Raw genomic sequence first — 288,358 nt, 5'->3', positions numbered from 1 at the left:
AAAAATGAAAAGAGTTCAAATTTGCAAAACAAGGAGAAGAATGCGAAGTAATCACCCATTGACCTGAATCAAAACAATGGGTCAACTCATTGTGGCCCTTTTATGCTGGATCTGACTATTCACAGACTTCAGATTAGTGACTGTATTGTTATGAGTCACAGAATGCTGCGATATAATCTACACTATAAAGGACACAAAGACACAAGAAGCTGCAGGTAACAGATCACGGTAATCATAATTTGAGTCATTAGTCTTTAAAGTAAAAGTTATCTTCTCTGCTCTCGAACTCTTCAAATGCTATTTTGGTTAGATTATTTCCACTCCGCCCGGGCTGCACTTGAGTTTAAGGGGACATTAATATTAGGGAACCTTGAGGTTAATGCTCTTATTATTCTGTAACAAGATGTTGCATAAATCAAGACTTTTTTTTTAAAGTTAATTTTAAGATCAAATTCCAGGTCACTTATACTGAAGGATGGAGCAATCCCTTCATTATGGCACAATAAACCTGGGGACACCCTTCCTCCATTTGTAGAACAGTAGTTCAGAATGGCAGAATGCCACCTGGAAAATCCTATAGAGTAAGAGTCTGAGGTCATCTGAATTCAATTTCCAGAAATGTGGCCCCATGTCTTTAGAAACATAGAAAAACTACAGCACAATACAGGCCCTTCAGCCCACAAGATTGTGCCGAACATGTCCCTACCTTAGTGATTACTAGGCTTACCTATAACCCTCTATCTTACTAAATTCCATGTACTTATCTAAAAGTCTCTTAAAAGACCCTATCGAATCCGCTTCCACCACCGTTGCTGGCAGCCCATTCCACGCACCCACCACCCTCTGAGTGAAAAACTTACCCCTGACATCTCCTCTGTACCTACTCCCCAGCACCTTAAACCTGTGTCCTCTTGTAGCAACCATTTCAGCCCTAGGAAAAAGCCTCTGACTGTCCACTCGATCAATACCTCTCAACATCTTATACACCTCTATCAGGTCACCCCTCATCCTTCGTCTCTCCAATGAGAAAAGGCCGAGTTCACTCAACCTATCCTCATAAGGCATGCTCCTCAACCCAGGCAACATCCTTGTAAATCTCCTCTGCACCCTTTCTATGGCTTCCACATCCTTCCTGTAATGAGGCGACCAGAACTGAGCACAGTATTCCAAGTGGGGTCTGACCAGGGTCTTATATAGCTGCAACATTATCTCATGACTCCTAAACTCAATTCCTCGATTGATGAAGGCCAGTACACCATACACCTTCTTAACCACAGCCTCAACCTGCACAGCTGCTTTGAGCATCCTATGAACTCGGACCCCAAGATCCTTCTGATCTTCCACAGTCTTTAAACTGCCTAAATGAATTGGTTCACACAGAAAAGTTATAATGGAAGTATCATACTGGCATCTAAGGTTAACAGTTAAGGTACGTCACTGGAGTGGAGGAGGTGGTGAAACTATTTCCTGTATACAATCTTCCATGCTTGAGTGATTCCAGCACCAACCTTCTTTGCTTTGAAAGTAACAAAAATATCTCTGCATCGTGAATTTGTTTTGCTTTATTAACTGAAATCAAATCATGTGTAATTTGTAATCACAGAGTAATTTGAAGCATCTTAGAGTTGCATTCTGTCTTAAGGGATCAATGCAAGTTTTAAAGTGTGCCAATCATAATTATATTACATCAAAACTGAAAATATACAACAGGCAGATTGTTGGTTGCAGGATATTGATGAGCAGAGTGTGCAATTAGGATCAACAATGTCAAATACACTGCATAATTAGTTACTTTGAAATGAAACTGATTAGGCAGTTGTTTATTGGGACAAAACCATGTGCAAGGGCAGACTCATGGAGAAATCCACACATTTTCTCACATTGCACACAGATATTCAACATAAACAGCTTTTTCCTGACATCTGACAGTTTATTACCCTACAAATTCTGGAAGGAATGAAGAGGCGAGGTGAGGAAGAAATTATCATTAAGGTTTCAGGTTAAGAATTGAAAGATCACAAGAGCCTCATCCACTGCAACGTAACGCAAATCATCAGCTTTCAACTCTTTTTGACAAGGCAACCTGCATCTTCATTCATTGCCACACATCAGTTAGTTAGAAATTAGATATGAAAAGAATTACATGCCTAGAAAAGGTAAAATCACATTGAAAGAATAAGGAAAACCAAACCAAGCATCAGTTCCCTTATTTCCTTGTTTATGTTTTAGAAGTAAACCACCTAAAGGGGCGGCACGGTAGCACAGTGGTTAGCACTGCTGCTTCACAGCTCCAGGGTCCCGGGTTCGATTCCCGGCTCGGGTCACTGTCTGTGTGGAGTTTGCACATTCTCCTCGTGTCTGCGTGGGTTTCCTCCGGGTACTCCGGTTTCCTCCCACAGTCCAAAGATGTGCAGGTTAGGTTGATTGGCCAGGTTATAAATTGCCCCTTAGAGTCCTGGGATGCGTAGGTTAGAGGGATTAGCGGGTAAATATGTGGGGGTAGGACCTGGGTGGGATTGTGGTCGGTGCAGACTCGATGGGCCGAATGGCCTCCTTCTGCACTGTAGGGTTTCTATGATTCTATGAAAATGTGTCAAGGGGATAAGAACAGAGGATGCTGGAAAAACTAAGCAAGTCTGCCAGCATCTATCAGGAGAGAAACAGTGTTAGCGTTTCGAATCCATAAACTCTTCGTCAGAACGGAAAGGCGCAAGAATGCAGAAACCGCAACGAAAAATAGCAACTTTAAGAACAAAAAACAGATGGCCTGGTGGGAGATGGGTGCTTTGCACATTAACTCTTTCTCGCCGGATAGATGCTGGCAGACCTGCTGAGATTTTCCAGCATCCTTTGTTCTTGTTTCAGATTCCAGCATCCATATTTTGCTTATTTTAGTGTCAAGAGGATAACTGAGTTCACATTAGGATGTTCTCAAAAGCTGAAATTTGAACAAGATGTGCCCTAACAGTGATCAGTAAAGGTGCGAGGACTTCTCCATGTAAATTACGAATCAAGGAACTCAATGTGGCTACAGGTTGTCCAGAATGCCTTTTGTGCACGTTGCGAGTTTCCTAAAATCAGAATAGACATCTTGTCTATCTGAGATTTAATTACTCTAAGGTTGAGCTTCCTCCTGCCCCAATAGTGAACTTACATCTTTCCCTAGTTTCCCCCGATCTCCTTTCTGCCTTCTCTGAGATTCTACATCGGCACCTCCCTCTGCAACTGGATCCTGAACTTCCCAACTCACAGACCACAATCAGTAAGGATAGGCAACAACACCTCCTCCACGATCATCCTCAGCTCCACAAGGTTGTGTGCTCAGTCCCCTACTATACTCTCTATACACCTATGACTGTGTGGCCAAATTCCCCTCCAGTTCAATTTTCAAGTTTGCTGATGACACCACCATAGTGGGTCAGATCTCAAACAATGAGAGAGTACAGGAATGAGATAGAGAATCTGGTGAACTGGTGCGGCAACAATAATCTCTCCCTCAATGTCAACAAAATAAACAGATTGTCATCGACTTCAGGAAGCGTAGAGAACATGCCCCTGTCTATATCAACGGGGATGAAGTGGAAAGGGTCGAGAGCTTCAAGTTTTTAGATGTCCAGATCATCAACAAGCTGTCCTGGTCCCCCCATGCCGACACCATAGTTAAGAAAGCCCACCAATGCCTCTACTTTCTCAGAAGACTAAGAAAATTTGGCATGTCATTACAGAATCATGTTAAAAGGTAATGAGATAGAGTTGGAGAGTTTTATAGATAAATAAGTGTTTAGAATCCAGTTGGCTGAAGGCACAGCCACTAATGGTGGAGTAAGGGGAGAAGGGGCTGGAGTTGGTTGAATACAAGAGTTCTGAGGGTGCAGGGCTCAAGTAGGTCAGACCATTGAGGAATTGCATTGATGATTATATCAACGAGCACAGGTTTGATGGATGAGCAGGATCTGGTGAGATTTAGGGTAGGGGAAGAAGGATTTTGGATGAGCATGAGTTTTTGGAGGGTAAATAAATTCGGAACAATAGAAAATCAACGGATTTGCACAATTAGTTGGCTTATTTACACCCAAGTGTGATACTGCCTCATAACAAACACTGCACACAGTTATCAATTATGTTGCCTCCAAGATGGACAAGAAGAAAGACAAAACAAGGTGGTGTTTTACACCTTCCCCACACTATCTCCATATCTTTCAGCATCCAAAATATATCCCTCTTGGATCTGGAAAAGCTCAACAGCCTCTACAGCTCTCTCAAGTAGAAAATTCCAACGGTCCACAACTTTTAGGGTGACAATATTACTCATCTCAGTCCTAACTGGGTAACTTATTCTGAGACCATGACCCCTAGTTCTAGACTCCAGCCAAGAAAAGTTTCTTTGTTGGTTAAAAAGAAAAAGGAGGCTTATGTTCGGATGAGACGTGAGCACTCGGGTAGTGCACTAGAAAGCTTTAGATTGGCTAAGAGGGAGTTGAAGAGCGAGCTTAGAAGGGCTAAAAGGGGACATGAGAAGACTTTGGCGGATAGGGTTAAAGAGAATCCTAAGGCGTTCTATAGGTATGTCAAGAACAGAAGGTTGGTTAGGGCAAGTTTAGGGCCAGTTATAGATGGCAGAGGGAAGTTATGTGTGGAACCGGAGGAGATTGGTGAAGCATTGAACCAATATTTCTCTTCGGTGTTCACGCAAGGGGACATGAATATAGCTGAGGAGGACACTGGGTTGCAGGGGAGTAGAATAGACAGTATTACAGTTGATAAGGAGGATGTGCAGGATATTCTGGAGGGTCTGAAAATAGATAAATCCCCTGGTCCGGATGGGATTTATCCAAGGATTCTCTGGGAGGCAAGAGAAGTGATTGCAGAGCCTCTGGCTCTGATCTTCAGGTCGTCGTTGGCCTCTGGTATAGTACCAGAAGATTGGAGGTTAGCGAATGTTGTCCCATTGTTTAAGAAGGGGAACAGAGACTTCCCCGGGAATTATAGACCGGTGAGTCTCACTTCTGTTGTCGGCAAGATGTTGGAAAAAATTATAAGGGATAGGATTTATAGTTATTTGGAGAGTAATGAATTGATAGGTGATAGTCAGCATGGTTTTGTGGCAGGTAGGTCGTGCCTTACTAACCTTATTGAGTTTTTTGAGAAAGTGACCAAGGAGGTGGATGGGGGCAAGGCAGTGGACGTGGTATATATGGATTTTAGTAAGGCGTTTGATAAGGTTCACCATGGTAGGCTTCTGCAGAAAATGCAGATGTATGGGATTGGGGGTGATCTAGGAAATTGGATCAGGAATTGGCTAGCGGATAGGAAACAGAGGGTGGTGGTTGATAGTAAATATTCATCATGGAGTGCGGTTACAAGTGGTGTACCTCAGGGATCTGTTTTGGGGCCACTGCTGTTTGTAATATTTATTAATGATCTGGATGAGGGTATAGTTGGGTGGATTAGCAAATTTGCTGATGACACCAAAGTCGGTGGTGTGGTAGACAGTGAGGAAGGGTGTCGTAGTTTGCAGGAAGACTTAGACAGGTTGCAAAGTTGGGCCGAGAGGTGGCGGATGGAGTTTAATGCGGAGAAGTGTGAGGTAATTCACTTTGGTAGGAATAACAGATGTGTTGAGTATAGGGCTAACGGGAGGACTTTGAATAGTGTGGAGGAGCAGAGGGATCTAGGTGTATGTGTGCATAGATCCCTGAAAGTTGGGAATCAAGTAGATAAGGTTGTTAAGAAGGCATATGGTGTCTTGGCGTTTATTGGTAGGGGGATTGAATTTAGGAGTCGTAGCGTTATGTTGCAACTGTACACAACTCTGGTGCGGCCGCACTTGGAGTACTGTGTGCAGTTCTGGTCCCCACATTACAGGAAGGATGTGGAGGCTTTGGAGAGGGTGCAGAGGAGGTTTACCAGGATGTTGCCTGGTATGGAGGGGAGATCCTATGAGGAGAGGCTGAGGGATTTGGGATTGTTTTCGCTGGAAAGGCGGCGGCTAAGAGGGGATCTTATTGAAACATATAAGATGATTAGAGGTTTAGATAGGGTGGATAGTGATAGCCTTTTTCCTCTGATGGAGAAATCCAGCACGAGGGGGCATGGCTTTAAATTGAGGGGGGGTAGTTATAGAACCGATGTCAGGGGTAGGTTCTTTACCCAGAGGGTGGTGAGGGATTGGAATGCCCTGCCAGCATCAGTAGTAAATGCGCCTAGTTTGGGGGCGTTTAAGAGATCCGTAGATAGGTTCATGGACGAAAAGAAATTGGTTTAGGTTGGAGGGTCACAGTTTTTTTTTTTAACTGGTCGGTGCAACATCGTGGGCCGAAGGGCCTGTTCTGCGCTGTAATGTTCTATGTTCTATGTTCTAAAAACATTCTCCCAGCATCTGCCCTATCAAGGTTCTTAAGAATTTGTATATCTTTCAGTACAACACTCCTCATTCTTCTAAACTCCAGGAAATATTGGCCTAGTTTATTCAAAATATAATGCAATTCCTATATTTAATAAGGGGGACTGAACATTTTCAGGGAACTATAGACCAGTAATTTACCATCAGCTGTAGAAAATACAGTGGAAGTAAAAGGTGGCAGAAAGTGGGAGTGGTGTTCCACAAGGATCAATGCTGGGACCACTACTGTTCACAATCTACATTAACAATTTGAACTTTGAAATCAAAAACACAATTTCTAAATTTGTGAATTACATCAAGAGCATGTGTACGTGTATATGGAGGGGAACAGGAGGAGGTGATGGGATAATGGTATTATCACTGGACTATTAATCCAGAAACTTAGCTAATATTCTGGGGACCTGGGTTCAAATCCCACCACAGCAGGTGGTGGAAATTAAATTTTGGGCAGCACGGTAGCACAGTGGTTAGCACTGCTGCTTCACAGCTCCAGGGTCCCGGGTTCGGTTCCCGGCTCGGGTCACTGTCTGTGTGGAGTTTGCACATTCTCCTCGTGTCTGCGTGGGTTTCCTCCGGGTGCTCCGGTTTCCTCCCACAGTCCAAAGATGTGCGGGTTAGGTTGATTGGCTAGGTTAAAAATTGCCCCTTAGAGTCCTGAGATGCATAGGTTAGAGGGATTAGTGGGTAAATATGTGGGGGGAGGGCCTGGGTGGGATTGTGGTCGGTGCAGACTCGATGGGCCGAATGGCCTCCTTCTGCACTGTAGGGTTTCTATGATTTCTATGATTTCTAACAGGAGAGAGAGGACAGTCAAAACTGAGGAGAAAAGCAACCAATTACAAGAGGATATTATTAAAGTTGTGGTATGGGCAAAGAATTTGATTTATTCCCATATAATTCACACACAATACAAATAATCATGATCACAGCATTTATGACAAGTACAAGATTCAAATATCCATCAGTACATGTGGAATGTTGTTATATATTTGTATGGAAGAGGAAAGTTGTAAACGTTTATTTGACGGTTGACTCCCTCGAGGAAGAGAGAATTTTTTTATTCATGCATGGGATCATGTGGGCATCGCTGGCTGGGCCAGCATTTATTTCCCATCCCTAATTGCCTTTGAACTGAGTGGCTTTCTAGGCCATTTCAAGAGGGAAGTTAAGAGTCAACCACATTGCCATGGGTCTAGAGTAACATGTAGGCTAAGGACAGCAAATTTCCTTCCCTAAAGAACTTTAGTGAACCAGATGGGTTTTTATGACAACCGACAATGGTTTCATGATCTTCATGAGGCTTTTCATTCCAGATTTTTTTAAAACTCTGTTCAAATTTCACCATCTGTGTGGCAGGATCCGAACCTGGCTCCCCAGAGCATTACTCTGGGTCTCTGGATTACTAGTCCAGTGACAATACCATTCTGCTATCAATAAATAAGTGCCGACTTATCGATGGCAAAGAAAGCTGAATACTTGTGTTATACATTGGGATAAATAGTTAATTACCGTACATTAATTTACAATGGGAGAATGCAGATTTAAAAAGGAGAGCAAGAAGGACAAATGCTGAAAGCAGTACTCGAGATTACCTTACAACAGAGTTTCTCAAAGTGGGAATCACGACCCGCGGGTTGTTGAAAAATGGGTCGACAAAATGATCCCCAAAGATCGCCTGATCTTTTTCCCCCGTTTTCTCTGGGTAAATTCTTGCTGCAGTACAGTGTATGACCACATGAGGCAAGAATAAGCAGGTCAGCACGCCCTATACGTGCACTTAGTGCCAAGCATCCGGTATGTATGTGCACATGGCGCCAATTTTATTTCCCTTTCTGGTAAGCTGATTGTAGACTTGGATCATTTTGTTACGCGAAAGAGAAGGCCAGAGACATCAATAGCCGATAAACCTACTGGCAAAGACATCTGAAGACTAAGCTTGGTGATCTGGAGAATAACCATTTGGATTTTTTCAAATGACGTAGCAAGAACTGAAATCATCAGCTCAAGTTCTTAGCAGAAAGTTGACATTGAACAACAAAGCACAATGGAAGGTTACTGTGTTTAAAGAGAAAATGCCCCTGCTGCAAAGAACTTCATTCTCCCTGCAGTATTAGACAGGGTTTGTACAGTCTTCGATGAGAAGTCAGCTGAAAAACTGAAATGCGTCGCACTTGGCGGTAACACAATAGAACATAGAACATTACAGCACAGAACAGGCCCTTCGGCCCACGATGTTGTGCCGACCTTCATCTGAAACCAAGATCAAGCTATCCCACTCCCTATCATCCTGGTGTGCTCCATGTGCCTATCCAATAACCGCTTAAATGTTCCTAAAGTGTCTGACTCCACTATCACTGCAGGCAGTCCATTCCACACCCCAACCACTCTCTGCGTGAAGAACCTACCTCTGATATCCTTCCTATATCTCCCACCATGAACCCTATAGTTATGCCCCCTTGTAATAGCTCCATCCACCCGAGGAAATAGTCTTTGAACGTTCACTCGATCTATCCCCTTCATCATTTTATAAACCTCTATTAAGTCTCCCCTCAATCTCCTCCGCTCCAGAGAGAACAGCCCCAGCTCCCTCAACCTTTCCTCATAAGACCGACACTCCAAACCAGGCAGCATCCTGGTAAATCTCCTCTGCACTCTTTCCAGCGCTTCCACATCCTTCTTAATGTCTCGTCAAATTTGTGATATTGCTGAGCATTCAGGTGTATAGCTTATTTCTTGGCTAAAGTTAGTGGGGATTTCTCAATACAACTGGATGAAAGCACAGATTGAGCAAACTTGTTAGTTTACATTAGGCATGTTTGGCACAATGAATTTGTTGAGGATTTGTTGTGCTGCTTGACATTATTGACTAGCACGACTGGCGCACAGATCTTTGAAGTGTTGAATAGCTACATGGTTATAAAGTGCGGGCTCAGCCTGTGAACCTGATTGGGGTGAGATCATGAGGACCAAGCAAGCTCACCTGTCACATTAAGTAGTAAGTGAATGTGGGTCACGAGGGACAGCCACTTGGTAAAAGTGGGTCTCCAGAAAAAAAGTGTGAAAAACACTGCCTTACAGCATAAGAGAACATGAATGATATAAAAGACCAATAATCAAATATTTGCTACTATATTATCATTAAGGATATATATAGAGAAGAAATGTTTTCTCATTAGACTTGAACAAAAGTTTTGTCAAACAGGTTCACATTATTAAGAGTATTGAATTCCACACATCTGGGCCAGTGCATACTGTTTATGAGCTAAAAGCAGTTTTTGAATTGGCCAGAGGCATGTTACATGACTTTCTGGTAGGGCTAGAGTTGTGAATGGTAGAATTAAATTGAAACATCTGATTGAAAAAAGATGGCAATTGATTGGAATAAAATCAAAACATAAGGAAAGCATTTTGTAAAAATTTATATCTTCAGTTTTCAAAGTTTTAAAAAGTAATGGGTTCAGTGTTGTCAAAATAGCACTTTGCCTGATCAAATTACTGTGGCTTTCTTCTGTAATAAAATAATGGGATGGATTTTTGATTGGTGGTAGGATTGGTATGGCAAAAGGAAAGAATATATACAGTAAAGTTTGAACAGTAAATGTTATCTCAATTTGCACAATATTGCTATGCAACAAGAAATATTTTGACACTTTCCCAATTTATTTATTCTGACTTAAAAGCACCTTGGAATGTTGTAGTTTTCTTTTTCCCATTATCTACACATTCTATCTTAATTACAAGTTGAGAATCAGACAGTAATGAAGGTTTTTAGATCTGAAGCAAACAAAATTTGTCTTTTGAAACTTTGCAATCGTCTAAATTAGCATATGAAAGCTGTGTCACAGTTCAGCAAGGCCATAAAGAACAAACCAGGCACTAAGTTTTATTTCTAGTGGGGTAGAATTGAAAAGTAGGGAAGTTATGCTAAACCTATATCTGGGACGATACAGTGGTTAGCACTCTTGCCTCACAGCACCAGGGATCTAAGTTCAATTCCGGCCTTGGGCGACTGTGTGGAGTTTCCTTTGGTGTTCCAGTTTCAGTCTAAAGATGTGCAGGTTAGGTGGATTGGCCATGCTAAGTTGCCCCCTTAGTGTCAAAAGATGGGTAAATTAGGTAGATTACCCATGGTAAATGCATGGGGTTACAGGGATAGGGTGGAGGGGAGGGTCTAAGTGGGATGTTTGAAAGGCGGAGCAAGCTTGAAGGGCTGAAATACCTACTTCTGTTCCTAGTTCCTCTACTCTTTTGGAGGGTTGGTGAACACTCGATCAGCTGAATGACCTCTTTCTGCAGGGATTCTATGAACCTTGGGGTTAACCTACTGTGTGCAGTTCTTGTTGCCATTTTATAAAAAGGATACAGCGGAATTGCTGAAAGCTTATTACAAGAATAATACCAGAAATGTGTGCATATACATGTCAGGAAAAGATTAACAGATTGGGTTGCCTTTCTCTTGAAAAAAGGCTGAGGGGTAACCTAACAGGTATTTAAAATTAAGAGGAGCTTTAATAGAGTGGATACAGAAAAGATGTTTCCTCTTGTGGGTAGAGCATAATTAGAGGCCCATAAGACAATCACCGAGTAATCCAATAGAGAATTCAAAAAACATTTCTTTACCCAAAGAGTTGCGAGAACGTGGAACTAAAAACCACAGGAAGCGGTTGAAGTGAATAGTTAAGATGCATTTAAGGGGAGGTTGAACAAGCATATCAGGGAGAAGCAAATAAATGGTAACAATGTTAGTTTTAGATGTACAATGTCAGAAGAAGCAAAAATAGAAAATGCTGGTAAACCTCAGCAGGAGGGAATAGAGCCAATGTTGTGTCTAGATGACCTTTCATCAGAGCAGATGCTGTCAGACTTGCTGATATTTTCCAGCATTTTCTGTTTTTGTTTCAGATTCCAGCATCCGCACTATTTTGCTTTTATTATAATGCTGGGAGAAGGCTCAAGTGCAGCATAAACATTGGTATGGACTGGTTGGGCATCTTTCTGTGCTGTATATCCAATGCAATCTCTCGCTTTAGGATAATCCCTTCATCCCAGAAAGTAGCTTGATGAACCCAGTTACTGAACTGTGATTAAGGAACCCAGGAGTCATTTTCAGGAAATCATCACTGGCCTATTCATAAATATACAAAAAAACTGACACATTTAAAGCAGGAAGGAAAAAAAAAAGAATCTGTAGGTATGTTTCTAATTTAGTGTTAGAATAAAAATTCTACAATTTTATTTTTCTGGAACTGGTAAATTGCCTCAATTTACAAAATATTCCTGCAAAGGAAAGCCTCAGAAACATGACATTGATATCGGGCTAACAAACTTGAGTTTAAACATAAAATGCCTTAGGAATAAACGGTTGGTCACAAATAGATAGTCCACAACTTGTATAAGCTGGTGATTTCAAGCTTCAGAACCAAACCATGCAGTCAAAGAAAAAGCATCATTACTTTAATTGCAGCAACAGTAAAAGCAAACCCATCGATATGCAAGTTGTGATGATCTAGAATGTGCTGTCTGAAAGGGTAGTGGAAGTAGATTCAATAACAACTTTCAAAAGGGAATTAAATAAATATTTGAAGGGGGAAAACCAATAGGACGATAAGGAAAAAAAAGGAATAGGACTAATTGGATGCTACTTTCAAAGATCTAGCACAGGTATGCTGGGTCGAATAGCCTCTGTTATATTATACAATTAACATCTAATGAAGGGAGGGAAAAAAGGAGAGGCGCTAAAAGTTTTTCACCGATCAGGGCAGCACAGTAGCACAGTGGTTAGCAGTGGTGCCTCACAGCACCAGGGAACCAGGTTCAATTGCAGTCTTGGGTGACTGTGGAGTTTGCACATTCTCCTCGACTCTGCATGGTACTCCGGTTTCCTCCCACAGTCCAAAGATGTGCAGGTTAGGTGGATTGGCCGTGCTTAATTGTCCCTTGGTGTCCAAAGACGTGTACATTAGATGGATTAACCATGGTAAATGCATGGGGATAGGATGGGAGGTTGAGCCCAGATAAGATGCTCTTTCAGAGAGTCGGTTAGACTCGATGGGCCGAATGGCCTCCTTCTACACTGCAGGGATTCTATGTTAATTCTATTCTTTCCCCTTCATTCCCCTCACCTTCTCTTGAAAGCCCCAATTAATGCTGGCATATCTCATCCAAACCATAATTCTTCACAGATAAGACACTGGGGAGTTAGGAAGTGCTGCCTTAGGGGGCAGCACATATGCCTTCGCCTTCCATCTACTTAAATGCATTGGGGGTCAGTTAACTCAGTTTGCTGGACTGCTGCTTCATGATGCAGAGCAACGCCAACAGCACAAGGTTCAATTCCCGTACCAACTGAGGTTCTTTATGAAAGTCCACCTTCTCAACCTTGCCCCTTGTCTGAGGTGTGGTGATCCTCAGGTTAAATCACCATCAATCAGCTCTCTTTCTCAAAGGGCCTATGGCGAATTTATCTTTTTACTTAAATGCATTCCCCAAAAGAAGTCAATGGCTTTATGCCCTCTACCCCATACTGCAGCAGAGACCAGCCAACTCCACAAAACTAACAAATTCAAAATCTGGTGAGTTTCATGGGTCCATTGCCTCCTATCCTTATAAACTCAGACATTGGGAAAACTTAACCTTTTATTTTCCCATCACCAAATGGTGGTCTGCAACGTGCCACTCCAAACACAAGCGCTATACACAAAGAACACAATTTTCCTCAGTCTGGACATGCCTTCACGTTCATTTGGAAATTTCCTAAAGCAGAGTTCTTCAACTTCTTAAAAATTCATTCCTGGGATATGGGAATTGCTAGCTAGCCAAATCTTTATTGCTAATCCCCAGCTGCCCACGAGAGGGCAACTCTGAGTGTTAGTCTGGAACTGCTGCAGTCCATGTGGTGGAGGCATTCCAAGATTTTGACTGAGGGATGATAAAGGAATAGTGATACATGCACAAATCCAGATGGTATGAGATTTATAGATGAAGGTGTCTCCATGAAGCTGCTGCCCTTGTCTTTCTGGATGGTCGATGTGACAGATTTGGGAGGGGTTGTCGTAGAAGCCTTGACAAGTAGCATTCATTCCGGTATGAAGAATTATAGCCATAGGTCATTGGTCCATTTCCTGCATGATTTTTACTTTTGGAAACCTACAGTTTTCTTTCCTGACTTACATAATTCTTCTCTTCCTCAAACTAAACTAAAATTTTTAAAAATTGTGAAACAAATGGTGCATTTTAGTTAGAAATTACTTATACTATTAAATCCAGCATGTTTCACATGCTCCTTATTTAAGCATTACATTGTGACATGCAGAATCATGTGTAGCTGGGTTCTCCTATCCCTAGCTAGAGTTTCACAAGTTCCACATGTCTATACCCACTACATCACAATTCTGTTTGTCCGACATTTCCATAGCCAAGGCCGCAGAAATCCACCAGCAATATACAAAATTAACTTTAGCCAATTAGTACATGCTAAGCAATCCACTTTCTTGCTGAAATACTAAATGCAAAACTCCACATTACTACAGTAAGCGAGCATAAAAATGGTCAACACAGACAAGTGTGAGATATTGCACTTTGGAAGGACAAACCAAAGTAGAACGTACAGGGTAAATGGTAGGACTCTGAAGAGTGCAGCTGAACAGAGGGATCTGGGAATACAGGTACAGAATTCCCTAAAAGTGATGTCGCAGGTGGATAGGGTCGTAAAGAGTGCCTTTGGTACATTGGCCTTTATAAATCAGAGTATCGAGTATAAAAGTTGGGGTGTTATGGCAAGGTTATATAAGGCATTGGTGAGGCCGAATTTGGAGTATTGTGTACAGTTTTGGTCACCTAGTTACAGGAAGGATGTAAATAAGGTTGAAAGAGTGCAGAGAAGGTTCACAAGGATGTTGCCGGGACTTGAGAAGCTGAGTTACAGAGAGAGATTGAATAGGTTGGGACTTTATTCCCTGGAGCGTAGAAGATTGAGGGGAGATTTGATAGAGGTGTATAAGATTTTGATGGGTATAGATAGAGTGAATGCAAGCAGGCTTTTTCCGCTGAGGCTAGGGGAGAAAAAAACCAGAGGGCATGGGTTAAGGGTGAAAGGAGAAAAGTTTAAAGGGAATATTAGGGGGGCTTCTTCATGCAGAGAGTGGTGGGAGTGTGGAATGAGCTGCCGGATAAAGTGGTAAATGCGGGGTCACTTTTAACATTTAAGAAAAACTTGGACGGGTTCATGGATGAGAGGGGTGTGGAGGGATATGGTCCAAGTGCAGGTCAGTGGGACTAGGCAAAAAATGGTTCGGCACAGACAAGAAGGGCCAAAAGGCCTGTTTCTGAGCTGTAATTTTCTACGGTTCTATGATGAGTAGAATCCACTAAAGTTACGAGTCATTGTGCACCAAGCCACATCAACTGAACAAAAATGCTGTTTAACCGGTCTCACTGACCAACAAATTACAATAAAGTCTCGCCATTCGCAGGGGTTACGTTCTTGCAAACAGGGAACATACTTTATAGTAAGAAGTCTCACAACACCAGGTTAAAGACCAACAGGTTTATTTGGAATCACGACCTTTCGGGGCACTGCTCCTTAATCACCTGGTGAAAACCCGTTATTACAAATAAACCTATTGTACTTTAACCTGGTGTTGTGAGACTTCTTACTGTGCCCACCCCAGTCCAATGCCGGTATTTCCATATTATACTTTATAGTGGAAGTGAATTAGATTGGTTCCAGCTATCACAAAATTACTTGCTCGCTGTACATCTGAACTTTGCTCTACGTATGAGGAAACCTCTCCTTACTCTTTATCTATCACACTTGAGCAGTGACATCCCTCAAATTCACACCCCAAGCAGAAGAAAAAGAATGTCCTTGAATTTATAATCAAAAACTCGATCACTACAACATGCAATTAGAGAATCTTAACTTTACCCAGCATATAATTGTTCTGCAGTGCCAGCATGGTATTTAGCAGCTTGGCTTTGAGCTTATTCACACTTCATAAAGATGTTCAATGTACTTCAAATCCATAGTTCTGGTTCAATAAACTAAAACTTGCAAAGCATTAATCTATGAAGTTGCTCACCAGCTGACTGTCCATCTCCTCCCCAATCGATGCAGTACTGTTTTCAAACTCAACCACTGACTACTCAGGAAATCAAACCTTTACTTCTAGGTTCTTTCCCTCCTTTGTAATCCCTTGAAGATGATAAACAGGTATTTTAAAATTAAACTCAATAGAAATCTTTCCAATTTCTGATATTTTGGGGCAAATATCACAGATGGGCAAAGGTTTGGGCCGCGATGCATGATCGGATCCACATGGGTAAATAAATTCACAAAAAAGACTATAAAACCATAAGAAATAGGAACAGAAGTATGCCATTCTAGCTTGCTCTGCCATTCAATAGAATCTTGGCTGATCCAATGTTCCTCACCTCCACTCTCCTGCCCTTCTCCATAACTCTTGATTGCCTTGCATCAAAAATCTATCGATCACAACTCTCATCTCAATCTTAAATTGGCATCCCTTTATTCTGAGACTATGCCCTCTTGTCCTAGACTCTTCCATGAGGGGAAACATTCTCTCAGCATTTACCCTGTCAAGCCCCTTACGAATCCTTTATGTTTCAATGAGATCACCTCTCATGCTTCTAAATTCCAATGAGTAGAGTCCCAACCTCTTCAACCTTTCCTCATAAGACAATCCCTCCATAGGCGGGATCATCCTAGTGAATCTTCTCTGAACTACCTGCAATGAAATAATATTTTTCCTTAAATAAGGGGACCAAAACTGCTCACAGTACTTCAAATATGGTCTGTACCATGTACATTTGCAGCAAGACGTCTCTACTGTTATATTCCAACCCCCTTGAAATAAGGGCCAACATCCCATTAGCCTGCTGTATCTGTGTGCTAGCTTTCTGTGTTTCTTGCACAAGTCCCTTTGTGTTGCAGCTTTCTGCAGTTTTTTCTCCATTTAAATATGTAATAACTCATGAAGCCCAACTGGAAAGGAACATAGTTTATTACAGGATGCAAAGTAAAAACCACTACCATGGCGTGCACACACTAAATCCTGCCTGGAACTAAAGTTCAGCAGGGGAACTCGTACTGAACGAGCCCCATGGGAAAATCAATCAGTGATTCCTTACAGATCTCATCAGGGTTATTACAAAATAATACTGTTCTTTTGTTCTCCCTTCCAAAATAAACAACTTCACATTTTCCCACATTATATTCCATTTGCCAACTTTTTGCCCACTTAGTTACTATCAATATCTCTTTGTAAACTTTTTATGTCCCTCTTGCAACTTGCCTTTCCACCTATTTTTGTGTTGTAAAAGAGGTTGTGAGTAGTGGGAGTCTACTGTATTTCATACATTTCATTTTTTTTTCAATATACATGTTGATACAAATAACCCTGATCAGTTCTAAGTTCATGGTTAGTTCTCAATTTAAAGGTGCCACCAGAATACTACTTTGTAATTAATCAAATCCACCTCTGTAACATAACCTGATTTCCTTCTATCTCAGCTTATCTGCTGTTGAAGCCATCATCCATCCTTATTTGGGGCTCAAAAGCCCCAGAGAAACTGTCTTTGTTCTTTATTTTTTTACGGGATGTGGGCATCGCTTGCAAGGCCAGCATTTGTTGTCCATCAATAACTGCCCTTGAACTGAATGACTTGCTAGATTTAAGAATTAGTGATATTACTGTTTCCGGGGTCACACGTTGGCCAGTACAGGTGGCAGATTTTCCAAGGACAGTAATGAACCAGATAGGTTGTTACAACAATTGATGATAGTTTCATGGTCATCATTACTGAGGCTAGCTTTATATTGCAGATTTAATTACTTGAATTTAAATTTCATCAGCTGCAATGGTGGGATCTGAACCCATGTCCCAAAGCATTAGCCATGGGGTCTAAATTACTCGTCTAATTAATGACTTCACCACACTCTACTCCGTGAAGCTGGTAATTAGGGCATGGGGCTATATTGGTTGTGTGCTCAGTACAGCTAGATAGCTGGGATAATGCAGGTGGTAAAATGCTGGTGTACAGCCTGGCCATACCAGTGGGACACAGTCTCAGGTAAAGTAATTAAGCAGTTGGGAAGTGAGCAGTTTTTGGGGTAATTCAAGCTGGAGTCCTGTCATCCTGCAAGCAGAAGAAGCAAGAGGGTTTCCACAAGCTAAGTTTGAACTGTTGTTGAGGGAAATCAGCGGCTATATCCTCAAAGAATAGGAGCGGAGATCGCTCATGAGGAAGGCAGGGAATTTTAATAACTTACAGTGATCACTGGTGTCCAAGTGGGTTGCTGAGAAAGTTTGTGGAATTTTTCTTGGTTGTGTCTACATCCCAGAGTACTTAAGGCAGTGGCCCTAGAAATAGTGGATGCATTGGTGGTCGCCTACTATAAGATTCTATAGACTATGGAACAGTTATTACAGATTGGAGGGTAGCTAATGTAACCCCACTATTTAAAAAGGAAGGTAGAAAGGAAACAAGGAATTATAGACCAGTCAGCCTCACATCAATCATGGGGAAAATTCTAGAGTCCACAATCAAAGATTTTCTCACAGAGCACTTGGAAAACAACCAGCATGGATTTATGAAAGGGAAATCATGCTTAACCAATCTACTGGAATTCTTCAAGGAGAATTGATGATGGAGAGCCAGTGGACGTGGTTTATTTGGACTTTTAGAAGACTTTTGACAAAGTCCTTCTCTTCACATAAGAGATTAGCGTGTAAAATTAAAGCACATGGGATTGGAAGTAGTGCATTAAAATGGACAGAAAACTGGTCGGCAGACTGGAAACAAAGAGTAGGAATAAACGGGTCCAAATGGTAGGCAGTGACTACTGGGGTACCACAGGCATCAGTGCCAGGACCCGAGCTATTCACAATATATAGATAAATGATTTAGATGAGGGAATTAAATGCAATATCTCCAAATTTGCAGATGACTCAAAACTGAGTTGGACAGTGAGCAGTAAGAAGGATGCAAAAATGCTTCAGTGCGATTTGGACGAGTTGAGTGAGCGTGCATATGCAGATATAGCAGATACAGTATAATGTGGATAAATGTGAGGTTATCCACTTTGGTAGCAAAGCAGGAAGGCAGATTATTATCTGAATGGCAATAAATTAAGAGGGGGATTGTGCAATGAGACCTGGGTGTCCTCGTACACCAAGCACTGAAGGTAAGCGTGCAGGTGCAGCAAACGGTAAAGGCGGCAAATAGTGTGTTACCTTTCAAAGTGAGGGGATTCACGTACAGTAGCATGAACGTCTTGCTGTAATTATACAGAGCCTTGGTGAGGCCACACCTGGAATATTGTGTGCAGTTTTGGTCTCCCTATCTGAGGAAGGATGTTCTTGCTATAGAGGGAGTGCAGCGAAAGTTTACCAGGCTGATTCCTGGGATGGCGGGACTAGCATATGAAGAGAGATTGGGTCAATTAGGATTATATTCATTAAAGTTCAGAAGAATGAAGGTGGATCTCATGAAAACCCATAAACTCCTAACAGGACAAGACAGGGTAGATGCAGGAAGAATATTCCCGATGATGGGGGAGTCCAGAACTAGAGGTCATAGTCAGAGGATAAGAGGTAAATCTTTTAATACTGAGATGAGGAAAAATTTCTTCACCCCGAGAGTGATTAGCCTCTGGAGTTCACCACCACAAAAAGCAGTTGAGGCCAAAACATTGTATGTTTTCAAGGAGGAGTTAGATATAGCTCTTGGGGCGAAAAGGATCAAAAGATATGGGGGGGTTAATATGCAGTTTGTAGTGTGTCTGACCACAATTTGCCTGTTAATTCATGTTTACTTCGTGTTAATTTTAGATGTTACAAGATAGATAGCTTTGTTTACTTTTGTATAGCAAAATTCCTGCTGGTTGTTTAAAACCAAGGAATCTTGTGGCCTTATTCACTGGGATTTCAAGTTTTGATGGCTTTAAACAAAAGATTACTGGTCCCTGACCAGATCGTAACCTCTAACTGGTCTCCCACATTCTACCCGCTGTAAACGTGAAATCCGCCAATATTCTGCTAATTACACCAAGTCCTCTTTCCCTACCACCCGTGTTCACTGACCTACAGTGGCTCCCGGTCAAGCAATATTTTGATTTTAAAATTCTCATCCTCATTTTCAAATCCTCCATTGCAGACATGGACAAACAATGTGGCACGAGCTACATCCAACCTGCAGGAGCATCCAATCTGGAACACAGCTGTGGTGCCGACAAATACTATATGCGCTAAGTGTGCATGCACAACGTCTCAGGGCACCTAGTTGATTGGTACCTGGAACAGTGAAAATAAAATGCTGATCCTACAGAAATTCAAGGGAAGTCGAAGGCAGGCTTTTCTCAGAAAATGCCTTTGCCACATTAAAGGGATGCATACATGTGGAGTACACGGACAAACAGCATAAGCTAAGTGTAAATGTAAAATTACTTTTATTCATTCATGGGTAGTGGGCGTCATGGGTGAAGCCAGCATTTACTGCCCATCCCCGATTGCCCTCAAAAAGATGATGGTGAGCCACCTTCTTGAACCGCTGCAGAGATAAGGAAGGAGTTCAAGGACTTTGACCCAGTGACAGTGAAGGAACGGCAATATATTTCCAAGTCAGGATAGTGAGTGGCTTGGAGGGAAATCTCCAGGTGTTGGTATTCCCATGTATCTTCTGCCCTTGTTTTACAAGATGGTAACGGCTTTGGTTTGGAAGGTGCTGCTTCAGGAGCCTTGCTGCGTTCCTGCGATGTATCTTGTTATTCTTATTAGACCGAGTCATAGAGTCATACAGGTTTACAGCATGGAAACAGGCCATTTGGCCCAATTTGTCCATGCCACCCCTTTTTTTAACCCCTAAGCTAGTCCCAATTACCACGTTGGCCCACATCCTTCTATACCCATCTTACCCATGTAATTGTCTAAACGTTTTTTAAAAGACAAAATTGCTCCGCCTCTACTACTGCCTCTGGCAGCTGGTTCCATTCACTCACCACCCTCTGTGTGAAAAGATTGCACCTCTGGACCTTTTTGTATCTCTCCCCTCTCATCTTAAACCTATGCCCTCTAGTTTTAGACTCCCCTACCTTTGGTAAAAGATATTGACTATCTAGATGATCTATGCCCCCTCATTATTTTATAGACCTCTATAAGATAACCCCTCAGCCTCCTACGCTCCAGAAAAAAAAGTCCCAGTCTATCCAGCTTCTCCTTATAAGTCATACCATCAAGTCCCGGTAGCATCCTAGTAAATCTTTTCTGCACTCTTTCTAGTTTAATAATATCCTTTCTATAATAGGGTGACCAGAATTGTACACAGTATTCCAAGTGTGGCCTTACCAATGTCTTTACAACTTCAACAAGACGTCCCAACTCCTGTATTCAATGTTCTGACCAATGAAACCAAGCATGCTGAATGCCTTCTTCACCACTCTGTCCACCTGTGACTCCACTTTCAAGGTGCTATGAACCTGTACCCCTAGATCTCTTTGTTTTATAACTCTCCCCAAAGCCCTACCATTAACTGAGTAAGTCCTGCCCTGGTTCGATCTACCAAAATGTATCACCTCATATTTATCTAAATTAAATTGCATCTGCCATTCACCAGCCCACTGACCCAATTGATCATGATCCCATTGCAATCCTAAATAACCTTCTTCACTGTCCACTATGCCACCAATCTTGGTGTCATCTGCAAACTTACTAACCATGCCCCCTAAATTCTCATCCAAATGATCAGTATAAATGACAAATAACAGTGGACACAGCACCGATCCTGAGGCACACCGCTGGTCACAGGACTCCAGTTTGAAAACAACTCTCTACAACCACCCTCTATCTTCTGTCGCCAATAAGAAGTCTCACAACACCAGGTTTAAAGTCTTCACTCAACTGAAGAAGGAGCAATGCTCCGAAAGCTTATGCTACCAAATAAACCTGTTGGACTTTAACCTGGTGTTGTGAGACTTCTTACTGTGCTTACCCCAGTCCAACGCGGCATCTCCACATTCTGTCATAAGAACATAAGAAATAGGAGGAGTAGGCCATCTAGCCCCTCGAGCCTGCCCCGCCATTCAATAAGATCATGGCTGATCTGAAGTGGATCAGTTCCACTTACCCGCCTGATCCCCATAACCCCTAATTCCCTTACCGATCAGGAATCCATCTATCCGTGATTTAAACATATTCAACGAGGTAGCCTCCACCACTTCAGTGGGCAGAGAATTCCAGAGATTCACCACCCTCTGAGAGAAGAAGTTCCTCCTCAACTCTGTCCTAAACTGACCCCCCTTTATTTTGAGGCTGTGCCCTCTAGTTCTAGTTTCCTTTCTAAGTGGAAAGAATCTCTCCATCTCTACCCTATCCAGCCCCTTCATTATCTTATAGGTCTCTACAAGATCCCCCCTCAGCCTTCTAAATTCCAATGAATACAGACCCAATCTGCTCAGTCTCTCCTCATAGTCAACACCCCTCATCTCTGGTATCAACCTGGTGAACCTTCTCTGCACTCCCTCCAAGGCCAATATATCCTTCCGCAAATAAGGGGACCAATACTGCACACAGTATTCCAGCTGCGGCCTCACCAATGCCCTGTACAGATGCAGCAAGACATCTCTGCTTTTATATTCTATCCCCCTTGCGATATAGGCCAACATCCCATTTGCCTTCTTGATCACCTGTTTCACCTGCAGACTGGGTTTTTGCGTCTCATGCACAAGGACCCCCAGGTCCCTCTGCACAGCAGCATGTTGTAATTTCTTTCCATTTAGATAATAATCCAATTTGCTATTATTTCTTCCAAAGTGAATAACCTCGCATTTGTTAACTTTATACTCCATCTGCCAGATCCTCGCCCACTCACTCAGCCTGTCCAATCTCTCTGCAGACCTTCTACGCCCTCCACACGATTCACTTTTCCACTTATCTTTGTGTCGTCTGCAAACTTTGTTACCCTACACTCAGTCCCCTCCTCCAGATCGTCTATATAAATGGCAAATAGTTGAGGCCCCAGTACCGATCACTGCGGCACGCCACTAGTTACCATCTGCCAACCAGAAAAGCACCCATTTATTCCGACTCTCTGCTTCCTGTCGGATAGCCAATCCCGAATCCACGTTAACACCCTACCCCCAACTCCGTGTGACCCAATCTTCTTCAGCAACCTTCAAGCCAATTTTGTATCCATTTGGCGACCTCACCCTGGATTCCGTGAGGTTTAACCTTATGCAGCAACCTACCATGCAGTACCTTGTCAAAGGCCTTACTAAAGTCCATGCAGACAACATCAACTGCATTGCCCTCATTTACCTTCTTGGTTACCCCTTCAAAAAAACTCAATCAAATTAGTGAGACATGATTTTCCACTCACGAAGCCATGCTGACTGTCCTAATGTGTCCTTGCAGAGCGGCACGGTAGCACAGTGGTTAGCACTGCGGCTTCACAGCTCCAAGGTCCTGGGTTCGATTCCCGCTCGGGTCACTGTCTGTGTAGAGTTTGCACATTCTCCTCGTGTCTGCGTGGGTTTCCTCCGGGTGCTCCGGTTTCCTCCCACAGTCCAAAGATGTGCGGGTTAGGTTGATTGGCTGTGCTAAAATTGCCCCTTAGTGTCCTGAGATGAGTAGGTTAGAGGGATTAGTGGGTAAAATATGTAGGGATATGGGGGTAGGGCCTGGGTGGGATTGTGGTCGGTGCAGACTCGATGGGCCGAATGGCCTCTTTCTGCACTGTAGGGTTCTTACCCACTACAGATGTGCTGTAATTTTGATTTGCATTTTGGTTTTGTTAATATATAAGCTGTAGTTTTTAAACTCCAACTTAATTGAAATTCATTTCTTAAATCACGTTTGTCAACTGACCTAATATCTCTCAAAGTTCAGCATCATATTTTTATTATAATATTCCTATGAAGGGCCTTGGGATTTTTTATTACATCATGAGCACAATATAATTATAAGCTGTTGTAGCAGCGTTGTGGTGCAAGTTCATTAAAGCGTAAGTGCCATCATATTACTAGCATTAGTCTTTCTCATATAGGGTATCATTATTTGGATTGTGTTTAACAGTGATGGGAAGTAAGTACACTCTTATTTGGTAGGAATATCACTTTCTTCACAATCTGGTACACAGCAAGCATCAGATCTTGAAATGATGCAGCAATCCTTCATCTTTTTGAATGTAGTAACTATCCTTCTACTTAGAACCAATGATAATTGTCATGCATCAACACTTTAATCCTATTAACTGTTGACAGCATTTCCAGTAATTCTTCATGCATCGGGGCATTGCCAAAGGAGCTTCTGTTTGAACAGGTTTCACAAATTGAACTGCTGACCCCTGACCTTTCCCATGGGAGTAAGTCAGCCCGAACATAAATTACAGTACCTTTTTTTAAACCTCCAGCTCAGCTGGTCTCAGCATGCTTTCACTTCCGCCAATTCTGCCCCCATTAACTTATCAGCCACGCTTTGCAATTAAAGAAACAAGTTGCATAGTGCACATAATTTAGATTTTGCTCACAAGGTCAAATTCACAGTTTAGCTAAAGATAGCGATGACACAAGTGGTTGGTAACGCAAGCAAACGTCAACTTGCAACAAAAGCCCCAAGTATCAAGACTTAGCAAAACAGCAACATAATGTCAAAACTGAAAAGTCACACTGACCGCATTAGCAAGATTTCCAAGGTGGCTAGGATGCCAAATTGAACACCATCAGCAGCAGAAAAAGATGGACTTAGAATTGAAATGTCAACTCTGGCAAATCCCATCACCGATTTAGTTTAAGTTTTTCTTAAAAGAATTACCACCTCATGATTGAGCTTTCTTGCAAAGTGAATCCAAAGAGTATCAAAATGCAAATTACCATGCTCAAAATCGGCTGAAATTGTTTTCTTGCCAACTGGAGGAAAAGGACATCTTCAAGCACATCATCCCATGGCTAACTTCAACAAGATACTTCTATGGCTCCGTAGATATGATCCCCACTGGCTAAAAAGTTAATTTAGTGGTAAAATATTTTGGATTGTGGTGAGGTAGAGAGAAGGTTGATCATTAGTGTTTCATTGGTTCTAATCGCTTCCTGGTTTAATAATGCATTAAAGATTAACTTGATCATATTTACTTTCGTGTCACAGTCAATCTTCCAAATCTAGGTTTTGATGAGAAACAAAAATGATCTGTTGGTGAGAGTCACGCCTCATTCTCCAAAAGCGAGAGTAGGAGAAAAGTAATTAAAAAGGTATTGAAATCCATTTTTACATCAAAATTTCAAAAAAGATTAAAACTTATTAGAAAAGGAATTGATTGAAAAATAGGGATGGTAGGAAGAGCAAAATTAAAGCAACTAAAATATATCTTTGCTTAAAATCCTGCCTCAAAACGTTTTCATAGTTCTACATAGTTACATAAAGACTACTGCTGATATCACTGCTAAAATATTGTTTATTTTTACTCATGTATCAAGATACCGAAATAAGTGGCACTAGGCTGTTTAAGGAGATGTGCTTCTTTCTGGAATAGTCGGTGGGTTTGCAAGGAGTGAAACCATTATTCTTGGCTAGAACTGAAATGATTACCATGTCAATCACACCTGCAGATCTCATAGCTTTAAGTGACTGGGATTTATCTTTAACGTCAGTTATATGTATCTACCCTCCACTAACTGGTTATCCCCCACACACACACTGCATTGTACTGAAGATACTGCTTGCGACAGTTTCAGACATTGAACATATTCAAGTCAAAGGTCAATAGATTTTTGAATACTAAGGAAATCGAGGGACATGGGGATAATGCATCTGGAAAGGTGCAGCTGAGGTACATGATCAGTCATGAATGGCAGAGCTCATGGCTTACTCCTGCTCCTATTTCTTATGAATTCTGTTTCCTGTGGTTTGTAGGGATTCTTTAAACGGAGTCTAAAGACTGTTTGCTGTGTCCTGCAAAAGTTCCACCCAACTCTTTGGTCAACAGTACTGTCAATAGACACTCTGCTCACTGATACCAACCTAATGCTGTTCAGCTCATAATTGAACAGGAATGCAAACCGTATTTATTCAGTAGTTTTGCTGGAAATTTAGATAATCAAGAATCAATTCAACGGCCCTCAAGCAATTTGCATACAATTAGGTGCACGAAACAGCAATGATCAGGAGCATCTATTTGGGTGGTGCTGGTTAACTACACGAGAACTCCCCTGCCCTTCGTAAATAGCAGCATGGGATGGTGTGTATTTACTAAAGTAGAATCTTAGAATCCCTACAGTGCAGAACAAAGAACAACGAGAATTACAGCACAGGAACAGGCCCTTCGGCCCTCCAAGCCTGCACCGACCATGCTGCCCATCTGAACTAAAACCCCCTACCATTCCGGGGACCATATCCCTCTATTCCCATTCTATTCATGCATTTGTCTAGACGCCCCTTAAAAGTCACTATCGTATCTGCTTCCACTACTCAGCAGCGAGTTCCAAGCACCCACCACCCTCTGTGTAAAAAAACTTGCCTTGTACATCTCCTTTAAACCTTGCCCCTCATACCTTAAACCAATGCCCCCTAGTAACCGACTCTTCCACCCTGGGATAAAGCTTCTGACTATCCACTCTGTCCATGCCCCTCATAATCTTGTAGACTTCTATCAGGTCGCCCCTCAACCTCCATCGTTTTAGTGAGAACAAACCAAGTTTCTCCAACCTCTCCTCATAGCTAATGTCCTCCATACCAGACAATATCCTGGCAAATCTTTTCTGTACCTTTCTGGTAGTGCGGCAACCAAAATTGAACACTATATTCCAAGTGCGGCCTAACCAAGGTTCTATAAAGCTGCATTATAACTTGCCAATTTTTAAACTCAATGCCCCAGCCAATGAAGACAAGCATGCCGTATGCCTTCTTGACTACCTTCTCCACCTGCGTTGCTACTTTCAGTGACTTGTGTACCTGTACACCCAGATCCTTTTGCCTATCAATACTCTCAAGAGTTCTGCCATTTACTGTATATTTCCCATCTGTATTAGACCTTCCAAAATGCATTACTTCACATTTGTCCGGATTAAACTCCATCTGCCATGACACCGCCCAAGTCTCCAACCGATCTGTATCCTCTGACGGTCCTCATCGTTAACCGCAATTCCACCAACCTTGGTGTCATCCGCTAACTTACTAATCAAACCAATTACATTTTTCTCCAAATCATTCTCTATATTACAAACAGTAAAGATCCCTAAGGAACACCACTAGTCACAGCCCGCCATTCAGAATGCATCCTTCCACTGCTACCCTCTGTCTTCTATGACCGATGTGGAGATGCTGGCGTTGGACTGGGGTAAGCACAGTAAGAAGTCTCACAACACCAGGTTAAAGTCCAACAGGTTTATTTGGTAGCAAATACCATAAGCTTTCGGAGCGCTGCCCTTCGTCAGATGGAGTGAAAATCTGTTCTCCAACAGTGCACAGAGACACAGAAATCAAGTTATTCTGTAACTTGATTTCTGTGTCTCTGTGCACTGTTGGGGAACAGATTTTCACTCCATCTGACAAAGGGGCAGCGCTCCGAAAGCTTATGGTATTTGCTACCAAATAAACCTGTTGGACTTTAACCTGGTGTTGTGAGACTTCTTACTGTTCTATGACCGAGCCAGTTCTGTATCCATCTTGCCAGCTCACCTCTGATCCCATGCGACTTCACCTTCTGTACCAGTCTGCCATGAGGGACCTTGTCAAAGGCCTTACTGAAGTCCATGTAGACCACATCCACTGCCCTACCCTCATCAATCATCTTCATCACTTCCTCAAAAAACTCAATCAAGTTAGTGATACACGAGCTCCTCTTCACAAAACCATGTTGCCTCTCGCTAATACATCCACTTATTTCCAAGTGGTAGTAAATCCTGTCTCGAAGAATCCTCTCCAATAATTTCCCTACCACTGACATAAGGTTCACTGGCCTGTAATTACCTGGATTATTCTTGCTACCCTTCTTAAATAAAGGAACAACATTGGTTATTCTCCAATCTTCTGGGACCTCCCCAGTAGCCAATGCAGATACAAAGATTTCTCTCAAGGCCCCAGCAATTTCCTCCCTTGCTTCTCTCAATATTCTCAATATCCCATCAGGCCCTGGGGACGTGTCTACCTTAATGTTTTTCAAGACACCCCCCCCCGGTACCTCCTCCTTTTTGATCTCAACATGACCCAAACTATCTACACACCCTTCCCCAGACTCATCATTCACCAAGTCCTTCTCTTTGGTGAATACTGATGCAAAGTACTCATTTAATACCTCGCCCATTTCCTCTGGCTCCACACATAGATTCCCTCCCCTGTCCTTGAGTGGGCCAATCCTCTCCCTGGCTAACCTCTTTCTCTTTAAATATGTATAAAGAGCCTTGGGATTTTCCTTAATCCAATGACTTTTCGTGACCCCTTTTAGCCCTCCTGATTCCTTGCTTAAGTTTTTTTCTACTTTCCTTGTATTCCACACCTCTTTCATGAGTTCCCAGCCTCCTAGCCTTGACAAATGCTTCCTTTTTCTTTCTGACTAGGCTCACAACATCTCGCGTTATCCAAGGTTCCCGAAACTTGCCATCCTTATCCTTCATCCTCACAGGAACATGCCAATCCTGAAATCCTATCAACTTACACTTGAATGCCTCCCACATGCCAGATGTTGAGTTGTCCTCAAACATCTGCCCCCAATCTACATTTTTCATTTCCTGCCCAATATTGTTGTAATAAGCCTTCCCCCAATTTAGCACCTTCACCTGAGGACTACACTTATCTTTATCCATCAGTATCTTAAAGCTTACTGAATTGTGGTCACTGTTCCCGAACTGCTTCCCTACTGAAACATCACAACCTGGCCAGGCTCATTCCCCAGTACCAGGTCCAGTACAGCCCCTTCCCTAGTTTGGACTATCTACATACTGATTCAAGAAGCCCTCCTGGATGCTCCTTACAAACTCTGCCCCATCCATGCCCCTAGCACTAAGTGAATATAGGGGAAGTTAAAATCACCCACCACAACAACTCTGTTACTTTTATACCTTGCCAAAATCTGCCTACATATCTGTTCCTCTATCTCCCGCTGACTGTTGGGAGGCCTATAGTAAACCCCAACATGTTGACTACACCCTTCCGATTCTTGAGCTCTACCCATGTTGCCTCACTGTATGAGCCCTCTGAGGTGTCCTCCCACAATACAGCTGTGATATTCTGTTTAACCAGTAGTGCAACTCCCCCACCCCTTTTACATCCCCCTCTATCTCGCCTGAAACATCCGCATTCTGGAACGTTAAGATGCCAATCCTGTCCTTCCCATAAGTCTCTGTAATGAGAACAACATCATAGTTCCAAGTACTAATCCAAGCATCTGCCTCACCTGTTCTACATCTCGCATTTAAACAAATGCACTTCGGTCCCCGGACCCTCTTTGATCAGCAGCCACACCAACCTGTTCTTTCTCTGAGTCTTACTGGCACTTCTCTCTAGTTCCCCTTCAGTTAATTCACCCCTGCTTTGGTTCCAACCCCCTGGCAAACTAGTTTAAATTCTCCCATGTGACACTAGCAAATCTCCCAGCCAGAATATTTTTGCCCCTCCAGTTTAGATGCAACTTGTCCTTTTTGTATAGATCCCACCTGCCCCGGAAGAGATCCCAATGGTCCAGATATCTGAAACCCTCCGTCCTACATAGCTGTTTAGCCACGTGTTGAGCTGTATCATCTTCCTACTTCTGGCCTTACTGGCACATGGCACAGGGAGTATTCCTGAGATTACAACCCTAGAGGTCCTGCTTTTTAACTTTCTACCTAACTCCCTAAACTGCTGCAGCAGGACCTCATCACTCTTCCTACCTATGTCGTTAGTACCAATTTGTACCATGGCCTCTGGCTGTTCACCCTCTCTTTTAAGAATGCTTTCTGCCCGTTGAGAGACATCCTGGATCCTGGCACCAAGAAGGCAACATACCATTTTAGAGTCTCTTTCACATCCACAGAAGCGCCTATCTGTACCCCTATATAACTATTGCTCCAGTGCTCTTTGTCCCTCCCTGCTTAACAACAAAGCTAGCCGTGATGCCACTGCTCTGGCTGCTGCTGCTGTTATCCCCTGATAGGCCATTCCCCTCAACAGTATCCAAAATGGTATACTTGTTAGAAAGGGAGATGACCACAGGGGATTCCTGTACTGACTGCCTGCCCCTTCTAGCGGTCACCCATCTATCTGCCTGCAACTTGGGTGTCACCACCGCTAAAACTCCTGTCTATGACGCTTTCCGCCACCTTCATGCTCCTAAGTGCATCCAACTGTTGCTCCAACCTATCCATGCGGTCTGAGAGGAGCTGCAATTAGGTGCCCTTCCTGCAGATGTAGTCGTTCAAGACGCTGGATCTCTCACATCTCACAAGTGTAGTACCTAACCCCCCCATTTTGGCCATCAAGCCAGCACCAACAACAATCCCTCCCAGCCCCTATCCCCGTATTTACTCTGCTAGTCCCCCTGACACTAAGAACAATTTAGCATGGCCAATCCACCTAACCCGCACATCTTGGAGTGTGGGAAAAAACTGGAGCACCTGGAGGAAACCCATGCAGACACGGGGAGAACATGCAAACCCTACAAAGACAGTGACCCGAGATCAGAATCAAATCTGGGTCCCTGGTGCTGTGAGGCAGCAATGCTAACCACTGTGCTGCCCTATAATGAATGAACGTCAGACCAAGACCTTAACTGAAAGCTGGTACCTCTAACACAGTAGCACTTGTGTGCAACAGTTTGTGTTCAAATCCTGGAAATGCAGTTTTAACCCATGATTTGCTGATTCAGAGGCAATAGTACTTGCACTTAGGCAAGACCAGAAGACAACAGGTTATTAGATGCAGTGGACAATTACATGAAGAACTCAGTAGAGAGACGAGAGAAGTTGAAATTGTTCTCCTAGGAACGAAGAAGTGAGGTTTAATAAATATGTTCAGAATTATGAAGGGTTTTGAAGAACAAGAGTAATAATTTCCAAAAGCAGGCGAACACAGATTTAAGATGTTTGGCAAAAGAAGCAGGAGAGATTTTGTTTTAATGCAACAAATTATGATTATCTGGATGCATTCCTGAAAGGGTTGTAGCAGGTTCAATATTAATTTTCAAAAAAGCATTGGATATATACTTGAAAAGCAAACAGCAGGGAAAGGGATGATGGATCAAATGGCCTCCTTGTGTTCGGTATGATTCTATGAATATAAGTTTGAATTGAGAGATACAATTATAAAGATACTAATAAAAATCAGTGATGCAGAAATGCAAGTATTAACAATCGCCAAACAGATTGTCAAGCAAGGATAAAATCTAACACTGTATATCAACATAAGACAGGAAGACAAGAGACAAGACTTTTCAAAACATCCCAAGTTTCTATCTTCCATTATCAATAATTGCCATCATTAACTTCCTGACTTGGCTTTGTGTCATGACAGGAGGAAGAACCTTTTTAAAAATCACCACGTTACATCAGTGAACAGGAAGTAAAGCACTTTTGAGAAGTAGCACTTTTGCACACAATATTGCTTCATGCAGCTCTACAATAAATAAATATCTTACAGGCACTATTACCAATCCCACAATATGCAACACTTGGCAAATAGAAAGCTACTTTTGTACAACTTAAGTATGATCAGTATTCAGACCCATTAATATGTGATTGTTAACTCAGGGAAAACAATTTTCTGTTCCGCTTGCCTCGCCTTGTCTGCAGAGATTAGATTCATCAGCAATTTCCTCTTGGAACATCCCATTAGGGCCTGATAAAGGAGAACACACAAATATCTTCTGTTGCAGAACAAATGCACACTACCATCTACAAAGAACACAGTACAAGAAATAACCACAAGCATAGTGGTAATTAACTAACACAGACCTCAAAGTGCACATTTTGCCCGACCTTTGCACTGCAAGCAGAATTTCCTAAACCAGGATAACAGAATTATGAAAACAAAGCATGTATTTCCTATAATGTACAATACATATAGGTTATAGTTATTTCATGCATTCACCGGGTGTGGACATTGTTGGAAAAGCCAATATTTATTGCTCATCCATAACATCCTTTAGATAGGGGTACTGAGCCGCCTTCTTGAACCACTGCAGCAATCTATGTGGTGTAGGTGCTATTAGGTAGGCAGGTCCAGAATTTTGACCCAGCAATGATACAGGAATGGTGAAATATTTCCCACTCAGGAAATATAACCCAGCTTAGAGGTGATGCTATTCCCTTGTAGCTCCTTGTCCTTCTGGGTGGTAGAAGGCAGGATTTGGAAGGTGCTTGGTAAGTTTCTGAAATACATCTTACACACTGCTGCCGCGGTTCACTGGTGGTGGAGGGAATGAATGTTTGTGGTAGATTGGTACAATTAAACAGGCTACTTTGTATTGCGTTTGTACACTGTTGGAGCTGCACTCATCTGGACAAGTGGAGAATATTCCATTGCACTCCTGATTTGAATCTTTTCGATAGTGGAAAGGCTTTGAGTCAGGAGATGACTTATTTGCCACAGAATACCCAAACTGTGATCTGCCCTTATAGCCCAAGTATTAATATGGCTGTTTCAGCTAAGTTTCTGGTCAGTAGTGATGTAGATGGTGTGATATTCACCAATTGTAATAACACTGAACATAGATAGTGAAATAGTTAATACTTCCTGTTGGTGGAGATGGCCATTACCTGCTATTTGTGTGAAATGAATGGTATTTGCCACTTATCAGTCAAAGCCTGAATGTTGTCCAGATTTTGCTACATACGGACACAGACTGTTTCATGGTTAGAAGAATTGCAGATAAAAGGGAACACTCTACAATGAATGACCTCACATATGACCTTACGATGGAGGGAAGGTCAGTAAAGAAACAGAAGACAGTTGTGCCTACAATTGCTGCTATTGAAATCCAGCAGTATGTCCTGGGGCTCACGCGAGTGGCCTCCAGCAACCACAGATAACTTCCAGAAAGGAACAGTATCGTTTCAGAGGCTCCATCTCAACCAGGCTAGAACCAGGGTCCTTAAAGAAAGGGTAAATAAGTCAGTCACAAGAATTTTAAACTAACAAATAGGGAGGTTGGACGGTGGTTGGGTGCAGGGTGGGGGGACGTTTGCAGAGGAATTAGTTCAGGTGCAAAAGATAGCATTAATAGTTAAAAACTAACAAAAGGAAAGAGAATATAATAAGAGTCAGAAATTGTGCTTTGGATAATACAAGTAAAAGGAAAACTAAAAGATTAATTAAACCAATAGAGGGAAATTATAAACTGGGGAGAAAAATATTGGAGCTGAAGGACAGGTGAAAGTATTTGTCCAAATATGTGTTCTTTATACAGTAAGAGGTTTAACAACATCAGGTTAAAGTCGAACAGGTTTATTTGGTAGCAAAAGCCACACAAGTTTTCGGAGCTCCAAGCCCCTTCTTCAGGTGAGTGGGAATTCTGTTCACAAACAGGGCATATAAAGGCACAGACTCAATTTACATGAATAATGGTTGGAATGCGAATACTTACAACTAATCAAGTCTTTAAGATACAAATAACGCGAGTGAAGAGAGCATCAAGACAGGCTAAAAAGATGTGTATTGTCTCCAGACAAGACAGCCAGTGAAACTCTGCAGGTCCAGGCAAGCTGTGGGGGTTACAAATAGTGTGACATGAACCCAATATCCCGGATTGGAGAAGGGGCTTGGAGCTCCGAAAGCTTGTGTGGCTTTTGCTACCAAATAAACCTGTTGGACTTTAACCTGGTGTTGTTAAACTTCTTACTGTGTTTACCCCAGTCCAACGCCGGCATCTCCACATCATTCTTTATACAGTACAGAGCACTGTAGACCGTATCAGGTTGCAAGGTCTACAGGAAAGATAGGGAAAATTGTCAAGCAGAGGAGCAAACCTACTGATTAGGGCTGAAATCACTTCCAAAGACAGGATATGAAGAGAAGCAAGAACACAGCAGATAGTTTACGGATAGAATCAAGAAAGAGAAAGATATTTATAATTATAGTGGGAATTATGTATTGGTCCTCTGCTCACAGCTGTGAAGTGGTAATTGCATAAATGCAGAGATTAGACAAGCATGTGGCAAACATGTAGTGGCTTTAATGAGGAATTTTTACTTCCATATCAATAGGGCCAAGCAGACTAGTACATCAGAGAAATAATGGATTTCCTAAATACATCCAGGAAAAACTTTCTGCAACATCCTAGAATCAAAAAGGAGGCATGTCATATTAGATTTAATGGGTGAATAATGTGCCAGTTTGAAAAGAAAGGGATATCAAAAAGCAACAAAATATTTTTTACAATTACTCGAGTATATAACTGAAGATGAAGTAGCTTAGCACCTCAAATTTCCAACTGTTCAGAGGGCCAGCAAGGAATTGTAAATGGCCATGCCTGATGAACCTAACTGAATTTGTTTTTGAAGAGGTGACTAAAGTAGTCGGCAAGGGAATGTCTACGGGTTTTACTTGCATCGACTTCCAGAAAGCATTTGCTTACGTTCCCTACAAGAGACCATTAGCTAAAGTTGAAGCTCACGGAACTCAAGAATTATTGATCTGGCTAGGAAGTTGGCTGAGTGACAGGAGAAAAGAATAGAGATAATGGGAAGTTATTCAAATTGACAGGATGTTCTGCGATGGTGTTCCACAAGGATCTGTGCTGGGTCCCCAACGATCTACCATACATAGGTTTGATAGAAAGCCACATAGCTGAATTTGTCAACCATACAAGATAGGTGACACTGTAAATGGTGCAGATGGAAGCATAAAATTAGAAAGAAATATTGATTGGTTAAGTAAATGGATTTCAATGTCGACAAATGTGAGGTGTCAACTTTGGACCTAAAAAGGACAGAACAAAGTACTGTATAATTGGTGAAAAGTTAGAAATAATGAAGGTCCAAAGAGACTAGGGGGTCCAGGTACATGGATCATTAAAATATCATGAACAACCAGAGAACAGTCAAAAAGGCGAATGGAATGTTGGTATTTATGCCTAGAGGACAGGAATACAAGGAGTAGAAGTCATGCTTCAACTATGCAAAGCCATGATTAGATGACACCAGGAGTACTGCAAGCAGTTCTGGATACCCCACATCCAAGGGAAGATATTCAGACATTGGAGGCAATGCAGATACTCCAAGGGTTCAATTACGAGGAGAAATAACACAAACTAGGATTGTATTCCCAGGAATTTAGATGGTAATGGGGTGATTGGTTGGAAATTTTCAACATATTAAAGGGGAATAGATTGGGTAGATAGAGAGAAACTACTTCCACATTCTAGGACGAGGGATCATAGTTTAAAAATTACAGAAGATCTTACAGGAGTGGAATTCAGAAACACGTCTACACACAAACAGTGGTAGAAGTTGGAACTCTCTTCCGCAAATGGCACCTAATGCTAGATGAATTGTAAACTTAAGTGTAAGATTGATGATTTTTTTTTTGTTATCCATAGTTATTATGGGATATGGGGGAAATAGTAAATATATAAAATTGGTCATCTCTGGCACAGGCTCTCAGGAGACCAAGTTCTGTTCCTATGTTGTACCAGGTATGAGTCCAATCATTGACAGTCGTCATCATGTGCCCCCCCCCCCCCTCCCCCGCCGATTCCCATTAACTTTAATTTTACTAGCGTTCTCCAATGCTACATTTGGTCAAATGTTGGTTTAGCTACAAGAATAGTTACCCTCACCTCACTTCTGGCATTCAGCACATATCCATGCTTGGACGAAGGCTGAAATGAGATCTGGATTCCAAGAGGTTCCAGATTAACCCAAACTGAGCATGTGAGCAAGTGAGTAAGTGCCACCTTCTATCAGTTTCTGATGATTGGAGAGTAGGCCAATGGGACAGTAATTGGCTGTATTGGATTTGAAACTTCCCTGGGAATGCAATCTGTTCTAGAATTTTATTTTAGTATTTCCAGCCCCACTCAGTTCACAGATCTAATACATCGATCTAAAAACCAAGTTCACGCAAACATCTTTAAATAAAAGCACTCATTGCTCAGCAGGATTTGTGGCCACAGGAAGTACATCGGTACCAACGGCATAGGTAAGAGAAGGGACGGGGATTTAAAACAGGAATTTAGGGAGCTAGGGTGGCACGGTAGCGCAGTGGGTTAGCACTGTTGCTTCACAGCTCCAGGGTCCCGGGTTCGATTCCCGGCTCGGGTCACTGTCTGTGTGGAGTTTGCACATTCTCCTCGTGTCTGCGTGGGTTTCCTCCGGGTGCTCCGGTTTCCTCCCACAGTCCAAAGATGTGCGGGTTAGGTTGATTGGCCAGGTTTAAAAAAAAAAAATTGCCCCTTAGAGTCCTGGGATGCGTAGGTTAGAGGGATTAGCGGGTAAAATATGTGGGGGTAGGGCCTGGGTGGGATTGTGGTCGGTGCAGACTCGATGGGCCGAATGGCCTCCTTCTGCACTGTAGGGTTTCTATGATTCTATGATTCTAGGAAGCTGAGAGCCAGGACAAACCATGTTGTCATCTCTGATTTGTTGCCGGTGCCACGTGCTAGCGAGTTGAGGAACAGGGAGAGAGTGCAGATAAACACGTGGCTGCAGGGATGGTGTAGGAGGGAGGGTTTCAGTTTCATGGATAATTGGAGCACATTCTGGAGAAGGTGGGACCTGTACAAACAGGACGGTTTGCACCTGAACCAGAGGGGCACCAATATCCTGGGAGGAAAATTTGCTACGGCTCGCGCGGGGGGGGGGTGTTTAAACTAATTTGTCAGGAGGATGGGAAAACAAGCTGTAGTCGAGAAGCCAGTGTTGAGTGTAGTGAGGTACTGAGGAGGGTATCAAGATCACAGGAGTGTACCAGCAAACAGGAAGGTGGGTTGAAGTGTGTCTACTTCAATGCAAGGAGCATCCGGAATAAGGTAGGCGAACTTGGAGCGTGGATTGGTACTTCGGACTACGGTGTTGTGGCCATTACAGAGACATGGTTAGAACGGGGACAGGAATGGTTGTTGGAAGTCCCGGAGTATAGATGTTTCAGTAAGAGTAGGGAAGCTGGTAAAAGAGGTGGAGGAGTAGCATTGTTAATCAAGGATAGTTTAACGGCTGCTGAAAGGCAGTTCGAGGGGTATCTGCCTACTGAGGTAATATGGGTTGAAGTTAGAAATAGGAAAGGAGCGGTCACGTTGTTGGGGGTTTTCTATAGGCCCCCAAATAGTAATAGAGATGTGGAGGAGGAAATTGCAAAGCAGATTATGGATAGGTGTGGAGGTCACAGGGTAGTTGTCATGGGTGACTAACTTTCCAAATATTGATTGGAACCTTTATAGGTCAAATAGTTCGGATGGGGCAGTTTTTGTGCAGTGTGTGCAGGAAGGTTTTCTTACACAATATGTGGGTAGGCCGACAAGAGTTGGGGCCACATTGGATTTGGTACTGGGTAATGAACCGGGCCAAGTGTTAGATTTGGTTGTGGGAGGGCACTTTGGAGGTAGTGACCACAATTCGGTGTCTTTCAATATTGAACTGGAGAGGGATAGGGCCTTACGGCAGGGCAAGGTTTATAATTGGGGGAGGGGTAATTATGATGCGATTAGGCAAGAATTAGGGAGCATAAGATAGGAACAGAAACTGTCAGCGAAAGGCACTAATGAAAAGTGGAGCTTGTTCAAGGAACAAATACTGAGTGTCCTTGATAGGTATGTTCCTGTCAGGCAGGGAGGAAATGGCCGAGTGAGGGAACCATGGTTCACAAAAGAGGCTGAATGTCTTGTCAAGAGGAAAAAGGAAGCGTATGTTAGGATGAGGAAACAAGGTTCAGTTGGGTCGCTTGAAGGTTACAAGGTGGCAAGGAATGAGCTGAAAAAAGGGCTTAGGAGAGCTAGGAGGGGGCATGAGAAGTCCTTGGCGGGTCGGATCAAGGAAAACCCCAAGGCTTTTTACTCTTATGTGAGAAATAAAAGAATGACCAGGGTGAGGTTAGGGCCGGTCAAGGACAGTAGTGGGAACTTGTGCATGGAGTCAGAAGAGATAGGAGAGGCGATGAATGAATACTTTTCTTCAGTGTTCACCAAGGAGAGGGGCCATGTTTTTGAGGATGAGAGTGGGATACAGGCTGTTAGGCTGGAGGAGGTAGATGTTCTGAGGGAAGGTGTATTAGCAATTTTGAAAACCCTGAGGGTCGATAAGTCCCCTGGGCCAGATGGGATATATCCTAGGATTCTTTGGGAGGCAAGGGATGAGATTGCAGAGCCTTTGGCTTTGATCTTTGGGTCCTCACTTTCCACGGGGATTGTGCCAGAGGACTGGAGAGTGGCGAATGTTGTTCCTCTGTTCAAGAAAGGAAATAGGAATGACCCTGGTAATTATAGGCCGGTTAGTCTTACTTCGGTGGTCGGTAAATTAATGGAAAAGGTCCTGAGGGATAGGATTTATGACCATTTGGAAAGATGCAGCTTAATCCGTGATAGTCAGCACGGATTCGTGAAGGGTAAGTCTTACCTCACAAATTTGATTGAATTCTTTGAGGAGGTAACTAAGTGTGTAGATGAAGGTAGAGCAGTTGATGTCGTATACATGGATTTTAGTAAGGCGTTTGATAAGGTTCCCCATGGTAGGCTCATGAAGAAAGTAAGGAGGTGTGGGATAGAGGGAAATTTGGCCGATTGGATAAGTAACTGGCTATCTCATAGAAGACAGGTGGTGGTGGATGGAAAACTTTCAGACTGGAGACCAGTTACCAGCGGTGTACCACAGGGATCAGTGCTGGGTCCTCTGCTATTTATGATTTTTATCAATGACTTGGAGGAGGGGGCTGAAGGGTGGGTCAGTAAATTTGCTGATGACACCAAGATTGGTGGAGTAGTGGATGAGGTGGAGGGCTGTTGTAGGCTGCAAAGAGACATTGATAAGATGCAGAGCTGGGCCGAAAAATGGCAGATGGACTTTAACACTGATAATTGCGAGGTGATTCATTTTGGTAGGACAAATTTGAATGCGGATTATAGGGTCAACGGTAGGGTTCTGAGGAATGTGGAGGAACAGAGATATCTTGGGGTTCATATCCACAGATCTCTGAAGGTTGCCACTCAAGTGGATAGAGCCGTGAAGAAGGCCTATAGTGTGTTAGCATTTATTAACAGGGCGTTTGAGTTTAAGAGCCGTGGGGTTATGCTGCAACTGTACAGGACCGTGGTGAGACCACATTTGGAATATTGCGTGCAGTTCTGGTCACCTCACTATAAGAAGGATGTGGAAGCATTGGAGAGAGTGCAGAGGAGATTTACCAGGATGCTGCCTGGTTTGGAGGGTAGGTCTTATGAGGAAAGGTTGAGGGAGCTAGGGCTTTTCTCTTTAGAGCGGAGGAGGATGAGGGGCAACTTAACAGAGGTTTATAAGATGATGAGGGGGATAGATAGAGTGGACGTTCAGAGACTATTTCCTCGGGTGAATGTAGCTATTACTGGGGGGCATAACTATAAGGCTCATGGTGGGTGATATAGGAGGGATGTCCGAGGTAGGTTCTTTACTCAGAGAGTGGTTGGGGTGTGGAATGGACTGCCTGCTGTGATAGTGGAGTCGGACACTTTAGGAACTTTCAAGCGGTTCTTGGATAGGCACATGGAGCACACCAGAATGATAGGGATTGGGATAACTTGATCTTGGTTTCGGACAAAGCTCGGCACAACATCGAGGGCCGAAGGGCCTGTACTGTGCTGTACTGTTCTATGTTCTATGAAGGCCTCAGATTCCATCCCCAGTCTGCACTGCATTGGCTTTTATCAATTGCAATGCCAAGGGAAAGTGCTTCCTCATCCCCAGGCAAGGGAGTGGAGGGAAAGGAAATTAAATCATGCTGATTTCTTGATCCTGATCATTATATGTGACTGCCAATGGAAACAGGGCATGCGCAACAGAATTAGAATTTGCTCTGATACACCAAATATTTAAATAGCCAATGAATATTCTCTAACCAGAATTACAAATTAATAGAACTTGGGTGATTGGCCAAAGAGTAGCAGGTATTAGAATTTGTACCAAAAACAGAAAATGCTGGAAAATCCCAGCAGTTCTGACAGCATCTGTAGAGAGAGAATAGAGTTAACATTCTGAGTCTGGATGACCGTTCATCAGCTCTGATGAAGGGTCATCCAGGCTCAAAATGTTAGCTCTATTCTCTCTGCACAGATGCTGTCAGACCTGATGAGATTTTCCAGCATTTTGTGTTTTTGTTTCAGATTCCAGCATCCGCAGTAATTTGCTTTTATCTTAGAACTTGTATGTTGGCGTACATCATCACCCTTGGGAGAAAAAAGAGCAGGCACACTGTTTTAATTGAACCCAAATTAAAATGCAGAACACATTAATAGAGTTGACTGAGTTCTTTCCATCTACGTCAGCTTCATCAACAACATCTTGAATTTATGTAGGGCCTTTATCATAAGTCCCAAGGTCTATACAGAGCCACATGAGATATTACAAAATAGACAGGTTTTAAGGACAATCAGTCGCAGGCAGCTGAAGGCAGGGCTGCCTATAATGCAGTGATTACAACAGGGAATATACAAAAGACCAGAATTGGAGGGATGCTGAGATTGAGAGGTGGTAGGACTTAAGAATCTTTCAGAGACAGATTTGATTTGATTTATTATTGTCACATGTATTAGTATACAGTGAAAAGTATTGTTTCTTGCATGCTATACAGACAAAGCATACCATTCATAGAGAAGGAAAGGAGAGAGTGCAGAATGTAGTGTTACAGTCATAGCTAGGGTGTAGAGAAAGATCAACTTAGTGCGAGGTGGGTCCATTCAAAAGTCTGATGGCAGGAGGAAAGAAGCTGTTCTGGTACATGACCTCAGACTTTTGTATCTTTTTCCCGACAGAAGAAGGTGGAAGAGAGAATGTCCGGGGTGTGTGGGGTCATTAATTATGCTGGCTGCTTTGCCGAGGCAGCGGGAATTGTAGACAGAGTCAATGGATGGGAGGCTGGTTTGCTTGATGGACTGGGCTTCATTCACGACCCTTTGTAGTTTCTTGCAGTCTTGGGCAGAGCAGGAGCCATACCAAGCTGTGATCCAACCAGAAAAAATACTTTCTTTGGTGCATGTGTAAAAGTTGATGAGCGTCGTAGCTGACATGCCAAATTTTAGAACATAGAACAGTACAGCACAGAACAGGCCCTTCGGCCCACGATGTTGTGCCGAGCTTTATCTGAAACCAAGATCAAGCTATCCCACTCCCTATCATCTTGGTGTGCTCCATGTGCCTATCCAATAACCGCTTAAATGTCCCTAAAGTGTCTGACTCCACTATCACTGCAGGCAGTCCATTCCACACCCCAACCACTCTCTGCGTAAAGAACCTACCTCAGACATCCTTCCTATATCTCCCACCATGAACCCTATAGTTATGTCTAGTCTTTTCTTAGTCTTTCTGAGAAAGTAGAGGCGTTGGTGGCTTTCTTAACTATAGTGTTGGCATGGGGGGACCAGGACAGATTGTTGGTGATCTGGAAACCTAAAAATTGAAGTTCTCAACCATTTCGACTCCGTCCCCTTGAAGTAGACAGGGGCATGTTCTCCACTATGCTTCCTGAAGTCGATGACTATCTCCTTCGTTTTGTTGACATTGAGGGAGATTATTGTCATTGCACCAGTTTACCGGATTCTCTATCCCATTCCTGTACTCCATCTCGTCATGTCTGAGATTCAACCCACTACAATGGTGTCATCAGCAAACTTGAAAATCGAGTTGGAGGGGAATTTGGCCGCACAGTCATAGATGTATAAGGAGTATAGTAGGGGTCTGAGGACACAGCCTTGTGGGGCACTGGTGTTGAGGATGTTCGCAGAGGAGGTGCTTTTGCCTATCCTTACTGATTGTGGTCTGTGGGTTAGGAAATTCAGAATCCAGTCGCAGAGGGAGGAGCTGAGCTCCAGGCCACAGAGTTTGAAGATGGGTTTTGTGGGAATAATGGTGTTAAAGGCTGAGCTGTAGTCAATAAATAGGAGTCTGACATCGGTGTCTTTGTTACCCAGGTGTTCCAGGGTTGAGTGCAGGGCCAGGGAGATGGCGCCTGCTGTGGACCTGTTGCAGCGGTAGGTGAACTGTCGTGGATCCAGCAATCCAGGAGGCTGGAATTCATTCGTGCCATGGTTAACCATGCCTAACATGAGAGCCATAGGCACAGGGTCAATGGGGCTTGATTCAAATTAGAATATTGGCATTCGAGTTTTGTATGAGCTCAAGTTAATTCAAAGTAGAAGATGAGGGGTTCACTAACAAAACAGTGGAGCAGCCAAGAGTAGAGGTATTAAGCCTCACAAACTGGATGAATGCACCACCAATGGAGATGATCTACATAGAACATAGAACAGTACAGCACAGAACAGGCCCTTCGGCCCACAATGTTGTGCCGAGCTTTATCTGAAACCAAGATCAAGCTATCCCACTCCCTATCATCCTGGTGTGCTCCATGTGCCTATCCAATAACCGCTTAAATGTTCCTCAAGTGTCTGACTCCACTATCACTGCAGGCAGTCCATTCCACACCCCAACCACTCTCTGCGTAAAGAACCTACCTCTGATATCCTTCCTATATCTCCTACCATGAACCCTATAGTTATGCCCCCTTGTAATAGCTCCATCCACCCGAGGAAATAGTCTTTGAACGTTCACTCTATCTATCCACGGCACGGTAGCACAGTGGTTAGCACTGCTGCTTCACAGCTCCAGGGTCCCGGGTTCGATTCCCGGCTCGGGTCACTGTCTGTGTGGAGTTTGCACATTCTCCTCGTGTCTGCGTGGGTTTCCTCCGGGTGCTCCGGTTTCCTCCCACAGTCCAAAGATGTGCGGGTTAGGTTGATTGGCTAGGTTAAAAATTGCCCCTTAGAGTCCTGGGATGCGTAGGTTAGAGGGATTAGTGGGTAAAATATGTGGGGGTAGGGCCTGGGTGGGATTGTGGTCGGTGCAGACTCGATGGGCCGAATGGCCTCCTTCTGCACTGTAGGGTTTCTATGATTCTATGATTTATCCCCTTCATCATTTTATAAACCTCTATTAAGTCTCCCCTCAGCCTCCTCCGCTCCAGAGAGAACAGCCCAAGCTCCCTCAACCTTTCCTCATAAGACCTATCCTCCAAACCAGGCAGTATCCTGGTAAATCTCCTCTGCACTCTTTCCAGCGCTTCCACATCCTCCTTATAGTGAGGTGACCAGAACTGCACACAATATTCCAAATGTGGTCTCACCAAAGTCCTGTACAGTTGCAGCATAACCCCACGGCTCTTAAACTCCAACCCCCTGTTAATAAAAGCTAACACACTATAGGCCTTCTTCACAGCTCTATCCACTTGAGTGGCAACCTTTAGAGATCTGTGGATATGGACCCCAAGGTCTCTCTGTTCCTCCTCAGTCTTCAGAACCCTACCTTTGACCCTGTAAGCCACATTTAAATTAGTCCTACCAAAATGAATCACCTCACATTTATCAGGGTTAAACTCCATTTGCCATTTTTCAGCCCAGCTTTGCATCCTATCTATGTCTCTTTGCAGCCTCCAACAGCCCTCCACCTCATCCACTACTCCACCTATCTTGGTGTCATCAGCAAATTTACTGATCCACCCTTCAGCCCCCTCCTCTAAGTCATTAATAAAAATCACAAAGAGCAGAGGACCAAGCACTGATCCCTGTGGCACTCCGCTAGCAACCTGCCTCCAATCCGAAAATGTTCCATCCACCACCACCCTCTGTCTTCGATCAGATACAGTAAGAAGTTTAACAACACCAGGTTAAAGTCCAACAGGTTTATTTGGTAGCAAAAGCCACACAAGCTTTCGGAGCTGCAAGCCCCTTCTTCAGGTTGACTCACCTGAAGAAGGGGCTTGCAGCTCCGAAAGCTTGTGTGGCTTTTGCTACCAAATAAACCTGTTGGACTTTAACCTGGTGTTGTTAAACTTCTTACTGTGTTTACCCCAGTCCAACGCTGGCATCTCCACATTCGATCAGATAGCCAGTTACCTATCCAATCGGCCAACTTTCCCTCTATCCCACACCTCCTTACTTTCATCATAAGCCGACCATGGGGGACCTTATCAAACGCCTTACTAAAATCCATGTATATGACATCAACTGCCCTATCTTCATCAACACACTTAGTTACCTCCTCAAAAAATTCTATCAAATTTGTGAGGCGTGACTTGCCCTTCACGAATCCGTGCTGACTATCCCGGATTAATCCGCATCTTTCTAAATGGTCGTAAATCCTATCCCTAAGGACCTTTTCCATCAATTTACCAACCACCGAAGTAAGACTAACCGGTCTATAATTACCAGGGTCATTTCTACTCCCTTTCTTAAACAGAGGAACAACATTCGCCACTCTCCAGTCCTCTGGCACCTTCCCCGTGGACAGTGAGGACCCAAAGATCAAAGCCAAAGGCTCTGCAATCTCATCCCTTGCCTCCCAAAGAATCCTAGGATATATTTCATCAGGCCCAGGGGACTTATCGACCTTCAGTTTATTCAAAACTGCCAGTACATCCTCCCTCCGAACAACTATTTCCTCCAGCCTATTAGCCTGTAACACCTTCTCTTCCTCAAAAACATGGCCCCTCTCCTTGGTGAACACTTCTCATGTCCCCTCCTAGCTCTCCTAAGCCCCTTCTTTAGCTCATTCCTTGCTAACTTGTAACCCTCAATCGAGCCATCTGAACCTTGTTTCCTCATCCCTACATAAGCTTCCCTCTTCCTTTTCACAAGACATTCCACCTCTTTCGTGAACCATGGTTCCCTCACTCGGCCATTTCCTCCCTGCCTGACAGGGACATACCTATCAAGGACACCCAGTATTTGTTCCTTGAAAAAGTTCCACTTTTCATTAGTGCCTTTCCCTATCAGTTTCTGTTCCCATCTTATGCCCCCTAATTCTTGCCTAATCACATCATAATTACCTCTCCCCCAATTGTAAACCTTGCCCTGCCGTACGGCCCTATCCCTCTCCATTGCAATAACAAAAGACACCGAATTGTGGTCACTATCTCCAAAGTGCTCTCCCACAACCAAATCTAACACTTGGCCCGGTTCATTTCCCAGTACCAAATCCAATGTGGCCTCACCTCTTGTCGATCTATCCACATATTGTGTCAGGAACCCCTCCTGCACACACTGCACAAAAACTGCCCCATCCGAACTATTTGACCTACAAAGGCTCCAATCAATATTTGGAAAGTTAAAGTCCCCCATGACAACTACCCTGTGACCCCCACACATATCCATAATCTGCTTAGCAATTTCTTCCTCCACATCTCTATTACTATTTGGGGGCCTATAGTAAACTCCTAACTACGTGACCGCCTCTTTCCTATTTTTAACTTCAGCCCATATTACCTCAGTGTGCAGATCCCCCTCGAAGTGCCTTTCCGCAGCCGTTAGACTATCCTTGATTAACAATGCCACTCCTCCACCTCTTTTACCAACTTCCCTACACTTACTGAAACATCTATACCCTGGAACGTCCAACAACCATTCCTGTCCTTGTTCTACCCACGTCTCCGTAATGGCCACAACATCGTAGTCCCAAGTACCAATCCACGCCCCAAGTTCATCTACTTTGTTCCGGGTGCTCCTTGCATTGAAGTAGACACACTTCAACCCACCTTCCTGTCTACCGGTACCCACCCTTGACCTTGATACCTTCCCCAGTACCTCACCACCCTCAATACTGACTTCTGGACTACAACTCCTTTTCCCACTCCCCAGAGTACATCTCCAGAGTAAGAGGTCCATGGTCGCCAATGCCTTCTTAAGGCATGGTACCTGGAGAAAGAGAGACAGAGAGAGGTAACAAAGGCATGGGGGGTGGTTTCAGCAGCTGACAGACTGAGGCAGGGCAAGACAGTCAAAGTTATCAAGGTGGAACGAGGCGATCTTGGTGATGAAGCAGTTGTGAGGCCAGAGGTTGATCTCAGGGTTAAAGAAGGTGGCAAAGTTGCAATCATTTTGGATCAACCTTAGTCAAGGACTCGGTAAAGGGAGGAAGTCTGTGGCTAGGAGTTCATGGAGGCGATCCATTACAACAGCTTTGGTTTTGCAGATATGTAGTCAGAGGTCATTTCTGCTCGTGTGGGACTGGATGTTGGACAAGCAACATAAATCAAAAACATTGGAAGGGTCAAAAGAGATTACAGTGAGTTAGGGTTGGATTTTGTTGATGTACATGGGGAACGTAACAATGTTTTCAGATGATATCGCCAAGAGCCAGCATAAAGATGAGAAATACGGAGTCAAGGATACATAGGCAGAAAACAATTTAGCAAGAGGAATTTAAAGGTCAGGAATAAAACCAAATGGAGTAGTTATAAAGCACAGAAAAAACTCAAACAAAAAATAGAAGACAATAAAAATCATGGAAAAAAGAATCATGTTTATGTAAAAAAGGTTAAAGTGCCTGCAAGCAATGCACAAATGTGGGAAAGAACGGCTAAGGAAAATCTAAACCCCACTGCATTAGAACAGAAACCTGCCTGAAAACTAGGCAAAACTGGAAAATGAACATTTCGGGACAATGCATTTAGAAGGGACAGAAAAAATAAAGAATGAAGCAGAGTGACAGTCTTGGCAAAAGAGGGAACTTATGATGTAGAAGGTGCGATGAAGATTAGGAAGAAATACAGACAGAAAAATGGTGAATATTTCTTATTTGTTCATGGGACATGGGTGTTGCTGTCAGCATTTATTCCCCATCCAGGATTGCCTTCGAGAAGGTGGTGGTTTTTGAACCTGCAGTCAGTGTGTCGTAGGAACACAACAGTGGTGTTAGGGAGTCCCAGGATTCTGACCCAGCGACAGTAATGGAACAGGGTTTTGGTTCCAAGACAGGTGCGTGGCATGGAGGAAAACTTGCAGGTGGTGATGTCCCCATGTGTCTGCTGCCCTTATCCTTCAAGGTGGTAGGGGTTGTCGGTTTGGAAGCTGCTGTCAAAGAAGCCTTGGTGAAGTGCTGCAATCCATTTTGTAGATGGCACATACTGCTGCCACAGTGGTAGAGGGAGTTAATGTTTAAGATGGGGAGCGGCTTTGTCCTGGATGTTGTTGGAGCTGCACTCGTCCAGACAAGTGGGGAGTATTCCATCACATTCCTGACCTATGCCTTGTAGATAGCAGACAGGCTTTGAGGAGTCAGGAAATGAGTTATTCTCCACAGAATTCCCAGCCTCTGACCTGCTCTTGCAGTGACAGTATTTCTAGGCTGGAACAGTTCCGTTTCTGTTCAAGTGCAATGCCCAGGATGTTGATAGTGGGGGATTCAGTTATGGCAATGCCACTGAATGTCAAGGGGAAATCGTTAGATTCTCTTGGTGGAAATGGTCATTGTCAGGCACTTGTGTGGTGCGAATGTTGTTTGCTACATATCATCCCAAACTTGAATATTGTCCAGGTCTTGCTGAGTATGGACACAGACTGCTTTAGTATCTGACAGTCAAGCCTGGTGCTGAACCTTGTATAATCGTCAGCCCACATTCCCACTTCCGATCTTACGATGGAGGGAAAGTCATTGATGAAGCAGTTAAAGATGGTTGGAACCAGGATACTACCTTAAGGAACATAAGAACTAGGAGCAGAAGTTGGCAATTCAGCCCACGTGCCTGCTCCACCATTCAATATGATCATGGCTGACCTTGTCTCAACCTCAATTCCACTTTCCTGCCCATTCTCCATAATCCTTCAACCCATTACAAATTAAAAATCTATCTCCAACTTAAATTTATTCAATGTCCCAGCATCAACCAAACTCTGAGGTAGTGAATTCCACAGAGTCACGAGTAATTTCAGGAGTAATTTCTTCTCACCTCTGTTTTAAATCTGCTACCCCTTATCCTAAAACTATGACTTGTTCCATTAGATTGCCCCACAACAGGAAACATCCTCACTACATCTACTCTATCAATCCCCTTTAGCATCTTATATACTTTAATTAGACCTCCTCTCATTCTTCTGAACTCTATAGAAAATGTACCTAAACTGCTCAGTCTCTCTTCATAAGACAAACCCCTCATCTCTGGAATCAATCCAGTGAACTTCCCCTGAACCATTTCCAATGCAACTACATCCTTCCTCAAGTAAGGGGACCAAAACTGTGCACAATACTCAAAATGCGATCTCACTAATGCCTTGTACAGTTCCAGCAACACTTTCCTACTTTTATATTCTATTCCTTTAGCAATAAATGCCAAAATTCCATCTGCCTTCCTTATTACCTGCTATATCTGCATACTAGTTTTCTGGGATTCATGCTTGAGGACACCCAAATCCCTCTGCACCATAGCACTCTGAAGTTTCTCTCCATTCTGATAATAAATTCTATTTTTCTGACCAAAATGGATAACCTCACATTTATCCATGTTGAACTTCATCCGCCAAATTTTGGCCCACTCACCTAACCTATCCATATCCATTTGTAAATTGCTTACTCTTTTATTGGAACTTACTATCCCACCTATTTTAGTGCCATCTGTAAATTTGGCTATAGTATGTTCTATCCTGCATCCAAGTCATTAATATAGATTGTAAATAGTTGGGGCCCAAGGAACGAACCCTGCGACACTCCATTAGTTACATTTTACCAACCAGAAATAGACCCATTTATCCAAACTCTCTGTTTTCTGTTGGTTAACCAGTCCACTATCCAAGCTAATAAATTACCCCAATCCCATGTGATCTCATCTTGTGTATTAATCTTTTGTGCAGCACCTTATGAACGCCTGCAGCAATGTTCCAAAGCTGAAATGATTGACAAAAATCACAGAATTATTAAGGTGCAGAACAAGGCCATTTGGCCCATCACATCTGACTGCGAACAACCACAGCTATTTTCCTTAGTGCTAGGTATGACTCCATTTTCCCTCTGATTCCCATTGACTCCTTGATGTCATACTCAGTCGAATGCTGTTTTGATGTAGGGGGCAGTCACCCTCACCTCTCGAGTTCAGCTCCTTTGTCAATGTTAGGACCAAGGTTTAATGAGTATCGGAGGTGAGTAGCCCTGCAGAATGCAAAGTGAATATCAGTGAGCAGGTTAATGCTGACCAGCTGCTGCCTGATAGCACTGTCAACAACACTTTCCACCACTTCACCGATGATCAAGAGTAGACTCAAGAGATCAAGAGGGGCAATAATTGGCTTTATTGGATTTGTCCTGCTTTATGTGGACAAGACATATCTGGGCAATTTTCCACATTGCTGGGTAAGATGCCAGTGTTGAAGCTGTACTGGAACTAGCTGGGCAAGGCGTGCAGCTAGTTCTCGAGCACAAGTCTTCAGTGGTATTGCCAGAATGTTGGCAGGACCAATAAGCTTTGCAGTATCCAGTGCCTTCAGCCATTTCCTGATATCTGGAGTGAAACGAATTGTATGAAGACTGACATCTGTAATGTTGGGGATCTCAGGAGGAGGCCAAAATAGCTCATCCACCCAGCACTGTTGGCTGTAGATTATTAGAAGCATAGGAGCACGTGTAGGCCATTTGGCCTGTTGAGCCTGCTCCACCATTCAATTGCGTCATGGCTATTGTTCTAGTTCAACACCCCTTCCCTGCACCATCCTCATACATCTCCTTTGTGTCTAGTGCCTGTTGTTTCAGATATGTACATTCATTGATAATCAGTAATCACTCATGAAAAGTTTTATCCCAATGACTATTCCGTTGGTTTTCTGGAATGCATTACTGTCCTCCTCAAGGAAGGGTTTCATCAACCAGCACTTTCCCTCCTGAATCCAATGATTCCCACCATAAATTGCTGGTAAGTGAACACGGGATAAGAGTAGATTGACTGCCACTCTGCGCCCAAATGCCCCAGTAGAGGCCACTGCCTTGAATGAATGAGGTGGAAGCAAAGAATTAAAGTACAATGCGAGTAAAATTGGATAGAAAGTGCAACATTTTGATAGGATAAGGAAACACTTCCTACCAACTGCAACATGAAGACTACAATATATTATCCACATAACACAAACAAAAAGTGTGAATTTTCTATTTATGTGTGTGAGATTGCTACAGTAACTTCATTGCAGTGTTAATTTACACCTTACTTGTGACTAATTAATAAACTTTACTTTAAAATTAATCCCACTGCCCCACATTGCTTTGTATCTTCCTCTGTGTCAATATTATCCAATTTTCTCTTAGAAGATACAACTATATGCCTCAACCACTCCTTGCAGCAAAGTATTCCATGTTTCAGCAATCTTCTATACCAAGAAGTTTTTCCTAACCTATCCTCATTGAGGACTTTAAATTCATGATCCTTCACAAAGATCATTCCCAAGTTCCCCAAATATGTTTAGTTTTCTGCATCCTTAGCCTGATGTAGCTCTTCCCATTCCCAATAACCAGCTCTTCAGCAACAATAAAATATATCTCTCGTTAACTTTTTGGAATTTATTTTATCATAGTTTATGGGCAGAATATTTTTAAAAGTCCAATCTGAAAAGCAACCAAAGAAATATACTAACATAATAGTTCACCACATCTTATATTTAAAATCCAGTGGATTGCTAGATTGTGCAGGGTATTGGCTAGAGGCAAGTACATTTGGAAAATTACCAGAGAAAAAGATAGTCAAAGGGTTGAAGAGCAGCCCAAAGTAATCAATATAAAAAAACAAATTACTCTAATCAAACAAATAATTCTGATGCAGAAAGAAGAATGCAAGCTTTATAAGAATCCTATGTGTTGTTTTGCAGTTTGAAAGATAGAAGCTCACAGCATCACCAGAGATTGGACTCACCATGGCCATCTCAAATCTCACCTGCTAAAATTCAGTACAACTCAAACGTGCAATGCAAGCCGAACAGTCAATGCAAAGTGAAACATCAATTATCATGGGTATGGGTACATTCCAGTTTGATAAAAAGCCTTGCAAATTATGATATATCGATGTCCCACGTTCAATCCACTATCCGGACTGAACTAGTTTTAAGCCATTCCGGCAGTATCAGCTTTTTGAGTGGCCTTTGCACTTCTTGCTTAGAAAGGGAGGGGAAATGTTATCTGAAGTCAATGCTTCTGATCAATATGCAGTGGTCTCTCTGAGAAAGCGGTGCATTTTAGGACAGATCTGGATCTAGCTTAGCTATGCTGATCAAATAACTCGCCAATGCTCAACTTTACAGCAAAGTACTAGAGGGCATCAGTAATCATGATAGGAGTGTAATGGGAATCAACATTTCATAGAATCATAGAAACCCTACAGTGCAGAAGGAGGTCATTTGGCCCATCGAGTCTGCACCGACAACAATCCCACTCCGTAACCCCCCCATATTTATCCTGACAATCTCCCTGACACGAAGGGGCAATTTAGCATGGCAATGCACCTAACCCCGCACATCTTTGGACTGTGGGAGGAATATGGTGCAAGATGAACAGTACATATTTTCATTCATTTGTACTTTTAGATATTACCCAATTTTAGTTCCAGTATGACAGTCTACTCATAAGTATGACAACAATAGAAAGGTAAACAAAATGAGTTATTGGATCAGTGCAATTTTCAAGCTCCAGACTCTGCAACTTGCTCAGAATTCAGTATTACAATCTCAATCCAGGGTCTCAGTGGAAGCCAAACAGTTTTGCCTTAAATACAATAAAAACACTATTTTCCAATGGAATAAGTAACTGCATGAAAAATTTATTAAACTGCATTGCTCAATAAGTTAGTCTAATTGGGCAATAATAACCACCAACATATGAAAAACTTAAATGAAAGTAATTTAAAGCATATGCCTGCATATTGTAAAGTTGGCAAAATGTGTTCTTCATCACAAGCCCTACCGTGTTTTCTTGACAACGATTTGCAAGGCTTAAGGACAACGGAATCATGATCCTCCCGCAGCTCCATTATTGTCAATACCCAAAAAGAAGTTAAAAGACATCGATTTTACAATCATGGACATTCTACTAAATGCTGCTGTGAGTTGGCGAATAGACCTTTGGCAACAGATTTCAATTTTGGGACACAGACTAATGCTGCTCCTCTACCACAACTCCTCTTGGAAGATTACCAGATACAGATCCCTAGTGAATAGCAATGGTCAGCATCATTCCATCAGCACACAAACGGGATACTCAAAAAAAAATTGTTGCCTCATGAAAGCCCAACACCCACAGCCTTCCACCCAAACACTATTCCTTTAACGCCAGGTTTTTTTTGCATATCCTTGCCTCGTCCACTCAGCCATCAGGGTCTCTTTTCAGGAATTACGTCCCTGCATTTCTTAAAAATTAATATCCGCCTCCCAGTTATCCCTTCAAAGAAAACAATATGAAATTAACAGACAGTAAATGACCAGCTAGCCCATCACACAGCATTGTCTTTGGCTTGACATCAGTTTTATTCTCATTGCTCTATGAAGCATCTTTGGATTATTTTCGACATTTAAGAACCCGTACAAAAGTAAGTTGTGATAGGTGCTGTTAAATAGCGGTTCAAAAAACTGAAACATAGTTAAAATTACAAAGAAATCAATCACATCTTTGCCTATTGTACATGAGCTACACTTTGCAAGCAAGACTCCAATTCCAATCATAGTCATTTATTCCACACAGGAAAATAGTACAAGTGCAAGGTTAAGATCCCACAATTAAACCAAATTAAAAACTAAAAGTAGGAGACATTGAAGGAGAGAACTGAAGAATGTTATTCAGCTTCAGGGATTCTGTTAGCAGTCACAAACTTGCAGTTTTTAACAGAGTTGTTTGAATTTGTCCCTTTCCGCTCTGCAAGTATGCAAAATAATTTAAAAACCTCGTAAAAGATTAGCCTTTATATTGAAATCACTTCTATACACTTGCTGCAGTGTTTAGCACCCACATAGTGAATCTGAAATGGGCAACCTCCTTCTGCCAAGTGCAAATCTAAAACATATTTTTAAAATTTCCCTTTAACTCTTGCATTGCACAAACAGGAACTGCCAAAATGCATCTCAACAAATGCAATAACTGAAGCTAGTTAACAGTGCGACACTGGTCAGGATTCGTGAGCAGCTTCTGGTCAATGCCTTGATGGAGTTCACATATCATTGCCACAGGTTAGTTTATGAGTGGTTTCAGCATGCCGACAAGTAATCCTGAAAGCCAAATATTTTGCACAAAAGTGTTAACTAATTAGGACAGTATTTTAGAATTGAATCATGAAACGTTTATTATATGTGCAGGTGCCAGTAGCAGCAAAGCAAACATGAAGGCCATGAACCCTCACATGGTGACTTTCTGATCTCAATCACATTGTCAGCTAAGGTTCCAAATACAGATCCATGATTTTGGGGCAAGCCCGGGAGCAAGTGTTATCATCCAATCTTGCCCCTCTACCAGGGAAAAGTGCGGATGGGTAGATAACATAAAAAGAAAAATCCAGCAATGCCCAGATCAAATTTTAGCTTCAAATTTCCAGGTATTTTAACCAAAATAAGGATAAAATAGGTCAGTCAGAATCACAAGACAGAATCACAGGCCAGAACCAGATCTCTGGAGTGATGTAAACAATTACCAGAGGTACTGAATAATTCCACTTCACGCTAGCTGTGCTCGACTCGGCATGTAAACATGCTCATCAAATAGCTTTTCAAATCAGTAACCAGTGCAGTTAAAACCTGTGCATGCTTCCTTAATCAGAAGCGCTTAATTTCTATAGCAATGTAGAAGCCACCCTCTCGGTGTCCCAGCTAGTTTTTTTCATGATACTTTGATTTTCTGGGTTTTCCCAAAGGTTTCAAAATGGAGTTGTTTGCAACAATGGTCAGTGGTTGGTGATCACAAACAGGAACCGTAGCTGATGTTCTCTCCAGCCCTGAGACACAAATTGCACCCTGGCTATCTGGACCCAGAAACAGGATTCAAAATGAAACCTTCCAACTCTGGATTATTCAGGGCCAGACTGGTCTTTTGCCCAATGAGCTCAGGGAAGCTTTATTTTTATAAAGCCAGATTAGAGTTGACAGGTGTATTTTTATATATAAATCACACAAAGACCAATGATTTATCAGCTTTTGGTCTTACGGATTAACTCTGAACCATTTCATCATTACACTGGCACCAACAGGAGCCGATTCCAGAGTCACACTACATGCGTTTTTGCTGTGCAATGTATTGCATTTATATAACATCCCAAGGGACTTCACAGCAGCACAATTAGACAAAAAGTGACACCAAACCAAAGGAGACATTAGAATAAGTGACTGTTATAAAAGTGGATTTAAAGCTGCATCTTAAAAAGAAGAGAGGGTGGAAAAAGCATACAGGTTTAAGAGGGAATTTCAGAGTTTTGGGCTGAGGCACTGAAGACAGAACTGCCAATGATGGGACAAAGGAAATCAGTGATTTAAAAGAGGTCAGAATTGGAGGAGCATGGAGATCTGAGAGTTAAGGTTGGTGGAGGTTACAGAGATAAAGAGGAGCAAGGCCACGGAGATGTGAATATAAAGATGAGGACTTCTTCATGAAAACAAGGCATTGCCAGACCAGGAGCTAATGTGTATTGGTGAGCCAAAATGAATCGATGTGGGTTAGGTTACACTCAGCAGAGTTCTGGTGAGCTCAAGCTAATGGATGGTGTAGGATGCGAGAGTGGACAGGAGAACATTGGCATAGTTGAGTCAGAAAGTAAATGTTCTGGGAACAGCAACAAGGCTTACTTTCAATGGTGCAACCTCGTAATTATGCCAGTATTAACTGCCTATCCTACAGATTTATACATTACAATTTAACTTGTGAAATTATCCAAAACTACTGCATAGACTTTGAAAGCATTTGCACCTCAGAGTGGCAAACAGCAAAGAAATGCCCTCAAAGTCCAACCTCCATCCATCCCACTTCTTAATAAAAACTAGGAGCAGGAGTAGGCAATCCAGCCCATTGAACCTGCTCCGCCATTCAATACGATCATGGCTGATCTTGTCTCAGCCTCAACTCCACTTTCCTGCCTGTTCTCCATAACCCTTCAACCCCATTATTAATTAAAAATCTATCTCCTCTTTAAATTTACTCAATGTCCAGCATCCACCACCTCTGGGATAGTGAATTCCACAGATTCACCACCCTTTGAGATAAATAATTTCTCGTCTATTTAAATCTGCTATCCTTTATCTTAAGATTGCCCCACAAGAGGAAATGTTCAAGTTGTTCTTTCCACATGATACCTTTGCAGCTTTTGATATGTATTAACAGGTCACAGAGGTTATTTGCATTGATCACAGGAAGTAAACTATCTATCTGTTATCATCACATTTTGCTATCAAGAAACGCTCAGCTACAGCGATCAAAATAGTTTCAATAGAGGCCAAATCCAAGTGAAGGACACTGACTTACTCCTGGTTCAAATAATCTTTTTTAATTCAGTAAGTTAGGAGTAAGACAGCAAGTCAGGTGAAGCATTTCTAACAACAGATAATACAATGTTGAAAAAGTTATTGCAAAGGCCACTGAATCAGAGATACAAGATTGAATTGTTTTCCAAGATGGAATTTAACCATGAAAATAAGCTTAGTGGACTTCCTGATTTTTACCCAGATCCTAAACTTCTTACAACTCAATAATTTTTAGACCACACTAAGGAACTGATGCTGAGTTTTGTACAAAAGCAGCTGCTGAGAGCTGTAACCTAAAAACAGAGAAGTTGCTGCAGATACACATTGCAAAAATGACAACAAAATATTAAGTAATGGGCACAATGGAAGGGAAGACAGTGACATACATACCTCAGTCATATCAAGGAATATCAACTGACCTGTACAACTAGCTTGAGTTGATTAACAGCCATTAACAGTGAACAGAAAGTGAATCATAGAATCCCTACAGTGCAGGAGGAGGCCATTCGGCCCATTGAGCCTGAACCAACAACAATCCCATCCAGGCCCTATCCCCGTAACCCCACAAATGTACCCTGCTAGTCCTCGTGCACACCATAGAAACAGACCTTTCAGCCCATCAGCTCAATGCCAGTGTACATGGTCCACAGGAAGCTCCTCCTTACTTCATCTAACCCTGTCTGCGTATCCTTCTAGTAACTTTCTTTCTCATGTACTTAGCTAGCCTTTCCTCAAATATATTAATGATATATTAGAATTGATCCAATGAAAATTAAGAAAGAGGATGTGTTGGAAATTTTGAATAGCATCAAGATAGATAAGTCGCCGGGACCGGATGGGATGTACCCCAGGTTACTGTGGGAGGTGAGGGAAGAGATTGCGTTGTCGATGGAGACGGGAGAGGTTCCGGAGGATTGCGGATGTGGTTCCTATATTCAAGAAAGGGAATAGGGATAGCCCAGGAAATTACCGCCGGTGAGTCTTACCTCAGTGGTTGGTAAGTTGATGGAGAAGATCCTGAGGAACAGGATTTATGAACATTTAGAGAAGTTTAGTATGCTCAAGAGTAGTCAGCACGGCTTTGTCAAAGGCAAATCGTGCCTTACGAGCCTGGTGGAGTTCTTTGAAAATGTGACTAAACACATTGACGAAGGAAAAGCAGTAGATGTGGTTTACATGGACTTCAGCAAGGCATTCGATAAGGTCCCCCATGCAAGACTTCGAGGAAGTGGGTTGCCTTGTGGATTCAGAACTGGCTTGCCTGCAGAAGGCAGAGAGTGGTTGTAGACGGGTCTTTTTCTGAATGGAGGTCGGTCACCAGTGGAGTGCCCCAGGGATCTGTTCTGGGACCCTTGCTGTTTGTCATTTTCATAAATGACCTGGATGAGGAAGTAGAGGGATGGGTTGGTAAGTTTGCCGATGACACGAAGGCTGGTGGTGTTGTGGATAGTTTGGAGGGATGTCAGAAGCTGCAGCGTGACAAAGACAGGATGCAGGACTGGGCGGAGAAGTGGCAGATGGACTTCAACCCGGATAAATGTGTTGTGGTCCATTTTGGCAGGTCAAATGGGATGAAGGAGTATAATATCAAGGGCAAGACTCTTAGCAGTGTAGAGGCTCAGAATGACCTTGGGGTCCGGGTCCATAGGACTCTTAAATCAGCCTCGTAGGTGGTTAAGAAGGCGTATGGTGTGCTGGCCTTCATCAATCGAGGGATTGAGTTTCGGAGTCGAGAGATAATGATGCAGCTTTATAAGACCCTCGTCAGACCCCACTTAGAGTACTATGCTTAGTTCTGGCCACCTCATTACAGAAGGGATGTGGAAATTATTGAAAGGGCGCAGGGAAGATTTACAAGGATGTTGCTTGGATTGAGTGTCATGCCTTATGAGGATAGGTTGAGGGAGCTCGGTCTTTTCTCCTTGGAGAGACGAAGGATGAGAGGTGACCTGATAGAGGTGTACAAGATGTAGAGAGGTATAGACAGGGTGGATTCTGAGAGGCTTTTTCCCAGGGCTGAAATGGTTGCTACGAGAGGACACAGGTTTAAGGTGCTGGGGAGTAGGTACAGAGGAGATGTCAGGGGTAAGTTGTTCACTCAGAGGGTGGTGGGTGAGTGGAATCGGCTGCCGTCAGTGGTGGTGGAGGCAAACTCGATAGGGTCTTTTAAGAGACTTCTGGATGAGTTAATGGGACTTAATAGGATTGAGGGTTATAGGTAAGCCTATATATAAGCCTAGGTAGGCAGGGACATGACCGGCGCAACTTGTGGGCCGAAGGGCCTGTTTGTGCTGTATTTTTTCTATGTTCTATGAAAAGGTACAAGCAGTTCCTGATTCAACAGAGCTAAAGAGCTCATGTAGAAAAAATGTAACAACCCAATAGAGAATCTGCATCAGAGGCCAAGTTGAGCAAAGGAAATTGTTGTACTATTTTGTTCTTGTGAACAACACGAACATTAAACAAGTTGGGAGTCAAACGCCCACCAATTAAACCTCTGTCGACCACAACACCTGCTGTAGAAAATGTGCTCAAGAGCAACAAATGCTTTTACTGCACTAATTGTTCAATTTGGCTGTCGTAGATCTGATATTTCATTGATTCATTCATAACAGCTTCATGTGTTAGCTTTTTTCATGTGTCAATAAAGTTAAGAAATAATTGCAGGAGGAAGCCCCTCAACCTTTCTCCACCATTCAATGAAATCATGGCTAATCCTCAACGTCAACTCCACTTTTCCACCTGAACTCCATATCCCTCAATTTCTTGAGGGTTCAAAAATCTACTCATCTCAACATGAGCATCCGCAGATCTCCGAGGTACAGAACTCCAAAGATCCACTACCCTGAGTGAAAACATTTTCATCTCCTTCCCAAATGGCCACTCCTTATCCTGAAACTGTACCTCCTAATTCGAGACTCTCCAGCCAACTTCTCAGCTGTCAAGCCCTCTAAGAACATAAGCAATAGAAGTTGCCCTGTGCCATTAGACCTTTGGAGCCAACTCCAACACTCAATAAACACATAGCTGGTCTACTATCTCAATTCCACTTCCATCACTATCACCATATCCATTAATTCCCTTAACCAAAATGCAATCAATCTCAGTCCTGAATATATTCAATAACTAAGCATCCATCATTCCTTGGACTACAGAATTTCACAACCTGAATCCGAACAGCTGACCTCTTGTTCTCAGAATTTTTGAGAGTACTAGACTGCCCTCCCATTTCCATCGTGTCAAACACCTTAAAAATTTTATATGTTTCAACTGGATCATCTCTATTCTTCTAAACTCCAGGGAATATATGGCCAATCTACGCAATCCTTCCTCATGGGGCAATCACTTCATTCCAGGAATTTGTCTAATGAACCTTTGTTGCACTCCCTTGAGTATATCCTTCCTTAAGGAGATCAGAACTGCAAAGTACTCCAGATATAACCTCATCAAAGTCTTATATAATTGTGGTAAGATTTCTTTACTCTTATTCTCCGCGTCCTTTGTAACAAAAGCTAACTAACCATTTATCTTCCTAATTGATTGCTATATCTGCATGTTAACTGTCTGGCTCATCTACAAGGACACATGGGTTCCTCTGAATCCAAACAACTCCCAGTCTAAGTGAATAACTTCACACTTCAACACGTTTTTTTTCCCACTCATCCAACCTATCTACACTCCTCTGCAGCCTCTTTTTGCTTTTCCCATGTAACATCACAATGTCAACAAACTTGGATACATTATGCTCAGTCCCCCCATCTAAGTTATTAATATAGATTGTAAATAGCGGCAACTCGAGCACTAATCCTTACATCATCCCATTAGTTACAACCCACCAATCTGTAAATGTCCCATTTATTCCTATTCTGCTTTCTGTTAGCAACCAATTCTCAAACCGGGCTAATATTTTGATTTGATTTATTGTCAAATGTATTAGTATATAGTGAAAAGTATTGTTTCTTGCACGCTATACAAAGCATACCGTACATAGAAAAGGAAAGGAGAGAGTGCAGAATGTAGTGTTACAGTCATAGTTAGGGTGTAGAGAAAGATCAACTTAATGCGAGGTAGGTCCATTCAGAAGTCTGATGGCGGCAGGGAAGAAGCTGTTCTCAAGTTGGTTGATACGTGTCCTCAGACTTTTGCATCTTTTTCCCAACGGAAGAAAGTGGAAGAGAGTATGTCTGGGGTGTGTGGCGTTCTTAATTACGCTGGCTGCTTTTCCAAGGCAGTGGGAAGTATAGACAGAGTCAATGGGTGGGAGGCTGGTTTGAGTGATGGATTGGGCTTCTTCGTTCATAACCATTTGTAGTTTCTTGTGGTCTTGGACAGAACAAGCTGTGATATATACAGAAAAAATGCTTTCTATGGAGCATCTGTAAATGTTGGTGAGAGTCGTAGCGGACATACCAAATTTTCTTAGTCTTCTGAAAAAGTAGAGGCATTGGTGGGCTTTCTTAACTATAGTGTCGGCATGGAGGGACTAGGACAGGTTGTTGGTGATCTAGACACCTAAAAACATGAAGCCCTCCACCATTTCTACTTCATCCCCATTGATGTAGACAGGGGCACGTCCTCCACTACGCTTCCGGAAGTCGATGACTATCTCCTTCGTTTTGTATGTTTTACCCAATCCTATGAGATCTAATTTTGTGCAACAACTCTTAAATGGCACATCACTAAATGCCTTGAAAATCCAAATACACTACACTACATCCATTGGTTTCCCATTGTCTATCTTTCTAGAAAGAAAACACAAATGCATTTGTCAAACACAAATTTTTCACAAATCTGTGTAGATTTATGAAACCTGTAGATTTTCTAAGTGCTCTGTTATCGTGTCCCAAATATATTTTTTAATTCATTCATAAGATTAGGTTAGATCAGCATTTATTGTCCATCCCTAATTGCCCTTGAACTGAATGGCCATTCCAGAGGGTATTTAAGAGTCATCCATGTTGCTGTGGATTTGGAGTCACATGTTATCCAGACCAGGCAGATTTTCCTCCTTAAAGGACATTAGTGAATACGACAATGGCTTCACAATCATCATTAGACTTTTAACGCCAGATTGAATCCAGTAACTTGTCTCCTAATTTGTTAGGCTAACTGCTCTGTGACTCCCCATCTTCTATATTCCTCCTTTTTTAAATACAGGGTTACAATTCCCAATCCTTGGTATTGTTCTAGGATTTAAGGAATTCTGAAACATCAAAATTAATGCATCCACTATGTCTGAAGATACCTCTTTTAAAACTCCAGGGTACAGGTAATCAGATCCAGGGGATTTTCTGCCGCTTAGTCCTATTGATTTCTCCAGCACTATTTCTCTACGTATACATCCGTACTGATTTCTTTACGTTCCTCACTCCCGCTAGACTCTTGGTTCCCCATTATTTCTGAATTTTTTTGTGCCTTCTACTGTGAGGACAGATGCAAAATATTGTTTAATATTTTTGCCATTTACATTGCAATAACTCTACAATTTTCCCTGACTCTGCCTTGAATGGGTTTAGTCTCACTCGTCTTTCCTATTGACATACAATGGAAGTGTTTACAATCTGTTTTTATATCTCTTGCTTATCTACCTACCCTCACTCACATTCTCTTCATTTTCCTCTTCAATTTCTTGGTTCGTCTTTGCATGAATTCTAAAATTTTTCCAATCCTCAGGCTTATTATTGTTTTTAGCAACACAAGCCTCTTTTCTTTGATCAAATACTATTTTTTAACTCTTCCCTGGCTACATTTAGACTAATTTTATGTTTCAATAAGATCACCTACCTTCTTTTAAACTTCAGAGTATAGAGTGATTCTACTCAATCTACTGTTCTCTGATAATTTTCTGCCAACACAGTTTCATTGACTGCATATTTCCTTTTATTGTTTCACCCATAAACTACCACACACTCCACCCAAAATGGGACAATCAAGATGCTCCAGGCCACTGCATCTACTAATGCTGCTCTCTAATCATGACTGCTAGAAAAGAACTGTCCTTGTTTGGTTGATTTCTCAACTAATTTCAGCAAAAATTGAGCATGCAGAATTAAACAAGTTAATTATAACGATTCTTCCGCTTTTTATTTTTGACGGTATTGATTGCTCTGAATTGTGGAACTATAGGACAGGTTGGCAGCTCATGCATTGAACCCTGATTTGAATTCCTTCAAGCAAGAGCTGGACTTGTTTTTGGCTGGGCTGAAGCTCATCTTGTACAATGGGTCGCTTGCAATGCAAAACAGGACCAATGCTATTTCCTCACTAAGGAGGCTGGAGAGGAATTTTCCAATCCTTATTCCTCTCCCAAGAGATTGTGATGGATGCAGTGTGCATATATTATGATACACAAGTGATCACCAGTGTGGGACCAGCGACACAGACCAGCATGTACTTCCCCATCCATCATTTTCATAGGTTTGAAAATTCAACTTAATCTGGAAGGCAATATCTCCCAAGTGGATGATTGCAGAATCCCTAAAGAGGTCTTCGGTGAAGTAAAAATTATATAAGATACATGCTTTAAAAAAGAGCTTACAAACTTTTGCACAGGGCCACCAGCACATTTGCACACTGGTTAGCATTGCTGCCTCACAGCACCAGGGACCTAGGTTCAATTCCCAGCTAGGTCACGGTCTGTGCGGAGTGGGTTTCCTCCGCGTGCTTCAGTTTCCGAAAGACGCGCTGGTTAGGAGCATTAGCCATGCCAAATTCTCCCGCAGTGTACCCGAACAGGTGCCGGAGTGTGGCGACCAAGGGATTTTCACAGTAACTCCATTGCAGTGTTAATGTAAGCCTACTTGTGACACAAATAAATAAAAATTAACATTGTGGACCACTTATCTTGGGAAAACACTGCAGCCAACCGGTCCATATGGAGACAAACATGAAATTTGGTTCGCATATTCTGCAGACCATTTATGCCAAACTCTCAAAATCCGATGTGCCTGCAAGGACAGCTGCAGAAGTTCCCACAATCACTGACAGTATGAACTGCCAGTTGTGTGGGTGCCCATGCTGATTCTCCTTTGGACTCTTCAGTCATGAGAGGACCCATAAAAGATGACTAAATCATTACAACTTGGACACACTCAGGGAATCTACTAATGTAGTCATTAATGAATGGAATCATTTCTAACTGTATTTCACCATTATGAAAGGTCACAACCAGAAACATTAACTCTGTTTCTCTTTCCACAGATGCTGTCAGACCTGCTGAGTATTTCCAGCATTTTTTTTATTTCAAGTTGCATTTTACTTGAATTGAATATAAATAAGATATCAGAAATTAGGCAAATTACGGATGCAAATCACACTCAGGATGATTAGGTGGCACTGAGAGGGGGTGGGGGTAAAGGCAGGGATATAGAGTCATAAATATTGAGCTACAGGACATGACTGTCTCAAGAGCACTTCAGTTAGCCCTGTAGCATTGCAGATCTGGTTTCTGGCATGAGACGGCCATAACTTGGTTCAGGAGTGACACAAATAGATCCTGCAGAGAAGTGTGTTCACTCATCCTGGGAACTACAAATGGATAAATTCTGTTCAACAGAATTTCAAACATGAGCCAAGACTGGAGAACGATCAGCCTTCTGCTATCCTACTGCTACTGGGTCAATATCCTACCTAACACCATCGGGAAGCACCATCAGCACAACTGACTGCGTAAGTTCAAGAAATCTTTGCAGCATTGCCCTTAGCCCAAGAACAAATAAATATACAGCACAACAGTTTTAGTTACAAAATGACAATTGACAACAAAGCTCGGAACAAATCAAGATGCTTGCTTCAGGAAACACAAGCAAACAAGAAAATGTTATGCCAAGTTTTGAAGAGTCATTTCTGTAAAGGTCAGATCGTCGCGATTTAAAAAAAGACTGAAATAATCTTGAAGTGACAAAGAAGGGACTCCTTCTTCCTCCTCAGACCACAGACAGAACAGATCTATATCTATTTCCAATGAACCCAAAACAAATTGTACCACAAAGGCATCCATCGCCCGAAACAAAAAACAAACTTAACTGGAAAAACACTATTCCCACATAGCAAGTTTGCAATCTCCATTAGATTATCACAAAATTGTCGATAAAACATAGATCATCGGTTGCTTTGTTTAGCTGTCCAGCTTTTATGCTCAGTCCTAATTTTGGGCTGGCCAGGGAACAGGTGGTGGTGGCTGGAGCTGAAGGTTCCTTCAGGAGAACTGGGACCAGAGGGGGCTGATTTTGCTTTCTCAAATAATGAACACAGGGTTGAACATCTCAAAGAGAAGTAAAATAGTGAAATCTTCATTTGGAACAATGTAAAAAATTTCATTCGCCAACCCGCAGGGATCTTCTATACGTACGGGACATTAAAACAACACAAATAAGCCTTCTTTCCGCATCAGTCAGCCTTTGTCCAATGATGTGCGTTAAATCATTGGTTTGACAACATGTCTCAGTGCTGGCAATACAAAACAAAGCTTTGGCCTTCACACTGGCAGCTAAAGGAGTCTTTCACATGTTTTTCTTCCCCTCAAAAGACAGATTGTGTGCATTAGATGTGTCTCAAACCCCAGCAACCACCCTAAAATGAATCTCCATTCATCAGGTGCATATCTATACCCAAACTATGGTCAGCTTTCTGACCACAGTCTTTCTCACTCAGTAACAGTCTGACTTTACCAGGAGACACACCAACATTGTAAAACCACTTGAAAAGTAGAACTGGCGGATGGCAACATGTTGGATGCATATTAAGTCTACATTTTATATCAAAGGAAAGAAACAATTCATGCGCAAAATATGCAGTGTTATGTAGTACTTTGATGAAACAATTACACAGGCAAAAATAGGGCAAAGTAATTCTAAAAATTGGTGCAAAAATATCTTGGAAAAAATGCTGTGTGTTTAGCCGATGGCATCTGAAATGTTCAAGTTTTAAATGATCACTGACAACCAGTTAGTAGACAGTAATTGAATCCAGTAGCTCTGATAACATCCAACAATAACACGGACTTAATACATCTTTTATATAATAAGGTGTCCCAAGGAACAGCAAGTGACACGAAGTAGAAGTTATAGTAGTTAACTGAAAGCACTGCCAATGGGATAGGCTCAGAGAAGTCAGGAGAGATGTTACAAGGTAGACACCTAGAAACAAAAACTGCATAAACAGGGTAGAAGGTTTGAAAACTATTCATTAAAGTAGTGAGTCATGTAGTGATGACTAAGATCATTAGCGGGCCAGAGGATGCTCTGAGGTGCAAAGAGCTGGCAAAGTAGAGGGCATCAAGGCCACAGGAATTTTTAAATTGTTGCATTAGTTGAGAAATGGGATGCAATTTCCAACATTAGGGCATGGAAGAAAGAAAAGTAATTTCACCCAAAGAAATTCACACTTTTTACAATATTTTCATCCTCATTTTCAAAGCTCTCCTATTGCTGTAATCTCCTCCAATCCTACAACCTTCCAAGATATCAGCATTCCTTCAATTTTGGCCTCAATCATCCCAGATATCCAGGCCCTGGACACTGAAATTACCTCCACAAACCTCTCACCTCTCTCTTTTCTCCTTTAAGATACTCCAGAATAACTAACTAATAACCAAACAGCTGGTCAACTATCTTAACATCCCCTTATGCAGCGCAGGATCAAATTTTGTTTGACAACTTCCGTATAAATGTGTAATTACTTATTGTGCAATTTACCCTGGTCATTGAACCAACCAACATACTCTCCTGAGCAACCATTCACAATATTCCCAATCCTCAAAATCAATCGAAAGAGCAGAATATTTATCTGTCCCCACCAATAAATCCTGGCCTGCTGCCCTCAGCAGACAACAATCAACAAGCAGCATCATGCAGGATACTAGCTCTACTCTGCCAACACAAGGAACATGCAGGATTTCTGATCATAATTGCGAAACACAACCATCTACACATCCTGACCACCCCCGCTGTCAATGGCTAAGGAAGTTAAGGATGGTATCAAACTGAAAGAAAAGGCGTACAATACTGTGAAGGTTGGTGGTAGGCCAGGAGATTTCCAAAAGGCATTCAATAAGCAATAAGGTTAATCATTAAAGAAGAAATAGCAGGACACCTGGAAAAAAATGGTTCGATCAAGCAGACGCAGCATGGATTCATGAAGGGAAAGTCGTGTTTGACGAATTTACTGGATTTTTATGAAGATGTAATGAGTGCAGTTGACAGAGGGGAACCGGTGGATGTGGTGTTTTTGGATTTCCAGAAGGCGTTCGATAAGGTGCCTCACAAAAGGTTGCTGCAGAAGATTAGGGTACACGGAGTTGGGGGTAAAGTGTTAGCGTGGATTGAGGATTGGCTATCTAACAGGAAGCAGAGAGTTGGAATAAATGGGTGCTTTTCTGGTTGGCAGTTGGTGACTAGTGGCTTGCCGCAGGGATCAGTGTTGGGGCCTCAACTGTTTACCATATACATAGACGATCTGGAGGAGAGGACCGAGCGTAGGGTAACAAAGTTTGCGGATGACACAAAGATGAATGGGAAAGCGAATTGCGTGGAGGATGCGGAAAGTCTGCAGAGAGATTTGGATAGGCTAAGTGAGTGGGCGAGGATCTGGCAGATGGAGTATAACATTGACAAGTGTGAGGTTATCCACTTTGGAAGGAATAATAGTAAAATGGACTGTTATTTAAATGGTGAAAAATTACAACATGCTACTGTGCAGAGGGACCTGGGGGTCCTTGTGCATGAATCGCAAAAACTCAGTTTGCAGGTGCAGCAGGTGATCAAGAAGGCAAATGGAATGTTGGCCTTTATCGCGAAGGGGATGGAGTATAAAAGCAGGGAGGTCTTGCTGCAATTGTACAAGGTACTGGTGAGGCCGCAACTGGTGCACTGTGTGCAATTTTGGTCCCCTTATTTGCGAAAGGATATATTGGCCTTGGAGGGAGTACAGAGAAGGTTCACCAGGTTGATACCGGAGATGAGGGGGTTGGCTTATGAGGCGAGATTGAGTAGATTGGGCTTGTACTCGTTGGAGTTTAGAAGGCTGAGGGGAGATCTTATAGAGACATATAAGATAATGAAGGGGCTCGACAGGGTAGAGGCAGAGAGATTCTTTCCACTTAGAAAGGAAACAAGAACTAGAGGACACAGCCTCAAAATAAGGGGGAGTCAGTTTAGAACAGAGTTGAGGAGGAACTTCTTCTCTCAGAGGGTAGTGAACCTCTGGAATTCTCTGCCCATTGAAGCAGTGGAGGCTACCTCGTTAAATATGTTTTTAAGTCACAGGTAGATAGATTTCTGATCAATAAGGGAATTAAGGGTTATGGGGAGCGGGCGGGTAAGTGGAACTATCAGATCAGCCATGATCTTACTGAATGGCGGGGCAGGCTCGAGGGGCTAGATGGCCTACTCCTGCTCCTATTTCTTATGTTCTTATGTTACAATACAAGATCACTCATGGTGTTGATATCATGGATAACAGATTGACTAACTAACGGGAGAGAGTCAGGAGACATGAGACATTTTCAGCTGGCTAACTATAACCAGTGGAGTTCCATAGGGATCATTGCTGGGCCCTCAACTATTTACAATCTATATCAATGACTTAGATCAGTGGTTCCCAAAGGGTGCGACGCGGCACACTGGTGCGGCGAGAGAGGATGGCAAGTGTAGCGGGAAGATTCAAGGACAATCAAAGAAACATTTAAACATGGTTTAAACAAGCATTGTTTTATACTTTCTGAATGTCCCATGATCATATTATAAAGTAGTTGTGTTCTGTGTTATGAATCAAGCACTGCTCGGAGTTGTTTTTTTTTTGTTTTTGAATGTATTTCTTATCAATAAAAAATTCAGTGTGGCGCGAGCAAATTTTTATTCTGAAAGTGCAGCCCAGTGAAAAAAGTTTGGGAACCACTGACTTAGATGAAGGGACACTGTATTGTCACCGAATTTGCTCATAATACAAAAATATGAAAGAATGCAAGTTTTAATGAGGACACAAAGAGTCCACAAAATGATATAGTTAGGTTAATTATATAGACAAAAATTTAGCAGCTGATGTATAATATGAGAGTGTCCACTTTGGCAGGAAGAATTGAAAAGGAGACAAATTAAAAGGAGTGAATCTGCAGAATGTTGCGGTACAGAGGGATATGGGTGTCGCTATATAGGAATCACAAAAAGTTAACTTGTAGGTGTTTCAAATAATTAGGAAGACAAATGGAACGTTAACCTTTATGGAAATGGAGCATAAAAGTAGCAAAGTCCTGCTACAGCTTTACAGCACAGGTGAGACCACACCCAGAGCACTGTTACAGTTTTGGCCTGCTTACTTACAGAGGGATGTACCATTGAAGATGGTTCAGAGAAGGTTCACGAGGTTGATTCTTGGGATAAAGTAAAGGATGAGCAGGTTAGGCTTGCAGACATTGGAGTTTAGCTGAATAGGAGACAACCTTTTTAAAACATAGAAGATTCTGAATGAGCTTGTTAGGATAGATGCTAAGAGAATGTTTCCTCTCACAGGGGAACCTTGAACTAGGGGTCACAATTTTGAAGCAAAGGGTCTCCCATTTACTCCCATTTCCCACTCACCTGATGAAGGGGCAGTGCTCCGAAAGCTTGTGGCTTGTGCTACCAAATAAACCTGTTGGACTTTAACCTGGTGTTGTGAGACTTCTTACTGTGCTTACCCCAGTCCAACGCCGGCATCTCCACATCATGTCTCCCATTTAAGACAGAGATGGGAAAAATGTTTTTTTCTTTCAGAGGATGGCTAATCTTTGGAACTCTACTCCAGAGAGCAGTGGAGACTGGGTTATTGAATATACTGAAGATGGAGTGAGACAGAATTTTAATCTACAAGAAAGTCAAGGGTTTCAATAACTATTTTTAATTTCAAAAGTCGACAAAACAATCTGGGAAGGTCTAAGTCCAATTCCTAATCTGTTAGCTAACTTCACCCATAGCAGTCAATCATCAGACTGATTTCCAGTGAATAAGGAACAGAAAAACTCTCACCTCAATCAAGTTTATTTTTTTGTGGGACCTGGGTGTTGCTGGCTGGCCAGCATTTATTGATGTGGAGATGCCGGCGTTGGACTGGGGTGAACACAGTAAGAAGTCTCACAACACCAGGTTAAAGTCCAACAGGTTTATTTGGTAGCAAATACCATAAGCTTTCGGAGCACTGCTCCTTCGTCAGATGGAGTGGAGTGGAAATTTCCACTCCATCTGACGAAGGAGCAGTGCTCCGAAAGCTTATGGTATTTGCTACCAAATGAACCTGTTGGACTTTAACCTGGTGTTGTGAGACTTCTTACAGCATTTATTGCCCATCCCTAGTTGCCCTTGGCTTGCTAGGCCACTTCAGAGGACAGATGAGAGTCAACCACATTGAACAAAGAACAGTACAGCACAGGAAACAGGCCCTTCGGCCCTCCAAGTCCAACTAGACCATTCGTTTGTATCCCTCCATTCCCAGACTGCTCATGTGACTATCCAGGTAAGTCTTAAATGATGCCAGCGTGTCTGCCTCCACCACCCTACTTGGCAGCACATTCCAGGCCCCCACTACTCTCTGTGTAAAATACGTCCCTCTGATATCTGAGTTATACCTCGCCCCTCTCACCTTGAGCCCGTGACCCCTCGTGATCGTCACCTCCGACCTGGGAAAAAGCTTCTCACTGTTCACCCTATCTACACCCTTCATAATTTTGTACACCTCTATTAGGTCTCCCCTCATTCTCCGTCTTTCCAGGGAGAACAAGCCCAGTTAACCCAATCTCTCCTCATAGCTAAGACCCTCCATACCAGGCAAAATCCTGGTAAACCTTCTCTGCGCTCTCTCGAAAGCCTCCATGTCCTTCTGGTAGTGCGGCGACCAGAACTGGACGCAGTACTCCAAATGTGGTCTAACCAGCGTTCTATACAGCTGCAACATCAGACTCCAGCTTTTATACTCTATACCCCGTCCTATAAAGGCAAGCATACCATATGCCTTCTTCACCACCTTCTCCACCTGTGCTGCACCTTCAAGGATTTGTGGACTTGCATACCTCGGTCCCTCTGTGTTTCTATACTCTTGATGGCTCTGCCATTTATTGTATAACTCCCCCCTACATTAGTTCTTCCAAAATGCATCACTTCGCATTTATCTGGATTAAATTCCATCTGCCATTTCTCCGCCCAATTTTCCAGCCTATCTATATCTTGCTGTATTGTCCGACAATGTTCATCGCTATCCGCAAGTCCAGCCATCTTCGTGTCATCCGCAAACTTGTTGGTAACACCAGTTACACCTTCTTCCAAATCATTTATATATATCACAAATAGCAGAGGTCCCAGTACAGAGCCCTGCGGAACACCACTGGTCACAGACCTCCAGCTGGAAAAAGACCCTTCGACTGCTACCCTCTGTCTCCTGTGGCCAAGCCAGTTCTCTACCCATCTAGCCACCTCTCCTTGTATCCCATGAGCCTTAACCTTCTTAACCAACCTGCCATGAGGGACTTTGACAAATGCCTTACTGAAATCCGTATAGATGACATCCACGGTCCTTCGTCAACCGTTTTTGTCACTTCTTCAAAAAACTCCACCAAATTTGTAAGGCACGACCTCCCTCTTACAAAACCATGCTGTCTGTCACTAATGAGATTGTTCTGTTCTAAATGCGCATACACCCTGTCTCTAAGAATCCTCTCCAACAACTTCCCTACCACGGACGTCAAGCTCATTGGCCTATAATTACCCAGGTTATCCCTGCTACCCTTCTTAAATAACTGTACCACATTCGCTATCCACCAATCCTCAGGGACCTCACCTGTTCCAATGAAGAGACAAAGATTTCCGTCAGAGGCCCAGCAATTTCATCTCTTGTCTCCCTGAGCAGTCGAGGATAGATGCCATCAGGCCCTGGGGATTTGTCAGTTTTAATGTTACCTAAAAAACCCAACACTTCCTCCCTTATAATGGAGATTCTCTCTAACGGGTCAACACCTCCCCCTGAGACACTCCCAGTCAACAAGTCCCTCTCCTTTGTGAATACCGATGCAAAGTATTCATTTAGGATCTCCCCTATTCCCTTGGGTTCTAAGCATAATTCCCCTCCTTTGTCTCTGAGAGGTCCGACTTTTTCCCTGACGACTCTTTTGTTCCTAACATATGAATAAAATGCCTTAGGATTCTCCTTAATCCTGTCTGCCAAGAACATTTTGTGACCTCTTTTTGCCCTTCTAACTCCCCGTTTGAGTTCTTTCCTACTCTCTCTGTATTCCTCCAGAGCTCCATCTGTTTTCAGTTGCCTGGACCTAACCTACGCCTCTCTTTTCTTTTTGATCAGATCCTCAATTTCCCTGGTTATCCACGGCTCTTGAATCCTACCTTTCCTATCCTTCCTTTTTACAGCACATGCCTGTCCTGCAGCCTTATCAACTGTTCCTTAAAAGACTCCCACATGCCAGACGTGGACTTACCCCCGAACAGCCTCTCCCAATCAACGGCCACCAATTCCTGCCTAATCCGGCTATAGTTAGCCTTCCCCCAATTTAGCACCCTACCCTCAGGACAACACTCGTCCTTGTCCATTACTATCCTAAAGTTAACAGAATTGTGGTCACTATTTGCCACATGTTCCCCTACCGAAACTTTGACGACCTGACCGGGCTCATTTCCCAGAACTAGATCCAGTATAGCCCCCTCTCTAGTTGGGCTATCTACATACTGTTCCAAAGAACCTTCCAGTACGCATTTTACAAATTCCTCCCCATCCAGACCCCCAGCCCTAAGCACTTTCCAGTCTATACCAGGGAAATTGAAGTCTCCCACTACAACAACCCTATTTTTTCTGCACATATCCAGAACCTCCTGACATATCCGTTCCTCCACTTCCCGTGGGCTGTTGGGTGGTCTGTAGTACACCCCCAGCATAGCGACTGCACCTTTCCTGTTTCTGAGCTCCACCCACAGCGACTCATTACATGACCCCTCTAAATTGTCCACCCTCTGCACCGCTGTAATATGCTCCCTAACTAATACCGCTACTCCCCCACCTTTTTTAGCCCCTCCGCTGTCTCGCCAAAAACACTTATACCCCGGAATATTGAGCTGCCAGTCCTGTCCTTCTTTTAACCATGTCTCCGTCACCGCAACCACATCCAAATTCCGCGTAAGCATTAAGGCCCTAAGTTCGTCTGTCTTACCCGTTACATTCCTCGCATTGAAGCAGACGCACTCCAGACCTCCAGGCCCACTCAGTCATCCTGCTCCAGAATGTTCTTCTTCTTACCTAGCCTTGCCCTGGTTCCCCAGCTCGACCCCAGCCTCAGTACTCGCTGACCTACTGTTTTGATCCCCACCCCCCGCCACACTAGTTTAAACCCTGCCGAAACACTCTAGCAAAACTCCCAGCCAGGATATTTGTGCCCTTCCAGTTAAGGTGTAACCCATCCTCTCCAGACAGGTGCCATCCTCTCATGAAGACTTCCCAATGATCAGTGAATTTGAAACCCTCCCTCTTGCACCAGTCCTTTAGCCACGTGTTCAATTGTAGAATCGCCCTCTTCCTGGCCTCACTAGCACTAGGCACTGGGAGCAGTCCAGAGATTGCTACCCTAGAGGCCTTATTTTTTAGCCTAGCACCCATCTCCCTGAATTGCTCTCATATGACCCCCCCCTGCTCTTTCTACCTATGTCATTTTCACCAATGTGTCCAATTACATCTGTTTGATTACCTTCCCTTTTTAATATGCTTCCTACCCTCTCGGAGACATCCAGCATCCCGGCACCAGGGAGGCAGACTACTATCCTGGAGTCTCGTTCGCGCCCGCAGAACCGCCTGTCCGTGCCTCTAACCATCGCATCCCCCACCACTATTTCTCTCCTAATCCCCTTCTTTCCCTTCTGGGCCTCTGAGCCTGTCTCTGTGCAGGCGATCTGGTCTTCGTGGCTTACCCCTGGAGGGTCATCCCCCAGGCTCTGGAGTCACATGTAGGTAGACTTCCTTCCCCAAAGGCATTAGTGAACTAGATGGGATTTTCTGACAATCGACAATGGTTTCATGGTCATCGGTAGACTCTTAATTCCAGATATTTTTATTGAATTCAAATTCCACCATCAATGCCATGGTGGGATTTGAACCCAGGTCCCCAGAACATTAGCTGAGTTTCTGGATTAATAGTTTAGCGATAATACCACTAGACCATCACCTCCCTGTGACTATGGTGTACATGCATTTGTTTCAAATAAAGATAGGATGAGGCTTAGCAGGGATACCTCGAAACAGCCAGTTTAAATGAGTCGTGGAGAATAGTTACCGCAACATGACTCAATTTATTCAGGAAAGGCGAAGGGGGAAAAAAATCACATGGTGATATTCCAATTTCAGTTATTTACTTTCCTCACAAGAACACTAGTGACTGATCAACCTGCTGCTAGGCCTCTGCCAGTGCCAGTCTGAACCATTAGGCATGGACAGCTACCTTCCAACAGTCAAGAACTGAATAGTACACTGAGAGACAGTAAAGACAGACTATACTCACTGACAACAAAATATACCAACAAGTTTTGTTTCCAACTATTTACATGAAATGTAGATCTTATATTTTCATTCCCTCCCCTTGAAATTCCCTCAGCTCTGCCTTTGCATTCTCTTCCACATTCCTCAGTTTGGTTACCCTCTCACCACATTAATCCTATCACCATCTCTCAATCTTTCTCGGTTTCTCATTCTCTCCCTTTTAAATATCCCTCACTTTTCTCTCCCTCCCCTCTGTCAGCGCCTCCTTATGTGAAAATATGCAATTTTTAACTTCAATTTATGGGATGAGGATGTCACTGACGAGGCCAGCATTTATTGCCCATCCCTAATTAGAACATACATTGCCCTTGAAGTGGTGGTGGTGACCTTCCCTCTGGACCCACAGTAGTCCCTGTGGTATGGATACCCCCACAGTGCTGTTAAGGAGTTCCAGGATTTTGACCCAGTGACAGTGATGGAAAACCAATATATTTCCAAGTCAGGATGGTGAGTGACTCGGAGGGGAACTTCCAGCTAGTGGTGTTCCCATATGTCTGCTGCACTTGTCCATCTAGATGGTAGCGGTCACGGATTTGGAAGATGTATTAAATGTACAATTTGCACTACAACAAAGTAAATTTCTAAAACGTCACCTACCTCCTGCTCACTTCATGAACAGTTAGTAGACACTCACACTGCTAGGATTTTACTTCACGTAGGTATGGCAAAAGTATAAATGAAAATACTTCTTAAAACAGTTGAATAAGAAAGTCAGGGAAAGGTCCAACTGCTAAGTAAATTTTTCTTCCCCTCCAATGCAGAGCAACTGTCATATCAAGATACAGTTTCCTTTCCATTCCTGTTTGGTTGTATTGATATTATTTCAACCTGAATTAAACACAAAGCAGGAAGATTACTCAACACACCTGTACCATGTAGGTAACAAATCAGCAGGCCACAAAAGCTCAGTAAAATGAACTTCTGTGGTTTGTAGCAGTTCCATATCAATTCAGCAACAAAATGATATGATTTTATATGTCATCTAACTGAATTTGCAATCTTTATAAGTTCAGCACCATCTGAACTAGAAGTTGTTGTGCCCTCACCACAGGCATGCTTTAACTGCCAAGCCAGTACATGCAGTCCCTAAAGATGCAGATTACTTTCTTTGATTTTCTGCACCTCTCACATTTTAAGTACAACAGCCAGGCAGCTAAACAAAGAAACGGATGAGGCACATTTCAAGAAATAATGTACTGCTCACGTTATCTCCATTATCCATTTTTATGCTAAGGATTGCACACGCACAACACCTCCTTCCCTGTAAATGGGCACTCAGCCCCATATGTAATGTTCAATGACACCAATAAGATCCACTACATCAAATACAATTTAGTATTTGTAGAGAAAAGTACATGAAGGATCATAATGGATCCATTAAATAATGCGGGACCAAGAGATATATACATGATCGATGGCCTGGTACCATGTTACTGGATTTTCTCAGCCACTGAAAGGCAAACACTTGTACTTCATTCACAACAGAATTTTCAATACCACAGGGGGATGCATATCTCACATGAATCGTTTAAATAAATTACCATCTCCAAAACAAACTATCGTAAAAGCTGCCACTTTTGTAAGCAGTATGAAACCTTGTCTGACACTTCTAAATATCAAATACCCATCAAAAGGGTTGAGTTTTCCAAAAACGTTTCATTAATTGTGGCAGGTAGTAACTAAAGTACACATTGATTTGCTGCTATATACTAAATCCAATTAATTTCCAATTAGTACTCCTAATGCCATGAGTTAAGCCAGTAAACTGCTAGTTCAACCTGTTTCTGTATGAGTACAAATTTCTGTGCCAGAGGAATTTTAGACATTACAAGATATATACTGTGAAATCATTCCGGAATAAACTGCTCCTCCTGCTAACAACTTGCCTTCGCATCAGGATTGCTGGCTGCAGTTTAATCAGGTTTTAATTTTGAAACTTTCTGACCTGTTGCCAAAGTTTTAACAAAACTGATCACTTCTCAAGATTTCATATTTGAAAACAGACTCAGAGAGGAAAAACAGGGGATGCGTGTACACATCGCTATGGAGCGCAGCTGATATTCATTAAAGTCCTTTTATGGCAATGTAAACACTACAGTGTGTGTGTGCACAAGGTACTGATAAAGTCCATTCCAGTCTCATAGTGACAGTCCTCAGAAACAAGTATGCTGAACTCAGAATGTCCCATAACCATGAACATATATAAGGGCCAAGCCCTAACAATTTTAAAGAGATCTTAGAACTGAGAGCCTTACAAAATCAGAGAATGATAAAGATTGAAACAGACCTGAAGTATTCACTGTCACAAAACATATATGATGATGGAATGGAGAACAAATGGTAAGAGAGATAAAGTACCATTGATTGCTATATGTTTTTGATCAGTTGGCCTCAGAACTCTACAGTTCACATGAATAATCAATTCACAATACTTTGTTCTTAAAAATCAAAATATCCCTTTGACATTGTCTCCTTCAACAGGTGGAGAAAAACACAAAAATCTTTCATGTACCAGGGTCGCCTCCAGCACTGAAGAAATTAATCTCCTTCATTGATAGGAAAACAAAATAGGGTGAACAAAGAACAATACAGCACAGGAACAGGCCCTTCGGCCCTCCAAGCCCGCGCCGCTCCCTGGTCCAAACTAGACCATTCTTTTGTATCCCTCCATTCCCACTCCGTTCATGTGGCTATCTAGGTAAGTCTTAAACGTTCCCAGTGTGTCCGCCTCCACCACCTTGCCCGGCAGCGCATTCCAGGCCCCCACCACACTCTGTGTAAAATACGTCCTTCTGATATCCGTGTTAAACCTCCCCCCCTCACCTTGAACCTATGACCCCTCGTGAACGTCACCACCGACCTGAGAAAAAGCTTCCCACCATTCACCCTATCTATGCCTTTCATAATTTTATACACCTCTATCAGGTCAGCCCCTCATCCTCCGTCTTTCCAGTGAGAACAACCCCAGTTTACCCAATCTCTCCTCATAACTAAGCCCTTCCATACCAGGCAACATCCTGGTAAACCTCCTCTGCACTCTCTCTAAAGCCTCCATGTCCTTCTGGTAGTGTGGCGACCAGAAATGGGCGCAGTATTCCAAATGCGGCCGAACCAACGTTCTATACAACTGCAACATCAGACCCCAACTTTTATACTCTATGCCCCGTCCTATAAAGGCAAGCATGCCATATGCCTTATTCACTACCTTCTCCACCTGTGACGTCACCTTCAAGGATCTGTGGACTTGCACACCCAGGTCCCTCTGCGTATCTACACCCTTTATGGTTCTGCCATTTATCGTACAGCTCCCCCCTACGTTAGTTCTACCAAAATGCATCACTTCGCATTTATCAGGATTGAACTCCATCTGCCATTTCTTTGCCCAAATTTCCAGCCTATCTATATCCTTCTGTAACCTCTGACAATGTTCCTCACTATCTGCAAGTCCAGCCATTTTCGTGTCATCCGCAAACTTACTGATCACCCCAGTTACACCTTCTTCCAGATCGTTTATATAAATCACAAACAGCAGAGGTCCCAATATAGAGTCCTGCGCTACACCACTAGTCACAGGCATCCAGCCGGAAAAAGACCCTTCCACTACCACCCTCTGTCTTCTGTGACCAAGCCAGTTCTCCACCCATCTAGCCACCTCCCCCTTTATCCCATGAGATCCAACCTTTTGCACCAACCTACCATGAGGGATTTTGTCAAACGCTTTACTAAAGTCCATATAGACGACATCCATGGCCCTTCCCTCGTCAACCATTTTGGTCACTTCTTCAAAAACCTCCACCAGGTTAGTGAGGCATGACCTCCCTCTCACAAAACCATGTTGACTATCGTTAATGAGTTTATTCCTTTCTAAATGCGCATACATCCTATCTCTAAGAATTCTCTCCAACAACTTCCCTACAACGGACGTCAAGCTCACCGGCCTATAATTTCCCAGGTTATCCTTCCTATCCTTCTTAAATAACGGGACCACATTAGCTATCCTCCAATCCTCTGGGACCTCACCTGTGTCCAGTGACGAGACAAAGATTTGCGTCAGAAGCCCAGCGATTTCATCTCTCGTCTCCCTGAGCAGCCTTGGATAGATTCCATCAGGCCCTGGGGATTTGTCAGTCTTTATATTCCCTAAAAAACCTAACACTTCCTCCCTTGCAATGGAGATTTTCTCTAACGGGTCAACACTTCCCTCCGAGACACTCCCAATCAACACATCCCTCTCCTTTATGAATACCGACGCAAAGTATTCATTTAGGATCTCCCCTACTTCTTTGGGCTCTCAGCATAATTCCCCACTTTTGTCTCTGAGAGGTCCGATTTTTTCCCTGACAACCCTTTTGTTCCTAACGTATGAATAAAATGCCTTGGGATTCTCCTTAATCCTGTCTGCCGAGGACATTTTGTGACCCCTTTTTGCCCTTCTAATTCCTCGTTTGAGTTCTTTCCTACTTTCTTTGTATTCCTCCAGAGCTCCCTCCCTGCCTGGACCTAACATACGCCTCTCTTTTCTTTTTGACCAATCCCTCAATTCCCCTGGTTATCCACGGTTCTCGAATCCTACCCTTCTCTTTTACAGGCACATGCCCACCCTGCAGCCCTAACAACTGTTCCTTAAAAGACTGTGAAAAACAGAAAAGGCTGTAAACACTCAAAAAGTCATTAGCCTAAAACTCTATTTCTCTCCGCAGAGATATTGCCTGACCTGAAGTTGCCAGCATTTTGTTTTTAATCGAACACCGATATTTAGCCAAAGACCCAAAAATTTTATTTTATTACCTGCCCTCTATAACCTCTTATATATCAACTGTCTCAAACCTTACACATAGAACGTCTATATAAAGTACTGTCATGACCAATATAAAATTATAACCACACAGTGGATCCTGCAAATCAAAATGTGACACAATACATTCATGTGCACAAGACTGCTCCCATCTCTCAAATCAGTAAGATCAGAAATAATCTTTGTAGAGTACAATGCACTTATAGCATGCCATAATACAAATAATATTGCTTTGCATAGTTTGTAGCAGTACTAAACCATCTTCAGGTCTCTGCCAGAATGCAACATTGTACACCTGAAATCATATCATGCTGCGAGCCTGAGCCAGATGAAAAATGCTCCAACATTTCTTATTAGCAGTACTTTCTCAACAATGCCGACATCCTCACGATTGTAGAAAATGGCGTGTGTGCCTGATATCTGACCAGGAAGTTTCCAAACAAAGATACCCTGAATCATAACGATGGAGTTACTAGAATTGCTTCAGGCAAGCGAGGGGGCAAACATTAGTCAGTTTTCCTGATCCTCACAATTATCCAGTGACCCCTGCCGGTTGTTTGTACTTTATATGGATTTTCAATATATGGATGTCAGGCACAGATGTGAACCCCTTCCACTGACAAATAGTAGAGCATTATTAACCAGTACAGTTTTCTAATTGGAAGAATTGTCACTTGCAGATGCATCTGAATAGTAAACAGTGTTTGTGGAGCTGTACTTAAGCAAGTTATCAAATTCAGGAAAATACCACAAGAGTCAACTGAAAACAAAACCTTCTGGTGTCCTACAGTGATTTTGAACCGTATACAATTCAGCAGTCAACTTCTTATACTGCTCTCTGGAATGAAAATAAAACAATCACAACAGCGGGAGAACTCCCGATCAACGTCCCAGTCTGAGATGAAGGTGGCAAATCATTTAATTCTAACATTTTGCTGGGACATCCGCCTTTCGGAGCATCTGAAGAACTAGGAACATGAGAGGGAACGGGTGCCAGGCTTGCACCGGAAATATTGACAGGAGGTGCAGTGAGTGTGGACCCTGAGAGCGGCCGAGTCTCCAGACAGCGGGCTGACTGTAAACAAGCTGGCTGCAGATGGAGACCCCCTGCCCTGGGGGTGCGGGGCAATCACAGCCCAAGCTCCCCGCTGAGGGAACATGCCGGGGGAGGAAGTGGGGGAGCCGGCTGCCGCTCACTCCCCTACCCTCGCCTCCAGGCAGCCCGGCTCTCCCCAGCCGCGGCCTAGCTGCCTCTCAATCAGCCGCTCACTGACAGCAAAGTGCCCGCATTCGATGCCCGCTTCGATCGCTGGGTTTCGGCGGAGGGCGGGTGCCGCTCTCTGGACTCTCCCCCCGCCCCATTCCCCCGCTCCCGGATCGCTCTCGGTACCTGAGTGAGGGAGACAAGCGCCGCCATCTTCCCCGCGGAGCAGCCGCCGCGCACAGACCGCGGAAGGGGGAGGGGAGCCCGCAAGCGCGCGCGCACGCACGGCAGCGTCGGCCAGCGAGCGCGCACGCACGACATCGTCGGCCAGCGAGCGAGCGCGTACGGCATCGTCGGTCAGCGCGCGCCGTACGCCGTCGGCCAGGGTGCGCGCACGGCAGCGTCCGCACGCAGAGCGGAAAGGCGCGCGTAATGACGCTGTGCGAGCTGGAGCGTCTGACGTTACAGCGCCCGCCGGGGGGAGGAGGCGCTGGCTGTACCACGTGATGCCAAAGGTTGCCATTAATGGCATTGGGACAGCACTGGAGGGTCCACTTGTCCCAGGCCCATTATTGCTGTAATACTGCACACAAAGCCAATTTAAACAGGCAACAAGTTGTTTTTTGTTGTTGTTTATTTATTAGTGCCACAAGTAGGCTTACATTCGCACTGCAATGAAGCTACTGTGGAAATCCACTCTGAGGGGAGAATTTAGGATGGCCAAGTTGTACAGAAGCAAATTAACTGCAGATGCAGGAAATCTGAAATAAAAACAGAGAATGCTCAGCAGAGTTCAAACTGACGTATTAATTCTGTTTCTGCAGCCTGGCCTGCTTGGTATTTCCACTAAATTATCCAACGTTGCAGAGCCCATATTGAGGTTTCAAGGACTTCATGTGCCACTATCTATTATTTATTAGTCGTAAGTATGGCTTACGTTAACACTGCAATGAAGTTACTGTGAAAATCCCCCAATGGCCACACTCCAGCGCCTGTTCGGGTACACTGGGGGAGAATTTAACATGGCCAAAACACCTAACCAGGACATATTTCGGACTGTGCCCCTGTACTGACTTGCACATAAATTGGTGTTACAGCATGACCGTAAAATCAAAAATCTGGAAACTCCCCCCTTGGTCCCATCACGGAAGCACCATCATCACAAGGACTACAGCAATTTAATCAGAAGGCCCAGCATCACTTTCACATCTCGGGATGGGCAATAAACAGTGGCAATGTGACTGAAGACAATGATCTAAGGAAAAGTAATATTGATTCAAAATATTAACTTCTCTCTCCATAGATGTTGCCAGACCTGCTAAGTTTTTCCATCACTTCCTGTTTTTAAAACAAAAAAGCTTTCATTTTTAACTCATGTTGGTCAGCCCAGAACCCCCAAGTCTCAATATTAGATTAATAAATCTATCAGAGGCACAAGTTTACTCCAAACTTTTATTGCCAGGATTAGCATTTTAGAGCTATCACAACTCTAAAGAAATCTCTCCTTCCAGTTGGAGTTACTTTTTGCTTTGGCAATATCAGCAATAGCTCTGTGGCCGCATTCTCACCTTTGAACCAGAAGGTTGTGGGCTCAAGTGTTTTCCTATGACTTATGTTAATATTGCATTGGAGTGTTGTACTGAGTGCTGTACTGTAAGAGGTATTGGTATTGATGAAACACTAGCAGAGTCAACCTTCTCATGTCGCCATAAAAGAGTAGTTTAAAATAAGAGTAAGAAAGTTCTCCCTGGTATCCCAACCAACATTCATTCCTCACCCAATATCACCAAAAACAGATGATCTAATTATTACGATTGTGAAGCCTGGCTGGTGTAAGTTTCTGAGAACAGAAGTGATCATACTTCTAAAAAGTGCTTAATTGGTTATAAAACACTTTAGCACATCACGAATGGTATATAAATGCATGTTTTTTTGTAATCTTCAGTATTTTTCCAAAGTTTGTCATGACCCCCAAGTTGATTTAATCAGCAAATGTCAAATTTATCTAATGCCAATATCCAAATCATACATATAAAAGTAAAAGAAATTACAGCATGGATCCTTGGGTCACAATCCCATCCCACCAACCTAAACAAAAATTATTTTATTCCTGCACCCTGCTTTCCTTCCTTGCCTCTCGCCCAGTATTCTTTAAGATCATAAACCACAATCTTAGTAACAACTCTCTATTGTAGCACCTTATCAAACATTTTGAGAACCCATATATGCATATCCACTACATTTTGTTTAGTTGCTTAGTAGCGCAGAACTTGAGAATTGCTGAAAAAGAGAGATATGCTGTTGCAGCTTTTCATCCGCACTGATCAGGACAAAACACAATACCAAATCTCAAAGAGAACAACAATTTTTAATGCATGAAAATAGGGTGCTGATTTGTTGGCAAGTGAACTCTGATTAGTAGACATTGCCATGGAGAATGCATCAGGGAATAGTTAGCTGCCAAGTTTTTGCTTAAATTCAATCAGACAAGTCAACTCTGATTGGTTCAAGACATTGCGCAGTGAACCAGGTAATGGCTATTCCCCACGCTTTTGTTCAATTGAAAAAGGCGCAATGAGTGGAGATATTTTCATTTGCAAAGGACAGGGCCGTGTGTGTGAATATATGTAGCTTCTAGCACAGGTAAATGAGCTACACTGTAAGCCAAACTGATATTAAATTGGAATTCTTAGCATAATTGAGATTGTTTAGTTAAACGTTGTCCAATCACAGAAACATAATTAAAGTTGGACACTGTTCTGAGTTTTGCGAGCATGACCTGGTTGAGCGCGCGCGATCAGTACTTTCTCTGTTGCAAACAGCAAAAGGAAAATGCTGTTTGATATAATTCCTGAGTTACTGGGAAATACGGCCTTGGCATCACACCAGCACTCATACCACATTGTTCATTTGTGCAGTAGGCAGAATGTCCTTTTGGCTTGACAGCAGCATCCTGTTATCACAGAATATCACTTATGTTGCTACTTCACCTGTTGCACAAACTTTTGAGACACTTTAACTTCCAGGGTAATGAAGTAGACTGGATACTTTTCAGGGCCGAAAGTGGCAGCCTTGATTTCTATACTGTATACTATAAATGCTGGCCTCGTCAGTGGCACTCACCCCAAATCACATTTTTGGAAATCCTGTCTCACAATTACAGACGCCTGGCAGAAAATCCTCAGCTGCAATGTGCTCAGAAAGTGTTTTCTTTTTTCCAATTGATGGTTCAATCACTTGTCCATATTTTGTTTCCTTCTGGAGGAAATCAGCAACGTTCTGAGGAGCACATCTATGGGAATTAGAGACCCTCATCCTCCATTCTGTCCAAGCAAATGTCACCAACCCCACTTTCACCTCCCCCCACCCCCAGGAATAGACACATTGAAAACTATCAGTTGATTAGATGGTAGGTTATGCCTGGCAAACCTGTAAAATCAAAGAATGGTTACAGCACAGAAGGCCATTCAGTCCATGCCAGCACACTGCAAAAGCAATTTAGCTAGTTCCATTTCCGTCATTTTAAAAAATGGATTTTTAAAAATGTTTGACTGAATCTGCCTTCAAATCATAACCATTTGCTGTGTAAAAAGGTTTTATCTCACATCTCATTTGGTTCTTTTGACAATCGCTTTAAACCTATCCCTTCTGGTTTAAACTTGTCGCTTCTGGATTTCCAGAAGGCATTTGGTAAAGTCCCTCATTGGACACTTGTTAGCTAAACTTGGAACCCAAGGAACAAAGGTAAAATAATTAACCTGGTGAAGAAATTGACTGAGCAGCAGGAAGCAGAGAATATGTATAATTGGCCCGTACCCTAATTAGCAGGATATGACAAGGAACATTCCATAAGATCTGACTGGGACCTCGACTACCCATCATGTTTATTAGTTATCTGCCACACTCATAGGCATCAAGCGCCTGGTCATTACCACTTGCTGCTAAAAACATCCTACCACTTTAGCCTCAACTTTACTGCTTTGTAGTCAATACTCCCATTCATCAAGACAAAGTTCCCATCTGTTTTAATAATTTCTTTCTCAAAATGTCTTGCTATCTTCAAAGATCGATGCACGAGCCTCCAGGTCCATGCATCCTTCCACTGTGCCACTAAGTCTATATTGCCTCTTCCTATTCTTTCAACCAAAATGTATCACCTCACACTTATGTTAAATTCTACCTGCCACTAATCTGCCCACTCTATGAGCCTTATTCCACAAACCTCAACTTTGTTAACTAACCTGTTATATTGGCACTTTGTCATGCACCTTTTTCAAATCCATGTAGACAAAATGCATTGCACCTCCTTTAGCAACTTACATTGTTATAGGAACTATGATAGTTAATTCACCAATGAATACTTTATATGTATTGCAATGACTGTAAAACACCCAAGGTCATGAAGGACGCTCCAGAAGTGCTTTTTTTTTCTTTTGAACAAGCCTTGCATCACAGTTAATGTTCTTCTGAACTTCAGGTGCTAGTTCAATTATTTTTTTCCACTTGTTCACAGGATGTGCATCACTGGCAATACCACCATTTGTTACTGTCACCAATTCTTCTTGCAAAGGTAATGGTAGGCCATCTTCTTGAACCAATGCAGTCCAGTTGGTTTAAGTACATTCACATGCTGATAGGGAGGAAGTTCCAGGTTTTTGCCTCAGCGACAGAAACAGTGATTTAGTTCCAAGTTAGGATGATTTGAGTTATTATTGTCACATGTATTGGGATACAATGAAAGTATTGTTTCTTGTGCACTATACAGACAAAAACATACCATTCATATAGTACATAGGGGAGAAGAACAGGAGAGGGTGGTGTTGCAGTTACAGATAGGGTGAAGAGAAAGATCAGTTTAATATATATGCCCATTCAGAACCCACAGGTGGCATTTAGACCAATCTGCTGCCCTTTTATTGGGCAATGCATCCTGTCGAACATCACACACACACACTTCAAGTCAATATAACAGATTGTAAATAGCAGAGACTCAAGTGCTGATCCTTGCCGTATTCTGCTAAGCACAGGCTGCCTACCTGAGAATGAGCGGTTCTTATTTTCTGACAATTCTCCAATACTCAATCAACATCAATCCAATGAGCTTGAATTTTACATAGCAACTCATGTGCAATGTTATCAAATGTTTTGAAAATTGAAGGATACTACACCCACTGGTTTTGCCCTCATCTACCCTGCAAATTACAGCCTCAAAAATGAAGATTTTGGAAACACAATTTCCCTTTGTGAATCAGTGTTAACTCTGCCCAAGTCTGATTTTCTACAAGGTCTTGTTAGCATGTCCCTAACCAATGGATCCCAACATTTTCCATATTACTGTCAGACTAATTGGACTAGAGTTCAGTTTTCTCTCCCTCCTTTAAGGATTTAAATGTGCAAATTCCAGAACACACAAATCTAGAGAATTCTGGAAGATTAAAACCAAGCATCCACTATTTTTGTAGCCACCTCTTTTAAAGCTCTAGGATGCAGGCCATCAGGTCCAGACAATATCAATTTTTAGCCCCATTAATTTTTCCAGTACAATTTCTTTATTTCAATTTATCCACTACATCCTTGGTTCCTCATTTTTTCTGGAATGTTTTGTGTTTATGGTGAAAAAGTATGTTTAATCTGTCATTTCTTATTCCTCAATTTTAATCTCTGCCTCTTGGCCACAATTTCCCATTGTGATAAGTGAGATCTACTTATAACTTCATCAGCTAACAAATACATACTAAAATGTTTAAAGAGGACCTGTTTTCTTAAAAGAAAATACAACAAAAGACACTGGCCAAAAATGGCTGCCACCGGTAATCTGATGACTGGAATTGAACTTTTCTGGAAAGTTCCTGTATGAAATGTGCTGTAGACCTGCCCCGACATGGGGCATGGAATTTCGCACCAGGGGATGTCAAGGTCCACTTCAAAAAAGGACTCTTGAAAAGATGACATTAAAACACAAATTTGAATCAACAGTAATTCTGTCAAGACAATGGGAACTGCTAACTAGCCAAATGCCCAAACATTCAAAACTCCCTGTGGAGAACAAAATAAACCCATCCTCCTGTCAGTTTCAACTATCTGGAAATGAATCAAAACAAAGAACTTAATTGTACCATCTTTTAAACTTTATTTGGACTTAACCTCTTCCTACTTCTAAGATGTGTGTATGTGTGCCACATCTTTCATTCATTTTTCTTGTGTTTAACTAGTAAATTTACTCTTTGAATGAAGAAAACCTGGTTTGATTTGAACACTTTCCCCCATGGGGTTTGTATTTAAGGGAAAGTATATTTTTTGTGAATTGAATTTTTAAAATATTTGCCATTGCTTATCTGTCATATCTTTTGGACTAGTTTCCCAATCTTCCTAGCCAACACATCTACTTAATATGTTTTGTTCAGATTTCTGACCCTACTTTTAAGTCTTTGCCACATCAGATTCAAACTCAATATAAAACCATCGCATTACGATCACTCTCCCCTAAAGGTTCCTTTAAGGCCAATTTTTTTTGTTGCACGGTATTAGATCCAAAAAAGCCTGTTCCCTAGTTGATTCCTCAAAATACTGATTTAGAATGCATTCTGTTAACAGACCTTCATGAACCTTGTTTAGACTTGGTAAACCAAATTTGCCAGTAATTAAAGTCCCACCCCCCATGATTCTCATATTAGCCTTGTTACACACCATATTTCCTGAATTATATACTGCCCATCATTACATGGACTGTTGGGGACCTTAAGCTACTCCCACCAGTGTTTTCTGCTCTTTGTTTCTTCCCTCCAGCAAATGGATTCTACACCTTGATTTTCCAAGCTAAAATTTTCCATGGCTTAACTACCCCAATCCTTCCCTTTTCCATTTCACTTCCCAACCATTGTCACTTTGCAACCAAATCTCTGTAATAGCCATTTGATCAACTCATTTATTTCTACTCATCTAAGCAGAGAACAATAAACATTATTGGTTGTGGGAACTTAGCTTAGTTTAGTTTATTTATTCATGTCACAAGTAAACTTACACTCCAGCGGCTGTTTCCGGAGTACATTGAGGAAGAATTTAGCATAGCCAATCCACCTAACCAGCACAACTTTCAGACTGTGGGAAGAAACACAGGCAGACATGGGAGAATGTGCAGACTCCACACAGTGACCCAAGCCGGAAATCGAACCCGCGTCCCTGGTGCTGAGGCACAGCAGTGCTAACTATTGTGCCACCGTACTGCCCCAATTTGTTCTTCAAATATCCATACACTTTCCAACGGGGATTACTGAATAGTGATCACAAGGAGGAATTCCACTCCTAACCTAGACACAGAGGTCAGTTCTACTGCTCCTTGTCAACCTATTTATAAGGAGCCAGGGTGGTGCCGCCCAATACTATTGTAGGCATGGATGTAACAAGCACAGGGTAACTTGAAAAATCTTGCACAGAGTAGCATTTCATGCAAGCCGAAACCAACATCATCTAAATAACATGTGATTCTAGGAGTGCACATTGGTTTTTAAATGGCTTTTTTTTTGGGAGTAATTTTTATACAAAAGGTGAGGGATGTATCAGTTTGGGACTGATACACTATCTTCATTAGTTTCAAACAAATGCACTGTAAAACTTCGTTGGGCTTTAACGATTTGTGTTCCAAACTCAGAAGAGCAGCCCTACCAAAGTGCATTTTTTCCATTTTCCCACATCAATTGTGTTTAGTGAAATTGCTAATTCATCCAAAATTAGGTCCATATTAATTGGAAACAGAAAATTCTGGAAATATCTAGCAGGTCATGGAGCATCTGTGGAGAAAGGAATCAGGTCAATGATCTTCCATCATAACGCATGTCAATAGGAAGCGAACTGAAATGAACCAAACTCATTTCATGCAAGGTCCTCGCAGCCAGAAGAGTCTTCTGTTCACCTGGGCCAGAAATTCACTCACCCCAATATGAAAGGTTAATGTCTTATGAATAGCCAAGTAATTTTGTTTCTGTACATTGATTTAAAGTCAAAATGATGAAAAGAGAAAGAAGCAAACAACTATAATAAAGCTTTGTAAAAAGCCTTTATTGTAGTTAACACTGAAACATTGTGAATCCCAGGAACATTCAGCAAATCAGCTCTAATGTCAAAGGTACCTGATGCAAGACTGGGGCTTACAATTCTGACTCAAGAAAGTATTAAAAGGGCAAACTGAATTATAGGTTGTAGTTAAGAGGTCAACTGCAAAGATCACTGGTGTAAAAATGTGAATTGTGGTTGCATACTGGTCCAGTGACTTAATCCAATATCAGAATGAGAACAGTATAAATGCAACAACTGATCAGAAGTGGGGTTTGAATCAAAGACCAAATGCACCCCATTCAAGTCTTGGGCTGTGTTGCTCTCCAACAGGTTAGCTTTTCTTGGAACAAAGTAACATGAGTTGAAGGAGGAGAATGAGACACGCAGCGGACAAAGCAATGTGTCCTTGTTCCTCAACAACAGTGGACAAGTACAAAGCCTGTACCGTCAAACTAATGGACAGGTGGGTTTGGGAAGTGTGGGAGGGCGGGGGGGTGGGGAGTTAGAAAGAGGTGGAGATAAACAGCACCAATGCTAAATATAAGCTGCATTTCCAATTACCCTTCAGAGACAAGCTTCTGGTTTTGAAGTGACATACAGAGGAGTTTGCAAGGCCTTTAAAATGAACAGAACTGATCTGTATTGTACTGGGCTTTGCATTATTCAATTCTAGTGTTCCTAGATCTATTTCAGTCAGAATGGCATTTTGGGAAAGGTTGGGTAGGGAAGGCTGTAACCAGTAACTTTCACTAGTTACTGTTCCAAGACCTGCTGAGTTGAGAATGAACAACCTATCACTTCAACATCCACCCATCACCCAACACCAAATCAGCAGGCACAAAATAAACCCAGCATAAAAATAGCCAAAGAAATACCAATTTGGTGCTGACCGTTTCCAATCCCTTCTACATTATGGCATAAGCAGCAAAATTGCAGGACAGTGGGGTTTCCAATGTCCCATTAAATTAAGCATCGAACCCTGACTATCAACGACTGCTCCCTCCTCCTTCCCCCATCCATGCAACACTATTCCAACATCCTAGGCTGCACACTCTTTGGTCACAAAAGTTAACAATTTTGCTGATTAGCCCCCAATCAAACCACCTCCCTAGACTAAATTGCTTGCTGACTGAAACAATTAGAAGGTATGCAAACAAATAGACTCAGAATTTGTTCATTCTCAGGCCAGGTGGTTTCAGAGTGGGTCACTTCAACAGGCTACGTTATAGTACAGACTATCAAGCTCGGTTCAAGTATGGACAGATTCCAAATTATTGAGTAGCAAGAGCTTGGCACTAAGAAAAGGAGGGCTTGAAAACAGTGAGCTTGGATGCCAAATTTGGACTTAGAAAAGACAAACAGACTGGAGGGGAGGGAGGTAATTGGGATCTCGTTGTTAGCTTATATCCTTGGAAGGTAAAGTGCATCCTGTATACATTCTGAACAGTTACACGTTGTTGGAAGGTTTGTAAATGAAAGTTTTTTTTGATTAGTGACTTCAAGTTCCTTCAGAAAGCTAACCATAAAAAAGCAGAAGGCTTAAATTAAAAACTCACATAATATCCACTTGGTGAACAATAAAAGCTTTTTTGCCATTTTAAACTGCCAATGATGGGAAGTTATCGTCAAAAGCTTGCATTTGAACGTATTTCTCAACAACCCATAAGCGGTAATTTCTTTTTGCTCCTTTTTAAAAACAGTATCACTTCTCGTCAGACTATTCATGGGAACAATTTAAGGTGTCAAAGATGAAACTTATGCAACTTATTTTAAATGTTTGACAGATTATATACAAAATAAAATCAACTTCAGTGGTCAAAAAAGGCAGGGTTCCATTTATGACTCGCAAGGCATCAGTCAGGTAACTTCAGTGAAACAGCAATGTTTCAGCTATCTGCCTACCAGGCAGACACAAAAGGTATTATTTGACACCCAGCCAATATTATTCAAACATAATTGAATCAGCTCAACCGTGCCTCATGAAATTCTGCAGAAAGTAATGGCGTGAAGATTCCAATCATGAACGCTTACATGCAGCTACTCAGTTCAGAGCGAAAAGATGCAGGGAACTGGATTACAGGTAGAGAAGAATGTGCAAATAGCGTTAACTACTTAGGATAGCCCATTAGCAGAGTAATGGTTCAGCACAGAGAGAAACACCTCGGATAGTCTTTTGAGTATCAATTGATGCAAACTGGAAACTATGATGAGAGAAGAGAGATTTCCACTTCTGTTGTGTGCACCAATGATCAAAGCCATTTTCCTGATGAGGTTCTGCTGAATCAGTGATGGAACAATTATTTCAGCCCTTTAACTATAAATAGTCACCTCTCACCCGAGAGAAGCAAAGCAAGAATCATGAAAAGCACCACTGGGACCCTAGAAAATAAGTCACCCCCTGCGCCCCCCGATCAACTTATGACTAACTCCCACCTTATACCTTCAGAAATGACACCTCGTGATTTACAAAGATGCTTCAGTGCATCATGAAAGTAACTACTTGTGCATCTCAAAATATTACTCAACTTCTGCATCCAGGACAGGTACATAATCATTTTCTGTAACCTGCTTTGGAGACCACTATGCTCTTTCTTCCTTACCACCCAACAAACCAGCCCCCACCAAATTTAACTGAACATGAATTTGCTGTATTCAATAGTGTGTGGGATGCATCAATGTTGTGTAGGCTATTCTGTCTGCCCTTCCATGCCTTTTGCCATGGGAATCATTTTGATGTGTTGCCCTTGGTCAAAACCGAGTATCTATTTGACTCTCTAAACTGGGGCCAGTTAGTGCTATTAAGAACATTGACTCCACAAAGTAGCTTAACATTAAGAAACAGCTACGTGCAGTATGAGAGTGAGCTCTAACAAACTTAAACTGCTGCTACTTACTCAGACAAGCTAAAGATTCCTGCAGTGATTGCAAGCTGCTGTTTAATACCGTGCTTCATTTTTTTAAATAAAGATACAGACTGCCACACACACTTTCTAAACAGCAATGCAAGACAGGTTGCTTTTTAAATACAGCAGTTTTTTTTAAATTTGGGAAATTTTGCAGTTTTGTTTTAAAACTATTTGCTGCCTTACGATAGTAATGTTTGCATTTCCAGTAGTTAGCAAACATAAACCAGGCAATATCCTATTAGGCATCACAACAGCTGCCAGCTTCATTCCAGAATGGCAATCTTACGTCTACTACTTAATGATTGTACATTTCTGTCCATATCAGCCCCGCCTCGACACAAACATACAAAGAAAAAAAAAATCTACTGAAAAATCTGATTGTAGGCAAGTTTGAAACATTACGCTGCAGAAGCACTTTGACCTTCAGTCTCTTTCACACAAGTCCAGGCCCATATTCACAAAAGGCACAATGCAAAAAAAGTGTTATATCTAAAATTCAGGGGCTAGGGAATTTTTGGCGCATGTACTGCAAAAACTTTTGTGAATACAGGCCCCTATCACTCCCTGCCCCCACCCCACCTCCCCCCAAACCCGCCAACACTGGCTGTCAAATATCACCTAGTATAGACTGACTAAAGGGATACTGTATCTGATTTGTTTAAATATGTGCTTTCCAGTGCTGCACTTCACAATGTTGATACTGCCAGGTAATACACACTAGGCCTGGCCTTGCCAAAAACCATCCACTGCAGATACAGAAAGTGAGCTGGGTTCTGGAAAGAAGCATGGGTGGTCGAATGGGGGTGGGTGGGGAAAGGTGGGGAGGAGAGAAGAGGGAGGAGGGAGAAAAAAAAAAATCATTCATCATCAAAATTCTGCTGGAGAAGGAAGTTTGCGGCGAGGTTTTCATTCTTCTCACAAGCGAAGTAGGCCTGAATGACAAGTCCCTCAGGGAAGCCCAGCGCCTTTAACTGAAACAAGAAAACAAAATATTAACTGTAATAAGCTGTGATTTTTCGCCCCCTCACACTTCACTGGAGACATGTCCAAAAATAAAAATAGTAAGACAACCACGTAATAAAAGCACAGGAAAGCATTGTATTGGAATGACCATACAGACACACCATACATTCTACATTTGAATATTCTCATCAACACATTTTAGATGGTGGCATTGGACAGAGACCATGCGCAAATAAGGATGAAAAGTGAATGCAAATCATGATCTAGAGACCGAAGAGCAATTACATGTAAAGATCATAGAATAAAATGAGAGCAGAAAATGAGCAGTCAAGAACAAGTACCGGACATCCAACAGTATGTCAAAAATGAATAGGTGCTGGTTTGTGCCCGTGTTTTGACATAGAGGCCATCCAATCTCAATTGTGCTGACAAGCCCAAGCAATGAGGCTTAAGAGTAAAATCTTCCCGATGGGTTGGGAAACTAAATTGGGGGTATAATTACCCTGAGCAACCATGAGAATTCTCACGGAAACAAAGGTAGATGAGGGGTGATTGATGCAGTTTATGGATTATAAAGGGCTTAAGTAATGTCAACTATGTCAGCAATCTGATTTTGTCTAAACTAGTGAAACACGAAGACATGGCCCGCACTTTATTTATTGATTAATTCAATTCAAACATCTTTCATTTATACAGCACATTTCCCAGATAACAAGGGGTAATAAGTAAGGTGAAGCAGAAAAAAGGTACAAATGCCAGGTGGATAATACAATTGAAAATCAGGCTCAATATACAAGGTTTAGAGGGGAAATGAAAAACCAAATAAGAGAGAATATGAGAAAAGACTTGAAGCAACATAGAAGCAAATCTAAAAATCTGTCAGTACATAAACAGTGTAAGGGTGATAAGAAGAGTGGGGCCAATAAGAAATTAGAAAGGGGATTTGTGCATGGAAGCTGGGGGCATGGCAAAAGGTATCAAATGAATAGGTTGCATCTGCCTTTACCCATGAAGATTTGGGGGTTTATCATAGAATCCCTATAATACAGAAGGAGGCCATTCGGCCCATCAAACCTGCATCAGCAACAATCCCACCCAGGCCCGGTCCCGTAACCCCACGTATTTACCCTGCTAATCCCCCTGACACTAAGGGGCAATTTAGCATGGCCAATCCACCTAACTCGTACATCTTTGGACTGTGGGAGGGAACCAGAGTACCTGGAGGAAACCACACAGACATGGGGAGAATATGCAAACTCCACACAGACAGTCACCCGAGGCAGGAATCGAACCCGGGTCCCTGGCCCTCTGAGGCAGCAGTGTTAACCACTGTGCTACCGTGCTGGCCGCAGATCATGGCGAAAGGTTTGGGTTGACTGTAGTTAAATTTGGACCAGGACCAGATGAGATGTATTCAAGAATATGGAGGGAAAGTGTAAATTGTAGAGACAATGGCCATAATTTTCCAATGCTCCTTAAATAGAATGGGGGCCAAATGACTGGAGAATTGCAAATGTTACCAGATAAAGATAATCCCAGCAACCAAAGACCAGTCAATTTAATCCCAGTGACGGGAAGCTTTTAGAAAAGATGATTTAGGACTAAAATAAATAGTTACTTGAGCAAATGTGGGCTAAGTAAGGAAAGCTAGCATGGATTTGTGATGATCAAATGGTGCTCAACTAATTTGCTCGAGTTTTGTATTGTGGTAAAAACAATGGAGAGTAACGTTGTTGATGTGGTATACAGGAACATCCAAAGGCTCACAACAGACTTGACAGCAAGTTATTGCTCACAGAATAAAAGGGACATCAGCAGCACAGATATGTAATCGACTGAGTAACAGGAAAGACAGTAGCAGTTAAACATTGTTTCTTGGGGGAGTTTCTTGGGGGAGTATTAGGACACTTGCACTTCCTGATGTATTTTTATATTCTTTCATAGGATGTGGGTGTTGCTAACCTGGCCAGCATTTATTGCCCATCCCTAATTGCCCTTCAGCTGAGGGCATTTACGAGTCAACCTCACTGCTGTGGGTCTGGAATCACATGTAGACCAGACCAGGTAAGGATGGTGGATTTCCTTCCCTAAAAGGACATTAGTGAACCAAATGCGTTTAATTCCAGATTGATATTGAATTCAAATTTCACCATCTGCCATGGTGGGATTCGAACCCAGGTCCCCAGACCAATACCCTGCCTAGGTCTCTGGATTACTAGTCCTGCTACAATACCATTACACCATTGCCTCCTCACAAATGACCAAGACGATGGGAGAGAGGATATAATTTCATTATTTGCAGATGAAAGGTAGCATTATGAAGGGTGAGGAGGATTGTGTGACATTTCAAAAGGAGTAGACCATTTGACAGATTGGGCAGATAAATGGCAGATGAAATTTAATACAGAGAAATGTAAAGGAATTCATTTTTGTAGGAAGAACACGGAGAAACATTGTAAAATAAAGCACACAATTCTAAATTGTTTCATTTCTAGTGGTTAGCACTGCTGCCTCACAGCACCAGGGACCCAGGTTCAATTCCGGCCTCGGTCACTGTGTGGAGTTTGCACTTTCTCCCCGTGTCTGCGTGGGTTTCCTCCGGGTGCTCTGGTTTCCTCCCACAGTCCAAAAATGTGCAGGTTGATTGGCCATACTAAATTGACCCTAGTGTGGGGGATTAGTAGGGTAAGTGTGTGCTGTTACGGGAATAGGGCCTGGGTGGGATTGTGGTCAGTACAGACTCAATGAACCGAATGGCCTCCTTCTGTACTGTAGGGATTCTATAAAGGGGTGCAGAGGCAGAGGGACCAAATCATTGAAGGTGGCAGGACAGGTAGAGAGCACACAGTTAATAAAGTGCACCGTATCCAGGGTTTTATTAATTGGGACATACAGTAAAAAGCTAGAAAGTTGTGATAAAATACATATAACACACTGGTTTGGCCTCAACTGAAAAACTAAGTTCAGTTCTGTCCACATACTTTAGGAAGAATGTGGAAGCATTAGAGAGGATGCCGAAAAGATGCACAAGAATATTTCTTTGGATGAGGAACTTCAGGAACTGAAGCAGTCCTGTCCATATGCAGCAAGACCTGGACAACATTCAGGCTTGTGCTGATAAGTGGCAAGAAACATACACACCACACAAGTGCCAGACAATGACCATTGCCAATTAGAATGAATCGTGTGTGTGTGTGTGTGTGTGTGTGTGTGTGTGTGTGGTCATTTCTCCTTGACATTCAATGCATTCACAAGTTCATAAGATACTGGAACAGAATTAGGCCATTTGGCCCACCGAGTCTGCTCCGCCATTCAATCATGGCTGATATGCTCCTCATCCCCATTTTCCAGCCTTCTCCCCATAACCCTCTAACCCATCACCAATTAAATATGTCAAACTCCTCAAATTTACTCATTGTCCCAACATCCACCGCATTTTGCAGTAGCAAATTCCATAGATTCACAACCCTTGGGGAGTAGTTTCTCCTCAACTCTGTTTTAAATTTGTGACCCCTTATCCTAACACTATGACCTCTCGTCCTAGAATGCCCAAGAGGAAGCATCCACTCCACATCTACTTTATCCGTACCTTTCATCATCTTGTATACCTCAACTTGATCTCCCCTCATTCTTCTAAATTTTGGAGTATCGGCCTAAACGGTTCAATCTCCCTTCATACGACAAACCCCTCATTCCTGGAATCAATCTCGTGAACTTCCTCTGAACTGCCACCAATGCCACTACACCTTTCCCTTTCCTCAAATAAGGGGACCAAAACTGTGCACAATACTCCAGGTCTCACCAATGCCTTGTATAGTTACAACAATACTTCCTTACCTCTGTATTCTATTCCTTTAGCTATAAATGCCAACATTACATGACTGAATCTCCCATCATCCACGTCCTGGGGGTTACCATTGACCAGAAACTGAACTGGATTAGCCATATAAATACAGTGTCTACAAGAGCAGGTGAGGTGCGAGGAATCCTGTGGCAAGTAACTCACCCTGACTCCCCAGAGCCTATTCACCATCAACAAGGCAAAAGTCAGGAGTGTGATGGAATATACTCCACTTGCCTGGATGAGTGCAGCTCCAACAACACTCAAGAAGCATAACACCATCCAGGATAAAGCAGCCCCACTTGATTGACACCCCACCCACCACCTCCAACATCCATTCCCTCCACTACTGACACAGTGGCAGCAGTGTGTGCCACCTACAAATGCCCTGAGGCAATTCACCAAGGCTCCTTCAACAACACCTTCTAAACCCACAACCTCTACCATCTAGAAGGGCATGGACAAAGACGCATGGAAACAGCACCAACTTCAAGTTCCCCTCCAAGCCACTTACCATCCGACTTAGAAGTACATCACTGTCACTATGTCAAAATCCTGGAACTCCCTCCCAAACAGCAATGTGGGTGTACCAATACCAAATGGATTGCAGCAGTTCAAAAAGTGGATCACCACCTCCTTCTCAAGGACAATTTGGAATGGGCAATAAAAATGTTGGACTAGTCAGTGAAACCCTTGTCCATGAAAATAATTTTTAAAAAGTTACATAGATAAGATTGAAGAAGCTGGGATTACTCTCCTTGGAGAGAAGGTCAAGAGGAGATTTGATAGAGGTATCCAAAATCATGAGGATACTGGAGACAGTAAAGATAAAACTGTTCCCATTGGTTTGAGGACCAGAGGGCACAGATGTAAGGTACTTGGCAAATGCAACTGCAACATGAGGAAAAGCTTTTTTAAGCAGCAGGTGGTTAGAATCTGAAATGAATAGAGTATGGTGGAGGCAGATTCAATCATGACTTTCAAGAGGAATAGGATCCTTATCTGAAAAAGGAAACATTTTCAGGACAATGGGGAAAGCCAATGGAGTGGCACTGGGTGAACTGTTCTTGCAGAGTCAGCATGGACACAACAGGCATGGTTATCATGGATTCTACATCTCAAGGTGCTTCACAGGAGCATAATGAAACATGAATTGACACCTAGTCAAAGGAGGTGACATTAAAATGAGACATGGGATCAAAAGATTGGTGAAAGAACTAGGTGTCAGCGGGATTTAAAGGATGAAGAGAGAGATTTAGGAACGAAAGTCCAACGGTAAGGGTCTGGATAGCTGAAGGAACAGCTGTTCACAATTGGGAGAATGAAGTCAGGGATGCACAAGATGCCAGGGTTGAAGGAATGCAGAGTTCCAGAACGATTCCAGGACAGCACACACGTAGCTCTGTTCTTAGCCGAGGAATCAAGGGGTTCAAGCCAAATGCATATTCCAGCAAGCCAGATTACTAAGAACTTGTGCATAAATTCTAGGTAACATAGGTTGGGAGAATGTTCTACATGTGTACAGAACAACTTAATCACCCAAAAGCTGGTTTGGATATATAACGGTTAAATTTGTACTGCTGCTCCAGTTTTAGTCCTGTATGCACCCACAGATTCTTCATACATCTCTGGTGATGGCTGGAAGAAGCCAAGCAGCAAGTCAAAGGTTCCCTTAGGACTACAGGAATCAATTCATGCAGATCTGGACATTAAAAACTAAAGGGGGCTGCAGCACACTTCCCATTTCATATTTGAAAACACTCCACCAGATAGAGTCGCATGGGAATAAATATAGCATTTTTCTAAAGATGTGGAGACTGCCTTACTTAGATACATACAGGCAACAGAGTCCACAAGATGACTAGATGTAAAAATGAAGTTGCTCATTCCATTTTGTTTTAGAACTTATAGTTGCGCTTTACTAATTATTCTCAATTACTGCACAGACACTGAAATGCACATTTTAAGAAATGGCTTTACTGCACTGATGGCCTGAGATATAGATCAAAGTTTGATGCCTATATCCATTAGTGATATTTCACACCTCTTTCTATTTCATCTTGGTTCACAAATCTTTGCATGCACAAAATAAAACACACTCAGGTTTTCAAAATTCACTTACCCTTTCTATTGCTTCCTTCTCCTGGGGTGTAACCTGGATGTAGTTAGTGTGTGGTGACCCGTGACCTTCCGCCCCTTCACTTCCAGCCTCTCCCAAAGGATCATTCAGCATCTGAACAAACTGTTCCTGGTGCTGAGTTATTTGCTGGAAGACAATCAGAAGCACAATGAGAGGACATTAGTGAAACTGGCACATCAGAACATTACTACAATCAACAAGTAACTCCTTGGAACCATTATACGCCAGGTGTAGTACCAAAAGTACACAATTCAATAACTATTCAAGTTATTATATCTGAGAAAATACCATTCTGCACTTTGTGCAGGTCAATGTGAAAGCTGTTGCTATTTTTGAATGGACGCTTTCCATTCCACAACACCGAATGACAGCATTAAGTAGCCCCAAGTCAGACATAATGGAGGCGATTCTCCCAGCCCGCTGTGCTGCTTTTGTAGCCTAGCAGGCCTTGACACTCAAGCGGAGTCTATTTATTGGGCTTCTCGCTGGGCGCCACAGCCTCTGCCAGTCTCCAGCCGCCAGATTTATACAGCTCCACGCCAGAAGTCAGCGCAGCGCTGTATAATTTATCAAAATCTGTACCCAGCACTGGGATCAGTGACAGATGGAGGCCAGTTATCAGGGCTGGTCACACAGCCAATGATCGGGAGGCCGGCAGTGCGGAACTACTGCGCATGCACTGATCTTGGCACTGACACATTGGCACATGCGCAGTGGCCCACTTAGCACTATGCTGCCAGACTCTCCAATGGGAATAGCCCCGCCCATTAATTTTTCGAATGAATCACACTAGGACTCTGTGATGCACAGAGCGTGGGAGATTAATTTTGAAACATCCGCTGAAAAAACCAGCTGGATTTACTCCAGTTTTTAAACACGAATTCGACACTTCTCAATTTTTTAATGAGAATCACCCCCAACATGTCCAGATACAGAGTAATGCTCCTTTAACTTTGATTGATAAGCAGGCTAAGATGGCAAGGGGGCAGCCATTTGGCTGGAGTCCATGTTGGCTCTCAGAGCAATCCAACCAATCCCATCCTCCCACTCTATTTTCCTCGAATGCCTACTCAATTTCCTTAGTCCAAACCATAAGAAAGCATCTTCTAATGCACCACGAGACAAATTGCTCAAACCCATTGCACACAGGATCCTTCTTGCCAGCAGGAAAAATCTTTACCTAATCATGGATTTGAACACACATACTAAAAGCTGATCCACTGCACAAACCAGTTCTTCAACATACCATTTGTTGAACCACTTCAGCTCGAACAGATATCAACACTGGAAAATTTAATTTGTCAGATACAAACCATCAGTTTCAATCACTCCTGGCTCAACTATCAGGCAATTAGGTGGAAGACCAATGAAACTTCATCCACTTCCCAAAGGTAGGGGAGTCTAAAACTAGAGGGCATAGGTTTAAGGTGAGAGGGGAGAGATACAAAAGTGTCCAGAGGGGCAATTCTTTCACAGAGGGTGGTGAGTGTCTGGAACAAGCTGCCAGAGGTGGTAGTAGAGGCGGGTACAATTTTATCTTTTAAAAAGCATTTAGATAGTTACATGGGTACAGAGGGATATGGGCCAAATGCGGGCAATTAGGATTAGCTTAGGGGTTTTAAAAAAAAGGGCGCATGGACAAGTTGGGCCGAAGGGCCTGTTTCCATGCTGTAAACCTCTATGACTCTACCACAATCTCTGAAGACAATCTTTTATTGCACCACTTTCAATCTCCCAAGCCCATCTTCTTGTGACCACAGCTGATTACCATTTTAATGCAAAGTTAGAGGCAGCTTTTTGGTACAAATCAAGGCTAACCAGAGCCAATTCATTAAACTCATCACATTGGTATTACCTAACTCACTGCAGATTGAAGTGTCCAGTTGTAGGTGCCTTACTGAAAGAAATATCAAGTCAGGGAGAGGATGTATGAGAAATTCAGTATGATGTGAAACATTGAAAGGCTTTAATGAAGAAAAGAGACGGCAGAAATTGGCAACCTTCCCATTAGGACAAATAATTTTTTTTTTTAAATCAACAAATCTGCTAAATTTTGAGAGAGACTTTTGAAGTAAAAGATGAAACTATGTCCACTGCTCAGTGAACTGGTAACTAGGGGCTATAAATGTATCACTAAAACAAAATGCGTGGTTAGAATAATTAATTTTCTAAGACTGTAGGGACATAGATTGCCTGAGCAGGAACAGTGATGCAACTATAACAGCTTTTAAAAGTGAAGCAGATAAATATTATGAAAATTAAATTTTAAAGAGAAAGAGGAAAAGGACAGTAGATCTCGGCGAGCCAGCAAAATGCAATGAGAAACGGTCAGCAAAGTGGAACTAATTAGATAGCTCTTTCAAAAAGGCAGCACAGGTAGACCAATAGCCCCCTCCTGTGCTGTAAAATTTTATTATTCTGGCACATACAACCAGACACTTTCACCTCTTCAAATCTGGACTGTATCTGAGACAACAGGTACAAACACATTGTGCCATACAACTTCTCACGTTTCCCATCAATTTACTGCTGCAGATTTACTCAAAATATCAAGATTATCACTTTACAATCTGTTTTCAGCGTCGCTACTTCAAACTCAAGAACATAACCAAAAGGAGCAGCATTCAGTAATTTATTTCTGAGCACTGTTCAAAATCAGAAGCAACTGTTTCCATTCAAGAAGAGTGACACCAGAAAAAGGGGTGGGCGGGGTGAGACTTTTAAGAAATGCAAGTTGCAATCTGCAACACACTGTCTAGTAGGGTGGGAGACAGATTCAATCTGAACTTTCAAAAGGCAATTGGATAAATACTTGGAAAGGTAATAAACATTATAAGGCTCTAAGGAAAGAGCAGGGGTGTAACTAATTGGATAACTCTTTCAAAGAGAAGGAATGATGGACTAAATGACCTCATTCTGTGCTATGTGATTCTATGAAACCATGTGTCAATATTTACATGTAATGCAAGTTTTGGTAAGGAAGGGTTGCACTGGTACTGCAAAGCATGGGGTTGCTCTTGGACAACATTCACTGATCCAGCAACAAATCCAGTATAATCTACTGACCAATGACCTGGGGCCAGGGTGATTTGTTGGGGAAAGGTGACTGACAGAAACATGAGAGACGCTGCATTGTTCAATTCAAGCAACCAAAAAGATTTCTGGAGAGTTCGATTTTATCCATTCATGGAATGTTATTGCCCTAACTGCCCTTGAACCGAGTGGCTTGCTAGGCCATTTCAGTGAGCATTTAAAAGTCACCCACATTGCTGTGGATCTGGAGTCATATGTAGGCTAGACCAGGTAAGGATGGAAGATTTCCTTCACTAAAGGACATTTGTGAATTAGATGGGTTTTTACAACAATCAACAATGGCTTCAAGTCACCATTAGGCTTTTATTTCAAGATTTTTATTGGATTCAAATTTCACCATCTACTGTAGAGGGATTTGAACCCGGGTCCCCAGAGCATTAATAGTCTCCGAATTAATAGTCCAGTGACAATACCACTATCCTTGCAAAAAGAATGCAAAAACATGTAATTTGGGCCTTCTGTATTAGGTTTTTCAACCTACCTTTAGGCAGGTTGTCAAAAAATTTTTTTGCTCAACTCTCTGGTCCAAGACAGACAAGGAAAATGGTTCATTATTCTCAACTAAAGGACGAAAAGACACTAGGAGGTTTCATACAGAAAAACAGGATTTGTGGACACTTTTGAAGCCGGTGTCAACAATTCTGATCAAACAGTAGAAAATGCTTCCTGTACTCAATGAAACACCTTATTTCAGTGCGAGGAAAAATTTCTACTTTCCATAATGGGCACTGATTTATGAACAGTTTTATGCTTTCATTCTGTAACAAATTGGTTTCGCTGCCCAAATTATTTCATTGAAGATTCATGCAGCCAACAGCGAATCTTGCGATCCATCAGTTTGGTTGGACTGTAGCATAAGAAAGATAGGATCTTGGGTCTTTTGAAAGCAATTGTTAAAAAAAAAAGAGAACAGTCTTATAGTCTGTCTAGTTGTTCATACTGGGGAAAGGGAATAAATCACAACTTCCACGCTTCTAGTGGCACTGACTAGAAAGGACAGCTGTACAGATATCAAGAAACTAATCCAGCCTGCTGTGATATCCTGCAGGGCACCAAGTATGGATCTGAACAGCAGCCAACTGGGGAAAGGCAATGAAAGGCTTTCTTGCAGCCATGGAACTGAAACCCAGTAAAATTAATCAGATCTAAAAGGGGAGATAGAAATGTAAGGATGTGTCAGTTTTGCCAACAGTGATACTGGTGTGATTGATACTGGACAGGCAACAAATGGTTGGCATACTTGTAAGAGCGTTGGGTTGTCTCTACCAAGCTGCTGGAGGAGGGCCGGAAGTAGTGCCGGATTCTGCTGTATTATCTGACGCATCTGCTGAAACTGGGGTTGAGTTCGCAGAAATTCCAGTGGGTTACCTAGAAGAGACCACCGATAGTTAGCAACCTGCACAAACTGAAACAAAGACTCACATTTAAGTGAATTTAGGCTGTATAATTTTGTGTGTTATGTATGCAGATGCACTGGTTCCACATTCCTTTGCAGTTCAGTGACTGACTATTCCCACATAACAGCTGAGACACTGCTCACCACCAGTGTGATGACTTGCTACATCCCAATATAACAAGTTTTTTCTGATTGCCTGCACGCTATTCACATCAGTAAAACAGTGCATCATTTTCCTGCTACCCACACTGATCGACTGCACTCACTGCTTGGTGTAGACTGTGATGCCGGCTGTGATGGAGGTTGTGTTGTGACTCGAGGTTGTGGTTCCTCTGGAACTTCCGGTTCTGCTGGGATTCCCTAAATAAAGAGTAAAACAATGATGCACTTTTGCTCACAGTCAGCTACACAAACTAAAGACAGCACTTATCAGGCCAAACATTATGAAACAATCTATGCAATGCCATCATCTATGAAACTAGTATACGGTCAAAGTGAAGCAAAAAAAAGAGAGCTCCCAAAATTAATAGAATGTGAATTATAAAACCAGAGCAGCACATTCAGAGCCAGAATAGGTCAGTGCCAAATATGCTTCATTCTTAACCAAGTAACAAGATTCATAATTTTTTCCCCAAATCTTGGAATGGTCACCCGCAATAAAAATATGTTGGAAAAACGTAAGCCTGGTAATCGAGTTAAATGTGAGACTCTAACTGATGCCAGATCTGAGTTTTGCCAGCACTTGGTTTTTAATTTAGATTTCCAGCATCCATGGTATTTTGCTTTTATTTACGAAACAAGCACATTTCCCTTGCCACTCCTGTACAACCTTTGATGAGAAAATGCTGACAGAGTGAGCTCAATCTCAATTGATACCATGTTACAAAGGAGTAAAAACAGAAAATGCTGGATATACTCAGCAGGTCAGGCAGCATCTGCGGAGAGAGTGTTAATAATGACCTTTCATTACAAATGAAGAAAAGTAGAAATACAATAGCTTTTAAGCTAGTACGGCAAGAGGGGAAAGAGAAGGCCTTAGGGTGGAGACAGGTGGAGAAATTAAATGACAAAAAGATTTTGTGATGCAAAAGCCAGCAAGAGTGATATTGGGTATAATAAAGAGATAAAAGATGCATCCAGATGAGGTGTGAATGGCTACAAAGCAGCCATCTGAACTCAAAGTGAAGGGATGAGGGAAGACCGAGCCAGAATAACAGAACAAAATTGACGCAGAGGGTAAAATTTACAGTTGTTGAATTAATGAGTCCAGAAGGCTGTAGGTGCCAAGTTAAAAAATGAGGTGCTGTTCCTTGAGCTTGCATTAAGCTTCAACTGCAAAACTAGCAGACCGAGGACAGAATGATCGGCGTGGGACCAAGGTGCAGAATTAAAATGACAAGCTACAGGAAGCTCAGGGTCATGCCAGCAGCCTGAACAGGGGTAGGGTTCTGCAAAGTGGTCATCCAGTTTGCATTTGGTTTCCCCAGTGTAGAGGAAAACGTTTTTTTAAAGTTTATTTATTAGTCACAAGTAGGCTTACATTCACACTGCAATGAAGTTACTGTGAAAATCCCCCAGTCGCCACACTCCGGCGCCTGTTCGGGTACACTGAGGAAGAATTTATCATGGCCAATGCACCCAACCAGCACGTCTTTCGGATTGTGGGAGGAAACCGGAGCACCCAGAGGAAACCCACGCAGACATGGGGAGAACGTGCAGACTCCACACAGCCAGTTACCCAAGCCAGGAAGCAAACCCAGGTCCTTGGCGCCGTGAGGCCGCAGTGCTAACCACTGTGCCATCGTGTTGCCCCACTTCGTGAGCAGTGAATATCATATACTAAATTAAAACTACAGGTACCATATATATTTGTGTAAGAGTAGAGTTTTCAAGACTAATTCGTTAGCTAAAAAACAGGGGTCGACTTTTACATGACTAAATATTTGAGGGACTAAAATCCACCCTTTCCTATTGTCTCACTTTCAGAGTTGCCAGATCAGAGACTGCTCCCGCCAAACCCTTCCCCAAAAATAGTACAAAAGGAGCCAAATAGTATCACTGAATTTATAATTAAAATGTGAAATCTTCTGTCACAGTACAAAATTGTTTCTTTGCTGGTACACGGATATTGAAATCTACAATGACTATTTTTTTGCTTGTTTCAGGGCAACTATTGGGATGGTTCTGCAAGAAAGAATCAATTTGTGCCAATTTTCATTGACATATCTTACAGGTTCATTTTCTAACTGCGGCCACATGCTAGGTTCTCCCTGTTGCACATTTATTTTTAGGCATCAGCCTAAACAACGTAAAAAATTCTTCCAATTTCTAATGTTCTTCTCTGCCATCTTGAATTATTGAGCCGTTGCATAATTATTTGGTCTGCTCTGCAATCTCAACAACTTCCAAGTTTGAACTGGACTGTGCATTTGCCATTCCTTTTTGATGCCATTTTGTCATGTTAGAGGGCAGGAATGCCACATGCAATAAGATGGTAGTCTTGACAGTACAGATGTGCACAAACACAAGGAACTGAACAGCCATCTTTGATGTGTGCTAGTCTATGATTCTATGAATGAGTAGATTTGCACCAGAGCAAATTTGACCGAGGGAAAGTGGGTGATAAGCAAATTTTTTTCTTTTTGATTTTTTTGGCCAAAGGTCAGAGGTTCACTTTTACACAAGATTGACCATTACTTGTAAATCGCTGTTTCATTTGGAAGGAATGTTTGGGCCTTGTATGGTGAGAAGAGGGTGAAAGAGCAGGTGTTGCATCTCCTGTGCTCGAGTGGAAAGATGCCATGAGAAAAAAGGTGTGAGGGTCAGCAGAGTGGACAAAGGCATCACGGAGTGATAGTTCCTTTGGAAAATTGGATGGGGAGGGCAGGAGATGATGTGTTTAATGGTGACATCATGCTGGAGGGGTGGTGGCGACGTATTCATTGCTCATGATATGGTCTCCTCTACAGTGGAACACACCTCTGTTCAGGCTACAAGCATGACCTGTCATTTGTCGTTTTAGTTTTGCACCTTGCTTCCTCTCTGGCGTTGGTTTGCTAGTGTTCCAATGAAGCTCAATGCAAACTTGAGAAAGAGCAACTTGTATTTCAACTCAGTACTCTGTCGCTTTCTGGACTTAACACCAAATTAAACAGTTTTCCATCATAATCGCTGTTTCCATCACGTTTTATATTAATAGTCATAGAAAACTTGAGTATTGTTGGTAAAAAAAACAAATTGCCAAAGTTTTTCGTCATGTACTCATCAGGACAGATGCAAGAATGACAAATTTCAGATAGAACAACAATTTGCATAACACGAGAAAAGGATGCTGTTTGGTTGGCAGTCAATTGTGTTCACTGGTGCATTCTCCATGGCAACACCTCAATCAGCACCCTTGTCTAGTGCAATTGTTACTCCCCTTGAAATCTGGCATTCTTGCATCTGTCCTGATGAATACAGGATCAAAAGCTTTGACAGCAAGTCTCTTTTTTCATAAATACTTAAGTTTTATATTCTTTTTGCTGGTTCGATCTTCTCGTTTCTTTATCGCTTTTATGCTGCATTCATGTGGCTATGTAGCCATGCCTTATCTGGACACATTTTTTGTTTCTTTGCTATATTCATTACTAGGCTTTCAAATCATGACACCTTTTATCATTTAATCTCTTCTACCCTCCATTCCATCAAAGGCTTTCTCCTTTATCTTCCTGCCCTCTCCCACAACATTTCTATCCAAGTTCAATTCTGATCATCATAGAAATCATAGAAACCCTACAGTACAGAAAGAGGCCATTTGGCCCATCGAGTCTGCACCGACCACAATCCCACCCAGGCCCTACCCCCATATTGCTACATATTTTACCCGCTAATCCCTCTAATCTACGCATCCCAGGACACTATGGGGCAATTTTACCATGGCCAATCAACCTAGCCCGCACATCTTTGGACTGTGGGAGGAAACCGGAGCACCCGGAGGAAACCCACGCAGACACGAGGAGAATGTGCAAACTCCACACAGACAGTGACCCAAGCCGGGAATCGAACCCAGGTCCCTGGAGCTGTGAAGCAGCAGTGCTAACCACTGTGCTACCGTGCCGCCGATGAAAGGTCATTAACCTGAAACATGAACTCTGTTTTGCCCCACAGATGCTGCCTGATGAGTATTCCCAGAACTTTCTGCTTTTATTTCAAATTTCCAGACTGCGCGGTATTTTGTTTAGTTGAAAAGGAGTTACTCCATCAGTATTTAAAAACCTACATCAATTCTGGTATTTTTATGCCATCGAGAGATTAAAAAAAGCAACTGCGGAGACCAGAAGAACTAACTTACTGAGTTGAGTTCTGCAATTTAAGCCTAATAGGAAGAAGCCATTAAGTCCACAGTGCGACAAACAAGGAGAAGTGGCTAGATGGGTGGAGAACTGGCTTGGCCATAGGAGACAGAGGGTAGTGGTCGAAGGGTCTTTTTCCGGCTGGAGGTCTGTGACCAGTGGTGTTCCGCAGGGCTCTGTACTAGGACCTCTGCTATTTGTGATATATATAAATGATTTGGAAGAAGGCGTAACTGGTGTCAGCAAGTTTGCGGATGACACGAAGATGGCTGGACTTGCGGATAGCGAAGAGCATTGTCGGGCAATACAGCAGGATATAGATAGGCTGGAAAATTGGGCAGAGAGGTGGCAGATGGAGTTTAATCCGGATAAATGCGAAGTGATGCATTTTGGAAGAAATAATGTAGGGAGGAGTTAGACAATAAATGGCAGAGTCATCAGGAGTATAGAAACACAGAGGGACCTAGGTGTGCAAGTCCACAAATCCTTGAAGGTGGCAACACAGGTGGAGAAGGTGGTGAAGAAGGCATATGGTATGCTTGCCTTTATAGGACGGGGTATTGAGTATAAAAGCTGGAGTCTGATGATGCAGCTGTATAGAACGCTGGTTAGGCCACATTTGGAGTACTGCGTCCAGTTCTGGTCGCTGCACTACCAGAAGGACGTGGAGGCGTTAGAGAGAGTGCAGAGAAGGTTTACCAGGATGTTGCCTGGTATGGAGGGTCTTAGCTATGAGGAGAGATTGGGTAAACTGGGCTTGTTCTCCTTGGAAAGACGGAGAATGAGGGGAGATCTAATAGAGGTGTACAAGATTATGAAGGGGATAAATAGGGTGAACGGTGGGAAGCTTTTTCCCAGATCAGAAGTGACGTTCACGAGGGGTCACGGGCTCAAGGTGAGAGGGGCGAAGTATAACTCAGATATTAGAGGGATGTTTTTTTACACAGAGGGTGGTGGGGGCCTGGAATGCGCTGCCAAGTAGGGTGGTGGAGGCAGGCACGCTGACATCGTTTAAGACTTACCTGGATAGTCACATGAGCAGCCTGGGAATGGAGGGATACAAACGATTGGTCTAGTTGGACCAAGGAGCGGCACAGGCTTGGAGGGCCTGTACTGTTCTTTGTGTACATTAATTCAACATTTCTGTACAGTAGGGACAAATTTCAAAGACCAAATTATCCTCGTCCTGAACTTGCCATTGAGGAATTAGAGTGGTAAGCAGCATTGAATTGCCTCTCTTCGCACAATTACTTTCAGGATTTTTCTTGCGATTCTAACTTGCCTGAGCTTCTTACTGAGGCCGGGCGAGATCCAGGCATCGCAACTCATCCCCAAGGCCCTGCGTCAAAGTCCAGCTTCAACAAAGTGCAAGAGGACACATCCTCTTTTTTATGGTGGGGCAGTGGTATGGGTCTTCACAACAGTTATCCAGAAGTTAGAAGGAAATTTTAAATCTTTAAACTTTTTCTGAGTAACAATTAGTGCAACTGTGTTGGAGCCATCCAAACATTGCAATTTAATCGCACTTTCAGATGGTTCCTAGCACAGGGCTATTACCCCCTAAAAATATTTGCGCTTCTGAGCAACTGTTGTGCAAACACTTATCTGTGGAGTTCGGAGAGGGGTTCCCCAAAGCATCAATGGCATCCACCCCACTCCACAATCCGATGCTAAGGCCCATTAACTTAGCTTAAACTTGGATTCTAAGAAGCAATGCAATGATACCTCAATATTGCAAGCTAATCTGTCAGATGATCAGACTGTTCAAATACTGATTAAATCCTAGGTGGGCGACTATCAAAACAGCATGGGATCATAAGTACTGACCTGCAGATTACTATGAAGGCGCTGTAATCTGCTGCTCTATTTTAAGTCTAATAATTCACGTATTTTCCAAGTCTTATTTAGGCAGCATAACTTTGTCAGAGGATTATGCCTCGCTCCTCTGACGCACACTTTGGTTTGAGGGACAGTTATTACTACTATAGACTACCTTATTTGATCATTTCCATAATGTTTTTCATTTGAACAGTCTTCCACTGAGGAGTACACTTCAAAATACTCCTTGGTATAGCAAACAAAGGCACTGTGTGGCATGATGCTAAGCCATGAAGATCAGAAGATTCTGGACTCTAGCTGCACTCAGCAAAAGGAGCACTACAGTTACCATCAAGTGAGGGCAAAAAAAAGGTACAGGATCAGCCTTTACTGTGATGCCCTTCAAGAATGAACAACCTGATCAGGTTTACGCATAAAAAATCCAAATGGAAAATAAAGGTGGGATGAAAATCAATGCAAAAACTGTCAATGCCAATTATGCAACTCTTGTTAATGGCAAGAGGTAGGAAAGGTCGTTCAGCTCATTTTGCTCACTCCAATTATATACACAATCTTTCAGGTAATTTCCAGCTCTTCAGTATTTGATTCTAAGTCAGTACCTCCATCTATAGGTAAAAATTAATACTTCGAAATTTTAAAACATTCCAGAGTCCACTTGCAACTCACCGTCAGAAGATATTCCACTGCTCTATCTGGATTATTGAAGCTTGCCCGTAGTGCTGCAAGAACCTGCTCCCGCTCATAACCCATTGACATGATTTCCGCCACCAGGTTTTCATAAGCCTGTCCTGTAACTGGAATAAATGTTCCTAAATAAACCTATTTCACACCAAATAGGAAACTAATCCACAGATAGCATAAAGTTTCAACAGAGATATCTGCAACAAGGTATTTCCCAAATCTTTTCTAACAAACGTACTGAAATTCAAATAGGTCTTTGGCAAGTGAATTTTGCGAACTAGACAGTCAAACTGTTATAAAAAGAGGTAGCAATACACGAAAAATTGCATTTACAATACATCTACATGTCACGCATTCTGTGCAGAGTAAATATGATTGAATAGGTAAAACCAGCACAGAATGCCCTTCAATATATCTGTTCCACAAAGCTAGGATTTCCTGCAGTGACATCAGGATGCCTACAGCACAGGGAGCTGTATTCCAGCATGTCAGGAATTTGAGGAGAATAAACTGGAAAAATGGACAGACCTTCCTCTTCAACAATAGGTTCCAAAATTGGCAGTGTGGTAATGCCTGATAACAGTAACTTGCACTACGAACATTTCCTGCCTGAGTCACTGCATGGAATTTGTTTGGTTCACTGCTGGCTGCTACTGCAACTTGCTGTCTCAACACATTTCCTACAGTTTATCAGCTTTGTTTTATTACTGTATCTAAATGATTTACCCGTGGAATACCCACTGAAATCAGGACAGATAAATGAGGAGACTGAGTGAAACCAATGTAATAGCCAAGTCTTTATTTTAGATTTTAACAGCCAACGATTCAATATTTAGTCTTAAGTATATTTTAAATTATCACGCATATAGTCAGGACTTGGCGGGAAGGTACTAAGTCAGGACCTAAATTGGAGGAGGGCAAATTACGACAATATTAGGCAGGAGCTAGGGAGAGTCAATTGGGAGCAGCTGATGTCGGGTAAGTCCACATTTGATCTGAATTCAGTTGTGAATTTAGTCAAAAGGGAAAAAAGGCATATGTAAGGTTTAGGAAGCTAAAAATCTGATAGTGCCCGAGAGGAATACAAAGAAAGCAGAAAAGAACTCAAGCAGGGAATTAGGAGAGCAAGGAGGGGCCATGAAATGACCTTGGCAAGTTGGGTTAAAGAGTGCCCCAAGGCATTTTATGCATACATTAAAAACATGATAACTAGGCAGAGGGTAGAACCACTCTAGGATAAAGGAGGGAACTTGTGCTTGGAGGCAGAGGACCTGAGTGAAATCCTAAATGAGTACTTTGCATCGGTATTCACCAAGGAGAAGGAAATGGAGGATAGTGAGATTAGTGTGGAGCACGTGAATATGCTAGGACATTATGAGATCAAGAAAGTGGTGTTGGGTCTCTTGAAGAGCATTAAGGTGGATAAGTTAGGGGAATTAGGGGGCATAAGATGGGAACAGAAACTGTCAGGGAAAGGCACGAATGAAAAGTGGAACTTTTTCAAGGAACAAATACTGGGTGTCCTTGATAGGTATGTCCCTGTCAGGCAGGGAGGAAATGGCCGAGTGAGGGAACCATGGTTCACAAAAGAGGTGGAATGTCTTGTAAAAAGGAAGAGGGAAGCTTATGTAGGGGTGAGGAAACAAAGTTCAGATGGCTCGATTGAGGGTTACAAGTTAGCAAGGAATGAGCTGAAAAAGGGGCTTAGGAGAGCTAGGAGGGGACATGAGAAGTCCGTGGCGGGTCAGATCAAGGAAAACCCCAAGGCTTTTTACTCTATTGAGAGGAATAAAAGAATGACCAGGGTGAGGTTAGGGCCGGTCAAGGACAGTAGTGGGAACTTGTGTATTGAGTCAGTAGAGATGGGAGAGGTGATGAACGAATACTTTTTTTCAGTGTTCACCAAGGAGAGGGGCCATGTTTTTGAGGAAGAGAAGGTGTTACAGGCTAATAGGCTGGAGGAAGTAGATGTTCAGAGGGAGGATGTACTGGCAGTTTTGAATAAACGGATAAGTCCCCTGGGCCTGATGAAATATATCCTAGGATTCTTTGGGAGGCAAGGGATGAGATTGCAGAACCATTGAGCTTTGGGTCCTCACTGTCCACGGGGATGGTACCAGAGGACTGGAGAGTGGCGAATGTTGTTCCTGTGTTTAAGAAAGGGAATAGAAATGACCCTGGTAATTATAGGCCGGTTAGTCTTACTTCGGTGGTTGGTAAGTTGATGGAAAAGGTCCTTAGAGATGGGATTTACGACCATTTAGAAAGATGCGGATTAATCCGGGATAGTCAGCACGGATTCATGAAGGGCAAGTCGTGCCTCACAAATTTGATAAAATATTTTGAGGAGGTAACTAAGTGTATTGATGAAGGTAGGGCAGTTGATGTCATATACATGGATTTTAGTTAGGCGTTTGATAAGATCCCCCATGGTCGGCTTATGATGAAAGTAAGGAGGTGTGGGATAGAGGGAAAGTTGGCCGATTGGATAGGTAATTGGCTATCTGATCGAAGACAGAAGGTGGTGGTGGATGGAAAATTTTCGGACTGGAGGCAGATTGCCAGCGGAGTGCCACAGGGATCAGTGCTTGGTCCTCTGCTATTTGTGATTTTTATTAATGACCTAGAGGGGGGGCTGAAGGGTGGATCAGTAAATTTGCTGATGACACCAAGATTGGTGGAGTAGTGGATGAGGTGGAGGGCTGTTGTAGACTGCAAAGAGACATTGATAGAATGCAAAGCTGGGCTGAAAAATAGCAGATGGAGTTTAACCCTGATAAATGTGAGGTGATTCATTTTGGTAGGACTAATTTAAATGTGGATTACAGGGTCAAAGGTAGGGTTCTGAAGACTGTGGAGGAACAGAGAGATCTTGGGGTCCATATTCACAGATCTCTGAAGGTTGCCACTCAAGTGGATAGAGCTGTGAAGAAGGCCTATAGTGTGTTAGCTTTTATTAACAGGGGGTTGGAGTTTAAGAGCCGTGGGGTTATGCTGCAACTGTACAGGACTTTGGTGAGACCACATTTGGAATATTGTGTGCAGTTCTGGCCACCTCACTATAAGAAGGATGTGGAAGCGCTGGAAAGGGTGCAAAGGATATTTACCAGGATGCTGCCTGGTTTGGAGGATAGGTCTTATGAGGAAAGGTTGAGGGAGCTAGGACTGTTCTCTCTGGAGCGGAGGAGGCTGAGGGGAGACTTAATAGAGGTTTATAAAATGATGAAGGGGATAGATAGAGTGAACGTTCAAAGACTTTTTCCTCAGGTGGATGGAGCTATTATAAGGGGGCATAACTATAGGGTTCATGGTGGGAGATATAGGAAGGATGTCCGAGGTAGGTTTTTTACTCAGAGTGGTTCAGTATTCATGGGGGAGGTGCCGGATGATTGGAGGGTGGCTCATGTTGTTCCGTTGTTTAAAAAAGGTTCCAAAAGAAATCCGAGAAATTATAGGCCAGTAAGTTTGACGTCGGTGGTGGGCAAGTTATTGGAAGGTGTGATACGGGATAGGATCTACAAATATGTGGAGAGTCACAAATTAGGGAGAGTCAACATGGCTTTGTGCGTGGTAGGTCATGTTTGACCAATTAGAGTTTTTCGAGGAGGTTACCAGGAAAGTGGATGAAGGGAAGGCGGTGGATGTTGTCTACCTGGATTTCAGCAAGGCCTTTGACAAGGTCCCTCATGGGAGGTTAGTTAAGAAGGTTCAGTCGCTAGGTATACATGGGGAGGTAGTAAATTGGATAAAACACTGGCTCAATGGAAGAAGCCAGAGAGTGGTTGTGGAGGATTGGTTCTCTGAGTGGAGGCCTGTGACTAGTGGTGTGCCGCAGGGATCGGTGTTGGGTCCATTGTTGTTTGTCATCTATATCAATGATCTGGATGATAATGTGGTCAATTGGATCAGCAAGTTTGCTGATGATACAAAGATTGGAGGTGTAGTGGACAGTGAGGAAGGTTTTCAAAGCTTGCAGAGGGATTTGGACCAACTAGAAAAATGGGCTGAAAAATGGCAAATGGAATTTAACGCAGACAAGTGTGAGATATTGCACTTTGGAAGGACAAACCAAAGTAGAACGTACAGGGTAAATGGTAGGACTCTGAAGAGTGCAGTTGAACAGAGAGATCTGGGAATACAGGTACAGAATTCCCTAAAAGTGACGTCACAGGTGGATAGGGTCGTAAAGAGTGCCTTTGGTACATTGGCCTTTATAAATCGGAGTATCGAGTATAAAAGTTGGAGTGTTATGGTAAGGTTATATAAGGCATTGGTGAGGCCGAGTTTGGAGTATTGTGTACAGTTTTGGTCACCTAGTTACAGGAAGGATGTAAATAAGATTGAAAGAGTGCAGAGAAGTTTCACAAGGATGTTGCTGGGACTTGAGAAGCTGAGTTACAGAGAGAGATTGAATAGGTTGGGACTTTATTCCCTGGAGCGTAGAAGATTGAGGGGAGATTTGATAGAGGTGTATAAGATTTTGATGGGTATAGATAGAGTGAATGCAAGCAGGCTTTTTCCGCTGAGGCTAGGGGAGAAAAAAACCAGAGGGCATGGGTTAAGGGTGAAAGGAGAAAAGTTTAAAGGGAATATTAGGGAGGGCTTCTTCACGCAGAGAGTGGTGGGAGTGTGGAATGAGCTGCCAAATACATTTAAGAAAAACTTGGACGGGTTCATGGATGAGAGGGGTGTGGAGGAATATGGTCCAAGTGCAGGTCAGTGGTACTAGGCATAAAATGGTTCAGCACAGACAAGAAGGGCCAAAAGGCCTGTTTCTGAGCTGTAATTTTCTATGGTTCTATGGTTGGGGTGTGGAATGGACTGCCTGAAGTGATAGTGGAGTCAGACACTTTAGGAACATTTAAGCGGTTATTGGATAGGCACATGGAGCCCACCAGGATGATAGGGAATGGGATAGCTTGATCTTGGTTTCAGATAAAACTCAGCACAACATCGTGGGCCGAAAGGCCTGTTCTGTGCTGTACTGTTCTACGTTCTAAGTTCCCAGGGCCCTATGGGATCTACCCCAGATTATTGAAAGAGGCAAAAGAGGTTGCCCTGACAAAGATCTTTGTATCCTCACTACTGGAGAGGTCCTGGAGGACTAGCAAGTAGCTATTGTTGCTCCTCTGTTCAAAGGAAAAAGAGGTAATCCAGGAAATTATAGACCAGTGTGGCTCACATCGGTGGAAGGGAAGCTATTGGAGAGGATTCTTAGGGATAGGATTTACGTGCATTTCGAAAAGCATGGCCTAATTAGGGAAATGATGTGGAAATGCCGGCGTTGGACTGGGGTAAACACAGTAAGAAGTTTAACAACACCAGGTTAAAGTCCAACAGGTTTATTTGGTAGCAAAAGCCACTAGCTTTTGGAACAGGCTGACCCTTCGTCAGGTGGGCGGGAATTCTGATTACAAACAGGGCACAAAGACACAAACTCAATTTACATGAATAATGATTGGAATGTGAGTCTTTACAGCTAATCAAGTCTTAAAGGTACAGACAATGTGAGTGGAGGGAGCATTAAGCACAGGTTAAAGAGATGTGTATTGTCTCCAGACAGGACAGCTAGTGAGATTTTGCACATCCAGGCAGGTTGTGGGGGTTACAGATAGTGTGACATGAACCCAATATCCCGGTTGAGGCCGTCCTCGTGTGCGGAACCTGGCCATCAGTCTCTGCTCAGCGACTCTGCGCTGTTGTGAAGGCTGCCTTGGAGAACGCTTAGCCAGAGATCAGAGGCTGAATGCCCGTGACCGCTGAAGTGCTCCCCAACAGGAAGAGAACGGTCTTCATTTATCCGTTGTCGTAGCGTCTGCATGGTTTCCCCAATGTACCATGCCTCGGGACATCCTTTCCTGCAGCATAACAGGTAGACAACATTGGCCGAGTTGCAAGAGTATGTACCGTGTACCTGGTAGATGGTGTTCTCACGTGAGGTGATGGCATCCGTGGCGATGATCCGGCACGTCTTGCAGGGGTTGCTGTGACAGGGTTGTGTGGTGCCATGGTCACTGTTCTCCTGAAGGCTGGGTAGTTTGCTGCGGACAATGGTCTATTTGAGGTTGCGCGGTTGTTTGAAAGCAAGAAGTGGGGGTGTGGGGATGGCCTTGGCGAGATGTTCATCTTCATCAATGACATGTTGATGGCTCCGGAGGAGATGTCGTAGCTTCTCCGCTCTTGGAAAGTACTGGATGACGAAGGATACTCTGTCCGCCGTGTCCCGTGTTTGTCTTCTGAGGAGGTCGGTGCGGTTTTTTGTTCCGACGCGCAACAGCGAAAAACCGCACCGACCTCCTCAGAAGACAAACACGGGACAGGGTGGACAGAGTACCCTTCGTCGTCCAGTACTTCCCCGAAGCGGAGAAGCTACGACATGTCCTCCGGAGCCATCAACATGTCATTGATGAAGAAGAACATCTCGCCAAGGCCATCCCCACACCCCCACTTCTTGCCTTCAAACAACCGCACAACCTCAAACAGACCATTGTCTGCAGCAAACTACCCAACCTTCAGGAGAACAGTGACCATGGCACCACACAGCCCTGCCACAGCAACCTCTGCAAGATGTGCCGGATCATCGACACAGATGCCATAATCTCACGCAAAAACACCATCCACCAGGTACACACTCTTGCAACTCGGCCAACGTTGTCTACCTGTTACGCTGCAGGAAAGGATGTCCCGAGGCATGGTACATTGGGGAAACCATGCAGACGCTACGACAACGGATGAATGAAGACCGTTCTCTTCCTGTTGGGGAGCACTTCAGCGGTCACGGGCATTCAGCCTCTGATCTCCGGCTAAGCATTCTCCAAGGCAGCCTTCACGACAGCGCAGAGTCGCTGAGCAGAGACTGATAGCCAGGTTCTGCACACATGAGGACGGCCTCAACCGGGATATTGGGTTCATGTCACACTATCTGTAATCCCCACAACCTGCCTGGATGTGCACAATCTCACTAGCTGTCCTGTCTGGAGACAATACACATCTCTAACCTGTGCTTAATGCTCCCTCCACTCACATTGTCTGTACCTTTAAGACTTGATTAGCTGTAAAGACTCACATTTCAATCATTATTCATGTAAATTGAGTTTGTGTCTTTGTGCTCTGTTTGTGATCAGAACTCCCACCCACCTGACGAAGGGACAGCCTGTTCCAAATGCTTGTGGCTTTTGCTACCAAATAAACCTGTTGGACTTTAACCTGGTGTTGTTGGACTTCTTACTAATTAGGGAAAGTCAGCATGGCTTTGTGCAGGGCAGGTCATGTCTTACAAACTTGACTGATTTTTTTCAAAGAGGTGATGAAGGTGATCGATGAGGGCAAAGCAGATGTTAGAATATTACATTACAGAAGGAGGCCATTCAGCCCATCAAGTCTGCACCAACCACAATCCCACCCAGACCCTATTCCTGTTACCCACACATTTCCCCTGCTAATCTCCCACGATGGGGTAATATAGCAAGGCCAATCAGCCTAACCCACATATCTTTGGACTGTGGGAGGAAACTGAAGCACCCAGAGGAAACCCACGCAGACACAGGTAGAACCTGCAAACTCCACACAAACAGTGACCCAAGGCTGGAATTGAACCCAGGTCCCTGGCGATGTGAGGCAACAGTGCTAACTACTGCGCCACCCCCTATGTTGTCTACATAGATTTCAGTAAGACTTTCGACAAAGTTCCTCATGGTAGGCTCATCCCAAAAATTAAGATGCATGGGATCCACGGTGACCTGGCCACCAGTAGTGGTCGAAGGGTGGTTTTCTGGCTGGAGGCCCATGAGTAGTGATCTTTTGCAGGGATCCATACTGGGGCCTCTGCTGTTTGTAATATATATTAATGACTTGGATGAAAACGTAGATGGGTGGGTTAATAAGTTTGCAGATGACACAAAGATAGGTGGAATTGTGGATCGTGTAGAAAGTTGCCAAAGGATACAGTGGGATATAGATCAGTTGCAGATATGGGCGGAGAAACAGCAGACAGTTTAATCCAGGCAGGTGTGAGGTGCTGCACTTTGGGAGATCAAATGTTAAGGGGAATTACACAGTTAATGGCAAGACCATGAACAGCACTGATGTACAGAGGCTCTTGGGATTCAAATCCCTAGCTCCCTGAAAGTGGCCACACAAGTAGATAAGGTGGTAAAAAAGGCATATGGCATGCTTGCCTTTATTGGTCAGGGCATTGGGTACAAGAGCCAGGATGTCATGTTGCAGTTTTATAAAACTTAGGCCATACTATTGGGTTCAGTTCTGGTTGCCACATTACAGGAAAGGTGTGGATCTTTTGGAGAGGATGCAGAAGTGGTTTACCAGGATGCTACCTAGATTAGAGGGTATGAGCTATAAGGAGAGGCTGGACATACTAGGGTTGTTTTCTCTGAAGTGGCAGAGGCTGAGGAGAGACCTGATAGAAGTCTATAAAATTATGAGAGGCATAGACAGGGTTAACAGTCAGAATCTTTTTCCCCCAGAGTTAAAATATCTAATACTAGGGGACATGCACTTAAGGTGAGGGGGAGAAGTTCAAAGGAGATGTGAGGGGCAATTTTTTTAAAAACAACAGTGGTAGCTATCTGGAACGCATTGTCAAGGGTGGTGGTGTAAGTAGATGATAGGAGAGCTTAGATAAGCACATTAATATGCAAGGAATAGAGGGATATGGGCCAAAGGCAGGCAAAAGGGATTAGTTTAATTTGGTATTATGTTTGGCAGTACATTGTGGGCCGAAGGGCCTGTTCCTGTGCTATACCGCTCTATGTTCTACCTATTGTGATGATACTGTGCCATTTTGATAGAATTTATGTTTCCGTAGACTGCTTTAAGGGGCAGTGTTTTGTTACAAGAATCAATTTGTCTGGGAAACCATGCAGCTCAAGTGCTGAGAATGCAGGATAACTAATTTTTGCTCGGAACGCGTTACTTTGTAGAGTTAATGGACCTTTTGTTTATTTAGGTTTCCCTGGGATTTTAGACTAGATATGCAGGGTTACGTGAGTTTTGATTAGGTTGATTGACAGGGATAGTCATGTGATTCCTGGGAGGAACAAAGCTTGCAGGAAAGCCGTTTCATTTTAAAATACATGCATTTGCTGCCTGCACCTGCTAAAAGAAAAAGGACTCTCTCTCTAGAGCTTTCTGAAAGCTCCAGGACTGGAGCTAACCTTAACTTAAGTCACAAGCAAGTATGCCTGTGCTTTGCTAACTAATTATAGAGAAGGGTCTGACTCTACGAGGGACATTTTGCTCGATTGGAACTCAGTGATAGGATAGCATTTAAGAATTGTGCCTTATGTTTTAGTATTGCTCAATTGTTAAATGTTAAGCTAATATATTTGTTAAAGTTAAACTTTGTGAAATAAAATTTGTTTTGATTAAAGCTCCATAGTTTGTCAGTAGAATCGCGCCAGGAGTGAAACATCATACCTTCAGACGGATGTCAAAATACACTGGACACCAACAATTTTCTGACTTCATAATATATCTTGGGGTTTCTGATCACTACCCAAACACTACCTTTATCTCACTTCAATTTTATTTTATATCTGCTGTTTATCACTTCCTGAGTTGCAGATATTGTATGTATGATGCTAGAAAGGAAAGGTGTGTAATGCATTCCCAGTATGCGACCTGACATCAGGCTGAGTTCAGAAAAATACATTGTTCCAGCAGCACAAGAATTTTGTGTGTCCCTGTGTATTTGCATCTTCACAATGTCTCGAGGTTGTCAAATAGCTGACCTCCTCCTGAGCTGCTGCCAGGGCCTCGATGACTGGTTAACGGGGAGTGCAGGTGATTGCCTATGCATCAACCATCTCCCCATTTCTACTTTACAATATTTGTACTTCAGTTTCAATACAAGTGAAAATCTGAATGAAATCATTCAAGTTCCATGTGGCGTTTTTGAATCCCTTTCGAAAAGACTCAAAACACTAATCAGAAGATCCATTGTAGTCTGACTTGGTTGTGTCAATAAAACAACTATGATAACATTATGCCAAGCACCCAACAAGATGATTTAATCAGAGTAGAAGCTGTTGTATTTCACCAAAACCCTGACTTATAATATTTATTCACAATCCAATTGAACGCACTGGTTATTGACTAGTCAGAGGCACTGGCAACAGCCCAAGAATAGGTCAGCAGCAGAACAGAATAGTGTGGAAAAGCCCATAAGGAAAGATATACAGCACAAGAAGAAATCTGAATTTTTAACTACAGAAGACCTAGCCCTAGCCAACATAATGCCAAATTATGTAACCTATGTAAGCAACATTTTTTCTTCCTAGGAGTGACTAATATAGATAAGAATTTCAATTTATGCAAATTAATACAGCAAGACATTTTGAATTATGAACTGTGTCAGAGCCTAATATTTCAGAATAACACAAATCCTTCCGATTAAGCTTACCTAATGTAGAGGAGGCTGTTTCCACCAGATTCAAGTCAATTTCTTCAGCCACAGATCTAAAACAACAGATTAGAATTAAACAATGACATTTAATCCATCATACTGGCACTTCAACATAGAAATCAGATCAGAGCATGATCCTAATATTACAATATAGGTTTCACAATGCAGTGATTTTCGATGAACACACTGCATCAGTTCAGATTCTAGCTGGCTGCAGGCTTGCATTCTTTTCAAAAACACAAAATTTGCAACAGTGACCAAGAACTCCCTCAATTTAATGCAGCAGCAAATTAGATATATGCTTGGTGCCAAAGAAGGAGTTTATATTGTTGATTATTTGCTAATTAAGAGGTTGCACCAAGTCTCTAAACTGTGCATAACTCACCACTCAGTAATAATCAATCATGGTCATCTAGTACAGCACAACCCACAAAGAAAGCAATAAAATATAAATCTGCTTGAAAAAAATTAAATTCTTTACCATTTAAACTTCTATTTTACAAATACTTTAAGCTGTTTTTATTTGTTCCTTGCATCATGCACCATTTAAAGCAGGACAGGTAGGTGGCGAATTCCTCAGCATCTGCCAAATCTTGTTCTTGAACCTGACATTCAGGAGGTACATAGGAGCAAGCTGCCCTATAAAAAAGCTCACAACTTCAGTTAAGTACTCCAGTCTGACAGCAGGACCAGGGTTGTGAACATAATAGGATACTGCAGGGAACTAAAATTCTGTGTTACCAAAAAGGTTTTAAAAGCAGTTCCTGCAACACACTCAGTTTGATGAACTACAATTTAAATGCACCTTATTCTCTCAACAGCAGCACATATATTTGCATTGTTAGCTCTACAACCAACAAGATAACAAGACCATTTTCAGGAAATTAACATAAGTGTTTAAAACTTCACAGATGGTGCATGAAATGTTGGGAGTTCCAATGTACTCTCTCATAGAATGCTAAGATATGGACTCGTCCTTACAAAACTGTGCATACTGAGTTCCCAATCTCAGTCATATCATTCTATGCTAATCACAAATGTGGGCTAGAGAGTGGACTAGCTGTTGGCCAGGAATGACATGGGAAGACAAAAGGAGAGAGAAAACACAGGAAGAAGAGCAAGCTGAGAAGCCTCACTAGTAAAGAGAAACTGTTTTGGAGTGCTACACTTACAATAAAAAGACCCTAAAAAAACCAAAACCTGGCAAATTCATATTTTGGAACACAAGTAAATCAATCAAAATAATAAAACTGCTGTGCTTGTGCACATCCTGAAATTTTAATGCAAACCACATTCCATTCCCGTTGCCAGGACTCAAAGTTCACAGCAGCTCGAAATCAAAGATTTTCATGTGCCTGACTGATCTTTTGAAAAAATCAGATGCATCAGGGAGAAATTAAGTCATTTGTTCTTCTTTCTTCCATTCATTTAGTGCATAGAACATAGAACATAGAACATAGAACATTACAGCGCAGAACAGGCCCTTCGGCCCACGATGTTGCACCGACCAGTTAAAAAAAAACTGTGACCCTCCAACCTAAACCAATTTCTTTTCGTCCATGAACCTATCTACGGATCTCTTAAACGCCCCCAAACTAGGCGCATTTACTACTGATGCTGGCAGGGCATTCCAATCCCTCACCACCCTCTGGGTAAAGAACCTACCCCTGACATCGGTTCTATAACTACCCCCCCTCAATTTAAAGCCATGCCCCCTCGTGCTGGATTTCTCCATCAGAGGAAAAAGGCTATCACTATCCACCCTATCTAAACCTCTAATCATCTTATATGTTTCAATAAGATCCCCTCTTAGCCGCCGCCTTTCCAGCGAAAACAATCCCAAATCCCTCAGCCTCTCCTCATAGGATCTCCCCTCCATACCAGGCAACATCCTGGTAAACCTCCTCTGCACCCTCTCCAAAGCCTCCACATCCTTCCTGTAATGTGGGGACCAGAACTGCACACAGTACTCCAAGTGCGGCCGCACCAGAGTTGTGTACAGTTGCAACATAACGCTACGACTCCTAAATTCAATCCCCCTACCAATAAACGCCAAGACACCATATGCCTTCTTAACAACCTTATCTACTTGATTCCCAACTTTCAGGGATCTATGCACACATACACCTAGATCCCTCTGCTCCTCCACACTATTCAAAGTCCTCCCGTTAGCCCTATACTCAACACATCTGTTATTCCTACCAAAGTGAATTACCTCACACTTCTCCGCATTAAACTCCATCCGCCACCTCTCGGCCCAACTTTGCAACCTGTCTAAGTCTTCCTGCAAACTACGACACCCTTCCTCACTGTCTACCACACCACCGACTTTGGTGTCATCAGCAAATTTGCTAATCCACCCAACTATACCCTCATCCAGATCATTAATAAATATTACAAACAGCAGTGGCCCCAAAACAGATCCCTGAGGTACACCACTTGTAACCGCACTCCATGATGAATATTTACTATCAACCACCACCCTCTGTTTCCTATCCGCTAGCCAATTCCTGATCCAATTTCCTAGATCACCCCCAATCCCATACATCTGCATTTTCTGCAGAAGCCTACCATGGTGAACCTGCAGGTGAAACACTACTTAACCTGCAGGTGAAACACTACTTAAGCTCCAGAAATAAAGTTAAATTTAATAGAAAACTGAAAAATGTCCACAAAAGGACTTTCCCACAGGGCACTGTTGCTTTCCTCCCCAACTTCAGCACACAGCCTATGTATTAATGTTCAGTACCTTCCCTACCAAACTTTATTGTACCTTGGGTTAAGTGCTTCAGAAACGGCACTGGTTTCTTCTTTTGTTTCTTCTTCCTTTGGCTTTTCCTCTGTGACTGTACTAGAAGAATCTGATGTCGGAACTATAGCTGGTGGTGAGGCAGGAGCAAGGGAAGTGGCACCTGAGGTTAGAGTAGGATTAGAGATGGAAGTTTGACTTAAAGGTGAAATTGAATCTGCAATTAAACTTGGAACTGCAGTTGAAGCTGGAGTCGCAGTTGAAGATGGAGCTGCAGTTGAGGTGGATGCAGCTGCTGTGGTACTCACTGAAGCAGGCACTGGAGCAGGCTGTGTTGTTGGTTGTGCAGATGCAGGAGCTGCTTTTGGCTGTTTTCAAAGAAGAAAAAGTTAAGTACTAATGCGTGGCGAGGTCAGCTGTACTGAATAAAATTGTAACAAATGCAAGTACTGAACACCACAGCACATCCAACCAAGACACAAACTTAATGCCAATCTCAAAATCATCACTGAGGTTTTCGAGAGTCTATAATTTGAGTTTCTCTTCCTGTACCGTGCAAGGCTTTACACCTTCCAGCAGATCCCACAGAAGATAATAGGCTAGTTCATCCTAATGTGCAGGAGGTAAAGCATCTTTGCCTCATTCGCTCAGGACTATGGCTAGTTTCTGTCAAATAGCATGCGTTTCATATTTGCCTGAACGAAACTTCCACTTTGCTGCCAGATTACGCACCTTGCATATATGACGACAGTCAGATGAATACTCCTGTCACAGCACTTAAGAGAAGGCAGTCTAAACAGTGAAATGCTGGAAAGCTTGTCATGCTACCTCCAAAGTAGCACTGGAAAAACTCAGGAGCATTTAATCTGCCTTCTTGGAAATGAAAGGAGCGAAGATGGAGGTGACAAAAAAAAAAGAAAAATCTATTGCAAAGTTTTGTCAAAAAAACAGTGAGAAAGAAAGAAATACACACACAATGCAGGTTTTAGGATTGATTGCTGTACTTCAGCAAATAGTTAAGATGACACGAATATGGACCAAGGAAAGTTTTATTTTTCTTTAAAAACAATTGTTGAGGTAACAGAAAAATCAGCAACTATCTTGAAAACCTCTATTTAAGGTAACAGGTAACCAGTTGCATTTTCATAAAAATTTCACACAAGAGGCGCACACTCAAAAATACTGCAAATTATCAACTAGAAGCATGCAAAAGTCTAAATATAGGCATTATACAAATTCAATGCCTCGCATACAAACTAGAAAAAGTTTTCACAATGTACTTGATTGACTTATAGGACCATGAAGTTTGTGCCATTTTAGTCCTGGTTTTAAAGGCCTTTTGACTATAATAAAAACACAAATCTACATTTGGCGATTACCACAAATTAGAGATCCCAACTCCCTCAGACAGTGTTTCTTTGAGAGACATGGTTAATATTATACAAGAACTGGCAGAGTTCCCAAAAACAATTTGCATAAAGAATGGGCTAAAGAAAAAGACCCAAGACATTAGTGAAACACTTAACCCAACATAAAAGCATTTTAACTCGGTTGCAACTTTCATTATCAATTTAAGTTGTACTAATTCCTTAATGACGTGTGAATTAAGCCATTTTCGAAGAACTCAAGTGACGTAAGTACACCACGATAAGTGGGGTGGGTGGTTTATGAAGCACAAACCTTTGAGAATGCATGACAGAATAAACCACACAGAATAAGGGGATACTCTCTCACCTCCGCCAATGAAATTGCCTACTCACGTTTGTTAATTAACCAAATTCAGCCAACTCAATACTGTACTACTTCCCTCTGTTTCATCAGACCAAGCATCAACTTTGGGAAGACTGAAGACCTACTGTCAAGTGTAGGCCTATGTTATTCTATACCTGGGTCAGGAAGAGCGTGGCACGGTGGCATAGTGGTTAGCATTGCTGCCTCACAGCGCTAGGGACTTGGGTTTGATTCCGGCCTTGGGTGACTGTCTGTACAGTTTGCACGTTCTCCCCGTGTCTGTGTGGGTTTCCTCCGGGTGCTCTGGTTTCCTCCCAGTCGAAGCATGTACAGGTTAAGTGGATAGGCCATGCGAAATTTCTCAGTGTCCAAAGCTGTATAGGTTAGGTGGATATGCCATGGTAAATGCAGAGGTTATGGGGATAGGGCAGGGGCAGGCAGTGCAGACTCGATGAACCAAATGGCCTGTGGGATTTTATGTATCTAGTCCGTGAACTGATGCAAACTAAAGTTGTAGAAGACTGCTGCATGCAACACCCTCCATCCCGATACTCAGGGGGAGGACTGCTCCTTAGAACCATAGAAAATTACAGCTCAGAAACAGGCCTTTTGGCCCTTCTTGTCTGTGCCGAACCATTTTTTGCCGAGTCCCACTGACCTGCACTTGGACCATATCCCTCCACACCCCTCTCATCCATAAACCCGTCCAAGTTTTTCTTAAATGTTAAAACCACTTTATCCGGCAGTTCATGTTAAAACCACTTTATCCGGCAGCACAAGTTTTTCTTAAATGTTAAAACCACTTTATCCGGCAGCTCATTCAACACTCCCACCACTCTCTGCGTGAAGAAGCCCCCCTAATATTCCCTTTAAACTTTTCCCCCCTCACCTTTAACCCCTGCCCTCTGGTCTTTTTTTCTCCCCTAGCCTCAGTGGAAAAAGCCTGCTTGCATTCACTATCTATACCCATCAAAATCTTATACACCTCTATCAAATCTCCCCTCTATTTCCCCTCCCCTCCTTAGAGGGAGCTCTTCCATCGAGCAGCAACAAGGCGCATCCAGACAATGGATGAGGACAAGAAAGTGAAGTGTGTGCAGCAGCAGCACAAAGGAAAACCTTCTGTGTAATGCAAAAGTGCACGGAGGGCATTTCCACAAGGAGGCTCAAGCTGTGGGCTTCTGGCTCCCGGGGGCATTTGGGGCGGATGTGAAATTCTGCACGATCATGGATGCGTTCAGATGGAAATTCACCACACACCGCCTGGACCACAAGCGCCATCAGATCCAAGCACGACTGTTATGAGATCACGGATGGCACTGGTTGGGAGCTGGATACTCACAAACATGCAATTCACCAACTCTTGAGGTGTCATCCAGCCCACTCCTCCACCACCCAGCACGTTCCTAATCCTGGCCATCCCAGCAGCCACAGCCCCCACCCCTGCCAGCCACCTGAAATGGTATTGATGGAGGTGTGGACGCCTGAGCAGCAGCTGCTTGACGACAGCCACTACACCAGACCGGGGAGAGCTGCATCACAAGGCAGCCATGTTCCAGACTTCGAGTAGGTCCTGGTAAAAGATGAGCAACACCTGCAGGAGTTGACCTGTCAGGTGTGTAAACAGGAATTGCACATCATTGTTTAAGCTGTGCACTTGGTGGAAAAAATACATTGTCAGGGCACACCAACTAGGAGGGGGCTTGACACAGAGGCATTGCTGCAGGGTCTGAAAGTCTATGCTTTCAGGCAAAGGCACACCAGCGCCTGACTGCCCTCCCTAAGCAGCAACCCAGTGCAATCTTTTATTGCAGAAGAACTGTACGAGTGTTCTCTGGATTTCTGTGGCAAAATCAAGGGAAGGATCAAAGTGATCAGCCTGTACCACAATGTGGAGGCAATCAGCTGGTTTACGACCAGAACCCAACCCCTGTAAGACTTGGAGCAGTCCTGCCCAGCGTCTCAAGTGATTGGTGACCTTGGCCTCCAGCCAATTCACCAGCCAGGATTCCTCAGATGAGCAAAGATGGACCCCCAAGCAGAAGAGACTGGATCTGCTCCAGGTGAAAGACCTGAGCTCATCTGGGAGGGGCCTATCTGCCACGGACCAAGAGTCCAGAACCTGCCTAGCTGATCCTGGCAGAGGATGCAGCAGAGTACACAGCCTGGCACTTGTGCATCCTCTGCAGGGTCCATGAACATAAGGAGCACGTCATCAGCATAAGCTAAAAGTACAACCCTGATGCCTGGCTTGCGCCGAACCATTCCCAACTGCGACCTCCACAAGAGGCACAGAAAAGGCTCCATGGAGATGGAATACAGTTGGCCAGATAAGGAGCAGGTTCTCCCCCAATTTCCTTCCCCACTGAAGGGAAAATTGCAGACAGGAAGCCACCACTCAGGACATCTTGCACTCGGTCTTTTTGAGGTTTATTTTTGGGCAGGTTCCTTTTCAATATTAGACAGGCTTCCCAATGCATTCAATTTACTTTTGCCCCACCAACCAGACTAACAGCAACAGAATCATAATATTCTTTAGAACACATTTTAAACCACCGAGGACCTACTGAAATAACAACTATGGCTTGCTGACACTGGAAGGTTCTGAGATTTGTCTTCTTCCCTGCTAAGAAACTCCAAGATTGATGAGGGAATGACAGACGATATTTAATGGTTAGACTTTATGAACATCCTCACTACAAAATAGCAGATGTAATCACATGAATAATGTTTGGAATGCGAATACTTACAGCTAATCAAATTAGCTGTAAGTATTCACATTCCAACCATTATTCATGTAAATTGAGTTTGTGTCTTTATATGCCCTGTTTGTGAACAGAATTCCCACTCACCTGAGGAAGGGGCTTAAGGCTCCAAAAGCTTGTGCGGCTTTTGCTACCAAATAAACCTGTTGGACTTTAACCTGGTGTTGTTAAACTTCTTACTGTGTTTACTCCAGTCCAACACCGGCATCTCCACATCATGACCCCCTCTCAACACATGTTCCAAAGGGAATATTAACAATAGCTGCAATCACCACTGCATGCCAACATCATGCAAGTGGTTTGCAGAGCAGCACTCAGTCCACAGCTCCAAAGAAGCTCCAGAAATTAAACCTTCCAATTATCCAATGATTACCCTAGAGAGCAGGAACTTCAGCAAACTTCTTTGCTATTAATTCTTCTACAGTAACTGCCTCAGCTCAAAACATCAAATACGAATCACTGTCTGTGCGAATTTGCACATTCTCCCCGTGTCTGCGTGAGTTTTCTCCAGGTGCTCCAGTTTCCTCCCACAGTCTGACAGACATGCTGGTTGGGTGCATTGACCTGAACAGGCGCCATCGTGTGGTGACTAGGGGAATTTCACAGTAACTTCACTGCCATGTTAATGTAAGCCTTACTTGTAACTTTACTTTTAAAAAGACCGATCCAGAAGGTGTGATCACAGGGGATTGGGGATAGAGTGCTAGATTGGATTGAGGATTGGCTGACTGACAGAAAGCAGAGGGTCGGGATAAATAGATCCTTCTCTGGTTGGAAAACTGTAACTAGTGGGGTACCACAGGGGTTAGTCACTTGCAATTTATATAAAATGATCTGCAAGCACGGACAGAGTGTAACATAGCAAAATTTGCAGATGATGGGAAGGTGGGAAAGCAGGCAACGAAGGGGAGATAAAGATTTTACAGACATAGACAGGCTAGGAGAATGGGCCAAAATTTGGAAGATGGCTTTTACTGTGGATAAGTGTGAGGTTGTCCATTTTGGCAGAAAAAATAGAAAGGCAAATCATCTAAATGGAAAGCAGATTCCAATGCATCCAGGCAGAGGGATCTGGGTGTCTTTGTTCACGAGTTGCAGAAAGTTGGTATGCATAAAAAAGGCAAATGGAATGTTAGCATTTATTGCAAAAGGACTGGAATATAAAAGTAGAGAAACATTGCAATTGTATAGGGTGCTGGTGAGACCACATCTAGAGTATTTTGTCCAGTTTTGATCTCCTTATTTGAGGAAGGATGTGGTGGCATTGGAGGCAGTTCAGAGGGGGTTCACCAGATTGATTCCAAGGAATGAAAGGGTTGACGTATGAGGTGAGATTAAACCGTTTGAGCTTATACTCACTGGAGTTTAGAAGGATTAGCAGGAATCTGATAGAGCTATATAAAATTCTAAAAGGGATTGATAAAGTAAACGTAGACCAAATGTTTCACCTCATGGTGCAATCTAGAATAAGAGGTCACAGGTATAGGTCAAGAAGTGGTAGATTTAAAACCGAGATGAGGAGGAACTACTTCTCGCAGAGGGTGGTGAATTTGTGGAACTTGCTGCCCCATAGCGTGGAGTCGTCTAAATCATTGAATGTTTTCAAGGAGGAGATAGATATATTACTCATAAAAAATGGGTTAAAGGGATATGGGGAACAAGTAGGGAGATGGATTTGAGACGAGGAAGAGATCAGCCATGAACTGGTTGTATAGCGGAGCACGCTCGAAGGGCTGAATTGTCTACTTCTGCTCTCAATTCCTGTGTTCTTATTTCTCATTTTTCCACTATCCTTAAACTTATATTGCTCAAAGATTCGCATCGGCTTCTTCAACGCCCAAATTCAGCTCCATGAACAGGACAGGGCAGTGGATGTTGTATACATGGACTTTAGTAGAGCCTTCAATAAGGTTCCTCATGGCAGACTAATACAGAAGATGAAGACATAGGGGATCAGAGATGAGCTGATAAGATGGATATAAAACTGGCTTGGGCATAGAAAGCGGAGGGTAGCATTGGAAGGGTATTTCTCTAACTGAAGGTCTCTGATTAGCTGGAGCCTCTGTTGCTTGTAATAGGAAACTGTAGGTGGTCTGATTAGTAAATTTGTAGATGAAACGAAAATTGAGGGAGTAGTAGATAGTGAGGAGGATTGTCAGAGGATACAGCAGGATATAAATCGGCTGAAAACCTGGGTTGAAAGATGGCAAGTGGAATTTAACCCGGACAAATGTGAGGTGATGCAATTTGGAAGGTCTACTGCAGAAGGAATGTATACAGTAAATGGTAGAGCCCTTAGAAATATTAGCATACAGAGGGATCGAGGCGTGCAGATCCACAATTCCCTGAAGGTGACAACTCAGGTGGTCAAGAAGGCGTATGGCATGCTGGCCTTCATCAGTCGGAAAATTGAGTATAGGAATTGGAAAATCATGTTGCGGCTGTATAAGACTTTGGTTAGGCTGCATTTGGAGTATTGTGTACAATTCTGGTCACCACACTACCGGAAGGATGCTGATGCATTGGAAAGGGTGCAGAAGAGATTTACCAGGATGCTGCCTGGTTTGTAGGATATGGACTATGAAGAAAGGTTGAACAAACTTGGATTGTTTTCATTGGAGCGGCGGAGGATGAGTGGGGGGCCTGATAGAAGTTTACAAGATTATGACAGGCTTGGATAGAGTGGATAGTCAGTCTTCTCCCCAGGGCTAAAGTGTCAATTAGTCCGGGGCATCGATTGAAAGTGAGAGGGGGAAAGATTAAAAGTTGTAAGGGGCAAGTTTTTCCACACAGAGGGCGGTGAATGCCCGGAATGCACTGCCAGAGGAGATGGTGGACGCAGATTCTAAACCGTTCAAGACACATCTGAATAGATACATGAATAGGCAGGGAATAGAGGGATATGGACCACATAGAGGCAAGAAAATATTAGATTAGAGAGGCGTGTGTGTCAGCACAGACCTTAACATAGAAGATAGCAGGAGGCAGCCGTTTAGCCCTTCAAGCCTTCTCCGCCATTCATTACGATCACTCAACTCAATAGCCTAATCTTGCTTTCTCCCCATAACCTTTGATCCCATTCGCCCCAAGTGCTATATCCAGCTGCCTCTTGAATACATTCAATGTTTTGGCATCAAATATTTCCTGTGGTAATGAATTCCACAGGCTCACCACTCTTTGGGTGAAGAAATGTCTCCTCACCTCCGTCCTAAATGATATCCCCTGTATCCTCAGACTGTGATCCCTGGTTCTGGACTCTCCCACCATCTGGAACATCCTCCCTGTCTCTATGAGATCCCCCCTCATTCGTCTGAACTCCAGTGAAAACAATCCTAACCTAGTCAATCTCTCCTCATACCTCAGTCCCGCCATCCCCGGAATCAGCCTGGTAAACCTTCACTGCACTCTCTCGAGAGCAAGAGCATCCTTCCTCAGAAAAGGAGACCACAACTGCACACAATATTCCAGGTGTGGCCTCACCAAGGCCCTGTATAATTGCAACACACATCCCTGCTCCTGTACTCAAAACCTCTCACAATGAATGCCAACATACCATTTGCCTTCTTTACCGCCTGCTGCACCTGCATGCTTACCTTCAGCGACTGGTGCACAAGGGCACCCAGGTCCCGCTGCACACTCCCCTCTCCCAATTTACAGCCATTCAGGTAGTAATCTGCCTTCTGTTTTGTTTCCAAGGTGAATAACCTCACATTTATCCAAGTTATACCGCATCTGTCATTGATTTGCCCACTCACCCAACCTGTCCGGGTCATGCTGAAGGATCTCTACATCCTCGTCATAGTTCACCGTCCCACCCAACTTGGTATCATCTGCAAACTTTGAGATGTTACATTTTGTTCCCTCATTCAAATCATTGATATATATTATGAATAGCTGGGGTCCCAGCACTGTTCCCTGTGGCACCCCATTAGTTACTGCCTGGTGGCAGTACCTTGGTGGGCCAAAGGGCCTGTTCCTGTGTTGCACTGTTATGATTAGACAAAGATCTATTCCTCTGCCAAATCTTTCATAATCACAATGCCCTCTTCACAAAACCTACTCCATTTATTTGGACTGCAAAACCCATTTCCGTTCCTTCCTAAACATCATAGTTGTGATGGTCCCCAGTGCCATTATAACCCTCCAACAAAGCTTCTAGGATCTTTCGCTGGGATATCCTCGGTGGCTGTCTACAGCTTGTAGTCCCTCCTTAACCATTCAGTAGGCTTCTCCCTCTCCTTGGCGACCCGGTGTTATCACAATTGTCTTTGCCTATGCTTGGTACTTAATACATCAAAGACACTTTGATGACACTATTGTAAGAAAATTAGGAAGAATTTAAGTCTCATCAGTTGTTGCAAATACATACACAACCCCAACCTAAACTCTAACAACCTTAGTTGTCATCAAGTTAAACCTGGAGATGCAAAACCATGGCATAATGCTACCCAGAGCTCGATTTCATTCCACAGTTACCAGAATGTTTTCCTTGAACCATCAAAGTTATTGTTCATTTCCTTCCCATTTCTTCAACTCAGCTGCCAAACCCTAGCCCATGCCTTTATCACCCAAGGACCTAAAGCTGGACATCTCCATTGCGCTACATTCAAACTATAGTTTAAAGTTTTTTTTAAGTTTATTTATTATTGTCACAAGTAGGCTTACATTAACACTGCAATGAATTTACTGTGAAAATCCCCTCGTCGACACACTCCGGGGCCTGATCAGGTACACTGAAGGAGAATTTAGCATGGTCAATGCACCTAACCAGCACATCTTCCAGACTGTGGGAGGAAACCGGAGCACCCAGAAGAATCCATGCAGAGAGGGGAGAAGGTGCAAACCCCGCACAGTCACCCAAGCCAGGAATCGAATCTGGGTCCCTGGTGCTGTGAGGCAGCAGTGCCAACCACTCTGCCAACGTGCTGTCCCACGAACCATAAAAACTCATTCTGAATTCCATGGTCCACATTCATTCTCTCTGATTCCAAGTGCCTCCAGAGGATTAATTTTAAAACTCTTGGCCACCCCTTTTAAATTCCATTCATGGCTATGCTTCTCCCATTTTACAACAAATCTCCTAGTTCTTACATGTATTTTCCATTTTTCTGACATCGTTCCCTGTTTGTTTCCTCCCACTGATGACTGTTCCTTACCTACTTTTACCTCATTCACTGGAACTCCCTTTCTCTGCCCCATCACCTTAATCCATACTTTCAAAAAACAGTCAGAGCTTCATCAGCTGGTCCTCTTGCTTCTATCCGCCACCCAAAAGAATACTGAACTGGCTCTTTATTGGGGAAGAAACCTATTTACACAAACTATGCAGCACATTGCAATTCATTAATGGATGCAAATTGGACTTTCACATGTGGTCCACCATACATACAAATTACTAATCTAATAATGCTACATGCTTCACTATTCAGATCCACCCCAGCCAAATCACTTACCTTTGTTACCATAACCACTACAAAGTTCTTCTCATCAATTTTGTAATCTTTAAGTTGTGTGTCATCATTGAGGATTTTACCTGTAATAAACAACCAGCAGTTAACTTGGATCTTAATGCATACTCATTATAGAATCAAGGCAGACAATTCTCCTTTGCTGCAAAGTATCTGCAGGATACAACCGACCATCTACAAAGTAGACCATCTACTCAAAACATATGCATCCCACAAGTGCAGATGTGAAGCAAAGGAGAAGAAGTGTGTAATTGTACTGGTGTACTTAAACACAATGGCAAATTAAATATACAAATAAATCAGCTAACTTGTGAACTGAATTCAGACAATGACCATGAAAGCTGCGGAATCACCATAAAATCCCAACTCATTCACCACTGGCCTTCATGGAGAGAAGGTACAGACTTTTCAATAATGTAGTGATCAGGAAGTGGATCAAAGACAGTTGTGTGTGGAGTCAGCTTGGGAAACGTGGAAACACTAAAATCGTTCTGTGTGATCGAGAGAAACTACAAGATAAAGCCGTGCTTGCTGAGGAAAGGACAGATCCCAGGACACCAATACAGGGCAAGGGTTATGGCTTATTTATTTTTAGAATCAGTATTGGTCAATTTCATGTTATCTGCAGCACCCTCTTCTATCAATATTGGGAATCTATTTGTACATTTGAACCATAAGCACAACATGCGTTATCTTGTAAGCGCAAAATTTTAAATGATCAATCCTTGAAATAACATGTTTTTCCATAACAATCAGCTCATCCAGCAGTTTAGACATGAGAATTAATGGCATCTAACTCCTGCAGGTAGTGAAAGGATCCAGACCATACCCAGCTGGACTGAAAGCATTCTCTCCTCAGTTACTTGACAACTTTGTTCAAATTACATGAGTGATAGAACATAGATCTGTGACAATCATTCCTCTGCAATGAGCTCAGTGTTGTTTTGCTATCCATAGAGAAAAAAACAAAAGGAATTAGGTATTTCCTGAGGAGAGTAAAGTCCCTGATAAACCAAGGGAATAAACAACTTGTCCTTAGTCTAGAAACAAAAAGTTCCAATTACAAGCACTATACGCAATAAATCACATCATCAGTTCATTATTTGATGTCTGTATCCATTTAACTTGCGGCTTCTTGAAGTCTATGATATCAAGTTACAACACAAAGTAATGACAGCCTAGGCCCCGAGAATTTGTTTAAATCCTTTTGAAAAGGAAAAATTGCAAGACTACAGGGAAAAGGCGGGGGAATGGCATGAGGTGAATTGCTCTTGTAGAGAACCAGTGCAGACAATGGGCCAAATGGCCGCCTTCTGTGATACCTCAACGCCAATTATACAGCAAAAGAAGATTCTCAGACAAGCCTAGGGCACATCCCAAAGCTGTTTATCAAAACTGCTCAAAAGTGATGGCTTTATTTTGGAAAAGATTGTGCCTTTTAAACAGTCATTTGAAGTAAAAAGGTTAGGCGAGACCATTTCGTGCAAGTAAAAGCAACTGTTCTGACCCAGTCGAAGGACCTAAATCTTCGAATCCCTGTTAATTTGTACAGTTGCTAAACTGGTCTTGCGTTTCTACAAAACCAACTGGCATCTATTATCAATAGAGTTGCATACCCTACATGCATTTCACATTGTTCTACAAGGTGCAAACTGCATAAGGTTTAATGAACTTGTGATGATGTGCCTTTAAAAAGTGTATTTTAGCCATGTTTCTGTAAAGGATGTTTCCAGCCGTCCCTTCCACTTTATCGGCGCTGTTCTGTCTACAACTGGTATCCTGCATCGTTACCACAGCAGCATAATTGCTTAATCTGAACTAATGCTGTTCTTGAAGTTCTCTTGATTTTGCAGAGTGGGGCCTGAATGGGATGATTGACAGGTATGGTCATATGACTGGGTACAGCTAAGCATACACAGAGAATTGCAGCTTAGTGTTTTTTTTAAGATGCTACTCGAGTTGAGAGAGAGCAGTTGGAGACTGGAATCAACCAGGAGAGAAGTTTCTTAGAGATTCTGTTGCACGAGAGTGGATCTTTCTCAGAAAGTTGCTGCTTTGGAAGCTGCAGAGAGAGAGAGAGAGAGGGGCATCCCTTTCTGTCTCTCAAGTCTGCAGACTGGGCGCTGCCAGAAGCTAAGTTTACTTCTCTGAAGGTTTACTGTTTAGAGGATACATCCTTCTCTGGACATCGCTGCCTGGATCTCTGTCCAGAAGTATTAAAAGGCTGAAAATCCCACATCCCACTAATTCCAAAGAAGGGTATATGTCCATAGGGGCTTTAAACTGGAACAACAGAAATAGCTAACTGTTAAGGATTATACTATGTCGTGATTAAGTTATGCTAATTCTCTCTTTATATTTTCTAGCTGTGTTCTTAAATAAAGTTTGTTTTGATAAAAGCTTCCCAGTGGATCACTTGAATCATACCTGAAGTGAATCATCCTCTGCTCACCCTAAAGCCAAACTCAAATGTAAAATTTAGGATCTAGGCTAACTTCATAAAATACCTTGGAGTTTCTTGGCTGGGCCTTAACAAATTGTGCATCAATGGTGATGCGACAACTCATACCAATTGACAACTTGGAATTCAACAATTGGTACTGAGCAAGATGAATTTATTCCAGTAAAATTATAGGGAAACTTATTTGATGAAGGGAAACAAAAGATAAGTACAGTAGGAAAAACTCTAAGGTGGTTTACAGCACAAGGTCATGATTTATACATAACAGTAGCATATAGATGTGTAAATATCTACATGATCCCCGAGTTTAGGACAGCTAGAGCTTTTAAGAAATATAGAAGAGGGAAACCAGGGAATTACTGACCAGTTAACTCAACAGGAAATTACTAGCATCTACGATTAAGGATAAGATGACTAAACATCTTGAAATTTTTTAACTGATCAGAAAGAGCCAACGGGGATAGGTAAGATTGTCTGTCAGTGAGTCAGTGCAGACTTGATGGGCTATATGTATTTGTTCTGCACTGCAAGGTATTCTATGGTTTTGCAAGGATAGATCATGCCTGACAAACCTCATTGAATCTTTTGAAGAGGTGGCCAAAGTAGCGGACAGAGGAATATCTATAACTAAAAGCAAATTACTGCGGATGCTGGAATCTGAAACAAAAAGAGAAAATGCTGGAAAATCTCAGCAGGTCTGGCAGCCCCTGTAAGGAGAGAAAAGAGCTGATGTTTTGACTCCAGACGGCCCTTTGACAAAGCTTTGACAAAAAGTAATCTGGACTCAAAATGTCAGCTCTTTTCTCTCCTTACCAATACTGCCAGGCCTGCTGAGATTTTTAGAATATCTATTAGAATATTTATGGATATTATTTACATGAACTTCCAGAAAGGATTCGATCAGGTCCCTCAGAAAAGGCTGTTAGCTAAAGTTAATGCACATTGAAACAAGGAAAGATTATCACCCTGTTCAGGAAGCTGGCAGGAGACGCACCCAACTGACAGAATATCCCGCAAGGAATCAGTTTTGGAGCCTCAGCTATTCATCAAGTTTATTAACAGTTTAGATAAAGGGGTAGAGAGCCATATTTCCAAATTTGCTGACAATACCACGATGGATGGCATTGTATGAGCAGTGTTGAGAGATAGATTCATAACCTATCAATATCTTTGTTAAACAAACCGGCAAAATTATGGCAAACTGATTTTAATATCTGTAAATATGAGGTTATCCAGTTTGGATTTAAAAGAATAGAATGTAGTACATTATAAGTGGCAAATAGCTAGATACCAGTGAAGATCCATGGAAATTTGGGATCCAGGAAATAAGTTAAAATGTCATTGTGCAAAAAATAAATTTAAAAGATTAACAGAATGCTGGCCTTTACATTTAGAGGACAGGGATGGAAAGGAGTGGAAGCCATCCTTCAACTAAAGGAAAGCCTGAATTGACTACACCTGGAACACCATAAGCAATTCTGGGTACAGTACCCAAGGGACAATATATTGGCCTTGAAGAGAGTGCACAGTAGGTTTACCAGAATGACACCTGGACTCCAAGGGTTAAATTTGAGGAGTGTTTAAAAAAAACTAGGGCTGTATTCCCAGCAATTTAGAAAATTAAGCAGTAATTTGATGGAAGTTTTCAAGATATTAAAGAGAATAGGTAGGGTAGATAGAAATAAACTATTTCTATCTAGGAAATCAAGACAGTCTATAAACTAGAAGTGAAATTTGGAAACACTTCTATGTGAAAAGGTTGGCAGAAATTTGGAACTTTCTTCTGCAAACAACAATTGATACTTGATCAATTGTTAATTTTAAAACCAAGCCTAAGATTTTTTTTAAACTGTAAGTATCAAGGCATTTAAGGAAAATGGAGTTGGGTCACAGATCAGCCATGGTCTCATTGAGTGGGGGAAACAGGGTCACGGGGCTAAATGGTCTACTTCTTTTTCTACATCCCTAACTTCATCTACATGTCATTTCATAATTGTGACCGTGTCAAGAGTTTGAACCTTTATGCACCTTATGAATTAGTAAAGTTGCACCTTACCTGCATATATTAGCTTTTGCCCAGCAGCTGGAAAAGCATCACTTCCCTTCTCTGCTTCAATCTTTTCCTTCAGCGCCTTTACCTGAAGGATAAATAACAGAAGGGAAGAAGTCAGCATTCTCCCTTAACTTTCAAGGCAACTATACAGTCCATTAATGGATTTGCTCATTTTAATTTCAGCAGTCTAGAGACATGGATTTGATTTATTGAAAGCGCATGTGTTAGAGCCAAGGAAGGGATTCACTCACTGCATACTGCTCTAGGCCTTTTGTCAATTATCTACACCACAAGTGATACATTTTTTAATGCCATAGTTGTGTCCTTTGAATGCAAAGTTAATCTGTCACAGTACTGGTGTTCACTGGATAAGAGAGACAGTGGCTATTGTGTTACACAAATGTCTTTTTCAATATAATCATATTACCCATAAAAATATCTTGATGTGAACTAGCCAGTACTATGCAAACCAATATCAATGCTATCATAGCTCCCAAAGACACGAGACCAGTAACTCTGATTACTACACTAACCAAATCCAACAATGAATCTGACAATCATGAGATTTGCTTCAAAAATTACACTTTCCATCAAGATTCAGGTGCTTTATGGTTTGATATTCAAAAAAAGTGACTTGAATGACTTTACTAATGATGCAAATACCATTTATAACTTAACCTCTCTTCCTACTCTCCCATGAGAACGCAGGCTTTCATCAGCTGGCACAATACTACGGTGCATCTCTCTGGTGGTTTTATTGGTACTTCAACACAGTACTCAGGATAGCTGCATATTCACAACAGTTTCAGAGCCTCTGGGTCAGATTTCTCAATTGATCCCAAGTGATAATCAAGTCCAGCCAGTTCTACCCACCACTGTAGACGATCAACGATTGTCAAACATTTAGGCTGCTTGGGACAGTGTGACAACCCGGACAGGGATAAACAGCAGAAAAGGCTAGAATACCTCCCACATTTATTATCCCTTTCACTCTCCCCAATACTTGCTTATCAAAGTGTTCAACACTGAATCATCCAGAAGCCCAAGACAACGGCATTTTTATTTAGTTTCTTCGGAATACTGTTTGCCACTTAATCAAGACTCAGAACATTGAAACTGTTCAATTTATCTTGCTTGCAAGGAACATTTTCCTCACTATTTCAAAGCAATTATACCATGCACCATAAAATCAAATACAGCAACAAACCTGAAACTAAAGTAAGGTACTTTTAATTCCATGTCACACACTGCTCACGATGAACCAAGAACAACAGAAAATATGCCTTGCATTTCTCAGTATTTTATAGGCAAGTCTAAAAATGGCCATTGCCAACTAGCCTGGCATGACCTACTTCCTGATTCTGAAGAGCAGAGAACAAAACAGAGAACAAAACGGGTCAACCAAAAGCTATGAACAGGTGCATATCCTTCATCAGAACTGAGGTCATTACTGATGTATCCACCTAAAGTGTCAAATTCTTGTTTATTCCACAAACGCGGACTGACCTGCCTTCTCTTTCCAGCTTATGTTTTTGTTTCAGATTTCCAGTTTTTTAACAAAGCAATTATTACCGCTCCTTTTTTATTAATGATTTCTCATACATGAATGTTAGCAGAAAAAGCAAAGCAAGTAGATTACTTGGCATCCAAATGAGGGAAAGAGATCAGACCATTATGGCAACGATTGTATGCAGCAGAAACTGGTCAATAATTACAAGTATCTTATTTTAAAATTTATTTTTGGGATGTAGAGATTTCAAACATCACCCACAGTGTGGGGAACTGGAGTTACTGGCAGATCCTGGGCAATGCAAAACAACTTATTTTAGGGTGGCACAGTGGAACTGTGGTTAATACTGATGCCTCACAGCACAGGGACGTGGGTTCAATTCCAGCCTTGGGTGACTGTGTGGTGTCTGTACAACTGCCCCATGTCTCCGTAAGCTTCCTCCAGGTGCTCCGGTTTCCTCCCACACTCCAAAGATGCACAGGTTAGATGGATTAGCCATGCTAAATTGCCCCATAGTGTCAAAGACATGTAGGTTAGATGGGTTAGCCATGGTAAATGCATTGGGGGTGGGGGGTGATGCTCTATTGGAGACTCAATGGGCCGAATGGCCTCCTTCTGCACTGTAGGGATTCAATGGTAAAGATGACAACAGATATGCCATTGCAAGACAAGATTCCCTTACCAGAAGGCATTATTGAATCAGTTCAGTTTTTACAAATACCCTTCAGCTTTCATTACCATTTTTTTGGTGCTCGTTTGCAAATTACCAAGGTTACTGCATTCAATTTCACTTGCCATGGTGGGATTTGAACCCGCAACCTCCAGGTGGCTAGGTCTGTACCATAAACATGCTACCAGACAAATATCAAATGAACCAATTATCTATTCTACCTTCACTGGACCAAACCCTTTTGTTGCTGTTAATCCTTTGTGGCCTGCTCCAGCACCACTGAACAGAACATATTCTTACCCATGTCAGTGCATTTAACGTTTTGTCATTTTCCGCTAATTAAACAGATTTTTTTTTACTCACCAAAACTTTTCTAGCCCAGTGATGACCTTTCAGTGTTTATTCCAGCCCAAATCAGGCATTACAATCAGTGTTTCACGAGACCACCTGAAACTTATCAACTTTGTGGACCTCACTGCTATATAATTGACTTCATTTTAGCCTGAGACCCACCCTGCCTCTGAGAAATCAGGTGCCCACATACAGATAAATGTACTTGCAACCTTAAGTCCTGAATCAGTATAGTGCTATGAAAACTAAGATATTGCACATGAACAGACACCATGTGTGTTCATCCTAGGTGAATTCACATTTGTGGCCAGAAAGTTCCACTGGTTACAATCACAGGATTTTAGATGAAACCTGAAAACAAAAAGGGGGGTTGCTAGTCAGTGAGCTGGAGATTTGTTTTTCAAAAAGTGTTTTGCTCTGGGTTGCAGCACTGAACTTTCACCTCTAGCTTCAGACTGATTGGTGGAAGAATGACATTCTTCAATGGTGGTAATAATTAACACCGACCACAATCCACCCATTCTCCAGAGAGCTACAGTGTCACAGCCAAAAGGATCTTCTGGGTATTAACATTGTATTCATACATTTCACCAGGAAACACTACACCTGCTATGTTCCTTTTCTTCCTTACCCCTCCAAGTGCAGAATTCCTGGCATTAATTTAGGTTTCTCTGTCCTAGCAAAACATCCCAGGGCATTTAATAAGAGCAATACTAATGCAAACAATTTGAGTGTCACAGGAGCAGATATCAGAATAGATGGCCAAAAGCTTTGAAAGAGATAGTGTCTTAAAGTGAGGAGAGAGCTGGCTAAATGGAGAGGGTTAGGGAGGAAATTCTAGAGCTTAGGAACAAGGCAGCTGAAAACATGAAAGGTGATGATGGAGCAGATTATAGATAATATGACACACAAAAAAGAGCTGCCACTTGTGTTGCAGTAGGGAAACAGCTGCAGTGGAATCACCATGTCAGTAGATCAACAATTCTCTCAATATTACGCAGCATTCCTTGCCCAAGAAAGCAGGGGTGAAGAGTTACTTGTTCAATTTACTTTCCACTTTAACAAGGTGTGCGAAAAGTAGCTCTCCAATTTTACACACTTCATGGGGAAGTTCCACGTTTATTTCTAACTCGAGTCCCTCACAATTGTAAATCATGTGTTAATGGAGTAAGATCCATACTTATTAATGCCCAATATCCATTACTCACCAATGAGATTACAATTTCAACATATAGCAAGTACAATAGTTGACCAATAACCAAATTAATAAATAATCAACAACTTGCATTTATAAAGTACCTTTGATATTGAAAAACATTCCAAGGCTCTCCAGAGAAGAAGTGGTGCAAATAACATTTTTTTCCCAGCAGTGTTCAGTGAGGTGACTAAACACTTGGCCTGAAAGATGTGAAATGACCTTTAAAAGGCAATAATGAATCTTAAAAGGGTGAAAGAGTTTCGGGGCAGAATTCAAACAGTTGGGCTGAAGTGGTTGAAAGACCTACCAATGAAGATGAGATGGGGGACAGAATAAACTAGACCATAGTAGGGGCACTCAAGGATACAGGAAGCGAAGTTAAGAAACAATAACCTAACAAAGACCAGTGAAGTAGAAGTAATGTTTAAGCGAGGGCAATTATGGGTAAGGTGTGTATGCACCACAGTTTGAAAGATGGATGGTTATGGAAGTTGAACATAGAAGTCATACAAGGTGAACTTGAGAAATGGCAATAAAGACGAAGGCAGTGATGTTGATATTGAATCTAAGCTTGGTAATGGATAAATCAAACAAAATGGACAGGTTAGATGCTGCCTGTCTTTATCTTGAATGAACAGCAAGGGAGACAAGTGCAAAATCTGACAGGGCCAAATCAATGGTATCAGGCTTTTTTTGTTCAGCTGAAGGAAATTTTGGTTTATTCAAGACAACATTAGGTAGGCACTTCAACAGAACAAGGTAAGCACAGAGCTCAAAGATGTAAGAATTGGATGCTAACATATGCATGTAGATGTTGGTTCAATGTCCACAGATTATATCACCAAAAAACAAAGAAAATAAAGATGACTGAGGATGGATAGTTGGAATAGACCTGGGGTGACTGCTCAAGGAAATGTTTCAGTCCAGTTTTGAACCGGGAAACTTGCGCGTGAGAGACGAACGTGACAACTGCTGCAAGAAACACAACAAGCCTACTGCACCTGGTATTCCCAGGCAGTCTCCCATCCAAGTACTAACCAGGCCTGAGTCTGCTTAGCTTCCGAGATCAGGCGTTCGATCCAGAAAACATCAGATAGCAAATTTACTGCAATTAAGTTTAATGACTGAATGAATTTTGCCTTAACAAAAGAAAAATACTCAGACTCCTAAACACAATTTAAATTTCAAAATCATTAGGGTCCTCACCCAGCACGTTTGTAAACTCACAAACCTCAAGTTATTTCATTCTCAGTTCCCCTGAAAATAACTTCGCCACACATTTGAGCACCTAGCCAATGTCAGACCAACTGAACACAGAAATCAGATCAGCTTGATCTTGTCCACACCTGATGTCCACACTTGCGCTTTTTGTAGGAATAACTGAACAGCTGTTACAAGCAGAAACAATATCCCCATTTACTCCATTTGCAATCCAAAGATGCTGAAGCCAAATCTACCACACAGCTGCTTTCCCAACCAAAAACAGATATCAAATGCCTCTTCTAACCAGAGCTCCTATATTAACATGAGCAGACTGCAAATGTACACACCCAGCCACTTTCAGACTAAAAATAAAAGGGCACTGAATCCTTTATATCCATCTGTTCCTTAAGATTGCAGAGAGAGGCGCCTCAGTGCCTTTTTTATTTTTGCAAGGGGAGATGGAAGCATGTTGAAGCATCTCTATTTAAAATAGAAAAGTTCTCTGCAAAAAGACAAATGTGTAAAATATCCTGAAATAAAATAACAACAAGGAAGAGGTTAAAAGAGTTATTTTTTAAAAATAGAGGATGGTTAAAAGTTGGAATTCCCAACCAGAAACAGAATCAGCTTTTTCAAAGCTTTATAGAATCCAAGTGAATAATTGTTTCAAGCAAAGTTTAGAAGAGCATGAGAAAAATGCAGGGACTAGTTCTTCCAAAAATCTGCACAGGTGCAATGGGTTCAAAGGAATTTAATATGGAATGAAACCAATTATTCTAACAACATACCTACAGCTCGCCAAGATGTGCTGTTCTACAACATGCCTATTTTTAAAAAAATTATTCAACAGCATAAAGATAGCCTCCGAAAAACCAAAACATCACAATGTTACATTCCAGAAACAGGCATTAAGCCCATACCAAATGTCTATACCAAATTGATCTTCAAAATAAGACAAAGTGATTACTTTGCTTACAGTTAAGGACAAATCCATGAAAAAGGATAGAACAACAGTGTGCATGTGTCTACTGCCACTACCCTATATTTCCCCATCCAGTTACTAACTGTCGGTTTTTAGTAACAAAAGGAGTTTTAGACCCCAGAAAGTTCGCTAAGAGTCATTTTCTTCACACGTTGCTGTTACTTCACTTCATACACTACTTTCATAGAATCCCTACAGTGCAGGAGGTCGTCATTCAGCCCATTGAGCCAGCACCGACAACAATCCTACCTACCCTCATAGTCCCTTGTATTTACCCTGCTAATCCCCCTGACACAGCATGGCCAATCCACCTAACCCGCACATCTTTGGACTGTGGGAGGAAACCAGAGCACCTAGAGGAAACCCACAGAGACATGGGGAAAATGTGCAAACTCCACACAGATAGTGACCCAAGGCTGGAATTGAACCTGAATCCCTGACATTGTATGGCAGCAGTGCTAACCATTGTGCCACTGTGCTGCAGAGATGCTGAGCAACCAGCTACCAAATTTCCCACAAACTCGAAACGTTATGGCATCTTTCATACTACTGGGATCAACAGTAAACATTCCATGACACTAAATCAGCACACAGTGTTACTGAAGTTCTTATATAGAATTATTCTAATGATGCAATGTCACCAACAAAATCACTGAATCAAAAGTACTTTGATGGCATGAGCATAACAAACACCCTGTAGCATTCCAACTGATTATGGTACTTTTTTGGAAACACCTTAACAGATATCACTCCAGTCACCTGTAAATAGATATTGGACAGAATTGTAAGAAATTTGCAACAAGGCTATATTTACAATTTTCCGCATCAATATTACAATTTCCTGATAAATCTGTGATAGACACCATAGATTTTCTCATGCAAATTCATCAATTACAAAGAAGAATGACAGCATTTTCAAGAAGCCTCTTCAGCACAAAGTTTGGCCCCCGCTTGAAAACTAAGAATGCAGTTCACATCACTGATAAGCCCTCATATTTGTATTTCAACTCGCTCCTGGTGTCCATTATTATATTAATACAATATCAAAATCGATTAGATTCTAGCCTGCAACACACTCATGGGTACCCATTATTCTCAATATCTAACCCTCACCCAAGATAACAGAACAGATTATCTGGCCAGTATCTCATTGCAGTTTGTGGGAATGTGTTCAAATTGACTGCCGTGTTGGGTACCTTACAACATTGATTATAGCATTTATTCTATACGACACTGTTTATAAAGTGCCCACAATGTAATAAAACATCCCAAAGAACTTCACATGTAAAGCAAAATATGACTGAGTCAGATAAGGAGACATAATGGCAGATGATCAAAAACTTGAATAAAGAGATCGGTTGTAAATAGTCTTACAGGAAGAAAGGAAGCTAGGTAAGCAGAGGTATAAGGGAGGAATACCAGAGCTTAGGGCCCCATGGTCATCAGTGATGGACCAATTAAAATTGGGAGTGCTGGGAAGATCAGAATGAGAAGAGCCTTGACATCTCAGAAGGTTGCTGCAGAGGAGGAGTTTGCAGAAATAGGAAAGGGCTCGGCCGTTGAAGAGTTTGAAAACAAGGATGAGAATAAAAATCAAGGAGTTACTTAACTGGGAATCAATTGGTGCAATTGACAAGGGAAGCATACCCAATGTGTCACAAGATGGATGGATACAGTAGCTAGAAAACAGAGTTTGCACTGGGGATTGAAGTCAGTACCTCCAGTCTTCACAATATTTAATTGAAGAAAGTTTCTAATCATGCAGGATGTTGGGCAAGCAGTCTGACAAAGAGATAGAGGGTTAAGGAGAGATGGCCTTGCTGTGTGTACCATCAGTTTAATGGTGGAAAATGACATTGTTTTTAGATGGTGTCACAGAGGGGAGGCAAGAATAGGTCTTTAAAGGACACAAGAGGTAATACATTGGAGTAAGAGAAGCTATTGAGGTAACCAAAACAGAAAATGCTGGGAAATCTCAGCAGGTCTGGCAGTATATGTGAGGAGAGAAAAGGTAACCCTTTGTCAAACTGGTCATCTGGACTCGAAAGGTCAGCTCTTTTTTCTCCTTAGAGGCTGCCAGACCTGCTGAGATTTCCCAGCATTCTCTCTTTTGGTTTCTAATTCTAGCATCCGCAATAATTTGCTTTTATCCAAGCTATTGAGATAATTTGCTAGCTATAATTAAATAGATAAGAATGGCACATGGAGTGTGCAGACCCAAACAAGCTGGCTGAATATCCTTCCCACAAAGAAAAGCAAGTTGCCTACACCAGTCTTCCAAACTAAACGGTGGGCGACTTCTCATACAAGCAACATAAATGCCCTGTGGGATGTTCCCTTTCTGAAGGCGGGGCACATCTGGCCTCCATATTCATTAGATTGCACCAGAGATCAAATCATCCCCCCTTGGTATTCCTGAACACAACCTGATTGCACAAGCCAACTTGAAATCTGAATGAAGCTGCACTACATCAACTACTCTAGACAGTGAAAAAAAGGAAATATTCTAGATTCCTCTAGGCAAACATGCCAGCTACCCATAAGCTCTTCAGTCTAATTTTTAAAACATCCTATGTGCACACAGTAGTAACAAGACCACATAGATCATAGAATCCCTACAGTGCAAAAGGAGGCCATTTGGCCCATCGAGTCAGCACCGACCGCATTCCCACCCAGGCCTTATTCCCTAACCCCACATATTTACCCCACTAATCCACTGACACTAGGGTCAATTTAGCATGGCCAACCCACCTAACCTGCATCTCTTTGGACCGTGGGAGGGAGCACCCGGAGGAAACCCACGCAGACACGGGGAGAGCATGCAAACTCCATACAGTTTCCAAGAAAAGGAAGTATTCAGTCACCCAAGCTTCACTCCCACACATTACCCGAGTTATGACAACGGTGACATTGTTAAACCTGGGAACATGTTACCTGTGCATCCTCAGGCAGAAGAAATTGTGATGTAGTAGGCAAACTGCTCAAAATAAAAATTCACATTCTTCTACCCCTGCTAAGCCAAGAATCAAGATGCCAGACAGAATAGAACAAATTCAAGTCACAGGAAAAATAAATGTACAAAGTGTCTGGAAAATGTTTTGTTAAAGAAAACTCCACTCCAGACTATTTGCAATCTGAACTGTAGAAGCTGATCAAAGATGGAGAATTTTATTTTAAACAAATGCTTTCACAAAGTGTGCAATCACTATTTACTTGACATCCAGATATTCTATGTACAGGGTAGATGGGCAAAGAGTTACATATGCATAAACAGAATGAATTAGAAGCCAGAACGTATCCCCATTTTTCTGCAAGTGTTCGCTGGAGCTCAGTTTCACAGGTGGCAAGTACCAACTCTAGCTTAGCTATGAATCCATGGGCAACAATACCTCACTGATGTGGCTATTCTTGACCTCAAGAGCCCACATATGCACCAAGCCTAAATCAAAGTAGCACCCAATCCTGTTCTCAGATGCACATTTTCCAGCAGGAGTTACTAAACAGCAATCAAAGGGAACTATGATTCAAGTTTTAGCCTAGGCCCAAGTACCTGAAATCAATGGTAGGGCACCAAATGCTGCCCTGGGTCAGATTAGCTAAAGTGCAGGCCAGGAATAAACCACAGAAGACAGTGTGCTCTGAATGAGTCAACATGGTCTACTTATTAGCTAAGCCACTGGAAAAGCTAAAAACAACTCGGAACATAAGACAACATCAGTAGTCATTAACTTTCATCATTCAAATAATGCAACAGTTCATTTTTGTAACACTCAAAATTCAATACTAATGTAGTTAGAGCTTGCTACAATATCACAGACTGGAAGTTTTCTCCCTCTATAAGGCACTTCTTAAAACCTGCCTCTTTGACCAAGTATTTTGCTTGTCTGAACTATGAGCTTAATGGCTTGGTGTCAAATTTTGTTTGTTAGCAAGCCCTTAGCATGTTTCATTACTTTAAGGGAACTATATAAATAGAAATTACTGTTAGAGGTGATCTTTACTCAAACATCATCAGAAAATAAAGTTCTGGTGCTCAAAAACCTGTTTACCTTGGCTTCAAACACTTTTTTTTAAAATGGTTTTGAACACCCATAATCCCCTAACCCATTCTCATTTCAGACTCCAATGTTTCCTTATCACAGATTCTGAAAGACCTGCTGACTGTTTCTACTGTTTTCTGACATGGCTTGCATTTTTGCTATTTTTCCCCAAAACTAAACTGAAAAATAATCCTGAAGTTTTAAAACTAAGACCAGGGAGACATCTGGCTGCAGTTTGAACCTTTAGTATGCTGTAAACTGATCTATTCACCATGGAACACACTTTACATAGAAGCTAGAAGCAGGAGTAGGCCATTCTGCCCTTCGAGCCTACTTCACCATTCATTTTGATCATGGCTGATCATCAAATTCAATATCCTGATCCCCCTACCCCCATATCCCTTGATCCCTTTAGCCCCAAGAGCTATATCTAATTTCTTCCTGAAATCAATGTCTTGGCCTCAACTACATTCTGTGGTAGTGAATTCCACACATTCACCACTCTCCGGGTGAAGAAATTTCTCCTCACCTCAGTTCTAAAAGGTTTACCCATAGTTCTGGACTCCCCCACCATTGGGAACATTCATTCTGAATCTATCCTGTTAGAATTTTATAAGTTTCACTCTTCTAAGCTCCAGTGAATACAATCCTAACCAAGTTGGTTTCTCCTCATATGACAGACCTGCCATCCCAAAATCCCTATACTCAAATCCTCTCACTATGAAGGCCAACATACCATTTGCCTTCTTTACTGCCTGCTGTACCTGTGCGCTTACTTTCAGCAACTGATGCACAAGGACTCCAAGGTCTCGTTGAGTATCCATCTCTCTCAATTTACACCCATTCAAGTAATAATCTGTCTTCCTATTATTGTTACCAAAGTGGATAATCTCACATTCATCCACATTATACTGCATCTGCCATGCAAATGGCCACACACACAGCCTGCCCAAATCACCCTGAAGCATCTCTGCATCCTTCTCAAAGCTCACCCACCCAACTTTGTATCATCTGAAAATTTGGAGATAATACATTCAGTTCCCTCTTCCAAATCATTAACATATAATGTGAACTCTTGGGGTCCTAACACAGAACCCTGGAACCCCACTAGTCACCGACTGTCAATCAGAAAAAGACCCATTTATGCCAACTCTTTGCTTCCTATCTACTAACCAGCTTTTTTTCTATCCATCTCAAGACTTTATCTACAATCCCATATGATTTAACTTTACACAGTAGTCTGTTATGAGAGACCTTGTCAAAAGCCTTCTGAAAGTCTAAATAAACCACATCCACTTGTTCTCCTCAGTCTACTAGTCACATCTTCAAAATTCCAATAAATTCATCAAGTATGATTTCCCTTTGTAAATCCATGCTGGCTTTGTCTGATTATACCACTGCCTTCCAAATGCCAAGTTATGAAATCCTTGATAATGGACTCTAGCAACTTCCCCAGTACCAATGTTAGGCTCACTGATCTATTGGTCTCATAGAACAGTACAGCACAGAACAGGCCCTTCGGCCCACGATGTTGTGCCGAGCTTTATCTGAAACCAAAATGAAGCTATCCCACTCCCTATCATCCTGGTGTGCTCCATGTGCCTATCCAATAACTGCTTAAATGTTCCTAAAGTGTCTGACTCCACTATCACTGCAGGCAGTCCATTCCACACCCCAACCACTCTCTGCGTAGAGAACCTACCTCTGATATCCTTCCTATATCTCCCACCATGAACCCTATAGTTATGCCCCCTTGTAATAGCTCCATCCACCCGAGGAAATAGTCTTTGAACGTTCACTCTATCTATCCCCTTCATCATTTTATAAACCTCTATCAACTCTCCCCTCAGCCTCCTCCGCTCCAGAGAGAACAGCCCTAGCTCCCTCAATCTTTCCTCATAAGACCTACCCTCCAAACCAGGCAGCATCCTGGTAAATCTTCCAGCGCTTCCACATCCTCCTTATAGTGAGGTGACCAGAACTGCACACAATATTCCAAATGTGGTCTCACCAAGGTCCTGTACAGTTGCAGCATAACCCCATGGCTCTTAAACTCCAACCCCCTGTTAATATAAGCTAACACACTATAGGCCTTCTTCACCGCTCTATCCACTTGAGTGGCAACCTTTAGAGATCTGTGGATATGGACCCCAAGATCTCTCTGTTCCTCCACAGTCTTCAGAACCCTACCTTTGACCCTGTAATCCACATTTAAATTTGTCCGACCAAAATGAATCACCTCACATTTATCAGGGTTAAACTCCATTTGCCATTTTTCAGCCCAGCTTTGCATCCTATCTATGTCTCTTTGCAGCCTACAACAGCCCTCCACCTCATCCACTACTCCACCAATCTTGGTGTCATCAGCAAATTTACTGATCCACCCTTCAGCCCCCTCCTCTAAGTCATTAATAAAAATCACAGAGCAGAGGACCAAGCACTGATCCCTGTGGCACTCCGCTAGCAACCTGCCTCCAGTCCGAAAATTTTCCATCCACCACCACCCTCTGTCTTCGATCAGATAGCCAGTTACCTATCCAATCGGCCAACTTTCCCTCTATCCCACACCTCCTTACATTCATCATAAGCCGACCATGGGGGACCTTATCAAACGCCTTACTAAAATCCATGTATATGACATCAACTGCCCTACCTTCATCAATACACTTAGTTACCTCCTCAAAAAATTCTATCAAATTTGTGAGGCACGACTTGCCCGTCACGAATCCGTGCTGACTATCCCGGATTAATCCGCATCTTTCTAAACGGTCATAAATCCCATCCCTAAGGACCTTTTCCATCAATTTACCAACCACCGAAGTAAGACTAACCGGTCTATAATTACCAGGGTCATTTCTATTCCCTTTCTTAAACAGAGGAACAACATTCGCCACTCTCCGGTCCTCTGGCACCATCCCCGTGGACAGTGAGGACCCAAAGATCAAAGCCAAAGGCTCGGCAATCTCATCCCTTGCCTCCCAAAGAATCCTAGGATACATTTCATCAGGCCCAGGGGACTTATTGACCTTCAGTTTATTCAAAACCGCTAGTACATCCTCCCTCCGAACATCTATTTCCTCCAGCCTATTAGCCTGTAACACCTTCTCTTCCTCAAAAACATGGCCCCTCTCCTTGGTGAACACTGAAGAAAAGTATTCATTCATCACCTCGCCTATCTCTACTGACTCCATACACAAGTTCCCACTACTATCCTTGACCGGCCCTAACCTCACCCTGGTCATTCTTTTATTCCTCACATAAGAGTAAAAAGCCTTGGGGTTTTCCTTGATCCGACCCGCCACAGACTTCTCATGTCCCCTTCTAGCTCTCCTAAGCCCCTTTTTCAGCTCATTCCTTGCTAACTTGTAACCCTCAATCGAGCCATCTGAACCTTGTTTCCTCATCCCTACATAAGCTTCCCTCTTCCTTTTCACAAGACATTCCACCTCTTTCGTGAACCATGGTTCCCTCACTCGGCCATTTTTTCTCTGTTTTCTCTCTACCTACCTTTTTGAATAGTAGGCTTACAATCTGTAGGAACTATTCCAGAGTCCAAAACATTTTGGAAAATAACCACCAATGGACCTACTATTTCCAGGGCCACTTCCTTAAGTACTCTGGGATGAAGATTATCAGGACCTGGAGATTTATCCACCTTCAATCCCATCAATTTCCCCAAAACCATTTCTCTACTAATGCTAATTTCCTTCAGCTCCTCACTAAATCACGTTTCTCTCAGCACTTCTGGTACATTGCTTCACAAAGGAAGACATGAATAAAGTACAAACATTATTTATCAGTCATTTGTTTATTCTGTTATGAATTCTCCCATTTCTGACTAAGGGGCCTACATTTGTTTTTGTCAATCTTTTTCTCTTTACAAGTCTATAGAAACTTTTACAGTCCGTTTTTATGCTCCCCGCTAGCTTACTTCCATACTCTAGTTTTCCCTTCTTAATCTCTTGATCCTCCTTTGCTGAGTTTTAAACTGCTCCCATTCTCAGGTCTATTGCTTTTTCTTGCCAATCTGTATGATTCTTCCTTGAATCTGATATCTCTAATTTCCCTTGTGGGCCATGATTTGGCCACAATTCCCTTACAACTCTTGTGCCAAACAGGAACAAACAACTTTCCTGGAGTTCACTTATTCATTCTTTAGCAGTCTGCCATTGCCTGTCCACTTCTTCCCCTTCAGTAATGTCTCCCAGTCCATCATGGCCAATTCTGGCAATTTATTACTTAAAATTAAATGTTTTCACTTTGTTACTATTACAATGTTACACCACTGCAGTAATGAAACATTTGAGTAGCTTTTAAATTCTACAATTCCACTGACAATTTGCAAAATAAAAGTTCTCCCTGAAGGGCAACTTAATATATTCAGATTCCACCACTAACCCCCCCCCAAAAAAAAACCAAATTGAATATAAAGCAGATTTAAAGTGACAAAAAAAGTTAAATGTTCTCGAAACATGAGGTGGGTTTACAGCAGTGAAGGTTTACACGTGTAAACGTACATGACTTTCTCTTTACAGTGACGATTTAAGCAAAGGTTAAACTCGGTTTTTCAGAAAATTGGGTTGCGGGGGTATTATTTCTTAATGAAGAACATTTCACACAAATATAACATCTGAGCAGCAGGCCCCAGACTGAGTTACTCTTACACAATTCACATTGACAACTGTGCTGCTGTGTCATGGTTGTTTTGGGTTCGATCCCAGTGCAGGTTTAATGTTACTCTTTCTAATTTTGATGCATCATGCCCAGTACTTCTATTCACGACCCGCAGAGATGTAGGCTTATTTCACCGCCTAAACGTGCTCTCTCCCTAACTTCCTTGATGAAAGCGCAGTGTAACCCAGTTGTAGCCGGGTCGCCCAGGGGGGTGAGCCAAGCTTCCACTCTGCTGGTAAGGGTGGGACAACTGGGTAAACAATCCAGAGGCCTCGAAGGCCGTGTGGGATGGTCCCGCGGAGTTACTAACCTCCTGGGGGGGGCAGTGCACATACGGCCCTAACTGACTGGCTAGGGGCGGCCTAATGCCGCCAAGATCCCCGGACTTTCCTAAGACCACATCCCAACCAATGCCATCCGGAGACGGTGGAAAAGGAAGGTCCACTTTCAGCCCAGTGTTGACCAGGCTTCGCCTCCAATCCCGCATCAAGAGACCGGTGCAGCACCTACTCCAGGCCTAGGCCCACACCGCCACTCTCCTGTCCGCTCCCGCGGCCTGCTCCCAACGCGCCGCAGTCTCTCTCCGCTTTGCCCCAGTCCCACTCCACAGTGTGTCGGGGCCGGGCGGCCTGCACACACTCACCGTCTGCTCAGAATCGATGTCTATGCGGAAGGTTTGCTGCTGGAGGGTCTTCAGCGTGATCTGCATCGTCTCCCGCTCTCGGTCCGTCTAAAGCCCTTCCAACCAGTCAGTCAGTCGGAATGTCAGCGTGCGCGCTCCCGCCGCGTGCCCGCGCCCAGACCTTGCGTCATCACGCTGCGTACGCATCAGTGCGCCCACCCGACGTCATTGCGTCACCGCCTCTGGCAAAAACGGAGCGTCGCTCAAGGTGACAGCGCGGAGGAGGCGGAGCACCACACCCACCCGGCCCCTCCCCAGCCCGTCGCGCCCCGCCCCTCCCCAGCCCGACACGCCCCTCCCCAGCCCGACACGCCCCTCCCCAGCCCGTCGCGCCCCTCCCCAGCCCGTCGCGCCCCTCCCCTCCCCTGCCCGTCGCGCCCCTCCCCTCCCCTGCCCGTCGCGCCCCTCCCCTCCCCTGCCCGTCGCGCCCCTCCCCTCCCCTGCCCGTCGCGCCCCTCCCCTCCCCTGCCCGTCGCGCCCCTCCCCTCCCCTGCCCGTCGCGCCCCTCCCCTCCCCTGCCCGTCGCGCCCCTCCCCTGCCCGTCGCGCCCCTCCCCTGCCCGTCGCGCCCCTCCCCTGCCCGTCGCGCCCCTCCCCTCCCCAGCCCGTCACGCCCCACCCCTCCCCAGCCCGTCACGCCCCACCCCTCCCCAGCCCGTCACGCCCCACCCCTCCCCAGCCCGTCACGCCCCACCCCTCCCCAGCCCGTCACGCCCCACCCCTCCCCAGCCCGTCACGCCCCACCCCTCCCCAGCCCGTCACGCCCCGCCCCTCCCCAGCCCGTCACGCCCCGCCCCTCCCCAGCCCGTCACGCCCCGCCCCAGCCCGTCACGCCCAGCCCGTCACGCCCCTCCCCAGCCCGTCACGCCCCTCCCCAGCCCGTCACGCCCCTCCCCTCCCCAGCCCGTCACGCCCCTCCCCTCCCCAGCCCGTCACGCCCCTCCCCTCCCCAGCCCGTCACGCCCCTCCCCTCCCCAGCCCGTCACGCCCCTCCCCTCCCCAGCCCGTCACGCCCCTCCCCTCCCCTCCCCAGCCCGTCACGCCCCTCCCCTCCCCTCCCCAGCCCGTCACGCCCCTCCCCTCCCCAGCCCGTCACGCCCCTCCCCTCCCCTCCCCAGCCCGTCACGCCCCTCCCCTCCCCTCCCCAGCCCGGCACGCCCCTCCCCTCCCCTCCCCAGCCCGGCCCGATACGCCTCTCCTCTGCCCATCACGGCCTGCCCCTCCCCCACCGTCCCGCCCCACCCCACCTTGCCCAATCCCGCCCCTCTCCAACAGTCTCGCCCCTTCCCCACCAGCCCGCCCCTGGCCCAGCTCGCCCAGTCCCGCCCCGCTCGGCCTCACGTGATATCCGCGCCAGCGCCATGTTGGTGATGGAGCCGGTCAGTGGTCACGGTAAGCCTGCTCGAGTGTCCACCCGCGGGAATTCAACGCGGCGTCTTTAAACCGTCCCCGCGTGAAGTTGAGGGACTCAGCAGCGGCTCTTCTTGCCCTCAAGCCGCTCACAGACTCGGCCATTTTACCCGAACCGGCTGTGCGCGAGCAGTGGCTATGACGTCAGCGGGTCGCGATGGTGGTGATGTCACTGGGCTCAGTGTGTGGCGGCAGGCGGTCCTCACTCAGCCCATTCACATCTGTCACAGCATTGTCCCTGCATGGCAGAGGACTAGGACAACATTCTTAATCTGTACCTACACTATTCCTAATTTAACATCTAATTGATTCCTAAATTAACAATAGTGATGTTCAACTTCAACTCTCTGCACTCATGCTGCCAGACCTGCTGAATTTCTAGCACTTTTATGTCTTTTTTCAAACCTTAAGTGTTATGTATTCAAAATAAAAGGTGGTAGGAATATCTTTTGATGGTAAAAGGTGTAGGGACACCAGTCGGATTCATTTTTTAAAAGCCAGCAAATCATGCAAAGCTGAATCGTGGCTTTCTTTCCTGGAATCCCTACAGTGCAGAAGGAGGCCATCCGGCCCATCACGTCTGCACCGACTCTCTGATAGAGTGTCTCACCCAGGCCCACCTCCTGCACTATCCCATAACCACATGCATTTACCCTATTAATCCCTAATCTACACATTGTGGGTCACTAAAGGGCAATTTAGCATGACCAATCCACCTAACCTGCACATCTTTGGACTGTGGGAGTAAACCAGTGCACCCAGAGGAAACTCACACAGATGCAGGGAGAAAACTGCAAACAATCACCCAAGGCTAGAATCAAACCCAGGTCCTGGCGCTTTGAGGCAGCAGTGCTAACCAGATCTTTGTGGTAACAGTTTTCGTAAAGGTAAGGCAGTTATTGTCGAGGATATGGACTTGCAAAAGGTGCTTGATAAAGTGCCACATGAAAGGCATACCAACAAGGTTGGAATCATAAAATAAAGTAATTGTCAAAAGAAGCAAGAGGAGAAAATACTTTTTCATGCAGTGGGTGGTTAAATTCTGGAATGCACTACCGGAGAATGTTAGACGCAGGTTCAACCAAAGTATTCAAAGAGATTGGATTGTTATCCGAAAAGGAAGAACGTGCAGAGTTTCGGGCAGATGGCTGGAGCACTAATTTAATTGCTCATTTGGAGAGTTGAATGGTGGCCTCCTGTCCTACACAATGCTGTGATCCTGAGAATTATCTTAAATCTGTGTCCTCTGGTTCTCAACCAATCACCAATGGGAATACTTTCTCTCTATTTACTCTGTCCAGTCCATAAGATATAGGAGCAGAAGTAGGCCATTCAGCCCACTGAGTCTACTCAGCCATTCAAAGGGAAAATACCTAATCTGATGTAATCCTCAACTTCACGTTTCCACCTTATCCCCATAACCCTTGATTCCCTTAATGATTAAAAATCTGTCTCTCAGCTTTGAACATACTTAAAGACCCAGCCTTTACAACCCTCTGCAGTAAAGAATTCCACAGAATCATTACCCTGAGATCTCTCCTCATCACTTATTTAAATGGGGAAACAACCTCTCAGCATTTACTCTGTCAAGCTACCTGAGAATCCTATATGTCTTAATAAAGTCACCTCTCATTCTTCTAACCTGCAGAGTACAGGCCCAACCTACTTAACCTGTCATAAGAAAATCTCTCCATGCCTGGGATCAACCGAGTGAACCTTCTCTGATCTGCCTGCAATGTCAGTATATCTTTCTTTAGATAAGGAGACCAAAACTGTTCACAGTATTCTGGTGTGGTCTAACTAGTGCCTTGTATAGTTTTGATAAGACTTTACTTTTTTATACTCCATTCCCTTTGAAATAAAGGCCAACATTCCATTTGCATTCTCTATTACCTACAGAACTTGCATGTTAACTTTTTGTGATTTATGCACGAGGATCCCCACACCCCCTCTGTGCTGCAGTTTTTGGAAGCCTTTCTCAATTTAGGTCATATTCAGCTCCTTTATTCTTTCTACCAAAGTGCATAACTTCACATTTTCCTACATTGTATTCTTTGCCCACTCACTTAACCTACCTATTTCCCTCCATAGCCTCTCATCCTCACCACTTGCCTTCCCACCTATTTTTGTGTAATCCGCAAACTTCACTTCCCTTGTACAAGTTATTAATATATATTGTAAATAATTGTGGCCCCAGCACTGATCCCTGTGACATTAGCTATAGGTTGCCATCCTGAAAATGGCCTCTCATCCCAACTCTCTGTCTTCCATTCTCTATTCATACTAATTAGTTAACCAAACCTCTATCCATGCTAATATACTATCTCCAACACCATGGCTCTTATCTTATTAAGTAGCCTTTTGTGCTTATCAAATGCTTTTTGGAAGTCCGGGTACATTATATCTGACTTCACCTGACCAAGGAACAGTGCTCTTAAAGCCTGTGATTTCAAATATACCTGTTGGACTATAACCTGGTGTCATGTGACCTCTCATAGAATCCCTACAGTGCAGAAGGAGGCCATTCAGCCCATTGATAGCACCCGGAAGAAACCCACACGGGGAGAACGTGCAAACTCCACACAGTCACCTGAGGCCAAAATTGAACCTGGGCCCCTGATGCTGTGAGGCAGCGGTGCTAACCACTGAGCCACCGTGCCGCCTATGTAGTGATCGATTTCAAGGGGAGGTGGTGGTATATTGAGAATGCCACCAGACTAGTAATCCAGAGGCCCAGGCTAATGTTCTGGGGACACTGGTTTGAATCCCATCACAGCAGCTGGTGGAATTTAAATGCAGCTGATGAATCTGGAATTAAAAAGTTAGCCTTGGAATTGTGGCCATTTTAAATGCGTACCAGTTAGTGCCAGAGGCGCACTGTCAGAAATTCCGTACCCTGAACAAATGGCCTGACCAGACTTACCCTCCGTCAAATAATTTTTCTTGAAGAGTTTAAAATCTCCATACCTTTCCCAATAAGAACTCAGAGGAGCAGAGGATAACAGGCAGCCGCACTAGCTGATAATGATAACACTAGTCTAGATGACTAGAGCAGGATAAGAAAATAACTTACATTTATGTAGTACCTTTCATGACATTTCAAAACACTTTGTTGTCACTGAAATACTTACATGAAGTATTTATTGTTATCATGTAATGAATTAGGAGCAGCCAGTTTGCACACAACAAGACCCCATGAACAAGATAACCTGTCTGAGGCATAAATCTTCGTAAGAAGTCTCACAATACCAGGTTAAAGTCCAACAGATATGCGCGATCTTCTTGGAGATCCTCTCCACTTGGAGCCGGCAGTTTGCGGTGTCGATGGTAGCCATGATGTGGAGATGCCGGCGTTGGACTGGGGTAAGCACAGTAAGAAGTCTCACAACACCAGGTTAAAGCCCAACAGATGGACTTTATCAACTGTTGGACTTCAACCTGGTGTTGTGAGACTTCTTACTGTGCTTACCCCAGTCCAACGCCGGCATCTCCACATCGTGGCATAAATCTTCACTAGGAAAGCTCCTCTTCTCATTTCCAAATACAGGTGAATTTTCTTTTATATCATCATGGTTTAATACCTTGTTTGAAAGATAATTCACGCTGCCAGTGTAATATTCTCTCAGTATTGTACCGGTTTAAACTTTTAACCCCCTTGATACACAAAATGTATAATTAATAATACACAAAAAACATGTGTTTTAATTATACTACTTGTCATTGATGTGATAGATGAAGTTGTTCAATTAAATATAAACACATAATGTTTTTAGTGATGGGTGATAATTTGAATTGTAAATTGTTCAGTAAATTTGATTTTAATCATTCTGACGCCAGATGGTGAAGAAGGAAACCATTTGCAAGTCTTTTAATTTAATACCAGATTTATTTACAGTGAGCAACATTACATATGTTTGCCTCCTCTCGAACCAACATTAAGTATCCCAGAAGTCTCTCTATATAAGTTCATTTTGAAAAACAAATAGAAACAGATATAAACTGATTAACACAAATTAAAAGGGCACAATAACAAAAAACAACACTTTCAAAAAATACTTTATAAATTAAACTAAAACATTATTTCCAGGGCTATTAATGCATTCCAGCTCTTGCAGTGCCCACTGGCCATGGAAGGCCTCAGGCATTGCAGTGGACATCACATGCTCCTTCTCATGATGCACTCCAGCCCCCGAAGAGGGCATTGGCAACCATCAACTTCCATTGGATTGAGTCATGATCATGCTCGACAAGGTACTACAGTGAGTTACTAATGCCTTTGGCAGTATGGCTGACCAGGAATCTCTCCTGCTCCTACTACCTGGCAACAAGAGTATTCGAAGAATTTCCAGGCTGATGATCAACCTCCTTGGCCACATTATGAATTCCCTTCTATGGCCACCGAGCCCTAAAGCATGACTTGAACTGGAAGTTCTAGCCCAGAAGTAGGAACACTACTAGCGTGCCATAAAACGTCCAACAGGGTTGTTAAACATTATTTCTAGTTGTTGTCAATGGTTTGACTAGAACTACTCTCATTGTCTGCTAGCATGGTACACCATGCTGTGGTGATAAAGATGAAAGTGGCAACTATGGTATTTGCTAATTTACTGCCCTTTCCTCCCTGCTGCTGTGGTTGAGAGACTCAGGCTGGACATTTCCAGCCATTCACGCCGGCGGAATCTTCCAGTCCTGCTGATGGTGCTCCCCAGTGGTGTGAGGTGCATTCAACGGGAAACCCCGTTAACAACGGCAGAGCTGGCTAACGGCAGGGTGCATCTGGCACTGCAAAACATGTGGTGGGATCCGCAGAAAATCCCACCCTCAGTCTCCTGCTGAGCTTATGACTGGCCACTGGTTCTACTTGTTTTCTGGCTTCTGTCTGTGCCTGGCCAGTATATTAGAAGAACAAACCTGTGCTGTTTTTGGATTACATTCAACTTGACCATCGTTAATTTTAAAAATTCTTTCATGAGATTTGAGTGTCGCTGGCATAGCCAGCGTTTGTTTCCCATCCTTAATTGCCCTTCAGACGGTGATGGTGAGCCTCCTTGAACCACTGCAATCTATCTGATTTAGCTACACACGTGATACTGTTAGGAGGCAAGTTCTAGGTTTTCAATCCAGCGGCAATGAAGGATTGATATAGTTCCAAGTCAGGTTGGTGTGTGCCTTGGAGGGAAACTTGCAAATGGTGTTCCCATGCATTTGTTGCCCTTGCCTTCTAGGTGGTAAGATGGTAGTGGTCATAAGAACTAGGATCAGGAGTAGGCAATTCAGCCACTTGAGCCTGCTTCGCCATTCAATACGATCAGGGCCGATCTTGTCTTGGCCTCAATTCCATTTTCCATAACCCTTCAACCCATTACTAATTAAAACTCTGTCTATCTCCTCAAATTTACTCCATGTCTCAGCATCCACCACATTTTGGAGTAGCGAATTCCACAGACCCACGACCCTTTAAGAGAAGTAGTTTCTCCTCAGTTCTGTTTTCAATCTGCTACCCCTTATCCTAAACTATGACCTCTTATTCTAGATAGCTCCACAAGAGGAAGCATCTGCTCTACATCTACTTTGTCAATACCTTTTATCATCTTACATACCTCAATTAGATCTCCTGTTAGTTTTCTAAACTCAAGAGAGTATAGGCCTAAACTGCTCAATCTCTCTTCATAAGACAAATCCCTCATCTCTGAAATCAATCTAATGTACCTCCTCTAATGCCACTACATCCTTCCTCAAATAAGGGGACCAAAACTGTACACAATACTCCAGGTGCAGTCTCACCAATGCCTTGTATAGTTGCAGCAACACTTCCTTACTCTTATACACTATCTCTTTAGCTATAAATGCTAAAATTCCATTTGCTTTCCTTATTACTTGCTGTACCTACATACCAGTATTCTGCGACTTATGCACGAGGACACCCAGATCCCTCGGCACCAAAGCACCCCTGACACTCTCCATTTAGATAATAAGTTGCCTTTCCATTTTTCCGATCAAAGTCTCACACTTATCCACGTTTAACTCCATCTGCCACATTTTGGCCCATTCACTAACCTAATAATATCCATTTGTAAACTTCATATTTCTTCATTGCAACTTACTATCCACAGAATTTTAGTCTCAACCGCAAATTTGACTATGGTACCTTATATCCCTGTATCCAAGTCATTAATATAGATTGTAAATAGTTGGGACCTGATGACCGAACCCTGTGGCAGCCCACTAGTTACATCTTGCCAACCAGAAAATGACGCATTTATCCCAACTCTTTGCCTTCTGTCAGTTACAGTAAGAAGTCTCACAATACTCACATCTCCACCTTCTGTCAGTTAGCCAGTTGTCTATCCAAGCTAATAAATTACCCCAACCACATGTGATCTTACTTTGTGTATTAACCTTCTGTGCTGCACCTTATTGTTGCGAAGTTAGTGTTTGTAAAATTCTAAAACAATTGTAAAAATGCTAAGAGCAAAAAGCATTGTATTGTCTGTTTCTTAAAAAAAGGTAGGTTTTTTTTGCAATGCTTAGAGTTAAAAGAGATGCAGGTGTGCAGTACACAGGCAGCATAAAGTAAAATATTGTATCACGAGGCTAGGCAATAATGCTGCCAAGACGACAGGTTGTTCTTGAATTTTAACCAATTAATTTCAAATAGACTTTTGAATGGCAGCAGCCTATCAGATTTTAATTTGATGTTTTGATGACCTGTAAACCAATCCTGTTGTGGGGCTTTTTGGTATATCATCAGGGGTATAAAAGCCACAGCTCCCAGCTCTGACAGCTCTAAACTGCCTGACAACCACTGTCTCTGCCAGCAACTGCATCTGCCACAGTTCAGAGCTTGAGAGAAAGACACAGCTAGCAACTGTCTGCCAATGTAACAGCCACATTTATGTCTTAAAAGAAAGCCTCATCTCAATCATAAAGGTACCAACAGAAGATAGTGAAGACAGAAGAAAATCAGCAAAGACAGAAGGTCCCGGAAGATGATGAACCTGATTGCGTTTTGAGTGTGACTAAAAATTTTATTTTGTTTTTGTTAGTAAGTGGAAATTGGATTTACCTAAACAGTATTCCATTAGAATGGTGTTTTATTTGGTTTGTTAATGATTTAGTTAACGTGTTTACTGTTAGTTAAATAAAATAAAGTGTTACTTGTTGCTTTACAGAGAGTCTCCGGTAGTTATTTTGATTTGACCACTAAAAGTTGCTGAGGTGCAGATATTATCCCTTCTCACAGTCACTTTAACAGATTATGAAGGGAGGTACTTCTCTTTGAGTGGTTGAGTGTTAGTTCTCAGAGAGGAGAGATCAACTTCCCCTTCATAACATTATCAAACACCTCCCTGAAATTCAGATATACCACATCTACAGGTTTCCCATTATCCACTTAGCTTATTACAACTTTGAAGAACTCTTAGCAAATTAGTCAAACATGATTAACCCTTCATAAAACCATGCTGACTCTAACCGATTGTGTTTTGACTTTCTACATGATTCGAACAATTTCTCAACTCAGACGTTAAACTAACTGGTCTATAGTTTCCTATTTTCTGTATCGCTCCCTTTTTGAATAAGGTTATTCATTAGCATTTTTCCAATCCACTGGGACTTTTCCCACATCCAGTGAACTTTGGAATATTATAACCAATGAATCCACTATCTCCGCTGCCACTTCCTTTAATACCCCAGGGTATAGGCCATCAGACCCTGGAGACTTGTCTGCCTTCAATCCCAATAGTTTGTTGAGTACTATATCCCTATTGATGATTGTTCTAAGTTCCTCCCTGTCTATTTCCTCTGCATTACCTGTTACCATCGGGATGGTACTAGTGACCTCCACCATGAAAACTGAGGCAAAATATTTATTTAGCATCTCCGCCATTTCTGTGTTCCCCCTCTTACCTCCCTGGTCTCATCCTCTAAGGGAACCCTTCCTTAACTAGCAAAGCTCTTCCATCTTTTTTCCTTTTCTGCCTATCCTTCTGAAGTACTAAATATGCGGAATATTCAATTCCCAGATCTGGTTTCCTTGTAACCATGTCTCAGTAATTGCCACCAAATCATACCCATGCATTTCTAAGGTCGTGCATTTCTAAAGTGAGGTCAAAGTAAGCTTGGCGAGTTACTACAGTGCATCTTGTAGATGGTACACACTGCTGCCACTGTGTACCAGTAGTGGGTAGAGTGCGTGTCTATGGCAGTGCATTGTGTGCTGATCAAACAGGCTGCTTTGTCCTGGATGGTATTGAGTTTCTTGTATTTTGTGGGAGCTGTGCTCATTCAAGCAAGAGGAGAATATTCTATTGTACACCTGACTTGGGCCCTTATAAATGATTGACAGGCTTTTGGGAGTCAGGAGGTGATTCATTATGTCTGACTCTGGCCCTGTGGACTCTGCCAGCTGATCAGCTCTCACCACTCCTCTATGCATCTCCTACCAGAATGCTCATTCAGTTGTGAACAAAGCTGCTACTATCCATATTGTGGATTTGCATCAACATCGTGGCCTTAATAGGAAACTGGCTGAGGAGTAATAACTCGACCCCTAATGCAGCCTCCCCATCTTCCATCCCTTACCCAGACAAGCCCATTGCACTGACATTGTAGTGCTTATCTTCAGATCAGTGGGCTGGAAAGGGCTAATCCTCTACCAATCTGGCACTTTCTCCTCTGAGAATCTCACCTTGTTCCAATGCATTCACCTGTTGTGGGAAAATCACCACTCGGAGTCAGATTTAAAGTCTCAACATGCAGTTTATTGGACAAAGCTTTGGGAGAAGCGCTGGGCTCTCCGCAGTGCACGCAGTCACCTTCTCAACTTTAAAATGGCAGCTGAACTTCTTTTATATATTTTTCAAATAGTGGACAAGTACGGACATTAGCAGTTATCACATCGTTATACATTTCGGAGAGTAGACAAGTACGGACATTAGCAGTTGTCACATCGTTATACATTTATGCCCCCCCATCAATGACTGATCTCATTACCAAAACTCATTGTTTTGGTTCTGCTTTATCTCAAGCTAAGGTGATCATCTGGGCCTCAAGGTCTGATTTATTTCCTGTAGTAATTAGACACTATGTGGAGATGCCGGCGTTGGACTGGGGTAAGCACAGTAAGAAGTCTCACAACACCAGGTTAAAGTCCAACAGGTTTATTTGGTAGCAAATACCATAAGCTTTCGGAGCAATGCTCCTTCGTCAGATGGAGACTCCATCTGACGAAGGAGCATTGCTCCGAAAGCTTATGGTATTTGCTACCAAATAAACCTGTTGGACTTTAACCTGGTGTTGTGAGACTTCTTACTGTAATTAGACACTAACAGGATTTAACTTGTTGTGCAATGTCTGTGCCTAAATCAGCACATCTTAATGTCTTTTCACAGAGTCCATTTTGTGCCAGGTAACTATCTTGTATCTTTTAATTTCGAGTTTACTCTTCCAAAATCATTCTTCTGTACTATCATCCCAAGTGCAATTAACGTATTTTATCACTGAGATTCACTGCTCTCTTCTCTCAGCCCCTACACTGAAGGACTTCTAATCCTCAGTGATTTCATCCTTCATCTCAACTGATTATGTTCTTTCTTCTTTGAGTTCATTGTCCGCTTACCCTCCCGAAATAGATACTGTTCTCTGCAGTCCAGATGGCTCTGTTGCCTGCCCACTGCCAGGGTTCAGGATATCTACTCAGGCTGAAGAGGAACTTGTAGTGGGAGGGTGAGAATCTAGTGGTTGTGACCCATGTAGATCCCAGTGACATTGCTAAGACTAGAAAGTAGATTCTGTATAAAGGCACTGAATTAAAAAGCAAAATCTCAAAGGTAACCGTTTCTGGATCATTACATGAGCCACGTGCAAATTGGTGTAAGGTTAATAAAATTAGAGAGGTGAATGTGTAGCTCAGAGACTGGCGTGGGAGAAATGGGCTTTGATTCATGGGGCACTGCACCAGTGCAGGAGAAAGTGGGACCTGTGAAATTGACACAGTATATACTTGAACCATGCTGGGACCAATGTTCTAGTGAGTCATATAACCAGGGAAGTAGAGAGGGCTTTAAACTAATTAGAGAGGGGAAGGCAATATGTAGGGAAGATTTCCCTTTAATTTACTCAATCTTCCCTACGTGAATATGAGAGTAAACTACCAAGAAACATAAAAATAGACCGCAAAAGGTTTTATAGGTATGTAAAAAGGAAAAAATTAGCAAAAACAAATGTAGGTCCATTACTAGCGAAGTCAAGAGAATGTATAATGGGGAATAAGGAACTGACACAGAAAACAAACAAATACTTTGTGCCTGTCTTCATGGAGCAAAATAAACCTCAAAAAACTCCAAAGAAGTAATGGAGAATCAAAGGACTAGTGTAAATGAGAAACTACAAGATGTTAATATTAGCATAAATTAATGCTAAAGAACTAAATGGGACTTAAAGTCGATGGGCGGTATTTTCAAGCCTCGCTCGAGCAAGATTGGAATTTCCCACCCGAGGTCGATGGACATTCCCGTTGTCTGTCCCTTGCCCACTCTGATTCCGTGGCGGACGGGGCGTTGAATTCAGGTGGTTAAGTTCCGTGAACCTGGTGATCGATATTAGACATGGTATTGTGTAATGAGACAGGATTAATTAATGACCTCAGAGTAAAGGCACACTTAGGTAGCAGTGAGCATAATAGGATTGAATGTTTCATCTAGTTTGAAAGGGAGAAGAGTGGGTCTAAGCAGATAACTGCACAAAGACGAGAAGTAGAACAGATGTTTGGTCAGAACATAAAGAACGGCAGAGAATGACTAAAAGGTTAATCAGGAGAAATAAATTATAGAGTATGAGAGGAAGAGAGCTAGAAATGTAAAAATGGATAGCAAGAATTTTTATAAGTATTTAAAAGGGAAAAGCTAAGTAAAGTGAGTGCTGGTCCTCTAGAAAGAGAAAGTTGTTGTCGAGCAGAGGTGAGGTGCAAGGGCTAAGGGGGTGCCAGCGGTCATCGAGGGGAGCAATGGGGCAACTCAGCCAGGCAAGCAGGGCTGAGGAGGGCTGGGCAATGAGCCAAAGGTGAGGTGAGGAGGCCAGATAGCCAGGCAGCAGGCGAGGCAGCCAATGAGTGAGCGCAACAGCAAGGACATCGAATAAGCAGGGGCAACTTGAACCCCAGGGCTGGAGCGAGCAAAAAAAAGTCGCCTGCTCTTTTAGAAAATTAATCTGTTAATATCAAGAAAGATCAGTTAATGTGAATCGACACTATCAGCCTGGTTGTCAAAAGCACAGAAAATTGAAGGTGAGATGAATTTGACGGGCTTCCCAAAGAACATTTGAAAAGCTATCAATATTGTGGCTCGGAGAAGACCAACTTTCTAATGCATAGAACCAACAAAGACTTCACCATAATTGCAGAGCGGCTCAGAAACCAATTCACTAAGGATGTTAAAGATGCCAAATGCTATTCCATAATAAATGATTCAACACCAGCTGTGAGTCATGTGAACCAATTAATATTAATTTTAAGGTATGTGGCCAGCGATGGTGATGTAGAGTAATTTCTCTGTTTTGTCCAGTTACAATCCCACACTTCTGAGCACCTGGAGACAAAAGCTTTGGAAATCATTGCAAATTTAGGTTTGGACATCAAAAATTGTCATGGGCAGAGCTTTGATAATGCCACAAGTTTGGCAGGAAAATATTCAGCTCCACAAGCAAGACTGAACAATGCAAGCCCCTGTGCATTATTCTTCTCGTGTTCCAGTCACTCCTTGAATTTAATCTTCTATGCAGCAGCTGAATCATGTGAAGCTGCCAAACATTTTTTTGACTTTGTTCAAAACTTGTATGTTTTTTCATGCAACAGTGGAATATGCTACAATCACACTTGGTGCAGGCACATGGAAAACATTTGACAGTCAGAAGCATTTGTGACACCAGGGGGTCTACTCATGCAGATATTATTTCGGCTTTGAAACTGAACTTTGTTGATATAAGGGAATGTTTATCAGACGTAGCCACGTCAAATTCAGAGAAACCATGTGTGGAAATTGAAATAAAACTCCTTAGCAGAGAAAATTGCAAGGCAAGATATTGTAGTTTTTATTGTTTTGTGGAACCATTTCAAAATCAATGCCATCAGCAAATCGCTGCAAAATGCCACTTTATTGAATACCTCACAATTGTTAGCCTCAGTTAGAAGTTTTGTCGTGGAAATAGAGGCACAAACATTAGGAAGCGTACAATAGAGTCACAGAGGTTTATAGCAGGGAAGCAGGCCCTTCAGCCCAACTTGTTCATGCTGCCCTTTTTTTAAACCACTAAGCTAATCCCAATTGCCTGCATTTGGCCCATATCCCTCTCTACCCATTTTACCCATGTAACTGTCTAAATGCTTTTTAAAAGACAAAATTGTACCCGCCTCTACTACTGCCTCTGACAGCTCGTTCCAGACACTCACCACCCTCTGTGTGAAAAAATTGCCCCTCTGGGCCCTTTTGTATCTCTCCCCTCTCACCTTAAACCTATGCCCTCTAGTTTTCGACTCCCCTACCTTTGGGAAAAGGTGTTGACTATCTAGCTGATCCATGACCCTCATTATTTTATAGACTTCTATAAGATCACCCCCATGTCTCCTACGCTGCAGGGAAAAAAGTCCCAGTCTATCCAGCCTCTCCTTATAACTCAAACCATCAAGTCCCAGTAGCATCCTAGTAAATCTTTTCTGCACTCTTTCTAGTTTAATAATATCCTTTCTATAATAGGGTGACCAGAACTGTACATAGTATTCCAAGTGTGGCCATAGCAATGTCTTGTACAACTTCAACAAGACATCCCAGCTCCGGTATTCAATGTTCTAACCAATGAAACCAAGCATGCTGAATGCTTTCTTCACCATCCTGTCCACCTGTGACTCCATTTTCAAGGAGCTATGAACCTGTACCACTAGATCTTGTTGTTCTATAACTCACCCCAACACCCTACCATTAACTGAGTAAGTCCTGTCCTGGTTCGATCTACCAAAATGCACCACCTCACATTTATCTAAATTAAACTCCATCTGCCATTCATCAGCCACTGGCCCAATTGATCAAGATCCCGTTGCAATCCTAGATAACCTTCTTCGCTGTCCACTATGCCACCAATCTTGTTGTCATCTGCAAACTTACTAACCGTGCCTCCTAAATTCTCATCCAAATGATTAATACAAATGACAAATAACAGTGGACCCAGCACTGATCCCTGAGGCACACCGCTGGTCACAAGTCTCCAGTTTGAAAAACAACCCTCTACAATCACCCTCTGTCTCTGTCATCAAGCCAATTTTGTAACCATTTGGCCACCTCACCCTAGATCCCGTGAGATTTAACCTTATGCAACAACCTACCGTTGGTACCTTGTCAAAGGCCTTGCTAAAGTCCATTTAGACATCAACTGCACTGCCCTCATCTATCTTTTTAGTTACCCCTTCAAAAAATTCAATCAAATTTGTGAGACGTGATTTTGCACTCACAAAGCCATGCTGACTGTCCCTAATCAGTTCTTGACTCTCTAAATGCTGGAGATCCTGTCTCTCAGAATACCTTCTAACAACTTATCCATTACATATGTAGTTCCCAGGCTTTTCCCTGCAGCCCTTCTTAAACAAAGGCACAACATTTGCCACCCTCCAATCTTCAGGCACCTCACCTGTGGCTGTTGATAATTCAAATATCTCTGCTAGGGGACCCACAATTTCTTCCCTAGCCTCCCACAATGTCCTGGGATAAACTTCATCAGGTCCCATGGATTTATCTACCTTGATGCACTCTTAAGTCTTCCTGCATCTCCTTCTCTGTAATATGTACATTGCTCAAGACATCACTATTTATTTCCCCAAGTTCCCTAACATCCATGCCTTTCTCAACAGTAAATACTGATGAGAAATATTAGTTTAGGATTGCACCCATCTCTTGTGGATCCGCACATAGATTACCTTGTTGATCCTTAAGAGGCCCTACTCTCTAAATGGTTACTCTTTTTGCCCTTTATGTATTTGAAGAAGCTCTTTGAATTCTCCTTTGCCTTATCTGCCATAGAATCTCGTGTCCCCTTTTTGCCCTCCTGATATCTCTCTCAACTCTACTCCATACCCTCTATACTCTTCAAGAGATCCACTTCATCCCAGCTGCCTATGCATGTCATGTGCCTCCTTCTTCTTGACCGGGGCCTCAATATCCCGAGTCATCCAGGGTCCCTTACTTCTACCAGCCTTGCCCTTCACTCTAAAAGGAATGTGCTTACCTTGAACCCTGGTTAACACAATTTTGAAAGCTTTCCACTTACCAGACGACCCTTTGCCTGCCAACAGACTCCACCAATCAACTTTTGAAAGTTCCTGAATAATATCATCAAAATTGTTCTTGCCCCAATTTAGAATTTTAACTTTTGGGCCAGACCTATCATTCTCCATAGCTATCTTAAAACTAATGGAATTATGGTCACTGATCCCAAAGTGATCCCTCACTAACACTTCTGTCACCTGCCCTTCCTTATTTCCCAAGAGCAGGTCCAGTTTCACCCCCTCTCTAGTTGGGCCATCCACATACTGAATGAGAAATTCCTCCTGAATACACTCAACAAATTTCTCTCCATCCAACCCTCTAATACTAAGATGTCCCAGTCAATGTTGGGAAAGTTAAAGTCCCTGACTATTACCACCCTATTTTCTTTGGAGCTATCTATAATCTCCTGACATATTTGCTGCTCAATTTCCGCTGACTCTTAGGGGGCCTATAGTACAGTCCTATCAAAGTGATTTCCCCTTATTTCTCAGTTCTACCCATATAGACTCAGGAGGCGAACCATCAGAAATATCCCCTCTCAGTACTGCCGTGATGTTTTCCCGAATAAAAAACGCAACTCCCCCTCCTCTCTTACCTTCTGTTCTATCTTTCCTACAGCATCTGTACCCAGGAACATTGAGCTGCCAATCCTGTCCCTCTCTTAGCCATGTTTCAGTAATGGCTATAATATCCCAGTCCCATGTACCCATTCATGCCCTGAGTTCATCTGCCTTGCCCGTCAGGCCTCTTGCATTGAAATAAATGCAGTTTAATCTCGACTTCCCTTGCTCTCTGCCCTGCTTTTGCCTGATCTGCCTGGTACTAGGATTATTGACACTGTCTTTACTACTTAATGTGCTCTCTTTAACTTCTGCGCTCTCTTTAACTTCTCTTCTGTCTCCCTATTGCTCTGGGTCCCACCCCCCTGCCAAAATAGTTTAAACCCTCCCATTAGCTCCAGCAAATCTCCCCGCCAGGTTATTAATCCCCCTCCAGTTCAGTTGTAACCTATCCCTCTTGAACAGGTCACTCCTTCTCCTGAAAAGATCCCAGTGATCCACAAATCTAAATCCCTGCCCCCTGCACCAGCCCTGCATTCATCTGCCTAATCTTCCTATGCCTACTCTCACTAGCACATGGCACCGGCAGTAGTCCAGAAATTACTACCTTCAAGGTCCTGCACTTTAGCCTTCTGCCTCTCTATATTCACACTTCCTGACCTCATCCCTTTTTCTACCTATGTCGTTGGTACCAATGTGATCAACAGCCTATGGCTGCTCACCCTCCCCCTTAAGAATGTCCTGCAACCGCTAAGAGATGTCCTTGATCCTGGTACCAGGGAGGCAACACACCATCCTGGAGTTTTGATCATGGCCACAGAAACACTTGTCTGTGCCTCTAACTAGCGAGTCCCCTATTACTGCTGCTCGCTTGTTCTGCTTTCCAGCAGAACAAAGTGTGGTGCCATAGGCCTGGCTGCTGCTGATATTTTCCCCTGAGAGACTATCCGACCTCAACAGTATCCAAAACGGTAAACCTGTTTGAAAGGGGAATAGCCACAGGAGTCCTGCACTACCTTCCTGCCTCTCTTGGTAGTCACCCATTTACCTCACTGAACCTGTGGTGTGACAACCTCCCTGTGACTCGTATCTATTACACACTCTGCAAGACACAGGAAGTTATTTTTTGGATGAAACTAATGACAATGAAATCACTTTAAAAGGGAAAGAGGTCATCGTTGATTCTGTCAGTGCTATTTGTGACACAATAATGGTGCAATTGCAGAGTAGAAATGAATCTCTGAAGAAAACTGTTGAATTATTTTCCATGCTTTTCGACAGAAGTTTGGATGAGAATGCTAAGAGCCGATGTAGTAAGAAATTAACTGAATTCGACTGGGAGGACATAGAGACAAATCGTTTTGAAGATGAAGTGAAACAATTCATTCATTTCGTCGATAATGATAAGCTCTGTACTTGGAGATCACCAGCTGATTGGTACAGACCTGTAGATGATGGTTTGCAGGCAACCTTTCCAAATGTGGAAACTATCAGAAAATATTTTTTTACAATATGTCACAAATCGAAAATAGTTTTAAAATTATCTGAAATGTATGCTGCATTTGGAACATTAGACAAGTTCAGTAATACTGACAATTGAAAATGCATCCTTGCAGGATTTTACCTATGATGATATTGATGATTTTGTGAAGAAAATCTAAATTGCCATGGATTGCAAACAAACTAATGAAAAACTGATGAAACAAGAAAATCTTTTAAAATATGTCCCTTCTCCTTATTCTCTTGTTTAAATTCTGTTTTCCAAATGGGATCATCATTTGCTGATTTGATATCATGGCTGTCACATGCGGGCAGTTTCAACTAGTGAGTAACCTCCATCCCCCATCGCTCTCAGTACTGGTCTTCAGAAAGTCTCTTCTGGACAAAAAATGAAATCCTGCCAGCCAGCTGCCAGCAAATCCTGATATTGGACTTGGACTCACTGGACTCCACTTGATTGGATCTCCTGCACTGTACTTTTTCTGCCTCATTCTGTCCGACACTGGCCGGTGTTGTGCCAGAGTGATATCATCAGCTGATTTCTCAATCTCGTTGCTCATCAGCCAGTCCCATGTTTGCTCACCCCAAGACACATGGATTGCAATATTGGCCATCTCTACTGTCATGTTGACACCAGGCAGGCTTGGATTTCAATGAATCAATTATAGGCTTGTTTTCATAAGTCAAAAAGCACTGAAGAGTTAAGTAGTGATTTATTAAGTGTTTTTTGTATTTTTGTGGCTTGCATTAAGGATTTGAATTAATCAATTACAGGCTTGTTTCCATAAATTACAAAGCATTGAAGCAGTGAGCAGTGATTTGTGTACTAGTACTTTTATGGGTTTATGTGGCTTGCATTAAGGATTTGACTTCATCAATTGCAGGTGTGTTTTCATCAGTTCAAAGGCAGTGATTTGTGTACTTTTTAATATTTTTGTAGTTTGCATCGTGTGAGTTGAGGGTGGGCCGGGTCAAAAGGGCAATGATGTCATTTGAGGGCAGGGCTTGAAGTCATTCAGGACGGTTCTTGATATAATTTGGGGTGAGGCTTCACATCGGTGATGTGCAGGGCTTGACATCACCGAGGGCAGAGCACGATGTCACAGGTGCCCCATCATGGAGGCAGAATGTAGGGCCCCCAAAGTGTAAGTCTGCCTTTGGTTGAAAGTTAACTTTGGCAATGTCAGTAACTTACTGCAAATGCGTCCATTTTTTAAACCACACACACATTTGTTCCACAACACTCTCACTTGAAAATCTCCAAATTTACAATGGACAGCATTTTCAAAGCCACAATAAAGTCTGTGATGTCCTCACTGGGCAACTGCTTCCTTGGTTTCAAAGCAATAACTTTCTGCAATCTCCAATAGCTTATACAAAATGTCTGACAGTGTTGTTCCTTTTGGTTTAGCAGGGATGAGCAAATTCTTGAGCAAATTCCTGAGCCTGCTTCCTTCAAAAATATAGCCCTTTTTCTTTCCCCAGTCTGATTAACAGCTGAATCACTAGGATTTTTGAGATATTATTGGCAATGAAAAACATCTGAAGCCACTCCACTCTAACCTCCTAATTGCCCAAAAATAGCTGTTGAAGCCGCCATCTTCGCCAGTCAGTCCATCCACGTATCCCAACAGATATTTCTCAAAGACCGGATTCTTAGGTTTTTTGCTGAGAAATAAGCTTAACGGTTCCTCTGCTTGTTCACTGGTAGCTTCACCAACTCGGCTCGGAAAATCAACAATCCCACGCTCATCACCAGAGATACCTCGGCAGGACAAAAACACTGGTGTACACACACATACACAGTTTCTCTCCACAGATGCTGCCTGACCTGCCAAGTATTTCCAGCATTTTTTGTTATCAATATCTGGTAAAAGTGAATATTTAATCAAAAACCAAAACCATCTCTTCTTGTCTACTACCAATGCAACTTTTTAACACAACTCCTTCAAACTCCTGGCTGCCACATCCCATTGAACTTTGGTGTACTTCTCAATCTGGAGTTCAGTCTGCTCATTTCTATTCAGTCTTCCTTCTTTTATGTCTTCATCAACTTGAGGCTCTGACCATCTTCCAGCTGCTTTCAGTCAAAGGTGCTGAGTTTCTATCTCCACAAACTTGCAACTCAACAGTTCCTCACGTGACTTTTTCTTTCTGTAACCTCTACAATATGTGCACTTAGCTAGGTTCTGGGAAACAAAGTGTGCCAAGGTTCAGTAGGTTCATGCTCCTATGGCAGAAGTTTGTGGGTCCAAGTCCAACTTGAGATTTGTGCACAAAATCTAGGCCAACACTTCAACGCATAACTTAGGGAATGCTGCACTGTCAGAGATGCAGTTTCTCAGCTTAAATTTAAACCGACACCCATGTGCCCCTTTTGTGTATCAAAAGTCCTGATGCATTATCCTGTGCGTCCTAGCCAATATTTATATCTCAATAAAGATCTTAACAATTAATCATTTATTTTATTGCTGTAAATTGGCTGCCACATTTTCGATATCACAACACTAATTGTATTTCAAGAATACTTCCCTCACCTTGGGACATCCCGAGGTCATGAAAAGGTGAGATATGGGGAAGATGTGGAATTGAAAATAAACGTGTCTCGAGTTATTTTAAAGGATAGAAGAGATATGGAAACCATTGCTCACTCTGCAAACCCACCCACCTCAAAGACAGGACTTTGTGTGAATTGGCAGCCCTCCTAACAAAGTTCCAAAAAAAATGTAATTACTGTTCTCAATGGCCTACATTAAAAGTGCAAATGCATGTTACTGCTTTGATTTGTATTTTCCTGCAATATACTGCTGCATGCGTATAGGCTCATTGTGCAACTTCAGAACAGTGATTTCAAGGATCAGCTGCATTGATTTTTGAAGTGGTGGAGGAACATTTCTTTGATCTCAAACCTGTTGATTAAACAGGGAACAGCATTTCTTCATCTGGCCTGGAAGATCACGTGAAAGGATTTTTAGTCATCTGAGTTCCTACCCTTCACTGTGATTGAAAGAAAATTAATACGCTATAATCTCTGACAGATTTTTGTACAGGTTTATTTAAAACAAATGTTTGGTCTCTGGAAATACATTCAGATCCTACAAAATCAGTTAAAGACAAACTTTTTTTAAAGGTACCAAAAATAATCAAAACCTCGGCTGAAAAGTGGGACATTGCCTCAGATTGCAATTATTTACACCAAGATCAGCCAATGGTTTGGGATGGAATTTTCCATCAGGTACTGATGTGAATGTAGTTTCAATGCGATGGTTAATCTATTCATCAGCTTCTTATGCATTTGAAGAAAAGCTCCCAATGCAGAGCTACAAAGCTGTGCAATAATTGTGATAAATACCAAATAGGTTTTTAAGGATACTTTCATTGCTCTCTGATCCTTCCAATTCCTCCATTTCACTCATGTAATAAATGTATCGCATTTATATCAATGATGCCAATTTACATACATTACAGGCTCATTGTGACAAAACTAATATTGCCAATCGTATGTGAAAACATGCAGCCACTGTTCTATCCTCAATCTCTTGTTAAATTTAGGAGATATTACACTCTTCATTAATGCTGGGTCAGGAATGGGATCCACATCCAGTACAGTTCATGGTAGTACATTCACCATGTCAGGCAGAGACATTCAGCAGCAGCAGAGAAACTAAAATAATAAAGAATGTTTCAGGAGCTACCTTCGGGAACAAATTAGTATCTCTAGGTCCACGTCAAGAAATTCCCATCTACCAAGGGGATTTTTCTCAACAGTGGAAATGACCAGACACAGGTTCAGACGTTCTGCTTTCCTGACAAATAAACAAAACAGAGCTGCCAACAGCTTTTTGTTTTTGGAGGTGGTTGAGGGGAAAAAAGATAACAAATAAGTAACAGACTCCCAATGAGCCAGATTTCACCCTAGTACTGTGTGAAGCAATAGGTTCTGGTGAATCACCTGCAACCACTGATAGGCTCTGTTAAGATACCAGTGGCACAATAAATTGATTCAATAAATTAGTTCCCAGTAGGGAGAGCCCAGACCAAGTTTGACTGATTCTCCCAGGACAGCAACATGTGACATTGTACATCTCAAAAAGAAAACTAGTATGAAATCTGATAGTCCCAAGTTTGTAACAATAGCATTTGCTATGCAGGAGACATTTCAATTAGGAACTCCAAGAGAAGACACTGGTGAAAGGATTAAATCGCAGAAAAACATTGATGATTGGGCATGATTGAAAATATACAGATTTCACAATTCATCTTTTGTTGCAGTTTTATCATCTGATGCATCCTCCTCCTCCTCCTCTTCATCTTTCTTTTCCTCTTCCTCCTCCTTCTCTTCATCTTCATCATCCTCATCATCATCCTCATCTTTCTTTTTCGCTTCCTCAGCTATACGTTTGCTTTCTTCCTCATCCAGTTTTTCCTTCATCTTCTTCTCAGGTTCCTAAACAAAAGCAGTAAAGGGATATTGGGTAACATACGAGTAGCACTCATCCCATCTCCACATCACTCCTACACACTAAACTGTCTCCCTACAAACATAAAATTACTTAATTGAAGCAAGAATTTCAGACTGATATGCTTTGAAAGGAGTAAAATTCAGTACCACCGATTGCAAAGTCAGCAGAATATTCAAATAATACGGATTTGTTTTTCAAATGTGTGTCAGTGAAAGAAGCAGAGGGTAATTATGCAGTTTAAAGCTTGGCCAAGGTTTTGGTGTGGGGATCAGGGTTCCAGTTCCTCAAACAATGGAACATACAAACCAGCTGGACTTAACCCCCACCTCCTCCATCTTTGTTTAGGTTAAGATGTTTGCATGCACAATTTTTGGAAGGTAGGAATATGTTTAAAATTCGATGCAGGGGTGATTGAGATGGGTGCAAGAGATCATCCAGACGAATTGGAGCAAATCGGAAGCTTTACTAACGAAAAAAACACAGGTTTAATATGTTCAATTTTAACTCTGGGTGAAAAAACAAAAAATAACAATTTAGCAAATGGGAAAGGTTAAAGAGCTGTGGTTACACTAATGCAAAAATAACAAATAAAATGTGACCTGGAAGGCCCTTCAGGGGTAATGGCTTTGACATTAGTATCAGAGACAGAGTGGAATGGTTTCAGTCATTGGCAAACATACCTGAAAGGAGATACATTTTTAGAAGAAACCATATCAGAAGAACATGGTGTGATAATGTATATATAAACTCCAATATCAAGGCACAAATGCGAACATATAGAAAAGAGCAGTAACACTTTGGGCAGAATTAATAGGTGCTGACAGAGGTAAGTTACCGCTGGCGGTATGTTATAGGCCCTTAGGCCAGAGCGAAAGCCTCGATCTGAAACTATGGAATGAGCTACGGTGACAGAATAGACCAACCACAGGGTATAGTATTCAGAGATTTTAAACTGTCCAGAAGTTGACAGACAATAATGTCTTTACGACGAAAGCAGGGAAAGCATTTTTAAGAGTGAATGGAAGACTTGTTTTATGACTGTTTGTAAAAAAAAAAATCAACAAGGGAATAAAACATCTTGAATTTGATTATTTAAACCTCTAGCTCAAAGGTGGATGAGACTACATCTTGTGAGATACTCTTTTGTCTGCTTGAAATTTGATGGACTTCCAATGCAAAGAACGGTCCACCAGTTGCAGACTGGTTTCAGATAAAGCTCGGCACAACATCGTGGGCCGAAGGGACTGTTCTGTGCTGTACTGTTCTATGTTCTATTATACCAAGAACAAAGAACAATACAGCACAGGAACAGGCCCTTCGGCCCTCCAAGCCCGCGCCGCTCCTTGGTCCAAACTAGACCATTCTTTTGTATCCCTCCATTCCCACTCCGTTCATGTGGCTATCTAGATAAGTCTTAAACGTTCCCAGTGTGTCCGCCTCCACCACCTTGCCCGGCAGCGCATTCCAGGCCCCCACCACCCTGTGTAAAATACGTCCTTCTGATATCCGTGTTAAACCTCCCCCCCCCCACCTTGAACCTATGACCCCTCATGAACGTCACCACCGACCTGGGAAAAAGCTTCCCACCGTTCACCCTATCTATGCCTTTCATAATTTTATACACCTCTATCAGGTCACCCCTCATCCTCCGTCTTTCCAGTGAGAACAACCCCAGTTTACCCAATCTCTCCTCATAACTAAGCCCTTCCATACCAGGCAACATCCTGGTAAACCTCCTCTGCACTCTCTCTAAAGCCTCCGTCCTTCTGGTAGTGCGGCGACCAGAACTGGGCGCAGTATTCCAAATGCGGCCGAACCAACGTTCTATACAACCGCAACATCAGACCCCAACTTTTATACTCTATGCCCCGTCCTATAAAGGCAATCTTGCCATATGCCTTCTTCACTACCTTCTCCACCTGTGACGTCACCTTCAAGGATCTGTGGACTTGCACACCCAGGTCCCTCTGTGTATCTACACCCTTTATGGTTCTGCCATTTATCGTATAGCTCCCCCCTACGTTAGTTCTACCAAAATGCATCACTTCGCATTTATCTGGATTGAACTCCATCTGCCATTTCTTTGCCCAAATTTCCAGCCTATCTATATCCTTCTGTAGCCTCTGACAATGTTCCTCACTATCTGCAAGTCCAGCCATTTTCGCGTCGTCCGCAAACTTACTGATCACCCCAGTTACACCTTCCAGATCGTTTATATAAATCACAAACAGCAGAGGTCCCAATACAGAGCCCTGCGGAACACCACTAGTCACAGGCATCCAGCCGGAAAAAGACCCTTCCACTACCACCCTCTGTCTTCTGTGACCAAGCCAGTTCTCCACCCATCTAGCCACCTCCCCCTTTATCCCATGAGATCCAACCTTTTGCACCAACCTACCATGAGGGACTTTGTCAAACGCTTTACTAAAGTCCATATAGACGACATCCACGGCCCTTCCCTCATCAACCATTCTAGTCTCTTCTTCAAAAAACTCCACCAGGTTAGTGAGGCATGACCTCCCTCTCACAAAACCATGCTGACTATCGTTAATGAGTTTATTCCTTTCTAAATGCGCATACATCCTATCTCTAAGAATCCCCTCCAACAACTTCCTGACCACGGACGTCAAGTTCACCGGCCTATAATTTCCCGGGTTATCCTTCCTACTCTTCTTAAATAACGGGACCACATTAGCTATCCTCCAATCCTCTGGGACCTCACCTGTGTCCAGTGACGAGACAAAGATTTGCGTCAGAGGCCCAGCGATTTCATCTCTCGTCTCCCTGAGCAGCCTGGGATAGATTCCATCAGGCCCTGGGGATTTGTCAGTCTTTATATTCCCTAAAAAACCTAACACTTCCTCCCTTCTAATGGAGATTTTCTCTAACGGGTCAACACTCCTCTCCGAGACACTCTCAGTCAACACATCCCTCTCCTTTGTGAATACCAATGCAAAGTATTCATTTAGGATCTCCCCTACTTCTTTGGGCTCTCAGCATAATTCCCCACTTTTGTCCCTGAGAGGTCTGATTTTTTCCCTGACAACCCTTTTGCTCTTAACGTATGAATAAAATGCCTTGGGATTCTCCTTAATCCTGTCTGCCAAGGAAATTTCGTGACCCCTTTTTGCCCTTCTAATTCCCCGTTTGAGTTCTTTCCTACTTTCTTTGTACTCCTCCAGAGCTCCCTCCGTTTTTAGCTGCCTGGACCTAACGTACACCACTCTTTTCTTTCTGACCAATCCCTCAATTTCCCTGGTTATCCACGGTTCTCGAATCCTACCCTTCCTATCCTTTTTTACAGGCACATGCCTATTCTGCAGCCCTAACAACTGTTCCTTAAAAGACTCCCACATGCCAGATGTGGATTTACCCTCAAACAGCCTCTCCCAATCAACAGCTGCCAAATTCTGCCTAATCCCACTAAAGTTAGCCTTCCCCCAATCCAACACCTTACCCTTGGGACAACACTCATCCTTTTCCATCACTATCCTAAAGCTAACAGAATTGTGGTCATTATTTGCCACATGTTCCCCTACCAAAACTTTGAAGACCTGACCGAGCTCATTCCCCAGTACCAGGTCCAGTATAGCCCCCTCTCTAGTCGGGCTATCTACATATTGTTCCAAAGAACCTTCCTGTACGCATTTTACAAATGCCTCCCCATTCAGACTCCCAGCCCTATGCGATTTCCAGTCTATACCAGGGAAATTGAAGTCTCCCACTACAACAACCCTATTTTTCCTGCACCTATCCATTATCTCCTGACATATCCGTTCTTCCACTTCCCTTGGGCTGTTGGGAGGCCTGTAGTATACCCCCAACATAGTGACTGCGCCCTTCCTGTTTCTGAGCTCCACCCACAGTGACTCGTTACACGACCCCTCTGAATTGTCCTCCCTCTGCACCGCTGTAATATGCTCTCTAATTAATACTGCTACTCCCCCACCTCTTTTGGCCCCTCCTCTGTCTCGCCGAAAACACTTGTACCCCGGAATATTCAGCTGCCAGTCCTGTCCCTCTTTCAACCAAGTCTCTGTCACTGCAACCACATCCAAATTCCTCGTAAGCATTAAGGCCCTATGTTCGTCTGTCTTACCTGCTACGCTCCTTGCATTGAAGTAGATGCACTCCAGACCTCCAGGCCCAGTGAGGTCATCCTCCCTCAGAGTCCTCTTCTTCTTTGCCAGCCTTGTCCTGGCCCCAAGCTCGTCCCTAGCCTCTACACTTGTAGACCTAATTTTTTGATCCCCACCCCCTGCCATATTAGTTTAAACCCACCCGAACTGCACTGGCAAAACTCCCAGCCAGGATATTCATGCCCTTCCAATTTAGTTGTGACCCGTCCTTGTACAGGTGCCCTCCTCTCTTGAAAACTTCCCAGTGATCCAGGAATATGAATCCCTCCCTCCTGGACCAGTCCTTTAGCCAAGCGTTCAATTGTACTATCTCCCTATTCCTAGCCCCACTGGCCCTAGGCATTGGGAGCAGCCCAGAGATTGCCATCCTGGAGGCCCGACTTTTTAGCCTACTTCCCAACTCCCTGAATTGCTCTCGTAGGATCCCCCTGCTCTTCCTATGTACGTCATTTGCACCAATGTGTACAATGACATCCGTTTCTTTATCCTCCCCTTTTAATATGCCTCCTATCCGCTCGGAGACATCCAGTACCCCAGCCCCAGGTAGGCAGACTACCATCCTGGAGTCCCGTTCGCACCCACAGAATCGCCTGTCCGTGCCTCTAACCGACGCGTCCCCCACCACTATTGCTCTCCTAATCCCTCTCTTTCCTTTCCAGACCACAGAGCCTGACTGTGTGCCAGTGACCTGGTCACTGTGGCTTACCCGCGGAGAGTCATCCTCCTCCACACTATCCAAAACAATATACCTGTTTTGGAGGGGGACAACCACAGGTGACCCCACCACTAATTGCTCACACCCCTCCCCTCTCACACCTGTCGCCGAGCCCTGGACAACCGCTGGAGTACTCTCTGGTACGTTACCCTTATGACCTTTACTCCTCCTAACTGTAACCCACGTGTCTTCCCCCTGAGGCCCCGGTGTAACTACTTCCCTATAACTCATGTCTATTTGTCTCTCATTCTCCCTGACTAGACTAAGGTCATCAAGCCGCTGCTCCAGTTCCCTGACGCGGTCCCTCAGGAGCTGCAGTTCCACGCACCTGGCGCAAATGTGAACCTCCGGGCGGCTAGGTGTTTCCGGGAACTCCCACATCCCACACCGAAAGCAACAAACTGGCCTATCACTCATAGCTACCCTTTTCCTTTATAGGAATGGAGAAGAAAAAAAACGTACCCCGCTTCGCCCTTTCCCCCGAAGCCCTGTGAGCCAAAGCCCTTACAACTCACACTCTACTCCCTGCTCACGCTGCTGCCCAAGGTCCAGGATTACTAAGGGATGCACTAAAGCTGGGAGCAGCAACCACAGGGGCTTAATGGAGAAGGCCACTGTCTAAGGCTGTGCTGCCATGGTGTACAGAGCTATTGGAACCAGTGTTAAACCCCTCAGGCTGTATGTTTGGCATGTAATTAATATTGTAATGAAAGAAATTGATCTGTATTGCACTTTATGTAATGTCCAATTTGAACTGTTTTTCGTATTACACTAATTTTATGAATAACACATACTTTTGGGAAAAAAGTAGCAAATATAGATTCATGAAGGGGAATTCTTGCCAATCTAATTTTACTGGTTTTCTTTGAGGGTGTGACAAAGCTACTTGACAGAGGCAAAGCAGTGAATGCGGTATACTCAGATTTTAGTAAGTTCTTTAATACAGCTCATCTAGAAATGCTTGGTGGCTGAACAAAGCAAATCAAATATTGGGATGTATGAAAAATATCAATATTGACAATAGTGAGGCAAGACTTCCATTTTATGAAATGATTGGTGTGACCACACTGCTTATTTGTGCTCTCTGCCAAACAAACAGAAAATTGCAGCTGCTAACAGAATATAGGAGGAGAGCAATCAGAAGGATTGAGGGAATGGAGGGATTTGATTGTCTGAGATTATATAAATTGACATATTCTCATTAGAAAAGAGCTGACACATTGTATGATTTCGGTTCTTAGGATTCTGAAAGAGACTAGATAATGTAGACCACTACAAGCTGTTTCACTTCAGTATCAGAGGACACGGCCCCCATTTCAAGGGGAAAAGTGCTAAACTAATCTGCACAAACATTAGAAATTTTAATATGGTGCTTGAGGAGGCCCTAAACGTGCAAAAGTTTGAAGAGCTTCAGGAACACAGCTCTAATGCGCCAACTTCTGGATTTTACTTAAACAGGACAACGAGGCAGGTTGACATTTTAATTTAATGAACAGGCCTGTTTAGAGCTATGATTCCCAAAGCTTTCCACCACTGGGAGATTTCCTCACCTTGTGTCTGGATTTGTAGTAGCCCAGCTGATACAGGTTGATTGCCATGACTAAATCAACAACAATTTTCAAAATAAACATCCCAGATGCTTCATAGGAGCATTTTGAAACAAAATTTGATACTGAGCCATATAAGGAGATTACAGGATAGGTGACAAAGCTTTTTAAAAAATATATATTCTTTCACAAGGTACGGGCATCACTGTCCAGGCCAGCATTTATTGCCCATTCCTAATTGCCCTCAAGAAGGTGATGGTGAGCTGCCTACTTGAACCACTGCAGTCCATGTGTTATAGGCACACCCGCCTTAGGGTGTTCCAGGATTATGACCCAGTGATGGTGTTCTCATGCATCTGCTGCCTTTGTCCTTCTAGGTAATAAAGGTCATATTTGAAAGGTATTGTGGAAAGTATCTAGGTGATTTGCTGCAGTGCATCTTGTATTTGGTACACACTAGTATAAGTGTTGAGCTTCTTGAGTGTGGTTGGAGCTACACTCATTCAGGCAAGAGCATTCCCTTGTAGATGATGGACAGGCCTCAGGAGTCGAATTACTCGCCGCAGAATTACCAGTCTCTGACCTGCTCTGGTCCATAGAAATATTGTGGTTCCAAGTTCAGTTTCTGATTAATGGTAACTGCCAGGTGTTGATTGTTTGGGGATTCAGCAATGGTAATGCCATTGAATGTCAAGGGGAGATGGTAAAATTTTCTCATTGGAGTTCATTATTGCCTGGCACTAATATGGAGTGAATGTTACTTGCTACTTCTCAGCCCAAGCCTGAATGTTGTCCAGATCTTGCTGCATATGGGCACAGACTGCTTCAGTATCTGAGTCATGAATGGTGCTGAACATTATGCAGTCATCAACGAACATCCTTACTTCTGACCTTATGATGGAAAGAAGGTCAACGATAAAGTGGCTACTCTGAGGAACCCCTACTGTTATGTCCTTGGACTGAGATGACTTACCTCCAACAACCATCTTCCTTTGTTTTCAAACCAGTGGAGAGCTTCTCTCCTGATTCCTATGGACTACAGTTTTGCTAGGGCTCCTTGATGCTACACTCGATTAAATGCTGCTTTGACATCAAGGGCAGTCACTCTAACCCCCGCCTCCTTTTTGCTGTAATGAGCAGAATGGCTCTGGCAGAACCAAAACTAAGCATCAGTGAGCAGCTTATATCTGAGTAAGCACCGCTTGATATATCTGTCACTGACTTATTCCATTACTTTGCTAATGATCGAGCGTTGACTGATGGGGCAGTAATTGTCAGGGTTGCATTTGTCCTTTTTGTGGCATTTCCACATTGTTTGGTCGATGCCAGAACTGTATTCATATTGGAAGAGCTTGGCTAGGGGCTCTGGAGCACAAGCCTTCAGTAATATTTCTGCAATGTTGTCCAGGGCCCATAGCCTTTGCATTATCCAGTGTCTTCAGCCATTTTTTGATTTTACACAGAATGAACTGAATTGTTTGAAGACTGGCATCTGTGATGCTAGGGATTTAAGGAGAAAGCCAAGATGGATCAGCACTTCTGGCTGAAGCAGGTTGTAAGTGTTTCTGTCTTCTCTTTTCAGTAATGTGTCGGGCTCCCCGTCATTGAGAATAGAGATATTTGGGCTCCCCCATGCAGATGTTTGTGAACTTGATTTTACAGAACTGCAGATCTAAATCTGATTCATTGGTTGTGAAATCACTTAGCGCTGTCTATCACAAGCTGCTTCCACTGCTGTAGAAATCATAGAAATCCTACAGTGCAGAAGGAGGCCAGTCAGACCATCGATCTTACACTGACAACAATCCCACCCAGGCCCTAGTCCCATAACCCCAGGTATTTATCCCACTAGTCCCCCTGACACTAAGGGGCAATTAAACCTGGCCAATCAACCTAAACATGGCCAATCTCCCGTGGGAGAAAATTGGAGCACCCAGAGGAAACCCATGTAGACAGTGACCCAAGGCCAGAATTGAACCCAGGTCCCTGGTGCTGTGAGGCAGCAGTGCTTACCTCTGTGCCACCCCAGCTTGGCTAACTGAGTCAGTGGTGGTGCTACCAAGCTACTTTCACTGACAGATATTGAACTTCCAGAGAACATTGTGTTTGTGGCACAGTAAATGCTTCAGGTAGTGTTCAACATGGAGGAGTACCATTCATCAGCTGAAGGAGGGCAATAGGTGGTAATCAGCACAAGGTTTCCTTGCCCATGTTTGACCTGGTGCCATGAGACTCCTAGGGCCATAATCTCACAACTGCGCCACCATCTTGAGTGAGTTTCTCCTGATGGTGGAACAGGACATCACCATTCCTGGGTATGTCTGGAACATTGTCTGTAAGGTATGATTCAGTGAGTATAACTACATCAAGCTGTTGCTTGAATAGTCTGTGGGACAGATCTCTTAATTTTGGCATCAATCCCCAGATGTTAGTTAGGAGGACTTTTCAGGGTCGACAGGTTTGCAGGAATGCCATTGTAGTTTCCAGTGCCTAGGTCGATACTGGGTGGTTCTTCCAGTTTCATTCCTATCAACTTTTCCGGAGCGGTTTGATACAACCAAGTGGTTTGCTTGGCCATTTAAGAATCAACGACATTGCTGTGAGTCTGGAGTCACATGTAGGCCAGATTAGGTAAGGACTGATTTAGAGTCATAGAGGTTTACAGCATGGAAACAGGCCCTTCGGCCCAACTTGTCCATGCCGCCCTTTTGTTTTTTAAAACCCCTAAGCTAATCCCAGTTGCCCACATTTGGCCCATATCCCTCTATACCCATGGAACTATCTAAATGCTTTTTAAAAGACAATTGTACCAGCCTCTACTACTACCTCTGGCAGCTTGTTCCAGACACTCACCACCCTCTCTGAAAAAATTGCTCTTCTGGACACTTTTGTATCTCTCCCCTTGAACCTATGCCCTCTAGTTTTAGACTCCCCTACCTTTGGGAAAAGGTGTTGACTATCTAGCTGATCTGTGCCCCTCATTATTTTATAGACCTCTATAAGATCACCCCTCAGCCTCCTACGCTCCAGAGAAAAAAGTCCCAGTCTATCCAGCTTCTCCTGATAACTCAATCCATCAAGTCCTGGTAGCATCCTAGTAAATCTTTTCTGCATTCTTTCTAGTTTAATAATATCCTTTCTATAATAGGGTGACCAGAATTGCACACAGTATTCCAAGTGTGGCCTTACCAATGTCTTGTACAACTTCAACAAGACATTCCAACTCCTGTATTCAATGTTCTGACCGATGAAACCAAGCATGCCGAATGCCTTCTTCATCACTCTGTCCACCTGTGACTCCACTTTCAAGGAGCTATGAACATGTACCCCTAGATCTCTTTGTTCTGTCAATCTCCCCAACACCCTACCATTAACTGAGTAAGTCCTGCCCTGGTTCAATCTGCCAAAATGCATCACCTCGCATTTGTCTAAATTAAACTCCATCTGCCATTCGTCAGCCCATTGGCCCAATTGATCAAGATCCCGTTGCAATTGGAGATAACTTTCTTCACTGTCCACTATGCCACCAATCTTAGTGTCATCTGCAGACTTACTAACCATGCCTCCTATATTCTCATCCAAATCATTAATATAAACGACAAATAACAGTGGACACAGCACTGATCCCTGAGGCACACCGCTGGTCACAGGCCTCCAGTTTGAAAAACAATTCTCTACACTTTGTATCCATTTAGATACCTCACCCTGGATCCCGTGAGATTTAATCTTATGCAACAACCTACCATGCGATACCTTGTCAAAGGCCTTGCTAAAGTCCATGTAGACAACATCAACTGCACTGCCCTCATCTACCTTCTTGGTTGCCCCTTCAAAAAACGCAATCAAATTTTCTTAGTTAGTGAACCAAATGGGTTTTAAGTTTGGTCCAAGAGTAATATTTTAAGGCACCTAAACGAGGTAGAGGCAGGTTTAAAAGGGAATTGTTTGTTTGATTGGGTGACCAGTCTAATTTCATCTAACAATTCCTATGTTCCTACATCCCAGGCTTAATTCAGAAGTGACATGCAATGAGTAGCTAGGATTTGCAATGTGTTGCCTGGTAAGGTGATGGATATAGATTCAACAGTAGCCTTCCAAAGAGAGTTGGATAAATACCAAGGAGAAACAAATTGAAATGACTTGTGAAAAAAGCAGAGAAGGAGGACTAACCAAATTTGTCTATGATTGCAACAGCAACATTGAAATTGGGCTCAGCATTCCCTGGGGAGGCGCGGAAGGGGTGGGGGTAAGAATAACAGTGTTTTAAATCATTCCATATTGTCTCCAGTTGGAAAGAAGGCATGTGAGAATCCGTTAAGAACGGGACCAAGCTCAGCTGACACGCTTCAGTCCTATTGACTTTTGAATTTACACCATTGTTAGATAAAGGTACCAGACAGACAACCCAACAAAAGAAAGGAGAAAAGATCCAGAGTAAACAAAAGTCATTGCTTATAGTAATTAATACACTTGATAGTGTCAAGGCCTGTATTACATTTTATCTTCCTTTCTTCCACCCCTATGATACAATCCGATTTATAAAGCAACTCGGGATACATTACTGGGTCTCTATCAATATTATTTAGCATGTTAAATATCGTAAGCACAAAATCGGTGTGCTTCACTTTAAGACAAAGTACTGCAGAACCAAAATATTAGTACAATTAATTAGCTGATTGTCTTTTCCCCATTCCACCCCAAATTCACAGTCACCTCACCTTGGTCTTTCCCCATGTCTTACTGCCAAACTCTTCTGCATATTTTTCATCATCGGTGATGAGAAAGTTGTCAAAAACAGTCCCAGATTTCACCTGTAAAACAATTAGGATAAAGTCCTTCAACTGGATGCTTATTACCCTACACAACGTGCGTGCTATTTTCCTACAAAGCCATTTCAATAAATGTGTGGTAACAATGTCACAAAGTGCTATGCTGTGTCATTTTTCAAGGAGACATTGAAACCATTTCAAACCAGGAAACCTAGAATTCAGCACAGTAATAACATACTCGCAGCAACTATGGATATAAAATAACAATAAACCAGACAATGGATATCTGGCCTTCAAATCTATTAAAGCAACTGCAATTGGAAGCAACTCATCCAAAAGACAGCATCTCAGACACTGCAGCACCTCAGTACTTAAGTGTCAGTTTAGATTATATGGTCAAGTCTCTGGATTGTGACTCAGGTGTTGGTGCCAGCACTGAGCCAAGGCTGACATCTTTAAGGGGAAAGATCAACAAGGCAGTGCCATCCTCACTGCTCTTGGCCACTGGAGTAAGCCCCATTTGCTGAAAATACAGGTCAGTTTAGGAATAGCACAGCCCAAAATTAATCCCAACTTCAGCTCAGGATCATCAAGTGCACCAGTGAGAGTTTTGCTACCTCCTACACCAATTCTTACCACCTGTGTAAAATTGTCAAAGATTTGACCGTGTTGTGCCATAGGTTCACATCCATCAGGAGTTGGGCTGAGTCGGAGGACTCTTACATTTCATCTGGTGAGTTTTCTATAAGCCAGTGCTAAAATATACTGCACCATTTAACACTGAAGCAGACACAGGCAAACTCAATTTTCCCCTCACACAATACTCACACATGGCTGAGGTCACTGAAAGAAATAAAAACTTAAATTTATACAGCAGCTTTCATGATCTCAGGGTCTCCAAACACCAATGAACTACTTTTGTTTTGAAGCATGGTTGCTTTTATAATATAGATAACATGGCAGCCAATTGAAGTGAAGCCTGGCCTCGCATACACAGCAATGAATGACCACATAATTAATTAAATAAAAGGTTTTGTTGAGTGATAGATGTTGGCCAGGAGACTTCTCCAGCCCTCTTAAAATAGTGCCAAGAGATCTTTTACATCTACCTGAAAGGGCAGACAGGACCGCAGTTTAACATTTCATCCAAAACAGTGCAGCACTCCCTTGGCACTACACTGAAATGAGAGACAGGAACATTCCTTCCCAACCCCCCCATGTGTTAAAAAGTTTCTGCAGTGAAATTTAAACTCTCAATCTTGAGAATCAAGAGGCAACAGTGTTACTAGGTCCATAGCTGAAATCTTAAACAGCTTTATCCCTCTTCCTTACTGGAGAGGATAAACGTAACTGTAGAAACCCAAATTACAATACCAGCTGCCGTAGCACAATCCTGGGATTTTTAGTTTGTTTGGCTTACATTGCAGCTACCCAGATATCAGGAGTGGTGGATTTGAAAGTAAACATCAGTAAAGACATCATCCTGAACCAGGAGAATTATAGAACCTGTATAAAATTTACATTCTGCTGAAAACTCCATTATAGCATCTCACTCAGTATCTTCTCCAAAGCCAGTTACTGAGATTGTCAGCACTCAATATTCAAACTGGAATGAAGGAGCGAGGAAGCTAATGAGAGTTCTCTGTAACCTTTTGTCAGACAGCCAAGGTACTGAGATTGTGTGTTCCACACTTCTGTAGATTTACTGCCAGAACAAAGGCCAGACCTGTTTTTTGAGGAGGTTTGCTATCTCAAGTACTCCCAATGTAAAAATTGCCACAAACCGTACTAAAGCTGGTCAGTATCACTGCCCATTACTGACCTGCCACAGGTCCAGTCCAATCACGCCAATATTCGGAAATCTGTAGATGTTAGTGTCAGGAGCATATTCAGGATTGTCAATCTCTGGATGCACCCAGGCGCCTTTGTAGCTGGGATTCTTTATTTGTTTTGGTTTCCATTCACCCTAGGTTTAAAAGAGAACATCCAATCTGCCAATGTTTAGTCTAACGTACAACATCCCAGGTCTGTAAAAGTAAGGTGTCAATACATGTGTGAAACTGATTAAAAGGGGGTAATTGCCCATTTTAATTAATCAAAGTACTCTCAGATTCTAACAGTTTCTGTTAGGTGCTATTCTACTTCCTAAGGCTGTGAAAAACAAAGATCCTTAACAAAAGTAGTGAAGCCTTTAAACTGCTATATCTATCTTACTTGAACCAACTAAAATATTAAAGATTCGGTTACAGGGATGAAGGGGGCGGGGCAGTAAAACAGGAAAATAGGAGTTACCTGTTTTTCCCTTCTACTTAACAACCCCAAAGAAACTGCATTCAACATGATTCAGACTTAAATATTTTATTCATAGCCAACAAAAATGGACATCTTATTTCTGTTACAATCTTTCGGTTTTAGAGTTATGCTCTATATAGTTAGAGTTAACAGCAGGATAAGACCTAGTCATTATACAGGCTTATACTGTTACTGTATACAACTACACAATAGGGAAAGCGTTTAAAGCCCTAATGTGTACCATTGTATTTGGGACGAATGGACATTAACCTCTGCTGCCTACTTACAGCCAAAGTGCAGGCAGCTGTGAACAGTTCTGGTCTCATTACAAAAAGGATATAAAGGTGACGTCACAGGTGGATAGGGTCGTAAAGAGTGCCTTTGGCACATTGGCCTTTATAAATCGGAGTATCGAGTATAAAAGTTGGAGTGTTATGGTAAGGTTATATAAGGCATTGGTGAGGCCGAATTTGGAGTATTGTGTACAGTTTTGGTCACCTAGTTACAGGAAGGATGTAAATAAGATTGAAAGAGTGCAGAGAAGGTTCACAAGGATGTTGCCGGGACTTGAGAAGCTGAGTTACAGAGAGAGATTGAATAGGTTGGGACTTTATTCCCTGGAGCGTAGAAGATTGAGGGGAGATTTGATAGAGGTGTATAAGATTTTGATGGGTATAGATAGAGTGAATGCAAGCAGGCTTTTTCCGCTGAGGCTCGGGGAGAAAAAAACCAGAGGGCATGGGTTAAGGGTGAAAGGAGAAAGGTTTAAAGGGAATATTAGGGGGGGCTTCTTCACGCAGAGAGTGGTGGGAGTGTGGAATGAACTGCCGGATAAAGTGGTAAATGCGGGGTCACTTTTAACATTTAAGAAAAACTTGGACGGGTTCATGGATGAGAGGGGTGTGGAGGGATATGGTCCAAGTGCAGGTCAGTGGGACTAGGCATAAAATGGTTTGGCACAGACAAGAAGGGCCAAAAGGCCTGTTTCTGAGCTGTAATTTTCTATGGTTCTATGGTTCTAAGGCAGTGGAGACGGAAGATAGCAGAACTGTGGTATTAGGCAAGACCAAACTGGCTAGGGCTCTTTTATCGAGAAAGAGGTTTTAAAATTATGGAGGGGTTTGACAAGGTAGATGTAGAGAAGACATTTCCATTGGTTGGGAGACCAATACTAGGGGCCATAAATAGAAGATCTTCATTAATAAATCCCTTCCCCATTTCCCTTCTTTTGCTGACAGTAATTAAGACATACACAAGAAACTTCTTTACCCAGAAAGTGGTTAGAAACATGGAATAGTACAGCACAAGAGATCATTCAGTCCATCAAGTATGCCATGTCTCTTTCAAAGGGAAATTCAATTATTCCCACTGCTCCACTCTTTCTCCATATTCCTGACATTTTTTTCTCCAAGTATCTATCCAATTTGTTTCTGATTCTGTATCAGTCACCCTATCAGACAGTGCAGTCAATATCCTAACCACTCATTACATAAAAACAAGTTTTTCCCCTCATGTTACATCTGGTTCTTTTGCCAATTACCTTTAGCCTGTGTCCACTAGTTATTCCCCTTTAACCATTGGAAAGCCATTAAACTTGCTTTGTCTAAACCCTGTGATTTTAAGTAACTCTATCAAATCTCCCTGAAACTTCTTTTTCAGAAGCTTAAAAACCCCAGATTCTACCCTCACCCCTGAATCATACTCTTCTGTAACCTCCCCAAAGCCTGGTGCCCAGAATTGGACACAATATTCAAGCGATTATCAAACTAACTTATTAATATAGGTTTATAAGAGGTTCTTGGCTTTTCTATCTTGTGCTTCTATTTATAGGCAGTGGCAGTGGTGTTAATGGATTATTATTCAAGAGACCCAGGGCAAGATCTGGGGACTTGGGTTCAAAACCGACTAAGGCAGATGGTGAAATTTGCATTCAATAAAAATCTGCAATTAAAAGTCGAATGATGACCATGAAACCAGTCAATTATCATAAAACCCATCTTGTTCACTAATGTCCTTTCCTTCAGAGAAGGGAATCTGCCCACTTACCCAGTCTGACCTACATGTCACTACAGATCCACAGCAATGTGGATGATTCTCAAATCAGGGAAAGGCAATAAATGCTGGCCCAGCTACCAACGCCCACATCCCATAAAAGTGAATTTAAAAAATATATAGCTCAGGATTCAATATGTTGAACTTGCTAACATCAAGTTGTTGAGGCAAAGATGCATTTAAGGGAAAGCTAAATAATTACATCAAAAAGATGCTAATAGGGTTAAATAAGGATGGGAAAAGGCGCCTGTGGCGCATAGACCAGTTGTTCTGTAAATTCTATGTAATACCAACAATTTGACTTCCATACCTTGTACTCTGGGTTTGGGATCATTGGAGGCTCCCACTCCCCATCCATTTCTTCATCCCAATCCTCCGGTTTTTTGGCATCTGGGTCTGGAATGTTCTCAGATTTATCCCAATCCTGCATTTGTTAGTAGAGATGAAGAATGTTGTCATCATAGAGTCATAGAGGTTTACAGCATGGAAACAGGCCCTTTGGCCCAACTTGTCCATGCCGCCCTTTCTTTTTTAAAACCCCTTAAGCTAATCCCAATTGCCTGCATTTGGCCCATACGCCTCTATACCCATGTAACTATCTAAATGCTTTTTAAAAGACAACATTGTACCCGCCTCTACTACCACCTCTGGCAGCTTGTTCCAGATACTCACCACCTTCTGTGTGAAAAAATTGCCCCTCTGGACACTTTTGTATCTCTCCCCTCTCACCTTAAACCTATGCCCTCTGGTTTTAGGTTCCCCTACCTTTGGGAAAAGATATTGACTATCTAGCTGATCTGTACCCCTCATTATTTTATAGACCTCTATAAGATCACCCCTCAGCCTCCTACGCTCCAGAGAAAAAAGTCCCAGTCTATCCAGCCTCTCCTTATAACTCAAACCATCAAGTCCCGGTAGCATCCTAGTAACTCTTTTCTGCACTCTTTCTAGTTTAATAATATCCTTTATATAATAGGGTGACCAGAATTGCACATAGTATTCCAAGTGTGGCCTTACCAATGTCTTGTACAACTTCAACAAGACATCAGATAATTATCACCCATACTAGAATAGTTAACAGGCCCCTCAATTTGATCACTGTCCTTCATTAACTTGTTCATCAGCTCTCTCACCAACACACAGACATGGTTATGTCAATTTATTCCTAGCTAAAGGCTTTTTAAATTGGATTATTGTTTAAATTGGATTAATCACTGCTGATAAGTTTGATGAAAAGTTAACAGTTCATTAACACCAAGTGATCATCTATGTTGCTCTTAGTTCTGCCAGAAGGAGATGCAACATCAGCCGGAGATTCTCAAGCTTTCATCTCTCCTCTTAATGGCTTTGTCAGTATGTATAATAGCGGCAGCTTGCTCTGGCCGATTATGGTACTATAGAAAATTTTCCGGCAATAATTTTGAAAGGCTACTTGCCATAACGATACTTGACCAATGGAGGGTCAACAATCACAAGGAGACCAAGGCAACAGCTGGTCATAGTTCTTTGGTCTCACCTCTGGTTTTTTGTCGTCATCATCATCAATTGTCTCTCTGTCATCCCAGTCCTCTGGCTTCGTCACCTCAGGATCCTTGATCTTCTTCACTGGCAGGAGATCCCAATCATCTTCCAGATTACCCGACTCCACTTTTGCATTGTCAATCTTAACTACGTATGTCTGATCAGGTTTGATGATCAGTGTGTACAGGTGGGTCAATTCATCGTCCTGCAAAGAACAGAAAATATGGTGCTTACAACATTATCAACCCACTTATACGGGATCAAGCAAACCAATTTGATCACAAAGTATTGCTGTACCAAAGTGTGTGCTTTGTAACTTCTCTCCCACAGGGGTGAGTCATTCTACATTCTAGTAAGAATAGGGAAAAATGCAAAGAATTTTATGTAAAATTGCCATAGGAAGACTGCAGAGATAAAGGGAAAAGACACAGGATTTTAAAATGAAGGTATGGGATCATCCAGGCACAGCATTCTTTTAGTTTGTCTTTCTCAATGCGTCAAGATATTTCTTCCATTTGGTATCTGTCTGTTTAATGCGGATTAGAGATAAAACTGGAATCCATTCCCATTCCATGGTATTTGCTGCCCATCTGAAACCTTCTGAACATTTCCCATGCTCTGGTTTCCCAGTTCATATATTGTTCCTTGGTCAAGGTCCTAGGTGGAAAACTTCCTTTTTTGCCTCCATTGGTATTGCTCTCCAGCATGTGAACAAACGTGAAGGAAACTTACTCTTTTGCCATTGAATATTTGTAATCCTACAAACTCTCCATTTGTCAGAGTCCAACCTCTGCCCATTTCACCCCTTTCGTTTGCACCCCCACCTTCAGTCTCCTAGCACAAACTTTCTGGAATTCCCTGCCTCAAACTCTTCCACTGGAATTCTACTACCCCAGTTGCCATGGAATCGGAGCAGGCGAGGGGCGAACAACGGAAATGTCCGTTGACCATGGGCAGGAATTTCCGGTCTCACTCGAGCGAGGTCATAAAATCCCGCCCTTCATCTCGCACACTTTTTAGGCTCACCCAAAAAACAACCTCCTCATCCAATCATTTGGCCAGCCCTCCTAATCTCCTTTGGCTCCGTTTTTATTTTCCTTATTCCACATCACTTTTTTATTTTCCTTATTCCACATCACTTCACACGTGCATGTTTTCCTATGTTACAGGTACCATATAAATTATTAATACACACCTTGCACTTAATGTCTTTCTTGATTAGATGGTTTTTGCCTTTGTAGTTGATAATTACATGTACTTTCTTTGTTGAGTATCCACAAATATCGGGACCTTGGATGCAATGAAAACAGACATTTTTCAACTCTGGCTCAGTTTGATTCTTGATAATAAAAAAGGAAGAAGACAGCAGCAGATCTGTCAGCATTTGTAAAGAGAAAGAGCAAGTTGTTGCTTGCAGCATCTTCATAGAATCATAGATCATAGAAACCCTACAGTGCAGAAGGAGGCCATTCGGCCCATCGAGTCTGCACCGACCACAATCCCACCCAGCCCTACCCCCACATATTTACCCGCTAATCCACGCATTTTAGTATTCTAAGGGGCAATTTTTAACCTGGCCAATCAACCTAACCAGCACATCTTTGGACTTGCTGTGTATAAATATGCCTTCACTAATTATGACTACACTTCTAACAATTTATTAATACAAAGGACAAGGGCTTTCCTGACAGTGTGATTAAGCACCAGGTACAAATGTACGTTTCTTCTTTTTGGAGAATCTTTTTGGATGTATTGAGCCACAGTATACAGGACATGGGACCCCGTGTACCCAGTTCACTTAATAATACACATGGAATGTGTGCATAGTGAATGCTAGTGTGATACAGATTGCTTTGCCTTTACATTGTACAGTATTGCATGACATAGTACGCTATATGGGCCTAGTCAGTTCCTCACGCAGATCACTTGAAGTATTAAATCACTTGTAGACTTCTCATGGGCACTGAAGTGGAAATCACAGCGAATTCATTGAATTTTTGGTTTCCAAATGAACTGTGGTAAAAAGCAGCAATAGCCAGCTAACTCTGAGACCACACTTAAACCAGATGTCCGAAACTCATGGGAGAACTTACTTGACAGTTAGGTGGCTACCAGCCACCCAATTCGATTATAATCTAGAGGCTGCTTTCTTTTCTAATCTGTGATGTGTCACCTGAGTCCGCTTATAATCTGACATAACCTCCCATGAAGTGCTTTGACATTGACCACCTCGGCTCAGTGAACTCACCAAACATGAGATAATATTCAGATTCTCCATGAATGGCTTCCTGATCCACATCAGCTGGGAAGACTTTAATGTAACCACCGCCGCAGTCAATCTTCTGCTCGTGTTTCACAGTGAACTGAATCACCAGGCTTTTATCCTCATTGCTGAATGGCTCAAATCTTGCTGATAGGGCATAAAATCTAGCATCCTGGCTGGTCTGGATACCTGGAAAATATTGTAATCTCTTACAAATTTGACAGAATAGCTAATTGTATAATGTTGTGCACCCAGTACAAGCAATAACAAGATGATTATCATAGGGTGGGCACTAGTACAAGTGATATTACACAAAGAACAGGCAGATACAATGCTGTGCAGTCAGTTTAAATTATCTTGATGAGACATATACAAGTGAACAGAAAAGCTCAACTCACATTCGTGTATATATCGGCTCCGTAGCCAAGTACTTCTGTCCACAATCAACCAACCCATTCACAAAGGACTTTTAAGACTCTGCTCCAATGTTTATCAGCAGAAACCCACATCAGGTGTGTTAATGCCAAATACGCAAACATAACAGCACTGGATACAGGTCTAACCTAACAGCAGCATTAATTCAGGCACAGAAAAACAGACAACTGACATGCTACAGTTGCACAGAGTTTTGGACCCACATCTGGAATACTATGTGCAGTTTTGGTCTCCATATTCAAGAAAGGATATACTTGCGTTGGGGACGACACTGCAAAAGTTCACTAAATTGGTCCCTGGGATGAGGGGGTGGTTCAATGATGAGAGGCAGAGTAAACTGAATACATATTCTCTGGAGTTTAGAAGAATGAGAGATTCTCTCATTGAAACGTACAAAATTCAGAGGGGACTTGATAACGTAGGTAGAGAGTGGGTGGGGTTTTCCAGCTGAGCTTGCCCCAAAATTCTGCCCAAGGTCAACGAACCATGGACCACAGCCCGCCCATTATGATTCCCATGGCAGGCGGAATGGGAAAACTCCCCCCATTGTTTCCACTGATCGGGGAATCTAAAACATGAGGGCACAGTCTCAGGATAAGGGGCCAATCTTTTAGGACTGAAATGAGGAGAAATTACTGCAAGGAAAGGGTTGTGAATATTTAGAATTCTCTACCTCAGAAGGTTGCAAATGTTCCTTTGTTGAATATATCTTTTTTTTTATTTTATTAGTGTCACAAGTAGGCTTACATTAACACTGTAATGAAGTTACTGTGAAAATCCCCTAGTCATCAAACTCCAGCACCTGTTCGGGAACATTGAGGGAGAATTTAGCATGGCCAATGCACCTAACCAGCACGTCTTTTGGACTGTGGGAGGAAACCGGAGCACCTGGAGGAAACCCATGCAGAATTGGGGAGAATGTGTAGACTCCACACAGAGTGACCCGAGGCCGGAATTGAACCCGGGTCCCTGACACTGTGAGGCAGCAGTGTTAACCACTGTGCCATCATGCCGCCCTAAGGCTGGAATAGATAGATTTTTGGTCTCAGGGATATGGAGAGTGGGCAGGAAAATATAGTTGAAGCCCAAGATCAGCCACAATTATCTTGAGTGGCAGAGGCAGCTCAACAGGTCACATGGTCTTCTTCTGTTCCTATTTCTTGTGTTGTCATGTTCCTGACAGACATTAGCCCTGAAGATGAAAGCAACTTGGTAGAGAGGGTGAAAGAGCCTTTGACTCATTTCTACTCCATCCATACATCACAGTGAGCAAGTTATTGTACCACCGAGTTACACTACTGTGCTTCCATTCCCACAGTATTGATGTTCAATCTGGAGTTACTGAATCCAAGTCCAGTGACCCTAAGGAGTCTGCATAGTCATCAATTTTATATCTTATCTTATTTTTGATTTTTCTCCTCTATATTTTCGGATTTACTAGCTTGTTACTGGCAGTACTGGAACTTGCTGCTTCGGATATGTAATAAGGCCTTTGGTTATGAGGATACTGTATAGGGTTCCTTGGAATTTATGTACCAGTATTTGCAGGTTAGACCTATAGAAAAGCTTGTATACTACTGCATAACGTGAATGAAGTTGAAGATCAATAGATTTCTGCAAGGGTATCAAGGGATGTCCAACTAAGGCATGTAATGAAGTCGAGATCCAGATCAACCACAACATAATTGAATGCTGGAGCAGACTCAAAATGTGGAACTGTCTCCTCCTGTCCCTTTATTCTGATTTTACAGATACCTTGTTCCCTCCCTTCCCCAAATGAATAACAAAGATGAATATTCAAGGTAAATGGCAAAAGAAGCAAAGGCAACAGGAAGAATGCAACAAATACTAAAGAGCTGGAATACATTTTCCTGAGAGAGTTTTTTTATTAATTTACAGGATGTGAACTTTGCTGGCTGGGCCAGCATTTATTGTCCATTCCTAACTGTCCTCCATTTTCACTGGGCATTTGAGTGTCACGTGTAGGCCAGACCAGATAAGGATGGCAGATTTCTTTCGCTGAAGAACATGAGTGAACCACATGGGATTTTATGACAATCGACAATGGTTTCATGGCTTTTAATTCCAGATTTTCTTTTTGATTGAATTCGAATTTCACATCTGCCATGTTGGGATTTGAACCTGCCCCACCACAGATCTTGCCCTGGGTCTCTGGATTATTAGTCCAGTGACAATATCACTATGTCATTGCCTGCTGGAAGCAGATTCAATTGTGGCATTCAAAATGGAATTAGATAATTATCTGAAGAGAAAACAAATGAGGGCTACAGGGAAAGAGCAGGGCATAGTTATGATGGGCCATAGAAACATAGAAAATAGGAGTAGGCCATTCAGCCCTTCAAGCCTACCCCACCATTCAATATGATCATGCCTGATCCTCTATCTCAACATCATACTAAAACCTTGACATCTTACAAGTCTAGAAATCTATTTCCTTCCTAAATATATTCAGTGACTTGGCCTCCACAGCTTTCTGTGCTAGAAAGGTTTCTCCTCATCTCATTGCTAATTGGCCTACCCTGTATTCCAAGATTGTGACCCCCTTGTTCTAGAGTCTAGAACCCCCAGCCAGAGGAAACAACACCCCTGCATCCAATAAGGCTAGCCGTGTCAGAATTTTATACAATGGCTTCCTGTGCTGTAACCATTCTATAAATCCATATTCCCTCTGTTGTCATTCATTCACCCTTTGCTTCCATATTGGTTGGAAACTGCCCGTAAACAGATACATTGTACAGAATCCCCTGTCGATGACATGAACGGGTCGGGCTGCTTTAGCCTATTTATGGAGTTGCCAAGTGGTAAAAAATTCAAATCGATAACACATGCCAATTTGCATTTTAGTGATTCTTCAACTAGCAAAATGACAAATGTAAAAAGAGCACACGACTCAGTTTTTAATAATTAGGCTATGCAGTAGTTTAATTCTCTCAAACAAGCTGAATCATAAGGATGTTTATAGCAGTGCTGCAAACTCCAATGACATGGTAAGGTGCTCTGCTGTGACATCACACACAAGGGAAACTAGACCAAATGTAGTCCATAGATAAAGGGTTTGGAATAATTTGGAATGCGTGGCACACTCAACCCAATAATTTTTTAAGACATAAATTCTGTCTTTTTCCTAAATATTTCCTCAATAGTTTGGATAGTGCAGCCCCCCCACTGGCAGAAAGGTGTAATTACTGTGTCACAAGTTCACATAAGCAGTTGCCATTATAAACACAGACCTAAGAATTTTTCATGCAAAAAGATGAGGGTAAGAGCATGAACAAAAGATGTTTAGCATACAATACAGATATCCACATTTTTATGCTTTTGCACTATATTGGCACAGTGGACAGAAAAGGCTCATGCTATAGCCACATATGGGATACAGCCAGCAAACAGCTATTACTACAAACAAAACGGCATGTTTAAATTTAAACTTTAAATTTCAAAGCTCACAAATAACAAGGACAAGACAGTTGGAGCCACCTGTTTAAGAACATGAAACTATATTTCTGGTGTTCAGCCCATTTATAGGAATTAAAAATGCAAATATACACTCGTTACTTCCCAGTTCCTCTAAAAACTTCCTGTTCTGGAGTTGCACGTGTGGCTGACTGACAAGGCCCTACTTTTATGACATTCAATGATCAGGAGGTATGCAGGCAAGAATCAAAGTATTGCCTCAAGAGTCTGCACAGAAGTGCAAGAATCAAATCTGTATGCAAAACAGAACTTCAGTAAGAAATAATGCAAATGAAACAAGAAATCTGAATCTTAAGTGATCTTCCATATGAACCAAAGCCATTACAAGTAACTGGTTGGGCGTACACACAATCCCTCACCCAACCCATTTCTCAACAAGGGTATCAGGGAGATACGCAGAGCACAAGAAAATCCCATCCTTGATATTGCAGATAGCTGTTCTACGAAGCGACTGAAATCCCATCTCCAGAAGGGAGGAGGAGAATAAAGACAATATGCCGTCATTTATTGAGTAATTGCTATTTACAAAACAGCACCGACAGAGGCCTGAGACTAAAGAACCAACCTGTTGTTCCCATCCATTACACTTTCAGGTCCTAAAATTTGTCCTAAAGCTCCAACACTGACCTAATTATAGAAACTACACTAGCCGAAAAGTTCACACACACATACCAGCACCCACCCCCTCACCACACTGTAACCACCCCCCCTCCCCCCAAGACCACACTGCAACTCCACTGCCTCCCCTCCCCTCACCCCCCAGCCCGCACCAGCACTTCTGTTTCTGGTTATTAAGTGATCCTTGCTACAAAGTGCATCAATGTGGATGCTGGCAAGAAGTGGAACAGACTTGGCTGCAATTCTCCAGCCCCCCCCAGCTCAATATGAAATAGATGATCGATTTCCTCTCACTAGCATCAAACAAATATCACCAAAGGACAGCAGGACTCAGCTGAAACTGTATCTCAGTTGCCAATTACTTTAGAAAGAAAAACAGAAAATTGAGGGGACAAAAAAAAAGTCACCGCTAACAAGAAAGAAAATTATAACTTTAAAGTTATAGTTGCATAAATAAGGGAAGCTAGGAGTCGTCTTTGAAGGGCTATTGCCAGGATACTAGTTACATACATACGAGTTACAGTATTATTACTGAGGATCTAGGTGTACTTATATGAAATAAAATTGAGACCAAATCAAATCAGCCCAGAGATTAGCAATGAAGTTCAACAGATCTGCAGAAAGCATCTAACATCTTCAAACAAACGTTATACAAGGGACAACCTACCTTTGTCTTTCTCCGCATCTCCATAAAATTTTCCAGCTGATAGTTTGAACCTGCCATAGTCTGATTTATGCTTGGATTCAATCCATCGGCTCTCCCAGGCATCTGAAATCAGAAATGATGGGGGGGGGGGGGGGGGGGGGGGGAAGGTGGTGGGGAAATCCATTAGTCCGAGTATAGTACTTATTTTTCTGCTATAGTAAATTCAATATCAGTTGAGCAGTAAATTCAGCTGAAGGAAGGATTGATGTGCCATTCACCCTCCCAGGATATGGCAAAGCTCTTTATAGCCAAAGTATTTCTAAAGTGTGGTCATTTTTGGCATGTAGAAAATCTGTGCGTAACTTCTGACAGACATCAAAGAACAAAGAAATCAATGAGATAATCCCAGATGCTCTGCTTTCAATGATGTTGGACAACAGATAAATATTGACCAGGGTTGATGGGCAAACTGACCATGGCATTCAAAAGGAATCTGGTACCAGTAAGGGATGGTATAGTCAGGGAAATAGATACTGTTCCCTGCATCCATGACTACGACTTCCAAAGGGTGTGTTGCCCACCAGGTGCCAGAGTTAAAAACATCTCACAGCTGGAAATGAACTTGAAGTGGAGGGCAGCGGGGGAGGATCCAGTTGCAATGGTCCACATAGGAACCAATGACATACGTGGAGGTTTATTGTGCTGTATTGTTCTTTGTTCTTTGTGGAACTAGAAAAAGTGTTCTGCTGAGAGAGAGTTTGAACAGATAGGGTCCAAATTAAATTGAAGAACCTCAAAAAGGTAATCTCTTGATTATGTGACCCACGCGTCAGATTAGAGAATTAAAACACTTGGCTCAAAAAACTGTGAGGGACAAAGGGATTTTGATTCAAGGGACACTGGCACCAGTACTGGGGAAAGAGAAGTTGTTCCACTGAGATGGGCTCCACTTAAACTGGCTTGGGATCATTGTCCTGGTGAAACATATAACTAGGGCTGTGGATCGGGCTTTAAACTAAAAAGAGGAGTGGGGGAAAAGAGGTCAGATGAAAGGAGATTTAGAAATATAAATTGAAAAGTCAAGGCAAAAAGCTGTGTGGAGATTGGGGTTAAAAACAAGCAGATTGAGATAGGAGGAGTTTGACAGTAATAGAGCATTAAAGAAGAAACTCCATGCAAAGAAAAGTAGTAACGAAGGAAAATTAAAGGTTTATCTGCTCAAAGCATTCGTAATAAGATAGATTAACCAGTGGCACAAATGGAGGTAAATGTTTCAGATCTAATCATCATTGCATAGACATGGTTACAAAGTGACCTTTCCTTTATTTCGACTTCTCATATGACACTGGGGTCACCACAATGCTGCTTCATCACTTTCATATCAACTATCAATTTCTTTGGATTTAACAGGTGGTTTTACAGCTGGACACACTTCCTGCCGCTGGAACCAGCACCAATAATTGCTGGCTTGCCTGCACCAAGAGCTGGGTCCTGGATACAAAGCAACTCTTATTCAGAAACAGATATTCCGTGGCACACAACATTTTGAAAACACGTATTGGAAGAGGGGCAACCCTGGTAGTAAAGAATGACGCTAGGACAGTGCTAAGAAAGAATCTTGGCTCAGATCAGGAAATAGGATCAGCATGGGTAAAGATTAGGAATGAAAAAAAGAGTAAAAAAGGAAGTGAATGTTTGTGGATGGGATGCCAAGCAAGAGTGCTGCTTTGTCCTGGATGGTGTCAAGCTCGAGTGTTGTTGGAGTGGCACTCATCCAGGCAAGTGGAGCGTGTTCCATCTCATTCCTGACTTGTGCCTTGTAGGTGGCGGACAGGCATTGGGGAGAAATGGAGTGGAGTCATTCACTGCAGATCTTAGCTTCTGACCTGCTCTTGTAACCACAGTATTTATATGGCTAGTCCAGTTCAGTTTCTGGTGAATGGTAACCGCCCCTTCCCCCCCCCCCCCCCCCCCAGAATGTTGGGAGTGGGGGATTCAGTAATGATAATGCCATTGAATGTGAAAGGATGGTAGTTAGTTTCACTCTTGTTGGAGATGCTCCTTTCCTAGCACAAAATGTAACTTGCCAATCAGCCCAAGCCCTGTCTTGCTTCGTGTGGAAACAGATTGCTTCATAGTCTGAGGAGTCACAAATTGTGCTGAACATTTGTGCAATCATCTGCAAACATCCCAATTTCCTAACAGTGGGTGTACCTACACCACATGAATTGCAGTGGTTCAAGAAGGCAACTCACCAGAACCTTCTCGATGGGCATTAAATGCTGGCCTAGCCAGCAATACCCACATCCCCTGAAAGAATGAAAAGAATTTCTGACTTTATGATGGAAGGAAGATAATTGATGAAGCAGCTGAAGATGGCTGGGACCAGAATACTAGTCTGAGAAACTCTTGTATTCATATGCTGGGACGAAGATGATTGGCCTCAAGTAACCACTGACACTGCTAATCCCCCCATGTCCCTCAGTGAGTTTACATTGCACATCGCCTCACAAAAAACTGCATTCGTATAGTTTAACTTCCTTAGTGCGAGTTGCGACTCCAACTAGTGGAAATTTGCCCCCTAATTCCCATTGATTCTAAATTTTGCTGGGGCTCATTGATGACATACTAAAATCAAATCAAAAAAAGCACTGATGTCAAGGACAGTCACTCTCATCTTACCTAAAGTTCAGTACGATTATCCATGTTTGGACTAATGCTGTATTCAGTAACCCTGGTGGAATCCAAATTAAGCATCAGTGAGCGGGTTATTTCTAACCAAGTACTGCTTGGTAGCACTGTGGACCACACCTTCCATCACTTAACTGATGGGACGATAATTGGCCACATTGGATTTGTCCTACATTTTTCTGGGAAGAACATACCTGGGCAATTTACCACATTGCCAGATAGATGCCAGTGTTGTAGCTATGCTGGAACAGCTTGGCGAGGTGACATGGCAAATTCTGCAGCGCAAGTCACCAGAACTAATTCCAGAATATCCTCAGGGTCCACAGCCTCCGCAGTATCCAGTGCCTTCTGCCATTTCTTAATATACCTGGAGTGAATCAAATTGGCTGAAGACTGGCAGCTGTGAGACCTTGGAAGGAGGCCAAGATGGATCATCCACTCTACACTTCTATCTGAAGATAGCTACAAATGGGTCAACCTTTTCTTTTGTATGGATGTGCTGGACTCCCCCATCATTGAGGATGGGGATATTTATGGAACCTCCTCCTCCAGTTGTTTGTGTAATTGTCCACCACCATTCACAACTGGATGTGGCAGGACTACAGAGCTTGATCTGATCTGTTGGTTGCGGGATCGCTTACTGCTTCTATTGTTTGGCACACAAGCAGTCTGGTGTTGTAGTTTCACCAGACTGACACTTCATTCTTAGGTTTGATGGATGCTGTTCCTATTGTGCACCCCCCCCGCCCCCGCATTCCCCCGGATTCCCCCGGCATGATGGTAATGATAGAGTGGGGGTATGCCGGACCATTAAATTACAGGTTTGGTAGAATACAGTTCTGCTGCTGCCCATGGTGCCTTATGGACGCCTGGTTTAGAGTTGCTAGATCTGTTCTAAATCTATCCTGTTTAGCATGGTGGCAGTGCCACATAAGACGGAAGGTATACTCAGTGTGAAAATGGGAAGTCGAGGACAAGGTTAAGTGGGTTTTTTTCCCCCTTGTTGGTTTCCTCAGCAATACCATAGACCCAGTCTAGCAACCACATCCTTTAGGATTACCAGTCAGTGCCGGTGCTACCGATCCATTCTGGCTGATGGGCATTGAAGACCCCAGCTAGAGTACATTCTGTGGCCTTGTCACACCGAGTGCTTCTTCCAAATGATATTCAACATGGAGAGCCAACTGATTCATCAACTAAGAGTGGAGAGTTGGTACATGGTCGTCAGCAAGCCCATGTTTCACCTGGTGCCATGAGACTTCATGGAGTTTAGAGTCGATACCTTGGGCAACTCCCAGCCGACTGTATACCACCGTGCCCCCACCTTTGGTGGCTTGGTCTTGCTGGTAGGACAGGACATACCCAGGGATGGTGATGGTGGGTGTCTGGGGCATTGCCTGTAAGAGCAGTTTGGTAGCCATATTTAAGGAAGATATATTTGTTCTGATGAACAAGCCTCATTAGCTAATATCCGAGAGAAGAGGGTTGCACAGATTAAACAATTCAGTCCAGCGTGGGCTACAGTCTGTAGGCATCTCCACATCATGCTCTATGATGACAGGCTGAGTAAATTAGGCCCATTGTCTCTGGAGTTTGAGTGGTGATCTAATTGAAACATTCAAGATTATGAAGGGGTTTGACAGGATAGTCACAGAGATTGTTTCCCCTGGCTGGGGAATCTGGAACTTGGGGCCACAAGTGTCTAGATAAGTGGATGCCTCTGTATGGCTTAAACACCAGTCTCTAATGTTATCCAATACTGACAAAAGGACGTCAACCTGAAATGATAACTCTGTTTCTCTGTCCACCAGTGCTGCCCTATATGCTGACTATTTCCAATATTTTCTGTTTGTATTTCTACCAAGCATATATTTGCTGTTCACTACACATTACTTCAGTTCTAACAAGAGTGTGTTAATTAATCCGATGTCTCTGTTTAATACAGAGCCCCTGCCATCATTTCTGACTGGGGTTTCAAATACAGAATAGTCACAAATATGGGAAACTGCTGACTGGTTTGATGACCCCTTATCTATTAGGCACACAACTAGGTTTGAGAAGTTGTATTGCAAGCCAACAATTCCAGTTGGAAGTGCATAGATGAGTGTCTTTTGTCAGTGAACTACTTATCTCGTAATAGAAGGCAGCCAAGATACTCACAACAATGTACTGTTAATATCAGCTAGGCTGTTCCAGGAAAGCTGCCAGGCACTCATTGTTTCAAAATATTTTAATCATCCCCCTCCACGGTCACGCTGCTGTGCTCACCTCCCAAACCCGGAACTTACTAGAAGTAAACTCTGTCTCAGCCAAGAGAAGGCAATTTTATTTAATTCTGCACCTGTTGTTGGCCGATCACAGGTGGCGTGCCAGTGAAGCATCAAAAATATATCAGTCAGGCTTCCCACGCTGGACTGAATTGTCTAACCTGTGCAACATCTGACCTGGGAGTGTTTACACAGTATAGAGGAAGCTACACAGACCATCCTAATCTATACACACATTTTCTCAACAAGCCATTGACACATTATTGACAGTCCAGCGTATGTCAAGCTAATCTGGAAGAACTTCAAGATGGAGGGCCAACAGGGAGTGATTGCTTCACTGCTCCACTCACTCATACGTGGATGAGGGATGGCGTTATGGGAATGATCAGAAGTCTTGGAATTCTTCACAAGGTGAACAGATGGATCTAGGACTTTTTGTTCTCACTGACCTCTTGGCCATACCCAAAATGAGAAAGCTCTGAAAATACCCCTGAAAAGTAAGTTAGCAACTTCACAGCCTGCTTAGGTTTTTCTTCTTGTATTGTGGTTTTATTTTTTCACATTAAACAACACAGTTAAATTGCAATCTTTAATTTGCTCCTTCCGATCTATTAAGATGAACTGATCTGACCAAGATTATTATTTTAATATTGTGGTCAAAAAGACCGGTTCCTGTCCATTGGTTTTATTTCCGTCTGACTGTCACTGAGTGTGATTTGTTCTATGCCACTGTGTCTATTTTTTAAATGCATGTTGTTTGTTTAAATTTGGGGGACAATTGATCGAGATAACGAAATTCAAAAGGGCACCCACATCCCATAAATTTAAAAAAAACAAATTCCCCAAACTCCTCATGTTTAAACATCAATTGTCAGTTCACAAACTCCTGGATTTTGAAATTTCCTGACAATGAGACATGTGGGTGCCCATTAGAAGTGGATCCCAGTCTGTATAGCTTTATACTATATTACATTGTATTCTTGATGAAGTAGCAACATTTTTAGTAGAGGACAAATGGAAATGCCTTAAATTAGGAAATGATGCATGATATACATATTCAAGATCAGCAAGCTCAGATGAAACAAGAAAGACGCTAAATGCAAAAGCAACCAACAGGGAAACGTAGTTCAGTAGAACAATTGTAGAACATGCAGGAAGATATTGAAAGGTAATTAGAAGTTAAAAGTTAAAAGAGACACTTGAAAGTTAGCAGTATGGAGGTGAAGTAGAAGATGAACATGAATTGGTAAATGTTCTGCCCCAAAGTATTCACAACTGAAGATACAAGCAACATCTCCAAAAAGGAAGCCAAGGCTGAAATTGAGATTAGAAACCAAAACTTCTGGAGAGTTTGTGACTTGGTTGAAACTATATTAAAAAATGACACAGAGCCAGAGCTCAAATGATGATTCCAGTGGTGTAACACAGACAGGCTCAAGATTACAGAGGCTAGATCCAGAAGCAAATATTCTGTTGCTGCAGCTGCATCCACTTCTTGAAGATAACACTGGTGAATCTATACCATCCAGCAGTTGTAAGCAGAACTCGGGTGGTTCTGGAGACATGTGCTGTTTTGGTACGGACTGTGACCATGCACTCAGGTTGGTTGTGCACTGCTGTTGGCTGGGAATCAGGCTAAATCCGGAAGATGTACTGAAATTCATTGTGAAGCAGGCAAAGTTTTGAAGAAATTTATGACTGTGATTGATGACATTTTCATGGCACGTGGGCGTCACTGGCTGGGCCCAGCATTTATTGCCCATCCCTAAATGCCCCCCATTTCCGAGGGCATTTAAGAGTCATCCACATTGCTGTGGATCTGGAGTCACATGTAGGCCAGACTAGGCAAGGATGGCAGGTTTCCTTCCCTAAAGGACATTACAAGTTGAATGAACTGTCAAGCCAATTCAGAATCTGACTCAATTGTATCTGCTATTTAAGTGTAATTTATACTTAATAATCAATTTGCTGTTAACTATTACAGGTTTTAGAGTATAGATAGTTGCCTAGTATAAAATACACCATTCGCTTTGACTCTTGTTTATTAAAATATTTTGTTTAAACCATGGAATCTTGTGGCTTCATAATTTCAGTAAATAACTGGGATTTTGGATTTCTTCCTCTTTAAAAAAATTACTTGGCTGATATCATAACAGTGCAGATTTAAAGATAGGTTAGGGAGGTAGAGTGGAGTGTTGGCAACATACAAATAGAATCTGACCCCATGACTTCCAATGACAATGCCATTGAATAACATGTAGATCAGGAAGGGGAGGGAGGGGTCAAGGAGGGGGAATTCCAGAGACAGCATTAGATGTAGCTGTACCTTGGATCTCCCAATCTCTGTAATCCCCTCAAGCCCTACAAACCTCCAAGATGTCTCAAACTCTGGCCTCTTTCACATCTCCGAAATAATCACTCAACATTGGTTGTTGTGCCTTCAAGCAGCCCGGATTTCATCTCTTAAACCTCTACTTCTTTCTCCACTTTTAAAACATCCCATAAAAATTGAAATATTTGACCAAGCTTTTGCTTATCCTAATATTTTTGTGTCAAATTTTGTTTAATAGTGCGAATGAAGCACCCTGGGACATGTTGCAATGTTAAAGAAAGTATTTCATTTGGCTCCTTTCATAACCTCAGGAAATGCCATGGCACTTTTGGAGGCAAAGTACTTTTGAAGTGTAGTCACTGTTGTAGGATGCAATATATAAATGCAGGTTACAGGGAAGAGAAATGGGTTCTAGGTGAAAGAATCAAGAATGACCAAATAGTTCTCCTCATATAGAATTACCATGCAATCTTTGTGAATATAACAGCCAGTGCGATTTGTTCATCATCACAATGTCAGTGGAGCTTTACTGTGTACAAGTCACAGCAGTCACAATTCCAAAGCACTTTGGAACACCCTGAGGTTGTGAAATTCAATTAGACAAATTCCAGTCTTTTCCTTTTGGTGTACAGAGTTTGAAGTTCTGTTGTGTTAGGAGAGAATGCAAGGTCAGGTGTTAGCAACGACAACAGAATTAAACCAAAACGCCAAAGATCCGACTTCCAAAGAAAGTAGTCTTCATGGAGCTCCTCCCCAAGATTCACAACTCATCGCAGTACTTCCCCTGGACTCAGCAGGATAACAGGCAGCAAGCTCGCCATATTTTGCCAAGCCCAAGTGGATAACATGGGCTCTCAGATCTGCATTACTGATCAGATAAATTCTTGGGACGAAAAAACTCGACATCTCCCCACCCCTGCTACCATGAAACATAGTTTCAGTGGAAAGGTTAAATGGTCCAGAAAATCATGCACAATGAGATTAAGGAAACCACGCTATTTAGAAAAGAGAGCACAACAACAAGACAAGGTCTCCATCCTCAGAATTAATGAATAATGACTGGCGAGTTATGAGTTACCAGGATGAAAAGAGCTGGTTAAGGAGATTTCAGTACAGGGAGCCGGTTATGTTAGTCAAGGAGAAGGAATTTAGTTGCAGAAGAGTAATTGCAGGCAAGTCACTGTTTTGCAAACCCAGCAGGTTTATCAATCTCACCTCCGTCTGCGAATTGCTCGGTGAAATGGACGGTGGGCTGGACATTGGCGGCCGCAGAGCAGAGCAGCAGAAGCGGGAGCAGCATCTCTGTGAGTCCCGGGCTGGGGAATAGAGCTGTGTGAGCGGCGAGGCAAGCCCAGAGCAGCAGCGGCAACAAGAGCGCTGACTCCCGGCTTGAACAGTCTAGCTCAACCCTTTCTCTCCACACGGCTTCAAACCATTGGCCACAGACAGCAGCAAATCAGCTCCAAACACGTTCTTCCGTCTTCCGAGTTCCTGGATAGTTCCAGGCAGCACCTTCTGATCCAGTCTAACTGGACTTTGTGTACATGGCGCTTCTTTTTTTGTAACATACCAGAATGGCTAAAGCAGACATTTGAGAATGAATTATTAGAAAGTCCAGGCCAGCTCAATATAAATTAAGTTTAAATTAGTAAAGAGAGTATAATTATCCGGGTGGCAGAATTATAATGGAGATTCTAAATATCAGAACAGATGTAGTGCCAACATTTGTATTCGGATTATTTGATTGGGCAATTATCAAGCAGGAAATTTAGTTACAAACCATTTGATACAGTATAGTTCACAGAACAATGGAATGCAGGCTCGAAACTATTGATACTCCACGATGTTCCTGATCTCCACTTTATACAGACACCCGATTCTGATGGACATAAATAGCCACATTTGACTAATCTCTTTTTTTGGGGGGGGAGGTCACCATCTTGCTGCTATTCCCTAATTTTTATTAATGATCTGGGCAGTTGTGTTGGGGAATAGAATAGAATCCCTGCAGTGCAGAAGAAGGCCGTTCAGCCCATCGAGCCCGCACCTACAACAATCTCACCAAGGCCTTATCCCCATAATCCTACATATTTACCCTGCTAATCCCCCTGACTGTGAGGGACAATTTAACATGGCCAATCACCTAACCCGAACATCTTTGGACTGTGGAAGGAAACCGGAGCACCCAGAAGAAACCCAAGCAGACACTAGGAGAATGTGCAAACTCCACACAGATGGTTGCCCAAGGCTGGAATCACACCTGGGTCCCTGGCACTGTGAGGCAGCGGTGCTAACCACTGTGCCGCCCTTCCTGGGAGGTCTTACTTTGTTAAAGGTGCTATATAAACACAAGTTGTTGTCGGGTAAGACAGCACAATCAAATGCAAAACGGTTTTGATGTGTTAGAGGAATGCTAGACCAGAATGGCACATATTTAGATATCAGTATATTGATTTGCATGAATTGCAGTGTTCAATATAGAATACATGTATCAGGAATAACACAGACAGGTTGAGAAAGAAGAGAGTCACTGATGGGTCATGGCCAATGTAGAGAAACAGTATTGCTGATGGGATATTCAGTTGCATTAATAGCTAATTAATTAATAGTTGCATTAATTCAATATTGATCAAAAGGCCCCATTTTGACATCATGGAATGGTGCATGGAAGAAAGGAAGTCATGATGCTCCAGTTAATTCGATAGTTTGTCAAAACACAGGCACTGTGGGCTGAATGGTTGCCTTCTGTGTTGTAGGATTTAACTTTGTATCTTCAACCACTTATTCTTGACAGTGCTTGACCCAACTACGGGATCAGTTAGCTTTCATCCACCCTGGCCCATTCTTTTCATAATGTAAACACCTTTTTCATACTGTCTGATAATTTATGTTTTAACCAAGTCATAGAAATCATAGAAACCATAGAAACCCTACAGTGCAGAAGGAGGCCATTCGGCCCATCGAGTCTGCACCGACCACAATCCCACCCAGGCCCTACCCCCACATATTTTACCCGCTAATCCCTCTAACCTACGCATCCCAGGACTCTAAGGGGCAATTTTTTTTAACCTGGCCAATCAACCTAACCCGCACATCTTTGGACAAGTATTTCTTAATCATTAGGCCTGTCTCCAGCCTATTTTATGGTTATGATAGAATTATTCATATAAATCTTTTTGCACCCAAGCCATCACACCCTGCCTAAAACGTCCCACCAGGAATTGAAAACATTATTCCCACTGAGGCTGAACCTTTTTTAAAACAAATATTCCCAGGAGGAAAAACAGTTCAGACCAATATTATTACTTCCCCCTTTTATTGATGTTCCATTTTAAAGTATACAAGTATTCAGACAAGTATTCTTATTTTCCCATTTTACTGTATTGTCCTTCAGGTTTTAGTGGGGATGCAGAAAAGATTTACAGGAACGATTCCGGGGATGTGGGACTTCTGTTATGTGGATAGATTGGAGAAGCTGTGTTTGTTCTCCTTAGAGAAATTTGAGAGCAGACTTGATAGAGGTGTTCAAAATCATGAGGGATCTAGATAGAGAGAAACTGTTCCTATTGGTGGAAAGATTGAGAACCACAGGACACTGATCTTAGGTGAATGACAAAAGAACCAATGATATCATGAAAAACCATTTTACACAGTGAATCTGGAAGGCACTGCCTCAGAGTGGTGGAGGCAAATTCAGTTGTGAGTTGTAAAATGGAAGTGGACCACCTGAAGAGAAAAATAATTGCAGGGCTGTGGGGAAAGGGTGGAGGACAGGGTGAGTTGCTCTTGCATAGAGTCTGCACTGACACCATGGGCCAAATAGCCTACTTCTGTGCTGTAACCATTCGATATTCTAACCCACATTCATCTGTTATTCACATGGCAAAACAATCAATCATTGTTCAAAATAATTGCAGGTGAGGAAAATCATAAATAGAAACGGAAAATGTTGGAAAATCTCAGCAGGTCATGCAACATCCGTAGACGAGTTCGACCCTTGATCAGATCTTCATAATTGACAATGAATACTACCATAGACTCAAGAACAGTTTCTTCCCTGCTGTCATCAAACTTTTGAATGGTCCCACCATATATTAAGCTCATTTTTCTCTTCACCCTACCTCTAACTGCAACACTATATTCTGCACTCTATCCATTTCCTTTTCCTCTATGTACATAAATTATATGTTTTGACTGTATAGCACGCAAGAAACAATACTTTTCATTGCATCCCAGTATAAGATGTTGAGAGGTATTGATAGAGTGGATTCTCAGAGGCTTTTACCCAAGGCTGAAATGGTTGCCACAAGAGGTCACAGGTTTAGGGTGCTGGGGTGTAGGTACAGAGGAGATGTTAGGGGTAAGTTTTTCACTCAGAGGGTGGTGGGTGCGTGGAATCGGCTGCCGGTAGTGGTGGTAGAGGCGGATTCGATAGGGTCTTTTAAGAGACTTTTGGATAAGTTCATGGAAGTTAGTAAGATAGAGGGTTATAGGTAAGCCTAGTAGGTAGGGACATGTTCGGCGCAACTTATGGGCCGAAGGGCCTGTTTGTGTTGTAGCTTTTCTATGTTCTATGTGACAATAAATAAAATAAAATCCAGGCATCCACCAATACAGAACACCTGTTGAAAAGAAAATTTCCTGAGTTTATCCAATCTACTCACATAACTTTGGCAGATTCCTAGGGAAGAAGTGGCAATTTTTAGCCATTACCCTAGAGAAGAGGGACCATCTTTCACAGTTGCAACATGAGATGGAGAGAACCTCTGGTGAAGTTCCGGGCATAAGGATTCTTGCGCTGTTGCTTTGGGAGACACTGTAACAATTAGCATTTGTTTTTGTTTGATGGGAGGTGAGTGTCACTGGCAAGCCCAGCATTGGTTGCTCATCCCTAACTGTGCTGATGGTGGTGAGCTAACTTCTTGAACTGCTGCAGTCCATCTGGTGCAGTTACGCCCACACTTACGAAGGGAGTTACAGGATTTTGACCCAGTAAAGGAATGGCAATACAGAAACATAGAAAATAAGAACAGGAAGTAGGCTATTTGGCCCTTTGAGCCTGTTATTCATTTAACATGATCATGGCTGATCTTTATCTTGATGCCATACTCCAGTGCTCTCTCCATACCCCTTAACACTTTTGGAGTGTAGAAATCTATTTCCTTCTTAAATATATTCAGTCATTTGGCTTCCACAGACTTCTGTGGTGGAGAATTCCATATGTTGACCACTTATGAAGAAATTACTCCTCATCTCAGTCCTAAATGGCCAATACCATATACTGAAACTGTGACCCCTTGTTTGAGACCCTCCAGACAGAGGAAACAACATCCCTGCATCAAGTCACTCCGGCCCTGACAATTTTATATGTTTCAATTAGATCCCCTCTCATTCTTCAAAATTGCAATGAATACAGGTCCAGTCAACCCAATCTCTCCTCATACCACAATCCTGCTGTCCCAGGAATCAGTCTGGTGAATCTTTGCTGCACTCCTTTTAGATAAGGAAACCAAAACTGTGCACAATACTCCAGGTGTGGTCTCACCAAGGCCTTGTACAGCTGCAGTAAGGCATCCTTGCTCCTGTACTCAAGTCCTCTTGCAATATAGTTCCAAGTCATTGCAAGAAATAGAAATGTGTAACTAAAAGAAGAGAGTAGCTTCTGGCCACATGCTCCCAACCATAAACCTGGAGGAATTAACATTAACAATGGGCTGAGAGATAATGATGGACATGGATCAGAGAGAAGCATTAAAGACAGAGGCAAGTTAGCTTTTCAGCAGATTGAATGCAGCAAATACCTCAAGACAGATGAAAACCTCAAGAAGAATTTGGGAGTTTTAAAGGTTGTTGGAAATTGAATTGAGGGCCATTTTTCTGTAGTCAGTCCACACTCCAATCTGTGCAAGATCCATCCCAGATACAATTGGTTTGTAATCCCACATGCGCCCAGTTCTGGTCGCCACACTACCGGAAGGACGTGGAGGCTTTAGAGAGAGTGCAGAGGAGGTTTACCAGGATGTTGCCTGGTATGGAAGGGCTTAGTTATGAGGAGAGATTGGGTAAACTGGGGTTGTTCTCACTGGAAAGACAGAGGATGAGGGGTGACCTAATAGAGGTGTATAAAATTATGAAAGGCATAGATAGGGTGAACGGTGGGAAGCTTTTTCCCAGATCGGTGGTGACGTTCACGAGGGGTCATAGGTTCAAGGTGAGGGGGGGAGGTTTAACACAGATATCAGAAGGACGTATTTTACACAGAGGGTGGTGGGGGCCTGGAATGCACTGCCGGGTAAGGTGGTGGAGGCGGACACACTGGGAACGTTTAAGACTTATCTAGATAGCCACATGAACGGAGTGGGAATGGAGGGATACAAAAGAATGGTCTAGTTTGGACCAGGGAGCGGCACGGGCTTGGAGGGCCGAAGGGCCTGTTCCTGTGCTGTATTGTTCTTTGTTCTTTATGACTGGCAAGCCTATACTGTTCACATCACATGGTTACAAAATGTTCTATAACTTATCATCATTGACCATCAAATGTGGCACTGTTACATGCAGAAATTCTGTCAATCATACTAGTCATTTTCAGAAACATTTCAACCCTGACTCTGGCTTGCAACTTCTGTATGCCGGTGAGCAGAATGTCACAAGTAATACTGTTGAAAATAAATAGTTAAATCTTACTGATACCCATCTCCCCTCCCAGCAATCTTGTTCAAAAACAGTCGGCCAAAGCTTCTTTTCTACCTCTCACCATGTTGGTTAAGTTGCTATTTCTTGCAAAGAGAAAGCTGACCTTCTAAGTTCACCTTTTTTCTCTGATTCTAATCTTGATCTTGACAAGAAACAACTCCATTGGATCATTAAACCACAAAGTTTTAACTCTTATCTTTTAGAACCTCCATTCTTGACTAAAATATCTCTGACCCTGTTGTGATTCTTGTCATGAGAATGTGAGAATCTAAACCTAATACCAGCAATTCAGTATATCCTGTTCCAGGTTATCCTTTCCATTGGGAAATCTGCTCGATTTCATCCTAAATCCATGTCAGTATATCTCTTTTTACTCTTCCTACTATTGCCTTATTATCCTAATGTCTTTGTTGTTCTTTGTCTGTATTTTTGAAAATGCAGAAGCTGCTAACTCTCAAGTTATCCATCACCTTGAATGTTTGTATTTGGTATCTGTTGCTGTTCAATTGGCATTTCTTTTCAAGATTATGCATCTCTAACTATGTTTTGAGCACTATGATCCATTTGCAATTTGTCTGGACATCTCCGATGCATTTGACAGGGTTTGGAACTGCTCTCTTTCAAACAGATTATCATTATATCTATTAGAGCGGTTAGGCCCATTGAGAAAAATTGAAGGCTGGGACACCCTTTCTGGTTGTATCTCAGCTTGGTATGGCTCCTGCTCTGACCAAGACCGCAAGAAACTACAAAAGGTCGTGAATGTAGTACAGTCCATTACGCAAACCAGCCTCCTATCCATTGACTCCATCTACACTTCCCACTGCCATGGAAAAGCAGCCAGCATAATCAAGGACCCCACGCATCCCGGACATATTCTTTTCCACCTTTTTCCATCCGGAAAAAGATACAAAAGTCTGAGAATATGTACCAACCGATTCAAGAACAGTGTCTTCCCTGCTGCCATCAGACTTTTGAATAGACCTGCCTTATATTAAGCTGATCTTTCTCTACACCCTAGCTACACCCTAGCTATGACTGTAACACTATATTCTGTCCCCTCTTCTTTCCTTCTCCCCTATTAACTCTATGAACGGTATGTTTTGTCTGTATAGCACACAAGAAACAATACTTTTCACTGTATCTCAGCACATGTGACAATAATAAATCAAATCAAATCCTTTCTCTAGAAAAGAGAAGACTGGGGATTGGGTGGAGGCATGACCTGATTTTGATATTTAACATGAGGGGAGGGTTCGATAAGGGGGACTGATGCGCGTCAATGAGCACATGGAATCAAGGCTTTAGTATTGAAGGCTTTAATACAGTAACAATGAAACTACTAACACGAATACACCAGTTCAGACTGAAGGGGTCCTGCCGGAGCAGGGGGTCTTATACCCTGCCACCGGAGGCGGGACCCCACTGGAATGTGCCATGGTAACACTTATAACAGGTAAACACCCTAACCCAACAACATAGTACAACCCCCACAGTAATAACACCCTAGCCCAACAGTAACATGGTAACAAACCCCAGTGGTGAACCAACGATGGTTCACCACATTCACCCCTCCTTTAGGAACAAAAGGTGGCGGGGTGGACGAAAACAGACAATAACAAAAAAAAAAAATCACAGGATTCACAAGTCCAGACGGTCTGGAGGACCGCACCGACGCTGCGATCTCCTCAACACCGGTTGCGAAAACGGAGCAGGTGCTTGTAGTGGCTCTCTCCAAGTAACGTGTGGCTGTCCCCTCAAGGACTCCCGGGCCGGCCGGCCCTGGTGAGGCGATGGTGCAGGGGATCCTGGAACGTTTGGTGGTAGTGGTGGTGGTGGTGATGATGGTGGCGCCGATCTCCGAGTCTCAGGCAAGCTGTACATGGGAGTAAAAGTGTTATGCACTGGTCCCGGTGCTGACCGCGCCACGTCTGGGGAAGTAATGAGGAGTAGTGGATTTGTGACTGGGGGAATAGGAGCAACAGGGGTTGCTACGTCCCCTGCGGGCGCCAGGTCTCTAATAGAGACAGTGTCCTCTCGCCCGTCAGGATATGCCACATAGGCATACTGAGGGTTGGCGTGGAGGAGTTGGACCGGTTCGACCAAGGGGTCGGACTTGCGAGCCCTCACATGGCGCCGCAGAAGGACGGGTCCTGGGTACGTCAACCAGGCTGGCAATGAGGTCCCCGAGGACGACTTCCGAGGGAATGAGAACATCCTCTCGTGGGGAGTAGCATTGGTTGCCGTACACAGGAGGGAGCGGATAGCATGGAGCGCATTTGGAAGGACCTCCTGCCAACGGGAGACTGGAAGGCCCCTGGATCTCAGTGCCAGTAGGACAGCCTTCCAGACTGTAGCATTCTCCCTTTCCACCTGTCCGTTACCCCTAGGGTTGTAGCTCGTGGTTCTACTAGAGGCAATCCCGAATGAGAGCAGGAATTGCCTCAAGTCGTTGCTCATGAACGACGAGCCCCTGTCGCTATGAATGTAGCAGGGGTACCCGAACAGGGTAAAAAGTTCACTGAAAACCTTGATGACGGTGGCAGTTGACGTGTCCGCACAGGGGAAAACAAATGGAAACCGGGAATATTCGTCTATTATATTGAGAAAATAGACATTCCGGTCCGTTGAGGGAAGGGGGCCCTTAAAATCCACACTCAGCCTCTCAAAAGGGCGAGTGGCCTTGACCAAATGTGCCCGGTCTGGTCGATAAAAGTGTGGTTTGCATTCTGCGCAAATCCGACAGCTTCTAGTTACTGACCTGACCTCCTCCACCGAGTAGGGCAGGTTGCGGGCTTTGATGAAGTGGTAGAGTCTGGTGACTCCAGGATGACACAGATCATTGTGGAGAGCCTTCAAGCGGTCCTCCTGCATGATGGCGCATGTTCCACGCGAGAGGGCATCCGAGGGCTCATTGAGCTTCCCTGGACGATACATAATATCGTAATTATAGGTGGAGAGCTCAATTCTCCACCGCAAGATCTTATCGTTCTTGATCTTGCCCCTCTGCGTGTTATTGAACATAAACGCCACGGATCGTTGATCCGTGATCAGGGTGAACCGCTTACCTGCCAGGTAATGGCGCCAGTGTCTGACTGCCTCCACAATGGCCTGAGCCTCCTTTTCCACCGCTGAGTGCCGAATCTCTGGGCCTTGAAGGGTGCGGGAAAAAAACGCGACGGGCCTGCCTGCCTGGTTTAGTGTGGCGGCTAGGGCGAAGTCAGATGCATCACTCTCCACCTGGAAAGGGATGGATTCATCCACCGCGTGCATCGTGGCTTTCGAGATGTCGCTTTTCAAAACCTTGAAGGCCAATTGGGCCTCCGGCGTAAGTGGGAAGGTCGTGGACTTAATGAGCGGACGAGCTTTGTCCGCGTAGTTGGGGACCCACTGTGCATAATACGAAAAGAACCCGAGGCATCTCCTCAGTGCTTTCGTGCTAGCGGGCAAGGGAAGTTCAGTGAGTGGGCGCATACGGTCTGGATCAGGGCCAATGACCCCGTTTTCCACCACGTATCCGAGGATGGCTAACTTACGCGTACGGAATACGCACTTCTCCCTGTTATAGGTCAGATTCAGGCGAGATGCAGTGCGCAGAAAGTGTTGGAGATTCGTGTCGTGGTCCTGCTGGTCATGGCCGCAGATGGTGACGTTATCCAGGTACGGGAAGGTAGCCCGCAACCCATTCTGGTCCACCATTCGGTCCATAGCACGCTGGAAGACCGAGACCCCATTGGTGACACCAAATGGAACCCTGAGGAATTGGTATAGACGACCATCCGCCTCAAAGGCCGTATATTGTCGGTCCTCTGGGCGGATGGGGAGTTGATGGTAGGCGGACTTAAGGTCTATGGTAGAAAACACTCGGTACTGCGCAATCTGATTGACCATATCAGAAATGCGCGGGAGAGGATACGCATCCAGCTGCGTGTATCTATTAATGGTCTGACTATAGTCGATGACCATCCGAGGTTTGTTCCCGCTTTTGACTACCACGACCTGCGCTCTCCACGGACTAGCACTGGCCTGTATGATCCCTTCCTTGAGGAGCCGCTGAACCTCAGATCTAATAAAGATCCGGTCCTCAGCGCTGTAACGCCTACTTTTAGTAGCGATGGGCTTGCAGCCAGGTACCAGATTTTTAAAAAGGGATGGTGTCGTGATCTTCAGGATGGATAGATTGCACGCGGGGCGCTTTGGGCAATTTGGAGGCTGCGGCTGGTTCCCTACTGCCAGTGAAGGGAGTGGCCCACCGTACTGTAGGATCACACTCTTCATGTGGACCATAAAGTTTAGTCCGAGGATAATTGGCGCGCAAAGGTGAGGTAGCACAAGGAGCCTGTATTGCTCGTAAACTGTGCCCTGTACCTCAAGAGTTACCATACATCGTCCTTGGATCGGTTCAGACCGGGACTGTGATGCCATGGAAATTGTCTGTTTGGCAGGGAGAACCCGGAGTCCACACCTTTTAGCAGTTTCAGGGTGTATGAAACTTTCGGTGCTCCCACTGTCAAACAGACAATTCACAGTTCTGCCACTAACCTTTACCTCCATCATAGAATGTTCCAGTCTGTAATGCCTGGTCTGATCCAGAGAGATCGACGCCACCGTTGGCCCCTGGGCGTCACTGCATGCTGCCGATGTGGATGCTGAGGACCCCTGCTGGTCGCTCCTAGTCGTCGTGGACCATGATGGCCGCCCCCATGAATCGCACGTGGGCGAGGGCGCCAAGCGCAGCGACTCCTGGTGGTCTTCCTCCTCCTCTGTTTGCCATGATGGCGCCGTCCTGAGATCGCACGTGGTCGGACCTCGTGGGTACTGCAACGCCGAAAGAGATGGTCTCCGTTCTGGAGGGTTACAAACTGCACTGCCGTTTTTAGGTTTGGACCTGCAGACTTTGCCGTAGTGGCCTTTTTTACCGCACTGGCTGCAGATTGCCATTCTTGCCGGACACTGTTGCCGTGGATGCTTGGCCCCACCGCAAAAATAGCATCGCTGGCCACCTGGAGCTGCCGCCGTCGTCGAATCGATCTGGGAGCGCGGGTTCGCGGGGCGAGGAGGGAGCAGAGCTTGCTCCAACCACGTTGACTGCACGTGGTCCTCGGGGTACAGCGCCAAGCTCTTCGACGCCGCCTCCAACCTCGCGGCCATCCCCATTGCCTGGGTCAAGTTGAGTTTCCCCTTTTCTAGTAATTTAAGCCTGATGTACGAGGACCCTACCCCTGCTACGAACGCGTCTCGGGCGAGGTCGTACATGTACTGCTCGGCGGAGACGTCCTTACAGTCGCAACCCCTGGCCAGCTGCAGGAGCTCATTGGCATAATCCTCTATGGTTTCGCCCGACTGCCGACGTCGTGTAGCGAGGAGGTAACGAGCATGTATCTCGTTGGGTGGCGTAATGTACCTATTCTTTAGGAGCTCGACGGCACCCTGGTAAGTGGGAGCTGCACAAATGGCTAGGTAAATCGTGTCGCTTACCCTCGCGTGGAGGACCTGGAGTCTATCACTGTCTGTAGTGATAGCTACCGAGGCTGCCAGGTAGTCCTCAAAGCACTTCCACCAATGGTCGAATGTGTTAGCTGCACCGACCGCACGTGGGTCCAGTGTCAGACGATCCGGTTTTAGAATCTGTTCCATACTCTCTGTTTACTGTATTAAATTGATGCGCGTCAATGAGCACATGGAATCAAGGCTTTAGTATTGAAGGCTTTAATACAGTAACAATGAAACTACTAACACGAATACACCAGTTCAGACTGAAGGGGTCCTGCCGGAGCAGGGGGTCTTATACCCTGCCACCGGAGGCGGGACCCCACTGGAATGTGCCATGGTAACACTTATAACAGGTAAACACTCTAACCCAACAACATAGTACAACCCCCACAGTAATAACACCCTAGCCCAACAGTAACATGGTAACAAACCCCAGTGGTGAACCAACGATGGTTCACCACAGGGACACAAAAGATCTTTTCAAATGTGGCAGAAACCAAAAAAGGTATTGTAAATTTACAATAATAACTAATAACTCCAGTAGGGAATTCAGGGGAAACTTCTTTACTCAGAGTTGTTAGCATATGGAAGTTGCAATAAAGAGTAGTTGAGGCAAGTAGCAGTGGCACATTTAAGGTAAGGCTCGATGGAGACATGAGGAAGAAAGGAATTGTAGATTATGTCGAACAGGTTAGGTGAAGAGGGATATGGGAAGAGACTCGTGTGGAGCATAAACTCGCATGAACCATTTGAGACCAGTGGCCCAAGACGGATTATGACATTGCCAAGGTTCTTAATCAATGAGGAAAAAGGAGAGACACGGGTTTTTAATCCAGGGAAGCAGACATTCAGAAAAGTGACTTTAAAAAAAGCAAACAAGATAGTTAAGGTTATACTGAGGCTTCACCTGAAGCAATTTGTTGAAAGCCATCTGGGCCATTTGGCTAAGGTGAAGCTCAGATCAAGCCCGGGAGCGGGTGTAATGCCTCACCCTGTCAGCTTGCATGTTGTTTGATTCAGACCAAGGTGGGAGGTATGGCCTGTCTTGTCAGCTTGGATCAGTTCTGAATTGGATTTCTGATCGGGAATAAAATGCCAAAAGATAACAAAAAAAAAGACAACAAGCTCCTGTTATAGCACTGTGAGTAACACTTTAAAAGGCAATATCTTCTCCAATTATTATTGTAACAAAGGTTATCGTGAGGCAATATTTACTGAGTGCTGGAGCCAGATAGATGGCGCTGTGCCGCCAGGGAGCAGGCGACACCGGAACCCCGAGCCCGGGGAACACCGGCACCCGGACCCTCAGCCCGGGGAACACCGGCACCCGGACCCCTCACCGGGAACACTGGGTAACCAGGCAACGCCGGAAGTGTGGTCCGCCAGCGGCAGCCGGTTCTGTTTTAAGAGTTTGGGCCGTTTGATTGGATTAAAAGGTAAATGTGAAGAGTTTATTTATGAAGCACAAACACACCGCGGGTCTGGCAGCGGAGAGAGCAGCGTTCATATCCCCCCCCAAAGCCCTCTGCACACAGACTAGCTGATAATCTGTGTGCTTCCAGCACTTTCTGCCTCAGATTTCTGCAACCGGCAGTCTTTTTAAAAAAAAGGCAAAGTCTTGCATTTATATAGTGCCTTTCACCACCACTCGATGTCCCAAAAGACTCGGCCGTCAATGGAGTATTTTGAAGTCTTGTTACTGTTGTAGGATAGGTGGCAGCCAATTTGCACACAGCAAGATCCCACAAACAACAACATGATGACCAGATAATCTGTTTTTGTGATGTTGATTGAGGGATAAACATCAGCCAGGACACTGGGGATAAAACTCCTGCTTTTCTTCAAAATCTATGGGATCTTTTACCTCTACATGAGAGGACAGTTTAACATCATTCAAAAGATAATACCTTTGAGAGTGCGGCATTCCCTCAGAACTGCACTAAAGTGTCAATATAGATTTTTGTGTTCAACTCCAAACGTGGGACTTAAACCCACACCTTTCGGACTCAGATGAGAGTGCTACCCACTGAGTCACAGCTGACACCTTTATTAACATTCCTGTACATTTGTTGGTCTCAACCTTTTTTATTATAAGTGTCACTTAATTCCATTTCAGCATGGAGAAAACAACCCACAAAATGCATTAGTTCAGCAGTCCCACCACTCCAGTGATGAATAGGAATGGGCAGTTAAGCCATTAACAGGAGGAGGCTGCACAAACATTCCCATCCTCAATGATTGGGAGCCCAGCACATCCATTGAAAAGACAGAACTGAAACATTTGCAAACATTTTCAGCCAAACAGATCATCCATCCCAGCCTCCTCCGGAGGTTCCCTGCATCACAGATGCCAGTCTTCAGCCAATTTGATTAATTCCATGTGAAACTTCTGGGCATTGGAGACAGCAAAGGTTATTGTTAAAATCAGGTCAGAAATTCCAAGGTGTTTTAAGAAGTCAGCCCAGATCATAAGTACTTTGAAGTTTGGTATGGGTAAGCATAAGATGTTTCACTCCAGGTATGATTCAAACAACCCACTAGGGAGTTTTTATCAAACAAAGTTAATTTAAGATTACAGTTAACACATTGAAAGAAAATTAGCAATAACTTTTGCAGTTACAAAACACAGCCATGATATATAAATCTTAACAGCTCAAAGTACTGTTCCAACCAAACAAACATTCTTACAAACAAATATCCCGGTTTTGGTTTAGCACATAAACTAAGTATTCTCCCTGGAAAGACGGAGGATGAGGGGAGACTTAATAGAGGTGTGTAAAATTATGAAAAACATAGATAGGGTGAACGGTGGGAAGCTTTTCCCCAGGTCGGTGGTGACGTTCACGAGGGGTCATAGGTTCAAGGTGAAGGGGGGGAGGTTTAACACAGATATCAGAAGGACATATTTTACACAGAGGGTGGTGGGGGCCTGGAATGCGCTGCCAGGCAAGGTGGTGGAGGCGGACACACTGGGAACGTTTAAGACTTATCTAGACAGCCATATGAACGGAGTGGGAATGGAGGGATACAAAAGAATGGTCTAGTTTGGACCAGGGAGCGGCACGGGCTTGGAGGGCCAAAGGGCCTGTTCCTGTGCTGTTTTGTTCTTTGTATGTTCACATGATGCTGGATCTTGCAGCATTCCAACCCCCTCTGTGATTTGCTCCTTTGGATGGTGAGTTGAAAACACTGATATCTTCTGGCCCTGGAACTTTCAGCTGACTTTGGCTCTAGTTGCGAGGTAACCTGCCACCAAGAGCTAAGTTTCCAATACCAGGGAGAGAGACAGAAATAATTTTCAGTCTGGAGCCCAACAGCTTCTAACTAAACTGAAAATCATTCTTGGATTTTCCCTGTGAAGGAACCACCTGACCTTGACCTGTCAATCAGTCGCAAACCAGACAATTCAAAATGGTTGAAAACTCCTGGACATTACATTAATAGAACATATAACATAGAATAGAACATAGAACAGTACAGCACAGAACAGGCCCTTCGGCCCACGATGTTGTGCCGAGCTTTATCTGAAACCAAGATCAAGCTATCCCACTCCCTATCATCCTGGTGTGCTCCATGTGCCTATCCAATAACCGCTTAAATGTTCCTCAAGTGTCTGACTCCACTATCACTGCAGGCAGTCCATTCCACACCCCAACCACTCTCTGCGTAAAGAACCTACCTCTGATATCCTTCCTATATCTCCCACCACGAACCCTATAGTTATGCCCCCTTGTAATAGCTCCATCCACCTGAGGAAATAGTCTTTGAACGTTCACTCTATCTATCCCCTTCATCATTTTATAAACCTCTATTAAGTCTCCCCTCAGCCTCCTCCGCTCCAGAGAGAACAGTCCTAGCTCCCTCAACCTTTCCTCATAAGACCTACCCTCCAAACCAGGCAGCATCCTGGTAAATCTCCTCTGCACTCTTTCCAGTGCTTCCACATCCTTCTTATAGTGAGGTGACCAGAACTGCACACAATATTCCAAATGTGGTCTCACCAAGGTCCTGTACAGTTGCAGCATAACCCCACGGCTCTTAAACTCCAACCCCCTGTTAATAAAAGCTAACACACTATAGGCCTTCTTCACAGCTCTATCCACTTGACTGGCAACCTTTAGAGATCTGTGGATATGGACCCCAAGATCTCTCTGTTCCTCCACAGTCTTCAGAACCCTACCTTTGACCCTGTAATCCACATTTAAATTAGTCCTACCAAAATGAATCACCTCACATTTATCAGGGTTAAACTCCATTTGCCATTTTTCAGCCCAGCTTTGCATCCTATCTATGTCTCTTTGCAGCCTACAACAGCCCTCCACCTCATCCACTACTCCACCAATCTTGGTGTCATCAGCAAATTTACTGATCCACCCTTCAGCCCCCTCCTCTAAGTCATTAATAAAAATCACAGAGAGCAGAGGACCAAACACTGATCCCTGTGGCACTCCGCTAGCAACCTGCCTCCAGTCCGAAAACTTTCCATCCACCACCACCCTCTGTCTTCGATCAGATACAGTCAGAAGTTTAACAACACCAGGTTAAAGTCCAACAGGTTTATTTGGTAGCAAAAGCCACACAAGCTTTTGGAGCTCTAAGCCCCTTCTTCAGGTGAGTGGGAATTCTGTTCACAAACAGAGCATATAAAGACACAGACTCAATTTACATGAATAATGGTTGGAATGCGAATACTTACAACTAATCAAGTCTTTAAGAAACAAAACAATGTGAGTGGAGAGAGCATCAAGACAGGCTAAAAAGATGTGTATTGTCTCCAGACAAGACAGCCAGTGAAACTCTGCAGGTCCACGCAACTGTGGGGGTTACAAATAGTGTGACATGAACCCAATATCCCGGTTGAGGCCGTCCTCGTGTGTGCGGAACTTGGCTATCAGTTTCTGCTCAGCGACTCTGCGCTGTCGTGTGTCGCGAAGGCCGCCTTGGAGAACGCTTACCCGAATATCAGAGGCCGAATGCCCGTGACCGCTGAAGTGCTCCCCAACAGGAAGAGAACAGTCTTGCCTGGTGATTGTCGAGCGGTGTTCATTCATCCGTTGTCGCAGGGTCTGCATGGTTTCCCCAATGTACCATGCCTCGGGACATCCTTTCTTGCAGCGTATCAGGTAGACAACGTTGGCCGAATTGCAAGAGTATGTACCGTGTACCTGGTGGATGGTGTTCTCACGTGAGATGATGGCATCTGTGTCGATGATCCGGCACGTCTTGCAGAGGTTGCTGTGGCAAGGTTGTGTGGTGTCATGGTCACTGTTCTCCTGAAGGCTGGGTAGTTTGCTGCGGACAATGGTCTGTTTGAGGTTGTGCGGTTGTTTGAAGGCAAGAAGTGGGGGTGTGGGGATGGCCTTGGCGAGATGTTCGTCTTCATCAATGACATGTTGAAGGCTCCGGAGGAGATGCCGTAGCTTCTCCGCTCCGGGGAAGTACTGGACAACGAAGGGTACTCTGTCCACTGTGTCCCGTGTTTGTCTTCTGAGGAGGTTGGTGCGGTTTTTCGCTGTGGCGCGTTGGAACTGTTGATCAATGAGTCTAGCACCATATCCTGTTCTTATGAGGGCATCTTTCAGCGTCTGGAGGTGTCTGTTGCGATCCTCCTCATCCGAGCAGATCCTGTGTATACGGAGGGCTTGTCCGTAGGGGATGGCTTCTTTAACGTGTTTAGGGTGGAAGCTGGAGAAGTGGAGCATCGTGAGGTTATCCATGGGCTTGCGGTACAGTGAGGTGCTGAGGTGACCGTCCTTAATGGAGATGCGTGTGTCCAAGAATGCAACCGATTCCGGAGAGTAGTCTATGGTGAGTCTGATGGTGGGATGGAACTTGTTGATGTCATCATAGAGTTGTTCCAGTGATTGTTCACCATGAGTCCAAAGGAAGAAAATGTCATCGATGTATCTAGTGTATAGCATCGGTTGAAGGTCCCGTGCGGTGAAGAAGTCTTGTTCGAACCTGTGCATGAAGATGTTGGCATATTGAGGTGCGAATTTGGTCCCCATGGCTGTTCCGTGTGTCTGGATGAAGAACTGGTTGTTGAAGGTGAAGATATTGTGGTCCAGGATGAAGCGGATGAGATGTAAAATTGCATCTGGAAACTGGCAGTTGTTGGCGCTGAGCACTGAGGCCGTTGCAGCAATGCCATCGTCATGGGGGATGCTGGTGTAGAGTGCCGAGACATCCATTGTGACGAGGAGCGCTCCTGGTTCAACTGCTCCATGTGTGCCGAGTTTCTGTAGGAAGTCCGTTGTGTCGCGACAAAAGCTGGGGGTTCTTTGTACAATGGGTTTCAGGATGCCCTCGACATAGCCGGAGAGGTTCTCGCACAGGGTCCCATTAGCCGATACGATGGGACGGACGGGTGTGTTTGCCTTGTGTATCTTCGGGAGGCAGTAGAGATCTCCAACGCGGGGAGTACGTGGGATGAGAGCACGGAGGGTGTTCTGAAGGTCCGGATCAAAGGTCTTGATCAGAGTGTTGAGTTGACGGGTGTGTTCTTTGGTCGGATCTGCAGGTAACTGTCTGTAGTGTTCCTCGTTGTTGAGTTGTCGGTACACTTCTTTGCAGTAATCCGTTCTGTTCAGTATGACGATGGCCCCTCCTTTGTCTGCTGGTTTGATGACAATGTTGCGGTTGGTCTTGAGAGCGTGGATGGCGTTACGTTGTGCTTGGGTGATGTTCGGGGCTGTCTTGTGAGTGCGGCTGATGAATTTGGTGTTGACGCTCCTCCTGACGGCTTGGGCATACATGTCAAGTCGAGGGCAGCGGCCTTCCGGAGGAGTCCAATTCGACTCTTTCCTCTTCGGATGCACTGCGGATCTCTCTGTCGGCTGTTCCGGTTCATTGGCTGTCTCATTGTGTTCGTTGTTGGCCTCTTGGGGTTCGATCAGATAGCCAATTACCTATCCAATCTGCCAACTTTCCCTCTATCCCACACCTCCTTACTTTCATCATAAGCCGACCATGGGGGACCTAATCAAACATTAAGCCCAAATTAAAACAAACAAATAGGCCCATTATATGCCTTTTAGCAGCAATAAAAGGGCAGACAGCTTGGTGCCTGCCTATAACTGTAGAGAACATGTTTAAAATACATTTCTTAAAGGCACAGTAGCGTCACACTATGGACCCTGACAGCATCCCGACTGTCGTATTGAAGACTTGTGCTGCAGAACGAGCTGTGCCCTGAGCCAAGCTGTTCCAGTACAGTTGCAACACTGGCATCTGTAGAAAATGTCCAGGTATGTCCTGTTCACAAAATGCAGTGATGCAGTGGTATTGTCATTGGACTAATAAGCCAGAGATCCATGCTCTGGATCTGAATTCCACCATGGCAAATGGTGAAATTTGATTTCAATAAAATCTGGTATTAAAGTCTAATGATGACCATAAAACCATTGACGATTGTTGTCAAAACCCATCTCGGTCACTAAAGTCCTTTAGGGAAAGAAATCTGCCATCCTTACCTAGTTTGGCCTACATGTGACTCCAGATCCATGAGCAGTTCAGTCCGCATGCAGCAACACTTGTAGAGATTAGAATAGCGATAAATGCTGTTCTTCTGGCTAGGTTTATGTCCTCCTCACTGCTCCAGCTCAGCCCAGACAAGGTGTATTTACTCAGGAGTCCTGGAGGAGCTCTTCTTTACATTTTCAGGTAAATTCTGATATATAAAAATAACAGCACTAACTACTAGTTAGCAAGCATCCCTTACAACTGAGAAAGCTGCAATAGACGGGCAGTTTTGAGAGTAGGGATGCAACAGGGGACTGTGAGCCTGTTTTTATGCAATTGATTATTAATTTATCACTGAAAGGATGCAGGTTTGTGACCCACTTTTCCTGACCTTGTGCTTTGTTTTTGTAAGGATGTTCAGGAGAGGTGGATTGAAGAGTTCTGCCCTGGCGAGAGCACAGACTCAGCTATCTGGACAGAGAACATTAGGAAGCTTTGAGGACTCTGGGGATGAACTGCAGGTAATGAAAATTGTCTTTAAAAGTATCTTTTCGACACGCTTAGTTGCAACCTTTTTGCTTATCAGGCTTCTGGGTTGCTGACTTTAATAATTTTCTTTAGTCCTTTTCCACTTTCCATCCATCTATTATCTATCTCCAACCCCTATAGCTAGTCACAAAGTGTGTCTCACGTTACGACCTCTCTAGACACCAATTCAAACTTCTAGTTAACAGCTGAAAGAATTTCAGGGTTCAGGATTTTGGGTTTTTAAACTTTCACTAAGAAGTTATTCAAAACCTCTATTGTATGCTAACCACTATTTTCTTTTTTTCTAGGCAACTTCCTTTATACTACAGAAAACAGATTCCCCATTTAACTTCTCGCACTACTGAAAATCTCCTGTTACAGTTGTATGTTACATTGTCCCTTAAGTGGACACTTCATCCTCCAGAAACCAGTCTAAAATTATTTTCAGCTTCCAATGACTTGCTTCCTTTCTCCTTTCCCAGTTGGTTCTAATTCTAGAACTGATTTTCACTGCGAGGGTTACACTATTCTTTCCTTTTAGTTCATGCTAGGTGAGTCTTCCAATCTCCTCTAAATCCTCACAAACTCTTACCTCTTCAATCTGAGTGCAAGCTCCCACCTATGGTGCACAATAGAGTCAACATTTTCTCTGCTTCATGTGCAGAACAGGCAGCTTTTATCTTCTGACATATCCCTCTCAGATAGCTGCAGACCATCCCAAACAAACCTATTCTCCGTCTGTGGTATAGTATTTGATTTGTAGGGAAGCCTGTAACCTTATCTCAAAATTGGCTTCCTCTGTCCTCTTCCCTATGGCAATGTGAAACACGTTAGCATTGTACTTCAGTAGAATTATTCATTAACTATTGATCCCAACTCCCTATTATTTTGGAAGTAAATGGACCATTCACAACCCAATACCAACAACATTTTCTGGGACTTTGGAAGACTCTTAGTCTACTCATGGTATACTTGGAGGCTGCTGCCATTGTCTCAGCATAAATATCTTGCACCTTCTCCTCAGTAAAACAATCGAAGCCTTCCATTGATCTCTAACAATCTAACCACCTGGTCTTAGTATCAGGCAGACTGCAGGATGGATCACATTACTCCTTCCATTTAACCTAAATTTAAAGTTACAGTCCCAAAATATAATCTTATGAACCTCACAATTTTAACACTCTTATGTCTTCTCTTGTTTTTATTTCTCATTATATCTAATATTGTCTCAAACCTACATTACTTCAGACATACTATGAAAGTTCAGTCAATCAAGTTATTAATGTTACTGCTGTGATGCACGCAATACTCCCCTGCACAATTATTTTCCCTCCTCTTTCTCCCTTATGGCAAAGTTCCTGACTCATTTCATTGGCTCAACTCTGAATCGGAATTACAGACATTAACAATGTGTGTTCCACTGCTGAACCTCCTTCAATGTGTACGTGTTTCTTTGAGGTAACAATAGCAACCTTTTTCTAATTTGTCACTCTGATATTTGCAGGAATATATGAACACTCTCTATAAGAAGAGCAATTCCATGAAGATTAATCCATTCAACCTCCATGAAATTAGTGACCAAAGTGACCTTTCAGTGGAGGGTGTAGTGAACAGAGAATGGAAAGAAAATCGATATTCAAAAACTGCAGCCACTCTAAAGCCAGCAGAAAGTATCAGGCAGCTGTCATTGACTGGCAGTCGCTTCTTGAAAAAAGCAAACAAATTGGCAGTGTCGCAAAATCCCACTGTGAGCAAGAGCATGTTGAAGAAAGCTAATGAAGTAGACTTAAGCGGAGCAGATGCTGCCTCACCGTGGGTCCGATCCTCCAGTGCTGCACTTGCCAGACTGGCGCAAATAGAAAACAAAATCATGAGTAGAAGACTGAATGCACACATGATTGATTCTGATGAGGATTTGTGCACTTCTGATGAGAAACAACTTTCCCCCAAATCAAGCAGCGAGTTAAGTGGAAAAGGAAGCAGATTCCTGAAGAGAATGGCAGCTACTGCAACAAAGCAGGAGTATAACATCAGGGGTCCAAAGAAAGAAATGGGATCTTCAAAGAAAGACCAACATAATGCACATCCTCGAACTCCAGTTAGAGTGATCACAATTGACAGTGATGAGGAGGAAATGAGAAAGATGCTAGGAGCCTCCTTAGAACTCTCTGACGAAAGTGAACTCTCAAAAATATCACGTAGGACTCCACAACAAAGTTCCAAGTTGCGTAACCAGGTAGTGAACCCACACAATACGACTTCAACAGCTTTCATTTACATTGTCTTTAACATAGTAAAACATTCCAAGGTGTTTTACAGGAGGATTTTCAGACAATGTTTCACACTGAACCACATAAGGACATGAGGAGGCAAGTGAGGAAGGGGTTGAAGAGATGGGAGGAGGGGGTTGAAGAGATGGGAGGAGGTGGTTAGAGAGATGGGAAAAGGGGGTTAGAAAGACGGGAAAAGGGGATTAGAGACATGGGGAGGATGAGGAATTTTTTGTTTTTTGCAAATGGAAAACAGTTTCCAGTGATGTTCCACAGGGCTCAGTCTTGGGGTCCTTGCTGTTTGTTGTATATAATAATGATTAGACTTGACTGGGAGACATGATTGGGAGCTTTGCAGATGACACAAAAATTGGCAGTGTAGTTGATAGTGAAGATGATAACTGTAGACTCCAGAAAGATATCGATGGTTTGGTTGAGTGGACAGGGAAGTGGCAGATGCAATTCAATCTGGAAAAGTGTGAGGTAATGCATTTGGGGAGGGCAAACGAAGCAAGGGAATACTCTGTAAACAGGAGGATATTGAGAGGGGTTGGAGAAGTGAGAGACCTTGGAGTGCATGCCTTGAAAGCAGTGGGACAGGTAGTCAAGATGGTCAAGAAAGCATATGGAATGCTTTCCTTTATCTGGAAAGGTATTGGATGCAAAAGCAGGGATGTAATGATGGAAGTGTATAAAGCGCTATTTCGGCCACTGCTGGAATTTTGTGTACAGTTCTGGGCACCACATTACAGGAAGGACATAATTGCTCTGGAGAGCGTGCAGAGGAGATTTACAAGAATGTTGCCAGGGCATGAAAATTGCAGCTGTGAGGAGAGATTGGATAGGGTAGGGTTGTTTTCCTGAGAACAGAGGAGGCTGAGGGTGACCTAATTGAGGTGTACAAATTGATGAGGGGCATAGATGGGGTAGACAGAAAATACCTGTGTCCCTTAGCTGAGGGTCAATAACAAAGGGGGCATAGATTTCAGGTGATTGATAGAAGGATAGAGGGGACATGAGGAAAAGCCTTTTCACCCAGAGGGAGGTAGACATCTGGAATTCACTGCCTAAATTGGTTACTGAGGGTGAAATGCTCAATTCATTTTAATGGTATCTGGATCTCCAAGGCTATGGAGTAGGTGCTAGAATAATTGATTAAAATGAGTTGCTAGTTTTTTTTGTCCAGTCCAGACATGATGGCTGAGTGGCCTCTTTCGGCACCATAGTTTTCTTTCGATAAGAAGTTTAGACGCAACGCATTGTTAATACTGGTTTAGGTCAGGGAGCATAGAAGTGATGGGTTAACAGGACCTTTGCATGTTTTCAGATGGCTAGCAGAGATGTAGATGCAGAATTTAGTGGAGGCCAGAAAATGGGAATGCGATAAAAAAACAATTTGAAGAGAAAATATATCACATATTTTTTCCCCTTTATTTCAAATAATTTTATTTTGTTTAGTTGGACAAGAATGCAGATCCCTTTCTTGGGTTTTTGAAAACAAAATAACTGCTGTTTTGCAGGTGACAAAGCTTTTATAAACACATACTTGAACAGACTGACTAGTGGGTTTGCCCAGTGAGTCTCCTGGTCAGGGGTGGTAATCATACAAGGGAAGGGGGAGTAAAGCATTACATGGAGCAATGCTCCATGTAAGATTCTGTTGTTAAGCTAAGTCAGATTTGCAATGCATGGGCCCTTTAAATTTTATTGCATGGTTGCGCATGCGTGGCTTTTAATCCAGAATGTGACCTGAACAATATCTTCCAGGCTGCTGTGAAACTGTGCACACACACACAGCTTAGCAAGTACCACTGGTGCTTATATTTTGTTCCTGTGTGAACCGAGGGATACAGCAGGGTTCATTTTTTTAAAATGGCCTTGGGATCCCCTGGGGCTGCTGAATATAGGGTGAATATGGATTGCGCAGAGGAAGTTAGCACATGTCTCTTCTTGTCCTAACTCCAAGTTCTAATGTTACATTACATGCCACTCTTAGTTCATATCCCAACAGATATGTATTTTGTGAAGTTCCCAATGCACCCGATTAGAGAAATGTTATGGATTATAGGTCATGCAACTGGGTTTAGAAGTGTGTTTCAGACCTGGGCATAGTAGCTGAAATCCTGAGGAATTGGTCCAACAGCTGGCTGGGTTTTGCCTTCCTGGAGCAGCTGCCTGTTTTTGGTTGTGCTGTTCTCATCTTGTGCCTTGAAGCTACTTGTGGCAAGTGCCATTGGAAAATAGTAGCCGTATCATAAAACAGACAAGTCCTCATTAATGCTTCCTCCAAACCTCTTGGTTTATAACACAATTGGATCTTTCCTGGCATTAACAACACTGTAGTTGGACATGGTAAAAAGTCTCACAACACCGGGTTAAAGTCCAACAGGTTTATTTAGTAGCACGAGCTTTCGGAGCGCTGCCCCTTCATCAGGTGAGTGAGGGGCAGCGCTCCGAAAGCTCGTGCTACCAAATAAGCCTGTTGGACTTTAACCTGGTGTTGTGAGACTTCTTACTATGCCCACCCCAGTCCAATGCCGGCATCTCCACATCATAGTTGGACCTGTCAGTTACCTATAGAATGGTACAATTTTAAAGCACATTCAGTCCATTTATTTGATACAACTCTTTGACTGAGCAATCCAACATGAATCCCATGGCCCTACACACTCTTGTATCCTCCCTCATTTCAAACATTTATCCAATTTTCCCTTAATAATTTCAATGGACTCCACCTCAACCACTCACTGTGGCCAAGGCTTCCCATATCTCTCTGTCATAGCATTTCTCAACCTCCTGTCTCACTCCCTATTTCAAATAGATGACACTCATCACTTACTCCCCAGCCAGATGGAAGCCTTTCCCAATCACTGATCAAAACTTTGCATAATGTAAAAATCTACTCTTAGTCTTCTCTGCACAACTGTTTCTTTTTCTTTCACAAATTTTTCTTATAACTATGGTTTCCCATTCATGACTTTGTTATGATTAATCCACGTTAACTGTTTCCCATGGCTTTGCAATCCTTTCTTAGAAGAATGATCTGGATAATAATTTAAACTTATAATTTCTTTACCCTTTAACTGTATACCTCCTTTTGTAAAATGCAAAGTACATGATATTTAATATACTTTTCTCCATCTGTACTTGCACTTTCAGGAAATTGTTTTTGAATCACTGGTTTTCTCTTCATTGAGCATCTTTTGAGTTATACCCCAGTTCATACTTAAAACCACATTAAATTACACCTGCTTACCCATTCCATTAATTTTTTGTCTGCCTGATACCGTTCACAGATTTCCTCACTGTTTGTGAGGAAACATCTACCATGGCGGGATTCGAACCTTAGCTGAGTTTCTGGATTAATAGTCTAGTGATAATACCACTAGGCCATCACCGCCCCAATTTATTATAAATATTTGATTGTACTTCCTGGTATGCTTTTAACTCATGATAGTCATTGACTTGCATTTTGTTTACATCTAGTCTATCTTGAGAAACTATCCAAGGTGCCAGTTGAGAATGCCCTCTCCTCCTAATGTGGGCTCCCCTCTGACTCAGTCTCCAAGAATGAAGTTTGTGAAACGACTCCCATCTTCTCCATCTGAACGGAGTGAGATTAAGTCTCTGGATGAGCTCTTTACTGAACCCTCTGTTGCTGAGGATGTAAAAAGTCTTGACAATGAGTCCTCTGATGGTGAGTACCTCTTTGTGCCTAACATTAGGCATCTTGTTTGATTTGAATTGGTAATGAGCACAGCATTTGGGCATGTTTGAGGAGTCTGAAAGCAAATCTTCTGTTTGTCCAGAAATATATCTAGCTGTTTCTTGAACCCTTTCCTAGCTGGTAACCAAGTTCCCTGGAGACCCAAAGTTCCAGATTATCTGAAAATTGATTTGAAGCTATTGTCCTTATCACGGCACGGTAGCACAGTGGTTAGCACTGCTGCTTCACAGCTCCAGGGTCCTGGGTTCGATTCCCGGCTCGGGTCACTGTCTGTGTGGAGTTTGCACATTCTCCTCGTGTCTGCGTGGGTTTTCTCCGGGTGCTCCGGTTTCCTCCCACAGTCCAAAGATGTGCGGGTTAGGTTGATTGGCCAGGTTAAAAAAAAAATTGCCCCTTAGAGTCCTGAGATGCGTAGGTTAGAGGGATTAGCAGGTAAATATGTGGGGGTAGGGCCAGGGTGGAATTGTGGTCGGTGCAGACTCGATGGGCCGAATGGCCTCCTTCTGCACTGTAGGGTTTCTATGATTCTATGATTCACTCCTGGACATGGGGCCAATAAGCATGTCTCTCTTGGTAAAAGCACTTTCTTTAAAAAAAATAAATCAAACCAGATTTTGATAACTTGTCTCTTCTTGATAAAATTAGGGGGGAAAAAAATCTTCCCGAATATAGTTTTCTCAATAGACATTGAATATTAACAAGCTACTTGATATGTGGGATGCATCACAGCTGAATCTAGTCCTGTTTTTGCCATCTGTAACTCCCAGCAGGAGCCACCAAATAATAAACAGGAGTTTGATTTGGTTTGATTTATTATTGTCACGTATATTGGGATACAGTGAAAAGTATTGTTTCTTGCGAGCTATACAAATAAAACATACCGTTCATAGAGAACATAGGAGAGAAGGAAAGGAGAGAGTGAAGAAAATAGTGTTACAGTCATAGTTAGGGTATAGAGAAAGATCAGTTTAATATAAGGTAGATCCATTCAAAAGTCTGATGGCAGCAGGGAAGAAGCTGCCCTTGAGTCGGTTGGTACGTGATCTCAGACTTTGTATCTTTTTCCCGACGGAAGAAGGTGGAAGAGAGAATGTCCAGTGTGCGTGGAGTCCTTAATTATGTTGGCTGCTTTTCTGAGGCAGCAGGAAGTATAGACAGAGTCAATGGATGGGAGGCTAGTTTGTGTGATGGATTGGGCACTCTATCAGAACCCTAAATATGTCCAAAGCAGATATCAATAGATTTCTAGTTACCAATGACATCAAAGATTACAGAGATGGTTCTGAAAGATGGTGTTGTGATTGAGGATCAGCCATGACCTAGATATAGCCTATTCCTGCTCCTATATGTTCCTAACTCTATCTTTTGTCTTTATGTAGTCCAGGGTTACCAATGCTCTTGTCATACCCAAACTGCTACTGAGATCAACAAACCCAACACTCTCTATGACTAATCTGAGAACTCTTGGTTTCTATGACTTAAGACCACACAGTATGGTGCACTTACCTACTAAGCTGGCAGGAAAGCTCTTGCTATGCATTCAACATTTTTCCTAGGCCATGTCTTGCAGATAGTATGGCATTTTATGTAGAACTCCAGTTGATAAGATGGGAAGTTCTGCTTAGCTGTAACCAAAAGAAAAAATGCTGGAAAATCTCAGCAGGTCTGGCAGCATCTGTAAGGAGAGAAAAGAGCTGATGTTTCGAGTCGAAATGACCCTTTGTCAAAGCTAAAAGTGGGAGATATTTATCCAACACTAAGAGAGAAATGGAAAGCAGTGAAGGTGGATAGTACTTGCCAGTACACTGCCACTTCTCTTCCAGGAATGCCTACCCTGAAGAAGTACTGCTCTTCTCTCCGACAGGATTTCTGTATGTCTCTCCCCCCATCCATCTTCACTGCTTTCCGTTTCTCTCTTAGTGTTGGATAAATATCTCCCACTTTCTATGCCTTTTAGCTTTGACAAAGGGTCATCTGGACTCGAAACGTCAGCTCTTTTCTCTCCTTACAGATGCTGTCAGACCTGCTGAGATTTTCCAGCGTTTTCTCTTTTGGTTTCAGATTCCAGCATCCGCTTAGCTGTGGCCTGGGAACAGATATTTGTATAGAGCTATGAAGGGGCAAAGAATTGTGGGCAGCATTCCCCATTCCAATGGAGTCGGCTCTGCACAAAGTAAGTGTTCTCGTGCAGCAGTCAAACAGTGCACAATTAAATTGGAGAAATAGTATGCTATATAAGGGCAGTGATCTTTATAACCAGATTTCACTGTTATAATTGAAATGCCATGTCATTTTCTAATATAAATTCCATATCTGATTCAGACTTCAAGCTAAATATCTTGACTCTGGAAGACTTGGTTCCAGCTGTAAAACAGAAAACTACAAAAGAAGCATCAACCCTGAAGGTAACTTGTTTGTCCAAATTGAGGTTGTTCAGTTTAAATATTCCAACCTGTTTTCCAGCTATCTGGTGTAGTGCCAGCCCCTGGATAAGCTGTTACAGGATTTTAAATTTTGCAGCAGGATGTAACTTCCCATTCTTGAATGGACGGGCTGCCAATCAAAGGTATTTTTGGAGCTGGCCCATAATGCATTTCAATGAAACTGACCTTTGCAACCTTGGTGGATATTGAGCAGGTATAGATTGTACACTGCCATCCTTTTAGTCTAGCCAATGTCTCTCCAGGCCTACTCGTATGCACCTCATGTGATATCTATGGAGTGGCATAGGTAGAGATGTGAGCATGTCGGATATTTGCAAAGTAAGTTGCTTTGCAAAGGAGAATATAAGGAGGGGGTAAATAGCAAATACAATTCTAGCTGTGGTGCAGTGTAGCGGCACAGTACAATATGTATAGAATCATGGAATAGTACAGCACAGAAGCAGGCCTTTCTGCCCATCATATCTGTGCCAGATCCTTGAAGGAACTATCCTATTAATTCCACTCCCTTGCTCTTTTCCATTGTCCTTGCAGTATATTTGCTAAATATTACCTGATGGGGAATAACTTTGAGAGCAAAGGTAACTGGTGGCTGGATGTTCCAGGGGAAGTTTAAGATCTGATGCGATTGACATAACAATTAACCTGTCAGCTATCTCAAGTAGGATTGATTGACAACTCCTTGTTTAGGCACGGAATATATTTGGCAGCCATGCAGCAGTTCAGCAGTTCTCCCTGTTCCATCAGCATGAAAGTAAACACGTGGGGATAAACTGAACCTCCCACGTCAGTTTTGTCTTAGTAACACTGTCCAAGTGTTACTAAGTGTTATTAGGTGAGTTGGTGAAGAATCCTATTTTCATTATTTTGTGAACAGAGGAGCTGCAAGTTAAATGTAATTAAATATTTTGGTATCTACTATTGTTACTTTTAATAAACCTGGTTGGCAGTTTATGACCTAAACCACAGAACCTGGCAGTGATTACTTCTCCACCTTAAATAACAAGGGTTTGCAGTGAACATATTGCAGCAATAAGGATGTTCTGCTCTACCCTGAGTAACATTACCAGATATGATCATGTTCCAGTTTGTAGAGAGTGATGGATTGTTTACACGATCCTTGGCACTAAGCTCAAGAGAAAAACCTGGTGAGCATCTCAAAATCTTAAGATAAAAGCAAATTACTGTGGATGCTGGACTCTGAAACAAAAACAGAAAATGCTGGAAAATCTCAGCAGGTGTGACAGCATCTGTGGAGAGAGAACGAAGCTAATGTTTCAAGTCTGGATGACACTTCGTCAGAGCTAAAGAGAGCTGGAAATAGGATGAGATTTATGCTGCTGGGGCGGGGGGGTGGTGGGCGGTGGTAGCTGAAAATCTCAAACCGCCAAACGTTAATGTAACTGCTTTGCACAATATACAGTGGATTGAAGATTTAATTCATATGACAAGCTGCTAATACACATCAATTATTCAGTATTCATGATGTGAATCAGGAGTAGGAGGCCTGGCCGATGTTTACCTTTCCCAAGCCACCCTTCTCCCTCGCCCAGGATCACTAAGGTCAGTTGTAATGTTCCCTGACTGAGATCAGCTGACAACACAGACTGGTAATCATAACCAAGAACTTCCTAGTCTGCATGGCTCACAGGACACTGCACTTACCCACCAAGTCTTTAGGAAGCTATACTATATATGTTATTAAGCTAAGCTAGGGATTGGTAAGATAAAGTAATGATTTTTTAATGACATTAGTTATTTACTTGTGATTTGGTTTCTTGCAATGTTTTCTAAGGATTCAGCCTGTTGATCACTTTGTTTTTAAAGAATGAAGAGAGCCAACTCTTTGATCAGAACGCACAATCTGCTTCTCACATCACGAGGCTACATGTGGCAAATAAGCTAGTCAGTCCACATACACAACCTGCCACTCCTTCAAGAGAGAAAGACGAGAGCGACTTGGAAAGTGATATCATGACAGAAAGTGCAGGAACTGGAACTGAAATCACAGAACATTTGACTGGAGATTCTAATGTGTTAAGGAAGGAAAAGAACATTCCGGAGAAGCTGCAAAAAAAATTAAAAGCGGATGATGAGAGCACTCTGTGTTCCGAATATTCAGAGGAATTTGAAAATTCTGACTCTGAGGTGTCATCAATAAAAATGGAGCAGAGCGAATCATGTGCTGACCTATCAGATAAGGAGCTAAGGACCGATTACTCTGACAACAGCACATTCCATTCAACATCTCCAACTCCAGATCAGTCAACGTTGACAGCAAGCACTGAATCTCACTGCTCAATGGACAGGAAGCAAAAGTCACGACTGACTAAAGTGACCGTAAAAGATACAGCAATACAGACGCAGCCATCTGGATTTACCTACAGCTGGCCTAGAGGTTAATTTGTGAATATTAATATTTATTTTCAGATTTGTTCTCCCCCCCCCACCCCCCCAATCATTTTACAATCTCCTTTCCCCAGTTTCTCCCAGTGGAGGGATGGAGTCGGGCTGTGATTTCTGTTGAAGGTGGGTAGAAATAAACAACCCTGGAGCATAATCTGCCCCCGCCCATCCAGTGGGCAGCCCATACCCAGTGAAACTTTGCACTAGGATTCAAAGTTGCAACTGTAATACTTGATTATGAAACAAGTTTTACCAGTATGCTGTTAGGGTTACCTGAAAACATTCTTCTCCTTGTGGTCTGATAACCTCTTATTTGCAACTCTGACAGTCTTGGATGTAGTGTAGAATATTGTATTCCCTCCCCCAGACTTTTTTCTCACGCCCACCCTGCTGGCCACCTCCCTCCCTTCCCCACCGATCCCGACTGCAGGGTGGCAGTGGCGCCCACCACCCCCACTGATCGCACCCCCCAATGGGCAGTGCCATGGTGCCCCCTAGGCATTGGCACTTTGCCCCTTAGTGCCGGGGGGTGCAGGCTAGCCAATGTCCAGGGAGCACCCCCCCCCCGTCACCCAACCCCCTGGGGCCCCAATTGCTCCCCCTTCACTCCAGCGGGGTTGGACCGCTAGCTCCATGCAAGTGGGGAGATACTGTAAACCCCTGCTGGAGTGAAATGAAATGAAAGACTTCACTCCCGGGCCCGCTAATTATATTTGAATTAAATTAAAATGAAGGGCTGCATATGTAATACAGCTCCATGCTTATTTCTGGCGTGGAGCTGACGGCGCCAGAATTCCATCACTGGGAGACGCGTTCAGGGCTGGATGCCCAGCATGGATCACGCTGATCCGGTGCTGCTTAAATCTCCCGGCCCTCTGCGCTAACAAATCAGCGCAGCGGGATGGGAAAATGGTGCTGATGTGTGAAGATAATTTGGGATCATTGTTTGGTTACAATATGACTTATGGGGCAGACATGATGCACCAACTAAAACCTTTCTGCTATCAATTCCGTGTGTTTGCAAGCTTTCCAATCAAGTTCCCACCTCAATCAAATCACTGAAATATCCCTAATCAAACACACAAATGACATCCTCTGTGACTGTGGTGCACTATCCCTTTGATCTTCCTCAAATGCCACTCCTCTGCTCAGTGTGACTGTCCACATTTCATCCCACTCTATCCACAACATCTCTAGCAATGGTTTCCCCTCAGTCTCCATGCTGCATGTTGGTGATATCATCAGCAGACATATCCACATGTATTCTAACAAAACACTTCTGTACCTCTCCATTATCTCTCTTGACCCCTGAGCTGCCTGTGTTATCAGACTATTAGTCCAACATGCAGTCTTGGATAAACTACAATTTCCTCCAGCTAAATATTAGGAAGACGGAAGTGAATGCCTCAGGCCCCCGCTAAATACTCCATACTCTTGTCATGGATTCTCGCCCCCCCCCCCCCCGCCCCCCCCCCCCCCCCCCCCCCCCCCCCCCCCCCCCCCCCCCGCCCAATTAGCCTCATGCTATAGCACCCATTTCCACAGCTGCTCCTATAAAGTGATTGGTAAATTTAACATTTTTTTAAAAACAAAGTAAAATAATGAAGTCATTATTCCAGGATCTTAAAATGCTAAGTCAGGAAGCTAGAATAGAAACATAGAAAAACTACAGCACAAACAGGCCCTTCGGCCCACAAGTTGTGCCGAACACATCCCTACCTTCTAGACCTACCTATAACCCTCCATCCTAGTACGCTCCATGTACTCATCCAGGAGTCTCTTAAAAGACCCTATTGAGTTCGCCTCCACCACCACTGACGGCAGCCGATTCCACTCGCCCACCACCCTCTGTGTGAAAAACTTACCCCTAACATCTCCCCTGTACCTACCCCCCAGCACCCTAAACCTGTGTCCTCTCGTAGCAGACATTTCCACCCTAGGAAAAAGCCTCTGAGAGTCCACCCGACCTATGCCTCTCAACATCTTATACAACTCTATTAGGTCTCCTGTCATCGTCTCTCCAAGGAGAAAAGACCGAGCTCCCTCAGCCTATCCTCATAGGGCACGCCACTCAATCCAGGCAACATCCTTGTAAATCTCCTCTGCACCCTTTCAATCTTTTCCACATCCTTCCTATAGTGAGGCGACCAGAACTGAGCACAGTACTCCAAGTGGGGTCTGACGAGGGTCTTATATAGCTGATGGACAATGTAGCTCTTTCTCATCCTTGGCTTCTTAGCTTCTTTAGTTGAGAGCTGATAAGTGCTTGATTAACCCCTTTATTGTTGCATTCAAACAGCCCATAGGCAACTAAATTCACTTCTACATGGAACAGGCCAGTGACTGCATATAGCCTATGTGTTGAATGCAGCTTTATCCACTGTGACACAAAATAAACATTCCCTACTCTTTCCACAGAGGAAGGTGTGGCAGTCCTTGGAGCATCTCTTGGAGCTACATATATAGATCCCACTCCCATTGCCAGTCACGTTATCAGCCCTGAGGCAATGGAAGGTAAACATTTTGCATTTCATTTATCAAGATGATGCTAGATGAAAGCTAAAGAGCTGTCTCTAGCAAATCCAAATTGGAAATAAAATAAGGTGCTGAGGGATGTTGAAACTACTGCATAAGACACAGTAAGTTCTGGACTTAACTTGGGAATATTGAGCTGAAACTGAAGTAAAACAGCAGTCTCTGCACTGAAATCCCATATGGAAGCCTGGGGATGGATTAAACTGTTATGTAAGAACTCAGTTTGAACTTTTGGATAAATCGCCATAAGATTTCATATAGGATTAAGAGATGAAGACCTGACTAACTTTGAAATCGAGTAGAATTAATGTTGCATAAAACATTGAATTCAGTTTAAATCTATACTTATTACAGGAGCTGGGACAGGGATCAAGATTAAGTTTAGCCACACTAGTAGGATAAAAGACTATTCTGGAGCATAGTCCAGAGACTTGACAGTCTTATTCCAGTTTTGAAAACCAATTTACAGAAGGGCTGGGCTTTAACCTGTATTTACTTCCTTTTGAAATTTAAGGATAATATTCTCACTCTAAAGCTCTTGAGCAATTTGCCTATATTTTTCAACAGTAAAGCTGTCAAAGAAAATAAATTGCATTTTATAGTGCTTGTCTCAAGATGTCTCAAAGTATCTTATAGGGTCATAGAATCCTACAGTGCAGAAGGAGGCCATTCAGCCTATCAAGTCTACACAGACCACAATCCCACTCCGGGCCTATCCCCAGAACCCTAGCCAGTCCCCCGACACTAAAGGACAATTTAACATGGCCAATTCTCCTAACATGCACACCTTTGGACTGTGGGAGAAAACCGGAGCACCCGGAGGAAACCCATGCAGACACGGGGAGAACGTGCAAACTCCACAGACAGTCTTGCCTACAATGAATTACTTTATCATCATAGAATCCCACAGTGCAGAAGGAGGCCAATCACTCCTTTGAGTCTGCACTGACTCTCCGACAAAGTATCTTACCCAGTCCCACCCCATCCCCACACCCTGCACACATTTACCATGGCTAATCCACCTAATCTAATCTTGGGACACTAAAGGGCAATTTAGCATGGCCAACCCATCTAATCTGCACATCTTTGGACTGTGGGAGGAAACCAGAGCATCCGGAGTTAACCCATGCAGACACGGGGAGAACGTGTAAACGCCACCCAGACAGTCACCCAAGGCTGGAATTGAACCCGGCTCCATGGCGCTGTGAGGCAGCAGTGCTAACCACTGTGCCACCCCAAAATTGCAGCCACCAGCAATGTAGGTGAATTCACGGACAGTTACACAAAGCACAGAGCTGAATGACTCACTGATTTTAATTATATTAGTTTACTCTACAGAACTGTTGCTCTCTTCAAAGCCGACCTTTGTCTGGACAGTCAACGGGGAGGGGAGCCCATAGTTTGAACTTTTAGTTCTCCCTGTTTGGATAGTTCGTACTTGAATAGCTATTAATTCAAATGACTGAAATTCCCGAAGACATCTTTAATACCTCAGAAATGGCAGTCAGCAATCCTGTCAAACTGTTGGGATGGATAGTGCAGTAAATAAAATGTGAAGGGGAGAGAGTTGGTTGCTAATGTTGAGATATGAATCTGAAGCTCTGGTTCTGCTCTTGGATCATCAGTGGTCACTGTGGCTAATTACTGGTAGCTTGATTTTAGTTGATCAATCACACTGCAAATGGGGCACCCAATTCTCTGATCTGCATTCGAGCAAGACTTAGCGCTGGGAAATGAGTCTCACAATTTCAGCTTGTCTTGTTAAACAACATTATTGAATTTCTGCATTGATCAAACCCAGAGCAGTTCTAACTTCAGATGGCCATTGGATGAGGGGTGGGTATGGAAGAGGAACATCGGATGCTTCAGTCCTGTCATCTTGTGTCTTAACTAAACATATTTGTATTGAAAAATACAATAAAACTAACAGTGCAGTGAATGAAACCTGCCTTTACTGAGCTTGAGTGTCATGAGTGTCAATCTTCTTTGGTAGTGTGCTACTCAATTCTTCCTCTGCTTCTCAATCCACAGCACTGACAGCATACAATCCTGCCAGCTTAGCTCTGAATGACATGCTGAAACAGCAGCTCACTCTGATTCGCCAGTTTGTGCAAGTCAGTCGGCATCTCTACTTATCTGTTGTGGCTTCAATAGAACAGGAGAACTACCATTACACAACTTTGGAAGAAACTAAAGAGGTAACTAAGCAGTGTGTGCAGTAGGACTTTACAGTTTGCTCTCCATTTCCTGCCATCCCCTTTCAAATCTACTTGGCTGCATCTGCATCCTTTGAAGGGGAGGGAAGGGCCCACACACTGTGCAGTCATGCAGCCATTTCAAGTTGGTAAACCCAGTTTATGCAGTTGTGAAGAGAGGCAAAATTGCCAGTCGTGGTCATTATTGCTGCAGTGAAACTGACAGCAAGCTCTGGAGTCTGCTTGAATAAAGATGATAGCCATGATGTGGAGATGCCTAGCCAGTCCCCCTGACTGGGGTAAACACAGTAAGAAGTCTCACAACACCAAGTTAAAGTCCAATAGGTTTATTTGGTAGCTCAAACCACTAGCTTTCAGAGCGCTGCTCCTTCTTCAGGGAAGTGGAAGTTCTGTTCACAAACAGGGCATATAAAGACACAAACTCAATTTACAAAATAATGGTTGGAATGCGAGTCTTTACAGGTAATCAAGTCTTAAAGGTACAGACAATGTGATTGGAGAGAGGGTTAAGCACAGGTTAAAGAGATGTGTATTGTCTCCAGCCAGAACAGTTAGTGAGATTTTGCAAGCCCAGGCAAGTCGTGGGGGTTACAGATAGTGTGACATGAATCCAAGATCCCGGTTGAGGCCGTCCTCATGCGTGCGGAATTTGGCTATCAGTCTCTGCTCAGTGACTTTGCGCTGTCGTGTGTCGTGAAGGCCGCCTTGGAGAACGCTTACCCGAAGATCAGAGGCCAAATGCCCGTGACCGCTGAAGTGTTCCCCAACAGGAAGAGAACACTCTTGCCTGGTGATTGTCGAACGGTGTTCATTCATCCGTTGTCATAGTGTCTGCATGGTCTCCCCAATGTACCATGCCTCGGGACATCCTTTCCTGCAGCGTATCACGTAGACAACATTGGCCAAGTTGCAAGTGTATGTACCGTGTACCTGGTGGATGGTGTTCTCATGTGAGATGATGGCATCCGTGTCGATGATCCGGCACGTCTTGCCTCACGGACAAGCCCTCCGTATACACAGGATCTGCTCAAATGAGGAGGATCGCAACAGACACCTCCAGATGCTGAAAGATGCCCTCATAAGAACAGGATATGGAGCTCGACTCATCGATTGACAGTTCCGACGTGCCACAGCGAAAAACCGCACCAACCTCCTCAGAAGTCAAACACGAGACACGGCGGATAGAGTACCCTTCGTCGTCCAGTACTTCCCCAGAGCGGAGAAGCTACGATATCTTCTCCGGAGCCTTCAACATGTCATTGATGAAGACGAACATCTCGCCAAGGCCATCCCCACACCCCCACCACTTGCCTTCAAACAACTGCACAACCTCAAACAGACTATTGTCCGCAGCAAACTACCCAGCCTGCAGGAGAAGTGACCACACCACACAACCCTGCCACAGCAACCTCTGCAAGACGTGCCGGATCATCGACACGGATGCCATCATCTCACATGAGAATACCATCCAACAGGTACACGGTACATATACTTGCAACTCGGCCAACGTTATCTACCTGATACACTGCAGGAAAGGATGTCCCGAGGCATGGTACTTTGGGGAGACCATGCAGAAGCTACGTCAACGGATGAATGAACACCGCTCGACAATCACCAGGCAAGAGTGTTCTCTTCCTGTTGGGGAACACTTCAGCGGTCACCGGCATTCAGCCTCTGATCTTCGGGTAAGCGTTCTCCAAGGCGGCCTTCACGACAACGCAGAGTTGCTGAGCAGAGACTGATAGCCAAGTTCCGCATGCATGAGGACAGCCTCAACCAGGATCTTGGGTTCATGTCACACTATCTGTAACCCCCAAAATCTCACTAACTGTCCTGGCTGGAGACAACACACATCTCTTTAACCTGTGCTTAACCCTCTCTCCACTCGCATTGTTTGTACTTTTAAGACTTGATTACCTGTAAAGACTCGCATTCCAACCATTATTTTGTAAATTGAGTTTGTGTCTTTGTATGCCCTGTTTGTGAACAGAACTCCCACTTACCTGATGAAGGAGCAGCGCTCCAAAAGCTAGTGGCTTGTGCTACCAAATAAACCTGTTGGACTTTAACCTGGTGTTGTGAGACTTCTTACTGTGAATAAAGATGATGCACTCTTGCGGTACTCCTGATTGCAATCAGTGGAAAATCAATTGAAATGATGAGAATTTTCATTCATATATTGTTAATCTCATTGTAAAAATTCTTGAGCAAGTTGCACCTTGTTGAATGAGGTGTCATTGAGTTTTCAATAGCGTTCTAACTTCAGATTTACTGCTAAACATTCTCATTGACTCTGAAAAGTTACGTTACTTATATATTTGTGAAACATCAAATTTCTCCATTCTGAACAATTTTTCTTAAAAGTTTGTTTGGTTTTTAGTTTGACTTCTATCTCAAACCAGTCATCATTTATTTCATATCTGAAATTTTAAATTAAAAATAGAGGATGTTAACTTTTTGGTTTGCTCTGTGTGAATATTTCATTGTGATTGGCTGCCTTCCTGTTTGCTAAATCACTGTTGCTCCATGCCCGGCATCTCCTTGACTTGGTGCCAGATTTAAACTGGTAAGGGGAGAACAATACTATAGAGAAGCTAGATTTTTGTGGGCAACTTTCTTTGAGATCGGGCAAGGGCTCGCACTTCACCACTGGTCACAGAATCCAGGACAATGACCAACATTTATAAAGCGTTTTCAACATAGAAAACCTGCCCAAAGAGTGTTAATCAAAATGTAGACAAGAAGAGGAGATATTATGGAGGAGATTTCAAAGAGGTGGGTTTTAAGGAGGGTGTTTAATAAGGATTGGGAAGGGAATGGGAGGAGGTGTAAGGAAGGTTTTTAGAATTTTGGCATCTAGGCAGCTGGTTCTGAAACTGCTTTTCAAGGCATCCTCATGAAAAGGCTGACATGCACAAATTGGCAGGAAGATTTACATTTATATTGCACCATTTATGACCTCAGGATGTTCCAAAGTGTTTTACAGTCAATGAAGTACTTCTGAAGTGTATTTAGTTATTGTTACAATGTAGGAAATGTGAAAATCATTTTGAGCACAGCAAGGCGCACAAACAGAAAATGAGGCAATGACCAGAGATAAACATTGATCAGATGCCAAGGCAAACTCCCCTGTTATTTTTCGAAATAGTGACATGGCATCTTTTGCATCAACGATAAGGGCAGACAGAGTATCTGTTAAACATCTCATCTGAAAGCTAGTACCTGCAACAGTACACCACATAGTGCTGTTTGCAGTGCTAGCTTAAATTTTGTGCTTGAGTCACTAGCGAGGCACTTGAATCCACAATCTTCTCACTCAGAGATGAGAATGCTACCAACTTAAAGGTTGTGTAGATGAGGACAATGTTTTTGTTTATTTATGCCCATTAAGGTGGAAAGTTACCAGTGGTTGCCTCTGTACTAACTTAACCTGTTTGTACCCATTTCTTGTCCAGTTTATCAGAAGCCGTAGGTCGGCATCACTTACTTTGGATCAGGCCCTGGAAGAGGTGCACCAAGAAATGAAGGAATATCACTGCATATGACTGCCATCAAGACAGGGAAGTAAACATTGCAATGTTAATGATGAGGAGAAGAGCAACTTCTGCTGAGACTGATGCTCCTGTCAAAGTTACCAGTAAATCATTTAACATTGTCCCGCTCACTTGTCAATGCAGCTTTTCAAACTGATCCTTTGCATTTCCAAGTTGTTTAATTCTGCAGTTAGTGCACACAGGTATTCATTACAAGAAAGCAGATATGGATGAGAGACATAAATAATCTCACATGGTACAAATAGACTGATAATTCCTTGCTAATTGCAGTATTCAATAGAATATGCTGAATTTCCAGCATTTTTGCATCAACAATGTCAGTGTGTCTAACAGAGCTTCCCAAAATGTTTTATATTGTAACACAATCTCTTTGAAGTTGGTCAGTAAGAAACAATTTTAATTTATATTGGAGGTCTCAATGCTGCACAATCAATTCATTCCTTTTAAACTGTAGTCACCTTTGTGAATGTGGTAGCCAAGACCCTACACAATTAACCAGTTTACCTCTCTTGATGATCCTGGTTGAAAGAGGCACTTCAGCTGGAATACCCAGATCTTCACATCGTTCTTAGGGTTTATATACGTTCACCCAACAAGCAGATGGGACCTCAGTTTGACAGTATGGTGCTCCTTCAGTATTCCTCTTCTGGTGGAAGGTTATCGAGCTAAAACATTGGGCTGAATTTTACAGGAGGCTTCAGGCTCCGGTCGTCAGGGTGAAAAACAGGTCCCAAGCCTGCATTTGCCAGCAGAGGGACTAGCTCAGCAATTTTACCACAGTTGACCTCCAAACCAGTTGCGTGAAGGTCTTCCATTGAACTATGGATTGTGAGTGGGTTCCTAGTGCCACTGGCCCAATCAGAGACCAGCAGCTTTAAAGCTGGAGCTGCCCTAACAGGAGACATGGGCTGGAATTCTCCCACCTCACCCGCGGCTGGGATTCTCCGGTCCCGCTGCAGTGAATGAGCACTAAGTTCTCCGTTCTCGCTGGCAGCAGTGGCTGGGCAAACAAGATCAGAGATTCCTGCCTGTGGGTGTTGTAGAGGCTGGTCAGAGATCTCAGGGTACCTCAAAATGGAGGTATCCTCAGACAGGTCGGACACATCAACCATTTGTAAAGTCCTCTGATTGGATTATTCTGGCCATGGGGGCTGTCTTTCCTGTCTGGAACCACCCCCTTTCGGAAAGGGTGCCACACGCTCTGACACCATCTGGACTACTGCACAATGGCCACCTCCATGAAATTAGTGACTTCCTAAAGTGCCAGGGTGGTCTGCCTCACCATCAGCAGAATGCTGGCAGCCCCCTAAAAAGGGGCTATTAGTAAGGCCGTGAATTGTAGAAGTCAGCTGCTCACTTCTGAGGGGTAGCTAATCTGCCCCACAGCCCAACACTGGGAAACTTTCCCAGTGGCAGGGCAGTGGCTGAGAGTTATTCCAACACCGTTCCCCATGATTTGACCAGCCTCCCCCCACCCAAGAGCAGTAAAACCATGACCTGTTTCTCTCCACAGGTGCAGCCAGATCTGCTAAGTTTTTCCAGCATTTTGTATTAATATCTTAATTCTTGTCTGAATGTTTCATGTGATTATCCAGCTATCACAATAAACTATGAAATCATACTAATCCACCCCTACAGGGAATGCTTGTGTTGGTGTCAGGTGAGAGTAAAATTGAGTTGGCTATGCTGAGCCATACAGATACATAACTCATTGACACTTATTGTCAAGGCTGGGACATGAGTAACTTGGGCAAACTACCAAAACATCCAATACCTGTGGAACTGTACATAGCAAGGAATCACTGTGTTCAGGGGATGAGGGAGGTGATTATAAATGCATTTAAGGGGAGATTGTGAGATAAAGAAATAAAAGGTTATACTCATAGGATGAGATGAGGTAAAATGGAGCAGGGAGACTTATTGGAGAATAAACACTGCTGTAGACCTATTAGGCAAATGGCCAGCTACTCTTCTGTAAAATTCTATGACAATTAGGAAGAAAAGGCAAGGCTCTAAATGTTGGCTCCCCAATTGTTCTGTTACATAGGGCATTGTTACTTTGGGACTGGTCTGCTGTATGAAATAAGCTTTCACTTTCAACGTACAATCCAGTGTTTCTAATAAAAGTGTGAGGGGACGGATGTCTAGTAATGTTTCATGGGTTACCTTTTAGATTTTATAAATAGGCTCTGGGAACATAATATTCCTGGGTATCACATCAACTTGGTGGAATTTAACCATTCCGAGAAATGGCAACTCAGAAATAATATCTCAGCTCAATGACACTTATCTGTAACATTATAATTTTTGCAACCATGGAATGGTATTGTGTGTGCAGTCACTCTGCATCTGTACGGTGTTATGTCAGCTCAATCTGCACCCCCCCGCCGCCCCACCCAGTCATCCTACCCTCATGATGCGGTTCTGTGTCTGCCCTCTGTTATGCTGTATCTCGTTTTCCTGCTCCCATATCTTTATGTTGTCTTTGTTTGTATTGATTTATATATTTAACAGGTCAATAAATTAATTATTTTTTAAATTTTGTTTTCATTAAATGTATGATGGCTTCACCCAAAAAGCTTACATCAATATATGGGAAGAACAAGCAATATACATTTTGATTTGCTATAGGGAAGAATACACAGGAAAAGTTCAGGCATTTTGCTTTTTAAACCTTCCCAACCTGGCTGCTTGTCTTATTTTGGCTATTCTCCATCTGGCCACTCTCGGGACTTTCTTCCCTCTGCCTGGCCACACTCGGGACTTTTTCCCCCAGCCTGGAGTTCTCGAGACTTTCTCCCCTCTGCCTGGATACTCTCAGGACTTTCTCCCCCTGTCTGGCTGCTTCCTGGGCTGTCTTCCCCCCCCCCCCCCCCGCCCCCCCCAGGCTGCTTTTGCAGCTCTCTCCCTCACCTGCCATTCTTGGGTCTCTTCCCTCTGTCTGACCCTGCCGGGGCTCTCTCCCCTTGACTGGCCTTCCATGCTCCTTTCTATATTGTTTCTGAGATTGTTTCCATAGTCTCTAAATCAGTTTAACTTTGAGAAACTATTTCAGCTGAGTACTATTCTGGGGTTTCTATGCCAGGTGCATATTGTGTGTGTGTCTGTAAAGATAAAACATAAAGTCCAATCAGTATTATGCAACTTTGTGCTATTGCCAAGAATAAAACAGCTCCATTTTCTCTAAGCTGAAGGACACAAAGAGCATAAGAAATACTTTGGGAGAAAAGACACCTGCACCAGATTTGATTAAGCATTTATTAACAGTCCTGTGCAGCATAGCTATTACCGTTCCATGTCAAAGGAAATAAATCATCTAAACTTGAATTTATATGGTTGTGTTGCCCTGGTACATCTCACCATTGCTTTCAGTTTCTGGAATCTTCTGCCTGCATGTGTCGGTGTTGTCCATCAGGTTCTTAGTTTGTTATTAAAATAGATATTTACATTTGAACATAAAATAGAGAAAATTAATTTTAAAATTTTAACCCTTTACTGGGAACAATACAACGACATCAAGTTAAGATATAGAACATAGAAAAAATACAGCACAAACAGGCCCTTCGGCCCACAAGTTGCGCTGGTCATGTCCCTACCTACCTAGGCTTATATATAGGCTTACCTATAACCCTCAATCCTATTAAGTCCCATGTACTCATCCAGAAGTCTCTTAAAAGACCCTATCGAGTTTGCCTCCACCACCACTGACGGCAGCCGATTCCACTTACCCACCACCCTCTGAGTGAAAAACTTACCTCTGACATCTCCTCTGTACCTACTCCCCAGCACCTTAAACCTGTGTCCTCTCGTAGCAGCCATTTCAGCCCTCGGAAAAAGCCTCCAAGAATCCACACAATCTATACCTCTCAACATCTTGTACACCTCTATCAGGTCACCTCTCATCCTTCGTCTCTTCAAGGAGAAAAGACCGAATTCCCTCAACCTATCCTCATAAGGCATGCCAACCAATCCAGGCAACATCCTTGTAAGTCTTCTCTGCACCCTTTCAATCATTTCCACATCCCTCCTGTAATGAGGCGACCAGAACTGAGCACAGTACTCCAAGTGGGGTCTGACGAGGGTCTTATAAAGCTGCATCATTATCTCCCAACTCCTAAACTCAGTCCCTCGATTGATGAAGGCCAGCATCATACGCCTTCTTAACCACCTCCTTTACCTGCGAGGCCGATTTAAGAGTCCTATGGACCCGGACCCCAAGGTCCTTCTGATCCTCTACACTGCTAAGAGTCTTACCCTTGATATTATACTCCTTCATCCCATTTGACCTGCCAAAATGGACCACTACACATTTATCCGGGTTGAAGTCCATCCTCTCCACCCAGTCTTGCATCCTATCTATGTCATGCTGCAGCTTCTGACATCCCTCCAAACTATCCACAACACCACCAACCTTCGTGTCGACGGCAAACTTACCAACCCATCCCTCCACTTCCTCATCCAGGTCATTTATGAAAATGACAAACAGCAAGGGTCCCAGAACAGATCCCTGGGGCACTCCACTGGTGACCGACCTCCATTCCGAAAAAGACCCATCTACAACCACTCTCTGCTTTCTGCAGGCAAGCCAGTTCTGGATCCACAAGGCAACAGCCCCTTGGATCCCATGCCCTCTCACTTTCCCGAGAAGTCTTGCATGGGGGAGCTTATCGAACGCCTTGCTGAAGTCCATGTAAACCACATCTACCGCTTTTCCTTCGTCAATGTGTTTAGTCACATTTTTGAAGAACTCCACCAGGCTCGTAAGGCACGATTTGCCTTTGACAAAGCCGTGCTGACTACTTTTGAGCATACTAAACTTCTCTAAATGTTCATAAATCCTGTCCCTCAGGATCTTCTCCATCAACTTACCAACCACTGAGGTTAGACTCACCGATCGGTAATTTCCTGGGCTATCCCTATTCCCTTTCTTGAAAATAGGAATCACATCCGCAATCCTCCAATCCTCTGGAACCGCTCCTGTCTCCATCGACGACGCAAAGATCATCGCCAGAGGCTCTGCAATCTCTTCCCTCGCCTCCCACAGTAACCTGGGGTACATCCCATCCGGTCCCAGCGACTTATCTATCTTGATGCTATTCAAAATTTCCAACACATCCTCTTTCTTAATGTCCACATACTCAATCTTTTCAGTCCGCCTCAATCCTGTAGTACAACTACCCAGGTCTTTTTCCACCGTGAATACCAAGGTAAAATATTCATTAAGCACCTCTGCTATTTCTTCGGGTTCTGTACAGACTTTCTCACCTTCACATTTTATAGGTCCTATTCCTTCACACCTCATCCTTTTACTCTTCACATATTTATAGAACGCCTTAGGGTTCTCCTTAATCTTACCTGCCAAGGCCTTCTCGTGACCCTTCTGGCTCTCCTAATTTCTTTCTTAAGTCCCTTCCTACAAGCTGTATACTCATCTAGATCCCTATCATCGCCTAGCTCTCTCAACCTTTTGTACGCTTTCCTTTTCTTTTTGACTAGGTTCAGCGCAGCTTTCGTGCACCCCAGTTCCCGTAACCTACCAAAACCTCCCTGTCTCATCGGAACATTGTCGTGCAGAACTCCAAACAAAAATTCCTTGAAAATCTGCCACCTTACTTCGGTACTTTTCCTCGAGAATACCTCCTTCCAATTTACACCTCTAATCTCCTGCCTGATGGCTTCATATTTCCCCTTACTCCAGATAAACACTTTCCTAGCTTGCCTGATCCTATCTCTTTCCAATGCTAGCGTAAAGGAGATAGAGTTATGATCACTATCCCCAAGATGTTCTCCCACTGAGAGATCCAACACTTGTCCAGGCTCATTAGCCAGTACCAGATCGAGTACAGCCTCTCCTCTTGTAGGCTTATCCACATGCTGTGTCAGGAAACCCTCCTGAACACACCTAACAAACTCCTCCCCGTCCAAACCCCTTACCCTAGGGATATTCCAATAGATGTTTGGGAAATTAAAGTCTCCCATCACGACAACCCTGTTATTACTACATCTCTCCAGGATCTGTTTCCCTATCTGCTCCTCAACATCCCTGTTACTATTGGGCGGCCTGTAGAAAACACCCAGCAAAGTTATCAACCCCTTCCCGCTCCGAACATCCACCCACAGAGACTCGGTAGACAATCCCTCCACAGCTTCCACCTTCTCTACAGCTGTGACACTCCCACCCACCCCCCCCCCCCCCTCCTCTTTTGCCTCCCTCTCTGTCCTTCCTGAAACATCTGAAACCCGGCACCTGAAGTATCCAGTCCTGTCCCTGTCCCCAAGTCTCTGTAATGGCCACCACATCACACTTCCAAGCATCGATCCACACGATACGTTCCACATAAACCTTTAGAAGTAGATTTCATTGTAAATTTTCAGACTGCTTTACTGTTTTAAAATATCTTCCCCTCACAGATTATCATGAAATAATCCAAACATTTCTGCTTGGATCTGAAGGGAGTTGACAGGGGAGACACTGAAAGGTTGATTCCCCTGGCTGGGACATCTAGGACGTGGGGACACAGCCTGAGGATAAGAGGCCGATCATTTAAGACTGAGGTCAGGAGAAGTTTCTGGAAAGAATGTGCAAGGTTACAGGCCTGAGGCAAGGCAGTGGGATCAGGGAGAATGCTCTTTCTGAAAGCCGGTGCAGACTCGATGGGCTGAATGTCCTCCTGCACTGGAAAGATTCTGTGACTCATAAAGGGTTGTGAATCTTTGGCATTCTCAACCCAGCGGGCTGTGGATGCTCCATCGTTGTATATATTTAAGGCCGAGATGGACAGAGTTTTGGTTTCTCAGGCAATAAAGGGATATTTGGTGTGGCGGGAAAGTGGAGTTGAGGCTTAAGATCAGCCATGATCACACAGAATAATGGAGCAGTCTCGTGGGACAGTATGGTTCCTATTTCTTATAGTAAAAAGTCTCACACACCAAGTTAAAGTCCAAAATCACGAGCTTTCGGAGCACTGCTCCTTCATCATTGAAAGAGAAGCGCTCCGAAAGCTTGAGATTCCAAATAAACCTGTTGGACTTTAACCTGATGTTGTGAGACTACTGTGTCCACCCCAGTCCAACGCCGGCATCTCCACATCATGCCTATTTCTTATATTTACACCCCAACCTGTTGAAACAATCACAGAGAGATTCCCCTCATCACATGACCTCCCACCTTCAACTGCCCACTCAAACAACTTTTTTTAACTCCACCTTGAATGTTTTATAACTAATAAATTAAAGTATTGAAAGAAAATGGAAAGGTACATTTTTTAAGCCCTTTTGATCCTTCTCCCAGGTTGCTCGTAACAGTGTCGAGGGGATTAATGTCCAATTCCTATAATTCTAGCACAGAGGCTGGAGTCTGAGGAACAGAGTGACCATAGCTGGCTGAGGTTATGAGCATGACATCATGGAGAGATTTAAACACAACATTGAGAAATGGGATTGGGGGACTGGAGTCAATGAGTGAGGAAAAGGGTATAGAGCAGAATATAGGCATCAGAGAAGGAATTCAACCTATGACCAGACTTGCATGAAATGCATGAAGACCACAACTGTTAACCTCGATATTAATCTAAATAAGCAATGAGGCTGTTATAAAGAAAACCTCAATGTTGCAGGTAACTCAAGCATCAATTTAAATATTAGGATTGTACAATATGCAAACTAATCATCAAACTCTCTCCACCCACATACATCATATTCTTAAACATTGTCGTCATTTTTCTTTTAGAATATAAACAGCTCCGTACACTATAGGTGAAGTTAAGTAATGGTCATCATCAAGTCAGAAGCTTTCCCTCTCAATGCACCAGTATTGACCAGCTGATCTGATCCAGGACAACAATGGGCCACAAAATCTAAGTTTAAGTTTATTAGTGTCACAAGTAGGCTTACATTAACACTGCAATGAAGTTACTGTGAAAATCCCCTAGTCGCCACACTCCAGCGCCTGTTTGGGTACACTGAGGAAGAATTTTTTTTTTTAGCATAGCCAATGCACCCAACCAGCATGTTTTTTGGACTGTGGGAGGAAACCGGAGCACCCAGCGGAAACCCATGCAGACACGGGGAGAACACGCAAACTCCGCATAGATAGCGACCCAAGCCGAGAATCAAACCCAGGTCCCTGGCACTGTGAGGCAACAGTGCTAACCACTGTGCCAACACACAGAAGGAGAAACAGTTAGCTAGAATTCTTCAACTAACATACAAAATAAGAGCAGGAGGAGGCCATTCAGTCCCTCGAGCCTGCTCCGCCATTCAATAAATCATGGCTGATCTGTTTGTGTTCTGAATTCCACATTCCCATCTACCCCCGTTAACTTATGATCCCCTTGCCTAACAAGAATCTATCTACCTCTACCTTAAAAAAGCTTCCACTGCCCTTAGATAACTAAATGTTATCCAGTGAGCCATTGCCACATGTTGGTTGGTTTGATGAGTTAGAATAGACTGGTATGTGTTTCTGGCTAATGCAGTAGAGGGACTGAGTTCCAGTGTGTGTGAGTGGCTGCCTTCAGTAAATAATATAGAAATTTCAAAAGGACTCAAGAATGTAAACCAGAGCGTTGCTGGAGGACTGTTGTCCTTAGTATCTCATGATAGTCAAGTTTGACAGCACACATGAAAGACAGCACTTTCCCTCAGTACCGCACTGGAGTGGAAACCTAGACTTTGTGATCAATTCTCTGAAGTGGAACCTGAACCCCCCACAATCTGTTAACACAGAGGCTACAGTGCTACCAATGGCTGAAATTGATACCGTGCAGTGGTTCCTCTTGGATTCACAGCTGACTGGAGGACTACCAAACGGTACAGAGCAAAGATTATACAGAACCAGAAGGGCCATTGTCAGGCATCTGAGGAGTCAGCACCTGGGAAATATTGCTTAGCACCAATGACATGATCACAAAGCATCATTGCAACCTTTGGTACTGGAGGAAATGTGCCATTAGAGGACAGACCTTTTGGTCAGATCACTTCCTTTCTGTATATGAAAGATTATGAGCATTGATAAGGCATCACTTTAGAATGCACAATGACAGGGCTGTAGTGAAATCAGCCACTCCCAGAGCTGGATAGAGAGGCTTAGTGAATGTTTGTTCCTGGAAGTTGTGTAACAGGGTCAATTTCTTGTCAGACACACTGTAAAATGAGATTATCCCAGCATCAAAGTCTACGTAGACTCCCACTCTGGTGGGCATGTGAACCATTAGCTTAGTAGCATTGTTATCATGCAAGGCTGCAAGGCTCCCTGGCTCTGAGTACAGACACCACGACTCCTTGTTCTGTCCCAGTGAACATTCTTTACCCTTGCCTTTCCGGCTCATGCTGTCATAACACATCCCAACGTCCCACCGACGGCGATCTCCTCCAACCTCCACTTCCCAGTAGGAGCGGCCAAAGCTCAATCTTTCAGTGCACAGAATCTGCCACCAGTAGTTGAACCTCTTTGGGCTATCGGGATAAGGTTGCTGGCGCTTTGATCCTGATACAGACCGGTTACTGTCAGCCAGCACCAGGTGAGGAAATGCAGTCTGAGGATCCAGAGTTGGTGACTGTCCATCTGTGAATGAAAGGAAGAGTCGACGTAAATCTCAGCTGTTCACTCTTGTAAAAAGGGAGCTGTCCAAATGCCTTCAGTGACATTACAACAAGTGCTGGTTAGAAATATTGAATATAAAGCACATGATCACCCATTCAATGCAAGTGCTTATGCTCCACTCAACTTACTTCATCTCACCTTCCTGACATATCCTTCTATTCCTTTCTATCCTTTGTGTTTATCCAGCGACACCTTAAATACATTTATGCGACTCACTTCAATGACTCCAATGGTAGCAAGTTCATTATTCTCACTACCCTGTAATAAATGCAGATGGGAGACAGCTATTTTTTAGCATTTAAATATAAAATATTGGATTCTAATCAGATAGAGGGAGTGTGGCATTGTGGTTGTTTCTGGCCTACTAATCCAAAGCCGGAACTAAATGCTCCAGAGATGAGAGTTCAGATTTCACCATGGTAGCTTGGGGATTTCAGTTAATTGACTAAATCTGGAACTTGTCTTCTTTCGTATGGTTTTAGGAGCAGAGGTTGTCAACACAGTTTTATTGTCAAGTTGCCTAAAAAGTCCAATGTTGTGTTGGTGAGCAATTGCAGAACCTCTGACCAAGCCATGAAGCCATCCTCAGACTGCATTTCCTCACCTGGTTGAACCTCTTTGGGCTATCGGGATAAGGTTGCTGGCTGACAGTAACCGGTCTGTATCAGGATCAAAGCGCCAGCAACCTTATCCCGATAGCCCAAAGAGGTTCAACTACTGGTGGCAGATTCTGTGCACTGAAAGCCATGAAGCACAGAGTTGTTGTTATGTGCATCAGCAATAAATAAGAAGAAGGGCGCCCATGGATTCTGGAGCAGGTAAGTTCAGGGTCTTGGGCAGGGAGGGTTTGGCCTGGGCAGGGAAGGAGGTTGGGGGGGGGAGAGGGGAAAAGGCACCCTCTACCTCCAAAGATCGAAATCCCTTTCTTTCCCTCCCTTTGAAGAGCTTAGTTAAAATATCAGGTTGCCCACTCCCATTCGATCGCCCATGCCAAACATTTTACGGAGTGGGCAGCAATATTATCAGGGTCAATTGACTTGGTAACAAGCCTACTTGACCCTTGATTACTTATTTGAATATGGTGGGCAGGCTGCCAATTTTAGTTGACTTTTCATAAGGACAGGCAGGAAGGAAAGGGTGGTGGGGTAGCTTTGTTAGTACAAAATGGAATAGGTACGATAGCAAGAAATGATCTTGGATCATTGGATGTAGAATCCACATGGGTGGAGGTAAGAAATAAAAGCATAGAAACATAGAAGATAGGAGCAGGAGGAGGCCATTTGGCCCTTCGAGCCTGCTGTGCCATTCATTAAGATCATGGCTGATCATTCAACTCAATAGCATAATCCTGCTTTACCCCCAATAACTTTTGATCCCATTTGCCCCAAGTGCTACATCCAGCCGCCTATTGAATGCATTCAATGTTTTGGCATCAACTTCCTCTGGCCCAAAAGTTAAAATTCTAAATTGGGGCAAGGCCAATTTTGATGGTATCAGGAAGGAACTTTCAAAAGTTAATTGGGGGAGTCTGTGGGAAGGCAAAGGGACATCTGGTAAGTGGCACGCTTTGAAAAGTGTGTTAACCAGGGTTCAGGGTAAACACATTCCTCTTAGAGTGAAGGGCAAGGCTGGCAGAAGTAGGGAACCCTGGATGACTCGGGATATTGAGGCCTTGGTCAAGAAGAAGAAAAAGGCACATGACATGCATAGGCAGCTGGGATCAAATGAATCTCTTGAAGAGTATAGGGGGTGTAGGAGTAGAGTTAAGAGAGAAATCAGGAGGGCAAAAAGGGGGCACAAGATTGTTTTGGCAGATAAGACAAAGGAGAATCCAAAGAGCTTCTACAAATACATAAAGGACAAAAGAGTAACAAGGGAGAGAGTAGGGCCTCGTAAGGATCGTAAGAAGCCTCACAACACCAAGTTAAAGTCCAACAGCTTTATTTGGTAGCACAAGCCACTAGCTTTCGGAGCACTGCTCCTTCATCAGGTGAGTGGGAATTCTGTTCACAAACAGGGCATATAAAGACACAAACTCAATTTACAAAATTTCTACACATTAAGTTTCTACACATTATTTTGTAAATTGAGTTTGTGTCTTTATATGCCCTGTTTGTGAACAGAACTCCCACTCACCTGATGAAGGAGCAGCGCTCCAAAGGTGAATGGCTTGTGCTACCAAATAAACCTGTTGGACTTTAACCTGGTGTTGTGAGACTTCTTACTGTGCTTACCCCAGCCCAATGCCAGCATTTCCACATCACCTCTTAAGGATCAACAAGGTCATCTATGTGCGGATCCGCAAGGGATGGGTGAGATCCTAAATGAATATTTCTCATCAGTATTTACTGTTGAGAAATGCATGGATGTTAGGGAACTTGGGGAAATAAATAGTGATGTCTTGAGGAGTGTACATATTACAGAGAAGGAGGTGCTGAAAGTCTTAAAGCGCATCAAGGTAGATAAATCCCCGGGACCTGATGAAGTGTATCCCAGGACATTGTGGGAGGCTAGGGAGGAAATTGCAGGTCCCCTAGCCGAGATATTTGAATCATCGATAGTCACGGGTGAGGTGCCTGAAGATTGGAGAGTGGCAAATGTTGTGCCTTTGTTTAAAAAGGGCTGCAGGGAAAAGCCTGGGAACTACAGGCCAGTGAGCCTCACATCTGTGGTGGGTACATTGTTGGAAGGTATTTTGAGAGACAGGATCTACAGGCATTTAGAGATGCAAGGACTGATTAGGGACAGTCAGCATAGCTTTGTGAGTGAAAAATCATGTCTCACAAATTTAATAGAGTTTTTTGAAGGGGTAACCAAGAAGGTAGATGAGGGCAGTGCAGTTGATGTTGTCTACATAGACTTTAGTAAGGCCTTTAACAAGGTACCGCATGGTAGGTTGTTGCATAAGGTTAAATCTCATGGGATCCTGGATGAGGTATCTAAGTGGATACAAAGTTGGCTTCTTGACAGAATGTGGAGATGCCGGCGCTCTTGACAGAAGCCAGAGGGTGGTTGTAGAGAGTTGCTTTTCAAACTGGAGGCCTGTGACCAGCGGTGTGCCTCAGGGATCAGTGCTGGGTCCACTGTAATTTGTCATTTATATTAATGATTTGGATGAGAATATAGGAGGCATGGTTAATAAGTTTGCAGATGACACTAAGATTGGTGGCATAGTGGATAGTGAAGAAAGTTATCTCCAATTGCAACGGGATCTTGATCAATTGAGCCAGTGGGCTGACGAATGGCAGATGGAATTTAATTTAGACAAATGCAAGGTGATGCATTTTGGTCGATTGAACCAGGGCAGGACTTACTCAGTTAATGGTAGGGTGCTGGGGAGAGTTACAGAACAAAGAGATCTAGGGGTACATATTCATAGCTCCTTGAAAGTGGAGTCACAGGTGGACAGAGTGGTGAAGAAGGCATTTGGCATGCTTGGTTTCATTGGTCAGAACATTGAATACAAGAGTTAGAATGTCTTGTTGAAGTTGTACAAGACATTGGTAAGGTCACACTTGGAATACTGTGTGCAATTCTGGTCACCCTATTATAGAAAGGATATTATTAAACTAGAAAGAGTGCAGAAAAGATTTACTAGGATGCTACCTGGACTTGATGGTTTGAGTTATAAGGAGAGGCTGAATAGACTGGGACCTTTTTCTCTGGAGTTTTGGAGGTTGAGGGGTGACCTTATAGAGGTCTATAAAATAATGAGGGGCACAGATCAGCTAGATAGTCAATATCTTTTCCCAAAGGTAGGGGAGCCTAAAACTAGAGGGCATAGGTTTAAGGTGAGAGGGGAGAGATACAAAAGTGTCCAGAGGGGCAATTTTTTCACACAGAGGGTGGTGAGTGTCTGGAACACTCACCAGAGGTAGTAGTAGAGGCGGATACAATTTTATCTTTTAAAAAGCATTTAGATAGTTACATGGGTACGATGGGTATAGAGGGATATGGGCCAAATGCGGGCAATTGGGATTAGCTTAGGTGTTTTTTTTAAAAAAAGGCGGCATGGACAAGTTGGGCCGAAGGACCTGTTTCCATGCTGTAAACCTCTATGACTTCTTGTGGTAATGAATTCCAGAGGCTTACCACTCTTTGGGTGAAGAACTGTCTCCTCACCTCCATCCTAAATGGTCTTCCCTGAACCCTCACACTATGACCCTTGGTTCTGGACTCCCCCACCATCGAGAACATCCTCCCTGCATCTATCCTGTCTAGACCTGTTGGAATTTTATAAGTCTCTATGAGATCCCCCCCCTCATTCGTCTGAATTCCAGCGAAAACAATCCTAACCTAGTCAATCTCTCCTCATACATCAATTCCGCCATCCCCGGAATCAGCCTGGTAAACCTTCGCTGCACTCTCTCGAAAGCAAGAACATCATTCCTCAGAAAAGGAGACCAAAACTGCACACAATACTCTAGGTGTGGCCTGTATAGTTGCAACAACACATCCCTGCTCCTGTACTCGAAACCTCTCGCAATGAAGGCCAACATGCCATTTGCCTTCTTTACCGCCTGCTGCACCTGCATGCTTATTTTCAGTGACTGGTGCATAAGGACATCCAGGTCCCGCTGCACACTCTCCTCTCCCAAATTACAGCCATTCAGGTAGTAATCTGCCTTCTTGTTTTTGTTTCCAAAGTGAATAACCTCACACTTATCCAAATTATACTGCATCTGCCATTGATTAGCCCACTCACACAACCTGTCCAGATCATTCTGAAGGATCTCTGCATCCTCATCACAATTCACCCTCCCACCCAACTTGGTTTCACCTGCAGACTTTGAGATGTTACATTTTGTTCCCTCATCCAAATCATTCATATATATTGTGAATAGCTGGGGTCCCAGCACCGATCCCTGTCGCACCCCACTAGTTACTGCCTGCCAATTTGAAAAGCACCCATTAGTTCCTATTCTTCATTTCCTCTCTGCCAACCAGTTTTCTATCCATCTCAATATACTTCCTCCATGCGCTTTAATCTTGCACGATAATCTTTTGTGTGGGACTTTGTCAAACGCATTCTAAAGTCCAAATATACCACACCAATGGTTCCCCCTTGTCAACTCTACTAGTTACATCTTCAAAGAATTCCAACAGATTTGTCAAGCATGATTTCCCCTTCATAAATCCATGTTGACTCTGTCTGATCCTGCCACTGCTTTCTAAATGCTCCGCTATAAAGTCCTTGATAATGGATTTGAGAATTTTCCCCACTACCGATGTTAAGCTTACTGGTCTATAATTCCCTGTTTTCTCTCTACCTCCCTTTTCGAATATTGGAATGACATTCGCTACCCTCCAATCTGCAGGGACTGTGCCAGAGTCTATTGAATCCTGGAAGATGATCACCAATGCATCCACTATTCTAGAGCCACTTCCTTAATTACTCTGGGATGTAGATTACCAGACCCTGGGATTTATCTGCCTTCAATCCCATCAACTTTTCCAGTACCATTTCTCTACTAATCTCCCTCAGTTCTTCCCTCTCACTAAATCTTGCATTCTAAAACATTTCTGGCATCTGATTTGTGTCCTCTTTTGTGAAGACAGAACCAAAGTATGTGTTCAGTTGCTTGGCCATTTCTTTGTCCCCTATTATACGTTCCCCTGTTTCTGTCTGTAGGGGACCTACATTTGTCTTAACCAACCTCTTTCTCTTCACGTATCTATAAAAACTCTTAGTGTCAGTCTTTATGTTCCCTGCAAGCTTACTTTCGTACTGTATTTTCCCCTTCTTAATCAATCCCTTGGTCCTTCTTTGCTGAATTCTAAACTGCTCCCAATCCTCAGACCTATTATTTTTCTTGGCCAATCTGTATGCTTCTTCCTTAGATTGGATACTCTCTCTAATTTCCTTTGTAAGCCATGGATTGGCCCTCTTACCCATTTTACTTTTGTGCCAGACAAGAATAAACAGTTGCTGCAGTTCCTCCATGCGTTCCTTGAATGTTTGCCATTGTCTATCCACTGTCATCCCTTTAAGTAACTCTCCCCAATCTATCAAGGCCAACTCACGCCCTCATATCCTCATAGTTTCCTTTATTAAGATTCAGCACTCTAGTCTCCGAATCAACTACTCAACTCTCCATCTTGATAAAAAATTCTATCATGTTATGGTCGCTCATCCCCAAGGGGTCTCGTACAGCTAGATTGGCAATGATTCCCTTCTCGTTACACAGTACTCAGTCTAAGATGGCTTGCTCTCTAGTTGGTTCCTCCACACATTGGTCAAGAAAACTATCCCGTATACACTCCAAGAATTCCTTCTCTACGGCATTGTGGCTAATTTGATTTGCCCAATCAATGTGCAGATTAAAGTCACCCATGATCACCGATATTCCCTTATCACATGCATCACTAATTTCATGTTTAATGCCATTCCCAACATCACCGCTGCAGTTTGGGGGTCTATATATGACATCCACTAATGTTTTTTGTCCCTTGGTATTTCTCAACTCTACCTACTTCACGTTGTCAGAGCCAATATCCTTTCTCACTATTGTGTTAATTTCCTCTTTAACCAGCAGTGCCACTCCACCACCTTTTCCTTTATGCCTGTCCTTCCTAAATATTGAATACCATAGGACATTCAATTCCCACCCCTGGTCACCCTGCAACCATGTCTCTATAATCCGAATTATATTGTACCCGTTTATATCTATCTGTGCGATTAGTTCATTCACTTTATTGCAAATGTTCCGCGCATTAAGGTACAGAGCCTTAACAAGAGGAAGAAGACACTGGTGGGAGTAGTCTATAGGCCCCCTAACAATAGATATACTGCAGGGCAGGTAAGAAATCAGGAGATAATGAGGGGATGTAAAAAAGGCAATATATTAATCATTGATGACTTTGATCTTCATGTGGATTGGGAAAATCAAATCAAATCAGGTAGCCCTGAGGAAGAATTCATAGAGTGTATTTGAGACAATTTCCTGGAATAATATGTTGTGGATCCAACCAGGAATCAGGCTATTTTGGATTTGGTAATATGTAATGAGGCAGGTTTAATAAACAATCTCAGAGTAAAATAACCCCTAGGAAACTGACCATACATAGTAAATTTAAGCATTCCATTTGAGAATGAGAAACTTGGGTCAGAAACAACTGAGCTAAACTTAAATAAAGGTAATTTCAAAGAAATGAGGGCAAAGGTGGCTGGAGTGGACCAGGAAAGGAGCTTAGCAGATAAAATGGTTGATCAGCAATGGCAGATGTTTAACAAAATAGTTTATTACTCACAATAAAAAGTGAGGAAGAAGGATTCTAGGATGGGGATAAATCAATCATGGTTAACTAAGGAAGTTAAGTATTAAAATGAAAGAAAATAATATGGTGGCGCAGTGGTTAGCACCGCTGCCTCACAGCACCAGGGACCCGGGTTCAATTCCAGCCTTGGGTCACTGTCTGTGTGGTGTTTGAACATTCTTTCCTTGTCTGCATGGTTTCCTCCAGGTGCTCCGGTTTCCTCCCACAGCCCAAAGATGTGCAGACCAGGTGAATTGGTCTTGCTAAATTCGTGTCAGGGGGGATTCACATGGTAAATACATGAAGAGTTATGGGAATAAGGCCTGGATGAGATTGTTGTTGGCGCAGGCTCGATGGACCGAATGGCCTCCTTCTGCACTGTGGTGATACTATGAGTCCCCATAGTGGATAAGGAAAACCCCCCTAGAACTCATGGGCTTGCATATTTTTTTATATTTCAGTTGTTTTGGGGTTATAAAATCTCTGATTAACTTTTGTTATGGTACAGACTGACATATATATATCCTGGGAAAAGACATTGGGTACAATTTTCCCAAAGAAATTCCAAGTGTCATAAAATTCTGAAAATGGGAGTGTTCCACACCTGCCTTTTGGGTGAATTTGTCATTGCAATCTTCCCACACTCTGTCAGTTTTTCTGACATCAGGGAGATTCGCACCAGTAGTATGCCGGTGAAGCCGGCTTCCGAATGCTCAGAGCGCCATTGTAATAGGCTTCCCGGTCTCTCAGTGAACTGGGAAACTTCCTCCCTCCCTCCCCCCCCCCCCCCCCCCCCCCCAAGTCATCAGACCCCCTCTCCCATCATTGACGGCATATTCTCCCCCCCCGCCCCCAACACCAACACAGTTCGCCAGCTTCAGGACATCAGGATGGGCACTGCCTGGACATGCCCCAAGCACCCGAGAGCTTCAGTGGCCTCCGATCCTCCCGGCACGGCCATGGTGCTTGGTCTCTGCTGGTGGAGACCAGCATTGATTCTGACTGGTGTCACGCCGGCAAGTGGGAAGATTCCAGGAGACCAGAAGATGCCGTGTGGGACGTGCTAACGGGATTGAAATATATTCAATCCATGTAAATCGGCTTTGTGCCTTTTCTGGGCAATCTTGCCGGCAAAACAGGGCTGGGAATGTTGCATGTGGGGCCAAACTGGTTCCTGGCATTTTTTGGCCTCGCATCTATCTCTGCGCCGATGGCTGGCAACACGCGTGAAAATCCCTGTTTTTCCAGCATTTTCCAGTGTTTTCTCTTTTGCATGAAAATCCCTGGCGGTTTTACCTGTGCTAATATCCTGTATTTTGTATGGTTGAATAAGCAATGGGAGTGGCTACTTTAAAAACATAAGTTCTGTAGCTCTGTGCTGTTATCCTGTGAGCTTGGTTGTGCATTGCTGAGCTAATTGTGGCTGCATCCTGTTCTCCTGATATCCCCCCATCCTTCAACATGTCCTCATTACTTGCATGATTGGAGGCACTGGATACAATGAATAATCCGACCCAACTATCTTGAGAATTTTTTCTGTCTCCTTTTACATGCAGTAGTTGAAAATGATCTTGCTGTACTATACCAAACTTTGAGAGTGGCTGTGTCATTTGTAAAAATGAAAAATTTTCAATAGAAATATATATATTTTAAAAAGTCTATTAAGAATAAAACCAAATCAATCACCTGGCATCAACCCAGACATTGGACACAACAAAGGCACACCTAGCTCAGTCAACACAGCAAAGTCCTCCTCATGACTATCTGGGAACTCTTGTCAAAATTGGAAAAACTGCCCAACAAGCTAGTCAAGCTTCAGCCTAACATAATCATAATCCCCAAATCATACCTATCAGCCAATGCCCTGATCTCCTTCATCACCACATTAGAGATGACAATACAATGGTACAGTCATGAGGGAGAGTGGCCTCGGGAATCTTCAACAGTGACTCTGAAGTCACGCACAACAAGTCGAACATGGAAAAGGAGATCTCCTGTTCATTATCACCCTCTCTCACTGATGAATCATTACTCCACATGAAAGAGGAGGTAGCAAGGACAGAGGGTATATTCTGCTTAGGGCGAGGAGCAACTCGGTAGTACCATTATTGGCTGAACTGACCAAGGACATAGCTGCCAGACTGCGGCAGGTGGTGGGAGACCCAGTACGGGGGAAGAACCTAATGGACCTCATCTCTAATCTACCTGTCATAGGGGCAGCTATCTGTGGCAGTATTGGTAGGTGTGATTACTGCACAGTCCTTAGGGAAACAAGTCCTGTCTTAACACTGAGGACACCTTCCATCATCTTGTGTGACAATGGCACTGTGCTAAATGGGATAGATTCAGAAAAATATTGATATAGCACCTCAAAGCTGGTGCTGTGGACCATCAGAAGAGTTGTCTTACACCACAACCTGTTACCTCATATCCCTCACTCTACCATCAGTAAGCAAAAGGATCAGTCCGAGTTCAGTGAGGAATGCAGAAAAGCTGCCTGATGCAGCATTGGATGTGCCTAAAATTGAGATGAATTTACAACATGCATACAAAACAATGGAAGTAACATTCTATAAACAAAGCTAAGTGGTCTCATAACCAATGGATTAGATGGAGCTCTGTAGTCTTACCACATTAAATGGTAATCAAAGGAATGATGGTGAAAAATTAAACTTCCACCAAAACCCCTCTGAGGCCTTAATATCCTTCTTAAAATGTACCCAGAATTGACCACAGTATCCTAGGTAAAGCCCAACTAGTATTCTCAAAGATTCAACATAGCTTCCTTTCTTTATAGTCCATTCTTCCCAGAATCCTATAAACCACACCTCTAATTGTCCTGCTACCTAGAGACTTGTTTATCTATACTCAAGGGTCACATTTTAAAGTTGTATCATGTAGGTTTATTGTCTCTCCTCATTCTCCCTGCCTCTCCACAGAATTCCTGGCCTTTCTTTCCCTGCCCCCACAAGTGTGAATTAATTAAGGAAAGCCAACATGGGTTTGTCTTTAACTAGTTTAAGTTTTTTGGTGAGGTAAAAGAGAGGGCTGCTGAGGGTAACACAGTTTACCTGGTGTACATGGATACATTGCCACATGATAGACTTGCCAGGAAAGTTAAAGCTCATAGAACAAAGGACAATGGCAGCAAGGACACAAACTTGGCCGAGTGAAAGGATAAAAAAAAGTGGCGAATGGATGTTTTTCAAATTACAGGAAAGTATATAATGGGGTTCCCAAGAGATTGGTGTCAAGACCACTGTTTTTCTTGATACATGACCTATATATTAATGATATATATTAAGACTTTGGGTGTATTAAGCTCAATTTCAAACTTTGCAGATTATACAAAACTTTGAGGTAATAGTGAAGTGAGGAGGATAGTGATAGACTTCCAGAGGACATGGAATGCCTTGGTGGAATGGGTGGTCACTTGGCAGGTGAAGTTTAATACAGAGATGTAGGAAGCTATGTTGAACCTTTGAGAATACTAGTTGGGCTTTACCTAGGATACTGTGGTCAATTTGATAGGAAGAATGAGGAGAGGCAATATAAAATAAAGCATACAATTCTAATGTGAGTGAAGGAACAGACAGACCTGGGTTTTTATGTGCACAAATCATTGAAGGACTGGGCGTGTTAAGAATGTTGGGTCCAATTTTACTCATTTTCATTCTAAGTGCTGAATCTGGGCACAGTTCAGATCCGACTTGGAAATCTGTTCTCAGGTTCCCCCATACACACTTAGCCTGAAAAAATAAATCGCCTGGATGGGTGCAGCTTCAAGAACACCCAAGAAGTTTGACACCATCCGGGACAAAGCAGCCTGCTTGATTGGCACCCGAACCACCACCTTAAATATTCACTCCCTCCACACCAGTGTATAGTGGTAGCAGTGTGTAACATCTACAAAATAGAGCAGCAACTTCCAAATTTACAATCTTTACCTCAGAAGGATAAAACACAAGGGAACACCACTGCCTTCAAATTCTCCAAGCCGCACCATCATGACTCGGAAATATATCAGCACTCCTTCTTCATTGTTGGGTCAAAATCCTGAAACTTCCTTCCTGATGGTACTTACCCACACCACATAGACTTCAACAGTTCAATAATGTGGCTCATTGCCATCTCAAGGTCAATTCGGGATGGGCAATAAATGCTGGCCTTGCCAGTAATACCTGGATCCAGTAAATGAGGAACCTTCCTCATACTGAAATATTCGGCCAGGGAATTCCTTTGAGAGAGATTTCTATCAAGAATTGTTTGCTATCCTATCTAGCTTTTGTTTTTGTCCTTGTCCTCTTTTTCCAACATTTTCTGTTGGTATTCCAAATTTCAAAATTCTTGATTATTCCTTCGATTTCTGATTTAAATTGAAATCTTGATCAGCAAAATATTTTTTCAATCAGTTTCCCCGCACACAACCCTCTGCCTGTTGTCATTTCAATTCTGTTCTACTGTAAACAGTGGGTTATACTCCAGCTGCTTAGCTCTGTTCACTCAAGGTTTTTTAGATCTCCCGTGAGACAACATTGTTGCAAGACACAAGATGAAGATCATATAACATAATGGAAAACTCACGCAATACTTCACACAGGAATTGACAAGAAGGAACTAAACACTAGTCAGACTACAGCTAAAGTACTGCATGCAGTTCTGGTCACCATGTTACAGGAAGGATGTGATTGCACTAGAGAGGGTACAGAGCAGATTTACAAGGATATTACCTGGACTGGGGAATTTTAGCCATACAGAAAGCTCCCACTCATCTGCAATTCTGTATACTGTAGAACAAATCCTTTGAGATAATTCACATCAGAATTAGAATCAGAAGGGTTGTGAATCTGTGGAATTCCCTGCCCAGTGGAGCAGTTGAGGCTACCTCATTGAATGTTTTTAGGGTAGAGATAGATAGATTTTTGAACAGTAAAGGAATTAAGGATTATGGTGAGCAGGCGGGAAAGTGGAGCTGAGTCCATGAAAAGATCAGCCATGATCTTATTGAATGGCGGAGCAGGCTTGAGGGGCCAAATGGCCTACTCCTGCTCCTAGTTCTTATGTTCCTATGTTCTTAATGATAGAATAATATATTTACATTAAACCCAGAGTGGGGAATGGTAGACAGAAAGGGAGTCACTTTAGAACAGAGATGAGGAGAAATTTCTTCAGCCAGAGAGTGGTGGGTCTGTGGAATTCATTGCCACAGAGGGCTGTGGAGGCCGAGACGTTGAGCGTCTTCAAGACAGAAATTGATAAATTCTTGATTTCTCGAGGAATTAAGGGCTATGGGGAGAGAGCGGGTAAATGGAGTTGAAATCAACCATGATTGAATGGTGGAGTGGACTCGATGGGCCGAATGGCCTTACTTCCGCTCCTATGTCTTATGGTCTTATGGTCTTATGGTGTTCCCAATGGGACTTAAACCTTGGAATACAGAGTAAAATTTCAAAATGTGTCGATGATACCAAACTTGGAGATGTGGCAAACAGTGAAGATGATACAAGGATCCAGATAGGCTAGCAGAATGAGCAAACAAGTAGCAGACGGAACTTAACACAAAGTGTGAGGTGACACATTTTGGCACAAGGGATAAGAAGAGACAATGTAGACTTAATTGCACAGAGTGTGCAGAAGCAGACAGACCTGATGGTGCATGTGCATTGATCTTTGAAGGTGACAGGACATACTGAAATAGTTAGCATAGCATAACATATGGGACCTTGTGCTTCTTAAACAGAGCTATTAGATACCAAAGCAAGGAGGTTATGTCGGACTTTTAGAAAGTTCCAGTTAGGCTCCAACCTATTGTGTCCAGTTCTGGTCACCACCCTTTAGGAGGGATGTAATGGTCATTGAGAGGGTACAGAAGAGATTTACCAGAATGGTTCCAGGGATGGGGGATTTTGGTTACAAGGTTAGGTTGGAAAAGTTGGAGTTATTCTCCTTGGAGGAAGGGAAATTTGATAGAGGTGTACAAGGTTAAAAACTGTTCCTGTTATCTTATAGTACAAGGACTGGGATGTGCAGATTTAAGGTCTTGGAAAGAGATGCTGGGGAAAATGAGGAAGAACATTTTTACACAGCAAGTGGTAACAACCTAGAACTCAGCACCAGTGAGGGTGGTGGAAGCGGAAACAATCAATGATTTCAAAAATAAATTGGATGCGTATTTCAATAAAGTAAACTTGCAGGGTTACAGGCATCAAGCATGTGGGTGGGATTGACAGGATTGCTGTTGAGAACTGACATTGACTTGATGGGCCAAATGGCCTCTTTCTGTGCCATAAATGACCTCTGAATCAAATCTTTGAACTCTGAAACATTTTTATCCCAATGAGTGGAAAGCAGTTTTTATCCCAATGAGTGGTAAGCAGTTTATCTTATTGGAATTCAGTGGGGAACAGAATACTGCTTTGAACACCCGGTATGAACATTAAGTCCTAAGATTGAGAGCGCTGTGTTATCCGGTTACGATAAGGGAATTGTACATTCTCGTCATTTTAAGCCTCGACTACTCTCAGCATCAATCCTCAGACATTCTCTGATACATAGGGCTCTAATGTGGAGCATGAACCCCTTAATCTCAGCCTATTAAACCCTTCAACTGCCCCCTGACACACACACACTCGCGCGCACACACAGACACACACACACAAACACAAACACACACACACCCCTAACAGTGTTTTATTTATATCTGAAGAAGGTGGGAACGTTACTGGCACTGTGTGCTCTTCACCCAGATGTGCATCCATTTCTATCGATACTTACACATACTGACCAGGAAGTTCCTGCCCAGGGTTGGCTGGGGTGCTGCCACATACTGCTGCTGGACCCATTCTGCCAGCCTTTCCACAACAGCTATACCCACATCAGAGACGGGAGCCTGTGCTTTGAATGGTTCAGATGCATCCTTCATCCTTCAAGAAAAAAGAACATGCATTTATATCGAGTCTGCCATGACCTCAAGATGTCCCAAAGCACTTTAAACTAATGAAATTCTTTTGAAGGGTGATTATGGTTATGATGTAGGAAACGTGGCTACCTGTATGTGCACAGCAAGCTCCCACAAACAGCCATTCAATTACAACCAAATCCTCTCTAATGATATTGGATGAAAGGTCATCAACCTGAAGCATTAACTCTGTATCTCCCTCCACAGATGCTGCCAGTCCTGCTGAGATTATCCAGCATTTTCTGTTTTTATTTCAATAGATCCTCTGTGACTGCACTGGCAATGTCATCTTGGATTACTGTATATACTCAATTCTCTCAAGTTAAAGTTAAACCCACTTAAATCTTCTGACTGAGTGAGACAGAGTTACCCATCAAGCCATGAGGTTACAGAGATAGTGAACGGTGAAGCGATAAAGAGATTTGAGAATTTTAAAATGGAGCCATTGCTTAAATGGGAGCCAGTACAGGTTGCCGAGCACAGCAGTGATGGATGAATGGGATTTGGTGAAAGTCAGGACACCAGAAGCAGAGTTTAGAATCATGTTTTCTAAGTATCTGGAAAGGAATAATATGCAGGGATGAAAGGAATAATATGCAGGGATGAGAGGGAATTGCTCCTTAGGAGGGACAGAATGGACACGATGGGCTGAATAGCCTTTTTCTGTGCGATGACGATTCTGGATTTCTATTCAATGACTGTGGGACGTCAGCGAGAAGTGCATTAAAATAGTCATCCAGACATAACAATAACCTTCATGATGAACATAATAATCTTCATGGAGCTATAGCTGGGATGAAGTCAGGCGATGTTATAGGCATTCTTAGTGGTGACATCTGGGTCCCAAGAAAATTAGCTGAGTTTCTGGATTAATAGTCCAGTGATAATACCACTAGGCCATCACCTCCCCCTGATGGATGATACCCTGGTTGAGAACAGTCTAGTTTGGCCTTGGGCAGTTTCCAGAGACAGGGATGGAGTCAGTGGCAAAGGGATAGAGTTTGTGGCAGGGACTGAAGACAATGGCTTCAGTCTTCCCAATATTTAATTGGTTGACATTCCTGCTCACCCTGTACTAGATGTCAGCTAAACAGTCTGACAATTTAGAGACAATGGAATATTGATTGTGGAGTTTACATCCAGGAAAAGGTTAAGCAAGGATAGGAGGGCAGTGAACTCAGTGGAGAGAGATGATGATGAACTGAGATGATGTTCTCATCACCAAGGATGAGAAGTCACTCAGAGGTAGAAACAGTGAGCGGGAGAAAGTTGGTCTGTTACCTGGGCAGGGAGTAGAGAACCAGGATTTTAACTGAGAGATAAGAGAGGTGTAACAAGGTGAGTTGCTCAAAGGAGGAGTAAGCTAGGGGAATGAAGAGAGAGACCAAGGTGTGATTTGGTTATAAGAACCACACGGCCATCACAATGGTCTGGGCGAGGCAGTTACTGAAGGGTTTAGATAGTGGGGGAGGTTTTAGTTGGAGTCAGCCAGGTTTCCATCAAGGTTGTGCTGTTGATGCAATCATCCACAATAACCTCACGGATTACAAGGGTGTTGTGTGTGAGTGAATGGACATTTGGGACGGAGGTTTGAAGAGAGACAGTGACAGCTGGACCACTGGCAGAGTCCACAGGATCGACAGCGGAAAGGATAAGTTGCAAAGGAAGGAGTGTGGCAGGATCAGCCCCCAGCCAGGCTGCTGGAGGGTGAGGGTCTATAAGAGAGAAGCTGTGTGCTTATCGAAGGGGCAGTCAAGCCTGGAACAGCAGCAAGAGAGTCAGCATGTCAAAGAGTATGAAAGTGGGGCAGGAATGTGTGAGGCAGAGTGCTAGAGAGGGGAGAAACGAAAGGAGGGAAGGGTCAAGGGTCGAGGGAGGATAAAGAGGGAGGAAAATAATGAACTGGAAATGGAATGGTGGGTTCAGATCTGAAGCCAAAGTGCACACATGAATGGACACAGCTTACTTGACCATAAGGCCATTAGATTACACTTGTATAAGGACAGGATTAGGGTCAGTATTGAACCTTCCCATTGTAGTGAAAACACTGGGCCACAACTACAGACTCACAAACAGCAAATGTTTGAAATATTTAATAACAAACAGTAGAAACTAATCAAACAGAATCACATACTTTTATGAGATTTTGGATTCATTAAAATATTACTGCGGGCAGGGATTTTTACAGAGAACTATGTAAAATATTTGTCTCTTACCTGTCCGCCATTGAATTTAGCCCCTGTAATGAAATAACAAATTGGAAACATTGTAAATAACTGCATCAATGCCAACTTTATTATATCAAAAATCCTGTTCAGTGATTCAAATACTGCATGTTCCAAAGTTTTCACTGTACCTTTTATTATTGTTTATTTTATGTCAAAAAACAGAAATTTGTGCTCCTGAATGGAGGGATACAAACGATTGGTCTAGTTGGACCAAGGAGTGGCACAGGCTTGGAGGGCCGAAGGGCCTGTTTCCTGTGCTGTACTGTTCTTTGTTCTTTGTTCTTTGATGAACATGCAGTCTCAAAACAAATCATTTCCCTGACCTCACGAGAGATTCTTCCCATCTCCTGTAACTGTGCGTGTTTGGTAAAACTGCCAGAGAAGCAGCGTTCACCTTCCACATACCATTTATCCTCCGTCTCTAGGTTACAGCCTGCATTTAGCCATTCAGCCCCTTTACTCCAGAGGTTGCACCAGCTGCTAGTTGCTGAAATGCCAAATGCCTAAAGAATCATGGAATCATTCAGCAACGAAGGAGGCCTTTTGGCCCATCTCAGATTTACGGACTTTTTATAAGATCTATCCAAATAGTACCACTCCCTTTCCCTGCTCTTGTAGGCCTACACGTTTTGCCCAATTTGTATTTCCAATTTTGTTTCAAAGATTACTATTGAAACTGCTTCCACAATCCTATCGGGTGCTGCATTCCAGATCACAACTCACTACTTCAAAAAATCACTTGTCACTGGTTCTTTTGCCAATTAGCTTAAATGTTCTGTTTACCAGATCTCCTGGCAATGGAAATTCTCCTTATTTATTCCATCAAAATCCCTCATGACCTTGAACATCTCCAATATATTTCTCCTTAAGACTCTTTGCTTTAAGAAGAACAAGCCTAGAAAATCAAAATTTAAAACCCAAACCTGGAAATGTCAATTTTGATAGAACATGGGAATTTAAAGGGTTGAAGATGGATTCGGTCCCCCTACTTAAGTCCTCACGCTATTCCTCAGTCCCTCCTTGCCAGAAATACATCTCATTGTTTCTCAGACCCGTTTACTCCCACCTTACTGCTAACTTCCTAATGCCCGTGGCACATAGGAATCAAACCTTTCATCACAGGGAATCATTTTCCAAAATAAACTTTGTCCATTCTGTTCATAATCCTGAGTAATTCAGTTAGATAGCTATCCAAGCTGCTCAACCTTAAATCCTGATCATTCCAGAACTGTACACGTACCATCTGAAGCCAGTCTAGGTGACCAAGACTGCGCACACACTCTGTTGCTGGCAACATTGAGAAAGGTGCAGCATTACCTGTATAAAGACAAAATCTTCATTGTGCTTGAGAAGGTCATTGAGATCAGTAAAAGATTTTTCAAAATCTTTCACTTTCTTTTCCAGATTGCAGATCTGGACATCGATCTCTGTAGTCAGGCGATTCTGTTCACTCTCCAGGTAGCGCAGGATTCTCCTTTCCTCCTTATCAATATGCTTCCTCAGTGTTTCATATTTGGCTTTGATTTTCATCTGTACAATTTTTTTCACGCTCTTAAGATGCAGAAGGAGTTTTGTCAGCAACAAGCACAGATCATGTCACCTCATTGTTGCAAAATTGAGACACAGTGAGCAAAGCCATGCAATCCTGCCTGTGGGACAACAATTCCCGTTTACTCATGGCAGATCCCACCCGAAGTTCTGGTACTGAGTACACAGACAGTTTACACCAGTTTCTCCCCTTTCATCTAGTTAACCTAACATCTATCATTGGGAAAATGTTAGAATCCATTATTAAGAACCATAGAACCATTTTAACTTTCCAAATATTGATATAGGTCGAATAGTTTGGATGGGGCAGTTTTTGTGCAGTGTGTGCAGGAGGGGTTCCTGACACAATATGTGGATAAGCCGACAAGAGGTGGGGCCACATTGGATTTGGTAATGGGAAATGAACCGGGCCAAGTGTTGGATTTGGTTGTGGGAGAGCACTTTGGAGATAGTGACCACAATTCGGTGTCTTTTGTTATTGCAATGGAGAGGGCCATATGGCAGGGCATAGTTTACAATTGGGGGAGAGGTAATTATGATGCAATCAGGCGGGAATTAGGAAGCATAGGATGGGAACAAAAATTGTCAGGGAAAGGCACTAATGATAAGTGGAACTTTTTCAAGGAACAAATACTGCGTGTCCTTGATAGGTATGTCCCTGCCAGGCAGAGAGGAAATGGCAGAGTGAGGGAACCATGGTTCACAAAAGAGGTGGAATGTCTTGTCAAGAGGAAGAAGGAAGCGTATGTAAGGTTGAGAAAACAAGGTTCAGTTGGCTCGATGGAGGGCTACAAGTTAGCAAGAAATGAGCTGAAAAAGGGACTTAGGAGAGCTAGGAGGGGGCATGAGAAGTCCTTGGCGGGTCGGATCAAGGAAAACCCCAAGGCTTTTTACTCTTATGGTGAGGAATAAAAGAATGACCAGGGTGAGGTTGGGGCCGGTCAAGGACGGCAGTGGGAATTTGTGCATGAAGTCAAAAGAGATAGGAGAGGTGATGAATGAATACTTTTCTTCGGTGTTCACCAAGGAGAGGGGCCATGTTTTTGAGGAAGAGAGGGTGTCACAGGCTGATAGGCTGGAGGAAGTAGATGTTCGGAGGGAAGATGTACTAGCAATTTTGAATAAACTGAAAGTTGATAAGTCCCCTGAGCCTGATGAAATATATCCTAGAATTCTTTGGGAGGCAAGGGATGAGATAGCAGAGCCTTTGGCATTGATCTTTGCGTCCTCACTGTCCACGGGGGTGGTGCCAGAGGACTGGAGAGTGGGGAATGTGGTTCCTCTGTTTAAGAAAGGGAATAGAAATGACCCTGGTAATTATAGGCCGGTTAGTCTTACTTCGGTGGTCGGTAAGTTGATGGAAAAGATCCTCAGGGATAGGATTTACGACCATTTAGAAAGATGCAGCTTAATCCGGGATTGTCAGCACGGATTTGTGAAGGGCAAGTCTTGCCTCACAAATTTGATAGAATTTTTTGAGGAGGTAACTAAGTATGTAGATGAAGGTAGTGCAGTTGATGTCATATACATGGATTTTAGTAAGGCGTTTGATAAAGTCCCCCATGGTCGGCTTATGAAGAAAGTAAGGAAATGTGGGATAGAGGGAAGTTTGGCTGATTGTATAGGTAACTGGCTATCTAACAGAAGACAGAGGGTGGTGGTGGATGGAAACTTTTCGGACTGGAAACCGGTTACCAGCGGAGTGCCACAGGGATCAGTGCTTGGTCCTCTGCTATTTGTCATTTTTATAAATGACTTGGAGGAGGGGGCTGAAGGGTGGATCAGTCAATTTGCTGATGACACCAAGATTGGTGGAGTAGTGGATGAGATGGAGGGCTGTTGTAGGCTGCAAAGAGATATAGATAGGATGCAGAGCTGGGCTGAAAAATGGCAAATGGAGTTTAACCCTGACAAATGCGAGGTGATTCATTTTGGTCGGACAAATTTAAATGTGGATTACAGGGTCAAAGGTAGGGTTCTGAAGAATGTGGAGGAACAGAAAGATCTTGGGGTTCGTATCCATAGATCTCTGAAGGTTGCCACTCAAGTGGATAGAGCCGTGAAGAAGGCCTATAGTGTGTTGGCGTTCATTAACACGGGGTTTGAGTTTAAGAGCCATGGGGTTATGCTGCAACTGTACAGGACCTTGGTGAGACCACATTTGGAATATTGTGTGCAGTTCTGGTCACCTCACTTTAAGAAGGATGTGGAGACACTGGAAAGAGTGCAAAGGAGATTTACCAGGATGCTGCCTGGTTTGGAGGGTAGGTCTTATGAGGAAAGGTTGAGGGAACTTGGGCTTTTCTCTTTGGAGCGGAGGAGGTTGAGAGGAGACTTGATAGAGGTTTATAAGATGATGAGGGGGATAGATAGAGTGAACGTTCAAAGACTATTTCCTCGGGTGAATGGAGTGGTAACTAGGGGGCATAACTATAGGGTTCATGGTGGGAGATATAGGAAGGATGTCCGAGGTAGGTTTTTTACTCAGAGAGTGGTTGGGGTGTGGAATGGACTGCCTGCAGTGATAGTGGAGTCAGAAACTTTAGGAACATTTAAGAAGCTATTGGATAGGCACATGGAGTACTTCGGGATGATAGGGAGGAAATAGCTTGATTTGGGTTTCAGACAAAGCTCGGCACAACAACGTGGGCCGAAGGGCCTGTTCTGTGCTGTACTGTTCTATGTTCTATAGAAACCCTACAGTGCAGAAAGAGGCCATTCGGCCCATCGAGTCTGCACCGACAACAATGCCACCCAGGCCCTATCCCCGTATCCATACATATTTACCTGCTAATCCCCCTAACCCTCATATTTACCCATTAATCCCTCTACGCATCCCGGGACACTAAGGGGCAATTTAGCTTGGCCAATCAACCTAACCCGCACATCTTTGGACTGTGGGAGGAAACCGGAGCACCCGGAGGAAACCCACGCAGACACGGGGAGAATGTGCAAACTCCGCACAGACAGTGACCCGAGCCGGGAATCAAACCCAGGTCCCTGGAGCTGTGAAGCAGCAGTGCTAACCACTGTGCTACCGGGAAAAGTATCATAGAATCCCTGCAGTGCAGGAGGAGGCCATTCAGCCCATTGAGCCTGCACCAACAACAATCCCATCCAGGCCCTATCTCCGTAACCCCACGTATTTACTCTGCTAATCCCCCTGACATTAAGGGGCAATTTATCATGGTCAGTCCACCTAACCTGCACGTCTTTGGACCATGGGCAGAAACCAGAGCACCCGGAGGGACGTCTTGACAAATACATGAATAGGATGGGAATAGAGGGATATGGTCCCCAGAAGGGTAGGGGGTTTTAGTTAAGTCAGGTAGCATGGTCGGTGCAGGCTTGGAGGGCCAAAGGGCCTGTTTCTGCGCTGTAATTTTCTTTGTTCTTTCTTTGGAGAAGACCCATGCACATACAGGGAGAATGTGCAAACTCCACACAAACTGTCACCTTCGTCCAGAATTGAACCAAGGTCCCTGGTGCTGTGAGGCAGCAGGGCTAACCACTGTGCCATTGTGACGCCTTAGTAACAGGGTGCCTTGTAGTAAAAGGACATTTAGAAAATCATAATACAATCAGACAACATGGATTTGTGAAAGGGAACTCATGCTTGACAAATTTATTAGAGCTCCTTAATGATGTAATGGAGCAGGGTGAATAAAGGGGAACCAGTAGGTGTGGTGCATTTGGACTTCCAAGGGGCATTTGGTAAGGGGTCACATTAAAAGTTCCTGCAAAAGATAAGAAATCAGGATGTTGGAGGTGATATATCAGCGTGAATAGAGGATTGGTTATTATGAAGCAGAGAGTTGGGATAAATGGATCGTTTAAAAAAAAATAATTTATGGAATGGAGGTGTCGCTGGCTAGGCTCAGCTTTTATTACCCATCCTACTTGTCATTGAGAAGGTGATGGTGGGCTGCCTTCTTGAACTGCTGCGCTCCCTATTTTTATTTATTTATTATTAGTCACAAGTAGGCTTACATTAACACTGCAATGAAGTTACTGTGAAAATCCCCTAGTCGCCTCACCCTGGGCCTGTTCAGGTACGCTGAGGGAGAAATTAGCGTGGCCAATGCACCTAACCAGTATGTCTTTTGGACTGTGGAAGGAAACCGGAGCACCTGGAGGAAACCCATGCAGACACAAAGAGAACATGCAGACTGCACAGACAGTGACCCAAGCTGGTAATCAAACCCGAGTCCCTGGAGCTGTGAAGCAGCAGTACTAACTGCTGTGCCACTGTGCTGCTCGACACTGAGGTGTAGGTACACCCACAGTACTGTTAGGGAGGGAATTCCAGGATTTTGACCCAGTGACAGTGAAGGATCAGCAATATATTTCCAAGTCAGGATGGAGAATAACTTGGAGGGAAAATTCTTGCTGGTGGTGTTCCCAGGTATCTGCTGCCCTTGTCCTTCTAGACAGTAGTGGTTGAGGGTTTGGAAAGTGCTGCTTAAGGCACTATGGTGAGTTCCTCCAGTGCATCTTGTAGATGTCATACACGGCTGATACTGTTCATCAGTGATGGAGAGATTGAATGTTTATGGAAGGGGTAGCAGTCAAGCAAGCTGGTTGGTCCTGGGTGGTGGTGAGCTTCTTGAGTGTTGGAGCTGCACTCATCCAGGCAAGTGGAAAGTATTTCATCACACTCCTGACCTGTGCCTTGTAGATAGTAGACAAGCTTTGGAAAGTCAGAGTTACTCATTCCAGAATTTCCAGTCTATGACCTATTCTTGCAGCCACATTTATATGGCCAGTCCAGTTCAGTTTCTGGTCAATGGTAACCCCCAAGATATTGATAGTGGGGAATTCAGCAATGGTCTCGCCATTGAATGTCAAGAGGTTAAATCCTCTCTCGTTCGAGATGGCTATTGCCTGGCACATGTGTGGCACAAATGTTACTTGCAACTTGTCAACCCAAGCCATTAGAGGGAGCGTCATCGAATATATTCAAGGTTGAGTTCAACAGGTTTTTGATCATCAAGGGAGTCAAAGGCTATTGGGGGCAGGCAGGAAAGTGGAGTTAGGAGGTCTTGTGGTGCAGTGAGTTAGCATCACTGCCTCTGAGCCAAAAGCTCCGGGTTCAAGTCTCACCCCTGGACTTGATGGCCAAGGAAGGAACATCCATAAGTACACAAGTGGAAACATCCACCCAGTATCCACCCTATCAAATCCCCACAGGATCTGATATGGTTCACTAAGATCACCTCTCATTCTTCTAAACTCCAATGGGTACAGGCTCAACCTGCTTAACCTTTCTTCATTCCAGGAATGAATCGAATGAACTTTCTCTGAACTGCTTCAAAAGCAATTATAACTTTTTTTGAATAAGGAGACTAAAACTGCAAAATATTCCAGATGTGGTCTCACCAAGGCTCTGTAAACCATTCCTACATTCCCCTCAGAATAAATGCCAACATTCCCTTTGCCTTCCTTGCTGCACTAATCACTTGCTGCACCCGCTAATAACTTTTTGTGATTCATGTATCAGGACACCCGGATCTGTACACTGAGTTCTACAATCTGTCCTCATTTAAATAATATTCTGTCTTGCTATTCTTCCTGCCAAAGTGGACAAGTTCACATTTTCCCGCATTATTCTCCACCTGCCAAATGTTTTGCTCACTCACTTAACCTGTCTATCCCTTTGCAGACTTCTTATCTCCTTGTGACAACTTACTGTCTTACCTATCTTGGTGTCATCAGTAAATCTAGCTCCCATGCATTAGGCTGCTTTATCCAAATCATTGATGTAACTCCCTGATCCCTGTGCCACTCTACCTGTCACAGCTCGCCAACCTGGAAAAGACCCATTTGTCCCTACTGGCTGCTTCCTGTTACCTACGAATCCTTTACCCATGCTAATGTGATACCCACTGTTTGACAGGCTCCTCTTACCTGTGCATTCTTTTTCTCTTTGTGAAGATCGCTTAGAGCTAATTGAACGGCTTCAACATTATTTCGGATTTTCAGCAGCTGATGTTGTAAGTGATTCTAAAGAGGGAACATTGGAGACATTGAAAACATTATGAACGTCAAATTTATGTGCAAAGGATGCTGTCGCCATTTTCAGATTGAACTGAAATACTCAGCAGGTCTGGCAGCCTCTGTGGAGAGAGGGTTGATGTTTCAGTCCAGTGGGTCCAGGATGTCTGTAAATAGCCCAAAATATCCTCCAGACTGCATGGCAGAATATAAAACTTGCTTCACATTGTGCCATGCCAATTATAACATCTTCAAATCTCTTCACACAATGAGTCACTTTTAGAAGTGCCATTCTGTCCCAGTGCTGCAATGAGATGGATCAGTTTGGTTTGATAGTATTGACTGAGGGAGAAATGTTGGCCATGGCATGAGAACACTTTGCTCTTTGAATGATTTGCTGATGACATCATTATATTAAGTTCAGCAGTGAGTGTTATTATTATGGGTTGTAAGTGAGATGCTTTTATTCTTGCACTGTGTTTTGGTAACAAAAGAATAATGTGAAACGGGGAAATGTTACCAAAACCATAGGAGGAATCAAAACTGCATCGCGACACAGTTGGGTAATTTAAAGTGCTTTAAGAAAACAGGCTAGGGGATCTCAGAACACCTGAATTGCACAGAAATGAAGGACCACGTGCCCCTCAGTACCTGTGGACTTGTCAGCCTAGTTCTTAGAGTCACCAGATTCCCTTCCATAAAAACAACTGCTGGTAAGGAATGGGATCAGACGCCAGACATGGTGTCAATACACAGGTGAATTCAGCTTGCTTCTGATTACACCACTTTCATCACTGCGTTTGAAAGTTCTGGGTGGAGCTTCGAACCAACCAGGCGCTGAGGGAATTTCACAATGTCACTGAAGCTATCCTTAGTCTCCTCGAGTTGGACATTCAAGACCCCACAGCACCATTCAAAGAGCAAAGTGTACTCATGCCATGGCCAACATTTCTCCCTCAGTCAATACTATCAAACCAAACTGATCCATCTCATTGCAGCACTGGGACAGAATGGCACTTCTAAAAGTGACTCATTGTGTGAAGGGATTTTGAGATGTTATAATTGGCACGGCACAATGTGAAGCTAGTTTTATATTCTGCCATGCAGTCTGGAGGATATTTTGGGCTATTTACAGACATCCTGGACCCACCGGACTGAAACATTAACCCTCTCTCCACAGAGGCTGCCAGACCTGCTGAGTATTTCAGTTATTTTTGTTTTAGATTCCCAGCAATACTTTGCTCTCACCTTTCGGTGATCAGTTCACTTCAAAGATGAAATCTTATTTCCAAGAAACATTTCCCACTAATATTGACACAGGATTGTAACAATAAGGAAAGATCAACCGTGAAGCGAATTTCCACAGCCAGGAAGGGATGTCACAGCTTGTGGGAGAGGGAACAGGAAGTACTGCAGTGGTTGTGAAGCAGCCTCAGATTTTCTGTTCTGGATTTCAATCTTTGCAGGTTTGAAAGGCTTGCGGGACACTCGCACCATGTGAACACTCTGCAATTCAGTATTGAGACACTGCGTAAAACTAGCCAGAGAGATCTGGTGAAATACTTTGACCTGAAAATGAACCAGGATAAAATCGCCAATGTTAGCCGGCAAACCAGGATTCAGATCGCAGTCAGAGAGAAAGTACTTTCCTCAGCTCCCAGCTGTCACAGAAACATGTTGGGTGTACAAGCAGCTCAGTTAACATTATTGACAGAAAGTAGCTTATAATTTTTCGAATGTGTGCCATTCCATCTCCCTCCCCAGCCTGTCCAAACCTCTCTTGATCCAATCCCATAGCCCTTTCCTCACTTCTGATCCAGAAATCTCATTTAAAACTCTTCCACTTAATGGTCTTTCTATCTCTGTACCATCCCGCTGCTGTCTGTAGCTAACCCTACCGCAAGGTCTGGCAAGGTGTTCCATTCTCATCAATCTGGTGCCTTCCTCACACATCCCACTGTGCATTCTTTATCTCGCCTGCAACCCGCTCAATGCCATCCTCTTTCTGCTTTCCCCCACTCTGCCCTCTACTAGGCATCTCTGTAGTTTCTCAGCTCTGATCAAATGGCCGAGATAATGTCATTTTCTTTTCCGGATGTCACTTTTCAGAGTTCTTTTTGTTGTTGCAATTTCAAGGACCTCTTCACTTGTCTCACACTTTATGGATTTTTATGCAGACACATTTCGAAGGCGCCTGTTTTCTTACTCAGATCTTTACTGAGTGTTCAGGTTTCTGAGGCCGACATGAAAGTGGATAACATCCTCCAGCACTACTCCATTCCTCTGATCCCTTCTCCAATCCCTCTTCGCCTCATTGAACACTGTAACTGCTGTCACCTGGATCTCACATCCTGAAAGTACTTCCCTTTGCCTCACTCTCCATCTCCCTTCCCCATCAAAGCTGCTCCTCAAAACCCTCACCTCATCCGTCCCAATCTCTGTTGAGTTACTTTATCATCAATACTCCTCCCCACGCTTAAAGAGCCTCGGGGTCATTTTCTGCCGGCTAATTAAAGATTTTTTAAAATCAGAAAATGTTGGAGATCAGACTTGAAACATTGACTGTGTTTCTGCACAGATGCTGCCTGACCTGCTGAACATTTCCAGCATGTCCTTCTTAATTCGCCTTTTGCATCAATGTTTGTACCGATATTTATTATTCAAACAAAGGCGGTTCTATGCTCCCTCCACACACATTGTCTGTATCTTTAAGATCTGGCTGGCTGTAGGGATTCGCATTCTAATCAGTATTCTGTAACTTGATGTTGTGTCTCTGTGTCCTGTTTGAGAGCACATTTCCATTCCATCTGACGAAGGAGCAGCGCTCCGAAAGCTAATGGTATTTGCTACCAAATAAACCTGTTGGACTTTAACCTGGTGTTGTTAAAACTCTTACTAAAACCTGAAAACAGTGATTAAAGTTTTAAAGTTTATTTATTAGTGTCACAAATAGGCTTACATTAAATAAAAGCAAATTACTGCGGATGCTGGAACATTGACAAAGCGCCATCTGGACTCGAAACGTCAGCTCTTTTGTCTCCTTACAGAGGCTGCCAGACCTGCTGACATTTTCCAGCATTTTCCCTTTAGGCTTACATGAACCCTACAATGAAGTTACTTCGAAAATCCTCCAGTCGCCACACTCTGGCGCCTGTTCGGGTACACTGAGGGAGAATTTAGCATGGCCCATTAACCTAACCAGCACGTCTTTGGATTGTGGGAGGAGCCGGAGCACCCGGAGGAAACCCACGCAGACATGGGGAGAACGTGCAGACTCCATACAGACTCAAGCTGGGAATCAAACCCGGGTCTCTGGTGCTGTGAGGCAGCAGTGCTACCACTGTGCCACCGTGCTGCCCCAGATTAAGTGAATAGAACATTCTTCAAGCTAACACCAGCTTAGTTACAGCAGAGATTCGATGTGAGCCGCCCTGTACTGAGCGACTGCCAGTGATTCTGTCTGCAACATTTCAACATCCCTGCTGTAATTTCCCCCAAATTCATTGTTATCACCCTGTCCCCCAACCCGGCTCTAAGTAATCAACGGAAGTAGAATACAAATCAAACATAAAAAAAACAAAAAAGTAACCTGAGCTACCATTAAATAACCAATATCTTCTTTAATTCAATAATAAATCATTGCACTGGACTGATCATAGCCTCGGTATAATGCCAAGTTTCACAACTCACACTGATTTAATTAGACTTTAGAGGGATACAGAGCAGGAAATTAGAAGGATGGATGCAGGTGCCATCTTTCTCACAGCTCCCCGTCACATAGACACACTTACCCTCAGCTCCTTCTCCCCTTCAGTGATGCTGCCACAGCGATGGTCCTTGTGTTTGCCGATGAGGGTACAGAGAGTGCACACACACACTTTGTCATCCTTACAGTAAATCTTCAGCAGCTCCTGGTGCTCTGTGCATTTCCACACGGACAGGTCTGCAGTGGGTTCAACAAGAAGATGGTTTTTAAACACCCTGCTCTCGGTGTGATGTCTCAGATGTTCAGGACACATGGAAGCTTCACATTTCAGGCAGGTCTTCACGGCTGGTCGCAGTTTCTCGGTGCAGTAGTTACACAGGACAGCGTCCTGGGAAAGGCCCAAAGCCAGGTATTTCTGAACTATATTTGCCAGTTTGAAGTTCTTCTCCAGTTCAGGTCTGTTGCTGTACTCTGCTCGACATTCCGGACAAGAATAAGGGACAACCACATCGCCCCAGGTCTCCTCAATGCAGGAGCGGCAGAAACTGTGTTTACAGTCGAGTATGACCGGGTCTGTGTAAATCTCCAGACAAATAGCACAAGTTAATTCCTCCCCTAAAGCCTCCTGGGCTAAACCGGTAGCCATGTTCAAGTCAGAAGTGTTCAGCGCTGTTGTGTTAACTCCGATTTGTACAGAAGACAACAAAAATAGATCAGCAAAACATCTAGTCTTTGATCCCTTGTGTATAAGTAAGGGTGTGTGTGAGTGCACCTGTTAACCGCACTCCGTGACTAATCTGATGGATATTGAACTCAGGCTATTATTATACCTGGGATCAGAGAACAAAAGATTCACTAATTTACCAGATTTCTGAATCTCTGTAAAAGTAATTCATTTTATTGTCAAAGCAAGTTCGGATTGTCAGATGTGGACGCGGCAACTGCAGAAACACTGAACAGAACTGGCAGCAGATCTTTAAACAATTCAAAAATAGCCCTTGATCAGAAATGGAAGATATCACAGAGAGAGCGAGGGAAAAGGGGTATACATGAGGAATAGAATGAGGAATAGATTGGGCAGAAAACAGAAATAGTTAATTTACAGAAAGGATGATAATCTGAGATAAGGAGACGCAAATGGGAAACAGCAACTTACATTTATGTAGCGCCTCTGATGAATAAAATGCCCGAAGGCGTTTCACAGACACAGACATCCCAAAAGAACCTTAATCCTTTTCAAGTGATCATTGCAATTGCACAAGGTGAAATATCCCTGCGTTGTAACGTGGTACCATGGCGGTCTAAGGCGCTGGATCTGGCTCTGGGCTCTGCGGAGGTATGGGTTCAAATCCCCCCGCTGCCAGAACGGATTTGACTTTTAGCAATTGGCTCTATAGCTCAATGGTCAGAGCGCTGGTCTTGTAAATCAGTTCAATTCTTATGGAGGGCACACAGCACCAGGGACCCGGGTTCAATTCCAGCCTCGGGGTCGCTGTCTGTGTGGAGTTTGCATGTTCTCCCTGTGTCTGCGTGGGTTTTCTCCCATAGTCCAAAGATGTGCGGGTTAGGTTGATTGGCCATGCTAAATTGACCCTAGTGTCAGGGGGATTAGCAGGGTAAATGCGTGGGGTTACGGGAATAGCGCCTGGGTGGGATTGTGTTCGGTACAGACTCGATGGGCCGAATGGCCGCCTGTAGGGATTCTATAACAGTGTGACACAAACAACATGTCAAAGATCAAAAGTTTGATCAAATTGTCAGATTTTAAGGATTGTCTTAAAAGAGGAAAGTGAGGTTGAGAGATGTAGGAGATATCCAGATTATACGTAAATAATTAAGGCAGGTTTAGGTGAAAGTGCAGAGGGAAGCACTAACATCTGGCAAAGCAGAACAGACGCCAGTGTTCCAAAAGTGAAAGATTAAAAACTAGAAAAGAGCAGGGATCCAGACCAATCTGCTGACTGTCATTTAAAATGTGTTCTAATTTGTAAGAACATTTTAAAGAACTCATTCATGGAATGTGGGCATTGCTGGCTGGGCCAGTATTTATTGCCCCTCCCTAATTGCCCTTGAGGAGGTGCTGGTGAACTGACTTCTTGAACCCCTGCAGTCCATGTGGTGTAAATACATGCACAGTGCTGTTAGTGAGGGAGTTCCTGGATTTTGACCCAAAAAAACAGTGAAGGAACAGCGACATATTTCCAACTGGAGCCAGAACTGATTAAAATACAAGCACCCAAAGAACAAGACATTACAAACAGAGAAACATTGAGGCTCAATGTCACAGTAAAGTAGGATAAGAGGGTGTGAGCTAATATAGGAGCAGGAGTGAGTCATTTGGCCCTTTCAGCCTGCTCTACCATTCAATATCATGGCTGATCTGGTTGTGGTTTTCATTTTCCTGTTTGCCCCCCCCATTACCTTTGACTTCCTTGACTAACAAAAATCTGGTTGTTGGTTGCTCTTTTATATTTCTTATCTGCTCCAATTCTCAAACTGCACCTTTTTTCAGTGTAATCTCTCCATTTAATCTGTTAGGAACAACTCACCCTTAGAAATTCAATCATTCTCCAGTCGACAGCTCACTTCTGACTACCCACCATTTCACACTCTACACATCAACTCCCATTCATATCCATCAGCCTTGCCATCATCCTAAGTTTCAATCATGTCCTCACTTCCCACCATGTCTCCACATTAAAACTATTCAACACTTTTCAACCTGGGATAAATTTATAGAATAGGAATATCAAGTCTAGGCCCATCTCTTACAAAGAGCAATCTCATTAGTTCCACTTGCTTTGCTTGTTCCCCATTTCCCTACCATGTTTTCTCCTTCAAGGATTTACCCAATTCCCTTTTGAAAATAATTATTGAATCTGAAACCATAAGCCTATCAGACAGTGCATTCCAAAAGCTAACCACGCATTGCAAAATTCTTCTTTCTCACTTCACCACTGGTTCTTTTGCCAGTCACCTTACATCTGTGCCCTTTGCTTATCAACCCCTCTCCCAGTGAAATCAGTTTCTCTATTTTTACTCTAAACCCTTCATGATTTTAAACACCTCTATCAAATCTCCTTAGTCTTCTTGGCTCTAAGAACATTCCCAGTTTCTCCAATTTTTCCATATAATTACATTCACACATCCTGCAACTATTCCACTAAATCTGTCCTGCACCCTCTTCAAAGCCTCAAGTCCATCAAAGATCTTTCCCATAACAACAAACATATTAACTTGCAATTTCCTGTCCTATGCCCTCTGTCCATTATCTGTTCTACCTGTTCCAACAGATGCCTTGGTCCATCCTTAGTACTCTTTTCCCACCATTTCCATCCCCACACTCTCAAATCTGAGGCTACAGACTTGAGCCACTAATTTCTTTTAAAATGCTTTCATGAGAAGTCAGCGTCACTGGCAAAGCTGATCCCTAATTGAGCTGAAGATGTTCGTGAGCTGCCTTCTTGAACTATTGCAATCCACATGGTGTCGGCCCACCTACAGTATTATTAGGTAGAATGTTCTACGATTTTGACCCAGTGACAAAGAAGGAACAGCAACATATTTCTAAGTCAAGATGGTGTTTGTCTTGGAGGGAAACCTGCATGTGGCGGTATCCACTTGCACTTGCTGCCCTTGTTCATCTGTCAAAGACTTGAAAGATGCTCTCACTAGAAGATGCCTTGGTTAGTTGCTGTAGTGCGTCTAATACAGTGCAGTGGAAATGGAAGTGGATGTTTACAGTGGTGGGTGCCAACCAAGTGGAGTGCCTTGTTCTGGATAGCGTTAAGATTCTTGATTGATGTTGGAATTGTGCTCCTTCAGGTGAGAGAGGAGTATTCCATCACATTCCGAACTTGTGACTTTTAATGGCAGACAGGCTTTGGGGAATCAGGAAGTGAGTTACACACCACAAAATGAGTTATGTGCCACAGAATATATAACCTCTGACCTGCTCTTGTAGTCATAGAATTGATATGATAAATTTTTGGTCAATAGTGAGCTACAGGATGTTGACGGTGGGGGATTCAGCAATGGCGATGTCATTGAATGTCAAGGGAAGATAGTCATTGACAGGTCTTTGCTAATTATCAACCAAGGTTGAAAGTTGTCATACAAAGAATAAAGAACAGTACAGCACAGGAAACAGGCCCTTCGGCCCTCCAAGCCTGTGCCGCTCCTTGGTCCAACTAGACCATTTGTTTGTATCCCTCCATTCCCAGACTGCTGAAATCATAGAAACCCTACAGTGCAGAAGGAGGCCATTCGGCCCATCGAGTCTGCACCGACCACAAACCCACCCAGGCCCTACCCCCACATATTTTACCCACTAATCCCTCTAACCTACACATCCCAGGTCCCTAAGGGGCAATTTTTTTAACCTGGCCAATCAACCTAACCCGCACATCTTTGGACTGTGGGAGAAAACCGGAGCACCCGGAGGAAACCCACGCAGACACGAGGAGAATGTGCAAACTCCACACAGACAGTGACCCGAGCCGGGAATCGAACCCAGGACCCTGGAGCTGTGAAGCAACAGTGCTAACCACTGTGCTACCGTGCCGCTCATGTGAATATCCAGGTAAGTCTTAAACGATGCCAGCGTGTCTGCCTCCACCACTCTACTTGGCAGCGCATTCCAGGCCCCCACCACTCTCTGTGTAAAAAACGTCCCTCTGATATCTGAGTTATACCTCGCCCCTCACCTTGAGCCTGTGACCCCTCGTGATCGTCACCTCCGACCTGGGAAAAAGCTTCCCACTGTTCACCCTATCTATACCCTTCATAATTTTGTACACCTCTATTAGGTCTCCCCTCATTCTCCGTCTTTCCAGGGAGAACAAGCCCAGTTTACCCAATCTCTCCTCATAGCTAAGACCCTCCATACCAGGCAACATCCTGGTAAACCTTCTCTGCACTCTCTCCAAAGCCTCCACGTCCTTCTGGTAGTGCGGCGACCAGAACTGGACGCAGTACTCCAAATGTGGCCTAACCAGCGTTCTATACAGCTGCAACATCAGACTCCAGCTTTTATACTCTATACCCCGTCCTATAAAGGCAAGCATATCATATGCCTTCTTCACCACCTTCTCCACCTGTGCTGCCACCTTCAAGGATTTGTGGACTTGCACACCTAGGTCCCTCTGTGTTTCTATACTCTTGATGGCTCTGCCATTTATTGTATAACTCCCCCCTACATTAGTTCTTCCAAAATGCATCACTTCGCATTTATCTGGATTAAATTCCATCTGCCACCTCTCCGCCCAATTTTCCAGCCTATCTATATCCTGCTGTATTGTCCAACAATGTTCATCGCTATCCGCAAGTCCAGCCACCTTCGTGTCATCCGCAAACTTGCTGATAACACCAGTTACACCTTCTTCCAAATCATTTATATATATCACAAATAGCAGAGGTCCCAGTACAGAGCCCTACGGAACACCACTGGTCACAGACCTCCAGCCGGAAAAAGACCCTTCGACTGCTACCCTCTGTCTCCTGTGGCCAAGCCAGTTTTCTACCCATCTAGCCACTTCTCCCTGTATCCCATGAGCCTTAACCTTCTTAACCAACCTACCATGAGGGACTTTGTCAAATGCCTTACTGAAATCCATATAGATGACATCCACGGCCCTTCCTTCGTCAACCGTTTTTGTCACTTCCTCATGTTGTATCCTGGCATGAACTGCTTAAGTTTCTGAAGAATTAACACTGCACAATCATCAACTAACGTCTTCTCACCTTATTATTAAGGAATAATCATTGATGAAGCAGCTGAAAATGGTTAGGCTTTGGACATTGCCCAGAGGAACACCTGCAGGGACGTCCTATGTCCAATGCAACTAGCCTGCAATAACAACTACCATCTTCTTTTGTGTTATGTATGTTGTTATAACAAGTTATGTAAAAACGTTCAAGCTATTAACCTTTGTAGAAAAGAGGCTGGTGCTGGCTATCTCCCATGTAAATGGGGTTGCCATGGTTTAGTGTCAAGATTGACTGTAGCAGTTTGTTTAATACAGGTGGCTACCTTCTCGACTTCCCTGATGAAACGGGCCAAATCTGCCCCCGTTAATACTTAATTCTAAATTGTTCAGTAGCACCTATTTTTGAACTGAAATTATAATGTATTTGGATAAATTGTTTTAAAATAAAAGTGGAACTTATGGATGTACACCAGAGTAATGGCTTTACTATATGTTTAATAATAAATACTGTTCCTTTCCAACCAATGAGATCTTCTCCCAGATTTCTATTGACTTCAGTTGTACAACAGTTCCTTAGTGCCACACTCAGTCAAATGCTGCCTTGATGTGCAATGATTCTCACCTTATCTCTTGAGTTCAGCTCTTTTTGCCAATATTTAGACATTTATGAGGTCTGGAATTGAATGGTCCGGGTGGAAGGTGGACTGAGCATTGCTGACCAGCTTGTTGGTGAGTAAGTACCACCGGATAACACTGTCAATGAAATTTTCCATCATTTGCTGTTTGTTGGGAGTAAACCGGTTGTGTGGCAAATGGCTGGATTGGATTAGTCCAGCTTTTTGTGGACCGGATTTTCCACACCGTTGGGTAGATGCCAATGTTGGAGCTGTACTGGAATAACTTGGCTAGAGATGTGGCTAGTTCTGGAACAAGTTTTCAGCACAGCCTGGTGTCAGGAGTTCAGTCTTTGCTCTATCTAGCACACTCAGTAGAGTGAACCAAATCAGCTGAAGACTGGTATCTGTGATGATGGGACTTCAAAGGGAGACCGAGATGGATGCCAACTTGGCACTTCTGCTAAAATTGGTTACAAATGTTTCAACCTTGTCTTTTGCACTCACATGCCATCTTTGTGGAACTTCCTCCTCACATTAGTTGACCACTATCATTCACAACTGGAAGTTACAATGGGTATGGAGGGATTTTCTTATGAGGGGTTGAGTAAATTGGGCTTGTACTCATTGGAGTTTAGAAGAATGAGAGACGACCTTCTTGAGACATATAGAATTCTTATGGGGTTTGACAGGGTATATTATCATAGACCACAGAATCCCTACAGTGCAGAAAGAGGCCATTCAGCCCATGAAGTCTACATTGACTCTCTGACAAAGCATCTTACCCATGCCCTATCCTTTTAACCCTACGTATTTATCCCATTAATCCCCCTAACCTACACACCTT

At 43.3% G+C, this 288,358-nt stretch overlaps 4 protein-coding genes and 1 long non-coding RNA gene across 8 annotated transcripts in view; 2 read left to right on the top strand and 3 right to left on the bottom strand.

Annotated features, from left to right (window-relative positions):
* The window catches only part of LOC144479379 (epidermal growth factor receptor substrate 15-like 1), a 312,517-nt gene extending 233,922 nt beyond the window's left edge, over positions 1–78,595 (bottom strand). Inside the window, exon 1 of the mRNA XM_078197999.1 lies at positions 78,529–78,595. Within this exon, the coding sequence (XP_078054125.1) occupies positions 78,529–78,555 (27 nt within the window). The 5' untranslated portion in view covers positions 78,556–78,595. The remainder of the gene's footprint in view (positions 1–78,528) is intronic.
* A 10,718-nt stretch (positions 78,596–89,313) lies between these two features.
* Positions 89,314–206,124, bottom strand: LOC144479378 (uncharacterized). Its single transcript, XM_078197998.1, has 22 exons — positions 205,786–206,124; positions 197,302–197,403; positions 192,072–192,275; positions 191,019–191,113; positions 189,819–190,028; positions 188,613–188,726; positions 185,781–185,924; positions 183,908–184,000; positions 172,579–172,772; positions 172,073–172,131; positions 169,889–170,090; positions 168,769–168,967; positions 150,509–150,595; positions 135,241–135,322; positions 130,709–130,788; positions 120,784–121,127; positions 118,008–118,063; positions 107,573–107,700; positions 101,000–101,093; positions 100,578–100,705; positions 96,227–96,370; positions 89,314–90,271 (listed from the first exon to the last, which is right to left on the bottom strand). Exons 1-22 carry the CDS (start codon positions 205,868–205,870, stop codon positions 90,158–90,160), a joined length of 2,958 nt encoding a protein of 985 aa, XP_078054124.1. The 5' UTR covers positions 205,871–206,124; the 3' UTR covers positions 89,314–90,157.
* Positions 151,806–159,126, top strand: LOC144479719 (uncharacterized). 2 transcript variants are annotated; one of them, XR_013495558.1, is made up of 4 exons: positions 151,806–151,938; positions 153,605–153,693; positions 156,044–156,207; positions 158,708–159,126. It is a non-coding gene; the product is annotated as an uncharacterized LOC144479719 (long non-coding RNA). The 2 variants fall into 2 exon arrangements; XR_013495559.1 differs by lacking the exon at positions 156,044–156,207 and having other exon boundaries at positions 158,708–159,125.
* A 685-nt stretch (positions 206,125–206,809) lies between the features above and the next one.
* Positions 206,810–250,415, top strand: c26h19orf44 (chromosome 26 C19orf44 homolog). 3 transcript variants are annotated; one of them, XR_013495528.1, is made up of 10 exons: positions 218,089–218,192; positions 224,630–224,738; positions 226,250–226,981; positions 230,502–230,712; positions 233,065–233,147; positions 235,011–235,581; positions 238,008–238,103; positions 240,156–240,322; positions 243,796–243,977; positions 250,306–250,415. XR_013495528.1 is itself a non-coding variant. In XM_078198069.1 (9 exons), the coding sequence occupies exons 2-9, from the start codon at positions 224,631–224,633 to the stop codon at positions 243,883–243,885; spliced, it is 2,058 nt and encodes a 685-aa protein (XP_078054195.1). In that variant the 5' UTR covers positions 206,810–206,933; position 224,630; the 3' UTR covers positions 243,886–246,430. The 3 variants fall into 3 exon arrangements, 2 of the variants coding, with proteins under 2 accessions (XP_078054195.1, XP_078054194.1); XM_078198069.1 differs by lacking the exons at positions 218,089–218,192; positions 250,306–250,415 and adding an exon at positions 206,810–206,933 and having other exon boundaries at positions 243,796–246,430; XM_078198068.1 differs by lacking the exon at positions 250,306–250,415 and having other exon boundaries at positions 243,796–246,430.
* A 2,499-nt stretch (positions 250,416–252,914) lies between these two features.
* LOC144479377 (E3 ubiquitin/ISG15 ligase TRIM25-like) lies at positions 252,915–281,835 on the bottom strand. Its single transcript, XM_078197997.1, has 6 exons — positions 281,275–281,835; positions 277,397–277,492; positions 271,259–271,492; positions 269,930–269,952; positions 267,530–267,678; positions 252,915–253,459 (listed from the first exon to the last, which is right to left on the bottom strand). Exons 1-6 carry the CDS (start codon positions 281,833–281,835, stop codon positions 252,915–252,917), a joined length of 1,608 nt encoding a protein of 535 aa, XP_078054123.1.
* Between the last annotated feature and the right edge of the window lie 6,523 nt (positions 281,836–288,358).

Source organism: Mustelus asterias, chromosome 26 (assembly GCF_964213995.1).
Source record: "Mustelus asterias chromosome 26, sMusAst1.hap1.1, whole genome shotgun sequence".
NCBI lineage: Eukaryota > Metazoa > Chordata > Chondrichthyes > Carcharhiniformes > Triakidae > Mustelus > Mustelus asterias.
The sequence above is the reverse complement of the archived record's forward strand: the minus strand, read 5'-3'. Positions and strand labels throughout refer to the sequence as shown.

Excerpts from the sequence above, each read along its gene's own strand:
- LOC144479378 (XM_078197998.1), bottom strand. The coding sequence starts at position 205,870 with ATGCTGCTCCCGCTTCTGCTGCTCTGCTCTGCGGCCGCCAATGTCCAG. Across the intron at positions 150,596-168,768 it reads ATCCAATCAAGTGGAGTCCA|ACGGACCGAGAGCGGGAGAC; the intron begins GTGAGTCCAAGT and ends GAAGGGCTTTAG. Across the intron at positions 135,323-150,508 it reads ACATCGATTCTGAGCAGACG|GTAAAGGCGCTGAAGGAAAA; the intron begins GTGAGTGTGTGC and ends TTTATCCTTCAG.
- LOC144479377 (XM_078197997.1), bottom strand. The coding sequence starts at position 281,835 with ATGGCTACCGGTTTAGCCCAGGAGGCTTTAGGGGAGGAATTAACTTGT. Across the intron at positions 271,493-277,396 it reads AAGAGAAAAAGAATGCACAG|AGCGTGAAAAAAATTGTACA; the intron begins GTAAGAGGAGCC and ends CTGCATCTTAAG. Across the intron at positions 269,953-271,258 it reads AAGATTTTGTCTTTATACAG|GGGCTAAATTCAATGGCGGA; the intron begins GTAATGCTGCAC and ends ATTTCATTACAG.
- c26h19orf44 (XM_078198069.1), top strand. The coding sequence starts at position 224,631 with ATGTTCAGGAGAGGTGGATTGAAGAGTTCTGCCCTGGCGAGAGCACAG. Across the intron at positions 224,739-226,249 it reads ACTCTGGGGATGAACTGCAG|GAATATATGAACACTCTCTA; the intron begins GTAATGAAAATT and ends TGATATTTGCAG. Across the intron at positions 240,323-243,795 it reads CTTTGGAAGAAACTAAAGAG|TTTATCAGAAGCCGTAGGTC; the intron begins GTAACTAAGCAG and ends TTTCTTGTCCAG.